This window comes from Gopherus flavomarginatus, chromosome 5 (assembly GCF_025201925.1).
Source record: "Gopherus flavomarginatus isolate rGopFla2 chromosome 5, rGopFla2.mat.asm, whole genome shotgun sequence".
In the NCBI taxonomy this organism is placed as follows: domain Eukaryota; kingdom Metazoa; phylum Chordata; order Testudines; family Testudinidae; genus Gopherus; species Gopherus flavomarginatus.
The window spans coordinates 136,310,005-136,598,362 of NC_066621.1; the positions used below are offsets into that span (position 1 = coordinate 136,310,005).

The window sequence follows — 288,358 nt, forward strand, 5'->3', positions numbered from 1 at the left end:
TGACATGTTGACGGCGGTGTGGATAAAGTAGGACCCAAAAAGCCAGTAAGATTATTATGTTTCCTTTTTCTCTCTGCTAGCTGTGTGTAAGCAGAAGAGAAGGTTTTTAAAACTACAGCCAGAAATTTTTTTTCCTTGCTCCTTTCTGGTTGTGCAGAGAGACTGCCTGAGGGCACACACATTAAGGTTTAACAGGGGTCTTTTGTTAAACAAAGCGGGCTTAAGTGGTCAGCAACAGACTCCAACAAAGCACATCTGCAAATGAAAGGGTTTTTTATTTCTTTTTATTTTACCGAGAAAGGCACTGTTGCTAGGCAACCCTAAGAAGGCAACAAATAAGCAGCAGTTCAGGCAGTAAACACCAGAGGGCACCCCAACACAAGAAAGCAAGAACTATGACTACCAAGGACCTGAAACAGGAACTGGCAAGACTGGATGCAGAGGAACACCTCAGAGACTCCGACCACAAGCGAGACATGGAAAGAAAACAAAAAGAAATAGAAATAAGAGAAAAAGAGGTGGAGCTGAAAGAGAAAAAAAAATCAAAGAGGAAGCCTACGAAAGAGAACAAGAAGCCAAAGACGCGGACCACAAAAGAAAAATAGAGCTCCAAAGGGAGGCACACCAACAGGCCATGGAATTAGAACAGGCTAAGCAACAGAACACAGCCAATCCTAACAACACTTCGCCAGTTGTTGTTCCACATCCCAAAAAATTTCCCACCTACAAGGCAGGTGATGACACTGAAGCCTTCTTAGAAAATTTTGAAAGGACCTGCCATGGATACAGCATCTCTGAAAACCAGTACATGATAGAGCTAAAGCCACTGCTCAGTGGACCCTTAGCAGAGGTGGCAGCTGAAATGCCTAAGGAGAACATGAACGATTATAAACTTTTTCAAACCAAGGCCAGATACAGAATGGGGATAACACCTGAAGCATGCCCGTCTGCAGTTCAGAGCCCTAAAATGGAAACCAGATGTGTCATTCCCCCGACACGCCTACCACATTGCAAAGAATTATGAGGCCTGGATATCAGGAACAAAGGTTTAACAATATGGACGAGCTGCACCTCCTGATACAAATGGAGCAGTTCTTAGATGGTGTTCCTGAGGAAATAAAAAGGTACATCCTAGATGGGAAACCCAAAACAGTAACCGAGGCGGGGGAGATTGGAGCCAAATGGATGGAAGTGGCAGAAAAGAAAAAAGCTACTGTCAAGGGGAGTGAATACCCCAGGGGGCACACCGACAATAAACCCTACAACCGAGGGCAGCCCAAGACCCCTAAGGAAAAGCCACAGATGCCCTATTCTCCCACCTCACCAGTCTCCAGTAACCCACTTCGCCTAGTGACCAGTCAGCTGGGCGATGCTTTAAGTGTAATGAACTGGGACATATAAAGGCCACCTGCCCAAAGAACCCCAACCGAGTGTAGTTCATTACACCACCATCACACCAAAGATCCCCAGGCCCAGATGCCTCTCAAATACCCTTGGAGCGAAGGGAAATTTTGAGAGTGGGCGGAAAGAAGGTTACCGCGTGGAGAGACATGGGGGCACAAGTGTCAGCTATCCACTAATCCTTCGTCGACCCCAAATTCATCAACCCAAAGGCCCAAGTGACAATTTACCCCTTCATGTCACAAGCTGTAGACTTGCCTGCAGCTAAACTACCTGTCCAGTACAAAGGCTGGTCAGGAATGTGGACTTTTGCAGTCTATGACAATTATCCCATCCCCATGCTGCTGGGGGAAGACTTGGCCAACCAGATGAAGCGGGCCAATAGAGTGGGAATGGTTACACGTAGCCAAACCAGGCAAGCTTCCAGACCCATTCCTGTTCCTAAGCCGTCCACAGGGGCCCCATCTGTGTTACAAGAGACCCAGACAGAGGTAGTGGACCCAGATCCCATGCCAACAACTGAAACAGCCACAATGCCTCCAGTCCCAGACCAGGAACTGGAAAAGCAACCAGCACCAGAACCGTTGCCAGCACTGACGCCAGCGCTTGCAAACCCATCTTCAACTCCAACGCCAGAGGGCACCAGCGAGCCTGAACTGGCAGAAGCAGCAGACAACCATACCCAAGAGGCTCAGCCAGAGCCTGGAATACCACCTGGTGCACCAACGGAGAGCGGTTCACCAGCAACGAAAACAACCCCATCACCTACATCGCTTCCAGAGGGACCAAGCCCAAGTCCACAGTCTAAGGAAGAACTGGTGTCTCCAGCTTCAAGGGAACAGTTCCAGACTGAGCAGGAAGCAGATGACAGCCTTCAGAAAGCTCGGGCGGCGGCACAGAGCACCCCACCGCCTCTCAGCTCTTCTAAGCGATCCCGGTTTGTTATAGAACAAGGACTTTTATACAAGGAGACTCCTTCTGGTGGACACCAGGAAGACTGGCACCCGCAAAAACAGTTGGTGGTTCCAACTAAGTACCAGGGGAAGCTCTTAAGCTTAGCCCATGATCATCCCAGTGGCCATGCTGGGGTGCACAGAACCAAAGACAGGTTGGGGAAGTCCTTCCACTGGGAGGGGATGGGCAAGGATGTTGCCAAGTATGTCCGGTCTTGTGAGGTGTGCCAAAGAGTGGGAAAACCCCAAGACCAGGTCAAGGCCCCTCTCCAGCCACTCCCCATAATTGAGGTCCCATTTCAGCGAGTAGCTGTGGATATTCTGGGTCCTTTCCCAAAAAAGACACCCAGAGGAAAGCAGTACATACTGACTTTAGTGGACTTTGCTACTCCACTCTGCAATGAGCCAAGGCAAAATCCTGCACTTTATATCCTCCCTCAACTTTGGAGAAGTTGTAGAGTCCAATTTTCCCATTAAATAGACTGTCTTTTAGAAATAAATATATAAAAATGACTTGGAGAACTGCCACATTTTCCCAGCACATGCTGAGCCAACTCCTTGCTGTAAGGAGTTCTTCTGAGGAGGTACTTTAATGAAGTAATGTCCTACACACTTTAGCAAAATCCTTCAGAGGAAGTACATAAATCCAGATGATGGGAAAATCTGACATCTCTGAATAGCAGCAGACTTTATACAAGAGTATGAACCTAAGGAAAGCATGGAAGCTTCATGCTCACTGCTGGGATGCCCCTTGTGGCTGTCTCTGGGGATTAGTTCTGCCTGGTCTGATATGCCACAGCTCCACTTGCTCACTAGGAGTCACAGTGCTTCCTCTTCTTGGCTTGACCCTCCAGCCAGGTCACTATACAGTGTCCCCTTCTGGGGTAGCCAAATTGTACCAGCCAACCTGCCCATGTGCCATCTCAGGCAGTCTTCTGTAAGTCCTGGGCTGTGCCACTTTCCCAGTGGCTGGTAGGGAAACTCAAGTCCACCCTCTACTCCAGGTTCCAGCCAGGGACTCTTGTCAGCAGCAACCAAGGTCTACACAGTCTCAACACTCTAAGCTGTTTGCCACGGCTTCTTACTACTCTGCCTTCCACTGACTTTCTTCCCTGCAACTCCTCTGAATAAATCCTTTCTGGAGGGCTAGGATCCCAGGTCTTTTGCTCCCTTCCAGTTTCCTTCTACCCACCTCTCTGTGCTCAGAGAGTGACTGCAGACTCTCTGCCTACAGCCTCCTTCTTCAGTTTTGTGATGTAGCAGACTTGCTCAGCCTATGACCACCACACATTGTATCTTGTATCTTTGTCATGACTTAGAGTTTCACACTTTCCCTAGTATTCTTAAAGAAATGCAGAACTTCTTTTTTTTTTAAATTGGGCCCCATTTTCCTTGTATTCTTGATAGACGTTGCAGAGAAAATTTTGTTACTCTAAGTTTTCTATATAAACATCTCCTTTCACAGGTATAGCCTTTGAGATCCCAAAGGATATGATTTATCATTTTCTGGACCTTAAATGTTAGACATAATCCATCTTTGTGCATGTTAATTAGAACTACATTACTATTTAATCCACAGTGCCCTGTTAGAATTTGAAATAGTCATTTCACTCTTCCTCTCAGGGCCTTGGATTACATCAGCATTGTCAACTGTAGGGTATACTTAGCCCCCAGCTGCTCTAACTCGCTGGTTTTATACAAGCCGCTCCTGCTCCTGCTCCTGCTCAGCTGGGCTTTGTCTTCAGTTAGTGCTTATCATTCAAGCCTCACTCCCCCAGGCCCAGGTGCAGCCTATAAGATCGATTGGACTGTTCTGAGTCACCTTAGCCTCTTTAGGGGTTGTGTGGGGTGAATGCCCTATCATGTTTCAGAAAAAAATTATGAGAAGATGGACAAATCTAGCAAAAAATTTCTTCATGGGACACTTCTTACATCCAATTGTCTCTCTGATGGGAACAGCTCAGTGACTGCCATCCAGCTATTGCTGTGACATCTCAGGCAATGGAGGGTTTGCCCAGAAGGACTGCATGCAGTTTTTCATTGACAGTACCGTTCCAGAGAAGTAGCAGGTGAATGGCTAACACTGCAGTCTAAGGATAGAGAGCAGTGGTGGAAGGGGTCGCTGGTACTCTGCACCTTATGAGAGAAGATTCCATCCCATCCACAGGGCTTCTAAGGAAAACCCTGCCCCAAGCCCTTTCATATAGATTAGGCCCAAAATACAAGATTGAACCCCTTGAAAAAGGTATTTGGTATGTGGTGGATCCAAGTGAAGACAGCTGAGGGGTGGTGTCATTATGATCAAATGCTAGGGCCACTGCAGTCAATGGAGCAGCTTTGTGGTTTCTAGTAGGGCCAGGATTTGACTTGTAATGCAAGATGCTAATTTGTAGGCTACAGCCTGAGAAGCCTAAAAGGTAGGTTGTGCATTTATGACAATATATGAAATGCCCTCTTCCTTGTTTTTTTTTTTAATATAAGAATATATAATTCGCAAAATATTTGGCCATTGTGCTCAGGTAACTCTGCACTTTTATATCACCTTTCATCCTAGTGTCTCAAATCATGTTACAAATATTTAAGCCTCACATCACCTTAGAGAGGTTGGTATTATACACATTTTACAACTGGGGAAACTGAGGCACCAAGCAGTTGCAATGTACCTGAGGTTAATATCGAATAAGAGCTAGGATTAGAAGCCGGGAATCCTGACACCCAATCATTGACTCTAACCAATGGCCTACAGCCACTACTCATGTGCAACTGTATGTGAATAGATGTATCATAACTATGGCAGGCATCTTTTGTAGTATACTCTATTTCTAAAGAGCCATGGTGATTCTGTATTGTGCAGCTGAGGCCTAAAATGTCTGAATATATGTTGCAGCCTTACATCAGATTTTCTTGCCTACTCTGTTTTTAGATCTTAACCATATTTACATATGTTCTGATCCCCGCTCCCCTTCCCTCCTGCCCATTTGACACTGTAATTTGTCATCATGGACTTAAGTTTTAAGAAATGATTTCATTTTAAAGAATAATCAACATTCTTACTTTTATTCATAGTTCAGGTGCAATTAAAATTGCCATGAAACTCCATAGGTTAATAAGAGAACAATGGCAATCTGCCATATGGCATATGGGCTGGTTAGTGACCCATACTTTGAAGGGTTCCTCACAGATAAGCCAAAGAAAATGGGTTTTATTTTTTCTCATTATTTCTAGATAAGCTTACCTCCCAGTAACCCCATGAGAGGTGATTTGGATGAGTTTATGAAGGTGAGTGTAACTGATGGCACACCTCGAGTCTCATGCCTGCTTCCTGACAGACTCTTCTGTTCCTTCATGCAAGTAAACATGACTCTTGGACTCTCTGGACCAGATATATGTAAACAATTGAGAGACGATAATTCTCACTTTCCAAGTATTACTAAATAAAGTTACACATTTATGAAAAATGTGTGTGAACATGAAGTTTATTTTGGAGCAAATAAATAGGACTATTGGCCATTTCTAATGGTTTCCTATTTATTAAAAAACTGGTCCACAGGCCCTTAACTCATACTAGCTATGTGTTCATAGGGTGCCTTATTAACCTCTGAGCATCTGAACGAAAACTGAAAATAGTAATTACCAGAAATGAGTGCATAAAAGCTTCAGAACCAGTATAAAATGTATACAGCATTCTGATAATGTATTATTTCTATATCACTTAAGGTGTGTTAAAAGTGTGTATATGCAGTACTGCTTGTATGTATAGATTGCTGTTTGTTCTGTGGGTGCATATGCTGTGCTCAGTATCCTCCTATGTGCTTGTTTATGGATAGTGTGTGTGTTGTGCCTGTATGTATACTGTGTTGTACGCATGTTAGTGCATGTGCTCTTCGGGCACTGTGTTCTCTGCATTATGTGGGAGGTGCACAAACACTATGTACGCCTGTGTGCACGTGTGCTCTGTGCGCGTTATCTGCATGTGTGTGCACTGCGTGTATGTCTGGGTTGGCTGGTGGTGCATGTAGTGGGCTGGCTGCCGTGGGAAAAGCCGAGCTCCCAGCAGCAGCAGGAGCGGGACTGGCTGCAGGCTGGCGGAAGTCTTTGTCAGCAGCAGTGGGCAGCACAGCTCCGCTGGCTTTGTGTTTTGTTTCCTCTCACACGCGCCCAGGGAGCGGAGAAGATGGCAGGGCCCCGGGAACAGCTGTCAGCTGCCGAGGACCAGCTCCACAGCTAGCGCCATTGACGCTGGAAGATGCGATTGCAGGGGCCGCGGGGTGAGAGCAGGAGCCCAGCGAGGCGAGTGAGCCCCGGAGCAGCAGGGAGCCCCAGCCCCGCTTCGTGCAGCAAATGCAGCAGCCTCCGCGCTTCCCTGGCGTGCACCGCGTTCGGGGGGGTCCGACATTAATCACCCGGCCGCAGCTCGGCGAGCCGGACGCACAGACCAACTTCCCCGCGGACGGACAGCGCGAGTCCCCTGACCTGCAGGGAAGATGAGGTGAGTGTGGCCGGGGGGAGGCGACGGATCCCCCCCACCCCGCCCAGCGGGACCCAGCAGCAGCGGGCTGGCTTGGGCGGCTGATCCCATCTGGCGTCCGATCCTCCCTCGCACGGGCGGCCGGGGGGGAGAACCCGTGCGCCCAGCTGCAGCCCCGCCTCTGCTCGGCTGGGTGGCTGCGCAGGTAGCTCCAGGCGTGTGTTTCCCGGGGGCCGCGTGTCCCCGGCCCCACGCCCCGCTGCCCTGGCTGGGTTGCGCGCGTATCCCCGGGAGCTCGCCTGGGCTCGGCCCCCTGCGCCGCCCTTCGCCTTGCCCGGGCACGCCGGGCTGCGAGCTCCGTTCCCCGCCCCCGGGCACGCACCTGGCTCGCTGCGCGGCGGCGGCGGGGAGCCCCCAGGGCAGCGGGGAGGCTGTCGGCTCAGGGGTGGGGGCGGACGTGCTGCCGGGTCCACGCGGGTCAGTCATTCGCCTGTGATGTGTGAAAGCGGGTGACTGGCCAGGTTGCAGAGGCTCCCGGCGAAGTCTGGCCGGGGTGGAGGCTGGATCTGTGGGGGGCGATTGGAGCAGGGCAAGAGTAATGGGGATCCTCACTGCCGGACTCCCCCTCCCCAGGGTAACACAATTGCTCTCACTGCACTTATTTGGCTCAGTGTTTGTGTAGGGGTAGGGGACCCTTGAGGCCCCCCCATCCCCCCGCCGAGTTTGGGGGGGATTTCCAGTGGGCGACTTTTGTCACTTTGTTAGCTGTCTCTCAGGGACTGGTGTAAGTTGATGCCCTTTGGGGGAAGCGGGGGGATTTCCTGCACGGGGGGGAGGAGGTTAAGCAGCGCTGGCCTCCTTGTCCTTCCCCGATGGATAATACTAGTGGATGGTGACATCTTTGGCATGTTTGACTGTCATTACTTTAAATCCGTAGGACAGATTATGTCAGTGGTTATAAAAGGCTGCAGGCGGGTTTGAAAATAGTGCAGCAGCACAGAGCCGGGAATCTCCAACGCCGATGTTGTTTGGGTAGCACGCTCCAGCTTCTGCCGAGTCTCATCTTCCCTTGCCCTCTGGGCTGCTGGCCAGCATGTAAGGTTGTAAAAGAGCTTCAGGGGAGCAGAGAAAGTGTACCCTTGGCGATTCCAGTGTAGATCCTTCCTGATCATTCAAAGACCTTCCTCTAGCAGTGGGAGCTGGCTAGATTGCTGTAGGTTTTTCCAGGGCAGTTTTCTAGCATGACTCTTAGGGCAGAGAACATAGATTTCATGTAATCAGAACAGAGCTGTGAGGAAGAGGTCATCTGTTTCTAGACCGTAATTCCTCCTCTCTCCCCCCCCCCCCCAAGCAGTGCAGGAGTTCAGTCTCATTGTAAATGTCTCAAAGCAATGTGGCTTCCACTATTTCCCCATCCCACAGTATAATACTATTGATTCCTTCTGCTTCATCATCTCCTCTGTTTAATAAAGCACTCTGGCTTGCCTCAGGAATGGCAGTCACGATCAAAGACCAAATTGTCTTCTGTTCTGTGTCTTTGGTGACTTTTGTATTGCTCATAAGAAAGACAATTGAATTTTTTTTTAAACTTCCCCATAGGGCACTCATATGCAGCTATATCATGCTTCAAATAGTCTCTTAAAAACTATTTTTTTTTCTTTGGGGAGAAATTAGCTTCGCTTTCTTACGTGGGTAATTTTGATTTTGTATTTTTAAAGGTGTCCATTGTTGGTGGTTCTGGATAGAATCCTATTTTAATACATACCATGGAGATAGTATAAATACTGAATTGGTTAAATCAGATATCTATCTATCTATCTATCTATAATTTACTGGCAGGTTCTATCTAAATTACTTTATTCTTCCCTCCTCAGAAGGGAAAGAAAACCCACTTAAAATATCTTTAAGTATAAAATTCTCCTCCTAATAAAAGTAGATTGTATTACTCCAGGAGATCCTGGCAGACTGTGCTATCATTTAATAAAAAGCTTCAAGAATTTTTCTATACACGTTTTTATTTATATTGCTTTTCATTGGTGAATAGATTTCTTTTCAGTGCAAATAAAGGTATTGTAATGTTTCTCAGTTTGGAGTAAAAACTTGACTATATATTTTAATTTTTCCTTTGTGTCCTCAGTTTTGTCTCATTCTAAAGAGATGAGCTGGAACATAATATGTGAATAGTGAGCATGCATATATCATGGCTTACCTGTTGTAATTTGTTTTCTCACTGTCTGATACAAGTGCTTTGAAATCCACCAAAGATAGATGCTATATAAGTGCAAAGTATTACTACTTGTTCAGTACTTAAATGTGCAGAAATATTACCTCCCACTCTATAATGAATATTGCTAGTTTGTTAATAGTAGATCTTATTTATTTTTGCAAGCATCATGCAGTTCTATCATTTTACAGAAATATATCTATAAACATACTCTTTTCATGTTCTGGCAATCTTCCTATAGTTTCCTCCCTATTTGTTAATCTTCAGTATGGCTTATAAAACACCTCTTTGTGTTTGAGAGGCAGCCACAATAGAAATACATGGAGCCGGCCATAGTATTTTGAGGTGGGTCTGTGGAACAATTTTTCAGCTTTGCCCTCCCAAGTAACTTATGTCCACCTCGATCATACCACTGTACACACGGCTACATGCTATACACCAGTTGAGAGGGCTTGTCCTCAACCTATGTAATTGGGTTTTATCCAAAAATGGGTACTGAGAAGCTGCACCTCCTTTTTAACAGTGAGGGTGATTTAGCCATTGGAACAAACTACTGAGGGAAGTGCTAAACTCTGCATCTCTCCAAGTCCTCAAAACAAGACTGGAGGCCTTTCTGGAAGGCAACAGGTGCTTGACTAAAATATTAGCTTCAATACGGAAGTAACTGGGTGAAATTCTATGGCCTGTATTAGACAGGAGGTCAGACTAGATGATCTAATGGGTCTTTTCTGGCCTTAAAATCTATGAATCTCTCCAGACTTCTGTTGCAGAAGTGGTACTGGCTTGTGCTGAATTGCCTGCTTATTAAAAAAAATAAAATCCCAGTAAGGTGTGATATCCAGGTGCAGAGCTTTGTGCTTTTCACCAAAGTGAAATAACACGAAATAAAACAAACCAACGTACAAAACAAAAACTCACCCTCCAGTGATGGCTCCTGGTCACAGGGCCATTCACATGTGGCCTGGCCACCCCCTTGTCCAGATGGAAGGGCAGGGGTGCCAAATTTTGAGTGAGTGGCACTGCAGCCTAGTGACTGAAGTCTCACTCCCTTCCCACCCTGCCAGGGGCAAGACCCAACCCTTCCCTCTCCTCCTCCCCCAGGGCATCCTGGGCTCTGCGGCAGAGCCCAGCCTTTTGCCCCGTGATTAAAAAGAGAAATTCCTAAAAATAAAACAAAGCCGTGTGATTTTTTGGGGGGGGGGGGTGTTATTTATGTGCATCCCTAATCTGAAGGGATGAAACCAACCTACTGCCCTGGAACAAACAGAACCAAATATACATACAGTAATCATAGATTCATAGACTCTAGGATGGGAAGGGACCTCGAGAGGTCATCAAGTCCAGTTCCCTGCCCTCATGGCAGGACCAAATACTGTCTAGACCATCCCTGATAGACATTTATCTAACCTACTCTTAAAAATCTCCAGAAATGGAGATTCCACAACCTCCCTAGGCAATTTATTCCAGTGTTTAACTACCTTGACAGTAAGGGACTTTTTCCTAATGTCCAACCTAAATCTCCCTTGCTGCAGTTTAAGCCCATTGCTTCTTGTTCTATTATTAGAGGCTAAGGTGAACAAGTTTTTTCTCTCCTCCTGATGACACCCTTTTAGATACCTGAAAACTGCTATCAAGTCCTCTCTCAGTCTTCTCTTTTCCAAACTGAATAAACCCAATTCCTTCAGCCTTCCTTCATAGGTCATGTTCTCAAGACCTTTAATCATTCTTGTTGCTCTTCTCTGGACCCTCTCCAATTCTCCACATCTTTCTTGAAATGCGGTGCCCAGAACTGGGCACAGAATTCCAGTTGAGGCCTAACCAGCGCAGAGTAGAGCGGAAGAATGACTTCTCGTGTCTTGTTTACAACACACCTGTTAATGCCTCCCAGAATCACATTTTTTTTTTGCAACAGTATCACACTGTTGACTCATATTTAGCTTGTGGTCCACTATGACCCCTAGATCTCTTTCTGCCATACTCCTTCCTAGACAGTCTTTTCCCATTCTGTGTGTGTGAAACTGATTGTTCCTTCCTAAGTGGAGCACTTTGCATTTGTCTTTATTGAACTTCATCTGGTTTACCTCAGACCATTTCTCCAATTTGTCCAGATCATTTTGAATTTTGACCCTGTCCTCCAAAGCAGCTGCAATCCCTCCCAGTTCAGTATCGTCTGCAAACTTAATAAGCGTACTTTCTAAGTTGTTGATGAAGATATTGAACAAAGCCAGTCCCAAAACAGACCCCTGCGGAACCCCACTTGTTATACCTTTCCAGCAGGATTGGGAGCCATTAATAACTACTCTCTGAGTACGGTTATCCAGCCAGTTATGCACCCACTTTATAGTAGCCCCATCTAAATTGTATTTGCCTAGTTTATCGATAAGGATATCATGCGAGACCGTATCAAATGCCTTACTAAAGTCTAGGTATACCACATCCACCACTTCTCCCTTATCCACAAGACTTGTCGTCCTATCGAAGAAAGCTATCAGATTGGTTTGACACGATTTGTTCTTTACAAATCCATGCTGGCTGTTCCCTATCACCTTACCACCTTCCCAGTGTTTGCAGATGATTTCTTTAATTACTTGCTCCATTATCTTCCCTGGCACAGAAGTTAAACTAACTGGTCTGTAGTTTCCTGGGTTGTTTTTATTTCCCTTTTTATAGATGGGCACGGTATTTGCCTTTTTCCAGTCTTCTGCAATCTCTTCCCATCTCCCATGACTTTCCAAAGTTAATAGCTAGAGGCTCAGATACCTCCTCTATTAACTCCTTGAGTATTCTAGGATGCATTTCATCAGGCCCTGGTGACTTGCAGGCATCTAACTTTTTTCTAAGTGATTTTTAACTTGCTCTTTTTTTTTTTTTTTTTTTATCTTCTAAACCTACCCCCTTCCCATAAGCATTCACTATGTTAGACATTCCTTCAGACTTCTCAGTGAAGACCGAAACAAAGAAGTCATTAAGCATCTCTGCCATTTCCAAGTTTCCTGTTACTGTTTCTCCCTCCTCACTGAGCAGTGGGCCTACCCTGTCCTTGGTCATGTACAGTATAGTAACAGTGCGCATCGTGAGCTCTTTAATCCAATAGTTTTGACTGAAGATTTACCTGAGTGAAGTCTTGACATTGTTGTGATGAACCCAGCATTTCAACTATCTTATTGCCCTCTCATTTCTACTCATTTAGCAGTTCATGTGGCAGCATATATATAGTTGCCAGCACTTTTAGTTTGATGTAAAGAGAGCTGTATATGCAGCTTAGTTTTAATGTTTGCTTTATTTGCTGTAAATTCCTTTCTGTTTTGTCTACATAACAATCAGGATTATAATCACAGAAAAGGAGAGTGTGCTGGTTTTTATATATCTCATTTTTAATTGCCTTATTTGATCAGACCAACAGGTCCATCTAGTCCAGTATCTTGTCTCGGTCAGTGGCTAGTACCATGTGCTTCAGAGGAAGGAGCAAAAAAACCCCAAGGGGGTAATCATGTAATGACCTGCCAGTAGAGGATGTTTCTTCTGTCCCTATCAGTTAGTAGTTGACTTAACCCTAGAAGCAGGAGTTTGTAGCCTTTCCAAACTTTGTTTTAATCCTGTCTACTACTGTAACTGTGCGGTTCTCATTATCTATGTAAATATCCCTTCTTTTTTTTTTTTTTGAGACCTGCGAAGGTTTTTGCTTCAATGATACCTTGTGATAAATGAGTTTCACAGGCTAATTATGTGGGAGAGTGGGTGGTAAGTGGTAGTATTTCCTTGATTAGTTTTAGATTTACTGCCTTACAGTTTAATGGAATGTTCCCTTATTAAGAGTAAGGATGAGCAAAGGAGTCTGTTATGCCTTTTCTATACTGATTCTTCATTTTCATCTCTTCTCTAAAATACTTCATCTTTTCAGTTAATCTCTCTTCACATGGAGTCCTCCCCCCCATTAATTATTTACATCACTTGTCTCTGAAATCCTATTTTTGCTATATCCTTTTCTGAGCTAGCATGTCCAGAACTAGTATCAGAGGGGTAGCCGTGTTAGTCTGGATCCGTAAAAGCAGCAAAGAATCCTGTGGCACCTTATAGACTAACAGACATTTTGGAGCATGAGCTTTTGTGGGTGAATGAATACCCACTTCGTCGGTCAGTGGCTAGTACCATGTGCTTCAAAGGAAGGAGCAAAAAAAAAAGTGGGTATTCATTCACCCACGAAAGCTCATGCTCCAAAATGTCTGTTAGTCTATAAGGTGCCACAGGATTCTTTGCTATGTCCAGAACTGAACACCCGTCTGAGTGAGGGTATACCACTGAGGTACATGCTACCATTATCATATTTCATTCCATTCTTTATGCACTGTAACATTTTGTTTGGCTTCTTTGACTGCTGCTGTTTACTGTGAAGCTTTTAATAGAGCTGCCCATGGCTTATTCAGAGTTGTTAGTTTAATGTAGATTGTGTATCAATGGTTAAAATTATTCCTTCCATTGTTCATTGCTCTCCCATCATGTTCCCTGTTGACCTGGCTTTATTCCATCCCTCTGGAGTTCTTCACAGGTTTTTCCAGTTCTGATTAACTTAAATAATGTAACGTCAGTTGTGCAGAATTTACCACTTCCTTGCTATAACCTTTTTTCAGGTCATGAATGAACATGTTAAACAACACTGGCCCTGGCACAGAACCTTGGCATAATGAAACTAATACTGTGCCATAATGAAATTTGACTATTTACTCCTCTTCTTCTGTGGTTTTCTGCCTTTTTAGTTTCTGTTCCTTGACATTACAGCACCTCTCTCCCTTAGTGATGTTGAATTTTCCTTAATAGCCTCTTTTGAGGGACCTTGTCAAGGGGAAGTAAATTTTATCAACTCGCTCTCCATTGTTCCCTACTTAGTTGACATGCTCAAAGAATTCTAGTAGCCTAGAGAGACATGGTTCTCCTTTGCAGAAACTCTGCTGATTAGTCCATATCACATCATGATCACCTAGGTGTATTAGAATTCTATTTTTAGTTTATTGCTTCAGCTGGTTTTCTGGCTAGTGAAATAGGTTTCACCGGTTTTGTCATTCCTAGAATCATTCCCTGGTGGTCCAGCAGACTGATTCTCTTGCAGGCTTCCTGCTTCTGATATACTGAAGGGATTTCTCATTGTTCGTCCTTGTATATTTGACTATTTGTTCTTCAGTGTCTACCTTGGCTCTCCTAATTTCCATCTTGCACCTTGCCCATCGTAGCTGATGCTCCTTTCTGTTCTCTTCACTATGGTTAGATTTCCATTTTTGAAAGGATACTTGTTTGGCTCAAATAACCCCTTGGACCTTGCCATCTAGCTATTTTGCCATTTCTTACCACCTTGCTTGCTGCTTTCGCTACTCTTCCCGTGTGCTGGCCATTGCATGTGATAAACTGTATTGAACCTCCTTTTTTTTTTTTTTAGGTTTGAAGTATTGAGGGAATTTATTAAGCTCCTTCCAAATTAAATGGATTTTCCTTAATGTTGAACCCACAAATTAAATTAACTCAAGTATGGATTTCTTGTATCTGAGGTGATCCTAGTAACAACCTCCATGTTTTCTTCCTGAATCTGGACCTGAAGATAAATATTCAGCTCTCCAATCTGCTGTTTTATTTCCTTTGATCAGAGCTGTAGAAAATTTAGGTTGTACCTTAGTGTCCGTCTTCATCGATGTAGCTCTGATTTCCACAGTCTCCACTCATTTAAGCATTGGCTTTATTCCTGTAGAAGTAGTTTGAGTTTTAAAAGATGTCTTGTGTTTTCTTTGCAATCATTTCAGAGCTGCCAGTGATCCATAAATCTTCTCTCTTATCCACCCCAAACTTTGGATCTCAAGGGTTCTGAGGTAAAGTTGAAGAAACTGCCATAACTTCTTTGTGTGGGCTGACACAGTTGGGTAAATAAATTCTTCTTGTCCTTGCTCTTACCCCTAGGCAGATTTCATCAGCAGTAATCCAAGGCTTCCATTTCATCTGCTCTTCTGATCTAATGCGTAATAATGAGGGCAGTTGCCATCTCCACTGTAACGCAGAGCTCCACAGAGATGTGTCTTAAGTTATTCATTGACAAATCTCCCCTCCTCTGCTCCCTTGCTGAAGTTTTAGAGAGTCGCATACTAATGAAAGCGCAGCTTTCATAGGAACAGAGAGGCATGACCTAGCAATCTGGGTCGAGCTGTGTGAAATTGCAAACATTTCAGGTTTTTATGAGAGACAATTTTGCTGCCACCAGATTTTTCACAATGGAGTGTTTACATCAAAATGCAAACATTCAGATTTTTATAGACTGAGTCTCAAAAATCAGTCTTGACCCATATGAAATTTCGAAATTCAAAATTAGGAAAACAGTAAAGTTTTTCCAAAGAGGAACGAAGAGGCAAACCCCACTCTCAAAATAACCGTGCAAACCACCTTCCAGCAAAATGACCTCACAAGCAAAAAAGGTAATGTTTGTGTTCCACTACAGCTGACTGAAATTGTAACAAATTGCAAAGCTTTCAAATTGCACTGAATATTTCATGAAATATCTGAGACAAGGCTGGGGAGCCAGGAGCTCATGAGTTTTTTTGTTTCCAGTCCTGACGCTGACTGTATATGTTCACTACAGAGTCTGTCTTCACTTCTTCTGTTGCTTGGATGCTGGCCCAAACCCTTCTCTTGTCCACTCACACAGCCCTCTACTCTGAGTGTAGTGGTGCTTTACACGAGGGCTAGCTGGCCCAGCTGGGAGTATGGGTTAGAGTTCAGATGCTGCTTTCATGCAGGCCACCCATATGCAGTGAAGACATAAGCTAAATCACTTGAATGTTGATAGACTTCCTCTACCTTCCCACAGTTTCCCCTTTATGACCAGAAGGGCAGACTAATTCTCCCACAGTTTATTTGGAAATAGTGCTGCTCAGCTTACTGCAGCACCCAGAACCATGGGATATACCCTCAGAAATCCTAGCAACACACACAGGGGAGTGCACACCTGTGAGGACACCGTAACTTGGTTATGGCTTTCCATTGGGGCTGTTCACACCCAGGCTAGGCTAACCCAGGCATTCAGACCTGGTGCTGATCACCTGGATTCATTTTGTAGTGAGGACATACAAACTCATGGTGATCTGCAGCAATGTAATCATTTAACTACGTTTGCTCCACTACCTTATTTGCAGAATGAGGATAATAGTACCTACCTGATGAGGTGTTAAGGTATATTAGTTAGGTCCCAATCCAACAAAGGATTTAAGCATGTGTTTAATTTCAAGCACACGAGTAATCCCATTGAAGTGTTTATTGGCTTTGCTAGAGTGGAACCTCAGTATTTGTGAAGCACTTCGAGGATGAAAAGATACAAATGCTAAGTATTTATAATATTATGTAGTCCCTGTACTCCATGCACCTCTCTCTATGTATCCTTCCTTCTCCCATGTGCTCTTCTCTCCCTCCTCATCAGTGCCTCTATTCCTTTCTTTTCCTGACTCTCATGCATCTGTTAACTACCCCACCGCTGCTCCAATAATTAACATAAAAGAGAATCGTATCAGAGGGGTAGCTGTGTTAGTCTGGATCTGTAAAAGCAGCAGAGAGTCCTGCAGCACTTTACAGACTAACAGACGTATTGGAGCATGAGCTTTCGTGGGTAAATATCGATGAAGTGGGTATTCATCCATCTTCTGGGTTGATTCAGATGAACGTCTGATCTCAGCAAACATTTTCTTAAGAAACAACAGTTGATGTGCCACTAAATAAGCTGTGCTTGCTTTCCTCATTCAGCTAATCTCATTGTAGCTCGTGTAACCCAGTCAAGTGTGGCCTGTCACAAATGCACCAAATGGTGTATATTTACTTTTTATTTAGCGTTTTATACAGTGGCCTGGATACAGAGTCACCCTTTTTGCCATTTTTGTTGTTGTTGCATTTTCCCCAAAATAAGAACTGTCTGTGCTTGAATAAATGGATTGAAGAGTTGGATAGCTTCTCTTAAATATAGTACTTCAGGATCATCAGTATCTGAAATGCTGTTTTGGAGACTGTTACAGAAATAGCTCTAACCCTGTCCTAACCTTGTATAACAGTAAGTATTTTTCCTTTTCCATGTTGCAATGGACTGAAAGCAAACTCTTAAACCAGCACACTGGCTATTTTCAAACGTATGGTTTTGCATTCAGGCTGAGGAAAGCAAGATACAAAAATCAGCTGTTCTAAGTCGAATGGTTCCTTCCGTTTTGGTTCGTGGCTTGAAACGTTTTTTTCTTGATCACACCTGTTTGTGAGTAGAAGATTATCAGCATGGCAAACTTCCCTTGCATCCCACATGAAACTTTTTCATATGGAGAAAACATCTTAAGGCAGCATTTTAAACAATTATTTTAATTAAAAAGGAAGAAGGAAAAAAAGAGGAAATTCTGTCATCCAGAGAGCTTGGAGAGCACAGATGTGTGCAGGTGGCTATAACTGAGTGGAGATGAGTGTCAGATACAGGTTAAGAGCCAAGCTGTGCCTTAGGAAATGTGTATAAAACTCCCATTGAAGTCAAAAGGGATTAAACATATGTACTGGATTCAAGAGCAATATGTACTCAGCCAAATGGGAGAGTGAAGAGGCTTTCTGGAGTCGGAATTGCTTGCTAGACTCTAGCAGCATCTGTCACCTGACCAAGTGCTGGGATGTAAAATGTTAAACATGTACAAATACTGAAAAAATACCTATGGGGGCGGTACAGAGACACCATGATAATATGTATAAGACATCGAATCACCAGCAGCCAAACCAAACCACATCTTTCTTTCCTCTCAAGACCTTGCCAGATTTGGGGTCTAGTGGAGTCTGGAGTCTGCAACTCCTGACCATCCTCGCCACGTATGCCTTGTTCCTTGTACATCCAGGACATTGCTGCCCAAAGTCAACCTTGGGTATATGTGACTACTCCTGTCCCAAAGTCCTTGGAATGTAAGTGGTGTTTGTTTATATTGCATCTTGGGTAATATGTATGGTGCTTTACAAGGTATTCTGAGAGGATTACAATCTGGAATTAGAGCAAAGTCATAATAAATGGACAAAAGATCAGGAGCAGTAAATGAAAGGAGTTGGATATGTCCCTTGCAAGGTGTTGTTTCTTGCAATGAATAAGAAACAAAAGATTGCATTGTGGATTTCTAATTAGTTGCTTTTCAAATATATAATAGATTTAAGGAAGGAACTAGTGGTGGTACAGTGGAGACTGAAAGTCACTAGGCCTGCCAGAAGTGAACGAGGAGGGGTGTCAGGACGATCTGAGCTAGTGGTCACAGCAGGAGTCAGGCCAAGTCCGATAGCAAGAGGTCAGAGTCCAAGACAGGCCAGAGAGTAAACAAGATCAGGAAGGGTCAGGTTACCAGGAGATCAGCAGCAGGCAGTAGGAGCTGGTATCTCAGGGGAAGTAGCCCAAAGCAGGGAGAACCCAGTTGTATGGACAGCTTCCTGTGCCTGTGCCTGTGCTTGGTTCACAGGACGCCCAGCATTCTGCCAATCAGTTTCCAGGATTAGGGTCCTCTGTCAGAGTTCAGCGCCTATTCTGATGACAGGAGGTCACGGGGTGGCAAGTTGGAGCTTACTAGCTCCAAAGAACCCTGTGCAAAGCCAGACCAACACAACTGAGGAGGAGTAGGGTGGGGGCAGGGAAAACGGGGGAAATAGCCTGATTCTGGGCCAGGTTCAAGACAGCTCCAAGTTACCCCAGCTATAGGGGAGCTGTTTCACTGTCTGAGGATGAGCAGCACAGCCGGGGTCATGGATCGGTCCTAAGTTCAAGTCACCTAGATTTGTTTCTTGACAAAGAAGTGCTTGAAATGTGTCATGAAAAACAGGAAGGTGGAATTAAGAGACACCCAAATAGGTTGCTTGTGTTGAGCCAGGTTGGCCTTGCCCTAAAGCAGGGGGAGTCTATTTTTTTTATTAAGGTTGAAATTTCTTAATCAAAGCATAGTCAGGGTCCAGACTCCAGAGAAAATAAAAGAAAAAAAAATTAAGGATCCGTTCAAAAGCGTATTGTGGTCTGCCTATTGACTACCCCGTCCTAAAGTTTCTTATTTTTTGTGTATTGATTTCAGTGGTGCAGTCATGAGACATAACATAAAAACATAACCTGTGTTTTTTTGACTCTGCAATATTTCTCTTCGCACTGGCTCTCTTAAGATACTAAAAGGGCAAAAGCCAAAGGGATTGGATTTCTCCTAATTAATGGTCTTCCAGCCTAACCACAAACAGTCAGTGCTTTTCTGAATCATTTATGATATGGAAGGGCACAGAGGACCATTTTCCCACTTTACTCCCTATGAAATCCCATTGACTTCAGGATATATGTCAGGGCAAAACTTGACCCACTGTCTCTGAATTCAGTGAAGTGACACACCAGTGATTTAAAAAAAAAATGCAGTTAAGTAGATTAGGACCCTGCCTCATTCTAGTCAAAAGTTTAAACTTTGCTTTTGATTTAATTAAAAGTTCAGATCTAAACTTTACAATTTCCATCTGCCCAGTGTAAATAAGATTTGCTTGTTTTCTGTCCTGAGCTGATAAGCAAAAACTATTGGCAGAATTGTAAAACCAAATGTAATTACAAGTCTTTGCTGGAGACCAAAAAATAAGGAAAAAATCCAACAACCCGTTGTTTTGAAATTGTATAGTGTGAAAGCTTGTGAGCGTTACAGAAATAGCACAGGAGAAAGTTTCAGAACTAGACATTGAACTGGAGAAGATGGAAGCAAGTTCACAAAGGGAATAAATGCATATTGTGACATGCCTCAAATGATGAAGCTTCTTTGTTGAAAGGTCTGCAGTATGAATACTATTTTTCAGTTTAGCTTCATGCAGTTAGTAACTCAAAGTCTGAAATCTGTGTTGAATACTAGTTGTGCTACTGATGGATTTTTAAGACTCCTTCCATTCTGGAAGGAGGGAACATGGAAAGAATTGTTCTTAGTGCTTAGGGCTCAAGGCCTAAATTTTCAAAAGGAGCTAGTGATTTTTGGGTAACATCAATTTTTAGATGCCCACTTGAAACACTACTAGGTCACAGATTGGTTTGAGTAGATAAAGTCCTTGGTAATAATTGCTGGAAAGTCACAAATCTTGGCTCCACTCCCAGGCAATGTATTCTGCTGATGTTTCATCAGGTGATGGAAACTTTTCTGCCACTGCTTGTATGGGAAACAGTGAGAAAAGCTAGTCATTCTAGATTCTATATACAAATATGTCCCAGATGCTTTATAGAAACGCTCTAGCAGTAAGATCAAACTCTGGCATATGTGGTCAACGAATATTTATTTAATAATTAATTTAATTCAGAGATCAGATCAATTAACTAATAAGAAGGGGGTCCGATGTATAGACATATACAAGACTTCCAAGCTCAAGTGCTAAAACAATGCCTTTTTTCATTTAATTTAGTGTACACCTTCCATATTCACTTGGTCATCTTGCCCTTGATATGAGTCTGTTCTTTCAGTCTCCATCTCTTGTTGGCCAAAGCATGTGGCCACAGATCCATTTAAGGCCTGATCCTGTGAACTTTCTGTGAGCAGAACTTCCCTTCACTGCCGTGGTCATTCTTCACATGGGAATGGTATGAGAAGAGCCCAGTCCTGCTAACTCAAAGTGCGAAGATCTTGCATTGACTATAGAAGCAAATGAGAGCAGAAGATTCCCTGTAAAAGCTTATTAGAGATGTCATTAGCTACTAGAGGTCATAGTCCAAATGTGATTCTCTCTTAGAAGCACGGCCTACAGCTCCATTTCAGTGAGGTGGGGTTGGAGTGTTGAGTCAAATTTGAGTTCCCTGAGGCCAAAGCAAAGAAATGTGAAGGATCTGAATTGCATTTCAACTCCATAGACGGTACCTGTATCGGAAGGAAATTTTAGAGATTCATGCCCTAAAAATGATCATGTGCATTTATTTTGTGTCCATATTTTTGCATGCAGGACAAAATCTCATTGAAATGGAGTACCTTAGGACAAACGGGTAATGTGCATTAGGAGGACCTGCCTCTGAACTTGCACCACTGAGAATTGGAGGGTAAATAAGGTGAAAATTAGGTTAGAGACTGAATAAATATGAAAAGTGACTTTCACACTTATCTGCAGGAAGTGAACCCTTATGGTTACTTTTTTTTTTCTCTTTTAAAAAACGTGGGCAGTTAGTGTGTGGGTTTTGTTTTTTTTTTGTTTTTTTTAATGTGCAGGATGTTTTCAAATATGGATTAGTAATCTGTTGTTTTAAAAAATAGCCATATATTCATCCTTTTCTAGGATTTTTTTTCCAGTACGTCGTTATAATGTCCTGTTAGTATCAGCCAGGATATTGAAAATGTTGAAAGACTGAGAAATGAAGATTTGAAATCGCCAGGTCTCTCATTTCTTCAGTAGACTCAAGATGAGTTTTAACAAAGCTGAAAAGCAAGAGAAAAACCACATAGCCAGGGAATTAGCTGAGCCCATAACCTGAACTCAACAGAGTACACTGACCTTGAGTTAGTGTCCAAACCCTATCCTGGCCTGGGGGATTAATTCTTTTGTATCTCAAAACCACTATCAACAAACTTGGCTGTTCCTGGGGGTTTTTCCAGGATTTCCTTTGTTCTAGTTTCCTGTAGCTCATGGGTGTCAAATATCATCTGTCCTGCATGTAGCACACTTGGGCTACACAGAGTCAATAGAATCTAAGGCTTCATTTGGGGGGAAAAAAGATTGGAAAGATACCCTTCCAAATTTAAAGGCTATAGAACTCGGTGTAGTGATGTCGTCTTGAGTGTGCAGAGCACCTGAAACAATGGTAGTGTATTGCAGCTAATTGCTGTCCCAGACCCATAGGCAACAAAATCGAAGACAGCAGGGACTCTGGGTACCATGCCAGTTCCAGACAACCCCAAACCTATCATCTACAGAAATAATTATGATTGGAAAAGGTTCAGAGAAGAACTACAAGAATAAATCAAGGTCTGGAAAATATGCCTTACAATGAGAACTCAATCTATTTATCTTAACAAAAGGCTACATTTAGAGGACTAAACTCTACCAATATAAGCACTTATAGCAACACATGCTAGAGATCCACGCTAAGGAGTTGTGCCATTTGAATTATATCTGTTTCTAACAGATGTAATTAAAACTGTAAGCCAAGCCAAAGAGAAGGTTTAGAGGTGACTTCATAGTACATAAGTATCTGTACAGGAAGATGATGTCTGATACTGAAGGGTTTTTCTGTTGGACAGAAAAAAGTGTAACCAGATCCATTGTCTGGAAGTTGAAGCTAGATGAATTCAAACTGGAAATAAAGTGCAATATTTAACCATTGAAACACTTTACCAAGGGATGTGGTGGGTTCTCCATCACTTGGAAACTTTAAAACAAGACTGGATAACTTTCTAAAAGATAGGAACTAGTTCAGACCCAAGTTATGGGCTTGATGCAGGAATTACTGGGTGAAATTCTATATTCTCTGTTATGCAGGAGATCAGACCAGGTAGATGAACATAATGATTCCTTCTGCCCTTTTAAAATCAATGCATCAGTTAATAATCTTAATTAACTTAGTTTAATGTACTTAACTGAATTAATGTAATTAATTTACTCTTAGATGTGATTTCCATGCATTACTCATGTCCTGATTCTGTATTGTATTGCTTTCCCTTGATGTATAATCCCTAGCCATGGAATTTAAGTGCATATACCTTCTGAATAGCCACCAGCAGCACTGTTTTGGTCTGCTCCACCCAATACCACAGGCTCCCTTAGCTAGTTTTCATGTTGCTTTTCCTCCCTTTTATCCTCTATGATGATCTGGTGATTTGGCCTTTTGTGTACTATATGGATGAGTGCAACCGAAATGCAAAGATAAATCTGAAAATGGCAGAGATTCTGCCCCCTCCCCCAAGAGTGGTTACTTATTGAACATGGATAATTTTAAAGTATAGAAATGGAAGATTTTCTAGTCAAATAGCACCAAGAAAATGCAATGCCATTTATTTTCCCCTTTATGATTTTATCAATATTAAGGAAAATTGCTGTTTAAAAAAATCATATGTATACATTTTAGAAGTAGAACATGGAAATGTGAGAAATTACAATAAATTTTCTTACAATATTTAATAACATTTGAATAAAAAAAAGTTAAATGATAGAATTAGGATTATATTAATTTGTATCCAAAAGTATCATTTTGCAAGAATCAATCTGTACAATTGTGGTAATATAAATTTTACATATGATTTAGTTAAGGCCTTTACAAATATGAAGAAAATTATAGAAACATTAGCCTTGACCCTATAAATATTTATGCGCATACGTAATTTTGAATGAGTATTCCAGTTGGCACTACTCACCTGAGTAAAATTGCATCTGTGATGAAGTTTTTGCAGGATCAGGGCCATAGACATGGAGCTTTATTTTAATCTCACACTGGTGTATTTCAGGAGTAAATGAATGGAATCAGTGGACTTCATCTTTTTAAAATAAGGGATGAGACATATGTTAAAATCAAACTACTGTTCTTATCTTTGAAGTATAGTTATCATAGGTTCTTTGTGACACTGGGATGAAGTATGTGTTGTTCTGTTCTCTAGAAAGCAGCTCTGTACTTTTGCATATGAGGGACTTCTCAGTAACATCTTAAAGATAATTTTTATCAAAATGACACAGCAATCATGGTGTTATTAGAGATGGGTGAGCCAATGTTGAGTAAATAATAAAGAACTTAACTGAAACGTAGCCCAAAGTTTGGCTTTGTGCTCCTCAATCCCTTTGAAAATCTCTCCCTAGAGCGGTGGTGTCCAAACTTTTCCTGTCACACCCAACCGTTATGAGTAATGAAATCTGTCTGAACCTGCCCCCATTACTACATAGTTGGCGCAGTAGAGGAGCTTGGGCTGAAACGGGCAGAACTGGATATGGGGAAGGAGCTAGGACTAGAGGCAGAGTTGACCTGGGAACGGAGAGGGAATGGGGGCAAAGTGGTGCTGTGGCTTGGGGCGGAGCTGGGCTGGGTGGCACTCCCTTCCCACTCCCCAGAGGGGCTGACCCAAGCCCTGCTGTGTGCCCTCTCGAATGTTCTTGGGGAGGCATGCCCCACAGTTTGGAGACCAGTGTGGTAGAGGGAGGAAATGGTTATCTTTTGGGTTTAATTTTGTGTACCTATACTCTTCCTGGTATCAACTTGTACTGGAAAAAATGCCAAAATACTTCAGAAAAGGCTGGTCTCACCTGCCCTAAGTTTCCAGAAATCTTATGGGACTTCTACCCCAATTTGATTTGAAACCAGTCTTTGAACTCTGCCCATCTCACCCCTGTTTGTAATATCAGCAAAACCAAACATTTATAAACAATGATTCTTCATTAGGCAATGATGAGTAGTAAGGCTTTGAAAAGATATGCGGATTAAAGTTATCACCTTATATGGAGAGTTGCTCCAAACTTGGCTGTCACCAGAGAATATTTTTGGCTTTGGGACAATTTCCTTTACATGGCTCTTAAGAAAGAATCTCCAGTGTTTGGATAGTCATGGTTAACAAAAGATGGGACTGTTGGTTAGGATTATTTTTGTATGAAGAAGAGAGGATGGAATGCAATAAGTAGGTCAAAAATAGAAACACATTTTGTTTGGCCAGAAATTGTATATATAAATCTTATCTGACTTTTAAAAGTGGCTTGTTTCAAGGCAGGTTTTTTAGCACGTTGAGTTCTGCAGATCCGTTTGCTCATTGTTTTGTTGTTGAGTGCTTCTAGATTTGTAGCTGTTTAGTGGGATTCTGTAGATGCCACACTAGAAATATAAATGGTCAGATCTCTGTCCCCATCCTAATTCCCCCCCATTGTGAACTGGCTCGTTGGGAAAAGCTACAGTGGAGAAGGGGGGCGAGGGGAAAAAAAATCGGAGAGGCAACTATAATAGGGTATGTCTTTACTGCCCAGTTAACCTGGGTTTTAGCCTCAACACTATCATTCACACAGCCAAACCTCTGGTCTGGAGGTGCTGCAAGCCTGGAGGTATGGATTACAACCATGTCTGTCCTTCACTGGGCCTAGAACAGTGGTCCCCAAACTGTAGTGTGTGCCCCTCTAGGGGGCTGCAGAGAAATTTGCAAGGGGGCATGGCGGGGCATGGGCCAGACCCTATGGTGGGCAGTGAGTGCCACCCAGTCCTGCTCTTCCCCCAGCTCTGCCTTCAGCCTAGGCCTCGGCCTTGTATGCTGACTGCTGCCCCACTCCTGGCCCTGGCCCCCGAGGTTGGGCGGGGGGCTTGGACAGATTATATTATAGGTAAGAGGGGGTGTGACATAAAAAGTTTGAGGACCACTGGCTTAGAATCAGCTCACTTTTCAGTGAGCATGCAGGCTAAATCATTCAAGTGCTGACAGTCCAGTCTGTCAGTGCCTTTCCACAATTCCCCCCAACTTATCCCGCATATGACTGGGCAAGAATCTTCGAGCATCTCAGCACAAAGAATTACGGGAGATACCCCCAGAAACACATGAGTGCGTGCAGAAACTGTGAGGACTCAGCAACTTAAATAGGGCTGTGCCGTGGGAATGCTTGCACCTGGTCTAGGCTGATCACCCAGCTTAATTGCGCAGTGAAGACACAGCCTGAGAGGCCAGTAGCAGGCTGTAGAGTGTGACAGGAATGGAAAGACTGAAATAGAGAAGAGCGTGGTGAGTGAGAGAAGGACGATGGCATTAGCAGCAGCATTTTGGAGTCACTTGAGTAGAGATAGTGGAGAGACAGTGTGGCCAGACTAATCTGAGTGCAGAGCTCCCTGGCCATTTCCTCTCCCACCCGTCATGCCGGGTGATGTCCAAGACAAGGGGGACCTGTGCTGCCTCATACGTGGCAGAATTCTCTAGAGGCTTACTGCACCCTCTCTATGCTGCTCCAGGGTAGATAGAAACTATCCCATTGTACTGTGTCAACAGGGAGACCCTTAAGGTGTTCCAGGCAGATTACTTAGGAAGTCTAGTTTAAGTGATGGAGATGACATGGTCAACTTCATGTGGAAAGCAGTAGCTGTACTGAGGCTAAGTCATGGTACTGTGTGGAAACTGACTCCACATCCCCTTACTCAAATGTGAAAGTGCTACCACTGGTGCTATACATGGACAATCCCAATAGTAAAACCTAGGTAGATGTGCTCTAGATAGTGTGTGAGAATGGTGGCCGATGGTTGAGAAATGACATCACTGGCAGTTATAGTTACCTTTCTCTGCTGGCTTTCGTCGATCATTGCACATCATTGACCATGCATTTCTATGGCTACTAAAGCAATTTGTTTGTCATTGATCTAATAATTGACCCCGGGGTCAGGTAGTAGATTAAATAAATGAACAACAGGGAAAACAACATGTGCCAGTGGAACCCAAGGAAAATTGTTACATGCTGGAATGTTACAATAACCTGTTGAGAAGCAGCATGGTTGTCTAGATCAGAGTTTCTCAGGCTGTTCAGATTGGTGACATCTTGTTCAAATTCAAAAATGTTTACAACCTCTTTACATTTATTATAAAATGATTTTTAAAAAAGTATCAATGACAATAACACTAAGTATATATCATTTCTTTGTGTGTGTTACAAGATGTTGACAGCAAATGCTTGACCTTGAACAGTAAGAGTGTGTGGAGAGTGGGGGAGCAAAATTTTCTTTGCTTTAGATTGTAATAAAAATTTTTCATCATCTCATGACCTCTCCCCTTCTTAGTTGTCTTTTGTAACCCCCTGGGGGGTCATGATCCACTGGTTGAGAATCACCAGACTAAAGCAATGAGTGCAAGGATTGGAGTCAGCAAATCCTGAGTCTTGATCTTGGGTCTGTCTAATTGGCCGCATAGCCTTGGGCAGATTGTCATCTCTCTGACTTGGTTTCTCCATCTGTTTAACAACATGTAGTAATATCTGCCTCACATAGATATGAGTTAAATAATTAATTTTGATACAGTGCTTTGGACATGGAGCGCAAGCATATATACAAGGGCTAAGGTGAACTAGAAAGTGGGGGGGGAAAATGGGCTCATGCCCTTTTTAGTTGCCTGATGATATGTGAAGACAACCTGTTTCTCTGCTTGTTTAATATAGAAAATCTGGTCTTGTGACTACAGACCTTCTGACACTGAAAGCTGAGCAGTTTTTCTGTTGTGTTTTTTGGTGTTTAACATGCATTTAACTCCAAGGTTTAATGTGCAGCTGTGAGACATGATGCCTCTCTTAACTAACGTGTGTGAATTGCTGATAGTACATAGCAGACTTCCACCTTTCCTTTCAAAGAACACCGGGACAGAGCAGACTTGGCAATCCTGTTACTTATAAGGTTAAAAAAAAGTGAATCAAAAAGAGAAACCAACACAATTTAAAAAGAAACCATTTGTAGGTCACTCTGTAGTTGTACATCAGTTTTATTTGTCATGTGATGTCATGGGGCTGCTGCGACATATTTTTGATACCCGACTCTGAAAGAAGAGGCCCTTGCTGAAGCTCTGCAAAGAAGTTTATAGTGCTGGCAAAACCCCACATCCATTTCCTCTGGTGACCTCTTTTCAGAGTGTGTGCTCCTGTCATAAACAGATGGTTAAGGGTTAATGTCTGTTTTACCTGTAAAGGGTTAAGAAGCTCAGTAAAACTAGGTGACACCTGACCAGAGGACCAATAGGGGGACAAGATACTTTCAAATCTCGATGGAGGGAAGTTGTCATAAACAGATTGTTAAGGGTTAATGTCTCTTCTACCTGTAAAGGGTTACAAGCAGGGAACTAGACATCTGACCAGAAGACCAATCAGAAGACAAGATACTTTTAAATTTGGGTGGAGGGAAGCTTTTGTGTGTGTGCTTTGTCCGTTGTGTGCTCTTCTCTCGGAGGGTCTGAGAGAGACCAGACATAACTATAGGCTCTCTAAGTTTCTTTTCAAATAGTAAGTAAAAACAGGCTGTTTAGGCTTTTTGATTGTTTTACTCTATTTGCAATTGTGGATCTGGCTGGTTAGCTTTTATATGTGTAGTTGCTGGGAATATTTTGATTTGTATTGGTTCTGAGGGGAAAGTCTCTTTCTGGTGTCTGTAAGCTATAGGACCTTGTAATATTACATCTTGAAGTTACAGAGAGAATTCTTTACTTTTTCCTTTCTTTTATTACAAGATTTTTTTAGAGAACCTGACTGATTTTTTTTCCTCTTGCTTTCCTTGTTTTATTCCAGGGGATTGGGATAACTCAGCAGGACGGGTGGGAGAGACGGGAGGGGGAGAGATAGAATCTCTCTCTGTTTTCCTTGAATCTGTTTGCCTCTTTGTGGAAGGGAAGGGAGATGCTTCTCTGTATGGTGATTTAAGAGGTTGGATCAGTATCTCTCAGGATAGCCCAGGGAGGGAAATTCTGGGAGGGGGAAAGGTGGGGGAATGGTTTATTTCTCCTTGTTTTAAGAACCCAAGGGATCTGGGTTCTTGGTGTCCCCAGGGAAGGTTGGGGAGGTCAGAGTGCCCCAAACACTATATTTTTGGGTGGTGGCAGCCTATCAGATCTAAGCTGGTAATTAAGCTTAGAGGATTCAGGTGCTAGTATCTCATTTCTGAACTCTAAGGTTCAGATCTGAGAGGGAATGCTATGACAGAAGTCTTTGTGCTTTTTGTTTTTTTCATTGTTCGCTCTCGGGACTGAGAGGGGCGGGACATCATTCCAGGCTTTCCCAATCTTTCCGTATCAGTCTTTCATGTTTCAAAATTGTAAGTAATAGCCAGGCAAGGCGGATTAGTCTTATGTTTGTTTTCTTAACTTGTAAATGGTTCTTTTGCTGGAAGGATTTTTACCTTTGTTTGCTTTAACTTTGAATCTAAGGCTGCGGAGGAGTCCCTCTGGTCTATATGAATCTGAGTACCCTGTAAAGCATTTTCCATCCTGATTTTACAGAGAACTTTTACTTTTTCTTTCTTTAATTAAAAGCTTTCTTTTTAAGAACCTGATTGATTTTTTCCTTGTTTTAAGATCCAAGGGATTGGGTCTGAACTCACCAGGGACTGGTGGGGGGAAAAGGAGGGGGATGAGTAATTCCTTTTTGTTTTAAGATCCAAGGAGTTTGGATCTGTGTGAAGCCTCTCAAGGCAACCCAGGGAGGGGAAAGTCTAGGGAGGAAAAAGGAGGGGGATGGTTAATTTCTCCTTGTTTTAAGACACAAGGGGTTTGGATCTGGGTTCCCCAGGGAAGGTTTTGGGGGAACAGAAAGTGTGCCAGACACTAAATTCTGGCTAGTGGCAGCGTACCAGACCTAAGCTAGTAATTAAGCTTAGAAGTGTTCATGCAGGTCCCCACTTTTTGTACCCTAAAGTTCAAAGTGGGGAAAAAAAAACCTTGACAGCTCCCGATCCACAGATATTCAGGAAAACAAATTCCTGAGCTACCTCCAGTATCTTAAAATATAATCATGGCCATCAGTGACCCAGAAGCTCTTTGTAGGAGAGAAGGATGAAGTCTCAATGTTGTATCCTAATAACACTGAAATTCTTCTCTCTCTCCCTGAGCTGTAGAGTGCCCTTTGCACATGTTCACTGTGGTAGGTACAAAATTCTAAGGCCCAGATTTTGATTTGTGTATGTGTGGAGACAGGAGGGTAGGTACAGAACTCCCCCTCTTGCTCCCCTCACCCCCGAATCCTTGTGCTCTCGTGCCACTCAGGAAGCACAGCTGTTGTTTTCTCCATGTATTTATCCCTCTGATGTATTTATAGAGAGCAATCCTATCTCCCTTCAGCCTTCTTTTGTTTAGGCTAAATAAGACAAGCTCTTTGGGCCTCCTCTTGTAAGGTAGGTTTTCCATTCCTCATATCATCCTAATAGACCTTTTCTGCACCTGTTCTAGTTTGAATTAATCTTTCTTAAACATGGGAGACCAAAATTGCACATAGTACTCCAGATTAGATCTCACCAGTGCCTTGTATAATGGTACTAACACTTCCCCGTCTCTAATGAAAATGCCTCACCTAATGCATCCTAGGACTGCATTGGCCTTTTTCATGGCGGCATCACATTTGCGGCTCATAGTCTTCCAGTGATCAACCAATATACCCAGGACTTTCTCCTCTTCTGTCACTTCCAGCTGATGGTGCAGCCTATGATCTCTTCCTGTTCATTGGGGAACTCTGGAAGATACATTGTCTATAGGGTGGTGCAGCTACATAATGCAGGCCAAAACCTAAACAGCATGACGTGTCCCTAAACTTTCAGAGATCCTTTAATGGAGGCATATTTCTAGTGGCATGAGACCACTGATTTTGCTTGCCTTCCCACAAAGTTATCTGACACGTATACAGTGCTCAAAGACACTCATCTGTTAGGAGGACTAACAAATTAAAACTTCCATTAACTTTCCCCCCTAAATATTTTGCTGATAAAAGTGAATGAATACTGGTCTGAAATCTCCAAGACATTGGGTTTTGTTGTTGATGTGGATTTCTAATAAAATAATTCCATAGTATATTCCTGCCAGGCAATGGCTCTGACACCTTTTCTGTCAGGCAAAACTTATTTTTATTTTTGTTCTGAATATACAGAGCCCTGGAAGTGAGGATGTAGATATCTTAACTAAAGTACTGGGACATCATGTTGAAGAGCAAAACTACCCCAAAACCCAACAGTGTAGTGATTCCAGACCACTTGGAAGGAAAAATAGTATCAAACTTTATATTGGAAAATTATATACCACTCGTGTTTTATGATGGACGATTGCTTTATTCATAATGGGTGAAATTCACCCTCTTTCATAGAGCCAGTCTAAAGCATTTGCCCCGTACCAGTTCCACTTAGAGCCTCAAAATAGGGCTTACTGGGACGTAACTGGCGCATAGGCCTTGTGGTAGAGAAACTTCACCTAACAGATCAAATTGCCCTGTCATTTACCCCTGTGCAATCTCATTGACTGCAATGGAACGACAGTGGTGTAAATGAAAACAGAATTAGGCCCTCAGAAGATATTACGTTGTAGTTGAAAAGTGAGCTTTTAAAATCTTAATTCCCTACGCTGCATCCTACCATGTCATTAAGGAGTTCACTACTAAATGTTAGGAAGGTTTGTTTGTCTTCCTATGGTTATTCAGGTACATGCCAAGGAATACATGGTAATATTTTCACAGGGTAAGACTTATCCGTGTCCTGACAACATGCTTGATAATGACACCGAGATTTAATAGGCATTAATATTCTCAGCTGTGTGTGGGAAGTTGCTTAGTTCATGTTGGCAGTAACTTTTTTGACTGCAAATGCTCTACCATGTAATTAAATGCTTTAGAAGATCCTCTGGGCCATTTGGTTACTTGAAAACTACTGCAGATATCCAGAGTATTTTTACTGGCATGTGAATATTCTTCTTTATAGTCATATAACAGCATTCAAAAATATATTTAATTTTTTCCCAACTTTACATGTGCATTTTCAACCTATGACAGCCAAAAGGTCCACTGAAACGGCATGGCTGCTGGGGGTATCTATTATATATTGTTATAATTTGTGCTGAATATTCATTTGGTGGTGATTATATTGTAATACCAACACCCCCTCCCACCCCAAAAAAAGCTGGCTTACCTAATTACGGCCAGTTTGAGGGACATTTCTATGGAAGCTTGACATCTGTAGTTCATTTTATTTACTCATGTAGTGCTGTCCTTGTCTGCTGTTCAATTTTCAAATAGGTTATTAGGATACTAATCAGAAGGGGTGTAACAACTATAAGATATTTTGGGTCTTTTCTTGTGCATGTTCATGTGGTATAATTCTTAATTACTAGGACAACTTTTATGCTGTATGAGTCAAATTAAACTTTGCTGCATTAAAAAAGCAATAAATAATACATTACTGCCTTTGATTTCAAATTCGTGCTGCCTTGTACCTTTCCTTGGTATGGATTTTATAGTACATTTAAATCATGTTCTGTACGCAGGCAAAAATCCAGGTCAGGCATATATTTTGAAGGTTTTGATCAAATATAGTAGTGTTTCAAACAATGTGTCTGAAAACAGTGAATCTTGTTAATTGTTGGTTAGGCAATAATGTGAATGCATTGGTTTCCTCATTACTTTTGACATTCAGAGCAAATGCTTTCTCTCTCTCACTGTTTTGCCATGTCTTGTCTATTTAAACTGCCAGTTCTTTGGGGCAGGAACCATGTCTGCTATATATTTATACAGCACTCAACACAATGGGCCTCCAAAACCCCAGTTGGTCCTTTGAGCACGACCCTGATGTAAATGATAAAGAATGTACTTGTTTTGTAGTAACTTTAAGTTTTAATTGATTGTTTAATTAGAATTGAATCAGTGCTGTATTATTGCAGAATCTGATACCACTTAACCCCAGTGGTTAGAAAGACATTAGGAGCTGTGTCCATCTACCTGGTCTCCCCACCCTCCTGGAAGTATTAAAGCAAAGCAAATGGTTGTGTTGAAAGCATATCCATTTCATAGCAGCGACTCATCACAGCATTGTGCTCATCAGCACCTTGGATCCTGTACAGATCATCTATTACAGAAAATGGGTGTGCTGTCCAAGCAGCAAGACTGACCTCAGTGGAGCACAGGTTTGGGACTGATCTCAGGATGTCCACTCCCGTGGTCATCCCTAGGCACTAGATGGATTGCAGGGAGTGAAGCAGTTGATGATCAGACAAAATCAGAGAGGGGTGAGGGCTGATTTTTGTAATGCAAATGTCCCTGCTCTGGCACACTTTTAAAGTGTCATCAGAAGTGCCTGTATGGGACAGGCGAGCTGGAGGAAGGGGAAGCATGCTCACTTATGCATTATGGCTGTGCTAGCTTTTCCACAAATCAATTGTATTTACATTGAATATTAACAGTATTAAAGAATATTGGGGGGGGTGGGCGGGAAATCTGTTGCCAGACATACTCATGGAACCCCTCTGGGATTGTGCAGGTGATGGAATTGGGTCCTGTGTGTTTATAACCTTTTGCCATCAGAGTATTTTTCTCTCCACACACAGATCCAAGCTTCTTTTGCCAGAATAACCTCCATGCTGGTCAAAATAAAGACTACAGAATGAAGGAACTGAGGAATTTCTCAGTCAAGAGAGTTATTGAAATGAACAAGAATAGTTTTCTTGTCTCATCACACCATGTCACTATCTCATGACAAAACATGTTAAAAGCATCATAGCTGAAAACTATTTTGTTGATAATTTTTTTTTCTCCTTCAGTGTCTGGAGGTTTGATGATTGCCAGTGATGTTGCTACTAGTAGCATGCTGTTGAGTCAATATTATCACCACAGATGCCGTAAATGTCATTGTTCAATAGAGTCTCTTGGGCTCTTGGAATTGTTTCAGGGATTCTCCCAATACTAGAATAATCTAAGGTAACCTTTCCCTCCCCCACTCCACTAAACACTTGCAAATCTTATTTTGCTAAACCCAATAAAGACCGTTGAACTCGAAGAAAACCCTACTGAAGAAGATCTTTAAGTAATATCCTTGGCTGCTCTCTCTGATCTCCATACCTACCCTTATGTAGAAAAGATAGCGCTGATCAGATGTATCAGTATTGCTCAACGTGCTGCCTTGTCTTTATTTTCCTTCTCCATTTCCACTCTGTTCTTGCCTCCTCTCCAATTGAAATTAATGCTGGATCATTCCATCGAGTTCCTTTTTCAAAGTGGTCAAATTCACATCACCAAAATTGTAACACAGTCCAATGACAGATGCAAACATAGTGGACTTCTTTTCCCTTGGCGAGATAAACAAGCACTTTATTAAAATATTTCCATCTTATGTGATTAGATGGTATCAATGAGCATCTGGACGGATAGGGGAGCAGTGGAAACTTGAGTCAACAGAGTGAGTGCTGCACAGGCAGAGATAGTACATGCTGTTATGCTAAGTGAAACTGACTTCTGTGTAGAAGGTTAACATAAGGTCTACATACAACTTGTGTCCCATTTAAGCACTGGGAGGAGAATTTCACCCACAGCCTCTGGCAACGTGCCTCAACTCTGTTCTGGATTGTCATATTTCAAAGCCCCTTCAATCACTTTCTCCTCTACTAAGATTTCCAACAGGGATGACAGTTTTTGTCACATGGACACCTGTCTAATAGGAACTAGACTGAAACTACCAACTCGTTTTATGTAAGCCACCAAACTGCTGTCAAATGTTAATAAATTATAGTAACTAGTACGGCTTTAACATGGGTCAGATTGGAAAGTGGAAACTGAAAGGCTGGGTTTCCTGTTACTTTACTGTCCAGTCACTGACACACACTTAACGTTCTGGTTTATATGTTTCTGTCCCATAACATAATATTTTTTGGTGCAAGGTGGGTCTTTTTCCTGAAGTGATTGAGCTGGGCATCCAAGCAGAGAATGAATGACCTTGTCATTGAGCAATTCTTTGTCTTTTGCTGATTCTGATGTACAGGACTCTGTCTCCTTTTTGACACATTAAAGCCAGTGTTAAATGTCCATACTCAATATGTGAGAAGTTGCAGCATTTACTTCTTTGTTCCTTCTTTATGACGTGCTCCCTGATTTTGCAGGGTCTTCCGATTTAACTAGAAGGCCTCTGGCAGGATTATTCCATTCAGGTTTAAAATGCTGTGTGACAATGATGGCGGTAGATCAATAAGGCTTTGGCATTTCTTTGCCCCCTTATGTCTTCATTAGAAACTTAAGTCATACAAGTTCTGTCAGGCAATCATATGCTAATCTTCATTCATGTGGACGCTGTGACATTATGCTCTAGATCAAGGTAGGCAACCGATGGCACGCGTGCCAAAGGCGGCACATGAGCTGATTTTCAGTGGCACTCACACTGCCGAGGTCCTTGCCACCAGTCCGGGGGGGTTCTGTATTTTAATTTAATTTTAAATGAAGCTTCTTAAACATTTTTAAAAACCTTATTTACTTTACATACAACAATAGTTTAGTTATATATTATAGACTTCTAGAAAGAGACCTTCTAAAAACATTAAAATGTATGACTGCCACGTGAAACCTTAAATTAGAGTGAATAAATGAAGACTCGGTACACCACTTCTGAGAGGTTGTCAACCCCTGCTCTAGATAGTCCAATCTAGTCTTAATAATTAATTAATATCAAGAAATTACACTGTTAATTCCCTTGTAGGCTGAGAACCATGCTTGAGCAGTATGTGACACTACAAGCAGCTGAGAAAACACTGGATAAAAATTAAGTTTTAAAAGTTATCTCAATAAGAACTCTCAGTAATTTACCTTTATTAAATGTAAATGCCTTCTGTAGTGTGTTTACCTTTTTTAAGACTTTCTCCAGCCTTCACAGAGTGGCTATTGATGAGGGCATCAGAGTTTGAAAAGTAGACTGTTTCTTTAGTTCATAAGGAGTTGCAACAATCAGAAAGCATAGCAGTGATTTAGTGAATTGAAATGCAAGGTGAATAGATTTGTTTTTAAACAGTATTTTATTAATATATTTTAAAGCTGGCATTAGAAATCCCAGTGTTGCACACAGAGGCCAACTTTGTGGGAGCTTAGCCAGTCTTCAGTCAGATCAGGGTTGGGACAAAAGGAGGATAGAAGAGAGTGCTTCAATTTTCTTCCTTCATCACTGTGGGATCTCCAATCTTAATCCTGACTTTCATGGTGAAATCCTGGCTTTCGCGAAGTCAGTGGCAAAACTTCCATTATCTTCACTGGGGTCTGGATTTCCCCCTCAGTGTCTAGGAATCTTATACTTTCACTGGACCCTACTTTGAAGAAGCAAGGTGGTTTTCTGATGTCTTTGTTTCTTTTTCCTCTGATAACGTGGAGCTCTTCTTTTTTTCCAAGTAGGATACTCAGAAACTTTTTTTCATTTCACCTCTCCATTTTAATGTTTATTTTTGAGGATAAGAAATACTTTGGCCAAATTCACCCTTCATTTACATCAGATGGTGTAACCAAGGGCAAAATTTGGCCAGGTATGTGTTTCTGTTACTACAATATACATTTATTCCCATTTTAATAACTTGTTTCCTTTTAAACCAGGGACTGGCAACCTTTGGCTTGGCTCGCCAGGGTAAGCTCGCTGGTAGGCCGGTCCAGTTTGTTTACCTGCCATGTCTGCAGGTTTGGTTGATCACGGCAGGTAAACAAACTGGCCCGGCCGACCAGGGACCTTAACTTAGCAGGCTGCGTGCCAAAGGTTGCTGATCCCTGTTTTAAACAAATGAGACAATGCAAACAAAATCCAATGTTCTTGCCTCAAATGAATTTAATGCAGCTTTTCTATAAGTCTCCAGTGTCATTTCTTTCTCTTGTCTTTTCCTCTGTCTCCAGCCTCTCTGCTCTCAGGCACATTCCCGTGTTCAGAGTTAGGATTGTTGGAATCCTCAATGAAACGTCCTTGAGAACAAGGTGCATGCTTTACCTAAACAAATAGCTATTGTGAGGCCTGATCCTGCATTTCTTGCATACCCAAAATGCCCATTGAGGCTTGGTGTTCAGAGAACACAGACTTCTATGGATTTCTCTCTTTTTTCTTTTTTTTTTCTTTTTTTTTTTTTTTTTTCCTGCCATGTTTATAAAACACAAGGTCTCTAAGCCTCTCCAGATTGTTTTGGAAGAACATGTGCTTTGTCTTTTGAAGTATTCTAGGAATGTTGCTCTGGTGTCTGTCTTACTCCAGCATTCTGATTTGTTTTTTCCTTATCTACATACAGTACATGCAACTTTTGGCCTTTGTAACCTGAGCTTGAGGTATCTTCTGTTGTGTTGTGGTTCTTGTCATATACCACTTATACTTGGGCAACTTCCTACCCTTGTGCTATTTGAGCCACGTTTTAATCACGAGGCATGGAAGGAAACCTGTTTTTTAGTCACATTTTAAAGAAGCTTTCCATTTGGTTGACCCCCTGTCTCCGTTGCCTTAGAACTTTTCATGTTGCTTCAGAGATTGCGTTGCTCTGTTGCTAGGCAGCTGAGGCATCTTCAGTTACATGATACAATTTGTGAAATCCTTAAGTATCTCGTTGTTTTCTCTCTCTTATTTTGAAATGTGACTTTGGCTTTCATCCTTCATTCAGTTGCACTGATGTGATTTATTAGCATTTGCCCCCTGAATTTCTGAGAGCCACGTGTGTTGGGACAGATTGAATGTGATAGCAAAGAAATCAGCAGTAAAGGAGTTAAATTGGTCAGGATTAGTGTACAATAGGTGGTGATTTCTTGTAGATAAACCACTTAAATGTGTTTTGGCTTCCCTGGAAGGGGTGGATTGTGGTTGTAATCTGTTGCAACATTGTCAGTTCATGTGAATAAAAACACTACATGATATTAAAGTATCACTGCAAGGTAAGAGAGTCAGTTTAGATAGATTAATTAGGCCTATCCGATTGTAACATTAATACCATATTTCTGGTCTGTTTCCTCCTTTATCCTCTACATGAATTTATTTTTGATGTAAAATATGAACTGTAATTTAACCACTGAGTATGTCATGTATAGTATTTGACTTATTTGGCTTGAATAATAAAGATATCAGCCTTGTATTCTTGGAGTATACTGCATTAATCGGACTCACTGGAATGATCACATGGTACTCTATGCCTTTCCCTGTTAGCTGCTGCTTGTCAGCAGCTGGCTGAGCTGTAGGCTGCAGGCCAGTATCTGCATACCCTTTCTCTTCAGAATATTTCAAATATACTGCCTCTTAATTATGCATTTTGCTGCAGTTTGACAAACTAAATGGTTCTCCTGCATGTTAAGAAGATTATTTTAAATTTCAGAGAATTTGTCTACTTGCTAGGCCATGTATGCATTTGAAGAATTCAGGTAGGCTCTCTATTTTATATACATCAGTGTGCTTGGTTTTTGTTCTCACCAAGGTTTTTGCTGTGTAATGTCAGACGGCTCTACAGTTAGTTCTCCAAAATGTAAATATTTCTTGCCTTTTAAAATATCTACCCTGTGTATTGGGAGAAGTGTGTAGAAGAATGAGCTGCAGGTAAATGATAGCTAACTGCATGATGGAGAGTAAAGCTGGATAATTGATTATGTCTTGCACAAATTTTATAGTCATGTAGCCAGAAGCTGCACGTATAGTATAGAGTTTTAAAACAGAAAGTGTTCTGCTGAAAAGGGTCTTTGCTATTTTTGGTGCCTGAGACCTGACAGATGCATCCTCTCTAAAGAATACTGATTATGATAATTAAGGGGAAAAATATTGATGCTTAGATCATAGCTAGGATTAGATTTTTGTGCTGCAGCACAGTCTACATGCCTGTTTTTCATAATCCTGTAGCTGTAGAATTTCATATATTTCTAAATGTGATTCGTATGGTTAGATTGGGGTTGGGCTGGGTTTTTGTTTGCAAACACTTGAACAGCTGTGCTTGTTAAACTACAAAATTAGCATCTTTTTATTTAATATTAGTGCTGCTCAAGGCTGGCTAGTCCTCCATCCTCCCTCCCCCCCAATATAACTCTCTTCCTATGCAGATTCAAGGTCTATTTAAACCATGACAGGTTTTTGAAGATAGCTGAAACAAAATGAATAGACATTGTAACACTGTGTTTTTACCTGCATTGAAATTGTGCTCTATGATCTTCAGTGGGTCTTCCACTTTGTTTTAGGTTTATTCACTGTTTCTTGTAGGTCATATTATAATATTGGCCAGATAAAAATGGTGATAGTATCATGAGGTAATCTCTTGGTATATTTTCTGTTCTATATGCCATTGCTAAAATATAATGAAAAAAATCCCTTTGATTTATTTAGATGTAAAAAAAGATTAAGTATGTAACTAAACATGAAGGAGATCAGCTTTGCATTCACAATGCACATTCAGAACCTGATTTTTTTTCTATTAAACTTTTTTTTAACATCCAACAAAATATTAATTATATTTTGTTATTCTATGCTTTGCCAGATGACGTACGTGTGTGAGGGTACGCATCTTGATGCTGACAAATAGTAGAAATGAGCAACTGGAAAAAATAATTAAAAAAACACCATATGTCTAGAATCCAACCATACATGATGAAGAAATACAGGCTAACGGTGACTAGAACTTCTACTGCTTATGAAATGCTGTAGGATACTGCCTCAGTGAAGAGATTTTACTGGAACACTTTGTGATGCTGTGTAACTGCAGTTGTCACAGGATTGTCAAGAGATATTCACAAATTTTTATGTAGCCAATTGTTGGCAGGAAGTTAAATTGCAAACAGGCACACAGCCTACTATGTCATTACTTGATTTAGTAGTTCTTTATATTGCACCCAAGTGTTTAAAACATATTATTAATACAGCAATATTCCAACCAGATTTGTCACTAGAAAACAAATTACGGTAATTTGAAAAGTGTACTTAAAAAGCTCTAGCTAATTTCCAGTGGAGGCCGCATTCATGTGAAGACAGGGAAGACATTTACATAGTTCTGCAGCAGAGAGGTTTAGATTCTGGTCTATACCCCTCATCAGGCTTGTGAATGTACTAGCCTTCCCTTCTTAGGCTTGCTTGGAAAATTACGTTGAACTTTACATGCATGAACTACTAGTGCATTCTAAAATCCTTCAAGTTGGCAGGATTGTGGTATCTGTGTAGTAACATTTAGAATGACATTTATTTTCTTAAAAAAACAACAAGAGTACTTGTGGCACCTCAGACTAACAAATGTATACATTTGTTAGTCTCTGAGGTGCCACAAGTACTCTCGTTGTTTTTGTGGATACAGACTAACACGGCTGCTATTCTGAAACCATTTATTTTCTTAGGCATTTCAGTGGTATTCTGTTGAAGGTGTATCTGGATGATGATCTTCTTTATGGGATTATTATATGCTCTTATTTCTGTAGCTGTATTTACTTGTGATGGGACCATTGTGTGTCTCTCAAACTAAAAAGGATTGGCCTAGTTCAGTATTTGGATGGAGGACCTATGCCTGTAAGATATGGAGTTGATGATTCAGTAAGTGGTGCTGTTTCCTGAACTGAAGACTCAACATGGTGTTAAAGGCACTATGCTGTTGGAGATGCCATCTTTTTGGATAAAATATAGAACTGAAGTCATGGCCACTTGTGCTCACTCAGGGCCTGACTTCCATTTACAAAGTAGGTGCTTACCTGCATGTACAAAAACATGCATCCAGTTTAAATCTCAGATTTGTCTATATACAAGTCTAGATCGGTGTCTTTCTAGCCAAGTGCGAGTGCAGCTTCCATTTGTGCATGCATATACAATTCAGCACATGCAAAATAGGATTTTATTTGTGCACGTGCAAGTTTATGCCTACTTTCTGACTAGATATGGGCCCTAAGGAATCCATAAAAATCTCTGAGAAAAGAGGTGCACAGCCATGGTGGCTTGGACAAATTCCAGATACTGTAGAGTGATTGTTCTGTCTACCCAAGTTCCCTCTGCAGTTTCAATTTGATATAGTGACCTTCACCTCCTGGTTAATGGTTGGGTAGTGCTGGGTACTCTTAAACAGCAGCTGGACTTCTCTGCAGAAGCATCTCACTTCAGGACTGGATTAAGAAAGCAGCCATGGTGTGCTGTTTATAAAATGTTTGTAAAGCACTTTGGGATGAAAGGCACTTGATAAATATAACTAGTGTGGGTGATGAGCCACAAGTGGAACCTCAGAGGAAACGAAGGAGCTGAAATCCATTGGAAATTTCATAATTCCATATTCTAGGCAAGGGCTGTTTTTTTTCCTGACAATGGGACAGGGCATTACCCCCAAGGCAAACTCTTTTATTTCTTTTTAACTGAGGGTTACAAAAACTTACATGGCCTTGTCCTCAGTTTGTAAGGTCATTGGACTTTTGCCTCCTGACATCAGCTAAAGATGTAGTCCCTTGTCTTTACTAATTCTTTTTATAGTCTTTCAGTAGCCTAATGTGCATTTTATATGTAAATTGAAGTAAATTTTCTCGCCAGCTGGATTTTCTCAACCTCTCACTGGTCTACTCTTGCCTCACTGTGATAAGTTGTTATGCATAATGTTAAGATTGCTGTGCTTTTGGCCAAGAATGTACTGTACTTCTGTTATGTCCAGTCAAGATCAGTCTTTGTAGCAACAGAAAGCTTTGTTAAACTGAGTGTAGATTTTCCTCTTGCTGCCTTAGGTATATTAGCCTGGGGTATTACTTAGGATACTTCCCAATACCAGTGTCTGTCTTTCTAATACACCTTCACCATCACATCTCAGTATTTTTAATTCTGAACTTTCTATTCCCCTATGCACTGAGCATAACTAGTAACAATACAAAAAAGGGAAGTTTTAGTCGCTTCAAAGTCAACCATTTGTGAATACGGCAAATAATTATTTTTCAAAATTTGATATAATGTATTAGTACAGAAATAGACTATTTATATTTTGTGTAATCTGTGGTTCTCAAAGTACTCAGGAACATTAATAAAGCATAATAATAACTTTCTGTAGATGATATTATGATGCCACTTCTATAGATGGGTAAACTGAGGCACAGAGCGATTAAATGACTAGCCGAAGGCTACACAGGTGAGTTTTGTTGCAAAGTTGGAATAGAACCCATGAGTCCTGATTCCTAGTCTTCTGCTTTAACCACTGCCAAATAAAAAATATAAATACCTCAAAGTAGAAAAGAATTCACCATTTTGAGTACTGTTTGACTAAAGCAAATTCCAGAGGCAAATAAGCCTAGATTTACTTGTTGGCTGCAGTTTTCCCCATGCTATTACTAGCATTTCAGGTACCTCCAGTTGGATGTGCCAGTGGGATAAGGTTAATAAAGAATACATAAAAGAAAGTTGTTTGTCTTCCATCCTACTCTATGAAGAGGGAAATGATAGTGAAATTTGATGTGGAAGCAGATAGGTGCATCTTCAGAAGGGCATAGCAGAAAGATCTCCAGACCAGATAAAGCCAAGTGCTTTAGGTGGATGAGGGCCTAACTTTCCAAAAATGACTAGTTACTGTGGATGCATCAGTTTTCAGGTGAGGCATCTTAAAGGGGCCTGATCTTCAGAAGTACTGAACAATCATCTGTTGTAAATCAGGCCCCCTTTTAAGATCTCTTAAATTAGGCCCCAAATTCAGGAGTACTAAAATCCTTTAGTTACGTTCGAAGAGTTAGATCCTAACCTCCTCCTTGCTAGAGAAAATGACAATATTAATGATCAAAAGAGAGGAAAGGAGAAGTTCAACAAACATGTCAGCTTTTGCAAGAATTTGTGAGTGGCACTGGTATTATAATTGTTAAGGAAAGCCAAAGCTACTGATTGTTCTGAATCCAAGGGATTGTGACTTCACAGGTAAGATGAAGTGACTAGTAAAAAAAAAAAAAAAAAAAAAAAAAAAAAAAAAAAAATGTACAAAGTGGGGTAGTTTATTCTCTTCTGATAAGAGAAGGGAGTTAAGGAAGTAAAGCTGCTTAAGTTAAATGGTGTTAAAACAGAACAGGCAGGGGAGAATGTTTAAAACAGGGTGTCGAGTGTTTTGGAGATTCAGATGCTATTTTTGAGCAGCATTTGGCAGACAGTGTCTCAAACTGATGTAACCTGCAGCACTGCATTTACTGCAGTTGTAGCATCATGAACAAAACATTTGAGGGATACTTAACCAATAGCAATTAAGAATTTTTGTAAGCAGGAGTTTAAAACAGACTTTTCAATCTCAGCAGACCAAATCCAGTTATAGTTGAGATGATGAGTTCATTTTGAGGCCTTAGTGGCTTAAATCTTCCAACAGACCAACCAGTGCCCTTCTTTTTATTCCTTCTTTACAAATAGGGAAATTACATTTATGCCAGTTTTTGCATTTAGTGTCCAGATTGAAGATTTTTAATTGGACCACCAGAGTCCGAACATGCAGTTATAATTCCCACAGCTAATGCAACTATGCCACGTTATGCATCTCCTAAGGCAATAGGAGAAAATGGTGCATGGGCACAAACAGGCCAACTTATGGTTGCAGTGAGAACCATTCCACTGACACTCTTGCATCTTGTGAGATTAAAATCTCAATTTTAATGTTACGACTAATTTAAAGCCAAATTCTGTGGGCTCTCCTGAAGCAAAACTCCCATTGCAATCAGAAACTTGAAGCCAATCGCTAAGAGAAACAAGTTTTGTTTACATTTATGGGAGATAATGCTGCCCACTTAATTACAGTGTCACCTGAAAGTGAGAACAGGCGTTCGCATGGCACTGTTGTAGCTGGTGTCGCAAAATATTTATGTGCCAGATGCGCTAAAGATTCATATGTATTTTGCTTGAGTAAGGCCCACAAAATGTGGCCGTTCAGTGTTTTGTATTTAATTGTGTGGATGTTGAAATCACATTTAAAAATATGAAAAACCTTTTCTCTTGGACAGCCAATAGTTATTCAGTCATGCTACCAACCTATAGCTACTGAGAGAATGTTAATTCTTCATGGGAATGTTAAATTCCCTTCTTCAAACAGCTGATTATTGTATCAATGAAAGTTTTCACCTACATAATTTTCTCAAGAACTGATACCACAGTTGGTCTTATGTTTAATTGGCTTAGCAATTAGATGTCTGAAGAAAAGGAGTGGTTTGTTTTTCTAAAGAGAAGTAACATGAGATAACATCCCTGGAGCACATACGACTCTGAATACACTTGCCGGAGATTGATATTCATGGGAATAATATGTTCCTGCTATGTTGTAGTAATTCTTTTTAACTTCATCCCAATGATAAAGGTACTAGGGAGTACACGTGGGTAGGGATGTTTTTACTAGGGAGTAAAAAATTCCTGTGAATGAGAGGCACATAACCTTATCCTAGAGATCCAAATATTAGTAAATATGTCTATGTATACTGTTTGTGCAATACCTAATACTGTGGAGCCCCAATCCTGACTGGGACATCTGAGAGTTTCTATAATATTCGTAACTGCAGTGGATAGAGAGTCCAGTGGGCAGGAGGATTGCTGTAGGTTCTACTAGTCTTCCAGCTATAGCAGTCCTGAATTTTGTGTCCTCATGGTCTCCACCTGGTCCTTGGAAAATTTTTATCTAAGGTCCCTATTGTAATTGCCATGAACAAAATTTGACAGTCTGTGTATAGGCAAGATTCAGGTGCTTGAGTCTTGCAAGACTAATATGTATTACCAGAGATGTATGGAAATGTATGCCTGGCTTTTAAATAAAAACAAGACCCTCCCTGAATCCTAATATCTTTCTTGAAAGGAATGAAGCAACTTAATCTACACAATGCGGTGATTTTTTTTTTTATTTTTTAATAAAACCATCTGTATCCAGTAGGGAAGGATGAGCCAGCCTTAGCCTGATTTGCCTTTGCACATCCTTGAATCAAAATTCAATAAAGGTTTGAAAAAGTTAGATTAAGATACTTCCCTATACACAACCATTACCCCTTGCTTCTCACTTGTAGTGGTGACTTCATTTGGACAGAGTGCTGGTTTCCATAGCATGGTGACCTCTTCAAGAGGGAGTCAGTTTCTCTTCCTCCACACCTACTCCAGCCATTCATCTTCAATGGAGGCCAGTTACCCACTCACCTGTTTCGGTACAGTGTGACCATGTACACCTGTTGCAGGATCTGCTGTTTCCCCTACCTGTAAAACATATATATTGTACTTCGTAGTTTCCCTACAACTTTCTCCCTAATGGCTTCATCGAAAATATTTCTACTCACTTCAGTGAGTGTTGGGTTCCATATGCCTCCTCTTGTTCTCAGTAAAGTCCTGTTGACTTCAGTGGGAGCAGGAACAGGAATGTGGAGCCCAGTCCAAAGCCCGAGCATGGGAGATCTCTGCTTTCCTCCCTTCTCATAACAAGAGTGATAGTGTTTTGCATTTGCCTGGACAAAAACTGAATAGGGACCTCACGATTTGGCACTATGAGAGACTGAATTTGAAAGACACATTCCCCACTGGAAAAACCATGCCCCATGAGCACTGCATTAATGGACTGGGAGAGGGGAGAAAAACATGGTAGTTATGGACAAAAAGGAATAGCAATAATAATATTTTGTGTATTGTTATAGCAGCTTCCATATGAAGGCCTTATTAGCATGCTTTACAAACATTAATAAATTAAGCCTCGCATAGCTAATGTACTCAATGATTTTTTTTTTTTTTTTTTTTGCCTCTGTCTTCACAAACAAGATCAGCTCCCAGACTGCTACACTGGGCAGCACAGTATGGGAAGAAGGTGACCAGCCCTCTGTGGAGAAAGAAGTGGTTTGTGACTATTTAGAAAAACTGGACGAGCACAAGTCCATGGGACCGGATGCACTGCATCCGAGGGTGCTGAAGGAGTTGGCAGATGTAATTGCAGAGCCGTTGGCCATTATCTTTGAAAACTCATGGCAACTGGGGGAGGTCCCGGATGACTGGAAAAAGGCTAATGTAGTGCCCATCTTTAAAAAAGGGAAGAAAGAGGATCCAGGGAACTACAAGCCAGTCAGCCTCACTTCACTTCAGTCCCTGGAAAAATCATGGAGCAGGTCCTCAAGGTATCAATTCTGAAGCATTTAGAGGAGAGGAAAGTGATCAGGAACAGTCAGCATGGATTCACCAAGGGCAAGTCATGCCCGACTAACCTAATTGCCTTCTATGAGGACATAACTGGCTCTGTGGATGAGGGGAAGCAGTGGATGTGTTATTCCTTAACTTTAGCAAAGCTTTTGATACAGTCTCCCACAGTATTCTTGCCAGCAAGTTAAAGTAGTATGGGATGGATGATTGGACTATAAGGTGGATAGAAAGCTGGCTAGATCGTCAGGCTCAGCGGGTAGTGATCAACGGCTCCATGTCTAGTTGGCAGCCGGTTTCAAGTGGAGTGCCCCAAGGATCAGTTCTGGGCCCGGTTTTCTTCAATATCTTCATTAATGATCTGGAGGATGGTGTGGACTGCACTCTCAGCAAGTTTGCAGATGACACTAAAGTGGGAGGAGTGGTAGATATGCTGGAGGGTAGGGATAGGACACAGAGGGACCTAGACAAATTAGAGGACTAGGCCAAAAGAAATCTGATGGGGTTCAACAAGGACAAGTGCAGAGTCCTGCACTTAGGATGGAAGAATCTCATTCACTGTTACAGACTAGGGACTGAATGGCTAGGAAGCAGTTCTGCAGAAAAGGACCTAGGGTTTACAGTGGACGAGAAGCTGGATATGAGTCAACAGTGTGCCCTTGTTGCCAAGAAGGCTAATGGCATTTTGGGCTGTATAAGTAGGGGCATTGCCAGCAGATCGAGGGATGTGATCATTCCCCTCTATTCGACATTGGTGAGGCCATATCTGGAGTACTGTGTCCAGTTTTGGGCCCCACACTACTGGACGGATGTGGAAAAATTGGAAATAGTCCAGCGGAGGGCAACAAAATTGATTAGGGGGCTGGAGCACATGACCTAGGAGGAGAGGCTGAGGGAACTGGGATTGGTTAGTCTGCAGAAGAGAAGAATGAGGGGGGATTTGATAGCTGCTTTCAATTACCTGAAAGAGGGTTCCAAAGAGGATGGATCTAGACTGTTCTCAGTGGTACCTGATGATAGAACAAGGAGTAATGGTCTCAAGTTGCATTGAGGGAGGTTTAGGTTGGATATTAGGAAAAGCTTTTTCTCTGAGAGAGTGGTGAAGCAGTGGAATGGGTTACCTAGGGAGGTGGTGGAATCTCCTTCCTTAGAGGTTTTTAAGGTCAGGCTTGACAGAGCCCTGGCTGAGATGATTTAGTTGGGAATTGGTCCTCGTTTGAGCAGGGGGTTGGACTAGATGACCTCCTGAGGTCCCTTTCCAACCCTGATATTCTATGCCTGTGAGACTGGTGTTATCTTTGTGGGAACACAGGTTCAGGGAGGGACTTAACCGAAGTGTGTCTGTCTCACTCACACACACACACACGCGCGCGTGCCTCTGGCAGAATCCAGAATAGAATCCAGATCACCTGCCTCTTATCCCTCTCCTTTAAACATGAGGTGTTACTAAACTGTGTGCTCTAACAAATCCCAGCACAGGGAGGCAGTGTGGTCTAGTTATTGTAGCAGATGGGACTGGGAGTTAGGGTTCCTGGGTTCTATTCCCAAAGCTACCACTCATTCCCTATGTGACCTTGACCTCTCACACCTGAATTCTCTCAGCTCTCAGAAGGGTCTAATAATGATACCTGTTTTACAGGGTTATTGAGATGCTTAATTAATGTTTGTAAAGAGCTTTGAGAGACACAGAAACGAGGTACTTTGGAGAGTAAGTGGATTGTTGTTTGATTAAAATATTCCATTTCATGAAGTGAGGTGAGGAGCTGGCAGGAGCAGTGGAAAATCACAGTTAAAACCAAACAAAAAAGAAAAACCAGTGACCCTCCTGATTTTAACACTTTGTGATGGCCATTGAGAAGACAGTCATTGATTATGGGGTTACTGTCTCTGTAAAAGGACATGTATGACTACAGACTGGTGAAGATCTGAACAGCTAAACAGCAGCTAAAGGATTTCAGCCACAGCAGGCTTAGAGAGTTCAAGCTTATTAGAACTAAACTCTGGACCAAACTGCACTCTTGTGTAACAGGGCATGACTCCTACTCAAGGGGAGTTGTGCCTGCTCGTGGCAGGGCTGAATGTGGCTCTACTCTTCACACAATGGGGGTAGCACTGGTAGAAGAGCAAAATGTGACCCACAGGATATTGCCAAGTTGTCAGATATTTATCCAGGTATAAATAGCACCCATACCAGGTGATGTATACAGCCGTTTAAAATACAAACAGACACATTTGCCATCCTCATTGTACTTGCTGGAGAGGAGGTAAGGTTGAGTGGTGAAGAGGAAGAATTCCCAGGATGAAGGGGCAGTAAAAATACCCCATTTCCTTCAGGTCTAGGCAACAATGAGAGCAAAGTCTTGCTTTGCAGAAGAAAAAGGAGAAGAGGAGGAAGGAGCACGGAGAATAATCTTTCCAAAGTGCCTTGTCTCCAGATTGAGTGTTTCTCAGACTGCTGTGCTGAGTAGTGTTAACGTTTAAAAGGGGTACCTGGGATGCCAGGAAGATGGCAGCATAATGAGGGAGATCACTAGAGCTGACCAGAGGTAGATGATTCTCTTTTGAATCCTCTTGAATGTTTTCACAAAAAATGGGATTGTGTGTCCATTTTTAGATCCTAACCTGAGCTTTTTGACGGTGGGGTGGGGAGTAGCTTGGTGGGTCGGGCATTGGCCTGTGGGAGACCAAAGTTCAGTCCTTGCTCTGCCTGATTCCAAGCAGAGTTTTTCATCTCAGAGCAGTCTGAATCAGACAACAAGTATGTGAACCAGGGTCTCCCATGTCCATGCCCTGTCCAACAGGCGCTAGGCTGTGAGAAAGTCCTGCTCTCTTAGGTTTCATGGTGACGGATCAGTTTTAACTGTCAGCTTTGAGAAAACAGAATATTTTGACTAATCTAGGTAGAAATGTTCTGACCAGCTCCCTTGCTTCTATTTGGCTGGAGGCTGTTTTCTGCTCTGCTAACTCAGCCTTGTAAAGAGTATCAGTTAACATAGAGTTCAGGTTCAAGAGTATCCATCTTTCTGTCCAGGTTTCTATTTGGCCTTCGTTACCACGTTACTTGGGTTCAAGTATGAGGTTTTTTGTTGTTTTGTTTTTTAACATGCGGGGGGGGGGGGGGGGAAACCAAGGACCAGAAGTCCACCTAACACAATTTAGGTGCCTCAGTGGGTGTGACCAGATTTTCAAAAGTGCCCTGCACCTAGGTACTGCCATTGTTCTCAGTAGTAGCTGCTGGATGCTGGGCACTAGAAAACTAGTTATCATATTTAGTGCCTGATTTGGAGTTGAATATATTGAAAATGTGGCCCAATTGTGGGTGCTGAACTCTTTTTATTTATTTATTTTTTAATCAGGCTCTAAACATATGTGTCTAAAAGGATGAGGTTAGATAAAATCTTAGATTGCAGAAAACAGAAAAAATTTTAGCCCCTAAAATTGTAGAATCTGGCGTTTTCTTGCATCTGTGATTATCTAATCTTCTTCACTTGTAAATAACCTGTAACCTGACAGATTAGAAAAAGTGTTCTCTCATACGTGCACACTTAATTCGGCATGCAGATCTTACAGCTCCCTGCAGATGATTTTTCACACAAGGTGAGCAAAATGTTTGGGGGGTTGGGATTTGTTTGGTTTTTTTAGTTTAAAGATATGTTTGTTGATGTTTCTTGTCTTCAGTGATAACGTGGTGGTAGTGAATGGTGGACAAAAGCATTTTCTGATAAAACAAGGCAGGGTAATGTCAAGAAGGTCCAGCTTAACCCATAGAAAAATTAGCTTCAGGTGAATGAAGTGTACTTTGTGTGTGACCTTGTCACCATGAAAAGCTTCAGGCAATAGCATCTATGCCTAAATTTGCATGTAAACAACAGTTACAGCACTTCTTGGGAATAAATAAATGCATGTCCCAGTTATGCCAAGTGATTGCAGCATCAATATATGTGCTTTGAAAACAAAGCATACAGCCCAACCATAATCCTACACTGGAGCAAGGGAAACAAACCCTCCAAGCCAAATGAGTGCTGAGACCTTATGATATGTAAAAATGCAGTATAGCACCATTGGACACATCCCCATATGGACGGGGAGCAGTCTGATTGCAAGGGGCAATCTGATTGTAAGAAGGACAGTGTATAATACATACCCAATGCCACAGGGAGGAAAAAACCTATTCTCAGACAGGAAAAGGATGTGTCAAAACATAAAGATGAAACATCAACGATTTTTCTTGCATGTTATATATATTGCTGCCACTAGCACTGGGTAATACGTTTACTGAACCAGATTCTTGGCTGTTCTAAATTAGAGTAGCTCCACTGAAGTCACTTTATCTATTCCAATTTTCACCAGCTAAGGATCTGACTTATTGCACCTAACTCGTAATACATTCATGCACCAGGAGCTCATAATCCCAGTTTACACATTTGTTTAATCTGCTTATGAGGAATAGTGTAAAAAGGAGCAAAAGAAAAACTCAAATGAAAAACTTGGGCAAAAGGTGGTGCAGAGAGCTCAGAGAATGCAACATGCATACAGAGAGACTCACTGCATGTGGGTGGAAATCCGGGGGGTTAAGGGGGAGAGAAGATGATGATGGGGAGAAAAAGAATTCAACCAACAAATAATACTGTGGGCCAGATTCTTGGCTGGTGTAAATTGATATAGCTCCATCATTTCAGTCCTTCAGTGGTGCTATGATAGCTTACACCCAGGGCCGGTTCCAGGCACCAGCGAAGGAAGCAGGTGCCTAGGGCGGCCAATAGAAAGGGGTGGCAGTCTGTCCATTGTTGGGGCGGCACGTCCTGTTCGGCAGTGGTAGCACTTTGGCGGCAGCTCAGTCAGTCTGTAGTCTTCAGCGGCAATTCGGCGGCGGGTCCTGCAATCCCTGTCTTCCTGCTTGGCACCACTTTTGGCAGCAGGTCATTCTCCCTTTCCCCACCACTTGGAGTGGCAAAAAAGCTGGAGACGGCCTGTTTACACCAACTGACAATCTGGCCCAGTTTATATTCTAGATCATGCAGTACTGCAGGGCAAAGAACTGAAACTTGGGGCCTGATTCAGAGTGAGACTAAGCACCCACTGAAGTTAGTTGTTGCAATTGCCCTTTACAATGTGGCTTCTTATGCTGCTCCAGTGGCATAAATTGGATGTTGATGGCAGCCATCTGCAGAATAACCAAACACAGAGATTCTCTTGAGCCAGCATAGAACCAGCGTTATGGCCCTCTACCAGCCCCATTTCCCTATCCCCAGCATAGGGGGTATGTCAGAGGAGGAAGTACATGGAAGGAGTGTTAGCTAATCTCCGTTGGCATAATTGCTCATAGAGGACAACTGCAAGCCAACAGAAGTTAGAGCATCCTTGAGGCTGCTCTAAATTGTAATGGAGCAACAACTGAGGAGTTGCAAAGGGTGGCTTCAAGTCAGCTTTCCCTGCACCTATACTGCATCCAGTAGAGCAGTGGTCCCCAACCTTTTTGTGGCCAGTAGCACACGTTTTCAGAAGACTGTGGCAGGCACCAACAGTTTTTCAAGGCTTATTTTGTATTTGTACATTAAATAATATGAAAATCATCATATTTAATATAACATGATACATGAATCCAGAGAGAAGCCGCGAGCACAGAGAACTCTGGCACCTGCAGTCCCGGAGTTCTCTGTCCCCGGCAGGTGCGAGGCCATGGCTTCTCTCTGGCTTAAGCTGCAGCCCCGCACCTGCCAGGGACCGAGAACACCGGTGCCCGCAGCCTGCAGTCCTGGAGTTCTCTGTCCCCGTCAGGTGCGGGGCCACGGCTTGTCTCCCCTGCTGGGCACTAGGCGTGCCCCACGCCTGCTGGGAACAGAGAACACCACACTTGCAGCCTGAGTTTTCTGTTCCCGGCAGGCTCAGGGCTGCGGCTTCTCTCCCCTTCTGGGCACTAGGCGGGCGCACATAAATGCCCCAGCGAGTGCCATGGCGCCCGTGGGCACCATGTTGGGAACCACTGCAGTAGAGGGAAGGAGTGTTGCAAAATGAGGCTTAGTGAGTGATGTGGGTCCCCAGCACTTCTGAAGATTTAAGATCTTGTGATTGTCTTGAAACTACCATGGAATTGCACATGAAAGAAAACAATTAATGAAATCAGTATCCAGTGTACTACAACAGCACAGAAGGGCATTGTGACAGGTTGGATCACAGAAACCCCCTTGGGAGCAGCCACATGATGTGCCAAGACTACCCCTGCTTCTGTTTTCCCTGCCAGCTCAGGACTCAGCACCCTGTCTTGCTGAGCCAGACACTCCCGTCTGCTCCAACATAGACCCAGGGTCTGAATTACCTGCCCCAGAGCTGCAGGTTTACCTGAAAACAGCTCACAGAAATCGGTTTTACCCTGTATAAAGCTTATGCAGGGTAAACTCATAAATTGTTTGCCCTCTATAACACTGATAGAGAGAGATGCACAGCTGTTTGCTCCCCCAGGTATTAATACATACTCTGAGTTAATTAATAAGTAAAAAGTGATTTTATTAAGTACAGAAAGTAGGATTTAAGTGGTTCCAAGTAATAACAGACAGAACAAAGTTAGTTACCAAGGAAAATAAAATGTGCAAATCCTAGGTCTAATCAAACTAAATACAGATAAGATCCTCACCAGTTCCAGAATGCTCCCTTTTACAGACTGCTGGATCCAAGCTAAAAGGAGATTAATCACCCACACCCCTGTAGTTACTGTCCTTTGTTCTAGTTTCCTTCAAGTATCCTGGGGGGTGGAGAGGCTCTTTCTTTAGCCAGCTGAAGACAAAATGGAGGAGTCTCTCATGGGTTTAAATAGACTCTCTCTTGTGGGTGGAGACCCCCCTTCTCACTCCTATGCAAAGTCCAGCTCCAAGATGGAGTTCTGGAGTCACCTGGGCAAGTCACATGTCCATGCATGACTCAGTCTTTGCAGGCAGAAGCCATTGTTCACATGGTATCTTGTATGTCTCCAGGAAGACTTCTCTTGTGGACTGGAGCATTCCAAGATACATTGTTCCCTGAGTGCTTCCTGATCGGGTACTTAACCTTGCGAATTCCTCCCTAAAGAAGCTGATCAAATGCCTCACAAAGCTTACTTAGAAATCAAGCAGGTATATGATCAATATTCTTAACCTCAAGTACAAAATTATATATGTGTACAAATAGGATGAATAGCTATAGTAGACCATAACCTTTACAGAGGTATGTTACGTGGCACAGGCAGCACAAAACATATTCCAGTTATGTCATATTCCCATAAAGTGTTATGGGAGGTACTGTCACAGGCATGACATCCCTTCTCTCTTGAGGAAAAAAATCCCCACAGCATAAACAGGCCTGGGGATTTCAGGTGAGCATGCAGTACTTGGCACTTGAGCATGCATAACTTGGTGGAAAAAAGCTGTTAAGGAAAGCTGACAAAGAGGCAAAATCCCTCCATTGCTGTGCTGCAGTACAGAAGGTCAAATGCATACTGCAGCTAGGCACTCTTACTAGCTGATGATGAGCAGGAAAGCTGTACTCCAGAGCTCTCTGTATCCAGCAGATTAACCAGAGATTTCCTCAGCTGCATGATAAGCTCAGCTACAGAAGCATTAAAGTAAAAAAAAAAAAAAAAAAAAAAAAAAAAGACAGAAATTCTACTAAGACTGCTTGGTGAAACCATTACTAGACCGCAAACCAATCAATAAAGCAAAGATTAGATATGGCTAGATTTGGAAGATATCTGTGGGAAGAGGTGCTGCTTGTCTCTTCAGGTCCTACATCTGTGTTAGAGCAAACTCAGAAAGGCAGCAGTAAAGATGGAAGGCCAGAGCCTTCGCTGCTGGGAATAGATGGACCTGTGCCTTTGCTGGAGCTACCACCATTACATGTGCAGAGGTTCTGGCCCAGAATCATTAACATTTATTCTAGACCAGAGAAACCTTGGTTAACACAACATCTGTTTTAGGTATGGTCACATTCCAAAGTTCTAGTCAGATTGTGTTTAGTCTACAGCCTCAAGAGACACCTTTCCCTTGACAGTGGGGTAAATGTAAGAGTGACACTTGGGGCAGGAGGCTGAGAATTTGTCTTGGATACCAAGATTATTTGCAAACATTACCAGGCCTAATGCTGGAGTGAACACACACTAACAGTGACCCGTGTCCTTCAAAACACAAGCACTCAAACTAGGTAGCAATTGGTTCAGTTGTCCTTGCTTACTCAAAAGTGTATTGCAGTGGATGTGGATTAGTAGAATGCTTGCACGTCTCAGTGAGGGGTACAAGTCCTTACCATGGTGTGTAAGGGTGTCCATAAAGATAAAGGATTGTGAAATGATCCTGTCAGCTGGGGAGCAGAGTAGAATCTACATGTCACACTATGTATGGAATTGAACTGGCTAATCAAAACCAGCCTTTGTAGCTTTCAGTGGAATATTTTTTTATAATGACAAGTAGCCTCCCTCTGCTTGCATAGCTGTGTGTGGTCAAGTAAGCACTCTGTGGCAATGACTCTGCGTATTTCATTCACCTAAAGATTTCACTCACTCACTCTACTGTGATTCCATTTGCCCCCCTAATAATCCCCCCGCCCCCGGTCTTTACAGCAACAGCTGCACTTTTACCCTCAGGCTGAGTGAACACTGCCTTCTCTGAAGCTGCAATACCAGATGCTAGCAGCTCTGCAAGAGTAATACACTTTGTTCCTTCTCTCTAAGTGACTATGGGATACACGGCCCAATCCTATGCAGTGTGGAGCACCTATGTGAGATGCTGAGCACCTGGAACGCTAAGTGAGAGACCATGGGAGTTGAGAGAACCCATCGCCTCATGGGAGATACTCAATACCTGGCAGTATCAGGCCCACAGTTTTTTCAGTGCACTGACACAGTGGATGTGGATTCATAGACCTCAAAGCAGTTTACAAAGGAGGGGACGGTATCATTATCCGTATTTCAAAGATGGAGAAATGGAGACAGAGAGCTTGATTTAAGTCACTGCCAGTGATAGGAAGAGAACCTGAGGTGTGAAATCCTGGCTCCTGTGAATTCAGTGGCAAAACTCCCATTGACTTTAATGGTGGCCAGAATTTCAACCCAGGTCCCCCAGCCCAGTGGTTCTCAACCAGGGGTATATGGGAGTATGCAGAAGTCTTCCAGGGGCCGGGGGTACATCAGCTCATCTCTATATTTGCCTAGTTTTACAACAGGCTACATAAAAAGCACTAGTGAAGTCAGTACAAACTAAAATTTCATGCAGACAGTGACTTGTTTATACTGCTCTCTGTATTACACACTGAAATATAAGTACAATATTTATATTCCAATTTATTTTATAATTACATGGTAAACATGAGAAAAAGCAATTTTTTTGTAATAGTGTCTTGTAACACTTTAGTATTTTTCTATCTGATTTTGTAAGCAAGTAGTTCTTAAAAAGAACAGGAGCGCTTGTGGCACCTTAGAGACTAACAAATTTATTTGACAGGTTTCAGAGTATTTTAGCATAAGCTTTCGTGGGCTATAGTCCACTTCATTGGATCATAGAATGGAACACATAGCAAGGAGATATATATACATACAGAGAATATGAAAAAGTGGGAGTTGTTCTACCAACTCTGAGGCTAATTAATTAAGATGAGCTATAATCAGCAGGAGAGGAAAAAAAAAACTTTTGAAGTCATAATCAAGATAGCCCATTTCAGACCTTTGACAACAAGGTATGAGGATATTTAACATGGGAAAATAGATTCAGTGTGTGTAATGGCTCAGCCATTCCCAATCTCTATTCAAACCTGAGTTGATGGTGTCTAATTTGCATATTAATTCAAGTTCAGCAGTTTCTTATTGGAGTCTGTTTTTGAAACTTTTCTGTTGTAATATTACCACCTTTAAGTCTGTTACTGAGTGACCCGAGAGGTTGAAGTGTTCTCCTACAGGTTTTTGAATGTTATGATTCTTGATGTCAGATTTGTGTCCATTTGTTCTTTTTCGTAGATTGTACATGGCAGAGGGGCATTGCTGGCACATGATGGCATATATCACATTGGTATGACATATGGTATATCACAGGTGAATGAGCCCCTGATGGCATGGCTGATGTGTTTAGGTCCTATGATGGTGTCACTTGAATAGATATGTGGACAGAGTTGGCATCAGGCTTTGTTGCAAGAATAGGTTCCTGGGTTAGTGTTTTTGTTCTGTGGTGTGTGGTTGCTGGTGAGTATTTGCTTCAGGTTGGGGGACCTGTCTGTAAGCAAGGACAGGTCTGTCTCCCAAGACCTGTGAGAGTGAGGGATCATCTTTCATTATAGGTTGTAGATCTTTGATGATGCGCTGGAGAGGTTTTAGTTGGGGACTGAAGGTGACGGCTAGTGGCATTCTGTTATTTTCTTTGTTGGGCCTGTCCTATAGTTGGGGACTTCTGGGTACTCTTCCGACTCTGTCAATCTGTCTTTTCACTTCAACAGGTGGGTATTGTAGTTTTAAGAATGCTTGATAGAAATCTTGTAGGTGTTTGTCTTTGTCTGAGGGATTGGAGCAAATGCGGTTGTATCTTAGAGCTTGGCTGTAGACAATGGATTTTGTGGTTTGTCCTGGATGGAAGCTGGAGGCATGAAGGGAAGTATAGTGGTCAGTAGGTTTCCGGTATAGGGTGGTGGTTATGTGACTATCACTTATTAGCACAGTACTGTCAAGGAAATGGACTGCTTGTGTGGATTGATCTAGGCTGAGGTTGATGGTGGGATGGAAATTGTTGAAATCATGGTGGAATTCCTCAAGGGCTTCTTTTCCATGGGTCCAGATGATGCAGATGCCATCAATGTAGCTCAAGTAGAGTAGGGGTGTTAGGGGATGAGAGCCAAGGGAGTTTTGATCTAAGTCAGCCATAAAAATGTTGGCATACTGTGGGGCCATATGGGTACCCATAGCAGTGCCGCTGACTTGAAGGTATATATTGTCCCCAAATGTGAAATAGATGTGGGTGAGGACAAAGTCACAAAGTTCAGCCACCAGGGTTGCCATGACATTATTGGGGATACTGTTTCTGATAGCTTGTAGTCCGTCTTTGTGTGGGATATTGGTGTAGAGGGCTTCTACATCCATAGTGGCCAGCATGGTGTTTTCCAGAAGATCACTGATGTATTGTAGTTTCCTCAGGAAGTCAGTGGTGTCTCCAAGACAGTTGAGAGTGCTGGTAGTGTAGGGCCTGAGGAGAGAGTCCACATAGCCAGACAGTCCTGCGGTTAGGGTGCCAATGCCTGAGATAATGAACCATCCAGGATTTCCAGGTTTATGGATCTTGGGTAGCATATAGAACGCCCCTGGTCGGGGTTCTAGGCATGTGTCTGTACAGATCTGTTCCTGTGCTTTTTCAGGAAGTTTCTTGAGCAGATGGTGTAGTTTCTTTTGGTAATCCTCAGTGGGATCAGAGGGTAATGGCCTGTAGAATGTGGAGTTACAGAGCTGCCTAGCAGCCTCTTGTTCATATTCCAACTTATTCATGATGACGACAACACCTCCTTTGTCAGCCTTTTTGATTATGATGTCAGAGTTGTTCCTGAGGCTGTTGATGGCATTGTTTTTAAGTGAGGTGAAACTTGGGGTACATAAGACGCATCAGACTCCTGAAAGGGGTGCAGTAGTCTGGAAAGGTTGAGAGCCACTGCCCTAGCCCCCTGGATTATATTGCCTCCAGGAGGTACACTCATGTATTGACAGGGATACATATGCCTAATAATACAGTGTTATCTCCATGATTACCATCATGTTCCCTAGCCTCAGTTAGCTCAGGGATCAAGTGTCCTTCAATTTGTCTCAACTCAAGTCCTACTTAGAAGTACTTGTAGTAGCTGCTGACAGCTTTTATTAGGAAAAAACCATCAGCAGGCCAAGCTCTGAGTGACACCCGTTGTGTTCTTGTCTGACTATATATCTACATTTCTATCTACTGCTGTAAGTGAAACCATGTCCCTCATAGCTTAGAATACAGAATTTGCAATGTGACCATCTTCTTAGAGAGAAGACACATTTGTTTATAGGTTGGTGGGGTTTCAGAGGTGTAAGATGAAGGCAGTTAGATTTTGTTTTCTTTTTCCAGTCCAGGTTGCTGTATAAAGTGACAAGTGCAGTTCCTAGACCGGAATTATTAGTGTGTTCGTCCATTAGACTTGGCAGAGGCCTGCAGATTTATTTATGTTGCTGAAATTCAAATCTATTTGTTTGGTGTACTTACTGGCAGAATGTTTTTTCTTTCTTTTTTTTTTTTTTAAACTAAATATCTCATCACTTTTCATCAGATAGTAACAAATAAATGAAAGTGCCTTGCATTCATGCATGCTTTAGTGCGGGCAACTGTAAAGGTGGGATCCTGGTCAGTTTACAAAGCATCTGAAAACAAGACTTGAAACCCTGAATAAATATGGATAGGAATATTGTTAAGGATGAGTTATCCAGAGGAGTAGCATATCACTATTTATTCCAGTCTACATGAAAGAAAAATGATGAGCAGGACTGTTCCTGTAAATACAATGAATAATAATAATTCTGTATACATCATAGTTAATAGCTCTCTGGACTTCATTAGCTCCTCCCAACCAAGAATCCCAGAGCACTTTAAAGATCTTAATGAATTAAGACTCACAGCACCCCTGTGGGATTGTTGCTATCGCTACTTCACATTTAATGGAAAAAATGAGATTAAATGACTAGCCCAAGATGTCAAGTAAGTGGGAGTGCTGGGAATACAAATCATATCTCCTGACTCCTCTAACCACTAAACTGTACTCCCTCTCTAACACCTGGACTGGAATGTCCTGGCTTGGGTTAAAATTTCAGGCCAAACTTCTAGGAAAGCAGTATGCCCTAGAGATTTTCTACACTGACGATTGGCTCCAATTTCAGCCAAAAAATGGCTAGCCAGAGCTCTCATGTGAACAGGGAAACCTACTGTTAAATGCACTCGTGTAAATTGTGACTTACAGCAGTTTATCCTGTCTACAATAGGAGTTTACACCACTGCAGCTCAATTGGTTGCTGACTACTAATGGCTGATATCAGGACAGGGCCTAAGGTGTATGTCTCTAAAGTGTAAAGGTGCTCCAGCATATAAGAGTGTAGTGAGTTCCTGTCTATCACATGGCTGAGGTGCATGATGTTATTTAAAGGAGGGGTTCTAACCTTTTTCTTTCTGAGGCCCTGCAACACGCTATAAAAATTCCATGGCCTGTCTGTGCCACAGCAATTGTTTTTCTGCATAGAAAAACCAGGGAAAGCATTAGGGGATAGCAAGCAGGACAGTTGCCCGAGGCCTGACACCACAGGGGGCCCTGTGAAGCTAAATTGCTCAGATTTTGGCTTCAGCCCCGGGTGGCGGGGCTTGGTGTCCCAAACTTCAGCCCCAGAGGTGCGGCTTCAGCTTTCAGCAAGTTAATGCTAGCCCTGCTTGGCAGATCCCCTGAAAACTGCTTGCGGTCTCCCAGTGGGCCCCGGACCCCTGGTTGAGAACCACTGGTTAAAGAAAGGGAAAACTAGTGCAAAGGAAGCTACCAGAGGGAAAGGGTGTGTCCTTTCCACCCCCTGTTGGAAAAGCCTTGCATATTATTACCCAGTGGTTTGAGCTGATTTTTTTTCTGTTTTTTGGAAGTAAGTCAAGCCCTGAAGAAAGGGATGCGAGGAGACCTGTAGTTAGAACTCTTGTTCTGCTCCAGATGTTGAGGCTGCTTATGAACTCTCAGGCAGATTTTTTTTTTTAGAAGGTTGGCCTGGAATTTTAACCCAAACCAGCACCTTCTGGACATTGAGCTGTAACCAAAGATTAATGGACGGGGGAATGCAGGGGCGGCTCCAGGCCTGCTTGCGGAGGGTCTGCTGGTCCCACGGCTTCGGTGGACCTCCCACAGGCGTGCCTGCGGAGGGTCCACCAAAGCCGCGGGACCAGCGGACCCTACGCAGGCAAACCGCCAGAGGCAGCCAGCCTGCCATGCTTGGGGTGGCACAATCCCTAGAGCCGCCCCTGGGGGAATGGGGTCTTTTTCTGGGTCAAATATTAACAAGTGGTGGCTGTGCAGTGCTTCTTTCTTTAAAATGTTCTAGAGAATTTACAATTCTGCTAGTACACCTTCTGTTTTCTAATCTCTTCTCATACTCTCCCTAACTTACAGCCTCTATATTTTGAAGATCTTTCATATCTAACTTCAGTTCTAAGTTTTAAACATGGGAATGCTAAATCTTTCTGATTTGAGCAATATCACAGCTTTGTCTGTTTATTGCCTGACTATGTTGCCTTTGTTGTAAGTTAAGACAGAATTCACTTGTGATCTGGGTAAAAGCAAAAGAATGTTAAATGGTTTCAACAAAGGTATTTTACACAGCTGCTACTGCACACCATCAAACATGCTGATCTATTTATTGCCGACTTGGAATGAGCACTTAACAGTTCTACTCTGACACCAAAGCAGTTCTCTGGGGTGTTGTAAGCTTACCTTAAATTCTTCCTTGAGGTATGTTTATAATGTGAATCCTGCAGTGCGTATAGTAGTCGGCAATTTCTTGAAACCATCCTTATATATGAATGAGAGGGAAGTGTCCTTGTGTCCCCAAGACATTTTTCCATCAATGAGTTCCATCAACAGTAAGCCACAGAACAAATAGGAGAGACTTTCTTTTTTCCTTTCTCTTCCACATGAACGAAGAAAGGAGAGTTTTTAGTGTTCTGGTTCTTTTGTTATTTCAGGCCTAGTCATTTCTGGACCAGACTATTCACTGATGGTGTTTTCCAAACTTTTGAAAGCTGAGTCCCCCCTTCAGGAAAATGAAACAAGTTGTGCCCCCAATCAACCCCTCCTTGTGTTAAAGGCTACCCCTAAATGAGTATTCCTTGTATGGATCTTCATAGTATGATAGTAACTCTCCTTTCTTATATGCTTCATTGAGCAGTGAAATCATTAACAGCTTTGACATTTTAAATATCATTGGCAGCTGAGTTAGTATCCATGGAAATAATGGGACTAGGGAGGGACAGCTCAGTGGTTTGAGTATTGGCCTGCTAAATCCAGGATTGTGAGTTCAATCCTTGAGAGGGCCATTTAGGGATCTGGGGCAAAAATCTGTCTGGGATTGGCCCTTCTCTGAGCAGGAGGCTGGACTAGATGACCTCCTAAGGTCCCTTCCCATCCCAATATTCTATGATTCAGTCTAACTTGTTTCATGTTCTCTGCAAACTCAGGCAGTTATCAAGTGCTCTGGAGAACAATTGAGTCCATGTCCCGCCCCATCTCAAACTCATTCTTTGTGTCCTACTCTATATGGTAGTGCATCCCACACAATGGGAAATGCTGCATTAATATTTCTAAAGTAATATTTACAGCAACCTACCCTATGTTAATCTGAGGGCTACCTCTGTCCAGGAGCTACATCTGTTCTGTCCTTGTGCTTTGCAGTGTTGTAGCCATGTTAGTCCCAGGATATTACAGAAAGTGGATGAGGTAATATCCTTTTACCGGATCAACTTCTGTTGCTGAAAGAAACAAGCTTTCAGGCTACACAGAGCTCTTCCTCAGGTTTGGGAAAGTACTCAGAGTGCCACAGCTAAATACAAAGTGGAACAGATTGTTTAGCAAAGGTAATTAACACACATTCTAAGGGACCATTCCAGGTGAAGTAGCCTATTAACACCCCTGCAGTCATAGGACAAAAAGAGGGGATTAGCCGCGGGTTACAGATTGTTGTAATAAGCCATATATCCAGTGTCCTTATTGAAACCATGATTTTTAGTGTCTAGAAAAGTTATGAATTTTGTCCTATGAGTGCATTCACTTACATTGTAACGGATCATTCAAGGCTATGTTAACTACTTATGCTAAACAATTTGTTCCACCTTGTATTTAGCTGACACACTCTGGGTCTGTCTACACAGCAACTAGACACACATAGCTGGCCCATGCCAGCTGACTTGGGCTGTTAGGGCTTAGACTGTGGGGCTGTTTCATTGCTGTGTAGACTTCCAAGCCTGACCTCTGGGACCCTCCCACCTTGCAGGGTCCTAGAGCCCAGCTCCAGCTCCAGCTCAGAAGTCTACACAGCAATGAAACAGCCCCACAAACTAAGTCAGCTGGCATGGGCCAGAACTCACTAGCTGCATATTAGTGCACACTTCCTACTATACCCAGAATGCACCTCCATCTGTCAGATGAGTATGTAAATCATCTTAATGTTGCTGTGTTGACATCTTCATTGCAATTATAAAGTACTAGTTGCCATCCCCTCAGCAAGAGAACTGCTTTCACTTGAAAATGTACTGATAGCTTTCCACCTGTCAGCTTAGACAAATGAGAAAATTAACTCACAAAGAAATTTGGCTTATAGTAAAAGCCATCATCTGTTTGACCTAGTTTTAAAGAAGGAACTTGTTTAAAGCAGCTGGCTAAGTAAGCAGATGTTTTAGTTGAGGTTAATCCAGTAGTAAAATAGCATACAGCAGCAAAAAACTCTCCATTTAAAATAACTGGCCAGTGAAGAAATATTTATCTAGTGGCATACCGTACCTTAAATGGCAGATATTTTGCTTCTAGAAATAAATGTACTATAGATACTGAACAGTGTTCTGCAGCATTATAATTTCCATGGAAGAAAAGGTACATATTGAATTAGCAGATCTAGATTCTCTGTGGTGAAACTGCTGTTTAGATCGTACAGGTGAAATGATGTCAGCCACTTTGAAAGTGTTTTTTACAAGTATCTAGAAAGGCATATTCATTCACAGAGCAGGGATGGTAGAAAAGTGATGCAAGGAGATAAAGAATAAGTAACACACACACAGGAGTTAAGACCCTTCTCCTGTCAGAGGATCTGTGCAGATGAATCCTTATGCTGGCATGGTGTGCAGTTGAATTCAGCAGGTTCCCATGTGAGCAGATCCCATTGCAGGATCAGGTTCTTAGTTATTCAATATTTCTCCTGTATTTTAAATACAGTGGTGTGAATTTGTGCCCAGCAAAGTGTGAAAATTGCTAACCTTTATCTCTTTACCCCAGATAAAGAGGCAGATCTATGCGTTATCACAATATGTTTCTCTTAGAGTTTGCAGAGCTGGCTTTTGGGGTCTGAAAAGCCCATAGCCACAGGCCCTTCTGGTTTTGGGAACCTGCAAATGGTGAGACTCATCTCAACCTTCATTGTTTGCAGAGAGAGGCTGGAAAATGGAAAGTGATTTCTAATATTGAAAGTTTGGAAATCTTGAGTGTCTGTTTTTGTGTGGGAGGTGAGTTATTTTTTCTTTGTATACCTACACTGATAAAAAGAGGACTGTCATGGTATAATTCCCCACTCTGAACCTTAGCGTCCAAAAGATGGGGTACCAGCATGAATTCCTCTAAGCTCAATTACCAGCTTAGTACTTGTAGCGCTGCCACCAACCAGGAATTCCAGTGCCTGGTACACTCTGGTCCCCCCAAAACCTTGGCCGGGGACCCCCAAGACCCAGACCCTCTGGATCTTAACACAAGGAAAGTAAACCCTTTCCCTCACCGTTGCCTCTCCCAGGCTTCCCCTCCCTGGGTTACCCTGGAAGATTACTGTGATTCAAACTCCTTGAATCTTAAAACAGAGAGGAAAATCCACCTTCCCCCCTCCTTCTCTCTCCCCCTCCCAGACTCTCCCTGAGAGAGAAAGTAATCCTAACACAGAGAGAAAATTAACCTCTCTCTCCCCCTTCCCTCCTTTCTCCCCACCAATTCTCTGGTGAATCCAGACCCCTTCCCCTGGGATCTCACCAGAATAAAAAAACAATCAGGTTCTTAAACAAGAAACTTTTAATTAAAGAGAGAAAAACAGTAAAAATTATCTCTGTAAATTTAAGATGGAATATGTTACAGGGTCTTTCAGCTATAGACACTGGGAATACCCTCCCAGCCTAAGTATACAAGTACAAATTAAAATCCTTTCAGCCAAATACAAATTAGAACTCCTCCCAGCCAAATACACATTTGCAAATAAAGAAATCAACCATAAGTCTAACTCGCTTTATCTACCTAATACTCACTATTCTGAACTTATAAGAGCCTGTATCGGAGAGATTGGAGAGAAACCTGGTTGCACATCTGGTCCCTCTGAGCCCCCAGAGTGAACAACAACCAAAAACTAACAGCACACACACAAACTTCCCTCCCTCAAGATTTGAAAGTATCCTGTCCCCGATTGGTCCTCTGGTCAGGTGACAGCCAGGCTCACTGAACTTAACCCTTTACAGGCAAAAGAGACATGAAGTACTTCTGTTCTATTAACCCTTGACTATCTGCTTACGACAAGGGCGTATCGAGTGACGTGTGGCCTGAAGCTTAAGTCACTGTAGTCTTTCTGCCTTAGTTTATCATCTCTGTTTTACAGATAGGGAGGGAGGGAGAGAGAGAGAGTGTGTGTGACAAAGGGATGATTTATTAGTGAGTCTTTATCATAAAGCACAAAAAACCTTCCAGTAGGTGAGATCCTAGTTGTTCCTTAACCATTAGCTGATTTCTAATCTATCTGCCAACTTATATGGCTTTGAGGAAGATCCTTGTTTTAGCAGCTAGTTAGCTTGCCCAGGCCTTTGGAGAGAGCAAACCATGATTCTCAGCAGGAACTTTCCCTCAGCTGGAGGAAGCTAGGTAAAGAAATATGGATTTGAACGATGATCTTTCACGCTCCAGTTAGAACAATATGAGGAGCATCCTCATTTTCTCCTCTTTCCTGAGATGTAGAATATGAACAAATTCTAAAAGGGAGGTGGTGGAGTGCGATGTGTAAATTGGCACTCAGGAGACCTGGGATCTAGTTCTGGCTCTGCCACTGGGCAGGCCACTTCACCTCTCTGTATCTCACTTTCCCTGTCTGTAAAATGGGGATAATTATACTGCCACCGTTTGTAAAGTGCTTTGAGATCTACTGATGGAAAATACTAAAGATGAGGTAGGTGTTGTTGATGTTAAAAACTGCTCCCATATGAATCCAAATGTTGTTCATTCAGAAGGCATCTCACAAGCTGTTTTAATATATATTTTATATATATATTAATGTATATATATTTAATATATACATTAATATATTCTATTGATTCAGCATCTGACTTCCCAAAATAGCCCTTCTGTGGTGGTAAGGGGAAGGCTCTATAGCAATTACATTTATTCATATTTAGCCTGATTGCCAGGAAAATACTTAACACTGCTTTCTTGAGGTAAAAAGTTTTTTCTATTCCTAGATTTCTTGAAACATTACGTGCTACCCTCAAGGTAAATGGAGTCTCTGCTTGTTGCTCCAAAGGTACTTGCTTTAAATCTTCTGCCTTAGACAATAATAATTCTTGTTGAGGGTCCTATTAGTCTCCTCCGAGGTCTGATAGATAAGGAAGCAGATGAGTCATATGAAGTCTTGTGTCTCTCCACACATGTTTGCAAACCTACTTTTAATCAATCTACTGTATCCTGCACTGCCAGGATTAGGATAAGATAATAACAGCTATATAAGAATTAAAATAAAAGGCATCTCCAGATATTTTGATCCACGAAAACACATTCTCCTTCTGTTTAGATCCTTTGGTCTCTGTTGGATCCACATCTAGTCACAGGATCATGAATTAATAGAAGTCTTTCCACACCAGTTTATGAAAATCTTAAATCTAAGTTCATTCTTAGGAAAGACTCCCATTGACTCCAGCCCATGTTGCATTTCATACATAATGCCATCTGCTATTCCTCATGTGTCTTTTTTCTTAAAAGTAATAGTGCAACTGATCCTAACTTTTGACTACTGCAGATCTGCTGATGCAACTTTTATAGCTCACCATCAGCTGAGCCAGAGAAATGAGTGTATTGCCAACCACATCCTGTTAGCTGCAATTGTTTGTTGTTTATTTATAGGCTTTTATGTGACCACTATCACCTTTAATGTCTGAGCACCTCTCACACACTAATGAATTTATCCACAGTGCAAAGTCTCCATTTTGCAGATGGGTCTAGTCTTACTCTCAAAAGTTACCTAACTGAAGTCACTAACCATGTAAGAAAAGCAAGCAGGATCTGTCCCCATCTCTACAGTTCAGTTGAGAGGAGGAAATCTCTAACGCGAGGCCCATTTGAGCAAAGCATTCACGATGTGCTTAACTTTAAGCATGAGCTTAATTCTTATTAACTTAATTGGGACTTAGGTAGGGGCTATTGCCCATATTTTTGGCATTGCAGCACTCAGCGTTGCATGGCCTAACTGATTAAGAAGCTTAAATCTAATTTTCAGAAGGGATTTAGGCATTTAGTACCAATAGTCCAATTGGATATAGGCTTCTAAGTGCCTAAATTCCCTTTGAAAATGAGATTTAGGTTCATAAATTAGTTAGATGTTGTGACACTTTGCTCAGCAACACTTGCTTACTTTAAAAATCTGGGGCCTTAAGTGATTTGCTGGATTGGGGATTTACCCAAATTGTTTAAAGTTAGAGACTTGCTTGAGTGTTTTGTTGTCTGAGGGCCTTATACCTCAAATAAAACTGGAATATGACTTGATTTCCGATTATCCAAGATAGAAAATTCAGAGACTGCTGCTCTCATTTCTGTAATCTGCCATAATTCTGAGCGTAGATAACATATTTGGATACTAGACAGACATATTTAAATATCCACAGTCTCAAGTATTTTGATTTAACTTCAAAAGCTGCAATAGTTCCAGGTTTGTAAGCAAGAAAGAACCCTGGGAATTTCCAGCCCTAGGGAGGGTGGGCAGAAGGAGTATGAATGGGAAGTGTTGCAACAGAGCTGTTTGCAGAAATATAAAGCTAATATGGCTTATGATGGGAATAGAGCCTGTGTCCCCATGTGGAATTTCAACTAGGCACTTCTATCAGGAAAGGTAATATGAAACTGATGCACTTGGCAAATGGACTATAAAGGGCTATATCTAATGCAATTGCAGTGTTTTCTTCAGTATTAGTTACTTTTGATTGGATTTGCCGAGTATATTAGATCAAAACAGTCTATTTCAGCATAGTGATAATGTTATGTCCCGAATGGTGAAGGTATGGAGTGCCCGTTTATGCAGCGTTTTATGTTCTAATAACACATTTCATGCCGTGTCTTATCTAGTGTTTCTCTGGGATTAATAATCTTCATTGGCATTTTAGGGACCATTGACTCCTGGCCAAACAAAATGTGCCATAATCATCTTTGTACATTACTGTTGAGCCATGGCTCTCAGCTCCCAGCATTTTCTCATCTCTTTGCATTCAGAGCCTTCTATCCTCTCTGCATCTTTGATCGCTCAAAACCTCTCCAGTTTGTCTCCTTTGAGTTTCTCTTTCTGCTGCATTTGCAGGCCTCTCTGCTTCCTTCTTCTGGAGAGTGCTCCTCTCTCTAGCTAAAGATAAAACAATAAGGGAGGGAAGGTTAATTTGCTGCTGTAGCACTTGTTCTCTGGATAAAGTTACCTTTGCTAACCCCTCTTCCTGGGCTTTGCCTACTGGCGGTGCAGAATGGAATCTGAGCCTATAAGTAATAATGGGGAAGCCCTAAAGACTTGCAGTAGCGCAGCTGAGTAATAAGGCATAGATTATATCCAATCTAACATACCATCCAAATTAGGGTACCGCCATGAGACTTCTGCTGTGAGGAGATCTGAATGTCTTACCAGCTTGTCTTAAGGAGCTTAAAATTGATCTTTCTCAAAGATGTTTTTAACTAAATAAAAAGAGACACATTTTAGTGTAAAAAAACAATAGAAAAGAGAGAATAACTATTTTTTTTTTTAAATTATGGCTTAGAATTGACTCCGGTGAATAGCACATTGTGGCGATTCTTATCCATTCTGATGCTGCTGTAATTGCAGCTTCATTAATGACATACACAGGCAGATGTCATTAAAACGGAGAAGAGCACCCGTAGGTGCATGGCACTGTTATCCTGTGCTAAGCATGAGAGCGCTTTCTAGTTTGAAATACGAACTGCAGTGTAACAAACAGGTGCTAGAAGAGCAGAGCCAAAGGTCGTCTTTAGTCTGTTCTCTCCCATGTGATGTGCCTGCAAGGCCTTTAGCAGAAAAGATTCTGTCCTTTAAGTATTCCTGAGATTGTTTCTGCTGGGGTCTGTGTGTAGATGGGAGCAGCATCTCATACTCCGAATGGTATCATTTGAAGACAGAAGACACAAAACAACCAGTGGGTTACAACTTGTTCTACCTGAATATACAGTACAGGGAAAAGATATATTTCCTTCCTTTTAGTCAGCATTCAAGGTACTTCTCAAAGATATTCCTGTTTAGATAGCTAGGATTTATGCCCCTGAAATTGATGGCGTTATTTTATAGGGTCAGGATTTAAGAAAAAGAGAGAATATTTGTATTCTTCTTCGAGTGATTGCTCACATCCATTCCAGTTAGGTGTGTGCGCCGCGCGTGCACGTTCGTCGGAAACTTTTTACCCTAGCAACTCCAGTGGGCCGGCAGGTCGCCCCCTGGAGTGGCGCCGCCATGGCGCTCAATATATATCCCTGCCGGCCCACCCGCTCCTCAGTTCCTTCTTACCGCCGTGTCGGTCGTTGGAACTGTGGAGCGCGGCATAGCTGTCCTCCACGTCCCTAGCTCTCCTTGTTATCTCTAGTTATCTCTCGTTATTGTTATAGTTGTTAGTTAGATTGTTAAGTATAGATAGTAGTAATTAAGTGTAAATAGTGTAGTAATAGTTGTTCGCCGGGGGCTCTAGCCCTTCCCGGCACCGGGCTCATGCCTGGTTCGCCGGGCTTCAAGCAGTGTGCGGCCTGCAAGAAGCCTATGCCTACCAGCGACCCCCACGACGCGTGCCTGAAGTGCCTGGGGGAATCGCACAGATCGGACAAGTGCCGCATCTGCAAGGCTTTTAAGCCAAGGACAAAAAAGGAGAGAGATCAAAGACTCCGGACTCTCCTTATGGAGGCGGCACTTGACCCGGCGGCTTCGCAGGCCGTGATCTCGGCGCCGGCACCGGATCGCACCGGCACCGAAAAGACTCCCCGGCACCGACCTTCTCCGGCACCGGGGGCAGAACCAAGACCGTCGAAGTCTGCTACTCCGGCCAGGCAGACCCGACTGGAACGCCCGGCCTCAACATCGGCCGCGGCGCCGCCGGCACCGTCGACTCCGGGCCCGGCGGGTCCGTCGAGTCCGGTGCCGCCAAGCTCCCCCATGAGACCTGGGGTTGAGATATTGGTCCCATCCACGCCGGAGACCTTCGCCTCGGCACGGGACCTCATTGCCTTGACTGAGCCTACTCAGCTGCCACCCCCGATACCTCCGGTGCGGGTCGCGTCTAGAGGCAAGCCCATGATGTCGGCACCATCTCGGGACTCGCGCTCGCGGTCCAGGTCCCGACGTCACGGCAGGTCGAGATCTCATCGCCGCTCGCAGTCCCGGCACCGCTCTCCTCGGCGGTACCGGTCGCACTCGCGGCACCGGTCGACCTCAAGGCGGTCGCGGTCTGACTCCAGCCGCCGATACCGGCACCGTGCCTCCAGGAGCCAGTCCCGCCATCACTCGCCGCACCGGTCGACCTCCCGGCACCGAGCTGGTGGCAGGTCCCGGTCCCGGTCGACCTCCCGGCACCGAGCTGGTGGCAGGTCCCAGTCCCGATCCCGGCACCGAAGCGGCGGCCGGTACCGGTCCAGATCCCGGCACCGAGACAGAACCCGGTCCCGGTCCCGATCCCGGCACCGCTATGACTCCCGGTACCGATCCCCGGCACCGATAAGATCGTCCCTGCCGACCCGCGCAGACCCTTACCAGCCAGGGTCGGCCCCGCCGTGGCCTTCTAGACAGCCATCGGTCTCCTCACAAACGGACAGCGGGTATGCGCTGGGCACCGACCGGCAGGCGGCGCTCTTTCACGACCCGCCACAACACGACCAAGGCCCGCAGCAGTGGGGATTTTGGACCCCATGGGCATACCATCAAGCCCAGGGGCCCCAACAGCTTCCTGCTAGGCCTGCGACGGCGGAGCACAGGGTGCCGGAAGCCTCGTTGTCTCGCCCCGCTCCCTCCCCAGATGGGGAGGAAGGGTCCAAGCAGCAAGACTCCGCTCTGGCTCCTGAGACAGAGGCAAGGGCCGAGGGAGACCCCCCATTAGACACTCTCTTGCCGGGGGTCTCCTCATCCTCCTCCCCTGATGAAGCGGTGGCTGGTACCTCCTCCAGTAGCCCCCCCCCCGCTGGATCTCAGGGCGCACCAAGACCACCTCAGGCGAGTAGCTCAGAATCTGAGCCTACAAGCCGAGGAGGTCTCGGAAATAGAGGATCCGATTGTTACCATCCTCTCATCGGATGCTCCCACCAGGGTCGCCCTGCCCTTCATAAGGACCATTCAGGCCAACGCCAATACCATCTGGCAGTCACCGGCCTCCATCCCCCCTACGGCGAGGGGCGTCGAGAGGAAGTACATGGCCCCCTCTAAAGGCTATGAGTACCTCCATATACACCCGACACCGTGTTCCCTGGTGGTACAATCGGTAAATGACAGAGAGCGTCATGGGCAGGAAGCTCCAGCCCCCAAATCCAGGGAGGCCAGGCGAATGGACCTCCTCGGACGCAAAGTATACTCAGCTGGGGCGCTGCAGCTCAGGGTTTCGAACCAGCAAGCCCTGCTCAGCAGGTACGCTTTCAACTCTTGGGTGGCAGCAGACAAATTTAAAGAGCTGCTGCCGCAAGACGCCCGCCAGGAATTTGCAGCCATCTTAGATGAGGGCAAGAAGGTTGCACGTACATCTTTGCAAGCTTCTTTGGACGCTGCAGACTCGGCTGCCCGCACCCTCGCGTCGGGGGTAACGATGCGCCGTATCTCCTGGCTGCAGGTCTCTGGCCTTCCTCCGGAGCTCCAACATACCATCCAGGACCTCCCATTCGAAGGCCAGGGCCTGTTTTCCGAAAAGACAGACCCCAGACTTAAGAGTCTAAAGGACAGTCGGGTCATTATGCGCTCCCTCGGGATGCACACACCGGGAACGCAACGCAGACCCTTCCGGCCACAGCAGCAACAGCAGCGCAGGCCATACTCCCAGTTCTGCCAACGGCAGGACCTTAATAGGCGCCGTGGCAGGAATGGAAGGCGCAGGCATTCGGGGAACCAAGGGGGGCAGAACCAAGGCTCCTCTAAGCCCCCGCCTTGACCCAAGCCTTCATTTTGAAGGTGCGCCCGAGGGCGCAGTAACAGTTTCCCCCACGGATCCTTCACCCTCGTTTTCCAACCGCCTTTCGTTTTTCCTCCCGGCGTGGACCCAAATAACATCGGACCGCTGGGTCTTACGCACGGTGCAGACGGGATACCGCCTGCAGTTTGTATCATTTCCTCCTTCCCGCCCCCCTTCCTCGTCCCTCTTCAGGGACCCCTCTCACGAGCAATTCCTTCGGCAGGAGGTACAGACGCTTCTCAGCAAAGGAGCTATAGAGGCGGTTCCGGAAAACGAGAAAGGCAAGGGGTTTTATTCCCGTTACTTTCTGATCCCCAAGGCCAAGGGAGGCCTCAGGCCTATCCTCGACTTGCGAGAGCTCAACAAGTACCTGGTGAAGTTGAAGTTCCGCATGGTATCCCTGGGGACCATTATCCCATCCCTGGATCCGGGAGACTGGTACGCCGCCCTCGACATGCAGGACGCTTATTTTCATATTGCCATTTGGCCACACCACAGACGTTTCCTTCGTTTCGTGGTGGGCCCCCTTCATTACCAATTTGCAGTCCTCCCATTTGGCCTTTCTACGGCCCCGAGGGTATTTACAAAACGCATGGCAGTTGTTGTGGCACATCTTCGACGCAGTCGTATCCACGTGTTCCCTTACCTAGACGATTGGTTAATTCAGGGCACGTCGGAACGGCAAGTTTGCAGCCATGTCCGCGTGATCACCGGCCTGTTTGCTACTTTGGGCCTCTTGATAAACATGGACAAGTCCACCCTGATCCCCACGCAGAGGGTGGAGTTCATCGGGGCCGTCCTGGACGCCACTGTGGCCAGGGCTCTTCTGCCGTTGCAGAGGTTCCAGGCATTGTCGGCGATCATTCAACGACTGCGGGCAGCCCCCTTGACATCAGTGCGGACATGTCTAGCCCTGTTAGGCCACATGGCAGCTTGCACCTTTGTGACCGGTTATGCTCGGCTCCGCATGAGGCCCCTCCAGTTGTGGCTCATCGATCATTACCGGCCGGCAAGACAGCCCCCAGACATGCTGATCACGATCCCCCAAGGGGTGTTAGATTCTCTCGACTGGTGGCTAGACTAGTCCGTAGTGTGTGCGGGGCTCCCATTCCACCCGCCCCAGCCCTCGGTGTCCCTAACGACGGATGCCTCAGATCTCGGCTGGGGGGCCCACCTGGGAACCCTGAGAACGCAGGGCCTGTGGTCCCCGAAGGAGGTGAGGTTGCACATCAACATGCGGGAGTTGAGAGCGGTCCGCCTTGCTTGTCAAACGTTCTGCCATCAGCTTCAAGGTCGTTGTGTCGCGGTGTTTACCGACAACACGACGACCATGTACTATATCAACAAGCAAGGCGGCACCAGATCCTCTCCCCTGTGTCATGAGGCGATCCGACTCTGGGACTTTTGTGTAGCCCACTCCATTCACCTCACGGCTTCCTTCCTCCCCGGAGTACGGAACACGCTGGCGGATCGCTTGAGCAGATCCTTCCTGTCGCACGAGTGGTCCCTTCGCCCGGACGTCGCCCTCTCCATCTTCCAGAGGTGGGGCTATCCCCGTGTGGACCTCTTCGCGTCCGGGGGGAACAAGAAGTGCCAGGCGTTCTGCTCCTTTCAGGGCAGGGAACCCGGGTCGATAGCGGATGCCTTCCTTATTCCGTGGTCGACCCACTTGTACTACGCGTTTCCCCCGTTTCCTCTGGTTCACAAGGTCCTTCTGAAGGTGCGCAGGGACAGGGCTCGCGTGATCATGGTAGCCCCAGTGTGGCCCAGGCAGCATTGGTACCCCATGCTGCTGGACCTGGCCATAGCCGACCCAGTTCCCCTGCCCCTTCACCCGGACCTGATTACCCAGGAGCACGGGACCCTCTGTCACCCGGACCTGCAGTCGCTGCACCTAGCGGCGTGGCTCCTGCGTGGCTGACCGGCTCTGAGCTGTGCTGCTCCACACCGGTGAGGGAGGTGCTTTTGGGCAGCAGGAAGCCTTCCACGAGAGCGACATATTCGGCCAAGTGGAAGCGTTTCTCCTGTTGGTGCGTGGAGAAAAATCTCCGCCCTATGGAAGTTTCGGTGGCCAATATCTTAGACTACGTTTGGTCCCTCAAACAACAGGGTCTGGCGATATCGTCGTTGCGAGTCCACCTGGCAGCTATCTCCACCTTTCACCCGGGTGCGGATGGTCGCTCTGATTTTTCTCACCCGACGGTGTCTAGATTCCTTAAGGGACTGGAACGTTTATACCCTAACGTCCGTCTCCCTGCTCCAACCTGGGATCTTAACTTGGTGTTGTCTCGGCTCATGGGACCCCCTTTTGAGCCGTTAGCTACTTGCTCCCTGCTTTACCTCTCTTGGAAGACTGCCTTTTTAGTAGCTATCACCTCAGCTAGGCGGGTGTCGGAACTCCGAGCTCTTGTGGTAGACCCCCCGTATACAGTCTTCCACAAAGATAAGGTGCAGCTGAGACCACACCCTGCCTTTCTCCCCAAGGTAGTCTCGTCCTTCCACATCAGCCAAGAGATATTCCTTCCGGTTTTTTTCCCGAAACCTCACTCCTCAGGCAGGGAGCAGCAGCTCCACTCGCTTGATGTCCGTAGGGCTCTCGCGTTCTACGTGGAGAGGACCAAGCCCTTCCGCAAATCCCCCCAGCTTTTCGTGGCGGTAGCGGACTGCATGAAGGGGCTTCCTATCTCCTCCCAGAGGTTATCCTCATGGGTAACGTCCTGTATCAGGACCTGCTATGACTTGGCCCACGTCCCTACGGGCCGGGTGACTGCGCATTCTACCAGGGCGCAGGCGTCGTCGCTGGCTTTCCTCGCCCGTGTGCCCATCCAGGAAATCTGTCGGGCAGCGACCTGGTCATCGGTCCACACATTTGCTTCCCACTACGCCCTGGTCCAGCAGTCAAGAGAGGATGCGGCCTTCGGATCTGCAGTGCTCCATGCCGCGACTTCTCAGTCCGACCCCACCGCCTAGGTATGGCTTGGGATTCACCTAACTGGAATGGATGTGAGCAATCACTCGAAGAAGAAAAGACGGTTACTCACCTTTGTAACTGTTGTTCTTCGAGATGTGTTGCTCACATCCATTCCACACCCGCCCTCCTTCCCCACTGTCGGAGTAGCCGGCAAGAAGGAACTGAGGAGCGGGTGGGCCGGCAGGGATATATATTGAGCGCCATGGCGGCGCCACTCCAGGGGGCGACCTGCCGGCCCACTGGAGTTGCTAGGGTAAAAAGTTTCCGACGAACATGCACGCGCGGCGCGCACACCTAACTGGAATGGATGTGAGCAACACATCTCGAAGAACAACAGTTACAAAGGTGAGTAACCGTCTTTTTTTAAACAATGATTAAATGGTTTTGGATTTGAGTTGGCTGGGCCCATGTACATCTGATCTTTCCATGAGTGTGGATCCTGGTTAAAATCTCCATTCCACAAGGGAGGGTGCTTTGATTGAAAGGTGCATGGAGTCTGGAAACACCATGTCTACAACGTGTCCATGTTCTGCCAACTTTTAATTTCTTCCTTTGTAATTAAGCCATTCACATTCCATCGGTGAAACCTTTATTGAAATTGTTGTTTGACTCCTGTTTCCAGTTTGAGAGAGGTGGATAATGCAAGTGATTTTAGTTTTCCCCCTGCGAAATGTGTTGGACTAATTGCAGATCCACATTTCGTGGCTGAACAGCGTAGATCATGGAAAAGGCTCTTTGAATTTTTATCAGCAGCTGCAGCAGCTGGGAAATCATGAATGAACAGGGAAGCGGAAGCTAGAAACCAGCAGCTCTGTAAATGTGAATTATGGAAATTAACATACAGGACTCATTCTGAAACTGAGCTTGAAACAGGAAGATATTGAACGTGTGATTCGAATGGAATGTTGACAGTGCTATTGCTAAGGCTCTGTGGGGAGAAATTTCACTCCAGGCTGGAAATGTCTGGTTTTGGGGTGGTGGTTGGCTTTTTGTTTGGGTTGTTTGTTTTGGTTTTCAGATGTTGTGATTTAAATGAAAGCTTTGCCTGTTTTGTCAGCCTAATAGTCCAAGAACCTTATGTCCAGCCGTACCACTGACTTTGTACATCCACTGTTGTGTACATAACTGATTCTTCTTCTTCGAGTGCTTGCTCATATCCATTCCAATTAGGTGTGCGCGCACCGCGTGCACGTTCGTCGGAGACTTTTTACCCTAGCAACACTCGGTGGGCCAGCAGGTCGCCCCCTGGAGTGGCGCCAGTATGGCGCCTGATATATACCCCTGCTGGCCCGCCCGCTCCTCAGTTCCTTCTTGCCGCCCGTGTCAGTCGTTGGAACTGTGGAGCACGGCTAGCCGTTCTCCACCTCCCTAGCGTTTCACTCTTCTGCAGTATAGTGTATATAGTTCTGTTACTATAGTAATAGTTGTAGTTATAAAGTTAGTTAAGTGTAGTTATACAGAGGATCGGGGGTTCGCCCCTTTTCCTCCCCACGGTGCCGGGGCCCATGCCCGGTTCACCCGGCTTTAAGCCTTGTGCGGCCTGTCATCGGCCGATGCCCACAGGAGATCCGCACGACTCCTGCCTGAGGTGCCTAGGCGAGTCCCACCTTGTGGACACGTGCCGGATCTGCAAGGCGTTCAAGCCCCGAACGAAGAAGGAGCGGGACAGTCGCCTGAAGCAGATCCTGATGGAGGCAGCGCTGACTCCCCCACCGTCGGCACCGACTCCGGCACCGGGGCCAAGTGTCGCCTCTGCTCCTGACCGCCCGGCGCCGGCAAAGGCTTCAACTTCCCGCCCGGCACCCTAGCTGGCACCGCTCCCTCTCCCCGAGGAGCAAGAAGCACAGGGCTCCTGCGGTGCCTACAACTGCACCGCAGTCAGAGCTTGCCTCCAAACCTGACCGCCCGGCACCGTCATCCGCCGCGCACCGAGCGTCGTCGCACCGTCGACTCCAGCTCCTCAGGGACCGTTGAGTCCGGTGCATCTCAGCTCCCCAGTGAGAACAGCGGTTGAGCTCATCACGCCCTCCACGCCGGAGACCTTCTCCGTTGCACGCGACCTCATCGCCATGACAGAGCCCAAGCTGCCCAAACCCCAGCACCGCCGGTGCGGGTTCTCCAATTGATGGGCAAGCCCGCCATGGTGCGGCCGCATTCGCTGGGCACTACTGGGCATTGGTCCTGTTCCAGATCGAGGGACCACTCTCAGCGTCGCCGCTCGAGATCCAGACGCCGCTCGCAGTCCCGAGACCGCTATCTGCGGCACCAGTCGTACTCGCGGCACCGTTCAAGATCCCGGTCGCCGTCGTACTACTCTCGGCACCTGTCTAGATCGCGGCACCGACGTTCCTACCGCAGCCGATCCCGGCACGGCAGCATATGGCACTGGTCGACCTCCCGGCACCGAGCTGGTAGCAGGTCCCGGTCGAGATCAAGGTACCACCATGACTCCCGGTACCGCTCGCCGGCACCGCACAGCGACGTCGGGGTGCGCAGAGGCCTGACGCAGTCATCGACGGCTCCTCCATGGCCTTCAAGGCACTCGTCCACTTCTTCCCGGATGGACAGCGCCTCTTACGGGGGTTCGGATGTGCAGGCCCACCCGGACCAGGGACCACCACAATGGTCCTTTTGGACGCCCTGGGCATACCACCAAGCCCAGGGCGAACCTTCGGGCCCCGCTCGCTCCGGCCAATCGGAGCATCGTGCACCAGAGGCCACGGTCAGCCCCCCCCCCCTCAGGTATGGAGGAAGTTCCTATGGATCCCCTGGCGCAGCAGGATGCTCGGGAAGTGTAGGTGCCTCTGGACGAGGCTTCAGTTCAGGAACCACTCCTCCCTGGGGTGTTGTCTTCCTCGTCCCCAGATGAGGCGGTAGCGGGCACATCTTCATCAGGGCCCCCGCCGATTGATCTCCGGGCACACCAGGACCTTCTGAGGCGAGTTGCCCAGAACACAAACCTTCCTGTCGAAGTCCCGGAAGTGGAGGACCCGGTGGTAAGCATCCTTTTTGCGGAGGCACCGACCAGGGTAGCCCTCCCCTTCATCAAGTCAATCCAGGCAAAAGCGGACACCATCTGGCAGTCTCCGGCCTCCATTCCACCCACTGCCCGCGGAGTGGAAAGGAAATATATGGTACCATCCAAGGGGTATGAGTACCTCCTATGTACTCCCTGCTCCCTGCTCCTTGGTGGTACAGTCAGTCAATGAGCGGGAACGCCACGGCCAACAAGCTCCTGCGCCAAAATCCAGGGAAGCCAGGCGCATGGACTTGCTGGGCCGCAAGGTTTACTCCATGGGAGGCCTTCAGCTCCGTTTGGCGAACCAGCAAGCCCTCCTGAGCCGTTACAGCCACACCACCTGGGAGGCTGTCGGCAAATTTACGGAGCTGTTTCCCCAGGACTCACGCCAGGAATTTTCATCTCTCCTGGAAGAGGGCAGGAGGGTCGCCAGGACCTCCCTACAAGCGTCCTTAAATGCCGCAGATTCAGCAGCAAGAACACTGGCATCGGGCATAGCCATGCGCCGTATATCATGGCTGCAGTCTTCCGGACTACCGCCGGAGCTACAGTACACAATTCAGGACCTGCCATTCGATGGGCAGGGCCTTTTCTCTGAGAAGACAGATCCCAGGCTACAGAGCCTGAAGGATAACAGAGTCATCATGCGCTCACTGGGAATGCACACGCCCCAGACTCGGAGAAGGCCATTCCGCCCCTACCATCAGCGCACTTACCCCCCGCCTCGCCCCAGACAAGATTTCAACCGGAGGCGAGGTCGGCCGAACTGTAGACGTCAACCAGGTCCTCAAAGGGGTAATACTTCCGGGTCCGACAAGCCGCCGCAGGGACCCAAGGCGAACTTTTGAAGGTGCGCCCGAGAGCAGCTTACCAATCCCTTCCCTGGATCCACTTCATTTCCTCAACCGCCTCCGCCCCTTCCTGCCGTCATGGTCCCAGCTAACCTCGGATCGTTGGGTCCTGCGCACGGTGCAGTCTGGTTACCATCTTCAGTTTGTTTCTCCACCCCTCTCCCATCCTCCCTCCTCGTCCCTCTTCGGGGACCCCTCTCATGAGCAACTTATCGTCCAGGAGGTTCACAAGCTCCTGCTCATTGGAGCTATAGAGGAGGTGCCAAGGGAGCTAAGGGGCAAGTGGTTTTATTCCCGGTGCTTCTTAATCCCCAAGTCAAAAGGGGGCCTTCGACCCATCCTGGACCTGCGAGGCCTGAACAAATTCATCAAAAAGTTCAAGTTCCGCATGGTAACCTTAGGAACCATCATTCCCTCCGTGGATCCCGGAGATTGGTACGCCGCTCTCGACATGAAGGACGCATACTTCCACATTGCGATCTTTCCCGCGCACAGGCAGTATCTTCGCTTTGTGGTAAATCAGGACCACTACCAGTTCACGGTCCTCCCCTTTGGGCTCTTCTCAGCCCCCCAGGTGTTCACCAAGTGTATGGCGGTCATCGCCGCTGCCCTGCGCCGTCGTTATATCCATGTCTTCCCTTACCTCGACGACTGGCTCATTCGAGGCACGTCGGAGGCGCAGGTGACCGGGCACATCACCATCATCACGGAGCTGTTTGCGAGTCTAGGCTTGACCATCAACCCGGACAAGTCCACTCTGGTGCCTACGCAGAGCATAGAGTTCATCGGGGCAGTGCTGGACTCCAACCTCGCGACGGCCAGCCTCCCCCGGCACCGATTCCAAGCCATAGTGTCCATGGTCACAAGCCTACAGGCCTTCCCGACCACGTCTGCTCGAACGTGCCTCGCTCTCCTGGGGCACATGGCCGCATGCACCTTCGTCACCAAGCATGCAAGACTCCGCATGCGCCCGCTGCAGACCTGGCTCGCGTCGGTCTATCGACTGGGCAGGGACGCCATAGACACAATCCGTAACGATTCCACTGAATGTTCTCGGTTCCCTAGGCTGGTGGACAACGCCCTCCCAAGTGTGTGCGGGCCTGCCGTTTCACGCCCCTCAGCCCTCAGTGTCCTTGACGACTGACGCGTCATCGCTGGGCTGGGGTGCACACCTGGGGACCCTGCGTACACAGGGTCTATGGTCACAGAGAGAGTTGACTCTTCACATCAATGTGTGGGAGCTGCGGGCAGTTCGCCTAGCATGCCAGACATTCCAATGTCATTTGCACGGCTGTTGTGTCGCGGTATTCATGGACAACACAACGGCCATGTATTACATCAACAAGCAGGGCGGGACCAGGTCCTCCCCACTGTGTCAGGAAGCAATACGTCTGTGGGACTTTTGCATAGCCCACTCTATTCATCTAGTGGCCTCCTTTCTCCCAGGAGTGCGAAACACCCTTGCGGATCACCTGAGCAGATCCTTTCTGTCCCATGAATGGTCCGTCCGTCCGGATGTCCTCTGTCGTTTTCTGGAGGTGGGGGTTTCCCCAGATAGATCTATTCGCCTCCAGATCGAACAGGAAATGCCAGGTGTTTTGCTCTCTACAGGGTCGCTCCCCGGGCTCCCTGTCGGACGCGTTCCTCATTCCGTGGACGAGACGTCTTTGCTGCGCCTTTCCACCCTTCCCTCTCGTCCACCGAGTCCTGATCAAGGTCCGGAGAGACAAGGCCCACCTCATCCTGATTGCTCCGGCTTGGCCGCGGCAGCCTTGGTACACCATGCTGCTCGATCTGTCCCTGGTGAATCCAATTGCCCTACCTCTTTGGCCAGATCTGATCACACAGGACTTCGGCAGGATGCGCCATCTGGATCTACAGTCCCTCCATCTGTCTGCATGGCTCCTGGCTGGTTAAGCCAGTCCGAGTTGCGCTCTTCTGATGCAGTACAACAAGTGTTGTTGGGCAGCAGGAAGCCTTCCACGCGTTCAACCTACCTAGCGAAACGGAAACGCTTCTGCTGCTGGTGCAACCAGCACGGCCACGACCCACTCTCCGTGCTAGTCCCCACCATTTTGGACTACGTGTGGTCTCTCAAGCAGCAAGGCTTGGCGATCTCTTCTCTGCGCGTCCATCTCGCGGCTATCTCCACCTTCCATCCAGGTGAGGCTGGCAAGTCCGTGTTTTCCAACCCTATGGTGTCAAGATTCATCAAGGGCCTGGAGCGGCTCTACCCTCAGGTCAAACGGCCTACCCCTACTTGGGACCTGAACCTTGTCTTGATTAGGCTCATGGCGCCCCCCTTCGAACCCTTAGCCACATGCTCGCTGCTGTACCTGTCCTGGAAAGTGGCCTTCCTAGTCGCTATCACGTCGGCTCGGCGAGTCTCGGAGCTTCGGGCTCTAACCGTGGACCCTCTGTATACAGTGTTCCATAAGGACAAGGTACAGCTGCGACCGCACCCGGCGTTCCTCCCTAAGGTCGTCTCCGCCTTCCATATTAACCAAGACGTCTTCCTGCCAGTCTTTTACCCAAAGCCGCATTCATCCCAAAGAGAGCAACAGCTCCATTCCTTGGATGTCCGAAGGGCTCTCGCGTTCTATATTGAGAGAACTAAACCCTTCCGACGCTCACCACAATTGTTTGTGGCAGTAGCGGAACGCATGAGAGGCATGGCAATCTCCTCCCAGCGTATCGCATCCTGGGTCACGTCCTGCATCAGGACATGTTACGACTTGGCCCGCGTGCCAACGGGGGTCCTTACCGCCCATTCTACCAGGGCTCAGGCTTCGTCGGCCGCGTTTTTGGCTCATGTCCCCATACAGGAAATCTGCCGTGCGGCCACCTGGTCTTCTGTGCACACCTTCGCATCACACTATGCACTGGTCCAGCAAGCTAGAGACAATGCCGCTTTCGGCGCAGCGGTTTTACAGTCTGCAACGTCTCGCTCCGACCCCATCGCCTAGGTAAGGCTTGGGAATCACCTAATTGGAATGGATATGAGCAAGCACTCGAAGAAGAAAAGACGGTTACTCACCTTTGTAACTGTTGTTCTTCGAGATGTGTTGCTCATATCCATTCCACACCCGCCCTCCTTCCCCACTGTCGGAGTAGCCGGCAAGAAAGAACTGAGGAGCGGGCAGGCCAGCAGGGATATATATCAGGCGCCATACCGGCACCACTCCAGGGGGCGACCTGCTGGCCCACCGAGTGTTGCTAGGGTAAAAAGTCTCCGACGAACGTGCACGCGGCGCGCGCACACCTAATTGGAATGGATATGAGCAACACATCTCGAAGAACAACAGGTTACTCACCTTTTTAACGTCTTTTTCTGTAAAAGAGACTATGCAGCATTTTGTGTACACACACCGAATTTGTGGTGCAAACTGAGTACCCAGTTCCATGATGTGCAGACATCTGTTGCTGTTTCTGCATGCACAGAGGTGCACATACTCATTTTTTCAGGCATAATCAATATCCTCTAGATACTTGCAGTGTTTAGGACCCAAGCTATGAGAAGACCAGGTTTTGAATTATCTTGACCCCATGAGTAACTCTCCAAAGCAAGGGGGGAAGCCTGGCTCTTTTTGTTTTGTTTTGTTTTTTTAAATCAGTTACAATACCAGGAGTCAGGTAGTGAAGTCTGCAGAGTTCCTACCGCTATACTCATGGAGGTTTTTGTTTGTTTGTTTTTGTGATTCCATAAAAGTGATTTCAGGCAGGAACTTTTTATTTAATTAAAGAAAACAAGTTCAGGCAAATATAAAGAGTGAAGTGCCAAACAATTTGGTAGTTCCCATGTTCTAGGCTAGTCCTTGATAACTCAAGACCGTTTAGTGTAATGGTAGCAAGGACCACTCCTTTAAAACTTTAGAATCTTTCTTGAACAGGATGTTTATGTAGCATACTGGATGAATTTTATCTTTGTTCCCCTGTAGTGGCTAGAATATATAAGAAGTTTATGAATACACTACTGTCTCCAAGCTAAAGTCTCCTTGTGCATTAGCTCAAACAGTTGGGGCTCGTTGTTATTTTTGATGCCCCAGGTTTAATCCCTGCAGTGCAGACAAACGACTCAGGTTGTTAAATCATCATCCAGACCCTCTCTTTGGTGCAGTTGAAACTCATTTGGGTCCTGTACGGCTTGAGAGAGTTTTCTGGTGTGGACAGATGTACATTCCTGAGAACAATCAGCACATTTACTTGTGACCCAGCTCAGTGTTTATACTCACTGTCACGCTGTCTGGAGTGGCTCCTGAGCATGAGTGCCTACCGTAGGGGCAGACTGTCAAAAACAGGGCAGACACCTCAAACTGGTGGTGTGTTCTTTGGTTAGATTTTACCAAGCTAGTAACAAATGTAAACTCCTGGATCACTATACCAGTCTTGGACTGGATGTCTGTGACTCCATCCACTGTATCTTGCCACTCAGGCAAACTGGACTTAGTGATAAATGGTCACTTACGCCAAAAATCACACCACATTTAGGTTGCTTCCATTCCCAAGAGACCAGTCGCTTACCCCTTTGTTGGATTACAATTTGAAAGAGCCTGAGAGTTAGGCTTGAATTAACTGGACGACTAGGTAGTAATTTCTTTCGCCACTGGGCTGGGCATCTGAGTTCTTGTCTCAGCTCTGCTGCTCACCTGGGCAAGTTGATTTATCTCAATATGCCTCTGTTTCCCCTCCCACCCTAATCCTAAACCTAACCCTAACCTAAGGATTTATCTTACTATATGTTTGTACAGCGAGCAGAATGGATCTTCCAGGCACTACTATGATACAAATAATGTATTGAATAGAATATTTAATTTATTAAAATAATATTTAATATTTGTATTGCAGTAGCACTTAGAGGCAGGGCTCCGTTGGGCTAAGCACTGTACCCACGCATAACAAAAAGACAGTTTCATTGCTTCAAGGAAAACAAATAAGTTTTGGCTGTAGTGTGGGAGAAATAACTTTGCTTGCCATTAAGTCTGATAATCCCGTAAAGGCCACATAGTCTAACATCCCTGTATAAGGAAAGGTTGGGTTTTGTGTAAGGAACGCTTGCTAGGGGGAGAACTCATTAGAATAGTTTAAGAGCTGGCTTAAACCAAGAACAAAGAACTTCCCCACAAACTTCAGCAGTTTCCTGTCCACATGCAAAGCACGTTTCTTTGACCTGGCTTCTCCAGATAAAAACACGTAGCACATCAGTGAAGAAACCTTTTAATTAAAAACAATCAAGCACATGCACATGCACATGCAGGACAGGAATACAGAAAAGTCCCACTTGATAGATATTGATATCTGTTTTATTGCTTTTCATCCGAGAAGGCACCCGGACACTACAGTAATGACCATTGTTTTATAATCTAAACAGAATAGATGAGGAAAACAAACACTATTTGCCTCATGGGTGAGGGGAAAACCCTGAATTTCAGAGTGTAGCCTTTGAGGCTGTAGAAGGTGGAAGGCCTTAGAAAAGACCGTATTTGGAGAAGGAAATGAAAAGTTTGTATGGCATGGGATACTGAGCTCAGCTGGGGATGTGGTGAATTGGATTGTCATAAACAGAGTGTTACGGGTTAATGTCTCTTATACCTGTAAAGGGTTACAAGCAGGAAACTGGACACTTGACCAGAAGACCAATCAGAAGACAAGATACTTTTAAATTCGGGTGGAGGGAAGTTTGGGTGTGAGTTTTTTGTTCTTTGTTTTTCTCTCAGAGGGTCTGAGAGAGACCAGACATTACTACAGGCTCTCTAAGTTTCTTTTCATAGAGTAAGTAAAACAGGCAGTTTAGGCTTTTTAATTGTTTTACACTATTTGCATTTGTGAATCTGGCTGGTTAACTTTTATATGTGTAGTTGCTGGGAATATTCTGATTTGTATTGGTACTGGGGGGAAAGTCTCTTTCTGGTGTCTGTAGCTATAGGACCCTGTAGATTTACATCTTGAAGTTACAGAGATAATTTTTTACTTTTTCCTTTCTTTTATTAAAAGATTTCTTTTTAGAGAACCTGATTGATTGTTTTTTCTCTGTTTCCCTTGTTTTATCCCAGGGGATTGGGATAACTCACCAGGATGGGTGGGGAGACAGGAGGGGGAGAGATAATATCTCTCTCTGTTTTCCTTGAATCTGTTTGCCTCTTTGTGGAAGGGAAGGGAGATGCTTCTCTGTATGGTGATTTAAGAGGTTAGATCAGTATCTCAGGATAGCCCAGGGAGGGAAGTTCTGAGAGGGGGAAGGTGGGAGAATGGTTTATTTCTCCTTGTTTTAAGAACCCAAGGGATCTGGGTTCTTGGGGTCCCCAGGGAAGGTTGGGGAGGTCAGAGTGCCCCAAAACACTATATTTTTGGGTGGTGGCAGCCTATCAGATCTAAGCTGGTAATTAAGCTTAGGGAAATTCATGCTAGTATCTCATTCCTGGACTCCAAGGTTCAGATTTGAGAAAGAATGCTATGACATGGATAATACAATGATTGTGTATGAATTAGATCAGAGGTTCTCAAACTGTGGTGGTCCGCGAGCTCCATTCAGGTAGTCCACGGATAGTTTCCTCTAAGGTGCGTGCCTGTGCGGCCGCACACAAGAGAATGAAGGGCCACCCACCTAATTATGATAATTATCATTAAATTAAAGTAATAAAATGATTACGGGGCTCAAAAATGATTAGGGCCAATTAAGTAAGAGAAAAAAACTTTTGAGGTGGGCTATCTTGATTATCACTTCAAAATTTTTTTTCTCTTATTTAATTGGCCTCTCAGAGTTGGTAAGACAACTCCCACCTTTTCATGCTCTCTGTATGTGTGTATATATATCTCCTCAATATATGTTCACTTCTATGCATCCAAAGAAGTGGACTATAGCCCACAAAAGCTTATGCTGAAATAAATTTGTTAGTCTCTACAGGTGCCACCAGTACTCCTGTTCTTTTTGCAGATACAGACTAACACGGCTGCTACTCTGAAACCTTAAAAGAAAGCTGCAGTGAAGTGCAAACAGAACATCACACCTAGGAGAAGAATGACAGTCAAACCTGATTTCAGGGAAATTAAACATCTCACAAGTTTACAATGAGGAAATACTAATCTGTAGAGTGTTATAAGAGTTTATCTTTATCCTTTATGATTAGGCGTCATAGCCTGTACTGCAGCAACGTTTCATGAATTAAGACTAGACAAGATTTACACTGAACACTTTTTGTCTTTCTTCTCACAAGTTATTTTTTTAAATAAAAGTTTATTTACCTGAAACTATCAGGGCTTATCCAACTCCCAGTGGAATTAGTGGGAGTCTTTCCATATCTTCAGTTGGAGTGAGATCAGGTCCTAGCATTGGACTGGATGTTAATCTGATGATATAAATGTGGAACAAGCATCCCAGGAAGCAAAAGAATCTCTGCCCTCAATGGAGAACGAGAGGAGAGGATGTTTGTAGCAATGGGCATACTAAGGGAGATGGTATATGCCTACAGCCATGCCACAGATTCAAGATGGATGGCCTAGTCAGCATAGAGCTCACCATCAGACTTTATCAGTGCCAGAGAATGGTCACCTGCTGTTATGGTGAAACTTCTTAAGGTTGAAAACCCCTCATTTTCTCTTACACTTCTTTAAATCCCTTTTTGATACTGTAAAACAAATCTGTTATCCCAGTAAAGCAAGTTGTATTTCAACACCTAAAATCGCAGGCTCCAAGCTCAGTAATTAACCAGAAACTCCAGGATGCTAGGTGTGTCGCACATACAGTATGGTATAAATCCCCATCCCTCTCTCTGCCTGCTCCACTGGGGGTTGAGGAAGAAATGGGATATGACTAGGTCAAGGAGTAATGGTGTTGCCAGGAGGGCTTTGGCTTCCTTGATCATAGGATGGTGTTCCGGGAAGAAGGACTGTTGAGTGCAGATGGGGTCCACCTGTCGAGGAAAGCGAAGAGTATCTTTCGGTTACAGACTGGTTAACATAGTGAGGCAGGCTTTAAACTTTGATGGGGGCCAGAGGCAAACACCCACAGAGAAGTCAAAACCATGGAGACCTGGGTGAAGGTTCGGAATCGGAGGGGGAGCGTGGACAATTATAGCAAGAACAAAGGAGAGACGAGTGAATGTAGAGGGGAAATCAAATCAGCATCTTAGATTTCTGTATACTGATGCAAGAAGTATGGGGAATAAACAAGAAGAACTAGAAATACTAGTAAATAATCACAACTATGACACGGTTGGCATCACAGCAACTGGAATCTTAGGTGCTGACTCCATGGGAGGTCCAGCCCTAGAGCACCCACAGAAAAAAATTAGTGGGTGATTAGCACCCACCAACAGCTAGCTTCCCTCCTCTCTGCCAGTGCCTCCCATCCACCAGCGGCTCCAGCAATCAGCTATTCCAAGGTGTGCAGGAGCTGCTGCGGGGATGGGAGAGGAGTGGAAAAGGGGCATGCTCAGGGGAGGGGCCGTAACTGGGTGGAAGAGGTGGGGTGGGAAAGGGTGGAGGAGAGGCCTGGGGTGGAACAGTGGCGAGAAGGGGCAGGGTGGAGACTTGGGGGAGAGGGTTGGGGGAAGCGGGGCCTGGGGTGCAGCAAAGAGTTGAGCACCCCCGGGCCCTGGAGGAAGCCGGCACCTGTGACTGAAATTTTGAGGACAGCTTGCTCAGGAAGGACAGGCAGGGGAAAGAGGGATGAGATGTTGCTTTGTTTATCAGATGTACTTACTTGCGCTGAGATTGACATGGAAATAGAAGACTTGTTGAAAGTCTCTGGGTAAGGATAAAAAGGGATGAATGTCATAGTAGGCGAGGGTCTACTGTAGACAGGAGGAAGAGGTCATGAGGCTTTTAAACAACAAAAAACCATCCAAAGCACAAGACTACCCAGATGTCTGTTGGGAAAATAATACAGCAGGGTACAGATTATCCAACAAATTCCTAAAATGCATCAGAGACCATGTTTTTTCAGAAGGTGGTGAAACCTACTAGGGGAGAGGCTGTTTTAGATTTGATTTTGACAAACAGGAACTGGTTGAGAATTTTGAAGTGAAAGGCAGCTTCAGTGGAAGTGATCGTGAAATGATAGATTTCTTGATTCCAAGGAATGGCAGGAAGGAAACCAACAGAGTAAATATAATGGATTTCAAGAAGAAAGACTTTAGCGAGCTCAGGGAGTTGGTAGATAAGATCCCATGGGAAGCAAGTCTAAGGGGAAAAACAGTTTGAGAGAGGTGGCAGTTTTTCGAAGAGACATTATTAAGGGCACAAGTGCAAACTATCCTACTGCATAGGAAAGATAGGCAGTATGGCAAGAGACCACCCTGATTTAACCAGAAGCTCTTCAATGATCTGAAACTCAAGAGTCCTACAAAAAGTGGAAACTAGGTCAAATTACAAACGATGAATATAAAAAATCAATGCACACATGTTGGCCCAAGCACAAGATGAGTTTAAACTAGCTAGAGGCATAAAGGATAACAAGAAAACATTCTAGAAATCCATCAGAAGAAGCAGGAGGAAGACTAAGGACAGAGTAGACCCATTACTCAAAGGGTTAGGGGTTGGGAGAGACAGTAACAGAAATGTGGAAATGGCAGAAGTGCGAAATGGCATTTTTGTTTGTTTTCACCAGAAAAGTTAGTAGTGGTCGGATGCCTAACATGGTGAATGCCCATGAAACTGAGGTGGGATCTGAAGCTCAGTTAGGGGGAAAAAACAAGATAAAAATTACTTAGGCCTGTAATGTAGACATGGCCTATGTTGGCATGACTATGTCACTGAGGGGTGTGAAAAATTTGCGTCCCTGAGTGATGTAGTTATACCAACCTTAACTCCCCATGTAAACGACGCTATGTCAATGGGAGAGCTTCTCCCATTGACATAGCTACCCCCTCTTTGGGGACGTGGATTAACTATTCCGATGGGAGAGTTCTGTCATCAGCATAGGAGCATCTCACTTAAGCGCTACAGCTGTATCGATACAGCTGTGCTGATGCTGCATTTTGAGTGTAGACCAGCCTTTATACAATTTATGTCTTTGTGGATCAGGTCTGATGAAATACATTCTAAAATACTCAAGGAGCTGAGTAAGGAGGTATCTGAGCCTTTAACAATTATCTTAGAAAACTAATGGAAGATGGGAGAGGTTCCAGAGGACTGGAAGAGGGCAAAGATAGCGCCCATCTATAAAAAGGGGAGTAAGGACAACCCGGGGAATTACAGACCAGTCAGCTTAACTAGAGCAAATAATCAAGCAATCAGTTTGCAAACACCTAGAAGATAATAAGGTGTTAAATAACAGTTAATGTGGATTTGTCAAGAATAAATCATGTCAAACCAACCTGATAGCTTTCTTTGACAGGGTAACAAGCCTTGTGGATGTTGGGGGAAGTGGTTGATATGCTGTATCTTGACTTTAGTAAGGCTTTTGATACCATCTCATAAACAGATTAGGGAAATACAGCCTAGATGGCGCTACTGTAAGGTGGGTGCATAACTAGTTGGACAACCATTCCCAGAGAGTAGTTATCAGTGGTTCACGGTCAAGCTGGAAGGGCATATTTGAGTGGGGTCCCACGGGGATGAGTTCTGGGTTCGGTTCTGTTCAATATCTTTATAAATGATTTAGATAATGGCACAGAGAGCACACTTACAAATTTTGCAGATATACAAAGCTGAGGTTACAAGTGCTTTGGAGGATGGAATTAAAATGATCTGGACAAACTGGAGAAATGTTCTGAAGTAAATAGGATGAAATTCAATAAGGACAAATGCAGAGTACTCCACTTATGTATGCAATTGATTGTTCCTACCAAATGGGAAATGTCTGGCTAGGAAGGAGTACTGTGGGAATGAGAAATGACTGCAGAATAGGATCTGGGGGTGTTCGTGGATCACAAGCTAAATAGAGTCAGCAGTGTAACACTGTTGCAAAAAAAAAAAAAAAAAAAGCAAACCTCATTCTAGGATGTATTAGCAGGAGTGTCGTAAGCAAGACACGGGAAGTAATTCTTCCACTCTACTCTGTGCTGATAAGGCCTCGATTGGAGTAGTGTGTCCAGTTCTGGGTGCCACATTTCAGGGAAGATGCGGAGAAATTGCAGAAAATCCAGAGGAGAGCAACAAAAATGATGAAAGGTCTAGAAAACATAGCCTATGAGAAAAGATTGAAAAAATTAGGTTTCTTTAGTCTGGAGAAGAGATGACCGAGGCGGGACATAACAGCTTTTAAGTACATAAAAGGACGTGACCAGGAGAAGGTTTAAAAAATGTTCACCTTAACCTCTGAAGATAGGACAAGAAGCAACAGGATTAAACTGTAGCAAGGGCAGTTTAGGTTGGACATTATGAAAATCTTCCTGGCTGTCAGGGTGGTTAAGCACTGGAACAAATTGCCTAGGGAGATTGTGGAATCTCCATCATTGGAGATTTTTAAGAAGAGGTTAGAGAAACACCCATCAGAAATGGTCTAGTTGATAACATAATTGGTTAATAACACAGTAAAAGCATCTTGACTGATTAAGAACTTAGAATGGTTAATAATTAAATCAGCGTTTTAATATTGTGTGCTGCAAAAAGCCTCAGGAGACACATTAAAGAGCCACTTATGGCTTGAGATCCACAGTCTGAGTGTCACTGGTCTAGTTATTTAGTCCTCCTGGAATGCAGGAGACTGGATTAAATGGCCTATTGAGGTCCCTTCCAGTTCTGTGCTTCCATGATTCTATGATCACTGTAGAAGAGAGCTGGAATTTATTGAGAGTTTGTGCCATGAGAACAGACATAAAATCTACCAGGAATGCAAGGAATGAGGAGAAATGTGGGATGTTCTTTAATTCAATTCCCAAAGCTTATGAGTTTTGCTCACTACTGTTGTCCTATTAAAAACAGGAGGGTGCAACTCAAATATTAATTTATTTACACACACTCTTAGGTAGAATAATCTTACAACTGTGTTGCAATAATGCTCTTCTAAACTGATTATAAAAATAAGGTTTTGTATTTGATTGGGCTGTATTAGGTATTTTTTCATATTCTCTAATGTATTTACAACAAAATTACTGAAATGTCCAGAGCATTTTATATGTAATGCTATAAATAGCAGAGGGATTACTAAACAGTAATATGTGCTGAGTAACCTTTGTACCTTAGCAAATTGCCAAACCTACAGTGAAATCTGGAAGCTGAAGAATATGTGTAAGGAATGATATACACCTGACTTCAGAAATGGAACACAAAATCCTCACACTTCAGTGGTAGCTCTGCATTTGTAGGGAGACCATTGGAATAGAGTTCCTCCATGGGATCCTAACAAGATCTGAGTGCAGGATTTTGCTCTTAGATGTCTTTTGAGCAATAAATGAAGTGCAAAGGCAAAGCAGTGTTTTAATGTCTTTGTGCAAGTCTCTGAAAATAAAACTGCTGCTAAAGATTTTTTTTAGAAAAATACAAAAGAAACAGATGCAATGCAATGAACAAGACGATTTATTGAACAATCCTCACTAACATCAGGATGAAGGAATGCAAACAGAACAATCTATTACTTTACACTTTTAACTTCTGGTTTTCCGTTTGTTTGTTTCTAATTTAGACACTGTAAGTGACCCATGCATGATCACAGGATCAGTGTATACTAGCTACAGATGTAATCTAAAAATGTTGTTTTAATGGTGATGTCATGTATGAGTCATGTTGTATCGTAAGCGAATTAATGTGGTGATATGACACTTCATCACCAATATGGAGGTGCTTTCCCCAGCAGAGCTGTGTTTTAAAATCGTTACAGCCATTTTCAACAGCAGATTTTTTTAAAATAATGTTTTCTCATTAAGCATGTTTGCTACTACTGATTCAAACAAGCAAAAAGATAGGGCCAAATTTCACCATGATTTATACTCCATTCAACTTCAGTGAAATCAGTGTACAAGTCAGCATGCAGTTTGACTTAGGGTTTTTATTGTGAAGTATAGATCAGAACATTTTATCAACACTGGCATTTGAAAATTATTTCCCAAAATCAGTATTTCATTATCCCTAAAATTAATGGAATATTTTCAGCACATTTTTTTAAATGTTAATTGCCTCTTAATTGTGATAGGAATGCATCTAGCTTTCTCCCAGGGACAGTGTTATAAATCTACCAGAGCCCACATAATCCACGTTATCATGCTGATGTCTGTGGAGCTACACCAGGGTTGAATTTGTTTCTGTATGTGTTAGGTTTATGTGCGTGGAAATATAAGGAGGCTGGTGTAGTGACTTTGCACATGCCAAAAAACTTGCTGGCAGCAATGAGAACCCATGGCAGAAGTTAGTTGTCCTGATTCTGTCTCCTCCAGAAAGTAATAGGGAGACCAATCCACGCGTCCGCCAGAACTGTCGTCACAGAGGGGAGCGTGAGGCAAATTGGTGTGGTCTTGCATATGCAGCTAAACATATCAAGCAGCGGTCCATTCTGATAACCATCACTCATATATTATTCTTACTCTTAGTAGCGATGGGATGAGAATAGTGCTGGTATCAAATAGGACATATTAACATGGCTCTTAGACTATATAGGTTAATTCTGCCATTCTTTAATATTTCAGAAAAAACACCTGTTCTTGATATGAATTCATTGCTACAGTAAAGGTCAGATCCACCACAGCACTTCTCCTTTCTGTCCTGTAGCCTAGCAGCATAAAACCGAACCAAGCTAGAAAAACAGAAAACCAAGCCTTGTAGATTAAGGAACGGAAATATACATCTACGTCTATAGTAACCTCAACTTGAAAGCCAGAGCTGTCCAAAGATCGCTGCTTCTTCATGTGAATTATCATAAGAAGAGTCATTCTTTCTTTGCTTTCTTCATCTCTCGTCTGTACCCCCGAATTGTATGCCAATAAACTCCTTCTGGTTTCTGTTACTGCCACATATGCTGGATGGCAGAGGGGTGCTCTGGTGCAGCTGGCATCCTCGTGGAGATTACAGGCATCAGTTTTCAGATGCACAGAGCATCTATAGCACAGCCCAGGGAACTGGAACCTCAGTCAGTTCCTGAACCAAACAGGTTTTCATCTGACAGCACAAAGCCACCCTTAAGCATCAATAATAGAAAGACATTATCTGAATGTAATTGGATTCAGCATTGTTTTACAAATCTGAAATTAAACACTTTCCTTACAACATTCAACTAGTACCCAGACTTGCTAGCCGGAAAGTTTTATTGATGTCTTGTATTTTCCAGGATGATAACATACTCTGTTTTTGCTGGTGAATCAGAAGATTTCTTCCTACAACATTCCATCTGAAAATAGTTAAGGCTTGAGCATTTGAATCTCTAAACTTCCCCCAAGATAGGACTGAAATGTGGAAGGACATAATGCAACAAGAGTATCCATTTGCACTCATATATGGTCAGATCCTCCAGTGGTGGAAAATAGCATGGTAGTTTAGCACATGAAAAATGTATTGTCCATAAGTAACACTTCGAGGCCTTTTGAAATGTTTGGTCTGGAATGTCTCGTTCCCTAATATTTTGTTCCTCAAACACTAACCCCAATTCACAAAGGATTCTAGCTCTGACTGATGATAACCCTAGAATATTTAAATAAATTCTAACCTAGAACAAGAACCCAATAACTCAGAGCAATTCTCTGTCTAACTCAATAATGTGGAAGGTCTCGTATTCTCTAATCCCATTATGCTGGTGTGTTTCTCTTAATGTAGTTTACAGAGAGCCTGTCAGTTTCTGGCCTGGTCTATACTTAAAATATATACCAGCCTGTCTGTATCGGTCAGGGGTCTGAAAAAACTATACCCCCTAGCAACATAGCTATGCTTGCAAAACAAGTGGTGTAGATGCAGCTATGCTAACAGAAGAGGGCCTCTGTTGGTAGCTAACATTATTCAGGAGGTGATGTTCTGATACTATCAGATTGCTGCTTCTATCGGTGCTCTAGGGGGCTATGCCGGCGTAGCAGTGCAGATATATTTATGCCAGCTCGTCGGCCGTAGTGTAGGCACTAACCTAGGAACCTGTCCCTGCAACAAACCCTGTTGCCAACTCTGTCCACATATCTATTCAAGGGACATCATCATAGGACCTAACCACATCAGCCACACCATCAGGGGCTCATTCACCTGCACATCTACCAATGTGATACATGCCATCATGTGCCAGCAATGCCCCTCTGCCATGTAACATTGGCCAAACCGGGCAGTCTCTACACAAAAGAATAAATGGACACAAATCAGATGTCAAGAATTATAACATTCAAAAACCAGTCGGAGAACACTTCAACCTCCCTGGACACTCAATAATAGACTTAAAAGTGGCAATTCTTCAACAAAGAAACTTCAAAAAGACTCCAATGAGAAACTGCAGAACTGGAATTAATTTGCAAACTAGACACCATCAAATTAGTCCTGAATAAAGACTGGGAGTAGATGAGTCACTGCAAGAACTAAAAACTAATTTCCCCATGCTAATTTCCTCCTACTGTTACTCATACCTTCTTGTCAACTGTTTGAAATGAGCCACCCTGATTACCACTACAAAAGTGATTTTTTTCATCCTGTTGATAATAGCTCAGGTTAATTGAGTTGTCTTGACCCCCTACTTGGTAAGGCAACTCCCATCTTTTCATGTACTGATATATATAATCTTCCTACTGTATTTTCCACTCCATGTATCTGATGAAGTGGGTTTTAGCCCATGAAAGCTTATGCCCAAATAAATTTGTTAGTCTCTAAGGTGCCACAAATACTCCTTGTTGTTTTTGCTGTTACAGACTAACACAGCTACCACTATGAAACTTGCGAACTTTGTGACTAGTGATTGTTGACTTGAAATCTTAATCTGAGGTTTAGGCCCAATAATGTGGAAGGTCTCGTATTCTCTAATCCCATTATGCTGGTGTGTTTCTCTTAATGTAGTTTACAGAGAGCCTGTCAGTTTCTGGCCTGGTCTATACTTAAAATATATACCAGCCTGTCTGTATCGGTCAGGGGTCTGAAAAAACTAGAATACGAGAGTCTTTATCCTACCTATCCTTTATCCTTTATCAACTCTTCTGAGTGAGCCATGCTGTGAGGGGGCAGAGGCAGGCTGGGGAGCATCGCAGAAGGAAAAGCATGCTACATGGAGAACTTGGGAACTGTGGGGCTGACGCTCGATTCCTTGGTAGGATGCTGGGATTCTGTAGGCAGTTCCACTGCCCTCGTGCAGCTACTAACCCCTATGCTCAGCAACTCTCTGATAAACCTTGCAGAGATGTTCAACAACGGTTAGTCCCATGATTTTGGTATGACAGTGATTTAAAAGAGCTGTCACCATGATTATTCCAGAAACCACAACAAAGGTATTTCAACCACAAAAATAGTTTAATAATAAATTAATTCATTAACATGTAATTACATTTATTTACAGCAGCCTTGGGTTTTGCAGTGTGCAGCTGCTTAGTCTTCAACAGCTTCACTTGAAAGCAGCACTGGCTTCAAAGACATCTAGTCCACCATCCTATTATCTGGAGGAAAATTGTTTAAAAATAGCCACTGGAAAGGCTGTGACAAGAGAGCAGTGTATAGAGGCAAACAAAAGAAATAAGATGTGTACCTTAGTAAGAATTAATGTAGAAAACTTGCTGCTCAAATTGCTAAATCCATATGGACCTCATAGCGCTAAATAGCCTTATTTGCCATTACCTTGAGTGATAATTTATCCTTGTGTGTCATGGATATAAAACTGTACGACATCAGCTTTTTACACCCACTTTGTGAGGGTGGAAATGGCAATACAAACCGTAGAGGAGCAGAAACTGAGCCCCTAAGATTCTTCTGCCATGAAACTTTGTAGAGCCACCAAGATTTTCAGCCTTCCTATGAAAAATAATTCTCCTCAGTGCTAAATTTGAGCCCATTGGTGTAGTGCCGCATTTCCTCCACAGTGCTATGGTGGTTGTCAGACTTGAAAGAAGGATCTGGCTGGAGCTCCTTATTTGACAGTAAATGTGGCATGATGAGGCTGCTCTGACCTGTCGGACTACAGCACTGGATGGGAAACAGAAAAAGAAACTTCAGGTATGTGGGATGCAGATGTTTGGTTTTTCAGAGATCTTTTCAAGCCATTTATGTCCTAAATCTATCATACTTTTTTGAAGTTGTGTGTTGAAATAGGAATTCTGCTCTTTATCCTACCTGTCCCCACACCTTGAGAGGACTTTGAACCCTTAAGGTTCTGCCTCCCAAGGAGAGTCTGAGTGAAAACCCTCACTCAGGATTCAGGCAGGACAGGAAAGGAGTCTAGGAGATGGAGGGAGCTGAAGCTCATCAGGCAGTTGTGGGCTGTGGCAGAGAGGAAGCTCCCCCAAATGCACGAGGAGCAGACTGTGTGTCAGAAGCTCAGAACAAGGTCTCTATCTGTGTTTGTGCTCTAGAAAGGAAGAACTTTTATTTTGGGGTTGTTTGTTACCTTGGTGTTGGGGGGGAAATGTGTGCCTGGAAGAGCCCAAGCTGTGACCTCACTTTTGTGGAGTGTTGCTTTTCAATTGAGATTCTATTAACTAGTACTGAGCACATCTCTGCAGGTGCCGTGATCATACCATGTGGACAATATTTGTCTCCTCCTTACGGATTGCTCTTTAAAAATTATTCGGGGAACTGGGGAAAATGATCTTCTTAACTTACTTTCAGCAGGCGGTTGTTTTGCTAAAAGATGTTTACATCATCCTTCATTTCTGCTGTTAAGTGCTCTGTTCTTTCCCTTCAGAATGCTTACGTTGTTGGAACACTAATGCATATTAATCCATTCTGTAAACAGCTGCTGTTGGCCCCAGCTCCAATTTCGTGTTTGCAGTTAGACTCTTTGGGGCCATCCTTTTAACACACAGAATATGAATGATCCCAGTTAAATCACTGGAACTCATGTGCATTCCATGCACCTTTTTGCTTTCTCCCATGCCATCCCTTATGTGTGCAAGGAGCTCCCCAAGTCACCACTTGTCCTTCAAGTTCCTTAAACTGTCCTGTGCTAGAGACCTACAACTATGAGACCAAGAGAGGTTGCAACGGTTAGGCAGCTGGCATGCTTTGCCCACAGCCGAGCGCTGTGTCCATAGTCCTCTTATTGCTATCTTGTGCTGTTCCTCTTCCCTCATCAGGTCTGTTTGTTGTTTTCACCTGTTCTTTCCTATCTTACACTTAGATTTTTAAGTCTTTGGGGCAGGGACTGTCTTTTATGTTCATTGCTTAGCACAATATGGAGCCTGATCTCTGATTGGAGCTCTTAGGTTCCCCTGCAATAAAAATAATAAATATAAATAATAATAAATCCTGCAAGGAGTGGGGAATAGAGCTGTTTGGCCTGATACACTTGCATGAGAAGTGAAAGCCACGAATAACTCCACCAAAGTCAATGGAGTTTTACCAGTGTAAAGCAGATAGAAGAGGAGAATCAGGCCTCCTATTTTCAAGCCACTGTAATTGTCACGCTGGCTCCTGAAAATACTGCCTTTTGGATGCAAATGATTCTTTGGGCTATTTACTGTTACTTTGGTGGCGAATAGAAAGTAACATAGTTGCTGTGCTGTGGGGAACAGACTAGTCAGTTCATCATTCCATGGAAGCAGAGGGTCTGGAACTAGCAGTGCTGCGGCACCCCCATGGCTTGAAGTGGTTTTCCGTTATATGCAGGGTTTACAAGTTGGTTCAATGGCTCTCAACACCCCCACTATACGAATGGTTCCAGCACCGCTGCATGGAAGTGAAAGTTGCATTACACTACAGCTGTGCTCCCTTATCCCTCCGGCTTTAAGATCTTCCCGTTATGCTCTATATTCATGTATCTATTTGATTTCTCTGGGCCCCACTCCAGAACAGATCTCAGCTTCCATCCAGCCCTTAGCCACCCGATCTTCCCCTTATATGTCCCTATGAACCCTGCTTTCCACAGCTTTTTCTCTGAGCTACCCAACTATGGGCACCCCAATAATCCTAGCTATCCCTCCAGTCACGTCCACATAGCTAGCCCCTAGAAGCCCCCTGGATATCGCACAAGCCTTTTCCCCTATGGCTGCTTTTAGGCTTTTCCCATCACCCTGCATATTCATATATCTATTTGTTTTCTCTGAGGGCAGCAAGGAACTTTTCACAGGGACAGATGATCACATGCCCTTTCTTCTCTGCAGTGTTCTAATAGGCTGCTCTAGGAGGGATTGCTCTCAGTGCATTGAACCTGTCACCTCTGAGATTCTTGGAGAGCTAGTATTTACTGTGGCACACATCTTTTCTGTGCTGTGCAGGAAGCACTTGTAAGTGAATCCATGGCAGAACAGCTCGGAGTTCGAGGACATTCTGGAGATGCAAAGTCTATGGAGGATTTTCAGAGCTCTTTGAGTTTAGGGGGCTCCCAGGACATCAGGAATACAGGAATTGGCCCCAGTAGAGAACCACGGAAACTCCACATATTTGAACCAAAGGAGATCGGCTATCACCCATGAAATCCATGTGTAATTAAGCACATTCAGTAAGTGGAGGTAGACTGGCACTGGAAAGAGAGAATATTCTACAATAACTTTATTTAATTTTGACCTGTAAATTGGAAGTGCCAATCCGTCACTCTGAGTACTTTCACTGTGCTTAAAACATAAAATAGCAAACATATCCATCAATGGAATAGAATAAAGTACAATACAATATAACCTGCAGCATATTTATTAATGACCAGAAGTAACTGGTTTCATGCTTAGGTGAGTCTGACGTCCATGAATACACTAACCCACATATTCCTGGTCATTGTTCATACAAAACCCACTGTAAAACTGGACTATATTGAAGCTAGGAGGAAATACTACACTTGGCAGCATAAAATGAGTTCCTGTATTGCCAGTTGGTCTTACTGAATGATCTGTCTGTGGTTTTTGGTATCAGTAAAATAAATTAAACTCTGAATCGATGAGCACTTGAATATTTAAAGACCCCAGTGTGCAATGCGGGAATGCTGTGATCTTTAGAAGGACTGACAGCTTTCCCTCTGGCTATTAGCATGTCTGCTTTACACAACATAAATGTCAGAATTGCTACAAGCCTAATTAGAGCAGTAGGTCAACCAGTGTCTTTCTCTATATAGGAGCCTGGGCCATTAGTGACATTAAAGAGAGCTTCTTTGCTGACTTTTCATTTTATCCTGTAATATGATTTCAGGATAAAATGTATTTCAGAATGTGGCATCACTGTGTATAGCAAAAAGGGCTGCTATAGGGGACTGCACTCTAAAAGACAGTTTCACCCTCTACCCCCACTTTGAAAACGTGAACCATAATGTATGGACTTGATGTGATAATGACAGGCCCTTAGGTTTGACCTACATGGGTGAGGAGCATTGATTTTATTTTTGTTCCAAAGCAAAATGTACATTCAAAATGACAGTTTAAGCAATAGCAGCATTATAGATCCCAAGACCTATATAGATAGACAAACATGATTTCCTTTCAACTTACTGAAGGGTAAATAGTCTAGCTGTTTCAAGCTATATTCTGTTAACTTGCAAGAAAAATAAAATTGCCATAATCTTATCCTTTCCTTTAATGGAGAAATCAATTTTTTGTTTTGGGTTTTTAAGTGGAATTTAGCAGTTGTGGCTTTTCCGTTTAAGATTTAGAAAACAGTGGTGTATGAATGTATGAAAGATGTGATGGCTGTTTACAGTTTAAACTATTAATTTTCTGATGTTTTCTTCAATTGCTTCTAGGTGAAATGGCAAGAGAAGTTAGGGGAACAGAATGCAAATTATTTAAAGCCAGCTGCACGTTTTCGCATGGGACTTTTTTTTTTTGTGATAATTATACAAGGTGTTGAATTTTACAGTGGAAATCTTTGTGCAAAATTGCAGCATTTTTCAGTGAAGTGGGCAATATTCAAGTGCACTAACAGTGATATAATGTTCAGATCAAAGCTTGTACACCACAGTTGTTTCTTTGATGGGAGGATATAAGCAGCAGGCAGATTTCATCTTTCACCAATGCTGAGTCTATCATTTCTCTTTAAAGAGAAACTTGCCATGGATCTATATGCAAGTCCGGGATAGGCGCTGACAAAGGCTGACGTTCTGTGGGGTATGGTTCTGGTGTTTCTTTATCATGTTATCACTAGCACTCAGTTGTTTTCATTGCTCACCCCCTAGTACTCTTGTTTCTTCCTGCTGCACGCTGTTACTCCCCTTTTCATATAATGTAACATGACCCCAAAATGGATTGGACTGGTTACATTCAATGTATTGAAGGCCAGATTTGCGCTCACTCATACCCACAAGTAAATCTGATTTATGCCCCTCCCTCGTCCTACCCCCAAGCTGGCAGTTTTCTGCAGTGCTGCCTCTGTAGAAATTGAAAATCACATGAAGGGATGTTTTTCCATTTATAGGAGAGATTCCGGGCCTGCTACTGTGTTCTTTTCTTTCCGGGGTGGTTGTCATTCCATGGAAAACGAAAGCTCTTGATTCCCCCAGACATACACGGTAGTTGCAGATTTATGTTGCCCTTTTTGAAAAAGATGGGCTGTTTCTGCCAAATTAGCTGTGGCGGATCTGTGGCCCGGGGCAACTCTTCAACGGGAATGGAATTAAAACCACCTTACTCATTTCTGATGGGAACCGCAACTGTATGTTCTGCCTGGGATTTTCAAAGAAGCCTGAGGTGTTAAGCACCAAACTCCCACTGAATTTCAAAGAGGTTTGGGCACCTAACTCCCATAGGCCTTTTTGAAAATCACAGCTAAACAATAAAGGCTTGTCTGCACGCAACTGGAACTGAAATAACTGCATATGGTTTAACCGAGGCCTGGTCTACACTAAGCGTTTAAACCGATTTTAGCAGCATTAAACCGATTTAACGCTGTACCCGTCCACACTACGAGGCCCTTTATATCGCTATAAAGGGCTCTTTAAATCAATTTCTGTACTCCTCCCCGACGAGAGGAGTAGCGCTAAAATTGGTATTACCATATTGGATTAGGGTTAGTGTGGCTGCATAACAACGGTATTGGCTTCCGGGCGGTATCCCACAATGCACCACTGTGACCACTCTGGACAGCAATCTCAACTCGGATGCAGTGGCCAGGTAAACAGGAATTTACTCCCTCCCGCCACTATGTGAAAGAAAAGTGAAAAAAGTCAAGAAACGATTTCTTTCCATGTCACCCTATGTCTGCTGAATGCTGGTGGTAGACGCGATGCTGCAGCAGTGAAGAGCAGTATCCGCTCTTCTCCTCTCCCCGGTGGCAGACGGTACAATATGACTGCTATCCGTCGTCACCATCAGCCCGTGCTTGATAACTGCTGAATACCCCTGGTTGGCCTCAGGGGCGCCTGCGTAAAAATAGGAATGATTCCTGGTCATTCCCAGTAGATGGGACAGAACGGCTGGTAACCGTCCTCATCATAGCAACTGGGGGCTGAGCTCCATCAGCCCCCTCCCTTTCCTGTGTAAAGAAAAGATTCTGTACTGCCTGGACTATCATAGCAGTGGCATGCTGGGCTCCTCTCCCCCACACCGCTTAATATCGTGCCTGGACTGTCATAGCACCGGGAGGCTGCATCCTCATTTTATCTCACTGACAAGTCACTGTTTGTTGTTCCTGCATTCTTTATAACTTCATGACACAAATGGGGGGGACACTGCCACAGTAGCCCAGGAAGGTTGGGGGAGGAGGGAAGCAACGGGTGGGGTTGTTGCAGGGGCACCCCCCGTGAATGGCATGCAGCTCATCATTTCTGCGGGATCTGACACGGAGCGGCTGTACTCTCTGATACACTGGTTCTCTAGTACACTTGCCCCATATTCTAGGCAGGACTGACTCTATTTTTAGAAACCATAAAGGAGGGATTGACTCAGGGTATCATTCCCAGTTTTGCTTTTGCGCCCCCGGCCGATCTCAGCCAGGGGCACCCATGATAGCAGCAAACAGCACAGAAGGACAGATAACCAAATTATACTGGCAGCAGACGGTACAGAACGACTGGTAACCATCTCTGCTGTCATGGAAAAGCAAACGAAGGCTGCTGTGTAGCGTTGGAGTATCGCCTCTGTCCGCGGTATCCAGTACACATACGGTGACTGTTTAAAAAAAAAACAAAAAAACTGAACAGGCTCCATGGTTGCCGTGCTATGGCGTCTGCCAGGGCAATCCGGGGAAAAAGGGCGCGAAATGATTGTCTGCCATTGCTTTCCCGGAGGAAGGAATGACTGACAACATTTACCCAGAACCACCTGCGACAATGATTTTTGCCCCATCAGCCACTGGGCTCTCAACCCAGAATTCTAAGGGGTGGAGGAGACTGCGGGAACTATGAGATAGCTACGGAATAGCTACCCACAGTGCAACGCTCCGGAAATCGACGCTAGCCTCGGACCATGGGCGTACACCGCCGAACTAATGTGCTTAGTGTGGCCGCGTGCACTCGACTTTACACAATCTGTTTTATAAAACCGGTTTATGTAAAATCGGAATTATCTCGTAGTGTAGACGTACCCTGAGACCATTCATTATTTCTCTGCAGGCTTGTGTCTGGACACTCTCTTATTTCAGAATTAGTGTCATGATTTGATTTAATTTCAGGCAATGCAAAAATCACTTTTAATTTGGATTGAGTGTCCATACACAGGCTTGCACCAAAATAACATAAGATGTGAATTAAAACTGATTGAGTTATTTCGATGCCAGTTTGTATGTAGAGCAACCCTTAGGAGGAGAAGCATGCAAGAGGCAAAGATTATAATGAGCTTCTTGATTTATCCCATCAAATGGCAATGTTTGTTTCTGAGCCAGAGTGTGGTGAGCATTTACTTATGTGAGTAGTCCATGTGAGTGAATAAGTAAGGGTTTTGCAGTCACTATAAGTAGGTCAGCTGTACAATAGTTCCCACCCACTAAAATAGAATTGCACAGCTGGCTATATGCATCACTGTTTTCTTTTCATTTCTTCTGACCACCCACCCTATATCATTCCATGCCTCTGAATTATTGTGAAGCTACTGTGGGAAACACAGCCCCAGCCTAGGGGGATTAGTGAGATTGGCTGGGATTCTGCTTCTCTGCTCTTCGCAGTAGAGGGAAATTTTCTATAGCAATTACATTTCAAATTCTTCTAGTGCCTGTAGCTAGGTACCATTATAACTACTGATATGCAGGGTTTTGTTGGTCCTTGAATCTTAGAGAGACAAGGTGGGTGAGCTAATATCTTTCATTGCACCAACTCTCTCTCACCAGTGGAAGTTGGTGCAATAAACGATATTACCTCCCCCACCTTGTCTCTATAAATACAGATAGACCTTCATCATAGAACACTGGATTTGGAACAGCTTTGATGTGCATTGTAATCGACAGCGCTGCCAGGTGTGAGTGCTGTCTAGAGATAGCCAGTAGTATGTTCAGAGGCAAATGTTGGAGGCGCTCAGAGCACAAAGCCACTGCAGGCTTCTAGCAGTGGGTTGCCATTAAACACTCCCAGACTTAGTACGTGAAAGAGGATACTTTCCCAAGGCTGGCAGGAAGGCACAATAGCTTAAACTGTTACAATGAAGGCTCAACATTGGACTTTTCTAACTCAGGGCTACATCCAGCTCCACCGAAATCAAGAGGAACAAGATCAAGCCCTCACCCCCTGGGGGCACTCCAGGACCGGAGTATAATGGTAACCATGCTCCATGGGCTCCTCCTTTTTCTTCAGCACAACAGAGATGGACTGGAAGTGACATGCAGAGTACAGAGCAGCTCAGGGATAGAGCATGTGAGGTCAGAGCAGCAGGCGGGAAGAGGCAGACTGGAAGCCGGCTGTAGACATAAGGCAAAGGAACAGGTAGCCTGAGAGCTGGGACAAGGAGGCTGGGTGAAAAGCCAAGCAGGAGAGCAGACTGTGGCTGGCACATCTGGTTAACAGGCCAGCATGGAGAGACCCCAAGCAGCACCATGGCCTGTTGACCAGATGTGTGATTCAAAGCCTGTCCTGCTGTTACTGCCCCTCTGCCAGCCAAAGCCTGCTGGCCGTGGTGGTAAATGACTCCAGCTGGTTCTGAGAATCTCATGGTTACCTGGTAAATAATGTGTTCGTGTGGTTAGAATACTGATAGTGAAGATAGTTTAAGAGCTATAATCCTTCCTTTCCTGTACCAAAGGAAACTGATTGTTTGGGCTTGTGAGATTGGCTGTCTGAAGTATTACCGTTAGGGCCCAAATCCTGAGCCCACTTACCTGGGAATGTCAGGCCCCAAATTTACATGGATGATGAGCTGTCACTGTGCACATTTGAGTGCTGCTTTGGCTGACAGGAAAATAGGATGCTACAGTCCCACAGACAGATGAGACTTCCTCCCAGAGGGCATCACAAAGCAGGGAAGGTGGGTCCAGTACATCCAAGTGTGACAGTCATCTTGGCTTACACACCAGTGACTGAACTGGGGAACCTCTAGAGCTAAAAGCATGAGTCTTTGTTACCTGAGCTTAAGGGCCAAACTTTGTTGCTGGACCTGTTTCCTCTGTGGACTGGGCAGAAGGGGAGGCACAACCCACTAGTGGTGCATGGCTTGACACTGATTTAGGAGGGGAACAGTGGTCCATTGGCACCATTGACATGAAGTAAATATTAAGCTTTACTGTGGAAATACACTTGCATGTGAGCAGGGCCCTTTCACTTGGGCTTGTCTGCATTTTCTGAGATGATGATAATTATTAAATACTATAGTGGCACTCAGAGTCCCTAATCAGAATCAGGTCCCCAGTGACAGACACTGTGCAGACATACCGAACGTGATGTGCTCTGCCCCAAATAGCTTATAGTCTAAGAATGAATCTAAAGCCTCAACCTAACAAAGCAACGCTGGGTTTTATTCTTATTTTCATTTGAAAACTGTGTGAATGTAATTCTAAGTGGGGATAAAAGCGAGAGCAATGGGCATATGTAATACACATGAATAGCTTTGTTTTTAGTTTTCTCTTTTTTGGGGGGCGGGCGGGGGTTGTTGAAGACTCACTTTTTAAAAAACTACTATGCTGGTCAATTGATCAGTTGGAACCGGTACACAGCACTATACAGGTGGCAGATGGAAGGACATAAGAAATCTTGGAAACAACTTGAGGTGGCAGTTCTGCACCTACAAGTCCTACCTGAATCTAAGGTACAAAAAGTCCATTAAAAATATCGTAGGGAAAATGACAGATTCCAGGAATTGCTTAATGCAGAGCCGTAAGCTGAAAAACATTCCACACTCAAGGCCAAAATAATGGTCCGTGAGAGACGGGGAAGTTTTGTTTTCACTTATCATGTATTTCACAAAAGTGTTCTCAAAATTAACTGCCTGATTTCCAGCTGTGGTTGTATTAAGTAAAAAAGGACCATTGTTTGGGTGTTAGAAGCCAGTTATCCTAAACAGAAAGAGATGAAACAGGCAAGGAGGGCAGAAGTATTGAAATGAAAAGGCTTACGGCAAAAATGCAGGCATTACTTTAGAAAAAGAACTGTTTGAAATTAATGCTCCCTAACCCAGTTCCACTGTCTGTCATGAAACTGCAAGCTGGATTTGAAAGGGAGTCTCAGAGGTCAATGTTTTATCCATTAAGCTGTAACTGCCTAAACTGAGTGTGCTGCCCAAGAGATGATACAGAGTCTTGTCTGATTTGTATTCTGTTTGCACATTGGAGAGTTGGCTTAAACAGACCAAATGACAATAAGATATTCCTCAGATGATAACAGACCGACTATAAAGTTCACCACATGCAGTTGTGCTATGAGTTAAAGTTATTTGATATATGTAGGGTGACCAGATGACCCGATTTTATAGGGACAGTTCCGATTTTTGGGTCTTTTTCTTATAGGCTCTTATTACCCCACCACCCCCTGTCCCGATTTTTCACACTTGCTATCTGGTCACCCTAGATATATGTAATTATTTGCATGCATAAAGCAAAACCCCACTTGTGTGTAAAAATTGTCTGAGTATCTGATATGAACATTCAAACCAGTGTGTGTGCACAAAAGAGAAACCCATTTAAAGTGTGTCCTGAAAGTCAGAACAATAATCCTCAAAAGAAGTGAGAAGTCAGGTAGGTTTTGTTGTTTGTTTGTTGCCAGGGGAATGAAGACAGATATAAGATTGTGGTGGTGGTGGTGGTTGTTGTTGTTTTCAATATGTCTTCTTCAATTGGCTGTTGAAGCAATGGATGAAGAAACAAATGTAAATAACCTACAGAATATGATTTATAAAAATTTATTAAAACATAGGAGTGAACATTTTGGGCTAGTGTTATTCAGTGGTTAAAGCAAAGGACTGAGATCCAGATTAATCTCTCTCACACTTGGTCATATAACCAAAGCTATCAACTCATTGCATGACTTTGGGATCAAGATCTGATCAGCTTAAGCCAATAAGATCTCCCCATGAGATCTTAGATAGATCCTTAGGCCTCAGTCAGCAAAGCTGTAAAATTGACTTAAAACTGAATTCCACTTTGGCTATGTGATTACATTACATTTAAAAAAAAAATGTGTCCAAGGGAAATAGCCTCCTTCCCAGTGCTGAGTTGTCCCAGGACACAATCAAAAGTGCCATAAATAGCAATCTCTTTTAAACTCTTCTTCAACCTGATCCAATGGAAATCTCTTGGTCAACCCTAATGGGCTTTGGACATATGCTCATACCAACACTTCTGCCACTATATGCAGGCAAACACCTTTACATTTACCTCATTCAGACCAAAATTAGAAGATAATGTACACTAAATTGAGGGTCTAAAATCTCAGCTGGCATAAATTGGTCTAGTTCCATTGACTTTTTTGGAGCTACACCCATATAAACTAACTGAAAATCTAGCCCCAGATGAATAGAACGAGCAAAGGATTAGATTACAATTCACCATAATGCTCTCAGACACAGTAAATGTCCAAACCTGCCAATCCACCTAAATAGGGTGCTCTTCTGCAGAGACAAGCTTCTAGCCACCCCAAGCCAATCGTTTCCTGCCCCTCCATGTGCTCTGAGAAATACCACTATTGAAAAATACATTGCTATAACAATCTTATCTAATGCTAGGCATTTATTTGGGATTGCCGCTGTCCTACACAATATCCCCTTTATAAACTTGACACATTCCTTCCTAACACTACTTCCTTAAACATTAAAGAAAATAATTTAGCCCTCCTACAGAACATTACCTTCATTTTTATGATTATACTTTGGGGTCTGGTTTTTTTGTAGTGAGAGGTTCTCACTCATTGGGAAAACACTTTCCAAATTTATCAAACCCATGCTCAATCTTTGGCAGTTTGACCTACTGTATCCCTTTTCCTTTCAACCCTCTGCCAGGGGTGGGAGGAGGGAACAAAACAATACAAACCACAATGAATATTCTCTCTCATTAACTTTGTGATTTGTCAAACTCCTAGCCAGAGTCTTAGCAGCTCTCTCATGTCTTCATCTCAGTCTAATGTCCCTTACTTCACGTGACCTAATCGTGTCTTCACACTTGATAACTGTTATGCCTCACTTATCCATGCATTTCTAGAGTACTTATGATAAAAGCATTTCCATTAGTATCCAGAAGGCTGTGTCATGGTGCCCTTGTCACAATACATGGATCTTGCACGTTAAATAAAACATGATGTATAGGTTACACTGCTCAGCAGTTTTGCTTCTAGTGTTGGGTAGCATTGGAAATAAGTTAAATCTAAAATTGAGCAACTATAAAACTTCCTGTAAGAGGTTCCTAGTCTCTGTTTTTTCATGATCGTAAAGTTAATATCCTTCTTAGCTATTTAAAATTTTTAAAAGATAGGAAATAACACAGCTCATCTTGCCTGCTGTCTGCAGTTGTTAAAACCATTTGTGATAACCTTATTTACTGAGGTAAAAGGAAATGTACAGGGTAAAAGTGAAGGTAACTGTTGTAGACGAGATGTTCATTGACATTTGGTTCAATGTATGAGAGAGTGTCTCTGGACACTCCTGTAATTAGAAATGAGTGTTAGCCAACATTCAGAACATAAATAGCTGCTTTTGAAACCTAGATCATTGTCTGTCTACCTTTTATCTGAAATGTTTTAACAGGAAAAAATTAAGTAAATCTCTTACAGAAATTAAAAGCGGTAGTGCAGAGCTGGACATAAAATATTCTGTACCTTCTTAGTCCTCAACATCTAATTCAAAAAAGCAGGAAAACATTAGAAATGAGCCAAAGCCCATTGAAGTGAAAGGGAGTCTTTTTGCTGACTTCAGTTGGTTTTGGATCAGACTCATTGTGCATGCCAGTTCTGACAGCCGAGAGATTGCAAGATTGGGCCTTTTCTTTGTACTACGAGCTAAAATGTAAATGGTAATGTTTGTTTTATATGGACTGTAAAATGTCTTGACACTCAGAATCCGAAGTCCTCTCATATTTTAAGGGGAACATTTTCTATATCATATTAAATAACCAGCCATTAGATCGTGGTGCTCCAGTTGTTATGAAATTGCTGATTTGTGGTTGTGCAATTAGCTGACTCCAACATAAATGGCATTATAGATATTCTGTACATGAAGTGGCAGATTATGGTCTATGACTTGTTCCGCTGCTGCTTAGAGTGGGGTCTAGGCTCATTCCCATAAGCTGCGATACAAGGGCTGAGGAGAATTTAAGGCAACCACAGAGTTAATTCTTTGTAATTCAGCATCTCTATTACAGTACTTAAATTACTAACGTGATACAAGCTATTTGTATCATCAAACAAAATAGGCTGTGCCTTTGAAAGCAGATGAGGCCTGCTCCTGCTGTGAAGCCAATGAGAGTTTTGCTGTTTGACATACAGTGGAGCAGCATTGGGCCAGGTCTTTAATGAAGTCTTTACTTACTGGGTTTAGAAAACTTTTTGGGGTAGGTATAGTGGGTTCCCACGTTGAAGTGGTTAGAGACGAAAAAGACCAGTTACTAGTTATTCACATCAGGGCTGGTTATAGTCCTCAGACAGCAAATGCATCTAATGATTTAACTTGACCTCATGATTGCTTATAATGCTGTATGGTTGGAGGAAGGAATGGGGATTTTTGTGTGTGAAATGACTGACATTTGTTAAAAGTGGTACTAATAGTCTCCGGATTATATTTATCATTTCACATATCCTTCCTGACAATATATTAGTTGTAACTCAGGAGTCGGCAACCGTTCAGAAGTGCTGTGCTGAGTCTTCATTTATTCACTCTAATTTAAGGTTTTGCATGCCGGTAATACATTTTAACGTTTTTAGAAGGTCTCTTTCTGTAAGTCTATAATATGTAACTAAACTATTGTATGTTAAGTAAATAAAGTTTTTAAAAGGTTTAAGAAGCTTCCTTTAAAATTAAATTAAAATGCAGAGCCCCCCACTCCTGGACAGGTGGCCAGGGTCCGGGCAGTGTGAGTGCCACTGAAAATCAGCTTGTGTGCTACCTTTGGCACGTGTGCCATAGGTTGCCTACCTCTGTTGTAACTGAAGCTCCTATTTCTCTCCCAGTGCACAGCTATTCCCTGCAGAGCTCCTCCAGGATGATAGAGGTTGTAGTCCTGTCCCCATGCTGCATGGAGGAGCTCTCCGTGGCTTCTGCTGCAGCCTCTGGCACTGATTGTTTCTCTCCCATGATTTAGTGTTGAGAGATAGACAATACACAGCGAGAGAGATCTACTTGCCTTTCGCTGGCTTTGCCTCCAAGTCTCCACCGTACACTAGCATATAAGGAGTCTCTGGGAAGCTGGGCTTTGTGAATGTGTAGAAGACACCTTGTCCGCCTCTCCCAATCCTGCCCTTACTTGTGCAACAGAACCGTACGTCATGTTGTTGTTGTTATTGTTATCGTCTTGTCCCCTGATACTCGTGCCAGGCCATGAAGTTCAAGAATGAATTCAGTCCTCTGTGAGGGCTTGAGCCAAGGTGTCAGATCTGAAGAGTGTCACTTTCCTTACATCAAGTATCAGAGGGGTAGCCGTGTTAGTCTGGATCTGTAAAAGCAGCAAAGAATCCTGTGGCACCTTATAGACTAACAGACGTTTTGGAGCATGAGCTTTCGTGGGTGAATACCCACTTCCTCAGCTGCATTACAATATTACATTCAAAAGCATGGGCTATCTCTGTTGATTTGCATTCCTGTGGCATGCTTTGTCTGCAATCTCACAATAGTAGGTGTTTTTTCTGAGATGCTTGGATATTAATCACAGGATTTTTGTATCTGTTGACCATTTATGTAAGCTAATATTTTCCATGATAGGGCATCAATATCATCAGCTATTGTCATTCTTACCTGAATTTCATGTCTTCCAACTTTGGCCAAATCATCAGCTACCTCACTCCTATATATACCAACGAGTGATGAAATCCATTGAAAACTCAATCTATTGCCTTGCTTTCTGATCCTCTTAGCCTCCTTGTGAATTGTAACGTTGGTAATGTTCTGGTTTCTCTTGCAAAAGGACACACTGTGATTGCAGAGGAGGGGGGAGGATGTCTGAGAAAGAGCAAGTACACCTCAAAATCTGCATAATTCAGCTCATTAGAAAGATATTGGGTGTGATTTATCTGCCAAATGTTTGCCTAATTTTTAAATAATTATTTTGGGTGCACACTAAGGTTGAAATCCGGGCCTTGTTTAAGTCAATGGAGGAATTCCCATTGACTTCAGTGGGACCAGGATTTCACCCTAATTTAATAGCATCTGACCACTACTGATGTGAAGCTGGCATGCTATGTAGGCACAATAGCTTCTCTGTCACATCATCAAATTAGCATCTTATTAAATATTTAGAAACCTGCTAATACTAAACAAGTAGATCATATTATACCCTCATTTTTTTAAAAAATTTTCACAGCTCCCTTTGAAGTGAAATGAAGGTTCTGTGGAATGTGGGGAGACTAGAGCCCTGAAAGACTTGTTGTGCATTTTTTACGTACAGGGCTAATGGTTATTGGACAAAGAATTTTTGACCCATCTGCACATGTAATGGATGCAAATCTGGGAGCATGAGATAAAAATGATCTTATATATTTATATATGACTAACAACTGTAAAATGAGTTTTGCAAATCTGATCTATATCTATGTATATTTGTGCATACCTTATGCAGCATTCATGCACATATTGTGCATTCTATTTTTCTTACTGATTTTCAACATTTATTAGTGTGTCATTTTAGTAGTGAATTCTCATGCCTATTAATTATGCTCTCCCTAAATGAAAAACGTTAGGCTATGCAAATACTTCCTTTTATTGTTTACTCATTGTAATGAGTTTCTTTTTAAGATAATAAAACCTAAATATGAAACAACAAATATGTACACATCAAAAAGTAATTCAGATGGTCTGAAATATTGTGTTAATTGTGGGAAAAGCCTATTTTCAGCTTATCTTCTTTCAAATAGCTCATAGATAGTAGAGTTTATTTTGGGTGACTGAGGTTGAGTCTTATGCATTCAAACCCAGGACATCTTGAAGTGCTTCTCTTCATTCTTAAGGAATTAAATGTTTTTCATATCTTGACATGATGTATCATTTTGAGGCTGAGCCAGTAATCTATCTAGATTCAATCGATAGCTCCTAGAACTGATAGCAGCATATCATACATCTCATCTGAAAATCGTGCGTGGCTTGCTGATGCAGTTTTCTCTCAAAGAAACACACATACAGCACCTCATCCTCCTTAGAATAGTATCCCTCAGTTAATAGGTTCAGTAGGTGTGTTGCTAAAAAGGTTCCAGTGATATTTATACCATTGCTGCTAAGGCTAGGCTCTTGCGTTCAAGAAATCCTGATCTTGCAGAGATCTAAATCAATTGTTTTAGACATACACCTCTACCCTGATATAATGTGACCCGATATAACACGAATTCAGATATAACGCAGTAAAGCAGTGCTCCGGAGGGGTGGGGCTGAACGCTCTGGTGGATCAAGCAAGTTCGCTACAACGTGGTTTCACCTATAACACAGTGAGATTTTTTTGGCTCCCAAGGACAGCGTTATATCGGGGTAGAGGTGTGTGTTCATCTAGTGTTCAGTCCTTGTTAGGTCCGCATAGGCCTAGATCCTATTTGTACTTTGTCCTAAGGTGATATTTCCTTCACAGTACTCTTTCTAGTCCGAATCTATCGAGGCATTTTAGCAGTGCAAATGAATGATTAGAGATACTTCTGCTGGAATAGATTTCAGAGCAGTAGCCGTGTTAGTCTTGTCAGCAAAAACAGCAAGGAATCCTTGTGGTACCTTTAGAGACTAATAAATGTATTTGGGCATAAGCTTTTGTGGGCTAAAACCCACTTCATCAGATGCATGGAGTGAAAAATACAGTAAGCAGAATATATAGTATAGCACATGAAAAGATGGGAGTTGTCTTACTAAGTGGGGGGGTCAGTGCTAACGAACCAATTCAATTAAGGTGGAAGTGGCCTCTTCTTAACAGTTGGCAAGAAGGGGTGAATACCAAGGGAGGGAAAACTACTTTTGTAGTGCTGACGAGGCCAATGTAGTCAAGGTGGCCCATTTCCAACAGTTGACAAGAAAGTGGGAGTATCAGCAGAGGGAAAATTAGTTTTTGTAGTGACCCATCCACATACATGGCAGAGAAGTATTGCTGGCATGTACATTGGCTAAACCAGACAGTCTCTACACAAAAGAATAAATGGATACAAATCAGACATCAAGAATTGTAAAATTCAAAAACCAGTAGGAGAACACTTCAGCCTCCATGGACACTCAATAACAGACTTAAAAGTGGCAATTCTTCAACAAAAAAACCTTCAGAAACAGACTCCAACGAGAAACTGCAGAACTGGAATTAATTTGCAAACTGGACACCATCAAATTAGGCCTGAATAAAGATTGGGAGTGGATGGGTCACATGGGAGTGGCCTTGTTAGCACTACAAAAATAATTTTCCGTCCCCTGGCATTCACCCCTTCTTGTCAACTGTTGAGAATAGGCCACTTCCACCTTAATTGAATTGGCTTGTTAGCACTGACCCTCCAGTTGGTAAGGCAACTCCCACATTTTCATGTGCTATACTATATATTCTGCTTACTGTATTTTTCACTCCATGCATCTGATGAAGTGGGCTTTAGCCCATGAAAGCTTAAGTCCAAATAAATTTGTTAGTCTCTAAATTGCCACCAGGACTCCTCATTGTTTTTTTCTGCTGGAATGTATACAGTAGTGATTAATTAAATTAACTTGGCACTTGGAGTCAGCATTGGATTTTATTCCACTCACTGTCACCAATTTACTGTGCGACTTTAGCAAATCACTCAGGGCCTGGTATTTTGAGGAGCTGAACTCCTACCACTCCAGTTGAAGTTAGCTCAGCACCTCAGAAAATCACACCCTTAAAGTGCAGCTACGATCAGAAAAAACTGCTTTCTCTTACTCAATGGACCCAATTACTGTGTATATTAAGAGACAAAACTGCTTATTTTTAGCAGGAAAATTGAGTGGGGACTGAGTTTGAGCCTCTTTCCCCTCCCCTCCTAGGCAGCTAGCCAAAAATAGTTTTGCGAGGGACCTGACCTGTGCCTATGAGATCAGAGAAATATAAAGGTGGCATGGAGCCACCTTTGCTCCAATCCCCTCCAAACTTGTACTGAGCACAGCACAGCCACTTTGGTGACTTTGGCACAATTATTATTATTATTATTGTGATTTGAGTCAATAATTATTTAGAGACAAATTTTTTCAAGCCATGACCCTAAAACATACAGTGAAATGCTGTTCATGCAGTGACAGATTGTATAGCAGTGATATAGTTCATACACTGCTCATATTTACTTTTGAGGAACAACCACTTGTTCCTAAATTGAACATAGGTTCTTCAATTTCTGAGAAACAGGATTTTCAGTTTAGACTGATGTGCACTCCGCCTACAACCTTTGACAGAAAGGGGCAATGTCAACAGGCTATGGCCAAATCTCAGTCTTTGGAAAAGTGTTTTTATAAAAGTTAATATGAAGAGAAATGTTTTCATGGGTTATTTTTAAATGTCAATAAAAAAAGGTATCTTGTTGAGATGTAAACATCTCTCTACGGGGTTTTCAACTCCAATGTTGCAGCCTTGTGCTAATATACTGCATGAGAATCAGAAAACGAAACTAATTAGACATTGACTGAAAAGAAACATGAAACTGGCTACATTATTTTCATAGTCCCATTGACTGACATGCAGAAAATAATCAACATAAATAGTGAAAAGTAAGCTGTATTTTATAAATTTGCTTATGGCAGTGCTTAAGGGCCAGCCCCATTGTGCTAGGCACTGCATAGACACAGAATAGTAGGCAATCCCTGCCCTGAAGAGCTTACAGTTTAAATAGAAAGATGGGCACAGGGTGAGGGAAGGGATATAACATACAAGCAAAGTGAACAATGTGATGGCAGCCAACATCATGTTAGTATTTTTTGGAGGGAGGATGGGTTTTCTTACAGGGTATCAACTAAATGGAAAGAAACGGGAGGGGAAAGGGACAAGAAGGTAGGAAGCACAGGTGTGGTGTGAATCTGAAGTGAAGAGACTGTGAAGGAAGGAGTAGGGGAGTTTGGAGCAAACAGCCAATCAGCTCAGGGAGGAGAAAGTCCGTCAAAAAATTGTGTGTAATAATCTGTTACTAGAGACACAGGTAAAGCCATAAAAACCTCACTCTTCATGTATTAATCTAGTGGTGCAAGTCTACCCTCATGAACTTGGTCCAGAAACATCTGCTGCATTGAGACATTTACACACTAAGGGCATGTCTACACTGACAGTTATAGCGCCGCTCAGAGAGCGCTAAAGGGAAACAGCTGTTATGTGTTCACACTGTCAGCTGCCAGCGCAATAGCATGTTCACACTTGCAGCAGTATTCAGAGCAGTGCACTCTGGGCAGCTATCCCACAAAGCATCTCTTCCTGTTCTGCTGCTAAGAGTTGTGGGAAGACAGAGAGGGTCGTGGGGCATCCTGGGTCCTGTCCCAGTGTCCCATGATGCATAGCTTCGCATCCCAGCAATCCCTATGCATCCTTCCATGTTTGGCGCCATCTTTCAATGGCCTGTGTATCACGCACCCTGCCTCTTCAGGCTTCAGGAATGGATCCCAAACTGCTGACCAATATGCTGCTCGCTCTGACCAACACGTCCTGAGTGGCAGTTCCTTAAAGTACAAAGGCAAGAGGAGTGCGACATTGGTCTCGCCACGGAAAGTACCTATGACATGAGATTGCTTGTGGCATTCAGAGGTGCTGACCAGAGTGGAATATCGCTTTTGGGCTCAGGAAACAAGCACTGAGTGGTGGGATCACATTGTCATGCACGTCTGGGATGACAAGCAGTGGCTGCAGAACTTTTGGATGAGGAAAGCTGCATTCATTGGACTGTGTAATGAGTTCGTCCTAGTCCTGCAGTACAAGGACACAAGAATGAGAACTGCCCCGCCGTTGGAGAAGCGCATGGCGATTGCAGTGTGGAAGCTGGCTATTCCAGACTGCTACCGATTGGTCACTAACCAGTTCAGAGTGGGAAAGTTAACCGTTGGACTCGTGTTGATGGAAGTGTGCATGGCCATTAATCACATTCTGCTCCAAAAGATTGTGACTCTGGGCAGTGTGCGTGGCTTTGCACAGATGGGCTTCCCTAACTGCGGAGGGGCGATAGATGGCATGCATACTCCAATTCTGGCACTAGACCACCTAGCCACTGAGTACATTAATTGCAAGGGGTATTTTTTATTGGTTCTCCAGGTGCTTGTGAATCACGATGGGTGTTTCACAGACATTAATGCAGGCTGATCCGGAAAGGTGCGTGATGCACGCATCTTTCAGAACACTGGCCTGTTCAGGAAGCTGCAAGCTGGGACTTTCTTCCTGTACTGGAAGATCACCATAGGGGAAGTAGAAATGCCCATTGTGATCCTGGGAGACCACGCCTACCCCTTAATGCCATTGCTTGTGAAGCCATACATGGAGCAACCTGGCAGCAGCAAGGAGCGGGTTCAATGGCAGGCTGACCATGTGCAGAATGAGTGTTGAGTTTGCTTTTGGCCATTTAGAAGCCCATAGGGAAGCTGGACCTGGCTGATGACAACATTCCTATGCTTATAGCCACGTGCTGTACACTCCATAATATTTGTAAAGGGAAGGATGAAAGCTTCACTTAGGCTGGACTGCAGAGGCTCAGTGCCTGGGGGCTGAGTTTGAATAGCCAGAGACCAGGGCTGTTAGAGGGGTGCAGCTCAGGGCCATAAGGATCAGGGATGCACTGAGGCAGTAATTTGAAGCTGAAAGCCACTAATATTTATTGCTGTTCTCGGGAGTGCAGTGCTTGTAATGGTAGGAGGTGATTGGTGCAAATGATTCAATATGTGGGCTTAACATAATTGTATGATGCTTTGCAGGGCTCTTAAGATATCTAGCTGCTGACCCTCAGCAGTGAATCAAGGGAGGGTCTTCTCCAAGACTGCAGTTTCCACCCTGGCCCCATGCCACTTACCTGTGTGCAGCAATGGTCACCCCGCCCCCGTGACATCACAGTGGCGTGGGAAAGTTACCATTAATTGGGCAAGAAACAAAGCAGCTCTGCCGAAGAACCTGTGGCAGCGGATTGCCCAGTATCTCCAGGAGAGTTTCCTGGAGATCTCTGAGGCAGATTCCTGTGAAGTTAGGGAGTCAATCAACAGCCTGTTCCACCACTCAGACTAGGCATGTGGTGGGAGACAAGCCTGCTTTCTGCAACCTTCCTTCCCCCAGGAACTCGCTTTAGTGATTCCCAAAATCAAATCCACTCACCAGGGGCCACCTCCTCCTGTTTGCGCTTCGCCAACATCTAACAGCTGTGACTGGCTGGCCTCTGGGGTGCAAAAGAGCTCCTGGCTGCATGCATCTCTGACCTCCGAGTCATCCTCTGCGTCTGGGTCCCTCTCCCCCTTCACATTCTCGTCCAAGATTTCCTCCCTCTGGCTCAGTCCACTTTCAACTGGCACGTGAGCCCCCAAAGTATCTCTTTGCAGTGGAGTTGGGGTCACTGCCAAGTATCACATCCAGCTCTTTGTAGAACTGGCAGCTCGTGGGCACAGCACCAGAACAACAGTTTGCCTCCCGCACCTTGTGGTAAGCGTTCTGCAGCTCCTTCACTTTGACCCTGCACTGTGTCCTGGTCATGGCCCCTTTCTGTCATGCATGGTGAAATCTGTCCGTAGGTGGTATAATTCCTATGGCTGGAGCACAGCTGGGACTGCACAGCCTCCTCTCCCCAAATGCTGATGAGGTCCAGTGGCTTGGCATTGCTCCAAGCGGGAGATCGCTTGGTTTACGGAGCAGGCCTAGCCACCTGGAAAGATGCACTGAGACCACTGCACATGTCACTGAGCAAACAGGAAGGGGACTTCCAAAATTCCAAAGGCATTTGTGGGGTTAGGATAACGGCTAGTCACCTGAGGGCAGGGCAGTAGAGTTCAAACTGATATCCAGAGAGTCGAGAACAGGCATTGTAGAACACCTCTCAGAGTCCAATCGCAGCTCTGTAATTGACCACGGTGTCTACACTGGCACCACAGCACTGTAGCCCCAGCGCAGAAAGCCCTATGCCTCGTGTTAGGGCAGCTTTTTTACAGTGCTACAGCTGTGCAGTTTCTGCGCCTCAAGTGGCTTGGTAGTGTGTACACCTCAGGAGTTGCAGTGCAGAAAGCTGCTTTACTGTGCAGAAACTTGCCAGTGTAGACAGGGCCTAAGTAGATGATGTCTCTTGCTACGCTGAGCATTGTTTAAATCTGTCTGTCCCTCCTGTGCCAGCTGTGAAATTGTTAATGTGTTTGTTTGCACACCTTAGGTGGCTGAGTAGAATCGGAGTTCATAGGATCAGTCTCAGCACAGACTCCAAAGTGCTGCCTTCCCCAGTACTGTTTGTACTTGAGGTTACGTACTGCCGTAGTGATAATGCCAAGCATGACTGCTGTGTTCCCAGTGAGCTCTAAAGCCCTTTGGAGCCAGGCAGTTTGTAATGATGATTTATAAGGTTGGCTTGACACAGTGCCAGAGTTATCCAGAGGAGTGGGAAAACTGATCAGAATATGTAGGCAAGGTAAGGATTTGTTTTATGAGGCTGTGGAGAGCAGGGGAATAATTCATTAGCAGTATAACCCAGTGGGTTGTTTGTGTCTTGGAGGAATAGCTTTGAGAATCTATCACGGAGTTGGGCAAACTACAGCACATGGGCCAGAGCTGTTTTAAGCAGGCCCGCAAGCTGCACCAGCAGCTTGGCCCTGCTCTGGCCAGGGCGGTAAGTCGGGGGGCCGCACCATGCGGCTTGCCTCCGCTCCGGCCGGGCCGCTGGGTCGGGAGCCGCACCACGCAGCTCGGCCCCGCTCCAGCCGGGGCGCTGGGTTGAGGCTGCATTACATGGCTCCCAGAAGCCAGCATGGCCCTGCTTCATCTCCTATGTGCTCCAGTGGGAGCTGCAGGGTCAGTGCCTGCAGATGGGGCAGTGTGCAGATTCGCCTGGCCGTGCCTCCGCGTAGGAGCCGGAGAAGAGACATGCCACTGCTTCTGGGAGCTGCTGGAGGCAAGCATTGCTTGGAACCTGCACCCCCGAGCAACTCCCCATGCCTCAATCCGCTGCCCCAGCCCTGATCCCCCTCCTGTTCTCCAACCCCCTTGATCCCAGCCCGGAGCACTCTCCTGCACCCCAAACTCCTCATCCGCAGCCCCACCCTAGAGACCGCACCCCCAGCCGGAACCTGCACCCCTGCCCCAGCCCTGATCCCCCTCCCAACCCCTCGGTCCCAGCCCAGAGCACCCTCCTACACCCCAAACTCCTCATCCCCAGCCCCACCCCAGAGCTCGCACCTCCTCCCACACCCCAACCCCAATTTTGTGAGCATTCATAGCCTGCCATACAATTTCTATTCCCCGGTGTGGCCCTTGCCTACCCCGATCTATCACGTAGTTTGGTGAATTTTTATCACACAGTGACTGCTGAGAATCCCATGCACACATCCTGCGATGTTTTTCTGCAATCACAATATGGGCGAGTTCAACAGTTTTTTAAAATCAGTTCTATGATATTAAAAAAAAAAGACAAAATAAATTCAAATAAAATAAAAATGTCATAAAATAGCTCTCTATTATCATCTAGAAGCACCTTTGTTTCCTTGCTCTTGTCACTTGCACTTCAGTTTTATATTTTGTAACCTTCAGGACTTGTAACCTGGAAGACTATTTACATCAGGCTAGATTCTCTGCTGCATGTTCCAGAAGGCTTAACACAGGCTGTGTAGCACAGGCAGAAAAAAGAAAGAGTGGCTGACTCCCACCTTTTCCCGTTCCAAATTCTGACCTGGCTGAAGGGCCGGCTCCGTGCACCAGCATTCCAAACAGGTGCTTGGGGTGGCAATCTGCAAGGGGCGGTAGTCTGTGTGTTTTTGCCCCCAAGCAGTGCACCGAATTGCTGCTGCAGGCGGCGGGAGCAGTCTGTATGCTGTTAGGGCGGCAGGCGCGTTTCCGTGGCGGCAGCAATTCGGTGGCAGCATCTACGTTCAGCTGTCCACAGCGGCGCAGCTTCTGTCTTCTAGCTGAAGACAAGCTGCCGCCGAATTGCCGCTGCTGCAGAGATACGCGTGCCACCCTGACGGCACATGGACTGCCCCCGCCGTCTGCGGTGGCAATTCGGCGCGCTGCTTGGGGCGGCAAAAGCAATAGAGCTGGTCCTGCCTGACTGGGGGCCTGCCTGGTCCCTAGTGCAACTTATACCATCCCAGGTTACCCACTCAGAACTGAACAAGTACTATTCAGGATGAGTACGGAGTGCATTGAGTATAAACTCTTTTGAGCAGATAAGCTCCACCAATGCAAATGGTGACTTTCCTTGCCTGCACTGAGGATTTGCACTGATACACTTGCTCAGTGGTTCTCAAACTATTGTACTGAGGACTCCTTTCACGTAGCAAGCCTCTGAGTGCAACCCCCCTTATAAATTAAAAACACTTTTTAAAATACATTTAACAACACCATTATAAATGCTGGAGGCAAAGCGGGGTTTGGGGTGGAGGCTGACAGCTTGTGACCCCCTATGTAATAACCTTGTGACCCCCTGAAGGGTCGCGACCCCCAGTTTGAGAACCCCTGTGCTAGCTGCTGAAATTAGAGGTAGCCCTCAATATAGACAAGATCTCTGTGTTTTGTACAGGATCAAGTACTGTGTTGCACAAGTGATAGTAAATCTGTTGGATTTTTTTTTTTGTCACTTAACCCATGACATGAAAAACTAATTAAATGCTTTTAATATCAACTTTACCAGTGGAAAAAAATGGCAGTTGATCTAATCTTAATCCATATTCTTGGTCTTGGACTATTGTTTCTTTTCATCTTTTTATACTGAACAAATTTTCTTTTCTTTTTTTTTTAAACCTAGTGTTATTTCCTGCTCTCTCTTTTGGTAAAACTTCCGTTTTCCTGTTTGGTTATAAGGCTTTATACGTACACTCTCAAACTGCATTACTGCTGAGTTTTTGTTCCGCTCTATAAATTGGAGAAACAGAATACCTAGTTTAGCACAAATTACATGTGACAGACTGATAATACATTGTTTCTGAATCTTCTGCTAAATCCTTTCCTCAATGGCAAGCTGGTGAGTACCTGGGGACTCTACTGTGAATATATAATGACTTTATTGAACAAAACTCATGTGGTGTAATATAAAGAATAGCGTGGCCTATTTAAACTGTTATTTTCAGAAGGTTTGTGTTTCAGTTATGAAAAGATAATTAGATTTTTGTGGCAATAATAGATTGCTCTGATTCTGGCTTCCAATGCTGAACTTGATTCACTGGGCCGAATTCATCTCTAGTGCAAGTCAAATGATTTCAGTGGAATTATCAGAGATTCATTTGTCCCACTGAGAATTGAACGGGGAATAAGAACTCACCTGTGTGGATCCCATTGAAGGATTAAGGCCTTATATAGTTTGTTGTGTTGTGTACAGTTATGCATGCGTCTGTGTCCTGATTGATAGTGTTGTGTTTGTAGTTTGCATATGTTTGAATTTTTGAAAACTTTTGTTTAAAATGTTGTTCTGTTCAAACACACTCCAGTGGCTTGAGAGTGTTTTGAAAGCATTAGCTGGTGTCTAAAATTTGCATTTTCCGTTCACAGGGTAGTTTCTGATTGTGCGTGTTATTTCAGTATTTTCCAAAATTAGTTACTTCTTGTTCTTATTTCTATAAAAGGGAAGTCGTTTACATTAGCAGTGGCCTGATCTTGTAAGGATACTTAATTACAATTTTATTTCTCAGTATATGTAATAGACTAATCAAGTCTGTGTCATTTTTTTCCCTACTCTTACCATCCTGATAGTTACTTCTAAGAACTTGGTGTGTGTAATGGAGGCTGGTTGCAAGATGGCTTGTGGGATGCTATAAAGTACCACGCTTTATTACAGGAAGAAACAGTGAGTGAGTTAAAGAGTTAATGAATCAGTGGAGTGCTGGAGAAGGTGGAGGTATACATACGTTGCTTAAATAGCTAGAAAGTCAAGGGAAAGCTTCCGCCCTGGAGTATGGCATGTTCCTATGTGTCTGACTATTCTGACAGGAATGTTGTTTTTAATGACTAAATTGCTGAGTATGAGATGCCTTTTGTTCAGCAGCAGTTTATAGTTTTTTAAGATGCTGATTTGACGTGCTCCCAAGTGGAGTTTGCCTTGAAACAGTTTTTTCCTTAAGTTAATTGTTCTATTTCACAAGAAGATATCAGAACAGGAAACAGAGGAGTTAAAATGAATCCACCAGCTACTACTCAAAATCTTAGCAGTATAAACAAAGTGCTTGGGCCAAATTCTGCTCCCAATTTCATTGGTGTAAATACAGAGCAACTCCATCAGCCCTGATCTGATTCGCTACTGACTCGCAGCTTATATGCCATTTATATGTGGGTACCAGACACTAACAAATCAGAATTCTCTATTCATTCGCATCAGTGGTACAGCAGCATAGAATTGGTAGGAGATTACAATCAGACCTCTATGAATCATCTGTTACTCTGTGGTGTCTCTTTACATATGTTATACTTGCATCCCAGGTTACTTGTAACTTGCTGCATCAAAGCACTAAGACATGATAGTGAGGTAAATAACTGTGAGCCTTATTGAGCATGTCTGCACTATATGAATTTTCACACTGAAGTGACTAAGCCCCCAAAGTCCTGGCCTACCAGGACTGGACTCTCTGAGTAAAACCTGGATTCTCTATGACTTGTCTCTTTAGTTTCCAGCTCACAAGTCTGGGATGGATGTCTTCACACATTGCTCAATACAGTGTTTTAATAACCTCAGAAAGGAGAACTCGATTAAGGGGAACACCATCAGCATTAAGAGCAACTTCTGAACCCTATTCTTTTATAACAAACACATAGTAATGGGCCTCGTGCTTGTTATTCACACAAACCCTCTCTGTAAACTACTTCCTTATCTGACAGGCATGTTCTGAGGCTTAATTCATTAACAACATCAAGCCTTTTTGAGATGTATGGATGAAGGATGCTATATATATGTACTCAGGGGTTCTCAAACTGGGTGTCAGGACCCCTCAGGAGTCGTGAAGTTATTACATGGGGGGGTCACGAACTGTCAGCCCTTACGCCAAGCCTCACTTTGCTTCCAGCATTTATAATGGGTGTTAAATATATTAAAAAGTGTTTTTAATTTAGGGGGAGGGTTGCACTTAGAGGCTTGCTATGTGAAAGGGGTTACCGGTACAAAAGTTTGAGAGCCACTGAGCAGGATTATTGTAATTTTTATTATTGGTATCTTTGGATTTAAGATATTTTATAGCGACATGGGAGGTGCTATACGCAGGTGCACAGTGTGGATGGATCTTCCCCCTTCGACAGCTTATCCAAGGGCCAGCCACAATTACAGTCCCTCAGTGCACATCAAAGGAAGTGGAAAGGAGGCTGGTGCATAGCTTGCCCCCTGTGCACCAGACTTCAGAGTGCATTAGAAAAGGGAGCATAAAAGGTGGTGTGACCTGAGCAGATCATTCTGTGCATTGGGTCATAGAGGGGAATGAGGGACCATGCCTCCCCCTTAGTTGAGCTGGTGGCTAAATGCCGTCAACCTTCACAACAGTTTTGATCAAAGGAGTTTTCCTCTTGTTCCCACTGCTGCTCTAACGCAGGAGCAGAGTCCTGCCTCGCTTGGTATCTGGTAGAGCAGGAGTGGGCAAACTTTTTGGCCCGAGCGCCACATCTGGGTGGGGAAATTGTATGCAGGGCCATGAATATAGGGCAGAGGGTTGGGGTGCGGGAGGGAGTGCGGGATGTGGGAGGGGGTGCAGTATGCAGGAAGGGGCTCAGGGTAAGGGGTTGGGGTGCCAGAGAGGGACCAGGGCAGGGGGATGGGGTATGGGGTGAAGGAGACGTTCGGGGTGTGGGCTCTGGCGCAGTGTCACTTACCTCGAGTGGCTCTGGGGTGGCAGCGGCACGCAGTGGGGCTAATGAGCTGCCCTGGCCGCACGCTGCTCCCGGAAGTGGCCAGAATGTCTGGCAGTGGCTCCTGGGGATGGGGTGGGGTGAGGTGGGACAGGCAGCTCCACCATGCGCTGCCCTCGCCTGTGGGTACCACACCCAAAGTTCCCATTGGCTGCAGTTCCCCATTTCCGCCCAGTGAGAGCTGTGGGGGGCGGTGCCTGCAGGAAAGGGCAGCCCACGGAGCCCTCTACCCCTGCTCCCCCAGGGGCCACAGGAACATGATGCCAGCCACTTCTGGGAGCAGCACGGGGCCAGGGCAGGCAGGGAGCCTGCCCTAGCCCCACTGCGCCACATCCCGCAGGCTGGATTGAAAGCCCTGATGGGCCAGATCCGGCCTGCGGGCTGTTGTTTGCCCTCCCCTGTGCTGGAGGATCCTCTACAACTGATGCTGACTTTGGATGGGAAGTAGAAGTTGTAGATTCTATGGCAGGACAAAATTAGCAACCTAGTCATAGCTGCAGCAAATGCTAAGATGCCAGATATGGGAGGTGTTTTGCTTGTAGTAACTCGACTGAATGCTTTTTTGCCTTGAAGTTTGTAGAGCACTGGTATTTTTAAGCTCAATTTGAATAAGTTAGTTGGACAAAAACTGCAAATATTGTGCCATTCCATAAATAGCCATTTCTTTAAATAATTATATCTAATTAAAAAAAAATTTTACCCACCCTAATCCTTACTTCATTTGGTGTGATGAAAATAATTGAAATAATTCTGTTTAGCAGAATAGTCCATTAGAGTTTGCAGCTGACCTCGGCTGCTGCAGGAATGTGGTCTGTACCTTGTGTCTTGTTAACCTTTGAGGTTAATGTTCGTATATCACACTAACCATCCTTCTCGTTATATCCAATTTCTTATTTACATAGGTTTTTTAAAGGTAATGTTAGCTGGGTTCACATGCTGATATAATTCATCTGTTACTTGCAGAGCAGGTTTAACCACACAAATGTGACTTCCTGTAAAAAGTGCAATATGTTAAAAACATATTATAGGGGGTTTTGTGTAATTTTTCATTGTGAAGTGGATTTGTTGCAAGGTAGAACAACCAAATAACTTATGACATCAATAATAACGATCAGGCTGGTGAGAAGAAAAATAGTACAAACCAAGCTTTGATAAACAAAATGAAAACAAAAGTTTAGGAAAACTATCAGTTTGCAACTTCAAAGCACTTTACAAAAACACAGTAGTTAATGAAGATAACTAAGTGATTATTAGCATCCTCATTTTAAAAAGTGAGACACATTCTTAGCTTTTGTGAAATATCAAGTTAGTGGAGTTATGGCTGTCTCGAAGAAAGATGCAGCTCCAGCATCTGCTGCCTACTCACCTCCCTTCCTCTCTATGCTGGTGTCTTTAATGGTTTAGTGTTCCTTTGATCTTAGGTTCCAGCATGGGAAAGGTAAACCTGCTATCCCAGCTGGAGCCCAGCCGATGGGCATTTCCCATTTTGTAGCTCCCTTAGTGTTCCCTTAAAATACTTTCTCTCTCTCATAATTTCATTTCCTCTTTGTTTCCCTCTAACAGCCTCTTTTAATTCCATGCAGTCGTGCAGGAAAATATCAAACAGGTAAATTGAAGTGCAACTGATAGTCATAAAAAAATAATACAGATATCTCCCTCGTTCTCCACATAAGCATTTTGCATTCTCTTTCGTCACAGCTCCAGTATGGCTTACATTATCTTTGGTAACCTTTACAATGAACATCGTTCTAGCTGCTGCTATAGAGGATATGGTCCATTAGATAGGGCACCGAACTGGAAGTCAAGAGACGTGGGTTGTGATTGTTATTAGTCATCTTTCTTATGGGAGTGTCTAGGCGCCAACCAAGAACAGGAGGCCATTGTGCTGGACGCTGTACTAACGTAGAATAAGAGACAGTCTCTACACTGAAGAGCTTACAATCAAAGGGCTCATCTTCACTGCAGTATTAACTCAAGGTAAATTAAGTGTTGCCTCTAACTTGACTCTCGGGTGACCACTCATCCCTTATTTTAAGGGATCATCCCTTATTTCTTTGATTTGTCCCTTAGGGTGATCACCCATCCTTGATTTTAAGATTTATTGAAATGTATTAAAACTGATAGTACCATTTTAAATATTAAATAGAAGGTTATAATAATTCCATTGTATATTTGAGAGCAGTAGAAATATAGACTTAAGAGAAAAATGCGTGATGTGCTAGGGGAAATGGTGTTTGCCTAAAATGTCCCTTACAATAAAGCATTGTCTCTAATTTTTCCTGTGGTTTTCCCTTATTTCCATCCAACAAAGATGCTTACTCTACCCAACTTCCTTTCACAGTTCTCTACTTCAAGTTAGGTGGTGCTTTAAACTTGAGCTAGCTGGCCTGCTGATAATTGAGCTAGTAATCCAGTGGGAATTTAGCTTCTCTGTGCTGTTAATTCAATCACTTTGTGCAAATGTTCTCACTTAAGTGTCATTGACCAGAACATGGGGAGTCGGGCCTAGTGATTGGATCAAGAGTCGTCAGTCAGGAACAGGAGTCCAGGGTCAGAGTTGGAGTCACAGGTCAGATGCCAGAGCCAAGGGTCAGGGCTGAAGTCAGAGACAAGGTTTAAAGCCAGGTTATCTGGTGTGTGGCAAAGCAGGGGAAAGACTGGGTCCAGGACAAGAGTGGGGCTGGAACAAGGCAGGAGCAGGGCTGGAGTGAGCCTGGGAACAAGCTGGCAAAGGAGCTAATGGAACCGGGGTGAATACTTTGAGCTGCCATTGGCCTAATACTGCTGCTGGGCTTCAGAGCATGCCTCTTGGTTCTTCTAGCCAATTGGGTGGCCTGGCCAATCAAGTGATTCTGCTGCAAGCCAGCTCTCATTCAGCTCTCAGTCCTCTGTTCCTCACTAGGTAGGTGGAGCTAATTGGTTCCAGGATCAGCTGCAAGCCCTAATTCATGACATCGAACTAGGCCAGAGTTTCCTCAAACAGGGGGCGCCGCTTGTGTAGGGAAAGCCCCTGGCGGGCTGGGCCAGTGTATTTACCTGTCCCATCTGCAGGTCCGGCCGATCACGGCTCCCACTGGCCGTGGATCACTGCTCCGGGCCAATGGGAGCTGCTGGAAGCGGCGGCCAGTAAGTCCCTCGGTACAGTATTGTACAGTAATGGCCCAATAACGCTGCAGTACCTATACTGTAAGCTGCAATGTTTTAAACCGTTACAGTAGAATACTTCAGCACTTTTCTCAGAAGGAAGGGTTTATATCCAGCCATGAGCATTCAGAGAAATGCATTTGATTGTCTCCGCTCAGTTCATAGTAAATTATGGGTCTTCATTTAAAAAAAAAAACCACCACCCCTACTACAACTGTAGGGCAGAGCTACACAGAATACAGTGGGATGACTTCTCCCTAAAGAATTGTGTACATAGCAGAAAAACTCATTTGCCTTCACAAGTTCTTCCCTGTGAATCAACAGAACATTTCATTTTTCAGCTTGCATAAAAAAGAGCAACATATTTCACATGCATTCATGCTACCATAAATGTTTTCTGAATTATTGCATTTTTTTTATATTATGGAGAGTAATTCTACAATAGCCAGAATGCAAATTAACAATTAAAGCCAGGACATCAATAAAATCTGTCCAGTGGGTTTCATTAATCATAGAATCATAGACTATTAGGGTTGGAAGGGACCTCAGGAGGTCATCTAGTCCAACCCCCTGCTCCAAGCAGGACCAATCCCCAGATTTTTTACCCCAGTTCCCTTAATGGTCCCCTCAGGGATTGAACTCACAACCCTGGGTTTAGTAGGCCAATGCTCAAACCCCTGAGCTATCCCTCCCCCCCATTACATGAAATGTAATGTTACATTTCAATCAAACAAGCAGGGGCGGCTCTAGACATTTCGCCGCTCCAAGCACAGCGGCATGCCGCGGGGGGGGCGCTCTGCCAGTCGTCAGTCCCGCAGCTCCGGTGGACCTCCCGCAGGCTTGCCTGCGGAGGGTCCACTGGTCCCGCGGCTTCGGTGGAGCCGCGGGACCAGTGGACCCTCTGCAGGCACGCCTGCAGGAGGTCCACCAGAGCTGTGGGACCAGCGGACCCCCTGCAGGCATGTCGCTGAAGGCACCCTGCCTGCCGCGCGACTGGCAGAGCGCCCCCCGCAGCATGCCGCCCCAAGCACGTGCTTGGCGTGCTGGGGCCTGGAGCCGCCCCTGCAAACAATCATGCCATTTAAACAATTTTATTACTGCCCCAGCTACACGCCTTGAATGATCTAAAATTCTCTTGTTCTTTCCCATGGTACAATACTTTAAATATCTTGAAAATAAATATGTGTCTGAGATATATTTTCTAAAGTAGCTTTGCAAATATATTCCATGGTTGCTTTACTTACACAAAAGTACTCAGATTTTAAATAAATTTAGGCCACATTCCGATATCCTTACTCATGTTGAATAGTGTGACAGATATGGCAGTTTCTGGCAATGTCCTTGGCAGACTTTATTGAATTAACTTTTGGTGCCCTTAACTGTAAAATATAGAACCTTAATGAATAAATAACCCAGCTGAAGTCAATATTTCTTGTGTAGTAAGAAGGTGCTATATGTGAGTAAAGGTATCAAAATCTAACCCGCTAATAATAAATACATTAATGAGATCCATGCATGGAGGGTCTCATCCATGTCTGCATTTCCCCACTCCTGTATGGAAGGTTAGCTCAGACCCGTTCCAAAGGCTTCTCTGTGGACCAGCACCTCATCAAAGGTGCTCTGTATCCTTTGATATCACTGGTGGTAGAGGGCTGTTAGCACCTAACAGGATCAGGACCTTCAAGAACAACTCCTTCGTCTTCCACAGCAACCCTGGAAACTTATCACATATCCTACAGTAGGTAAGATGCTAACAATGCTGGTAAATGAGCATTTATCTTTGAATGTTCCGGACTGCATGTGTCAGTTTTCAGGGAAGCCAAACCATCCAGGAAGAAATTATATCTTAACTCATTGATTCATAGATTTCAAGGCTAGAAGGAACCATTGTGATCATCTAGTCTGACTTCCTGTATAACACAGGCCATAGAACTTCTCCAAAATTATTCCTAGAGCAGATCTTTTAGAAAAACATTCAAACTTGATATAAAAATTGTCAGTGATGGAGAATCCATCATGATCTTCGGTAAATTGTTCCAATGGTTAATTACCCTCACTGTCAAAAATGTACACTTTATTTCCAGTCTGAATTTCTCTAACTTCAACTTCCAACCACTGTTTCACATTCAATCTTTCTCTGCTAGATTGAAGAGCCCATTACCAAATATTTGTTCCCCACATAGATACTTACAAACTGTAACAAAGTCACCCCATAACCTTCTCTTCGTTAAGCTAACCAGAGCAGTCAACCACCAGACAGGAAAGCCTGATAGCTTGTCATAAATATGGTTCTAACATTACAACAAAATGAAATGATGACATGAAAAAACTTTTAAACAAAAAGGAGGGTGTTTTTAGCAACAAACACTATCGGACATAGCCATAAATGTAGAGAGATTGACCAATTTTTTTGTAAATAAATGTGGAGTTTACTGCTGTTCATCAGATTTATCATTTCACTTGCAAATAAATAAATAAAAAGTGTTGACAAGTAGGCAGGTAAATTCCAGCGGAGGGAGAAAAACTGCTGTGCAGTAGATCAAGAAGACTGAGACACTCAGAAACCTCAATGGTGGACATGACTGAAGAATCTAAGTAGATAGATCAATGAATGGCCATGCTGCTTTATACATAGTGGGGTCTACTAGCATCTGCTATGCAGATGAATGCATTTGCTTTAACTTTTAAGTAAGTTAGTAGTCCTGTTACAGAGCTTTGTCATGTCAGAGGCATACTGCACTTGGAAGGAAATAGTTTAGGAATGGCTAACTATGGATATTACCATTCGAGTTCAAACTGGCATCTCAGAGGGAAAAGACCATTTTAATAGGATATCTCTAGTCTGGTCCAAAATCATATCCCAGTGTATGGGAAGCTTTATAATGTGTATGAGAGCTCTAAGAAGGGAAGAAGAAAATTCAGAACAGGAATTGGCCATTTTTATTGGGTTAATCACACAACTGTACAAAACTAGTCAGGGCATGATGTGTGGTAACGTATTGAATTTGCTGTTACTATGGTGTAAAAGTCAGTGGTCTCTTAAGCATGTACTGCTTTGTAATGAGGCTTGGGTTAACAGGTGTCTGGTTTTCGACTGGAACATCCGATCGAAAAGGGGTCCTGGCAGCTCCAGTCAGCACCACTGTTAAAAGTCTGGTTAGCAGCGCAGTGGGGCTAAGGCAGGTTCCCTGTCTGCCCTGGCTCCATACAGGTCCTGGAAGCGGCTGGCATGTCCCTGCAGTCTCTAGGCACAGGGTAATCAGAGAAGCACCACAAGCTGTCTCAGCACCGGCTCCACAGCTCCCATTGGCCAGAAACCGTGGCCAATGGGAACTGCGGGGACAGCACCTGCAGGCATGGGCAGCGCGCACAATGCAGAGCTGTGTGGCCGTGCCTCTGCCTAGGGGCCGGACATGGCGGCCTCTTCCAGGAGCAGTGCAGAGCCTTGGCATACAGGAAGCCTGTTTTAGCCCCGCTGCACCGCTGACCAGGAGCCGCCTGAGGTAATTGCCACCCGAGTGGAGCCCACACCCTGAACCCCCTCCTGCACCTCAACCCCCTGCCCCAGGTCGGAACCCCCCTCCTGCACCCAAACTCCTGGAGCCCACACCTCAAACCTCTTCCCGCACCCGAACCCCAGCCCTGAGCCTGCTCTCAAAACCCCTTGGCCCCAGCCCGGAGCCCCCTCCTGTACTCCGCACCCCCCACCCAGTGAGAGACGGAGGGAGGGAGGAGGGCTGGAGTGAGTCGGCGTGTGGTATCAGAGAAGGGACGAGGCACAGCTGGGGCCTCAGGGCAGGGTGGGACGGTGCAAAGGTGTTTGGTTTTGTGCAATTAGTTGGCAACACTAAATTAGGCCCATGTTTTTAGCCTCCTCATGTTCACTTGACTATAATGGAAATCCAGGCTGGCAACAGTGGAGTCGGACACCTTGCATGTTGATGCAATGTAATATAATTAAAAAATCAATATAGAAATTACCGTAATTACATTTTGAGTGTTATGTGTAATGAAATAGCGTAATGGATCTGCTATAAAATATCTCTGTTCTCAGTAATCTTTTTTTTTTAAGATGCATCAGGAAGTTTATGGTTGTGGGTTGTTAAACCATGACTAAATACAAATGCTGATATGATCCATACTGTTCTGAGAGAGAGAGAACGTAGGCTATTCACAGTCATACGATACAAAGTGTTACCGTATGCCTACAGTGCATTCCCCTGCCTCACAGCATTAACAACAATTTATGGCCCAGAAAAATAGCTGAGGAAACTTCCCTGGTAGCTCATATCGTTATCTGGTTTAGATATAAAACAGTGTAATAACCCTTTCCAGTTCCCATTGAGATCAGTAAAAAGACTCCGCTTGATTTCAATGGGCATTGGATTGGACACTTTATGACATATTTGGTGGGAAGTTACTATAGCAGCCGCAGGGGTAAAGTGAGAAAATAGAATTTAGGCTCCTTAGTTCAAGGTGATGGGCTGTATGCTAGAATCAGGTCCTGGGAGGGACAATAGGGTTTGCAAGTAATGAAGGATTTTGCAAAGAGTGGTTTTCCTTGCATTGTATGTCTTCTATGATGTTGCTTTCTTTTATTTCACTGGAGGCCAAGTAATGGACCTGATTCTGTTCCTATTGAAGTAATGGTTAAAAACTCCCATTGACTTCAGGAGAAGCAGGAATTGCGCCTGATATTTTGTACTATAGGAGAGTTAATTAAAATGCCTCAGCTACTAAAACTGACTTGGGGAAATGCTGCTGTAAAGCACCTGCCCACCTTTAAAAAGAATAGTGCTATATTTTGAGGTTTTGTTTAGTCACACAATGTCAATATTAGAGCTGTGTGGAGGGCAGGAGTTCCAGTCCATGAAGCATTTTGAAATTTAGCTTCATTCCAAATCAGAATGAAAACCAAAAATTGATAAATTCTTTGTGAAGGAAAATTTTAAAAAAATCATTTTCATTGAGCACAATATTTTGTTTTGATTTTGACTTCTTAAAATGTTGCATTTATTATATGATAGTATATATTATAGTACAAAATTTCAAAATGAAAACTCATTCAAAAGAAATAAAACATTTCAATGTGAAAATATCAAAACAGGACCTTTCAGTATTGTCTGAACTTTTTTCCCTGGTTTTCTTCCAAAAGGAAATTCCAGTAAAATAGACTTGATTTTGCAAAGCATTTTAATTTGGATGGAATACGGTTTGGTCAAAATTTCTCTGACTAGCTCTCATCAATATGAATAAGGGTGCAGATGTGCAACAGACATCATGGAGGACACAGCATTAGGCTGCTGAAAGCAGATGTACTTCACTCTGCAGCCTGTTCTTGATGTCCTAAACTTTCACTGACTCTAGGAATAGTCGCTTATGATCAGCAGGTACTCAGCTCTGTCTTAGTTTGGCCTGTAGTTAATCAAGCAGCTGTTTGGGTTTTTTTTATAAGCAAACATATGCATTATAATGAGAAAGTGGGCAGGGGGAAGGGGACAGGACCATGAGCTCCATTTTGTAGCATGAACTATCCTCCCCTATAAACATCAGAAGTTGAATTGGGCTTTTCAGAAAAACCTTTCAAACAACTGATGTTTTATGATTACTCTGCCAAGAGATTTGACCAAGTTGTTGTTGTACTTAAAGGCCCTAAAGGATTTCGGCCCCATTGTACTATAATGAAAAACCATTCCCTGTCCCATATAACAAGACAACAACAGGTGGATGGACATGGGCATATCCCTTATAAGACCTAAAGTACGTACATAATACTAGTATTTATATTTCAGACTGTGCAATCTACTTCTCCTATATGCTCCAGTAACGCAACCTACCGATTTTCATGCTCTGAAGTAATAATAGCCTATTATTCTGGATTTCTTAGCTTTAAGATAATTAATGGATTGTCTGCCGATATAGGGCATGCTGTCTGACACTGTATCTGACTATCATACTTATCAGCATCACGTCTGAGCATATCCCACAGGTAGAAATTGACAACAATGAATCTCTCTCTTCCTATCTTGATGGCGCAAGAGAAGATTGGAGTTTTTTCTGGTTATTGTTTCTTTGCTTGGTTTTTTAAAGATTAATGAGACAGTTCTTTAAGTGTTACCGCTTTTCCTTGGATACTTGAAAATGCTTTACTATCTCTCCATCCTAAACCAGGACTGCCCAGAGGATTCAGGGGGCCTGGGGCAAAGCGGGGGAGCTGCGGCACTTGTACTCACCCGGCGGCAGTCTGGGTCTTTGGCGGCATTTCAGCGGCGGGGGGCCCTTCAGTCGCTGCGCGTCTTTGGCTGCACTGAAGGCCCCCCCCCCCACACCGCTGAAATGCCACCGATGACCCGGACCACCGCTGGGACAGGACTTGCGGGGCCTTATGCTGGACATAAACCATAACAATTTCATTTATATTTTTAAAAGACCATAGGCCTGATCCTACACTGCTTACTCATGCAAGCCTACTGTTATGTGCAGGATGAGGGCCCAGATCTTAGATCACAGAAATTTTGAGCATTTACCTATTTCTCGTGAGAGTAGTTCTAGTGTCTGCAACTGCTGGGAATTCAGGGTAGCAATAGTTGAAATACTGGTTGACAGTTCAAAAATGTCAGTGAAGGATGTTGAGTATTATGTTCTGTGTTTGTGTGACCTCAGCTATATACCCAATGATATCTGTTACATATGGAAGATGTACTTTTTACAGTAATCTGGAGGAGTGCACCGTTTGTCTTAGCTTCTATTCCAAGAATAAATTTCAGTGGGAGGGAAATAATATTCATGTGAAATTACAGAACAAAAATAAACATTTACAGTAACTACGGTATAATGATTATGCTCTTTAACAAGATATTTTCATCGCTTGAAACTGCAACTGCACAGTAGGTACTCATAGGTGCTGGAACTAGGGGTGCTGGGGGTGCTGCCGCACTATTTGGCTTGAAGTGGTTTCCATCATATACGGGGTTTACAGTTTGGTGCAATGGCTGTCAGCACCTCCCCACACACACACAAAAATTGTTCCAGCACCACTGCTACTGCTAAAAAATATAAAAAATTTAGATAAAGTTCAGAAAAAAAGCAACCTCTGTTATATTGCTTTAGATGGGGAAATCTTCCAAATCACAGTTCCCCCAGAATACTCCAGAATTCATGTTGTCATTATCTACATTTATTTAAAATGGTTCTTCACATCTTTACCTCTGGTTGAAAATAACTGAAATATGTGAATCCAGATATTCTGATTTTTTTTTTAATGTAATCTTGTATTTCTTAACATTTTGGGCTACTTCTGAAAGATGATTATGTCAGTAATTAAACTGCATCTCCCCAGCCCCTTGATCTTTCCTTCTTTGCTAGTAAGCTGAAGTAAAACTGTTTTTTAAAGAACGTGTGCATCTTCTACAGTGTATTTTGGGACTTCTAAATGCGTCATCAAGTTCTGAGTATTACAGACAGTAGCTGGATTAGTGTAATTGATTTCTTCAGTTTACCTAACAGGGCTTTTGGTTTGAGGATCCACTTGCTCCCTGTTTAAACTGTGTGTCTAAACTTTACTCCAGGTATCTGCCAATGAGCTGCAACATATTAATAATTGTAAAAGCAGATATGGAAGGCCTCACTTGTCAACAGGTGCAAATTAAATGGAGCATTAATGCTTTTGGTTCCCTTAAAGTATTCGTGAATTAAGTTTCCACTTAGGTCCTAGTATTGGTGTGCAAGATTAAAAAAGAATAAATTCAAGAAATGTAACCCACTGAAGAGTGTGTATGTGTTTACACACACATTTAACCATTAAAACATTAATTTGGCAGGCACCATGCAAAATGCCAGCCTTCTGAGGGTTAATAGACCAGGCATGCAATATATGGTTTAAATGTATTTAATAATTGTGTTTTCCTCAGAATAGTTTGCAATAAACCACACATTTACTGTATTTTATGGTTGTGTTACTTTTGTTCTCCAGCGAACAGAGTATTTGCCAAGCCCGGGCTTCAGTTATGGTCTATGATGATACCAGTAAGAAATGGGTGCCAATAAAGCCTGGACAGCAGGGATTCAGCAGAATCAACATATACCACAACACTGCCAGTAACACCTTTAGAGTAGTTGGAGTTAAACTACAAGATCAACAAGTGAGTAACTATGTCTTTTGTGTCCTGTACATTATCCTTTGATCTCTAAAGATGTAATCAGTTATATAATTGATCCTACTCCTACTAAGCGCATATACATTTATGTTCTGCTCCATAAAGCCGTGTCCTGTGTGATTTCTTGATCCAGGACTGTACCTCTATTTATTATAGCTTGTTATTTGTCCTTTACGCGAGAAAGAAATCTCATGGAAGATTTTGTGTGTTTTCAGCTCCATTTTATTATCCCTGTTTTCTACTGAAGGCTTTGCTCCCAGCTGCTCTTTATTGCTCCATCCATAGTACAAACTTCTAGTGTTCCTGCCAAATAAGAGATCATTCACTCTCCCTGCAACTCCTGCCTTCTCATGATGAGTAACTAAGTTCTCATTTTGCATTTAAAAAATCTAAGCACATATTCTGATCTCATTTACAATGGCATAAATGGAGCTTTGTGGGATTTACACCATCAAAACTGAGTTCAGACTCTGCTCCCTAGTCAATGGCTGCCTGTATGATAGGGGGGAACTGTCAGCAGCAATGTCAGGTGTGTCAGATTGAAGTGTGAAGGCATTTGTTCCCAGGAGCTATAAATAGATGTCTCATTTTAAATGTAATATTCACATTCAAGTGAACAAATCACATGATTCTGTAAACTGAATTAGTCCCACTTTACATTTTAGAACAAGGGCCTGGGAGTCAGGAGTCCTAGCCCTGTCATTCACTCGTGTGATCTAGGGCATGTCACTTAACTTCTCTGTCTCAGTTTCTGTCTTTTGTAAAATGTAATGATGCTTACTGCTCTGCTTTGAAAAGCGATCTGTGGATGGGAAGTGCTACATATGTGCTAATTAGTATTTAATATTAGACAATCTGATGCACCCACTGCCTTCATGTTTTTCAAAGGGAAACCCAAATGATTTTTGGAAAATATAGTATGTTGGTTTTCAACTATTTACGGTGTACTTCTGAAACTGTTTAAAGTATTTGTTCATCTCTATTTTTATCTTTTTCTGGTCAGCAAAGGTATTATAAATATACATAAAACTTGAATCTTGCATTTTGAATAGAACTGAATTATGTAAAGTTGCTGTGTTTAATTAGTAACAAGATCAGATATCTTTTTGTTTATGCTTTGGTATCATTGAATGATGTCAGGATGGTTGAGAAAGAGTGCACATTAATGAACTTCTAGTACCTAGCCCAGTAAAAGAAGCACAAATCCTTGTTTTACATGCGCCCAACATAAATAACAGCTTTTGGTTTTTGTATACAATTTTGTCAGCAATTGGGTGATGGCTTTTTTTTTTAAGCTACTTATATGTAACCCAGAGGGCTTTCTTAATCAGATTATAACAATTTAAATATAGGACAAATTTGAGAGTTAAATTGTAAGTCTTGGCAGTGGTGTTTTAAATGTCAGTTCATTAGCTTTAGCCTCTGGATTGGATTGCAGATGTCATTGTTTGCATGAAGTAAATAAGGAGGCACAGGTCATCACTGAAAACGTCTGAATTCAGGACGAAACTTATGTAAGAAGATAAAATCCATATGTCTCTACTGAATGGGAGGTGTTCAGGCGTTTGATGATAAAAAATAATTGTCAAGCTACCTGAAACTAGGTTAAAATCTCTTCAGAAAATAAAAAGGTATTAGAAAAAATACTAATTTAAAGATGATTACAAAGAAATGTCTTATAATCACAAAATCCATTGGACAAAGCATAAACTTAGAGATAAGACTGGTACTTAAAAGATCATTTCAGAGTTTTTCAGGTTCAGAATTTAAACTACTTCACATCAGTCCCAGCTCTAATATCCCATCTTCTGTAGTGGTTTATTACTGCAACCAAGATTTGCTAAATAGTTGCATTTAACAACAACAACAAATGACATCCAGTGCATATAGTTCTCTGTTTAAACCAACTCATGCACACTCATACTGACTTCAGTAAAGTCCCATTGAAAAGTGAGGGTTTGTTAAAATTAACTACACCTCTACCCCGATATAATGTGACCCGATATAACAGGAATTCGGATATAACGTGGTAAAGCAGTGCTCCGGAGGGGGGCGGGGCTGTGCACACCAGCAGATTAAAGCAAGTTCGATATAATGCAGTTTCACCTATAACACAGTAAGATTTTTTGGCTCCTGAGGACAGCATTATATCGGGGTAGAGGTGTATTTAGCTAGCAAAGCATGTTTTCTGAAAATGGCCAGATCCTCAAGTAGTGTAAATTGGCATAAAATGAAATCACTGGAGCTTTGTCGATTTATACCAACTGAGGATCTGGCTCAAAATCCCTAGCACAGTATTGCCGTACAGAGTCAATTTAAACTTGTATTGCATACTGATTGGCAGGATGGGATAGAGAGAGATTAAACTAATCTACATGACATGACCTTTGTCTGCTTTTAATGTCTTCTGTTTAATTTTCTCCTTACTCTAGATCTCTCTGAATCTTATGTTTTTAATTTGCATTCTCGGTCTCCTGCTGCATGTAGGTTTTCTTTTTCCTTGTCTTTCTCTGGCTGCTTTTTCTTCTGGCCCTTTTCCTAGTTTTCGTTTAATGATATTTATAACTTAGTCTTTATTTTCCTTACCTTTCTATCTCTGTTTGTCATTTTCTCTACTTAGATACCACTGGAAAACTCCCCAAAAAGGTTCCATCCCACTAATGTGGTTTTTAAGATGATGTTGAGTGTGATCAAATGTAAATTTAACAACTGGAAGTGGTCATCAGACCATTTTATAGGTCTCATTCGCACGCTCCGCTATGTCTCTCTCTCTTCCTCGTCTGCAATGTTTAAGTACTTATTAACGACATAGTGCAAATGAATTCATCTGTTTCCCCTGCATAGACACACGTATCTGTGTACAGTCATACCAACATGATCAGCAACCCCAAAAAAGCAGCAGCAATACAGGCTGAGGCACTTTTCAAGCTGTGGTCACCAGCGCTTTAACCACTTCCATTTTGTTAGTCATTTGTCTTGAATATTTGTCTGCAGAAGTCAGCTGCTTTTAGTTTAATTCAGAGGTACAATTGAGTGATTTTTAAGTGAGGAATTTAATATCAAGTTATACGGCCTCAGGAGGAACTAGTTATTGAGATGCATGTGGCAGGGCTATGCTGAAGAAATAGACAAGACAAGTCAAAAGTGAATCACACTAGTCTGGAGGATTTACGTAAAGTCCTGAGCTAGAAAATTAATATAAAAATGGGACCTTGGAGAAGGTGGTACTTTTCAGAATTGACCATTGCAAGGTTAGGCCAGAATTGGAGCTAGTACCCTGGCAGCATTCTTGTGATATAAATTTGCCACATTTTTTAAAATGTTGGGTCAGATTCATCCCTGGTGTTGAATCATAGAATATCAGGGTTGGAAGGGACCTCAGGAGGTCATCTAGTCCAACCCCCTGCTCACAGTAGGCCCAATCCCCAGACAGATTTTTGCCCAGATCCCTAAATGGCTCCCTCCAGGATTGAACTCACAACCCTGGGTTTAGCAGGCCAATGGTCAAACCAATGAGTTATCCTTCCCTGCCTCCCCCCTCCAGAGGTGGGGTACCTCTTTTATTGAAGTTGTGGGGGCCTGGGCCTGCTTGCAGCAGGACTAAATTTGGCCTGCTCTGTGGAGGTATTAGCCATTCTGAGGTTATTAGGCTATAACCCTCTGAATTTTAGAGTATGTGCAGTTGGTGCCAATCTGGGGAAACATTGCAAGAGCCACAAGCATCAAGTTGAAAGGAAATGTCCCTGCATTATTATTATGTAGTGCCCAGATCCCAATGATAGACAGGGCCCCCTGTTCCTGGCATTGTACACATCCGTAACAAAAAGACAGGCCTGCCCCAAGGAGCTTACAATCTAAGCATAATACAAAACACAGCAGATGGATACAACAAACAAACAGAGAGCAAGGTAACAGTGAGACATTCCTGGCCGTCATGAAAAACAATGGTGGCATTGAAAGATGGCAAATTATAATATGGATATAAAATATTTTTTCATACAATTCAGAATTAAGCTGTGGAACTCATTGCCACAAGATGTCATTGAGGACAAGAGCTTAGCAGGATTCAAAACAGGATTGGACATTTATGTAGATGATATGATTAGCTAGTGTTTCCACAGTAAATATTAAAAGGGATGTGTGATGGGGTGTACGGATCCTGTGCTGCAACAGCTACAATAGGGTTAATGGACAAAGCAGCTACTTCCTCACCTGCAGCTAATTATATAACCAGCAGCAGGTGGAATAAAAGGCTGCAGCTCAGGCAGAGAGGGGCTGCTGTCAGAGTGTCTGTGGAGGATGCTGCACCAGCCACAAACTTGAAGACAGGAAGTGGCCCAGGGAATCAGCAGTGAGTCTGAGGAAGGAGAATGTATCAGCTTAGTAGTACAGGGTTCTGAAATTGGAACACAGAGGAGAGGGAGAGTCGGGGTTCCCACAGAAGGAGTGTAAATCCCTCCTGCATTTGCCCCCTGTAAGGGGGCAAAGACTACTGAGCTCAGGTTGAGGCTGAAGACCTGACATAAGCTCCTAGGACTGTTTGTTATCCTGGAAAGGGTGGGGCCCTATAAACAACTTGTTGGGAGGGCTGAGTTGTGAGAAGGGTAAACTACGTCAGGCCCAGAGTGGCCACTGATAGGGTGTGCCAGAGGCTTCTACACCATGCCTAGCTGTGATAGGGGCATGCTGGCCAATGAGTGACCCGTCTACAGGGGAAAAGGGGTTTTCAAAGGGATCAAAATCATCATGCTTTAGGCCTGAAGTTAAACTCTAACTACTGGGAGTTAGAGAGAAGAACCCTTTCTGGTGGGCAGATTAATCCATTGCTGTTTTCTGCGAGGTCCCTTGCACTTTCCTGTTGCACAGCTGCTGCTGGCCATTGTTGGAGATAAAAACTACTCCAGGTGGACCATTGGTCTTATCTAGTGTGGAAAATCCTAGTTTCTGACATATGTAGCTCTAGAGGAAATTTCCCCTAGAAATTTTATAAAAGCTATGTTCCGAACACTGGAAAATGTTTATGTATTTATTTTATTTGCTACTTTGAAGCATCCAACGTTCCATTTCACAATTAGCCTTGTGATCCAAGCACCATCTACAGCGGATTCTACTCTGCCTTCATTCTTTCATCAAGAGACAAAGCAGTCCTGTATTTGCCTTTATTCTGAAACTACTGACTGAGGAGGCAAAATTAAACTCATCCACGTCCTTTCCTTTTTCTTTTAAAAGAGGCCACCCTTTGGAGCATGAGGACAGGTTGTATACTTATTCTTCTACACCAGAGCTGGGCAAACTACAACACGCGGGACCGTCCTGCCCGGCCCCTGAGCTCCTAGACAGGGAGGTCAGCCCCCGACCCCTCCTCTGCAGCCTCACCGCACTGCGGCACTAGTGCTCTGGCCCACCACTCCTGCTGGGCAGCAGGGTGGTGTGACTGGTTCTAGCCGGGCGGCGGGGCTGCAAGCTCCTGCAGCTCTGAGCGGGCATGGTAAGGGGGCGTGTGTGTGTGTGGGGGGGATTGGATAAGGGGCAGGAGGTTCCGAGGGCAGTCAGGAGGTGAGGGTGTGGATAGGAGTCAGGGCAGTCAGGGGACAGGGAGCATAGGTGGTTGGCTAGGGGGTTGGATCACAGGGGGGCGGTTAGGGGTGGGGGTCCCAGGAGGAGTTGGTCAGGGGACAAGGACCAGTGGGGGTTGGATGGGGCGGAGGTTTTGAGGGGGGAAGTCAGGGGGTGGGAAGTGGGAGGGATGGATAGGGGGCAGGGGCTAGTCTGTTTGGGGAGGCACAGCTTTCCCTACCCGGCCCTCCATACAGTTTCGCAACGTCAGTGTGGCTCTTTGGCCAAAAGGTTTGCCCACCCTTGTTCTGCACATTGGTTTTGCTGGCAGCCTGAAAAGTGGCAGTATTCCAAGAGTGAATATGGGCCAGAGGATTCAGGATTCTGTGTCTCTTCCACGTGAAGTGGTTAAACCCTCAAAGTGAAGGCAGCATTCTGAATTCTTCAGCCCACATGGGATTAAATACGCTGGTACGCAAACTGAAGAGTTTATCTGCATTGGTAAATCATTTATTGGAGCGACTTTTTGTTAGTCACCAAATGCTCCACACCCTTCAGTGCTCTTCAGGTTTGTACAGTCCTGCTCCTGAAAACCAAAGACTTTCTGCAGATGAAGGGGACAGACTGCTCAGAGTAGAGAGAGCCACACGCCAGTCTTCCTAAACATTTCTTCAAAGGCCCTGACTCTGCCTCCCTGGCTTAAGTTCTTCAGAGATGGTTGAAAAGTGTTGTTTCTTTTTGTTTGTTTGTTTTTGTTTTTAAATTGGTAAATGTGAAAAATACTGGCTTGTTAGCCCAGACATAAGACCCCTTTTGCTCTCTACGGACCCATTTCACCATGGGCATTATCCATGCAAGCTTCCCTATATTCCCTTGCCTAAGCTCAGAGGGATCGTCTGTAGGATGAGCAAGTAGTTCCATCTCTGTGTGATTCAGGCATTGCCGCTCCCCCTCCGCCCCCCCTCGTGCTGTGTCTGCCATCTAGTGGCAGTAATTGTGGTCTTGCAGAACTGGACTGATACTACTAATTTATATTCCATAGTCAACGGAGCAGCCTTGTGACCGCAACAGACTTCATTTACTAGACACATGAGCCGGTTGTGAATGGGGAACAGAGGTGCAAGATCCTGGATCCCAGATCCAATCCTTTGAGCATTCTAAATGACTAGCAGGGGGATTTTGGTAGGATGGGGTTGTTTGCTTTAATTATCATAGTTTTTTTGTTGGATATACCGTATTTGTATTACAATAGTATTTAGCAAACCTAGTCATCAACCAGAACCCCATTGTGCTAGGTGCTGTACAAACAGAACAAAAAGACAATCCCTGCTCCAGAGAGCTAATAATCTAGATAAGACATATATTTCTAAGGCATACATCACTTAAGTATTTGGGAAAAAAGGATTCTTATTAAAGAAGAAAAAGAAGAAGGCAAGGCATAATTGCCTATTTTGCCTCTATTTAGATAAGTTTTTCAAATAAAAATCCCTGTGATGAATCCTGTGTGCCAGTCTGAAAATGCTGCTGTGATAGAAATTATAGAATATCTATGAGAGCTCCAGATCCACCACCTTATAAAGGGACAGTGCTGATGTTAAACTAACTTGTAACTCTTAATGTAACAGCTCTCATTCTGGTCTTTCTGTAGTTGTCTAGCATTATCTGTAGTGAGAAATATGAAATTTTAAAAAACACAACAGCCACCCATAGATATCTGTCTGAAAGATCACCCAAAATGGCTATGCGTCCTATTTCTGATCTCACACAACTGTGAATCAGGAGTTTCTCCAGTGAAGTCTGTGGTGACAAAGTAGTGTGAGGTCAGAATTCTAACCATGATGATTAAAGTGTAAGTTTAATCATGATCTTCAGCTGATACTCGTTCTTGAACTATTCACTAAGCACCAAGTCCATAGAACACAAAGGATGTGGTCTAGAGCTAACAAGGAAAGTCTCATTTTAGGCTAATTTCCAGTATCTGGGTACGGAGGAAACAGTATTAAGAAAGCAGTGATTGTATCATTAGTTACTCACTAATACTTGTCTTTGGATTAAAAAAAATTTACATTTTATTTTATGTAAATTCTATATATGATTATCAGATGTCTATTAAATATTTATTTTGGCAGGCTTGTGCCATCCTAAAATGGTAATGGAAATGTGTGGAAAGCAGGTACTGTGCTTATACATTCGCTACTTGTCTAATATTCTTCAGCCAATTTAAATGTTTTCATCCACTGTAAGGTCAAAGTTCTTAGAGCGATAAGTCATCCATCTGTTAAATTGATTTAAAAAAAAAATCAAAACCACTTTTGACTCAAAATGGAGAAAAAAAATGTCAGAAACTAATTAAACATAAGTATTATTAATAATCTAATTACAGTTATTAATAATATTCTAATAATACCAAATACTTACAATGAACCAGATAGATCATTTCTGCATTTTGAAAAAGATTTGCAGCTCGTGTGTACAGGGAAACAGACATAGGTAGTACCCATAACCTTTGTGTTGCTAAATTGAAGATCAAGTTAAAGAGGATGAAGAATGTTAAAAAGAAGTGGCACAGTTGAAAGATCCAAACACAAAAAGTGCTTTTCAGCTTGAACTGAAGAACCAATTAAGTGTTCTAATGGAATCAGCTACAGAAAACCAAGACAGTGATACTCTGCGGGAAAACATTAGAATGTGTCATCCAGAAAGCACAAAGACAGTCCTAATAATAACAAAATCTAAAGAGAAGAATGCTGCTTGGGCAGAAATGAAAAAGAGAAGTAGTAAAAAGAAAAAACACATGAATGCTAAGATGTGTGAAGAGAAGCAAGTGGCCAGAAGAATAGAGAGCTCTACAGAAAGAGATAAAAAGGAGGAGTGCTAGAAGGGAGGAAAAGGCACATGGACAGAAAATGTCAAGAGGCTGAAGGTGCTAGCCAAAGAGGTGACCTTACAACCTTGTATAAAACAGTTAAAAAGCCAACAGGAAACTTCAGCAGCACTGGAGGTCTTATGCAAATGGAAATACTCTTAGTGCAGAAGAAGAGCAAAGGAAAAGACTAGCAGAACATTTTTAGGTTGTTTTAAATAGACCAAGAACAAGCAAAACTCCTGAAATACACGATGAACACTTTGCATTAGAGCTTGACATCAGTAAACAAACTGAAAAATGAGAGAGCAGCTGGAGAGGATGACATAGCTGGAGAAATGGTTAAAGCAAGTGACGAAACAGCCCTCCAGACTTTCCTTGTGTTTTTAGATAGAATATGGAATGAAGAAAAGACCGTAACCCAAAGGAAGAGAGGCCATAGTAAAATCCCTAAAGAAGGGTGACCTTACCTATTCCAGTAATTGGAGAGGAATCACATTGCTTTTAGTGTAACATCATCCTAGAACATATAAAGAAACAAATAGGTCTCCAATTTAGAGAGGAGCAAGCAGGTTTGAGACCACTGAGATCACATGAAAACCATATTGTTGTTCCCAAATATATTATATAGAATAAAGTGTGGAGTGGAATGCACTCTTGTGATAAATTTTACAGATCTTTCAGAAGGCTTTTGACAGTATACACAGAGTCTTTGGAAAATTATGGCATGTCATGGAATACCAACAAAAATAATTTAGAATTATCATGGATTTCTACAATAATGCAGAATGTGCAGTCAGAGGTGGTGACGAAATCAGTCAGTGGTTTGTAGTGACAACGGCAGTAAGGCAAGGGTATATTATGTCCCCATTGTTTTGCATTGGTCATTGACTGTGTAATTGCAGAAGACAGCCGAGGAATTGTATGGACAAGTGTATTGGATGATCTTATTTTTGTTGATGACATTTGTCCTGCTTAGTACTACACATCACTTAATGTAAGAAAAAAACCCAGCTTTTGGCAAACAAAACAATTTTGTTTATTAACAAGGGGAAGCCAAATATATGACTATCAATGTGCCAAAAGCAACCATCAGAGTATGGAGAAGCACAAGAATTCAGTCATTTTATCTGCGTAGGGAGTGAGATGTGCAACAATGGTGACACCATGCTATGTGTCAAGCAATGAATAGCAAAAGCAGCATACAACTTTCATAAACTTGGATTATGGAAAGGTAGCATGATTGGCACTGGTACAAAAATACGATTCTATAAACCAGCTTCATATCTGTCCTCCTTTATGGATCCGAATCATGTAAATCTACAACAGAAATTCACGATAAGATCACTCATTCCAAAGTAAATACCTGTGGAATATTTTCAGAGTCCATTAAAAAGAGTTTCTTGAACATCAGAAATTCTGAGTAGAGCAAACCTACCTAAAGCATCAAACCTGATAAGAAGACAACAATGGTTACATTGAGGATACCGTTAAAGATGCCATCAATTTCCATGTCAGGTGAGAACATGGACACCACCTGGGAAGAGAAAACAGGGCAACATAGAGAAACATTGTGCAGAACAAAGAAAGAAGCCAAATCCATCAACATGACACTCAGCCCTCGTCCAGACTAACCCGCGGCATCGGCGGGTTAAAATCGATTGCTCGGGGATCGATATATCGCGTCTAGTCTGGACGCGGTGTATCGATCCCCGAGCGCGCTTACATCGATTCCGGAACTCCATCAATCCGAACGGAGTTCCGGAATCGACACGGAGAGCCGCGGACATCGATGCAGCGCCGTCCAGACTGGTGAGTACCTCGATTTTAGAAATTCGACTTCAGCTACGTTATTCACGTAGCTGAAGTTGCGTATCTAAAATCGATTTTAATTTCTAGTCTGGACGTGGCCTCAGAAGCCTGAACAGACCAGCAGAAGGCCAATATAAATGGTAGAAACTGGTGAACGCCCTATATACCTGAGAATGCAGGTGGATAAAGAAGAATACCTAATATGAACATAGCACTTTCTGTCTCCAAAGAACTGTAAATCATTAGCTAATTAATCCTGCTGTTAATATTATTTGGATTTATGTCTCCTGAACTCCAAGCTACTGTACTACTTTCAAACTTGGAGATATGCGGCTGTCTGGCTCACATTGCTTGTGCCATAGTTAAACCCGGAGTGAATTTTCACTGCAGAAGATGATGATGCAGAAGAAGGATTTAGAACAGACCTTTCTGCTTATATTTGACATTATCGTTTTAAACACAGAAGAGACAAATCAGTAGGTTTGCCTGTTCGTTGGATATACCGTATATTGTTAATTACTAAAGTAGATAAGGCTGGAGATGGAGTTAAGAGATTTAAAATCTCTGGAGGTCTCAGAGGTGAATGCATTTCTGTGACCTGCAGCTAGGGCAGTTAGGCCCCAATCCTGCCCCTTACTCAGTCAGCAGAATTAGATGTCTCCCCTTGTACACAGCTCACCTGCCAAGCACTAATGAGTTGAATATTTCAGGTTAATAGAGCCATGTTTTCAAAAGGGTAGCTTCCCTTTTTGTGGGCAAAGTTTTCACCTACAGAATTCATGCCTGTAATTGCAACAAGTATCAGGGGGTGGCTGTGTTAATCTGTATCCACAAAAACAATAAGGAGGTGGGGGCATCTTAAAGACTAACAGATAATGTGTCATTATATAATGCCTGCATCTGTAATTTTCACTTCATGCATCTGAAGAAGTGAAGTTTTTTACCCATGAAAGCTTATGCCCAAATAAATCTGCTAGCTTTAAGGTGCCACCAGACTCCTTGTTGTTTTTGTGTAATTGCAACAGTGGCACAAGTCTTTGGGAGCAGAGCATGAGTGTGAATCAGGCAGCTAACGTTGCAGGAACTCTGACTTACACTTGTAAGAAGTGAGGCTTCTTAAAGGTTTACCCCAAAGTTTCCTTCTGTATACATCCTTGCTACACAAGCCACTCAGGGGGCTATTTGATTATCTGACACCTCAGTATTATTTTCCAATAGCCCTTCTTGGTGAGTGGGCTGCCAAAACTTCTTTGCTTTCTGCTTCCTTGGTCGTCTTTTCTCATTCCTGTCTAAACACTTCAATGCATGCTCAGGGCCGGTGCAAGGAAGTTTCGCGCCCTAGGCGAAATTTCCACCTTGCGTGCCCCTCCGAGCCCTGCGGCAGCTTCCTCCCCCCCGCGGAGCTCCCCCCTCCAGGGAGCCGTGTGGCACCTCCCCACCCCAGCTCACCTCTGCTCTGCCTCCTCCCTGAGCACGCCGCCCCCACTCTAATTCTCCTCCCAGGCGTGGTGCTGTAAGCCTCGAAGGCGGTAGAAGTGGAGCAGCGACCGCACGCTCGGGGAGGAACGCTGTAAAAAAAAAAATTGGGGGCACCGCTTTTTGGTGCCCCCAAATCTTGGTGCCCTAGGCAAGCACTTAGTTCGCCTTAATGGTAGCACTGGCCCTGGGCATGCTTCCCCTTGCCCTTAAAATAGTCTCCCAAACGGTGTGCTGCAAGCCCCCTTCTACTCCTGCAAGTCACTTCTTATCACTCAGTGATGGAGCTGATTCACATATCCCTAATCCAAACCCCACTGAAGAAAGACTCCCATTGACGTCAGTGCACTTTCAATCAGAATTATAGCCTGGAACTTGCTTGGGCCTATTGTAAAGTGAGGATCAAAACAACCCCAGCTGTAAGGGCCAGCTATGAAGTTCAGACCTAGATTTACAATACTTGAACATTTGGAATTGTTCTTATCCAGGACCAAATTTCAGGCTTATCTCTCTCCTAGCCCCAACTGTTTGGTACAGAGACAACCTCCGCCGACCGCACTGATATTTTCATGGCACTGTCTCTGTGTGTAACTTTGGACTGTGAGCCCTTCAGGATGGGGATTTTTGTTTTGGTCCTTATATATTACTTGTCATAAAGTGACAGTGTAGCCTGCTGGCGAGTGTGCATTATAGGTCCCCGTCTGTGCCCAGTCCACAAAGCACCTGAGGCTATTACGGCATCAATTAGGAATCCTTCACTATTTAGCTCAAACTATAGCAGCTCATGCTTTAACTTTGGAGGTTCCCAGTTCAATCCCTGGTGTGTCAGCCAAGATGGAGACTATCATAGTATTACTACGAACCTTTACTAATTAGACTGTTGCCAATCGTTTTAATTTGTCTCTGAGCACAGCACTTGGCAGTTCCATCTTTCGGAGTAGAAAGATGAAAATCAACAAAAAGATTAAAAAACATTGTAAGCTCTTCTCTCCCCATAGTATTAAAAATACTTCTTATTTCTGTAGCCATGAGTGGCAGCTACAGAACTTGCAGCAAGGCAGCAGGTGGAAATGGACACTCTGAGTCTTCCAGTATAATCTGTGCCTATCTAATTCTAGACAAAACAATTCTCCAATTTGAGAAACTGGTAGTAACTTGGAGTATGCAGAAGGAGCAAGTCAGGCCTCTGGCATCTGCTTAAACATGTAACCTGTTGTGGGGGAGGCTTGGTGCCAGTGAATCAGTTGATCCCCTTAACTAACGACTGTGGATGATCGCTCCCCAATGGGTGCCAGCAGCCTCTGGCACCAAGTCAAACACCTGTCTGCAATATGTGCACAGCTGTATGGTAGAGCTTCTGAGGGAGGCATGAGCAGGTAACAGATTTTTCAGGTCGAGCCCATGTGCCTCGACACTGAATTGAACAATTCTAAATCTCCTCATCAGGTATGTGTCTGTAAATGTCAAAACTCACACTTGCCAACCTTGTTCTGGAAGGTGCATATATATTTTTGCCATTACTGACCTGAACTGATCCATGCCTTTTCTTTCCTGTCAGAGAGTAGAATGTTTGTAACCTTCATCTTTATTTCAAATTGCAGGTAGTGATTAATTATTCAATTGTGAAAGGACTGAAGTACAATCAAGCAACACCTACCTTTCATCAGTGGCGTGATGCACGGCAAGTCTATGGCTTGAACTTCGCAAGCAAGGAAGAGGCTACCACGTTCTCCAATGCAATGTTGTTTGCGCTGAATATCATGAATTCACAGGATGGAGGTATGAGCAATCACTTTGCTCTGCTCTTTTATTAATTGCTTTGCTAGCCCGTGGTGCTTACTGTCTGTATTTACATACCTCAGTCATGTGATGCAGGTACACCCGGTATCGGTGCCATGCCAAAACAAATAAGCAGAAAGGTGTAATTTAGTTTCCTTGTATAGGGTCTTTAATTGTACCAACAGTTGCTGTGGCAGGCACTGTACGTATTTGTATGCTTTGCTTTTTCTTCTTTCTTTCCATTTTTCACTCAGTCTAGTCCACGTCAAGAGATTAGTGGCCAAATTTTGCCATTCTTACGCTGCATAGTAGCTGACTGGGCAGGTAGCTCCATTTATTTATGAGATACTACTGGTGGAGTAATGTACAACTCAATGTGAGTAAGAGTGGCAGAATCTGAATCTAAACAAACAAGCTAGAGCAAAGCTGTGACATCTCATAAAACTTTACATGTAGAACTTGGAGTTTGTATTTCTTCGGGTGTCTTATTTTTCAGTTACCTACATTGGCCTACTTGCCTTGCATAGAGGGTACATATATGTACAGTGTGTGGCTTTTTGTTATAGGACACAGTAAGGGCCAAAGATTTAAGCCTTGGCTTTGGCGTATGCTGTTACAAGTAGTGTATTGACTGCAGTTCAGGCTTATAGTGGAAAGAAATTGCTTCATGAGTTGAAAAGGTGACTGGTGGTGTCTTGCCAAAGACACAGACTAGGGGCAGTATTGCCCAGTGGAAGTCACTTTTATAACCCAAGAGGTTTTAAGTTTCTTCTGTAAGCTTAAAGCCTTTGATCTATAGTATCTGGGTCAAATTCTGCGCTCAGTTATGTGTCTGTTACCTCACTGAAGCACGTGGGTTAACTGAGTGTAGAATGTAACTCTAAATGCTTTGTTATACCATTTATTTTATTTTCCTGCCAAATAATGCTTCAGGCCTCCATTTTCCCTCTGGAAGTGCTTCAGCTCCAGTTACCCACCACTGAGGCATCTGTGTTAGATTACAGTTTCATGTTACCATCTCACCTCATTGGCAATAGTGGCAGCCATGTTAAATAAATGAAGTAATAACTCAAACATTTGAATAATTTCTGACTAACACAAAACACACTAAAATGCCATTTAAGCTCAGAGCAATGTCACACTCATCTCCTAATGACCCCTGGAGCATCTGGAAGTATGTCTTTTTACTTTATATGCCATGTGGCTGATATTTCTCCCCACAGTTTTTATCTTTCAGATAGATTGATAAATTTAAAACAATCAACAGAGCAAGAAAATTTGCCCCAAATGCCACACATACTATGTCTCAGAAGGATCGAGGCATACATTACTGCCTTTTTTAGCCCAGGGGGTAGTGGGGGGGCTCTGCTTCCATAGGAGACTCCGGGAGGAATTCTGGCAATTCAGCACTTGTTTCCTCTCACCCAAGCCCACCTTTGCAGGACCCAGCACAATTTGATTCTGAATGTCTCCAATACCGGGTCTTATGTTGTGCACATGTGAGGCCCTTCAGTTCAAAGAAAGGCAAAGCCTGAAACATTATTTTAGGTCACGTGATAAGATCTCCACCAATTAGATTGTTTTGGCAACTGAAAACTGTAATGATGAAGTTGTTGGATTTAGCTGACTTTCCATGATGAACCTGGTTTCCCTCCAAAACTACTTCAGTTTTTCATCTGAAGTGTCTTATGCTTGTTGTCTAGCCAAAGAGCAGTGTTTTTGCGAAGTATGACGTTGTTCAAAGAAGGTGCCTTGGAGATAGGGTACTTTCAAAAATGAGAGGTTTTTGCTTTTGACTACTTAACTTTAAAATATCTTAAAATAGTTCAGACTAAAAACTCCAAGATTGTGTTCTAAGCTACCTGTCCTCACTGAGGACTAGTGTGTCTAATAGCAATGCATATTTTAGGAAGGAAATTGTTAATGTATTCATTATCAAGCTTTGAAACCTTGAAAACTCTGTCAGACCCAATTCTTAGCTGGCCTTCACAAATTCTACTTGTGGACACACAGAATTATGAGCATTTGTATTAATAGGCACAAACCCTGCATACACACATCTAAAAACTCTATCACCTGCATGTTGCACAAATGTTAGATTTTGCATATGGGAAAGCCATTAGGAGAAATAGATTTTTCAGTACAAAATCCTAACAGTTATGCGAACATAGGCTTTAATGTTGTTCCAGTGCACATGCAGGGGTTTCTGACTGTAAGATGCAGGAGTGCAGTGTGTGCACACACAATTTTCACACATACAGGTGGAGGCCAGGTACTGAAATTCAGGCCCAAAATCTTTACTGCAAAGTAGAGGTTCTCTTTGGAAATTGTAATCTAAACCTAACACATGGGGGAAAATGTAGGCACAGTGCATCGGCACCTCCTGCTGCTTGTACTAGACATGGATGTGCTATTTTTAATGTGTGCTTGCTTCTTATATCAGCTCCGTGACACTGTTGTTTTGGTGCCTGCAAGGCCCAGTGTGGTTTGTTCGAGGTTTTGGCTTCATCTACTATTACCCTCTTAGCTCAAACACCCGCTTGTATAGATTACAATTAATCATGAAGACTTGTAAAGAAAACCAGAATATATCATGCTGCTAGCAGATGCAGTTTATTTTAACTGGAGTAAAACTGTAGAAAAAGGCAGAGCTGAGCATCTGCCCTCAAAGCAATGATGTGTTCTCTGAGTGACACATTAATCTTAAATGGAGAGTTTAAGCAATTATGGCAGTCAGAGTTTTTCAGCAATAAAAGTAAACTTCTTATGTGGTGCTGACTTTTGAATAAATGAGGAGAAATATCAAATACATAAACAGACCTGAACTACAAGAGAAAAATATAATTGAATCCTCCAGTCTCTTTCCCTGTGCATGCCGTGAAGCTGCTATCTTCAGAGAAGCACCAGGACTGTGCAGTAAAATTCCACAGGGCTTGCCTTGTTGTGCAGAGTGAATGTCATTGTATGACAATAAGTTTCTGTTTTTTTTAAAAAGACACCTCTCTCCCATAGATCAAATAGGTTATTAATGCTCCAGGCTGTCCAGGTGTTTCTTCAGAAAGTACACAATGTGGGGTGACTTTTCAGACTGGCATATAAGGAAATACTAAACCAAAACCCCAGAAAGCAACTGTTGGGTTCAAAATCTAGACCTAAACTTGCACCTGGCTCTTCGTTCTGTAACAGTTGGTAACAGCCCTCTGGATGGGTTATGTGCACCTGGTACTTCTTGATTTAAACATATGAGCGACTCCCACTGTATTTAAAGGACAAAGCCCTGTAGCAAACTCATAAGCCTCTTATGTGGACCAGCCTCTAGAAGAGGACAAAGATCAACACTGTGCTAAGGAGGGTTACAGGTTGAGATAAGCTCATAGATCCTCAAAATCTGGGAAAGTTGAGACAAAAATCCTAATCTGAATTTTGTGCCTGGCGCTTAGTTCTGTAATGGGTGAAATCAAATGCTTAGATACAAACTCCAAGGTTTATGTCATATTAGGTGTGGATGTAATTCACAGTATTATAATGGGAGCTGTGTGCTTAATCCTTCCTTTCAACTCCTTCAAAATGTACAGCTGAGTGTGCTCAGTGGGTTACAGATAACTGTTCATGGCAGTGGCTGTGTATGGTAGGGAGCATGCTACAAGCATTCTATCCAACACCTGTTCCTAACAAACAGCATCCAGCCTTCAGAATTGTTGATTGTGGTCAATCTGAATCATGATTGTTTACCTGTCAATGCTTTTATACGCCTCGTTATTTTGATTTCCTTATGTCTCTCTTTATTCTATTCTCCTTCAGCTTTGTGCTAGAAAATAAAAAGCTAGTCCTAAGCATCCGGCAACGTTAGAACAACTGATACCATTGACTTGTGCATAACTACTCCCATGCTTAATGTTGTTAGTGGCACCGTTTATTAAGGCCATTAAGATGACAAATGGGTCCCCATTAAATGAATGCTGTTCAGGAGCGTCCACTTCATAGAGAGAAGTCAAACTTGTTTCCTGGCACGAGTTACATCGTGCAATTACTGCCCCTGGCTGCTCCTTCTCATTCAGAGCACAGGTGTTCAGTCGGCAGAGGGGAGCACCCCTTCTTATCCAACTCCAGACATCCTATGAGGAGTATTTCACATCATCCCTGACCTGGTTCTTGAATACATATCATGCCATCTGGCGCTTACAAATAGACAAATCTCTGACCCGTAGAGATTTACAAATCTCTGACAATTAGAGATTACAGCCTGCATTATATCAGGCACGCAACAAAACCCAGCAGCAGAAGACAGTGGATAGGGCAGGGAGGTGATGGGGGGAAGATATTAGCAAGCAAATTAATCTCTGGCACAACTGGATAGATTTCAATGGAACTACAGCCAAAGATGAATTTAGCTTGAGAAGTGTAGTTATTTCCACAATGTGAGGCTAAGCCTTTAGGCTCAGCTGTGCATAGGGGACAGCACATGGCTGCTCTGCCTGAGGAGAGGAATCAGAGAGTCACATTTCCTTCCCTACTCCTTTCTTGCTCTGGAGAAAAGTAAGTTGCTGGTGGTGGGGGCAGGCACAGTCATGGCTTCATACGTACCCCCTCCACACACACACACACACACACACACACACACACACACTCCATCTGTTTGCTTGCAGGTGGATTCTCAGGAATGCAGTCTTTTCTCTCCTCCCCATCCCACAGCACCCCAAAGCCGCAGTCAGAGTAGATTTTGTGGGAGCCACATGGGGAAATTGAGGGTGTGGCTTTACTGCCGTGTGACTGTGGTTTCCCATCTTTATAATTTGGGACGCCAAGGGGCTTTCTGGTTTTAATAATTCAGTATCATTTGGAGAAAAATGGAGACTCTGGTTTATTTTTGGTGCTGCCTGATAATTTATATAAAGAATAGGAGTACTTGTGGCACCTTAGAGACTAACAAATATATTTGAGCATAAGCTTTTGTGGGCTACAGCCCACTTCATCGGATGCATGTAGTGAAAAAATACAGTAGGAAGATATACACACACACACACACAAAAGAAACAATAGGTGTTAGCATACACACTATAGGGAGAGTGATCAGTTAAGGTGAGCTATTATCAGCGTTTTGGTCCATTTCCAGCAATTGACAAGGAGATGTAAGGAACTGTAGGGGCGGGACGGGGTGGGGGTGGGGGATAGTTTTACTTTGTGTAATAACCCTACAGTTCCTTACATCTCTTTGTCAATTGCTGGAAATGAGCCATTTTCATTACCACTACAAACGGTTCTTTTTCTCTCCTGCTGATAATAGCTCACCTTAACTGATCACTCTCCTTATAGTGTGTATGGTAAAACCCACTGTTACATGTTCTCTGTGTGTATATATATATTTTTCTACTGTATTTTCCACTGTATGCATTCGATGAAATGAGCTGTAGCCCACGAAAGCTTCTGCTCAAATAAATTTGTTAGTCTCTAAGGTGCCACAATTACTCCTGTTCTTTTTGCAGATACAGACTAACACGGCTGCTACTCTGAAACCTGATGATTTAGTATTTTTTGTATGTTACGGGATTGCGGTTTTCTTTTTGATGCAAGTATCCGGAGCTTTCTGATAGGTGCCCCATCCCTGTTGTTTTACAAAGGTGGAGAATCAACAAAATATTTCTATTTCTGAATTTAAATTCTATCTGAGCTATGTTGCTGGAGGGCCTCGTGGGTGGAATGTGTGCTAGAGAGAATTGGTCAATGGAAACACAAGATCAGGCTGTCCTGAGCGTTAGGGGGCTGCCGGCAGAAAGGCACAAGAGTGGGAGAATGGGTCAAAGGGAGTGACTAGGGAATGACTTTCACAGTAGAAAGCAGGTTTCAGAGTAGCAGTTGTGTTAGTCTGTATCCGCAAAAAGAACAGGAGTACTTGTGGCACCTTAGAGATTAACAAATTTATTTCAGCATAAGCCTTCATGGGCTACAGATCACTTCTTCGAATGCATAGAATGGAACACACAGACAGAAGATATTTATACATACAGAGAACATGAAAAGGTGGAAGTACCCATAACAACTGGAAGAGGTATGCCTTACACATGCACACACATAGATAAATATATATCTCTGTATACAGTACAAAGTGTGTAGTGTTCAGCTGACTACCTTCTGGCACAGATCAGCACGTAGCACAGAGATGGCTGCAACTCAGGTTACCAATATACTTTGCATGGATGACATGTTTTGGCAATGAGTAGGGATGTTCCTTGCTCCTGTTTTTCGATTAGAAGCTCTGCTGGCAGCTCTTTTTCACTATTCCGTGTAGGTCATTTCACATGTACCTTTCCAGCACCCTTTCCCCAGGGAGTTTTCAGAATTTGGGATCCCTTTTGCTCCCTCGTCTTTTCAGCATGACTCCTCTTCCTCTGGTGTTGCACTCTGTTCCAGGAATGGCTGCATTTCACTGGTGACATAGGAGTATAGCTGGTAAAGCACTTTGGGATCCTGAAGAAGGAAAGGCATGCTATCCATATAAGATATTAATCTATCAGGTTCCATGTATACTGGCAAAAGTGCAGCCTATGACATAAAATCTCTCCCATTCATGATGCACCTATCAGCATGATACCTGAATACAGATTGTGGTGCATATGACTCTAAATGAAATGAGATGCATGTGTGTCATAGGGTAGCCGGTCCCTGTGGATAGACTAAACCCAACACCCCTGAATGAGAGCAGGTGAGTCCAATCCAGCCAATTAAGGAGGACTAGGCTGCACCTGAGTCTATAAAGGGCAGCTGGAGGAGGGATTGTTTGAGGCAGGCTGTGCCCTGGGAAGGGAAAACCATACCAGAGTTGAGGGTACTGTGGTGGGTCCCCGGCTGCTGTTCCAGAGGAGGAGTAGAACTGGTCAAGATTAGGAACTTGCCAAAGGTTCCTAAGAGGAATGAAGCAGAAACCTGAAAACCAGGAGTTAGATAAGACTGTTTTTCTATTTGTTTGCTGGCTTCTGTTAAGAAAATAAACCTCCTTGCAAGAGACTGACATGGCAGCACATAGATTAGACTTGGGGTGATGGTTGTCCCGGTGACCATGTGCTTTTTATTTTTTGCAGTATTTCAAATAGTTATCAGTCAAATCAGTTTAAATTAGAACTGTTCCAAGTAGTTGGGAATATTTCTTAATACCTGTAGTGACAGCAAAAGCCACTGCCTGCGTTTTAAAGAACAGAAAAGTTAGCGAGTCAGCCCTATGCATAGTCCTATATCCAGTGCCATCACTGCTGTGGTAGATAACATTGCCCCAAGACTTTCCACTACAACAAAAGACACATAGTGCGGGAAGACAAAAGACTTCATCTTCATTACAGTGCTGCATAATGCATCAATAATGGAGCGTGCCAGCCACAGAACATAAATCTACGAACCAAGACCCATTTGCCGCAGGCTAGGAGAAATTCATAGTTGATGACATTTCTTCCTCCCTAACAAGTTTGCAAACCTCTGTGGAATAAAGAGTTGCCTGCCCCGCATCATCCCACTGACGACACCAAGTGCGAGGCTGGTCTTCTGTATTCTGAGAGGTGGATACGCCTCAGAAATCTAAGTGGGATTCTCCTCTGCATGTGTAGGAAGCAGTATGCCACCTCATGCCCTCCACTGGACCTTCTTCCTTGTTTGCCCCTTCCTCCTAGAAGAGGACTAGAAGCATGGTGAGTACCAACTGAGCACCAACTCCTGCATAGCTAGTAGTGACATCACCCACTGCTTTCAGCCAACAGAGGGATTACCCTTGAGAATTAGCTCTGTGTGTACGTGTTACCCATTGGTAAGTGTGTGTTACAGTTCCCCCCCATGCCCAGTCTGTAGAGAACAGATGTCTGTTAAACCCGCTAGCTACAGAGTTTTGCCTTTTTTAACTCCAGCTGTGGCAATTCATGCTTTGAGCTCTGGAAGTCCCCAGTTCGATACTTGGCGTGCTGGCCAAGATGATGGCTGCATACAAGCCCACTGTCCGTGCTTCCCAAAGAGCCACTTCCTCCCTCTTTGTGGTAGCACAGAGAGTCACAATGCTCCTTTGCAGCATCCATGAGTGTGCAAAACCTTCTAAGTAGATGGACTCCTCAGTGCCCTCTTCACTGTGTCAGTGGATACATGGCCTTTTCACTGCATATGTACCTTCATACTTCATCTCCCTCATCTCATGATTTGACCTAATATTAATAAAAATGGATTTTAAATATCACTGAGACCATTTTTGGAGTAGGTGGGGGAAGAGGTGTGTGCTTTAAACATTCCATCTGCAGCTAACCCAAATTTTGTAGGACTTGGCTAGAGCAGGAGAAGCAGAGAGGGAAACTGATTAATGTAGTGTATGTTATCTTGGCTCAAGAGGAGTGAAAGGCAGGATGTAAGGAATGGTATAAATAGTGAATCGGTAAACTAGAGCTGAAGAATCCTGAGCCCCAGTGCTCTAAATGTTATCAGTATTCTCACATCAGGGAACATCAGAGGGTCAGCTTAATTTTTCTGCTGTTGAAAGGTGAACATCATTTACTTGGTTCAATAAGCTGTGGCGGAAAGTTTTCTCCTGTGTACTTGACAACTCTCTATTTTGGGGCAGCAGAGTTCTTTACTATAACAGAAGTTCAGCACCCCCTTGCTGCTTTCCACAGGGCTCCTGCATTATCGTGCTTTAAACCAGCAGCAGCAGAGCTACTGTAACATATCTAGAACAAAGGCTTTCCCGTCATCTTTGAAAAGCATAACAAATCTAACGGCTCTGTAGTCCCTTATCTTCTGCAGTGTCTGAAAACCACTTTAGGAAGGAAATTGAGTCTGAAAATGAAAAAGTGTTGAGAGAGCTAAGAGAGACTGAGGCATGTGGAGAGAAAAAGGGGAGTGGTACATGTGAGACTCTCCAGCTCCGTCACCCCCTACCCTGTTTACATTCCAGAGAGGTGTACAAACTGGTGAAATTACCAGAGTTCAGGGACAAAAAGCGCTCCCCCCCTGGATTTTCCAGTAGTCCCAATAAGTGACAGAAGTATTTGAAGAGCATGAGGATTTGGGAAAATATCCATCAGGCCTTATGAAATATAGTATTTGTTTGTTAATAGCAATCTAATCTAGGTTTTAGTTCCTGATTCCGTGGAGGACACATACAAACTGTTTCCTTCACGAATGTGCTTCCTAGACTCACTAGTGATGACTTCATTTGGGGTTAATTTGACCTATAAATCAACATGTTCTACATTAAGCATCTACCATCTTGTTATGTGGGGCTAGATTATGACTTCACACAAGGAATAATGTGGAAGTTGCTTCACCCCAGGAGGCATTGTGAGACAGAGACACTCTTCTGAGTCATTGAGTCACAATCCCTCCCCTGCTTCTTCCTTGCTCCGCATGAGAGGGTCTGATGGGATCCCCAGGTTACAACCTGCAACTGTGGGACCACTGTGCCTCCTTAACTCTCTAGCCTGGGTTTCTCTCACAAAGCTAGACCAGTGACAAGCAGCAAAACCTCTCCAGGTGCTGTGATCACTCAGCCATCAACAGGTGTAGCTACACACCGAGCTAAATTGCATGGATACTCTGAGCCACTCATGAATCCTACAGAGAGAGGCACCAGCAAATCTCCCCAGAAATATACTATCTTGCGCTGCTCAGGAGTCCCTTGGACAGTGCAGAGTCATTCATAAATTCACTACTTCTTCAAAGAAAAGTGGACATACACCAGCCCTTGTAATCTGAAGTGAGATTCCCCAAGCATTTCAACCAAAAACACACTGTTTTAGGTAAAACAGATTTATTAACAACAGAAAGATTGATTATAAGTGACTATAAGTAGCAGGCATAGAGATCAAATTTGGTTGCCTAAGAAATAAAAATAGAAGTGCAGTCTAAATTCTAACTTTAACAGACTAAGCAAGCTTTGACTCAAGAAGTCTATCACCCTAACAGGTGTTACAGGCATCTCACAGTTCCTCAATACACAGTCTGGATTCCCTTCCAGCCTGGACCAGTCTCCCTAGTTCAAAATCTTTGTCTTCCAGACTGTTTTCCAGGTGAGATGTGTGGGAGAGAGGTCAAGTGATGATATCCCTGTCTCTCTTTTATATTTTCTTCCAGCTGCTAGAAAGACCCTGGCTGTGACGTGGGGTCAGGCAGTCCTCTATGCATACGTGCCCTCTCTGAGAAGCTTCTGGGATAGTGGATTCTTCTTGATGGGTCATTAACCCTTCTCTGGCCAGTGATAGCTGCTCCTACTGAAAGTCTGGGTGAGGGTATTTCCCAACCTCATAGCTTATTTCAGCAACACGTATAGCAACACTTCATATCTTCATATATAATGATAGCACATACAATTCAACAGGATATTACAGTTCAACAGATCAGGACTTCTAAAATGATACCTCACAAGGCATGCATTGTACAAAACATATCATCATCATATGACAGTGTTGAATATAGGGGATCTGGGGTGCTCTGTTGAGATACAGCGTGTCACAGAGGGGTTGTCCTATTCCATCAGGAATTTAGTTCCACCCTCCCACCATGTTGCTGAGCTACCCTAGTCAGTGAGTAGGGAGAGTGGAGCCAAGACTCTGCCCAGTCGCTGCTTGCTTGCTCCAGAGAGGGAATAAACAGGGGAATAGCTCCACTTCCTCCTGTGGGCCTGAAGCCAAGGTCCAGATAGCAAGGTGAAAGGGTTCAGCAAGACTTCTACTCCCTTGTGCAGGCATATAGTCCCATCCTCAGTCTAGCCCTCTTTCAAACAGAGAAAATCATGTAGTTTTTGTTGTTGAGAAATAATTTGGTATATGCAGAGGGAGACCATAGGTTTTAGGGCCTGATTCTGCAACTGTCGCTCAGGCTGAGTAATGGTGTGCAATGACTGCAAAATCGGGCTCCTAGACTGGGATCTTCAAAGGGAGCTAGGCACTGAAATACCATTGAAAACTTAGTTGGTTCTGGTTGCTCATTTCCCTTGGGCTCCCCTGAAACTTTCAGTGTCAGTATTTAGTTGCTTCTCTGATTCATCTCATTTCTGCTCTTTGCTACATTGTGGTTGGAATCCTCATCCAAGTCTCTTTAAAAATCTGCAGCATAGAAGAAACAAATTACTTTCCCTGATGCGAACTGTAGGCTTCTCTTTCCTTTCTCAGCGGGTTTAATCTGGTGTGTTGAGTCTCAGCGCTGCCATTTTGGCTTGGTGATAATAGACTGGGGGATGTTTGTTTATCGGACACCTAATTTCTTTCAGAGAAAGAGAAATTGATCCTCGAAATAGTTTTGATTTTTAAAACCTCTTTCAGTTTTATGTTCACTTGCTGCCATCCTTATTTAACTGTTTGGATAATCAATATCCTCTGGTGGCTCTAGAAGAATGTGACTCATTTCAGTAAGCACAAGAATTAGTTTAACAGGACAAGCATTTTATTTTTATCTTTTTCTTTGGTCCTGGTCTGTCAAATGTGCTTTCATTCAAAATGGAACTGTGTTTTATTTAATTCTGTCCTAAAGATACATTGTCCCTTTTATTTGTATTGGTATTTTAAAGTCTTTTAACATTAAAAATGTAAAAAGAAAATTCTGTGACATGGCTGTCACCGGTTAAATGAGAGGAAAACAATAAAAAAAATTGTTGACAACATAGTGAATTTATGTGCAGTGTGATTGTAGCCATGTTGGCCTCAGGATATGAGAGAGACAACTCATATCCTGGGAGCAACACAGCTACAACCGCAGTGCACGTAAATTTACTATATTGCCAACAACATTTTGAGGTAGTATCTTTTATTGGATAAGCTTTTGTTGGTGGAAGGGACAAGCTTTTGAGCTTCACAGAGCTCTTCCTCAGGTGTGTAAAAGATGATGACTGTCCAAGCTCAGTAAGAGGTGGGTCAGATTGTTAAGCAGAAAGGGCTTACACATGCTGTAGGAGACCACTTGAAATAAAGTGGACAATTAAGGATTAGCAGGCAGTCTAGGGGGTAGTAATGAGCCATAAACTCAAGGTCTCTCTTAAGTCCATGGTTTTTATCAGGGAGTTGGACATTGGCACATGCAGGCCTACATTTTCAATGATCCTCAACAAATTTCCTGGAACAGTAGTGAGTACACACACAAATGTGTTTGTGCATTGTGCACAGATCAAGTTTTTACTTCTCTGGCTACCAGATCTCTGCAAGCAGATGGCTCTTTGCACATGCAAATATCCTGCTCTGTGTTGCCAAAAGAAAGGTGCCTGCGAATTTTAAAAACAAAGTTTAGGAAGCCTATTGAAAATTTGTTCCTGAGATGTTTCTTCCATGTAATCAGAATAAAAGTGATAGTATTCTGATCTGTCTTTAACCCTGCTTTGATAGGTACTTTAGTCACTGGACAAAAGACAGTGTCTTTAGCATACTTGAGTTCAGTACAAGATGTGTTCTCAGTCAAAACACTCCCTGCTTGCGAGCACAGAGTCAACCAATGACATAGGTAATGATGCAGTTGAAGAGTTATGGCCCAACTATGCAGCCCTCTCTTACAACAGACTCAACTGAGAGGAAAAATCTCCTGTTTGACTCTAACTGTGCTGAATGAATCACCATATGCTGCCTCTGCACAGCACTTTCTGCACCTGGCTGTTACCCATGGAGAAGTCACAACAATTCTATTATTTGCCTTCCTATATGGAGAGAGAGAAACACTCCCTCTGTGTTCTCATGCATCTTCATACTCTTCGTCACATCAAGCATCCTGGGTTGCCACTGAGCTTTTTTGCCTGACAGATGTGTTATAATTCTGCCTCTTCAGCATCCATTTTAGATAGAAGCAGTTAAGTGGGTGATGAAATTGAAAGTAAAACCCTTCTTAAATACTTAATGACACTGCCTCCCCAATTTGGGTGGATCTGCAAATGGCAGCTCCTCTCGACATATGCATTAGCAGTATAAGTAAAGGTCTTTCCCCAAGGGTTCCTAATTCAATTAGTTTTGTTAACAGATGCATTTCTTTTTAATTTTAAGGAGGAGTAGATCCTATTGGCAAATCACCACAAGCCATAAAGCACCAAATGGCAAAGTCACATCCAAAGCACAATGCCCTCAGTGCAGAAGTGCACATTTAAAATCTGACAGGCCATCAGTGTCTTTGTGGTAATGTGTCATTGTCAACAGAGCACTGGATTGGCACTTGGGAGACCTGCTTCTGTTCCCCAGCTCTGCCAGTGGCCTGATGGGTAGTCTTGGGCAACTCATGTCCCTCTCTGTACCTCAGTTTTTCCTTCTGTAAAGTGGGGATAATGATACTGACCTCCTTTGTAAAGCGCAACTTGCCAAATGACTATGCGAATGACTCTTTGGGGCTGAAGGTGTACATAATGCCATAGTGCAGATCCTCCCAGATATACACCCAAGTGAAATTGTTATGAAAATTCCTCCAAAGAGTGGAGTATTAATTGGCGCATGTGTAAATGATAATTGAGTGCTAGCTGACAATTTAACTAGCTGCCCTAAGAAAGGGACCTTGTCTGCATACCTGCACTGTCCCTCAAGCAGACCAGGACATGAATTGTGACTCTGAGAGTCAGTTAATTTCCTGATTTCCCTCTTGATTTAAGGAGGTAATCCATTAGTGGCCTCTGCAAGTGCAGATTACTTGTGCTTTTGCCATGACTTAACTGTGCTGGTTGGCACATATAAGGGAGATGGAGAAAAATTAATGCAACTTATGCTCCTGAGTCATTTATGTGCTTTTGAAAATCCCACCCCAAAGCTACAATGGTACAAAGCTAGATGAGAAACCTTATTTAAATAACCTGGAACATCAAACTGCAGGAATGGAAAACCATGTGACACATTGAAAAAGCCTGTCAAGACCATTACAGTTAGTGTGATCACTGGTTTAACTTAATTCACAACCTGTTAAAAGAAAATAGTGCACCAAATATAAAATTGAGATTTGGGAAAATCAAAGCTGTGCACATAGTGTCTTGGTACTGGGATCATACGAAAACATAGGAAAGGGAATTTTGAATAGTTTTATGGACAACTGTTAGATGAAAATATTCAGTTTATATGAAGAGAGAGAAAAAATTCTGTATGGTTAAGAGCATCTAAAGTAGCGTACAAGAGTCTGGCAAATTACGTAGATTTAAATAGTTGGACTGAAAGAGTAAAGAAAAAGTACTGAAACATATCTGAGAACAAGGGAAATAGCATCTACATTCCAGCAAATTATTTTCTTCTCAGTTTTCAGCTTCTGTTAACAAAGAGCAGAACTTGGATACCCATGAGAAATATGTTCTTAAATGAAGGGGGTGGAAGCCGCAGTTTGTACCCAGCAAAGCTAAGAGTGTCACATACCAGGAAATCATACGTGAAATGCTGGTGGTGTTGAAGCCAATGGGTATGTTGCCATTGGCTTCATTAGGGACAGGATTTCACCCCGTTTTGTGGGATGGAAGCAGCAGAACAGTTTCTGGATAAATTCAAACTTGTATCCAGAGATGTCTCCGATTTAGACAGAGATAATAAATAATAGAAGGGGAAATAGCCATTCTTTATTTTCAAAGGAACTTTTTGCTTTGGAAGTTGTGCTATACTTAGGAAAGGCAATTTACATTATTAGGCCAACAGAGAATTATAATTTTTCAAGCTAGAATTCAGCTAGTAAGCATTTCCCTTGCAAAAGTGGACTCCGGATTATTTTGTTGTTTACAATTGAACATAAAATATTATTATTGTACTCGGTTACTCTCTTGAAGTTAGATATTTTGAATCCTTCTGTAAAACTTTGTTGGAGCAAATAATTTGCTGAATTTTATTTGTTTATATTAAATACTGATGTCCAAACTGATAAGACTCATATATTCCATATTATGTTGGTAGGATGCGGTTTTGTACCCACTAAAGATCCAAAAAATAAAATAAAAAAATTAAAACAAAAGCCACGCTCACCTAAGGATCACTGGCAAAATTATCCTTTCAATAAATTGGACCTGATCCAAACCCCATTGAAGTCCATGAAATGACTCTTCTTGGCTTCACTGGGCCTTGGATAAGGATCCTAGGGAGCACTCAAATCCAGGAACTCAAAACCAGAAATGGAATATTGTTATCTTTTCTTTAACTAGCAAAAGATACAGTCAATGGCAAAATTTCTATTGAGTTCAGTAGGGCCAGGATTTCACCTACAGGATCCAGTCCTGAAGTCTTTACCAGGCAAAACTCCAGAACCTCAGGATTTAGCCCATAAGTCTGATTTTCATGAACTGTTGAGTACCTGTGGATCTTGAAATGAGCTAAGATATGTGGTTTGTTTGGACTCCACGGCCCCATATATAATGTAAGAAGTTGTACTTGTTTTCCTCTACGTCTGTTTGTCTTTTGGGGCTCCTTCTTGTGAGTAATTTAACCTGGAAATTATTGTGTATGTATCTTTGTAAATATCTAATACAGTTCCAGATATAAATTTCATCATGAGCACAGCAATAAAAGGGGAAAATACGAACAAAGTGCATCCACTAAGGGGAAAAGAAACTTAGAATAATTATTTGCTGTATTGTCTTTGCTTTATTTTGGTTCAAGCCCATCCTCCAAATTGTTGCTAGAGAGGACATAAAGCAATTAAATAAGCCCACTTTTCAAACATAAGCACCACAATGCATTGCCCATGTCTTTTTGCATTTAAGGATCAATTGGGAGTACCTTTAAGCTCCCCAAACTGTCATTGGAGTCACTGAGAAAAGTTGGGTGGGCAAGGACTGCAGAGCTGGTCCTTAAATTAACAGTTCAGGCCACTGGTGCACAAAGCAACTTTAGTTAAGGAACTAGATTATCAGAGTGGAATTTGTACTGCTAAACTAAGTAGAATCCAACAGCCTCACAAGTCATGGAGTAGGTTCTGCTCCTCACTCTGTGAGCATTCAGAACACCGAGTAAAATGATAGAATGCCTGCTCGACTTTGGAGAAGATTTACAGTGTTAGCAGTCTCAATTTAGCCTCTTAGGCAAAGGCAAGGACATAAGAATTTTCGTAGCTGGAAATTCCAATAATCAGTCTGGTCTGATATCCTTTCTCAGACGATGGTCAGTATTGGATCCCCAAGAGAAAAGTGTAGAATCTCAGTGAACCTAAATTGTATACGGAGTAGGAATGTGCTCCGGCCTTCAGCTGCTGATCCATTTATACTCTGAAGCATGTAACTTTTATCCTAGTTAGTATACCGATAGATACTGTTCTTTTTCAAACACCTGTGTAATCATTCTTTGGAAAACCAAGCCTGGTGAACTTGCCCCGCTTAGCCAAAGGTGCATGAATCAAAGATGCCATTGGAGAAACATGTGCTGAGCATGCCCAATGTGAAAGTAACTATTTAAGCTAAAAGCAATGCCAAATATACATGTTGGAGTGCTGATGTTTGGAGTTCAGTATGAGTGACATTCACTTATCAGTGCAGGGGTCTCAATAGACCCTCAGTACAGTGCAACCGCTTGGGTTTTTGTTATGCATAGGAGAGGGCAAAGCCATGTGCAGGGGAACTCCACACCACTTGCATGTGGTGGAGCTGGGTTCTGTGCCAACTCTACATAGTGCAGCAAGAGGGAGAGATGTGATGTGGCTGGAGTGTGGGCATGACACTTGGTCAGTAATCACAGAGATGCGGTAACCATGAATTGCCAGGTAGGGAACGCATAGAGATTGTAGCCCTTGTTTCAGTACATGGCCTGTAAGTAATGTAACAGGTTGTGTAGCTGCCCAGCCTTCAGGATGGACAGTGGAATCTTTTCCCACCAGCATAGTTCTGTGCACACAGTCCTTTTATGCAGATTTTGTGCAGGGCTCTGAAGAGAACAGACAGAACCAAGGAAATTGGTGGATTTCACTTACCTTAGGACCCTGGTGGCATTCTTCAAACTGGCAGAAAGCTCCTGTGAGGAAACTGGCAGCAGCTGGCTTAATGATGCTTTCAGAAAACAAGACCCCATTAACAAATGCTGGAAGAAGAAAAACAGCAATAGCTCTGGTATAAAAATCAAAATGTATCTCACATGGAGGTGATCTGCGTCCCAGGTTAGGAGCAGGAGAGAATACAAGACAGATGAGCCTGACATTTTATATATGCTAGTTGCACTTGAAAAATCACGTGATACTCAGTTGGAGGGGAAGAACTTTTCTGTTTTTATATAGTCTCTTATGGTATCATGTTGGCAAGCAATTAGCTAACAGTAATTTTAAATGGTTTGCAATAAGAGATACATAATGTATTATGAATAATACTTGCACGGACAGTATGCATTTTGGAGTGTAGGATACAAATATAAAGACAGTCCCTGTGCTGAGAAACTTATCTAAAAGGTGGTCACATATCACACATATTGGGAGACCTAAAGGAGACTGCAAGCTTGAAATGTTTTGATTTGTTGTCTGATCTCTCTCTCCTTTAAAAACAACTTGAATGGCTAGTGAGGAGTCAAGTGTGGGAAGGAGCAGATGTGTCAGTGTTTTAATTAGAGTAGTACTGCACATATTCAGAAATTGCATGTATTGCCCCCTCTACCCCTACCCCACTTCCACACACAAAGGGGTATTTTGAAGCCCTGAGACAGGTTTGATAGGTTGCTGCTAGAGATGGATTCAGGATTCATTTCTCTTGATCTGAACTTTCCTAAAATGTTCAAATCCAGGGCTTTGGTTTGGCCCGTTCTGGAGACAGAGTGTGGCTGTTAGGTCTGCATCCTGGATCTGAACTTAATGGAATTGTTACTCCACTGTTGTGTGTTGGAACATCATCCCTGAAAGCTGCTAAAACGGGATGAATGAGCAGCATTCAGCCTGTTTCTTAGCTGGTACCATGGCTTCTTTCAGTATGATTGGGGCTAGTGTTACAGCATAGAACTCCACACACGCTGTGACACACTAGGGCCATCAGTGGGCACCAAGTATTCTGGTGGCAGCCCATCTTCACTAGTATCTTTGGATATTGGTGTATGGAGCACTCGTATATGGATAGTGTTTATTTTAATGAAATAAATGTGTACATTAGTAATGCAGTTCACTAGCTTATTGATCTCAGCAGGAGATGGAGGTGTTAGTCTCTGAAATAAATATAGCTTATTTAAGGAGCCTAGACAGGCTTTCTTCAAACCATTCAAGTAATGCACGTGTTCAGGAGGTAGTAGTTACAAATGAGGCTAGTCTCATCTTTGTACCCCATTAGGCTTACTAAATATGAGTTCTCCACATCAAAATTTAGTGTAAACCCACCAGAAGTTAAAAATGTGACATAAGCATTTTACATTTTCCTTTAAATCTATACAAGTTCAGGTGCAAAAATTCTGGTCCCATTGAAGTCAACAGTCGGCTCCATTGAAAGCAATAGCAAGGCAGGATTTCATCCTAAATCCGTATTATATGCCCAGTCCTGCCGGGCGCTGAGTTCCCTCATCTTCCACTGACTTCACTCAATGCTTTTCAGGATTGGGTCCATATTTGTAGTGCCTTTTTTACATCATTTTTCAGGCAAGTGTGCTTGTTTGATTTGCAATACAAAACATTCTATGTATGATATGATAAACTATTTACCATTCTGATTTCCTTTGTTTCTAGATTTTCTCATCTCTACTATCTGATTTCCCTAAGTATTTAGCACTTCCCACCCAAAGATATGAAAGCTCTTTAAATGGGTAAGAAACCAAGGCACTAAGAGTTGTTAAAGGTCAAATCGGTGGGAAGGCTAGGACTAGAATTTGTGATTCCTGATTCTTTATCTACTGACTCAGGATGCCACACAGAAGTAAGGGACTGAAAAGATCTGATAGTATAAGAGATAGGCCCCCTCGTATTTTGAAAGGCCCAAAAGTTCAGAGAGGGTTCAGATTGGGGGTTTGGGTCAGTAGATTATTTTTAAAAAAGAAGGGTGGGGGGCATTTAAAAAATATTTATATTCCAAACCCTGCTAAAAGTCAAGCATTTTAGATCCAGGTTTTGGGCTCTTCACTAATCAGTGTTCAATCACTGTACTAATCCTCTGTCATATGTAGTACACATAGTTCCCCAACAGGCAATATATTTATTCATTCATTGGGTTGCTTTTGTAGCAACTATTGCCATAGCAACCAGGCACTTTAATTACAGTATTTTTTAAAAGCACAGTTATATTTTCATAGGCCATGAACAACAAATAGTGTTGTATGAATTAGAGATGGGTCTGAGCGGTTCGATTTGAATCCGTATTTCGAACATCCTAGAGTGTTTGACTCTGGGGGCTCAGGTTTAGATGCATCTCTAATAAAAATAAAATAAAATAAGTCACTCCTGGGCCAGCAACTCCTTTGCACAGTTAAGTGAAAAACAAAACAATTCAAACGAGCAATAACAACAAAGCTAACCAAAGGATGAAGAAAATAAATGAACCTTTCTCTGTACAGCTATGCCTGCTAGCTTAAAGCACCCTCAAGCCCATGTTAGAGGTTTTTCTGTGTGGACAGAAGAGGTTAAGGGGCAACACCCAGGCTATAACTCGGGCTCACTCTGTGATGAAGATATACGCTTGTTGAATAGGGATGCTCTGGGATCTGAGGACTTCGCTGTTGGAAGGCTCCTAGTTGGCTTATCTGACTCTGCACCTTAAAGCCTGCCAAACTGCTAAGTGCTGTTTATGACTAAGAATGATCAGTCACTGGCACATCTAATGCAAAGGCTCTCAGCAACAGCACCCAAAATATTACAAGAAAGGAGAGTTTTGTAGATCATTGTGATATGCCAAATGAAAATAACAGAATGCAGGCAGCTCTCTGTAGAGTATATGGTGGGGGTGCACCAGGAAAGTGCAAGCCCCTTCTGCAGGACAGGATTTGCACACTCACATTAAAGGCACAAAGAGAGTTTGGGTAAAATCCTGGCTCTGTTAAAATTAATGGCAGAATTCCCACTGACTTCAGTAGAGCCAAGATTTCATCTGCAGTTTATAAAAGGAAGACTGGTAAAACAGTGCATTCATCATGATGATATGAAAGAAAAGGTACACCATGCTTACTGCTGACAGTTTTATTTCTGCTCTTGATGACCATTCTAATTCCTCTGACTTTAGGTATAAATTCTGTGCTTGGCATGTAAAATATTACCAATAAACATGAACATACAGTACTCCATTTTAGGCGAGTTAATACTGATTCTTCGTTTCTTATCTGCTACACTAAAGTTTCCGTTACCGAGAGTGCTGCTTTTCTGTCTCATTGACTCTTTTCTCCCAGACTAGATTGCTTCGTGGATTAGCCTATCAATATGTCATCATCTTAAATGCACGCCCACATGCTTCTTTCTCCCTGCAAGTCAGGGTTTACTGGTAGATTGAGAAGTTAACCAATCAGAGATGTGCTGTATATTTTTCTTGTTTTCGATCTCCTCTATTTGTGCAGATGAAATGTTCCAACATTACCATGTTTCTAAATAATTTTTGCATTTACTGTGCAAATTATGTACAGAGGCATCAGATAGATGTGCATTGAATTATACTGCGTTGGTTTTTTTCTGGCCAGCAAGGCCTGATGTGCAAGGAAAGCGTTTTTGTCTCTAACTTACTGACAAAAGCTTATAAAAAAAAAACTCAATAGTGTAGAAATACATCCTCAGCGATCAGCTTGTTTGACTTATTTGTTACATCAGTGCAGATCATGTACACAAGATCTGCTTAGTAGCCAGTTTTATTTGCACATTCCTGTTTTCTTAAGAATTTACTCAAGCATTGGTAGGTGTGTTTGTGCCTTTTGCTTGTGCTTCTACTGTAAGGTTCATGGGATTATAACATAGGTCTGCAGAGCCTGGGACAGTTGCCTTTCCTATATTGCCATCAGGAGGCCAAGTAGTGTCGCCTCCAAGGAGCACTGTAGAGATTAGGCACTGCAAGAAGTATCACCCAAAAGGTCCAGAGTGACAGCACCCTGCAGCCTTTTGATTGGTCAAGTGCACTATTTAATCTTGGGAGGTGGCCCAGGAAGTCTGGGCAATCATATGGACTTTTGCCCTATTGTAACTCCAGACTGCACCTAGCTTTGTGATCTCCAGTTTCTGACCCCAGCCTGATCTTGGCTCTTGTCTTCTGATTCCAGCCTGGTAGCTATTTCTGATCTCTGACTCCAGCCTGACTTGTTTGTCAATCCCGACTGTAGTTATTATGCCAGTCCCTGCTCACTGGCTACCACCTTGTGGCCATCTTTAACTGGTGGAAACCAGCCTAGCTGTGACTGGTAGGCCAGGCTGCCTATGCCCTAGTCCCTTTATAGCTGTTCAGGTTGTGGACTTGCCTACAAATATTTCATTTCTCTTTCTGAGTAAGCCTTGTTGTTGAATACCAAGCCCATGTAAATTACACAGGAGATGCATCATTCATGATTCGTGGGGGAGGGGGTGTCTAGTTACATATGGAAACTAAAATTCCTGTTATTTATAATCGCTTGTTGTGTACACTTTTTCATTGATGTGATCATAAATACAGGTGTCATAAACAGATAGCTAAGGATTAATGTTCTTTTACCTGTAAAGGGGTAACACCAGTAACCTGAAACACCTGACCAGAGGACCAATCAGGAAACAAGACTTTTTCAAATATGAGTGGAGGGAAGTTTGTGTGTGAGTTCTTTGTTCTTTGTCTTGGGTCTGTGCCCTCTCGGCTATGAGAGTGATTTTTCTATCTCCAGCTTTCTAATCTTCTGTTTCCCAGTTGTAAGTACAAAGAGATAAGACAGTAGGTTTATATTGTTTGTTTTTATGTATTTACATGTGTGTAGTTGCTGGAATGTGTTAAATTGTATTCTTTGTGAATAAGACTGTTTATTCATATTTCTTTTAAGCAATTGACCCTGTATTTGTCACCTTAATACAGAGAGACCATTTTTATGTATTTTTCTTTCTTCTTATAAAGCTTTCTTTTTTAGACCTGTTGGAGTTTTTCTTTAGTGGGAATTCCAGGGAATTAAGTCTGCAACTCACCAGGGAATTGGTGGGAGGAAGAAGTCAGGGGGAAAATCTTTGTGTTAGATTTACTAAGCCTGACTTCGCATACCCTCTGGGTGAAGAGGGAAGTACTTGTGTTTCCAGGACTGGAAACGGAGAGGGTGGAGTCCCTCTGTTTAGATTCACGGAGCTTGCTTCTGTATATCTCCCCAGGAACCCAGGGAGGGAACACCTGGAAGGGAGAAGGGGGGGAAATGGTTTATTCCTCTTTGTTGTAAGACTCAAGGAATTTGGGTCTTTGGGGTCCCCAGGGAAGGTTTTTGGGGGGACCAGAGTGCCCCAAAACACTCTAATTTTTTGGGTGGTGGCAGCTTTACCAGTTCCAAGCTGGTAACTAAGCTTGGAGGTTTTCATGCTAACACCCATATTTTGGACGCTAAGGTCCAAATCTGGGAAAAATGTTATGACAACAGGCCATACTAGGATATTCAAGGTAAGAAGTGGGCCCTGGGAGCTCTTCACTGCCACCTCTTACTCTTGCAGATGACAAGCAGAATCCCTGTGGTTGCTCTCCATGAACACACATGGGGGAATCATAGTACTTCCACTAATACTAAACACCCTCAAAGACTTGCTTTGGTGGGTAGCCCAGTACCAATAGTGGGGGAGTGTATGCTGCATCCTTTTAAAGGCCCCCTTTGCTCCTTCTGTGTATGCTCCCAGAGGCATTCTGCCTTCCTCAGCTCATAACCTAATGTGGGACGGAGTAGGGTGGTTAGGGCCAGGAAATGTTGTAGAGCAAGCGCACTCTGCACTTCCCTCACACCAGTGGCACCTGTCATGGGGCGCTGGTCCTGGCTGCCCACTCTTGGCATTGTGACCTGGCACACAGGGTATCAGCGCTGCTCAGGTTTGGCCTGGCCACCACTCCATCATCATGATGGAGGGGAGGTTGGGCCAAATTTGCGTGAGTGGTGCTGTGACCTTGTGTGCCAGGTCTTAGCACCTGAGCTTGGGAGCCGAATCCAGCCCTCCAGAATAGGAGCCCTGGGAGCTGCCACTGTGGGGCGAATTAGTTAATTAAAAGTATACAAATCACCCACATGGTGATAAACTTTGTGTTGCCTTTCTGCTGAATAGTAACAGAGGCCAGGACTTGCAGGTTGGCTTCCCATTGTAGGAGAAATCAGTGACACAGAGTCTGGGGATATCCTTAGTATATTTTATTTTATTTATCCTATGTATAATAGTCCTGGAACAGAAGTGGGTCAGACACCATTCAGGCAAACCTCTCTTTCTGAACTCATAGCCCAGTTGTATTCCCAGGGAGCAACTCTGCCCCAGGAATCAACTACAGTTAAGAAGACTAAGTTTGAGAATAAATTCTGTTGCTGCAAATCCTCCTCCCACCCCCAGTAAACTACATAACAAAAGTAACAGCATTTCTTCAAAGAGTCTACACTGCTTAACTTCAGTGCCTAGAAAGATAATGGAGCAAATAATTAAGCAACCAATTTGCAAACATCTAGAAGATAATAAGTTGATGAGAGTCAGCATGGATTTGTCAAAAATAAATTGTGTCAAACCCACCTGATAGCTTTCTTTGGCAGGGTAACAAGACTTGTGGATGGGGGGAAGTGGTAGATGTGGTATGTTTTGACTTTAGTAAAGCTTTTGATACTGTCTCACATTACCTTCTCATAAATAAATTGGGGAAATGCAACCTAGATGGAGCTACTATGAGGTGGGTGCAAAACTGGTTGGAAAAGCATTCCCAGAGAGTAGTTATCAGTGATTCACAGTCATGCTGGAAGGGCATAATGAGTGGGGTCCTGCAGGGAACAGGTATTTCTGTTCAATACCTTCATCAATGATTTAGGTAATGGTGTAGGGAGTACACTTATAAAGTTTGTGGATGATACCAAGTTGGGAGGAGTTGCAAGTGCTTTGGAGTACAGTATTAAAATTCAAAATGATCTGGACAAACTTGAAAAAAATGTAAATAAATAGGATGAAATTCAATAAGGACAAATGCAAAGTACTAGAAGGAACAGTCAGTTGCACACATACAAAATGGGAAATGACTGCCTACGAAAGAGTACTGCGGAAAGGGATCTGGGGGTCATAGTGACTTACTAGCTAAATAGGAATCAACAGTGTTGCAAAAAAAGCAAACATTCTGGGATGTCTTATCAGGAGTGTTGTAACCAAGATGCAAGAAGTACTCTGTGCTGATAAGGCCTCAACTGGAGTATTGTGTCCAGTTCTGGGCACCACATTTCAAGAAATATTTGGACAAATTGGAGAAAGTCCAGAGAAGAGCAACAAAAATGATTAAAGGTCTAGAAAACATGACCTATGAGGGAGGATGGAAAAAATGAGTTTGTTTAGTCTGGAGAAGAGCTTTCAAGTACATAAAAGATTGTAACAAGAAGGAGGGAGGAAAATTGTTCTTCTTAACCTGTGAGGTCAAATTAAGAAGCAATGGGCTTAAATTGCAGCAGGGATTTGGGGAAGGAGTTGGAATAGGGGCAGGGAGGGGGTGGAGTTGGGGCTGGGACTTTGGGGAAGGGTTTGGAATGGGGCAGGGCAGGAGTGGAGTCAGGGCGGGGCTGGTGGCGGACAGGAGTTGGGCACCCACCAGTGCCAGTAGAAGTCGGCACCTGTGGTCCTGCCATGAGCGCAGGGGGCTGGACTAGATGACCTCCTTTCCAGTCCTATGGTTCTATGCTCAACACACTTTAAAAAACAAAAACAAAAAAAACTTTTAACAACTTGTGTAACAGCGCCACCTGGTGACTCATGCCATAATAGTATCCGGCTTTAATAGGTTTCACGTTGTTGTATTAAAGGGTCTTTTTAAAGATAAGATTTGATTAGGGCTCATGTGGTGCCACCAGTTCCATAAATAGGAATTTTCACAACAAACACATTAATATCAGTCTTCACACAGCATAATCAAAACCAGCATTCCCTTATATTTCACGACACATTAAAGTACTATGATGTTTACTTTATTTTTCTCATCTACAGTGAGGATTCAGCTGCTTTTCTTCAGTTGAGTCTAGATCCACAACCCACCCACCAGGCTGTTAGATAGTCTGAGGCAAGTCTCTCAAACATGCCTGTTAAAGCTGTTCCAATTTGTATAAATATTCATTGGAGCAGAGACTAGACTCTCCCACCTCCTAGCTGAGTGCCCTAACCACCAGACTAGAGAGTTATCCTCACTTGCTCTCTCTATCCCAGTGACTATTTAATTATTTATGCAAAGTGGAACAGCTTCTACAATAGAGGCGTAGCTAGGAGTGGAAATATGGGTGGGCCCTGACTTTTGGGTGGATGGGCAATGACAGACTGTGTATCCCAGCTTCCCCTCAAAGCTACACCCCCCCCCCTTCCTAGCCCTGGTGCGCCCAGACACAGGGCTTCACTAGCCATCTGAAGGGGGGATGGGAATAGCGCTGTCTGGCATTTCAGGTGCTAGAGTGACACTCCATGCCTCTCTGGCAGCACTACACTCCTGCTCAGCTTTGGGTGGACCAGGTCCACCCACGTCTATGCCCCTTTTCTACAAGAAAGAGCCACCTTCGAATACCCAGTAAGCTGCTGGAAGACCTGGGTTCAAGTCCCTGTTCCAAATTAGGCATAGCAGGGATTCACACACACACACACACACACACACACGATTTGCTTGTCCCTGGATGTCTTTGGTATGGGTTAGGCATGCACTAAGCACTCCTACCAGATTGGGTCCCACAGACAAGATAGGTGGGGGAATGCCTAGTTTGTGAATCCTGCCTTCTCTGAAGCATTAGCTAGTGTGCTGAGCTGCTTGGTGGCATCAGGAACTTAAGTGTTATGGCGACTTCACTGCAAAAACTTAGTCGCCATGGGAATTTATTTTCCTACAGGGTTAGGCAGCTGCTGAGTGGGGTTTTGAGGCTGTCAGTGGTGTTTAAATGTTGGACTTAGGTGGCTAACTGCCACTTTACATGCCAAAGTCCGTCTGCAGATTTAGCCCTTGGTATCTTGTAGTTTTCAGGAGGGACCTGCAACATTGCATTTCTAAAATCAGCAGGAGCCCCTGGACATAAACAGTTAAAAACTGTATGCACAGAACTCCTCTTCTGCCTCCCTCCACCTCTCGCCTTTTTCCCAGCACGTTCTCAGAGCTCTAACTCCACCACTGCCATGTAACAGCTGTGGGTTTGGAAAGAGTTCCAAATGTTGGCATGCATGTCTCACTGTGCCAAGGGCTTTCCCCGCTTTTAGCCTCCATTTGTTTATTGAGTGTGGTGTAAATATGGAGTCGTGTCTTATTTAGGCATTATTTATGGTGGCTGGCTGCCATTGTTTTCCTCAGCAGCCTTTATAAATGTTTGTGGTAATCCGCTTTTTTATGTGTTTAGTTTTTTTTGTGCTGCAATGGTATTTCCCCTCATCTACAATGTGTTTAATATTTGGGAGCTTTTTAAGCCAACTCTACTTGTATTAGAGATTTTGTCCTGTTAAGGTTTCGTAAATTGTTTTAAAATGTTCTTTGGGTGCTATCCTTAGCCAACCTTAACCTTCCTTCTGAACTCAATAGCAGATCTGCATGCAGATCAAAGTTAGGTGAAGATGAAAAAGAAGGTTAAGACTCAGTTTCTTCCCTCGGCCTAGTTCCCATTAAAATTAGCATGTTTTAAAGGGTAATTATACTTCTTATACGCTATGTGGCCCATTCAGTCCTTGGCTCCCTGATAGGATTGTCTACAAAGCAGCTTCTTAACAGTTGTTTTAAGAAAACGAAAGTTAATCCTTTTCTGTCAGCACTAAAATGTTTGTCAAATGCTTTTACATAAAGTTCCTGTACTTCTGCTGGAAAGAGACAAGGTGGGTGACATAATATCTTTTATTGGACCAACTTCCGTTGGCGAGAGAGACAAGCTTTTGAGCGTACACAGAGCTTTTCTGTGAGCTCAAAATTTTTTCTCTCACCAACAGAAATTGGTCCTGTAAAAGATGTTGCCTCACCCACATTGTCTCTGTAATATTCTGGGACCAGCACAGCATGGGAACATATCTGTCAGAATGTTGGCGACATCTACCAAATCTTCCCCCTCTATAAGTACCATGATTTCTCCTGTGCTACCCCTCACACTTGGGAGGAGCACCCCATAAGCCTTGGCAAAGCTACCTTATTATCCTCCTCAAAACTCCTTTGCCAAGATGCCTAGCGATTCATTTGTATCCATTCCCAAGAGATTGTATTAAAAAGTCATGATACTTACCCACATGAAATAAACATGTTCATTTATGTGAGTGCTATATAATTAGCATATATTTTAAATGTGAGATCATGTCATGTCCAATAAGAACTGATATGAAAGTGTCCCCTCTCATATACTCCTGTCCTTGCACATTTGTAACATCCGTATAGAAATAGATGCCATGCTGGCTGTGTATAAGGAACACATGCCAATTTCACCTAGACTGCTTCTTTGGAAATAAGTCTATAATTCTTAAAGCAAAATGGGAATATAGATCCTTATCCATATACATACATATTCAGATAACTGCCTTTCAAAAATTAGACCCAAAAACAATCCAGATTTCAGAATCCAATGGATCACCCACCCACTGCCTGAAGGCGCTTTATCAGAAGCCATGTTTGCCTCAGCTTCAGATATGAAAATCAATGAGGGATATGCACTTCATCCAGAGAAATGAAAATGTGCTCTAAGAATGCCCACCTAAACAGACCCCTTGTCTTGCCGTAAAGCCAGGTCGTGGTCTGACCCTAATGATTGAAGTTTCTTTTTAACCTCTGAAAATGCCTTCCATATATTAAGAATTGCTTCCTCCTAGTCCAGTTAAAATAAGCCCTCGGCTCCAAGACTGTTACTATTCTAGGTCTCATTAGCCAGCCTCTGTATGTTGTTATAACGATTTGAATGGCAGCTGGTAACTGAAGTGATTTGCATTGGAGACAATAGTTCTGATCGGGCAGGAGTCAAACTCCGCTAGGTTTGAAGAATCTATGTTACAGGAGTGAATATTTCCAAATAGCAAATAATAAAGCCTATGAACATGATTGGACTGAACAGCCATGAATATATGCTATCCTGGATAGGCATGAAAATCCTGCCTTCCTCTTTTCCCAGTTCCTCCTGTTGAGCCCAGTCAGGTTCTCTGTTTGGGTCAAGATAGGAGAGAAACCTGCTGCCAACTCTCTCTCCCTCTCTCCCTCACACCCTCCCTCCCTGTCCAAATGAAAGAAACCCAAGCCCAGTCCCTCTCATTCAGGTCAGCCAGAGAACAAAGCTCTGGTCACTGCTTTTCGTCCCTCTCTGGCTACTTCTCTCCCTGGGCCAGGTGAGAGAGGCCCTGGCTCACAGCCTCCCTCTCATCTCCTAACACCAGATTTCCTCCCCCTTATTTGCTGCCTACACCCGCCAGTCCCATCTCTGATTCAGGATAGATTCTTCCTCCCACTCTTGCCCTATTTCTGTCCAACACCAGGGAAAAGTTCTTGAGACATTTCCGTTATGAGATGATAGGACATGGGAGACTGGCTCTATAAAGTCACTGTGTATCTATGAAAATATCTTTGTACTGTATTTAAGAAATGCAGAATTACTGCAAAGAAACGCTCTTACTTTACGATACTGAACAGTTTAATTGGATAATAACATAAATTTATGATGGGAAGCAGAATAGAATCAGTGCAATATTGTCTTTTACTAGCAATTCTGCTGATCAAAAGATGCCTGGGGAGTGGAGAGGGAATACCTGTAAAACAAATTGAGCTGTAGTCAGAACTTTTTTTGTTGTTGTTGTCAGCTGACAACAGTGTGAGATAGTTATCACCATGCTACTGACTTGAGCCCCATTTGAGCCATTGACCTAGCAATGAAATGTTATGTATCTGTTCACCAGTTCCTAAGCATTGCAATCCTGAAAATTCACTTGACATGTACTTAATTAGTGTTTTGATGTTTTTCCAGTGAAAGTAAATCTTTAGATTAGAACTGAGAAAATGGTGCACAGCTATTCCATGAATATTCATTCAGATTTTTAAATGAATTTGTTTCAACTGTGGTCACGTCCCTGGTTGTGTTTCCCTGCTATATATAGTCTAGTGAATACGTTTGCTGGCAGGAGTGTTTGCTGAGTGAGTGTACTTCAAGTGAATATTGCAAAAAGCAAACTTTGAATTGGTAATGACAAGTATTCATGTCAGAATCCTCATTCTAAGAATTATGCTCATCTAATCCTGGAACAGATCACATGGTATATTTCTGTCTTTAATCAAAACAGCTCATATCCAATATTGTCAGTAAATTATTCGCATACAAGCTTCAGAGCAAGAACTGGTAAAAAACCATTTGTTTACAGAAACCCTTCAGTGAAAAAATGTCAGTAACACACAAGTTATATCAAAAAATCATCTGTTGGAACAGTTTGCACACACAAAAAAGATAAAATTTGCTGAATAAATGATGGATTTAAAATTATTTACCCAACTTTAGCATTAATTTTCTTTAAGTGTGTTATTACAAAACAACACAAAAGTATCTAGTGACCTTGCTGTCACTCTGGTGTCAGTTTAAAAGGGCTACGTTATTATTGATTTCATGCCAGAGTTTACTTTTTTTTTATTTTTTGGTGATTTGTACTTAATATCACTCTAAATCAGGGGTAGGCAACCTATGGCACATGTGCCAAAGGCGGCACGTGAGCTGATTTTCAGCGGCACTCACACTGCCCGGGTCCTGGCCACCGGTCCGGGGGGCACTGCATTTTAATTTAATTTTAAATGAAGCTTCTTAAACATTTTAAAAACCTTATTTACTCTACATACAACAATAGTTTAGTTATATATTATAGACTTATAGAAAGAGACCATCTAAAAACGTTAAAATATATTAACGGCACACACAACATTAAATTAGAGTGAATAAATGAAGACTCGGCACACCACTTCTGAAAGGTTGTTGACCCCTGCTCTAAATGGTAAAAATTAAATAACTCTTCAGTGAATGCTAGTCACTAAAGAATCAAAAATCCCAATCCAGCCTGTGTATTCAGAACATAGCCCTAAATGCACTGGTGAATTTAAGAATCAGTTTGCTAAAAGACGTTAACTGTGATTAAACTAATTACAAATCACTGGAGACATAAGTGTTGGTGCACAAGAGCGCTGGTCCAAAACAGAGCGTCTTCAAAACAGCTTCAACTGCTAATTTTTTCTGAGAGACTCACTGGAGATTCTCAGGCAACTCTTCTGTATTGGTTTATATAGATCTGATGCGAAATAATATTTAGATTTGAAGACTTAATAAGTTATAACCCTTGAAATAGTGTTTCATTTTAGCGTTGGCCTGCTTAATTGAAACTAGTTAGTGTTACCATGTTCACATTGCTATTTCAGCTCTTGTGCTTAACGCATATTCTTTCTCCTCTTACCCTGCCTCTCAGACAGGACCTATTAACCCTACTGAAAATTATTTTACGATGACAAGTGACATGTGATGCTGGCTAAGGGTAGGCCAGGACTGATCTCGATGACTCCTCTCCTGTTTCAGTCTCTTCAAAGTCTGCCTAATCTAATACGTATATGGTCTAGGAAGGCTTGCATTCATTTTTCCTGTCACCATGTTTCTGATTGGAGGATTTTAGGTCCAAAATATCCCAAGGAGTCTCAGGGTGCTTGACTGTACTTCAGATAAGTTTTTTCCCTTTTCCTTGGGGAGTTTCTGTACACACCAGGATTTCCCTGATTATGCTAGAGATTGATTCAGTTGGTGTATAACTACAAAACTCTTCCTGATGTGTCCTTCCTGATGTGTGTGTTTTGTTGGTTTTATTTTTAACTATTGTTATTTATAAGATAGGAAACTGCTTATTATAAATGGAATATGTTATGTAGCCGCTACAATCTTGATTAAAGCAGATGTTTAGAATTCTTTCTTTAAAAAAAAATAGAAAGTTTATTTATCTCACATTAGTTGGAAGAAATTAAGGCTAAATGCAACCACTGAATGTTTTTCTTTGGTACTAATTGGAACTTGAAGATTTTCTTCACTTGTCTGCATCAGTTTTTGCATGTCTTCATTCTGGTTCCTCTTGTATCACTTTTTACAGTGATGGAACCGTGTTGACTAATGGAACTATTCTTGTTTTACATCTGTGTGTGATGAGGGCAGAATGCAGGCCCTTTGAGACTAGCTTTGATTGTAAAATATGATTGATTGATTGATTGTCCTCTTGAATAATAGGAATAACTTGTGAAATCTACAGTTTGATCTATATGTGACATGCACAGTTATTTCCCTCTCCCCCCCCCCCCCACCCCAACACAAATGGTCTACGTGCTCCCTGCAGGGCCCTCTGTTTTAAAGCCATACCAAGAGGCTTTACTTTGGCTTCTAACTCAGCTGGCTCCTTTGGTCACCTCCACCTTTTTATGATAGATATGCCTAACAGCTTTACAGAATCACTCTCGGACTAATCCACAGGGGAATGGAAGACGGATATGTAATTTTACAGATTTTATTTTGCACTTGTGGAAGCCATTCTTTCCTGAAAGCTGTCAGTTAGCAGGGGGATGGAATACCTTATCACTGAAGTGTAATTCATTGTGCTAAATTGGAACAGCCACATATTCCCTGTACAGTGAGTTAAAATAGAGCCAGAGCCATGGTTTATTATAACATATAAAGGATAATTATATTGTCTATATTTCCTTAACATCCAGGAAGCAGATCCTGTAGAGTCTGCTCCCCTCAACATTCCTGGGAGTTGAACTCTCTACCCAAAGAAAGCCTTTTAGGCAAAGGATGTATATTAATTTCTGTAACATACTTCAAGTAGTACAGTTAGTGTGAGCTTGGTCACATATAGTGTGTAATGCATTATTATTTAATTGGATGTTCAGGGGATTAGAAGTGGGATATGGAGCTCTCCTTGTTGAGTTCAAATTTCAGTAGTGGGCAAAAGTCATTGTTGTTGAACTGATTTCAGAGGTGCTGAGCTCCCACCGCTCCTTTGATATCACTGGGAATTAAGGGAGCTCAGCACTTTTGAAAATCAGACTTCATCTGTCAAGTCCCTAGCTGAAACCTAATTCTTATAGGCACCTGAACAATCTGATTCTTCCTGGGCCCGTGTATACATCCCAAAAGTCACTTACTAGTTAACTCAGCAGAGGGGCCCATGACTGACTGTCTTACAGACAGACCTACCTTCTCACTTCTAGAGGCTTTTTTTTTTTTTCCAAAACAAAATTAAGGCACATTGGCAGGTCACTGGGTGGAAGTGTATGCTGCCACTGCCCAAACCATACTATTTTGGTGGGCTCAGAGAGTACTTTGGTCTCCAGGGCTGTTAGGCCAGCATCTTCTACAAAACTACAAGAATGAGAGGAGAATAAAAACAATTAATTTGGCTCGTTTTGCTACGAACATGTATATAGCTGTATATAGATACATTAAATACTCTTTTTTTGAAAAAAAAATTAATCACTTTATTTGTGTTGTTTATTGTATAACAAAGTTTGTTTGTTATTAAATTATCCCTTGTGAGTGGAGGAAGACTAAAACATATGAAGTTCTTGCTCTCCATTTCTCCCTCCCTCTCTCGTTCTCCTTTGTTTTCCTTTATGGAACCGTTTCATGGGCAGGTGCAGAGTGCATCATAAAGTATTGTGTCTGTAAAGAAGCAGTATAAAATACTTCAAACATCCACACTCTGAAAATTATTTTTCAGTGGTTAAAGTGTAAAACAAACCCGAATAATGTAACAGCTTGTATGGAATTGAAAAATGTGTATACTGCTAGAGCAGGAAGTGCTGTTTAAAAAACAAAAACAAAAAAACACATTACATTTTATTTATTCCCCTAAGCCAGGGGTAGGCAACCTATGGCATGCGTACTGAAGGCAGCACACGAGCTGATTTTCAGTGGCACTCACACTGCCCAGGTCCTCGCCACCGGTCTGGGGGGCTCTGCATTTTAAGTTTAATTTTAAATTAAGCTCCTTAAACATTTTTAAATACCTTATTTACTTTACATACAACAATAGTGTAGTTATATATTATAGACTTATAGAAAGAGACCTTCTAAAAACATTAAATTGTATTACCAGCACGCGAAACCTTAAATCAGAGTGAATAAATGATGACCCGGCACAGCACTTCTGAACAGTTGCCGACCCTTGCCCTAAGCCCAGCTCCAGAAAAGCATTTTAGTGTGTGCTTAACATTAAGCACTTTCACAGTCCCTAGGGACTGCTCGCCTGTTTTTCTTTGAGCACGTGCTCAAGGGTTTTGCTGGATTGGGGCTCTAGTCCTTTGAAGAGACAGTCATTTTCTGACAAGTTTTGGGACAGGTCACTCTGGTGCCAAGTTCTTCTCTGAGTTTCCGTTACACCGCAAAGCAGGCATAGGGCAGGACAGGGGGCCCTGTTTTCAGTGAGAACACACAGCAGTTTCTGACACTAACCATCCAGACTCGGCACATTATGGGACCCCTACAGTGAGATAGGTTACAAAGATGTGTCACTTAAGGTGAAATCACAGCAGTGCACAGGGCCAGCACGCCATTTAAATGATGCTGGCCTTCTTTGCAGGGAGTGAACATTACTCCAAGTGAGACTGGTTGTTTATATTCCTTCTGAGGAGAACCTTTAATCCCTAGTAGACCCTACCCTCACTTGTTCTGCATGGCAAACACCTGCAAGACAGATTCTCAAAGGCATAAGAATTGCATTCAGTATATTTGTCCACTTTGCCCTTCTCATATTGCTAAATGGAAGGGGGCTCCCAGCTAGAAGGGAGGTGGATATGGGGGTCCTGGTATGGAAAATGGGGTCCCTTTATGAAACAGGTTGAGAATTACTGATCTAGACTGTGACCTCTCTAGAGCAGAGAGTGGCTTCATATTTGTTTTTGTCAGCACCTAACAAATAGTAAATAATAATAAAACCAGGGAATCAATTACAGTGGTTACTGTTTTTTTCATTTGTGACATGGATAATATTCTTCCTTTTAATATTCTTCTCCATTTAACAACTAATCCAAAATTAATTGTATATAAATTACTAGTATAAATTCAAAATAGTCTTTGTGTATTTCAAAATTTCAGAGCACCATCTGAGAGAAAATGTCACGAATGAAATTGATTAGAGAAGGCATTTTTGCAGTGCGTGTTGGCTCAGACGTCGTTTACTGTTGGGTCGTATTTCTTTTATAAATGTATACTCAGAATTAGGGCATGAGAGAAGGTGGCAAATACACATATAATATTTGTTTCCCTTCTTGTTCATATGTATGTTGACTAAGTTCTTTGGACCCTACAGCTCGTTCTTCACACAACTCTAATCATTTACTATGATGATTGACATTGTCTGGTAAAGAAATTACAAAGAAGCCCGCTGTGAGTTAAACACTAAGAACAAAGCACATGTTAGACCCCAAATTTGGAGTGAACATTTGTCTTGTTTCCCAGATGTAGATAACGTAGCTGTTGCTAGATCCATACCTATACAGCTGTGAATATCAAAGGGTGAGTTCTGGTATACATTCTGTTGCTCCAATCCTGTGTGCAGAAATCCCCAGAAGTGTTCAAGTTAACCATGTAGATCTCTCCAGTAGTAGAATTTGGACTTGGGTGTGTAGATGAGCAGGCAGAACATCAGCGTTGAAGTGTTTTATTTCTCTTTACCTACACGTCATCAAACACTTATGCATGTGTGTAACTGTAAGTACATGCACAGTCCCATTAAAGTTAAGCACTAGTTAATTGTCTGCAGGACTGCATCCTTTGTGAACAAAAGGCCTGTGGCTGATACAGTATATTTGAAACTGCACAGATGTAGGGATCTGTGGGCTGAATTCTTTGCCATTCCTACAGGGCAAGGGAAAACCTCACCATCCAACAGAGCAAGTTGAAGAAAACTTCATGTGTCAGATCCTCTGCTGCTGTAAATCAGCTCTACTGGGGTCGAAGAAGTGATGCTGATTTTCACTAGCTGAGGGTGCCCATGAAAGGAGTGCAGATTTGTAAAATTTCCTACCTGGAAAAAAAAAAAACCAGAGAGGCTATCTAAAACCAAAGTCCCGGCCTCAACTCTGTGTTCCCTTTCTGCTGCCGTACTTCATCTTACTTTCACCACAACAGATAATAATTAAACCTCTGTTCAGCTGAAAGATACAGTATGTTATGGGGATCGTTATTCCTCAATAAAATAAAAAAGATACAATTCAGTGTACATCAAAGCAATCTCAGAAGTGCTTGCTATGTTTGAAGATCAGATGTTGGCTTAAAAAAATGCATGACATCCATCACAGTTATTTAGATCTCTAACTTTGTATGTTTCGGGATAAGTGATACTTTTCAGATGATTGTAATAGTTTTTCCTGTGCTAATAATTTGGGCGCTTCCTCAGAAAGAAAGGAATTTATTATTATGTATTTATTTATTTATGCAACACTGTAGATAAAGAGAAATAAAAAATGACAGGTACCTGCCCCAGCTTCATTTTGATTTGCACAAAGCAGTCTTTTTATTATTATTTCCCCCTTTGAAATGTCAGAACTCCAACAACTATATATTTTTTTAAAAAAGCTATGCATAAAAAATAAATATGCAGGGCAATGTGGAATGAAAGCAAAATTAGGAGGAAAATTCAGACATTTTTAGGCCATTCTGTGCTACTAAAGTTGACGAGACAGCTCTGCACTGAAAGGCTTTCTGTGCTCCGTGCTCAGTTCCCTGCACAGATGTGGTTCAGCAAGCAGACTGGAGCTCTTCTTCTCATCAATGAACCAGCTGCTAGGGCAGATGACTGTGCTTAATTTCAGGTCATTTGGTAACTAGGACAGGCAGACGTGTTTTGTGGTTCAGGCTGGTGACAGACTAAGAACACCATCAATGCAATACAAAATTGCACAGTTGTGAGCAGCTCAGATGTGTTAAGTTGACTCAGGAGGTGAACTCAGCTCTGCTCCTTCATTAGGCTAACACTTACTTCATGTGTTTCGATGTAAGATATGTTTGGCGCAAGAACAGTGCAGGACATTGTGGCTTGTCTTAGCTGGCTTGCCTGCCCCAGCATTGAGGATAGCATTCGGAATGTTTTTCACCACACACTGTTTGCAGGCCTTATTAGCCCTGCTTAGTCATGTTAACTGTTTCTCAAATATAAATTATCTCAAATCAAATGAGGGCTTGGTTTCCAGAGTGGCAAAGAAATGCTGGCATTATGGTGGGGGCATACCAAGGGAGAATCCTCTGCTTCCCTCAATAACTGGTAAATGTGGGGCAGGAAGCAGGTAGATAATGCAGGGAGCACACAGCGGTCACAATGTGGGGGGCAACTTGTCATTGGATCATGTTGATGCTGGAAGGTGTTCTCTGGGGATGGGCTTTGGTGTAAATAAAAAATTGGGGAAAGGAACTGCCCTTCGGTTGTGGTCTGTTGTCTCAATTTGATGGAGACTGTTAATTTCAATAAAATATTTTATGTCTCATGGTGGGGGCAGCTTGTCTTTGTGACTGAAAAGCTGAATCTCCAGTGGCCCCCTGTTCAGCTTCTGGGCTGTTGGTAGTCCTCGCTTACCAGAAGACAGCCCTCTAGATTCATACACTTTAAGGCCAGAGGGGACCATTATGATCATCTAGTCTGACCTCCTGCATCAGACAGGCCAGAGAAAACCCAGTAATTTCTGTATCAAGGCCATAATGACTTTTCTTTGATCTATAGTATTTATTTAAGAAAGTTATTCACATTCCTAGGTAAATTGTTCCAGTGGTTCATTATCTTTGCAGTTAAAAAAACTGCATCTGAGTTGTAGTCTGAATTTGTCTAGTTTAAGCTTCCAACCACTGGATCTTGAAGAGCCATCTACTGTTAGAAGTCTCTTCCACGCGTAGGTACTTGGTAGAATGTGATCATCAGCCCTCCCAAGGGAGACACTCTGACACACACACACACACACACACACACACACACACACACACACACACACACACACACACACACACACACGAGTCTCTGCTACAGCATCATCTGGTGGTTTAAGCTAACGCACATGATTCTTGTTTAATAATACTGTGTAGGGTTTCAAATCTTTGAGTGCCCATAAGGGACAGAATGTTATAAACCTATAATTAATCTCTATGAATGTATCCATTTAGAACTCCAGTCATTATTGCAATTTCACATAAATCTTAGATTAAAGAGATTCAGGGAGTTTTAGTCAAAAGATGCTTTCAAAGAATAGGTGCTTTCGACTCATCAAAACTTTTTGCTGAGAACTTGTAGACTGAATGATAGATCACAGCATATGGCAAATTCAGTCACCAGTGCATGTGTATGATTTAGTTAGCATGTTAATCAAATGAGCCTCTTGAGGTACATCTGTTCGTTTCTTTTGGTGGATTGGTACCTGGAACAGTTTCCTTAGGCAAGGTAACATTTGATAGCATAATCAGACAGACACTGAGAATATTTTAAACAGCCAGAAACTTGTACATAGCAACAAACAGTTTCAATTTCAAATAGTAATAAATCAACTGTTGCACTGCTGTTGCCTAACTTGACTGAGAACATATAGTTCAAAACTATTGCTATATTTCAGGTGATTGAGCTAAAACTTTCTCTGTGTGTTTGTTTGAACGTGGACATATCTCGTGCAAACCTTCAGGACATGGCAGCTATTTTAACTCCCATTAAGGAAGTTCAGTAGCTCCTCCCTCTCTTTGCTGGGAGTGAAGTGCATATACCTTGTCAGTTACCTTTCAGAATTGTTTACCAAATCACCTTTCAAAAGTATTGCAGAGTAATATAATCATCAGCAAACTTAACAGCGAAACCCAAATGATTGATAAGCCAACATACATCACAGAAAGGGTCTGATTCTGCCAACAAAAGTCTCATTGGAGTCAATGGGAGATTTCTCTATGTAGTGAGTTGAATCAGGTCCGGATGTATTCACCAATGAAATAATCAGTGTAACTCAGATGACGTAATTATTTTACAAGACCATTTCATATTGGAGAGAACAGTGCACCCAATAGTGCACTCAGTAGCTAGGATACTGACTGGTGATTGTTCCTCAGTAGTTACTAATTTTTGCATCCAGCTCTAGATCGGCTTGTTGACTAATCACCAAGACAATTATGGATACATAAGGCTGCAATATTTTATGAGTCACCCTTGCTGACACCTCCCCCAGAATTATGGAGGTGCTGGTCACGACTCCTTCATTAAGCTGGAGTTCTGTTTTGTAGCTAAAGCTGGGATTCAGCCTTTCTGTTTTTTGTGAAAAATAAAGTGTAATTTTCCCATATTTACAGCATTTGCTCTTTAAATACAGAATGAATTTTCTGAGAATTTACAAGTACATCCATTAATTAGTTTGAGTTAAAATTCATTAAAACTGGGTTCTCTAAGAAATGTAGCATGTCAGTCTTTTCTTTATCCTTCTTAATAATGATAGTGATCTTAATAATGTTACAGCACAGATTCTTCAAACTTTCCAAATAGTTAAAATTAATGAAAATCTTATGCATAGGCCACCTTTGAAGAAATTGGTTTGGAATTAAGTTAAATTATTAATAATTGTATTTAATTATGTTTATCTAGACTGTGGACAGATGAATAGCTTAGGTAACTCTTAAGTGGGGCCATTGTGACATCAGAAGTAACTCAACCAATCACCACCTTTTGTGTACAATTTTGCCCTGCAGTGACACCATGGGAAAGTAGGGAAAATCAATAGCAAATGTGTCTAAAAACCAGTTTAATCTATTCTTGTATCACAAACACTAAAATGCCTTCATCGTAACCTCATTGAAGCATAACCTTGACTTTGAATTTTTTGGGGTTATACTGCTTGGTTTGGGAGCGTCATAACTTCTCTGGAAAAAAATTACTCTGTAATTACTGATAGGTGCTCACCACCTTAATTCCAGTTTAACATAGTTTTCTCTAAAATTGTCTCAGGAGATTCTCAAGCTTCGGGCTCCTGAGAGGAAGCAAAGAGATTCCACAGGTCGTGAGGATGAGATGCTCTACTCATAAGCAATACCGGTCCATGTATGGCTGATCTTGCATCCATTGACTTCAGTAGTGCAGGATCAGGTATTATGCTGTATTAGGTCTCAGATTGTTTCTTTCTGGTGGAAACAACCTCATAGAGAATAGAAATGTGTGCAGGCATAGTGCCTCCCCCAACTTCTAGTGAGATGACCTCTGAATTCTACTCTGTTTAGATTCTTATATCATCCTTATCGCCCTAGTATCTGAGTGACTTCTCCGAGTGTATTAAGCTACATGACTCATGTCTGTCCCATGTCAGGTGGTGTATGAGGACAGAACACCTCATGCTCCCTGTGTAGCAGTTGTTGAGGCTTTCAGAGTGGAAGCTGATGGTGGAGGTTGAGAGTGGGGGCTATGTAGTAGTTTGCTAATCCTCATCACATCAGTCCAGGATTCCTCTGGGCTCTGCCTTGGCTGCTAGAGATATTTTCAGCTGTTTCTTTAGCTGTGGATGCATTTAACCCTTTTGCAAACAGAACCGCAAAGTGTAACAGGTAAATTCAGCAGCAAAGGAAATATGCGTGTAGCAGACATTCTTGGCAAGTTAAGCTACAGACAGGCAGTTAGTAGCTGCTTTCTTTTTTGTCTGGAATCCGTGATGAAGTATAGTTGTGGATTTCTGCTTTTTATAGATTTCCTTATTATTTTTGTGAATTGCCTTCCTTTGTTTTGTGCTGTGTTACTATTGAGAGAGCCAGCTTGTTCCAGTGGCAAAGCAGAACAGGTCAGTGCTTTAGAGATCGGTACTGATATTTTCCATTGGCCAGATGCTTCTCTTCATTGCATGGTGTCAGAGGGAAACAAAGAAAAGTAAGGAGAAAATGGAAATGCCTCGAACCGTGGGATAGTGGGGCAATGATTTGAATGACATGCTCTTTTCTTCCAGGAAGACCTTTGGAAGCACCTGTCCTAATGCGACATAGACTATAAAAGTATTTATTAATAATAATAATAATAATATGAACAATTTTATTTATTTTACAGGTGTTTCATGTGATGAATGTGTAATTATGCAAAACCCTGGGCATGTAGTGCACTGCAATATCTGCCATTATCATAGTATTTTTTGCTTTTTTCTGTCATCATCATCATCATGATTTATTTTAAGTATTGCATGGAGGCACCATTCAGGGATCTGGGCACCATCTGGACAAACAGATAACGACAGTCCCTTCCCCCAAAGAGCTGACAGCCTAAGTATATAACAAGAGATAAGTGGATACAACAAACACAATGGAGTACAGGAGCCTCTTGAGGCAATTATGATTCATATAAGCAGCTGCTGTTGTAGCACACCAGCTGCCTAAACTTTAAGGGTTTTGTCGGCATCATGGCACAGGTGATTTTTACAGAGAGATTTGAAGAAGGATAAGGTAGAGGCTCTGCTGATTTTTATCGGGGTTTCCTTCCATGGAGAAGGGGCACCATAGGAGCAAGCACAGAGGTGCTTGTGAAAAAAATTGACTAATGGGCAAATTTCTCTGTAACTGCCCAATAACACAAATGCTGTTTTGAATTTAACTGCAGCAGGTGGTAACTGTCGAGTTTTTTAATGGTGCCCAATGCAGAAGTATAAATAGTGTAGACTGACAATGGGATATAAACAGTTAATAGAAACAAACACTGGAAAACAAAAAATATGCAGTTTGATCAGAAAAATGTCTACAAACGTCACCCAATTGGTTGGAGAATATTCCGTATACCATACAAGGATGGAGCTTCTTTAGAGACTGCGCACGTCAGTAGTACTAAATAGGTGTCAGGAGTGATGAGAGTGGTTCTCTTTTGATATATTTCCAGTCTGTGAAATAATTGACTCCAACAGGCGATTCACATGTTCTAACCGTACCAAGAGCTTTTCAGTCTCTGTGCAGTAGCTTCCAAGACATAGATATAACATGCAAAAGACCCATTAAACTCTAGGGGCCAGTTCACTAACTAGTGTAAATTAGAGCAGTTCCACTGATGTGAATGGAGCTACACCGGTTTATACTACTTTGGATCTGGCCCAGTGTGTAACAAGTGCAGGATTGGGGCAAGTGAAATCACAGTAGATAGAATAATAAAAAGTCAGGAAGGGATAAAAGACAAGGAAAGGACTGGTGGGGAAAAAAGAGGCTGAGTGAGAGAATAATAGGGAAAAGAAGACAGAGGGGTACGTGTGCACTGCAACTACTAAAAACAGTAGTTTGGCTATTGCCGCACTGACGGAGGCTCAGACTAGTCACTGAAGCTCAGACCCAGAGCCTCGGGTGCATTCAAACTCGGGTGACTAGCCCAAGCCTCTGCTGGTGTAGTCACGTCCACACTGCTATTTTTAGTGCATGAGCTAGAGCCTTATTCACACGAGTCTGTCTGCCCAGGCTGTGAGGCTCCCTCCCAGGGGCGGTGTAACCACACTCAGAGAGTAAATATTCTGCAGAGCCTCCTTGCACATATGACCCATTAACTTCTAGAGGAGTCCTTTCTGAGGGATCTGCCTCATTTGAATAGGGAAGAAGTAGCAGGCAAAGTGGAAAGGGAGGAAAGAGGTGGTTGGGGAGGATCAGAAGGAGAACAGGAATGATCGGATGATGAAGACAAGAACTGAGAGAGAGCAGATGGGGATTTTAAACAATATATATTTAATTCTAAATCCAGCATGTCAGCTGTTACCTAGTAGTCCAAATTCCTCCCTTGCGTAACACCAAGTGACACCAAGGGAAATTTGATCCAATATGTACACAGTCATTATCACCAGTATGTATTGGCTTCTCTTGTCATTCACAAGCTGTTAATGTATTAATAATGTATTAATTAATTGCACGTGAATAAGTCAGTAAAGCTTGGAGCAAGGTGGTGCAGTGCCTGCAGTTTATTTCTGGTTTTTGCAATACTATTTCAGCAGTGTTTCTTCTCACTGTCCAGACAATGTGTCAGATGATGAAGTCCAGCATTCAAACATTGTGATAGATTAGGAAGAAGGTCTGATTAAATATTTAAATGGAGAGGCCCAGTTCCCTGACATAGTGGTGTATTGATTACACTTGATGTAACCTGGCCTATAGTGGGATGGTAGGTAAGTGCTGATCATGAGAAAGTTGCATAGAAGATTGTTCTAAAGCAGGCGCTGCTGTACTATGGTCAGCAGGGAATGGATTTGTCACTGCTTCTGCCTCTGCCACTGTGACTGCGTCATCCTTTGCAGAATGTCTTGTAGGTGATGGAATCTTTTTAATCTGCTGTACCTTGACTTGCATGCCTCTTTCTGACGTGAACTGCTGCTGGAGGGGGGAGCAGTATTTCTTCAAATTGTGTAGGTTTGACATGAGCGCATTTTAAAATGAAAACATTCTGCACTTCCATCAGATTCTTGTGGCAAATAATTCATATGCTTTCAATTGTATTTCATTGTTGTCTTGTCTTTTGTTTTGTTAATTTCGGTAGATTGGTACTAAAATGCTGAGGAGTTAATATTTGATGGAAATGATCCAACCAACTGGACCTTTACATTGACAGGGCTGTTAAACCAGGAGAAATCAATAGTGTACAGTGTATAATAATTACTCTTAGCAGCACATTGGTTTGTTTCTTTCCTTTTATTTACTGTATTAAAGTATCCTTTTGCTTATGTACCGATGGAATTAGAGCATCGTTTTAACAGTACCAAAGTATGATCAAGAACAGCATCTTATACCAGCTTTAACTATTATGAGAATGTCTACACTGCAATAAAAGAGGGGTTAACTGACTCGGACAATCTGCAGGGCTATACAATTGCAGTGTAGACGTTCGGGCTCGGGTGGGTGAGGTGGGTAGGGTCACAGTGGAGACATACCCTTTATGTCCTCCTACAAAGTGCTGAGCTTCTCCTGGAAGCTGCCTTGCACACTCCACTCCTCTTGACTTCATTGGAATTGAGGGATTGGGCCCTTAGGTGTAGAAAGTCAAAGCATTTAAGGAATGTATCTAGATTGAGGGGGACAGTTCTTGCACCCATTGAAGCAAATGGAAGTTTTGCCTTTCACTTCAGTGTGAGCTGGGTCAGGTCCTAAACTAGCATTTTTCCTAATATTTTTTTATAAGGGTGGCCTGTTTTGTTTATTATCTTGGAATAGTAATTTGTTCAAGTTGCACTTACAAGGCACTCTCAGCTTCAAACATGAAAAACCATATGTAATCTCTGGATATATACCAATGTAAGGCCATTTTCCTGCAACAGTCCTCCAGATCCCTGCACCTGTCAGTATGGTCCCATTGGCTTCAATAGGACACTGGGCAGGCGTCTGTGCTCGCTGATCCTAATGCAGAATTATGATTAAAGTCTGGTCAAAAATTGTCCAATGTCTTTTCCACAAATGAAAGTTCACTGTACCTTTTTCACTGCACTCTTGTTATTAATGATTTGTACTGCAATACAGTATTTGTATTGAGCTGCGGGACAAGAGGGGCTTTTCTGGTGTACAAGTACATGCTAAATTATTATTCCTGCCCTAAAAAGTTTACAGACTCAATAGACAAGACAAAACAGCATTTGGGAAGGGAAATGGAGGCTCAGAGAAGTGGCGTGATTTACGCAAGGTCACACAGCAGGCCAGTGAGTAAGCTGGGAGTAGCATGCTGGTCTCCTGATTCCCAAGCCAACACCCCATCCATGAGCCCACAGTGCCTCTGATAGATAATATAACTGCACCATGCTTTTCTCTGTCAGTGTGTTATAAATCTTAGTGTATGTTAAGCAAAACTAGAGAGGTGATCAATCACTGGAGTTTATAAACTGTAGATCTACCAAAATATAAATTCTGAAGGCCCATGCTTGGTATAACTCCATAGGCTTAATTGGAATTACACCTATGCACTGGGCTTCTCTACACTACTGGCCGAATCGAGGGGCAGTGATCGATCCAGCGGGGGTCAGTTTATCGCGTCTACTGTAGACGCAGTAAACCGACTGCCAATCGCTCTAGCATCGACTCTGGTACTCCACCTCAACGAGAAGCGCAAGTAGAATTGACGGGAGAGCGTCTTCTGTTGACACACTACAGTGAAGACACCACGGTAAGTAGATCTAAGTACATCAACTTCAGCTATATTATTCACATAGCTGAAGTTGCATAACTTAGATCAATCTTCTCCTCTTCCCCTCCCCCGGTAGTGTAGACCAGCCCACTGTCTTGCTCCGCTGTATTTCAGCTGACATTCATAACATATCACATTTGTTATACAAGAGGAAGTCAGTCACACAGGGCTTGGTCCTGCACTCATTTAAGCCAGTGGTAAAGCTGCCCGTGTTTCAGAATCAGGCTGCACAGTATTCTTTTCTTAGCCACATTAGGCCAATTGACTCCTGCTGCAGCTCCTCTTAAGTTAATACACCTCTCCCCCATTAAAGTGCCACCTGATATAACACAAATTCAGATATAAGGCGGTAAAGCAGCATTCTGGGGGGCAGAGCTGCGCACTCCAGTGGATCAAAGCAAGTTTGATATAACGCGGTTTCACCTATATGTGGTAAGATTTTTTTGGCTCCTGAGGACAGCGTTATATCGAGGAAGAGGTGTACCGTTATACCATACATGAGTCTGGCCCATTCTTACCAAAGCAAAATAAACAGTTCAGGTATGCACTAAAATAAAATCCATCTATATGCAATTATAATGCAAAATAATTGATTTAATTCAAACATTAAGGACTATGTGCTGACTGCAAGGCACAGCCCTCAGTGAGGGCAGTGTGGTGGTGCCTGCCGTGGCTGGCTCTTCTGCAGGTGTTGTGCCTCAAGGAGGCAACTCTGTGGTTCTGGAAGAGTGTGATTGCTGAGCTGAGTGGGCTTCTCAGGCCTCAGTGCACGTGGGGAGTGGGCTACTGGCTTCCATTGCTCCTCAGCCTCTTTGGAGAGTCTCCCACTAGACCAGCATTTCTCAAATGAGGCCACCAGGGGCTTTTCTTGTGGCTACAGCCTCCTGAGTGATGGTGGTGGTGGGGAGTAATGGCCCCTCCTGTTCCCAGGTGCTCCTGGATGCACCGCCTTGGTGTTGGTTGCTGGGGCTGCCATCAGGGGTTTGGCCCTGCCCTCCTCTGGAGACACCTGGGGCACAACGCTGGAGGAGTAAGCAGCTGGTGAGTTCCTCACCTTCCCCAGCGGGTGGGGCTCATGCTTTGGGCTTCAGCCCCAGGCTCCAGCCACATGGCTTTGGACTCTGTCCCTGGGCTCCATCCTCTGGCTGCAGGGCTTTGGGCTGTGGCCATGGGGCTTCAGGCTCCAGTCCCCTGCTGCCTACCCCAACCCTCCATCCAGGGCTTAATTTGTCCCCAGGCTTGCCAGGGCTGAATAAGTCTGCTGTGAAAACTGATACTTGTATGTTTGTTAATATCACTTTTCACAAAAGTCTTACTAGCTGGCAATAAATAAATTACAATGATTTGGACATGTATGTGCACATATTTGTTTGGTTTTACTAAAGTTAATTAAGTATTTTAGGAAAAAGTGTGAAAGCAGCCACCAGCCAGAGTTGGTGGCCGCACTCTGAGGCCACCCAAAAATTTATCCTGAGAACCCCTGCACTAGACTTACTTGGGCTCCTTGATTGGGCCAGTCCTCCATACAGAGGGAGGGAAGGGAAGGCTCTTGAGTGTTGCCAGCTCTCTTGATTTTATTGCATGTTTGCTGTTTTTCTTAAAGCAAATACAGGAGGAACAACTTTTGTTTTAAAAAAAAACATTTCTAGCAGTCCTCATTGCAGGAAAACAGCTTGAAAACTTGAAAGTTCAGAAGCCACAAGAGAAATACAAACAACCAAAATATTCTTTCTCTAAAAACTCATGAGTTTTAAGCCAGTCTCATGATTGTGGGGCCTGACTTATGATTTCTGAACCCTTTATGTTGATATTACTGGCTTCTTGTGCCGCCGCCGCCTTCTGTGGATGTGTTCATGAAGCCAGATCCAAAGGAGCTCTTGTCCCAGAATTAATTAACCAGAGCAGAGTGACTTTGTTTTTTAAAAGGAGAAGGTCTTCCGTAGGCTAAACACTCACAATCTATGATTTAGTAAACTTCTCTTAGGAACCTTTTGATGGTCCTGCCATAAATGTAACTTAACATTTAACTGATTGAGGTGCTTATGTTTCATAAAACCGTCTATGGAAACAAGGGCATTTCTATAAATGTAGCAAAGGTTCAGCCTCTCTTCCTAGCAGGAAGGAGTTGCTAACTGTTGTTCTGCGGCTCAGTGTTCTAGTAACAGGTGGCAAGCCTGTATTAGCCTGTATTTCATTAGGACATAATTGAACAGTTGCTGAATTATTTGTTTCTGGCTCAGGGCTTTACACAGCAAAATAATACTCCTGGGATGCTCCGGTTCCACCTTTCCGTGAACTCTGCTGAATGTGTTTTCTGCATTAATCTCACCAATCCCTCACTGTTTCACAGCTTATGCACACCCTGGGCCTGATTCTGCTACCACACACCGATATAACTCCATTTACTTCAATGGATCTACTCCCTTTTATACAGTACGAGCACAGAATCAGGCCTTGGCCCGTTTCATAAAGGGCTGTGTCCGTACAGTGGTTTTCATGTCCAGTAATATACAGTGACAAATCTAGTACTGTCCTTTTGCAGCATAATGGACAGGAAAGTTGTGTTTCTTAATACTAGTTCTTCTGGGGGAGGGGAGGTTAATGAAGATAAGTGTCACATGGAAAAGGGGCAGAACCATTAAAACTTTGCCTTCTGCAAAATTTTGATTTCAGTTGCACTGATGTATATCCAGAGTCAATCCATTGACTTCAGGAACTGGAAGCACTCTAGATTTGTACTCGTTTAGGTGAGAGCACAATCTTCCTCTGTATTCTTTGCAGTCATTTTTTAGCTTCTTGACACTTATGTGAGAGGTAATCCTGTCTCATATTGACTGGGCAGATGCTGCTAGGATGAAGTGGGTTTGACCAGGGTCCCTAATGTATTAGATATGAATAGTCTCTCTTACCACAGGGCACCTACATCTGCTTAATTTCAGGATCTACTTTATCACAGAAGCATCTTTATTATGTCCACAGCAAACAAAATTCACAGGTTCCCTCATGATTTTCTCTTCTACCTAATTAATTAAACCACTAGTGTATAGGCCTAGAAATTCCTATGCCAGGACAATGACTGATAATTGTTTTAATACCTACCTCACTGTGTGTGTATCTATCACAACAGATTTAATATTCATAAGCCCAAATAAATGTGTTAGTCTCTAAGGTGCCACAAGTACTCCATGTTCTTTCTTCTGGCTGTTGAGCACACTAGCCCAATAACTTGCTGGTATGTTCACTACTGTTTCTTTATTGTGGGCTTCTCCTCTTTTGAACATCCTAGAATTGCTCTCACGCCCAATACTCTTTGAGCTTTTAGCACATTAGGAGCCATATTTTCAAACAATGGATCCTTTTGTGCACCTTTTTTTTTTAAAATAAAACTGTACACACATTTGTGTGTACATCTGCACTTGCAAAGGATGCAGTATCGTGGTTAGAGTGGGGAACTGCCAGATAGGGCTGCAGGCTTTGTATTCTCAGCTTTATCTCTGCCTTAGGCATTGTCTACATGAGAAAATTGCACAGGTTTAATTTAAATCAGATTTTAAGCTGATGGTTAAACTGATGCAAATATCTCTATGGACACTCTTATTTCAGTTTAAAATGGGCTTGCTTTGAGTTAGCTTAAACTGATTTCTAATTGGCCTAAACTAAACTGAAGTAAGTCTGGTTTAAACCAAAATAAGAGTATCCACACAATCTTTTGTAGTGGTTTAACTAAATGAGTTTAAAATCACACCTGCCATTAAACTGGGGCAAACTTTCTTGAGTAGATGAGGCCTTAGTATAACATTGATTATGTCATTTAACTTTTTCTGCACTCAGGATTGCTGAAGCTACTTTAACACTTGTAAAGTGCTTTGTCATCCTGAGAGAGAAAGTGCCACAGATGTGTAGATGATGACATTGTAGTATTTATTCAATATGAAAAGTGCTCTGTGAAATCAAGTTCTACCCTGCGACGTTATTTAAAAGCAATTAGGGAAGCAAGCATCAATGCAGTATTTGTTTTAATGTATGTAAGTTGTCTGTCTAATGTCTCAGTATAACTTTGATTTACATAATAAGAAGACACCTAGACAAAGCCTTAGGTAACCTGTGACATTATTAATATTACAACAAAACCCCAGCAGCATTAAAATAATTCAGAATGGAACTCTGCCAGCCAGCCACCTACAAAAAAGCTTCCTTTCATCATTCTGGAGAGCAGTCTCCAAAAAACCCATCAAACAGATGTCTTTTTGCAGCATGTCTGGAAGGCTGCCAAATTTGGGCTGTTTCCAGTCTAGTGGGGAACAGGATATAGAGTCCTCAGAATGCCCTGCCAGCCAACCCCTCTCTTCAATAATGAGGGTGATTACTGACCCTGCAGCAGTATGGTATGGAGAGAAAGGCTGTCTCCAGACTGTCTCCCAGGTAAGCCGTCCCTAGGGCTTAATAGGTCATAACCAACACCTTAACTTCCACCCAGAGACTAATGGGAAGCCAATGCTGAGCCCAAAGCACTGATGTCAGGTGCTCGCTCAAGATGCAGTGCTCAGTAAGTGAGCTGTTGTGTTCTGTACCAGCTTCAGTCTCCAAATGGTTTTAAGGAGTAATCCCATGTAGAGTATATTGCAATCATCTAATCTGGAAGGAACACATGCATGGGTAATAATGGCAAAGTCCACATCTGAAAGAAAAGTTTCCAACCTCTTGGACAGAGGCAAATGGTAAAAATCTGACTAGGTCATTGCTGTAGTATGCTCATCAAACAGCAGCTTGGGTCTAATGTCACCCCTGTGTTTTAAACCCTAGTAACTAAGGATGGACATACTCTCTCAAGCAAAGGGACTGATTTTACCTCTTCCATCTCCTTCAGCTGCTTCCGCCAACTCACCATCATCACCTCAGTCTTGTCTGGTTGAACCTCAGCCAGCTTGCTCTCATCCATGCTCCAGTCTCAACTAGCCTTGTCTAAAGTGCTGTGTATGAGGTGTTCCGATATCACAGTGAAGGGGCTAATTTAGAGCCTGGATAGGAAGTAAATCCTCTCAGCTTCTCAGGTGAAGTGAAGAGGCTGTGATTGGGGAGACAAAATCCAGCCCCCAACCCAGGTCCTGGGCATGGGCCTGCAGCATAGCACCTCTGCAGCTGCTGCTTGAGCCCATTGGCTTCAATCCTCCAGTGCCACTTGTGTGGTGAACTAGGGCCACTATATTCATTTATATGTGGATTCCATGACCCTGTCATTAGCCCACCACTATGACCACTCTCGCCACACTGTCTGTGTTTTGCTGGCACAGTGATCCATCCCCCCCAGTGTGGAGCTGCTGGGCTGACTTGCAAAAATCAGTGTCAAAACTCGAGTGGCTGGGAAAATTCTCATTTGACAAAGCCAAAAAAATTTATGACATTTTATCGATTTGGATGAAATTTTGTTCAGAAAAAAAGATGGGGGGAGGGGAAAGCATTTTTTAAAATGTTAAAACTTGCCATTTTCTGAATGAAAAGGTTTGATTTTTATTTCATCTGGAAATGACTTTTTGTTTTGAAATGTATTTTATGTTAAATTAAATATCAGAACAAATGAAACATTTTGAATTTATTGAAACACCACATTTGAGTTGACTGATTTGGGAGGGTGGGATTTTATTTTACAAAAAAAAAAAAATAATCAAAATTTTGCCTTTTTATCCTGATTTTAGACCAAACAAAATCCCAAAATCTTGAAATGCTCTGAGGACAGAAAATCTGTTTCTTGACCAGCTCTAGGCAAATCTATGGTTAACTTAGATGAGAGTTCCTGTTTCTCTGAACCCAGGTTCATGGATGTTCAGAAAAATGATTGTGGTTTGCTGTTTTCTTAAGTATGTCCAGGGTCAGGTAGCGCTTGCATCAGTAAACACACACAAAAGAGAAGAATACAAAAACTGTGTTAGGAAAAACACTGCTTGAAATTGTGGGTTGTTCCCACAGAAAACAGTAAGAGGGCTCCTTCCTGCAAAGGCTGTCCATTCAGAGTCAGTGCAAGCAGTAGAACATAATTTCTCTCAGTAACAGCTATCTAGCTTTGATCTCATTTACTGACTAGTTTTCTGAGTCAAAACAATAGCAATATCTCTCCCCCTGCAATGGCAAAGTGCAGGGGTAATGAAATAGCCAGGTTTTACTGACAAAGTTCAACAAAAGTTCAATAGAAACCGGCAAAAATACACAGTAAGACCCACAGTTGGAATAACCTTGGTAACAGTATTATACTGCAGAGAGTTCCCATTCAAGCCCTGTTCGTTCAGTCAGGGTAAAGGCGAAAGCTGTACAAAAGGTGGTGAGCAGCGTCAGCACCCGGAGGTTGCATTCTTAGATTATAACTAGGCCAGACGCAGTGCTGCTGGGACTATAAATAGCACGTAGGGCCAAGGCCAATGAGGAAGAAACCAGCCAGTGTCAGGAACTGATGTGAAAACAGCAAATGTTGTCTGGGTTAGGAAATATTATGGGTAATTGTCATCAAACAAAATGGGGAACAAAACTAATATGGAAATTTTCCAGTGTCTATATACCCAAAAATAGGCCTAGAGCTCAGTCACAAGATGTTCATATAAAATGCAATAAATTATTACAAAGCAAAGAGGCATGGAAACATCAGACACCAGCAATATATCTCCTGAATTAATTGATAAAAACGTAGATTACAGCAGCTATGAAACTGAAGCAGTGTAGGAACTGAAGGGCTCCTGACTAACCAAATTCCCTTTTGACAGTACAAGGAGTAATGGTCTCACGTTGCAGTGGGGGAGCTTTAGGTTGGATATTAGGAAAAACTTTTTCATTAGGAGGATGGTGAAGCACTAGAATGGGTTACCTAGGGGGGTGGTAGAATCTCCTTCCTTAGAGGTTTTTAAGGTCAGGCTTGACAAAGCCCTGGCTGGGATCATTTAGTTGGGGATTGGTCCTGCTTTGAGCAGGGGCTTGGACTAGGTGATTTCCTGAGGTCCCTTCCAGCCCTGATATTCTATAGTCATTGTATTCAGTCACACCTGCAGGGAGTGTTCCCAAAAGCTGTCAGGGTAGGAGGTAAATCACATTGCAACTTGAGGGATGTTTATATGGGTTAGTCATTACCAGCTGCATTCATTGCTCATATCTGCTCATATTTAAAAAGCACATGAAAATGTGAGCAGTTAAATGCAGATATTTCAATTTAAACTATTGTCTGTGGTCTGTCTCCTGCAGCACATGCATATATGAAATCAAAATCAAGCTGTTAAAATAATCCCTGCCTTCAACATTTGTGTGAGCTTTGGCAGAGCACATTAGAAAACAAAAACAAGACCAGGGATGAGGAGAGCACTAGAGCAGTGTGACTCCACCATTGTGGATTGTAAGACACTTGCAAACTTTTAATCAGACTTTGGTTTGCAGGGGTTTGCAAAGAATTCAAACTTGAAGCAAAACATCCAGAACCACAGTTTCCCATGATAATCCCGCCAGGTTTACCAGACACTCAATCCAGGTTTGTAAACTTATTGGAAAATCTGACCTAAATGTTGAGTTTTGAATAAAATTGGATGAATTTTTGTCAGTTTTGCAATGAAGGTGTCTCATTACCCTAGAAAACAGCCATTTCTGCCTATATAAGAAGATCAGAGCTGGAATTATTTGGTGATGCTTGTATGTAATCCTTTTAAGGGAGGCAGTGGGGGAAGTGGAGGGGAAGAAACTGAGTTGTTATGTTCCCCCTCCATGGTCTACACCAGTAGGTGGGGATGCCATGGCAGCAAAAGCCGCAGAGGCTCAATATCCCCAGTTATCCCAAGATAGCCCCTCTGAAGGACTTTCCCCCCAACTCTCATGTCCAGACCACTGCCTACCCCCACTCTCCAGATTTGGCAGTAATGCAGACCTGGAATCCATGCTGCCCCTGGCTAGGGTGAACCCTGTGGCTAGGGTATGTAGCAAGCATTAATGCTGGTTCGAGCAGCATTATCTTTCCGCAAATTTTAATATCATTCTGCAGTCTTTTTATTTTGCTGGAGAGAGGAGACAAATAAGCCACGCAATCCAATTTCATTTTCACTGCTAAGCATACCCCTCTCTTGCCACACATCTAGTAGGATGTATGGAATTTCTGCAGAGTTTTTCATAGTCATGTTTCCTCTGTGCACCGCCTTGCCATGGAGTGGAGCAGAGTAGCATAGGGGATTAAGTCATTCCATGCTGACACTTCCTTGCTGGCCTTCACTGACAGTGACATATTATGCATCTCAGTGATCAAGTCAGTTCCACGCCACCACCGCAAAAATGTAATTCTTTTACAAAATTCAATAACAGCAAAAGCACTGCATGTTATTAAAAGTAGCTTGAGGGGGATATTGAGTCAAACACAAACTTTTTATGCAAAAGAGAACTAACCTGTGCAGCAAAAGGAGTAAAAGTTTATGTTGGAAAAAATTTAAAGCAGTGGAGGATCTTTTTCTCTCCAAAGATTTTCCTACATTATCTTACAGTGCAGGGATTTCTATCTGAAAACTTAACTCTGTTTTGCAGACACATTCTAATCTTACACTTACAGCACAATATCCCAAGACATCTGATAGAGAACTAATGGAACTTTTTGAGCTCTGTGACAATGTGCAATGAGCATCTGAAATGACCATCTGGCCCTTTAAATTAATATACATGTAAATTCCACACCACCTTTATGGAAGATGTGTGTGAGAGAGAATGTAAGTTGTTTGCTTAAATCCTGAATAACTTCTTCTCATCTGACTTTTTCTTTTACATGTATGTGAAGGCCATTTCTTAAGATGTTATAGAGAATTTGTCAGTTTCAACAGATACGTGTTATTAATGAGGAATAAAACATCTTCATTTTAAGCACATTACAGAGTTAACAAATAAAAGAAAACATGATGCCAAGTAAAACTCTTTAACTAGGATCTTAAATAAGAGACCCTGCTATATGTAAAAAATAATGTAAGGGGGTGTTAATGTACAGAACAGAGGTATATAGAGTCCTCATCGAGGAGATGAAATCAAGTTACATTAATATAGTTAAAAAAGAAATTAAAAATAGAGTTGGCAGAACTCACTTCAGTCTGTTCCATACTCGAAGGGCTGGAGCTACATAGTATGATTTTTGAGATAAGGGGATAGATTTTTAAAACCTGGCCATGTTTTTCTGTGTAGAAATATGTGTGGGCTATTGACCTGTGAGCTCAGCCTGATTCTGGAGAGGTTACAAGGAGAACTTCATTCAGATATTGTGTATAAAAGTGCTTTTATTAGTTATAAGTGATGCCAGTATAGCTAAAACGCAAGTAGGGGACCATACAATATGAGTATTCATATTAAGGTGTAGGCATGCCAATAAGCTGCAGCCTAGGGATGCCTAGTAGTTACAGTTTTGTTAGCGTAAGAAGCATCAAGACTTAGCATAAGTGACCTACGGCAGTGGTTCTCAAGCAGGGTACACATTCTCCTGGGGGAAGGCAGAGGTCTTCCAAGAGGTACGTCAACTCATCTAGATATTTGCATTGTTTTATAACAGGCTACACAAAAAGCACTAGCAAAGTCAGAACAAACTAACATTTCTTACAGACAATGACTTGTTTATACTACTCTATATACTATACACTGAAATGTAAGTACTATATTTATATACCAGTTGATTTATTTTGTAATTATCTGATAAAAATGAGAAAATCAGCTATTTTTCAGTAATAGTGTCCTGTGACACTTCAGTTTTTTTGTCTGATTTTGAAAGCAAGTAATTTTTAAGTGAGGTGAAACTTGGGGATCCACAGGATGAATCAGACTCCTGAAAGGAGTATATCAGTCTGGGAAGGTTGAGAGCCACTGAGCGAGGGTTATACAGTTTAGCAATAAGTGCCCTGTTGTAAACACGTTAACAGCAAGATTGGGTTAAGTTGGAAAATAACCAAATCACAGGTGGGTTTTGAGCAACATGTACCCTCACAGTTACCCGCATTGGTGCACTGGAAATATTGGGAAAGGTGTTGATGCTGATGCAAGTATATCGATACATCTAGCTCTAGTATATGGCAACAACCAGAACCCCTAATTATGGTTACCTGAAAAGCTACTTATGGACAGGGGCTGAGACCAGGGCCGGCTCCAGGTCTTTTACTGCCCCAAGCGAAAAAAAAGAAGAAAAAGGACCGGAGTGCCATCCCTTGAAAAGTGCCGCTCCAAGCACATGCTTGGGACGCTGGTGCCGGCCCTGGCTGAGACTTCGTTAACTGTGGCCACTAATATGTAAATGTATGAATTAAGAGGTGTAACACCTGATTAGTACTGATGGGTTCATCTTATTGTGATGTTCTCCATTTACTTTTCTGTCCAAAGTGAATCACCAGGGATGACACAAACTGGCAAAAGCCATAGTATGGTCATGCCAGGGCTCTCCACTGACCTTGTTACTTCAAGTGGTCCCCATAAAGTTGTAAGTATGAACAATAGGAGATTGTAAGAATGAAAAATGCAGGAAACCACTTTACTTACCTGATTCTTATACTTACGTTTATTAATTTTCCTGATTTCAATTATTTGTCTGTATTAGCTAACGCTCATAAAGTTTCTGTGTGTGTTCACCGATCTCATCTTCTTCATTAACTCGAAGTATCTGCCTGAATAAAGAGCCTGTTATTTGTGACAGGTGCAATTTGCTCTCTAAAATTATCCCAGTGTCCAGGGTGCAGTTGATGTAATTGTGGCCTCAACCCTGCAAACACCCATGTGCATGACTAAAAACATGAGTCAAAGTTAAGCACGTATGTTTGCAGAATTGTATGCTTCTGAGTACCTACTTGATATGCAGGTAGAATCAACTTGCTAGATGTTCATCTGGCAGAAAGTTTCAGCCCAACCTGCAAATCGGGTTGCTCCATACCAATCGCAGAAGAATTTCTGCAACCTGCTTTCCACAAATAGTTACAACTTCTTTAAAAAATTGTGCAGAAAAGAAAAGAAATTGACTTCTTTTCTGGGGTTTTTGTTTTTTGTTTTTTTGGTTTGGTTTGATTTTGATACGGTCTGATCCTGGTTTTCTTCTGCACTACAAATGTACATGTTAGCCAAATAAGGCATGTTATTTAGTTTGCATAGGCAGCTAACTTCAGAAAAAGATTCTTGCTGATGTACCAGATTAATACAGTGTTCATTAACCATTTCTGGGTATCCTGATTCAGTTTATTCTCGAGGAGTTGCAGTTGTTTCTGCTGTCTCTCACCCTCACTCTTTCTCTCGGGCTTGCATGAACATTGGCACTTAGCCTGAACGTGCATATGTTCTCATTAATTTTGCCAATTAGAATGCAGAAGTTAGCATGGTAGTCTGGTTTTTTTCCCCAAGTGAAATTTCCTTGGTAGTAGTACTGTCAAATCTCACCAGGGCTTTTCAAAGTGGAGTCCTGTTACTTGATGAAGGATACAAAGGCCTCTGAAAATCTAATCATAGCCCCTAGAATGTCTGCAGCCAAATGAATGTTTAATGAAACATAGAACACATGTGTATATATCTAGAGAGAGTGTATGAATTTAAAACCTGGATCCAAATCACCAGCATCCCTGAGCTAGAGGGAAATTTGGATCCATAACAAAACTTTATGGATGGTACCATATATTTCATCCAAACCTGGTCAAATTGTGTAAAAGTTTAGATCCAGATCCAAACTTTGCTGTTTGGGTATATTGCTAGCATTAATACCATGATGAGATCAGTGTGTTAACCTGTAGAACCATGTGATAACTTGCATTTATCTTGTACTTTGGACACCTCGCATGTGCACTGCCCATTAATCTATCTCCATCAGATCTGTTTCTAAAACCCAAAGTATCCTAGTAGCTTTCCATAAGGCTCTCTTCAAAACCAAAAGCATCCTTTCCACATTATGTTTTTATTTTGTTCCCTGGAAATTGTGGCATTTCCCACAAAATTACACTAGCCAAAGGCCCAGGACAGGGAGTATCCAATCCTGCATTGGTAACAGATTTAACGAATGGGAACTTGATCCTGTTTGAAGCAAAGAATTCCCCTCCCTTCTCCATCGGCTTTCTAATGGAATGCAGCTCTGGGGAAAGATTTTCAGAAATGACTAGTGTTCGTGTATGCCTCAGTTTTGGCTGCCCAATTTGAAACGCCTTAAAGCAGCCTGTTTGTCACGAAGTGCTGAGCACCCACTCTCTGAAAATCAGGCCCCTTTAAAGTATCTCGGTGACATCAACATTTAAGGCACCCACTCTTCTGAAAATGTTTGCCATAGTTTCTAGCTCTAGCAAGTTGTGAGATATTGGTCCTTAAAATCACAGCAGTGTGAGTTACAGAAAAGCTTAAAGAGTTTTTGATTTTGTCTCCCTCTGGGTATGTCTACACAACAAACTAAAACCAGCGGCTGGCCCATGCCACCCGACTCGGGTTGCAGGGTTGTTTCATTGCTGTGAAGACTTCCAGACTCTGGCTGCAGCCCAGGCTCTAGGACCCTGTGAGGTGGGAGGGACCCAGACCTCAGGCTCCAGCCTGAGCCCAGAAGTCTGCACAGCAATGAAACAGCTCTACAGCCTGAGCCCCATGAGCCTGAGTCGGTTAGCACAGGCCAACTGCAGGTAGACATAGCCTCTGAATCCTTGAGCACAGTTGGGTTAATGACACTAAGGAAACCTGTCCTTACAAACAGTACCAACAGTAGTGCCAACAGTTTTTAATAGTGCCAACAGTTTTTAAACCTTTATAAAATAATTTTTCAGTAGAATCTGCTGTGTCATAGGAAATGACATGATTATGTGAGGTGAGCTAAATGGGGGCCAATAAAACCTTTGATGCCCTGTTTAACTCACTCCTGGCTTTTCCTCCTGTCAGTGATCATCAAAAACTCAGGCCTATAAAACTCTTATGCCACATCACCCCATTATGTACATTATGTAAATTCCGTGTGTGTTTATGTCCGGAATATGCAGATATGGACACCCAGCCATCCACAATATATTATTGCTGTCAGTAGTACAGACTGCTGTAGTTAAGCTTGCTAATCAATTTCCATTATACCATCTTTTTATCATACACTTATAACTTTCTAAAATATTTACCTTTTCATTGCTTTGTCTTTGCCAAATGGGACATTTTAAAACAAAATGAAAATCTGAGAGAAATCTCAGCAATCTTTGAGTTATATAGTGATGGGGCAAGGCCAGATAGCTACAGTAAAGTACTGAGGATCAGGTATGTTAGCCCCAGGCTAAACAAATCCCTAGTACCATGGTAACCAAATGGCAGTTGCTTCAGGTTAATCAAGGCACCTGGGGCCAATTAAGATCTTTCTAGAAGACAGTGGAGATAGCTACATTGATTAGAACACCTGCAGCCAATCAGGGCAGGCTAATCAGGGCACCTGGGTTTAAAAAGGAGCTCACTCCAGTCAGGCAGGGAGAGCCAGAGGAGAGGAAGTGCGTGTGAGGAGCTGGGAGCAAGAGGCGCAAGGAGCTGAGAATAAGAGGGTGTGCTGCTAGAGGATTGAGGAGTGCAAGCGTTATCAGACACCAGGAGGAAGGTCCTGTGATGAGGATAAAGAAGGTGTTTGGAGGAGGCCATGGGGAAGTAGCCCAGGGAGCTGTAACTGTCATGCAGCTGTTACAGGAGGCACTATAGACAGCTGCAATCCACAGGGCCCTAGGCTGGAACCCGGAGTAGAGGGCGGGCCCGGATTCCCCCCAAACCTCCCAACTCCTGATCAGACACAGGAGAAGTTGACCCAATAAGCGCAGGACCCACCAAGGTAGAGGAGGAACTTTGTCACAACTGGTGTCATTAGTGGGGTATTTGGTGTGCACAGTGTGGCGGAAGAAGGAGGGTGATTTAAAAAAAAAAAAGAGAGGGTTAATTTTTTTTGTCACCACAATGGATGACATAGTGTGGGCACTGATACAAGCCACAGTGGCCCAGCAGGAGCCTACCCATGTCCAGGCAGCCGCCCAGCAAGAAGCAGTGCGGCTGCAGCAAGAGACTAATCGCCTGCTGATGGACCAAGCTGCTCAAGACTGAGCTATGTTGCGGGAACTGGTAAACCAGGTAAAGATCCTTACAGAGCTGAACCGTGGCCATGATGGGACGCAGTTCATACGGGCCAGCCATTGGCTGCAGAAAATGACACGGGATGATGATGTAGAGGCATGCCTTCTGGCCTTTGAGAGGACAGCCCTACGGGAGGCCTGGCCTCGAGATCAGTGGTCTGGCATCCTTGCCCCATTCCTGTGTGGCAGGGCCCAGAAGACCTACCATGATCTGCCTGAAGAGGCTGCAGCAGACTACTCCCAGCTGAAGGCAGAGATCCTGGCCAGATCTGGAGTAACGACCGCAGTGTGGGCCCAGCGGTATCGTGTGGAGGTACCAGGAAGACAAAACCCTGCAGTCCCAATTGTATGACCTCATCCATCTCGCACAAAAGTGGTTGCAAACAGCGTCCCGGAGTCCGGAAGAGATACATCGACCGTACATGAGGGCACTGGCACCAGATCTCCGCAGGTGGGTAGGCCAGAATGATCCATCCTCCTATGACGAGATGATCACGCTGGTAGAAAGATGCATGACAGCCAGGGAATTGACCCAACTACCCAAGGAAAGCCCCTTTCGTAGCAAACACCCAACCCCAGCCCTGGAAGGTGGGACAGCCAAACCCCTGGGGAGTCCTAGGTGGAGGAAGAAGGGGGCTGAAAACCAGCAGAGATTCCAAAAGGAAGGGATTGGCCTGAGTAGGGGGGGTGGAGGAAGAAGGGGGCTGAAAACCAGCAGAGATTCCAAAAGGAAGGGATTGGCCTGAGTAGGGGGAACCCTGGGACTAACCCCCCTAGCCCACATGATAGGAGAATAATTAGAAACAATTATAGATGTTATGCATGTGGGGAGTGGGGACGCATAGCAGCACAGTGTCCCAGCACCAAGGAGCCTATGCAATGCAACTTGAGGGATTGGGAGGTCCCATGTGCCCTTATCCACCTTGCGGGCGTCGCATTAGCCCCGCATAACTACACCAGGCAGGGGAAGATAAATGGAGCAGAGACTACAGCACTTGTGGACTCAAGGAGTGCTATCACCCTTATATCGGGTAAGCTGGTCAAAAGTAGCCAGCTGCTGCAAGCCAAACGCGTAGCAGTGACGTGTGTGCATGGGGCCATGAGCCATTACCCCATCATCCCAGTGGAGATAGAGGTTCAGGGGAACCCCATTAAGGTGACAGTGGGCATAGTTCCTAAACTCCCATATCCTGTAGTTATTGGGAGGGACTATCCAGGGTTTGATAAGTTACTCCCCCCGGAGACGCTGGAGGGAGGTGGAGACCCTGTTGGCAGTGACTCATCATTGGGGAAATGTCAACCCCCAGTGTTTTCTGAGTTTTCTCAGGATCTATTCTCAGCCCCCCAAAAGGCCCGGAAGACAAAAAAAGAAAGGAAGGCCGCGACGGCTTTGGGAACCCGGATCCTGACCCAGGGCCAGAAGACCGTGCTAGTAGGCAGATGGACACGAGCAGCCATCAGAGAAACTACCAACACGGACGGTGAGCCAGAGGCTGGCCCCAGCTATGATGGTGACGAGCCATTGGAAGAAGCAGAAGCCGGCCCCTGGGAGCTCAGGCAGGTTAGTCCTGGGAGAGAGACTTTCGGACGGGACCAGGCAGAGGACCCTAGATATGATAACGTCAGGAAAGAGGTGGCTGAGATAGATGGGATACCAGTGGAGGGGAAGGTCCGGGGTCCAGGACCCTACTTTATAGTGAAGAAAGATCTCCTGTACCGTGAGGTGCAAATGCAGGAGCAGGAGATACATCAACTTCTGGTGCCACGAAAACATCCAAAACCCATATTGAGCCTCGCCCATAGTCAGGAGGTTCTTCTGGCCAGGAGTACATGAAGATGTCAGGCAATACAGCACCTCTTGTCCAGAGTGTCAGCTACATAGGCCTCGCCCACACTTACGGGCCCCTTTGATACCTCTTCCAATAATAAAGGTACCATTTGAATGCATAGCCATGGATCTGATTGGACCCCTAGAGAAGACAGCTCGGGGCCACCAACATGTGCTGGTTGTATTAGACTATGCAGCCCGATACCCGGAAGCCATCCCCCTACGCAACACAGCTTCCAAGACAATAGCTAAGGAGCTAGTACAGATCTTTTCCCGGTTGGACTACCCAAGGAGATACTGACTGATCAAGGGACACCTTTTGTATCCAAGTTAATGAAAGATCTCTGTTCATTGCTCCATGTACAAGCCCTACGGACCTCTGTATACCACCCACAAACAGACGGCCTTGTTGAAAGTTTCAATAGGACCCTCAAGGCCATGATCAGGAAAGTGATGAGCCAGGAAGGGAAAGACTGGGATACCCTATTGCCTTACCTCATGTTCGCCATCCAGGAAGTTCCACAAGCCTCCACAGGTTTCTCTCCATTCGAACTACTATATGGGTGCCACCGCCGAGGCATATTGGATATAGCCAGAGAAGCCTGGGAAGAGGAGCCAAATCCTGGAAAGAACATAGTTGAGCATGTACTACAGATGAGGAATCGGATAGCCCGAGTTACACCCATTGTATGGGAACACTTTGGAAAAAGCACAGGAGACCCAACGGATCCATTATAACCACCAAGCAAAGCTTCGACGGTTCCAACCAGGGGATTGAGTAATGGTTCTGGTGCCCACAGCAGAAAGCAAGCTGTTGGCCCAGTGGCAGGGACCCTATGAAGTGATTGAAGCCGTGGGAGAGGTAAACTATAAGGTGCGGCAGCCAGGTCGCAGGGAACCGGAGCAAATTTACCACATCAATCTTCTAAAACCTTGGCATGATCGAGAGGCATGCTTAGTCACCCAGGAGACCCTTCCCCAGGAGGATAACTTACATGAGCAAGTGAAGATATCACCTGACTTGACGCCAATCCAAAAATTAAAGGCAGCCGACATGATTAATCACAACCGAGATGTGTTCTCTGCAAAACCGGGGCGGACGACTGAGACCTATCACCACATCCACACGATCCCCAGAGCCAAGGTGACACTGAGACCCTACCAAATCCCAGCAGCCAAAAGAGAAGAAATCAAGGCTGACGTAAAGAAAATGTTAGAATTAGGCATTATTGAAGAATCCTACAGTCAGTGGTGCAGTCCAGTCGTTCTAGTGCCCAAACCTGATGGTACCACGAGATTCTGTAATGACTTTCACCGACTGAATGAAGTATCCCAATTTGATACATACCCCATACTATGCATCGACGAACTGGTTGACCGACTGGGTAGTGCCCGATTCTTGACTACACTGGATCTGATAAAAGGGTATTGGCAGATTCCCCTGACCAAAGAAGCTAAAGAAAAGACAGCGTTCTCCACCCCAGACAAGCTATTCCAGTACACTGTCCTCCCTTTTGAGTTACATGGGGCCCCAGCCACATTCTAGCACCTCATGGATAAGCTGCTGTGCCCCCGTACTAGTTATGCAGCTGCATACCTAGATGATGGTCATCATCAATACGCCAGACTAGGGAACCCACTTGGAGAAAGTTGAGGCAGTACTGCGCACCTTAAGGCGGGCTGGCCTCACTGCTAATCCTGCTAAATGTGCCATAGGACTAGCAGAGGCTAGGTACCTGGGATATATTGTAGGAAGGGGTATAGTGAAGCCTCAAACGAATAAGCTAGAGGCGATTCAAAACTGGCCCCGGCCGACCCGAAAGAAGCAGGTCCGTGCTTTCCTAGGCGTGGTAGGCTACTACCGACGTTTTATTCCCCACTTCGCTAGTAGGGCAAGTTCTCTAACGGACCTGGTGAAGGCCTGAGATCCAGACACGGTGAAGTGGACCAACACAGCAGAGGGGACATTTTTAGACCTTCAGACAGCCCTCTGTAGTGACCCCATACTCATAGCCCCAGACTTTAACAGGGAATTTATTTTACAGACAGATGCTTCTGAGGTTGGGTTGGGGGCGGTTCTGTCACAAATGATTGGCGAAGAAGAATACCTGATCCTCTACCTAAGCAGAAAGCTGCTCCCAGGAGAACAGAAGTATTCAGTAGTCGAGAGAGAATGCCTTGATGTCAAATGGGCCATGGAGACACTGCGTTATTACCTCTTACGCCGGCGATTTACTCTTGTGACAGACCATGCACCCCTCCAGTGGATGCCGAGAAATAAGGAAAAGAATGCAAGGGTCACCAGGTGCTTCTTATCCCTCCAACCATTCCAGTTCCACATATGGCACAGGGCTGGATGCCACCACGGCAATGCTGATGGTCTTTCACGAGCACACTACCTGGCGTCCCAAGTTGCCCAACCCTAGAGTGTTGAGCAGAGGGGGGGATATATGTACAGATGGCTACAGTAAAGTACTGAGGAACAGGTATGTTAGCCCCAGGCTATACAAATCCCTAGTACTATGGTAACCAAATGGCAGTTACTCCAGGTTAATCAAGGCACCTGGGGCCAATTAAGATCTTTCTAGAAGGCAGTGGAGATAGCTACATTGATTAGAACACCTGCAACCAATCAAGGCAGGCTAATCAGGGCACCTGGGCTGGAACCCGGAGTAGAGGGCGGGCCCGGGTTCCCCCTAAACCTCCCAACTCCTGATCAGACACAGGAGAAGTTGACTCAGACTATGGGGAAGATCACTGAGGTGAGCAAATCTTCCAATAAGCGCAGGACCCACTAAGGTAGAGGAGGAACTTTGTCACTGTATATATATATATAATAAACTGATCGTAAACATTTTGTTCCGACTGTCTTGGAGGATAACTCAGAAAAAGCTGAACCTTTACATTTGAACTTTTACAAGCCCGTAGTCCATAATGATTCTGTGCATTAGGGACTTTATGCCAAGTTATTTCAAAATGTTCCCCTAAGGAGACTTCCCGGAGCATTTAATAGCATTCTGTAATCACCCATTGATTACAATGGGGCCAGTATTTCACCTGTAAAATTCAATAGAGCATATATTATTAATAATTATGTTTGTTTATTTTTATTCCTCTCAGAAAATAACATGTAAACACCAGTGAACTTAGTAAAGATGTCCAAGAAGCAGATTGAACTGCTGGGACCAAATGCAGAGATGTGACCTAGATTGGGATATAAGTTAAATGTTGGTAAATCAGCGTATTTGAGTGAGGATTTAACTTGGCGTAACTCCTTCTGGGAAAGTGGACAGTCAGGATTGGAGAAGGAAAAGCAAGGCCTATAACAGACCTGCCTTATCTTACATAGTCTCACATCCTCCTGGTTGTTGCTTTTTCCTGCTTTAGCACTGCCGTTCTGCCAGCTTCGTACTTCAGAGGCACCAGCTTACATTCACTCACACTGACCTGTGCAGTTACCAATATGGAATTTACACTAGTGTTTACATCACCTCCTAAATTTGTCCACTGATTTATAGAAATCAGTGAGTGCTGTTGAGGTAGCTTTTATGAATGGTGGGCATAAGAGAACAGTGAAGTGAAGCTGAGCAGCCCTCTGAGGGCAAAGAGCTCTCTCTGATCCATGCTGTCGATCTCTTGTCCTTTGATATCTATCACCCTTCTGTACTCGTTCTGCATACTGGATATCCGTGGAAGTTCCATACATAGAACTTGCACAGTGTATGCAGCAAAGGGTAGATTGAAAACAGCCTGATCCAACTAGGCCTGGTTTAAATGCTGTAGAAACTAAAACTGTGCAGCCTAGTAGGACGGTTGACAGTTGTACCACATTATCCTTTCAAATGTTGCAGGTCTGCAGATCCAGCCCAATTACATTATCTCCAACGCCTATGAATTACTTGATAGATCTCTTCCAACGTGCTGATATTTGGCCAGTTTCTCTCAATGGAATGGAAGTGATTTACTACACCTGCTCAGCACCTGACTCAGTGTATGTTAAAATGAATAAAGGGTAGAAAACCTGCACCTTGAATCTTTGTGCTGATCTCTCTTAGTATGTGTGCGCAAGGAGTCTGTGGACAGCGCTGTGTTTCAGAAACGGTAGCAATGTTGTCACTGCATTTGCTTTGCTATTAATAATTTGTTGTATTTTACATAGGTCCAACTATCCAGCGCCAGGTTCAGAATGGACCCTCTCCGGATGAAATGGAAGTGCAGAGAAGGTAAGAAATAAATTTTGAAAAGAATGTATTAGATTCAAATGATTTTATATTTTAATTATACTAATTATGGCCCCAATCATGCAGTTGTAGTCCGTGGGGCTCTGCCATGGCAGAGAGGTCTGCTTTTGTATATCCATTTGCAAAATCTGGCCCTGATTTGGTCACATTCAGGTTGATTGTACCTGTAATTGGTCAGACTTAGCACTCTGTAGTGTCCCACAGTTATTCTTTTATTTGTTAAAGGTTTATAAAAAAAAAATTGAAATTAGGAAATATCTTCTGGTTCCAGCACACAAATTGAACGCTGCATATCTCCAATGGGCAGAGTCCCCATTGTCCCATGTACACCCTGGATTCCCAAACAGAACCATTCCTGACTCCACAATAGTGGGGCATCTGTGTGGGGGATTTATGTGTACACATACACATGCATTCACACACATCAAAGGAGAAACCTTCTACTGGCTCATTATTATACTTAAAAATCACTAGCCAAACTGCTTTAACCAGCACTTGGCCCCCTTAGTAATGATCATTTCATACTCTGAATATCATTATTCTGAAAATACTTGATGAGTACAAACTACTTTTGTAGTTCACTATTTTAGTGAATTAACATGATTTTATATTTTTTGTGCGATCAGTGCATAGAAAGCAGGACACCTTTGCTAGCAGATGCCATTTTTCCATATTTAACTTTTTAGTTGTTTTATACAGCTAAATTCTGGTATGATTCTGGCTTATCTACAATGAATTTTAGTTACTAACTAGTAAAGAGCTCAAACCCCAGTATTTTTTTTTAAATAAAAGGCAAGAATAAGATATACTGCTATCCAGAGATACAGATAACACCCGTTTTAAAGAAATCTGCATCATGTTTTAGTGTGCTTTTTCTTAAGCTTAATAAGAGAGCTTTATATGGTTCTGTATTGGATCAGTTCTTAGCAGTAGCAGATCATATTGCATCGTGCCCATGCCATTGGCAGTATGCTTTCCTGGTGATGAATTTGACCCTTTGTGTCTGGTGCCTCCAAATAAGAGTCCTGATCTAGATGACTATCTTGACTTATAGGCCATTGTTGTTTTCTGCCTCCTATACTGCCTTGTCTCTGACTGTATGCCAGTCTGCATACTGACATCCAAAAGAAATTACGCTTAGGTTGCACTTTGTTGCATACATCACCCACAGCCAAACTGTAATGCTAATTTTTAATGTGACACGCGGATTCAGCCAGAATTCCTCCTGGGGAATTAGGAAGTGCACAGTGGAGCAGGAGCACCCCCTTCCTATTCATACTGGGCTAACTCTGCTGACCAGAGTGAAAAGTCAGGACTGTGTCCTTCTCCTTATTCCACCAATTTTGTGGAGGCTGACACTGTGGCTAGCAGTGCCTGTGCTCCCCAGTTGGGCCACGTCCAGACTAGGGTATTAAAATCGATTTTAGATACGCAACTTCAGCTACGTGAATAACGTAGCTGAAGTCGAATTTCTAAAATCGAGGTACTCACCAGTCTAGACGGCGCGGCATCGATGTCCACGGCTCTCCGTGTCGATTCCGGAACTCCGTTCGGGTTGATGGAGTTCCGGAATCGATGTAAGTGCGCTCGGGGATCGATACATCGCGTCCAGACTAGACGCGATATATCGATCCCCGAGCAATCGATTTTAACCCGCCGATGCCGCGGGTTAGTCTGGACGTGGACTTAGACCGTGGGCAGGTGGACAAGAGGAGAAGGCTGTCTGTTGCATCTCCCCAGCCCTCATGCAGGCGTGCAGTCTGTTCCATACAATGAACACCACCAAGTAGGCTTGCAGTTACATTCTGCCATAATAAAGGTGACAAAGAATGATTGGGTCAGATCTTCAGCTGGTGTATGCTGGAGCACTGAAGTCAGTGGAGCTACCCCGATATTCACCAGCAGAGGACAGAACTCTAAGAATTTAGGGAAAGGGTTATTGCCAAGATGTTATTTTTAAATTAGAAGGGTGCAAAAATTTCTTTAAACAAGTGGGCCAGATTCATTGCTGCTCTCCACTAAGCACAAGTAGTACAATTTTGCCTGGTCCTTGCAACATTCCGCCTGGTCCTTACATAGATTTGCCATGTGGGGGATGTGGCCCATAGAAAAGACTTCAGATTTAATAAATGTTTCCACATCAATATTAAAGAAGGATAGAGGGAGAGACTGTTTCCTTCAAGATTGTCAAGATTTATTTTTGGGACTGTTCGACTATCAGAAAGTTCATAGAGGAGACTCCCTGATGTGCACAGGTATGCTGGTGGTGGTTCAGAGAGATGCAGGGAATATGAGTGTTTTCTGCAGTGCTTTGTATGAAATATGCCATGCACAATAAGAGCCTAATCCTGTTCTTATTGAAGGCTATGTCTGCACTGCAGACATATGCCAGCATAGCCATGCTGGCCAGCGATGGCAAGAGGTATGTGATCCCTGTGCTGGCAGAAATCCCTATTGTAGATGCAGCTGTACAAACAAAACTGCACTTTTAGTGGTATAGCCCTGGTGTGTTTGTTGCGGGGGTGTTTTTACTTTAACTGTACAGAGCATAGCTTTGCTGATATAGCTGCATCCACACTAGGCGCACTTTGCCAGCATAGTACAGCTGTATTCCTATACCAGTAAAGAGCTCATTGTATAGATATGGTCTAAGTCAATGGGAGTGGATGGGTGCTCAGAACTGTTGAAAATGAAGCCACAAATGTAGGTGCCTAAATAAAGACTTAGGAGCCTAAGACCTGGTCTACACTTAAGTTTTACCAGCATAATTATGTCAGTATGGGATGTGTTTTTTTAACCAACATAGTTATACTGATAAAAGTCCTAGTGCAGTTATTGAACTAGTATTGGCTGTGCCAGTAGATGGACTTTTATAAGTGTGTCTACACTAGGGGAGAGTTCCTGCTTTGACTATGCCAGCATGGTGAGAGCAGCCAAAGGCCTAACTGTAAGTGTGTCCGTTTTGAAAATCTGATCCTAAACTTTCATGTGGGCAGGATAATGAAGATGAGAAAAACAATGCAAAATGCATTTGTTTAAAAGATGTTATTTGACTGTTTTAAACACAACATATATTAAAGTCACAGGGCCCAATCTGGCTACCCCTGTTCATACTGAGTAGTACCATACTTGTATCAGTAGCGCTTAATGTGTACATAAGGCCCTCTCCTGCAAATCTTTACTCACATAAATAATCTTTCCTTAGTTCCATTGATAGAAATGTGACAATTTGTGTGTGTAAGGTCTGCTCACATAAATAAATGTTTGTAGGATTGAGCCCTTAACACATGTAGGGTACAGCTGGCCAGAGACAGCCAGGGCCAGCCTGAAATTCAAGTGTCTGGATTGGGTCCCTCCCTTGGGAGTATATTCAGACTTGCAGTTCCCAGCTGGGCCAAGCTCCCCTCCAGCATGGGAACAGTGAGGGAGAGAACTTTCTGCTAGATTTTTCACTTCAGCCCAGCGCTGGGACCGCAGTGGAACATGCAACACACTGCCCGGACTCCAGCTCTTAGAGTATAATTTCCATGTGCCCTTACTGGTCTTCCAAAAATTGCACCATTCCATTCTCTCTCATGTGTATATATGTATATACACCCTGTAAAATATATAAGCGCACACATCCTGTGACTTTATATGGAGGAGTTACATGCCAGTTTCTATTGTGAATCTAGTACAAGATTGATCACTGCATAATGAATAATCCTAATTATGGATGGGCCAATCCATTGCTTTTGAATTGAAGCCTAAAATATAGGAATGTTTATCATGCAAATTAAAGCATTTAACTTTATTTGTACATGCCCTAATGTAATTTTTCTGAACATGTCTGTTACATATAGTAAAAATCATAAGTTCCACAGTAAATCAAATATATATGCATTTTAAAATACAATGCATATAAAATATAACAAAGAAAACCTATTTAAAGCTGCCACTGATGAATTAATATGCATAGGCAGAGCTAGTAGCACCCACTATAGTTAAGGTTACTTTGATTGTACATAGAATGAAGCTGGGGGTCCTGTGGAAAATATATTGTGTGATTATATAATTATAGACAGTATCATAATGCATATACACAAGAGGACCAAATTAAGTGCTTTTGACTTTTGAGTGCCTGACTTTGCAAATGTAACATTCTTTTCTGTGTGTAATAATATAAATATAATTTCAAATTGTGGAAGGAGTCACATCTAAGTGTTGTTGAAATATATAGTTCATATCCATGTAGATTCTAAAATAGATAACTGTTACTCTAGTTTTAGCTGTTTGGCTTTTTAATTAACCAAAGAAAGGTCAGAGATTATATCAATTATAGTGAACAATATTTCTTCAGGATTGTTAGTGTGAAAGAGAGGACCTCTAGTGGGAGATTTAGGGAAGTGCATGTCTCAGTAAAATTGAGATATTTTTGGACAGCTCTGTTAAACCATTGATACTATTCTAATAGGTTGCTTTGTATTATGTATTCCCAACCAAGGGCCCAATCCTGCAAACCTTTACATGTGAAATTATTGAAATTAACACTTTGCTCGTGATCATAAGGCTATTAAAAACTCGTCAGAGTAATTTTGTGGTCATTGCTTATTGAGACAATCAAGAAATATTGATCCTCTTGACCTCAGCAGTAACTGAGGACAAAATTTGGCTCATGGTATTTAAAGTATCACATGATCATTCTAATAACCAAGTGTCCAATAGGGGGGCACTCTGCAAAACTCTACGGTTCTGATAAAGGAATTTTGTTCACCTGCAAAACTCTATGGTTGTGATAAAGGAATTTTGTTTTATACAGCTGTGTGAAGCAGCTGGCTATGTACAATCAACCACTGAACACAAATCACGTTTCTTTACATTCTTATCAGTATATTGCCATTCCCTATGCCTCATATCAGCACAATATTTAAGCATGTGCTTAATTTAAACGTGTTAGGTATCCCATTGACTTTAGTGGAACTCAGCTGCTTCAAGTTAAGCATATGCTTAAGAGCTGTGCTGGATTGGGATCCGAGACACTGCAGTATTCTCTTACTTTAAGTTCATTGGCTATTCCACATTTGAATATTCATTATAGCAGAGGTCGGCAACCTTTCAGAAGTGGTGTGCCGAGTCTTCATTTATTCACTCTAATTTAAGGTTTCGCGTGCCAGTCATACATTTTAATGTTTTTAGAAGGTCTCTTTCTATAAGTCTATAATATATAACTAAACTATTGTTGTATGTAAAGTAAATAAGGTTTTTAAAATGTTTAAAAAGCTTCACTTAAAATTAAATTAAAATGCAGAGCCCCCTGGGCAGTGTGAGTGCCACTGAAAATCAGCTCACATGCCGCCTTCAACGTGCGTGCCATAGGTTGCCTACCCCTGCATTATAGAATTATCACATAAATTACAAGCGTCTGGTGCAGGTATTTGCAGTATGCTCTAAGTGCAGGGTCTTGCTCTGATCCCGCTTTCTCTGGTTTAAATCAAGAGAGATGCCACTAAATGGGATCAGAACTCACCTCAGCCCTTTCGGTCTAGCCCTTATTTCTATAGTGGGCTGATTAATGCTCCCCAGATGCAAACTCTAGGGCTTGGGCCCATCTCAGTTTATAGAACATTTTCTAAAAAGAGTAAAAAATAAAACCGGACTGTTTTAAAAACCATTGTTTTAGGCAAGTGATGGAGCAGCAGCAGCAACAGCGCCAGGAATCTCTGGAAAGAAGAACCTCTACCACAGGCATGTATCAAACAATGCAATGCAATGTATCTGTGAGCAATGCAAACATGTTCCTCTCCCTTCCTGTCTCCTCTAGCTGTTGGTGGTTGTCATGTGTTACTACAGAAATAACTGGCCTGCTAAATATAGCTATAATCATTATGGGATTTCAAAGCATTTTCAGTTAGAGACTTAAACTAATAAATTGGAACATGGCTGCATTTTTTCCACAGATTTGACTGAAGTTTAAGGTCCAAACTTCAGAGCTCACAGGGCAACTCAGATGGGACATGTAAAGATGGATTTAAGCAAAGCTTTGTGCTCTTCCAGTCCCATGCTAGCTATGAGATCGGCCTAAGACTGAGCAGTGTAAAGGCTGCTCTTAATTATGCTGTTTTCCACCGTGCCAAGAGGGTGGTGTCGCTGGGGTGCAGAAAAGGCCTAGCCACACTTTCTACACGGCCACAGGGAGAGTGGGTGGCATAGGAATCACTCTACTGGCTCTGTGGGTGCTATAGGATCCCCCTACCCAGAGATCAGCTGTCTGTGCCTGGCTCTTCCAGCTTTCCACAAGGTGTATAGAAGAGAATCTGACTGTAAGAGTTTATTAGTTGGGGTAATAAGGTGAGAGGCTTGTGTAAGTTTAGTGAGAAAGTATTTACGGAGCGGATCGCAAATATTTTCTAGTATATTAGCAACCTGATAAGTGGTGTGGTGGGAAGAGAAGTTTCTGGCTGCTAAATCTGGCTTTTGATTCTGTGAAAAAATATGTGCAAACGAAGCCAGAATTTTGTGTGAATCTGGGGGGTAAGATTCGTTTTTTGTTCAGCTTTTTTTTTTTTTTTATTTAAAAGCAGCTCAGTTGTATCCACAGAAAATGTCACCTGTGGCAGTCATACAGATTAATGCTTGGTGGCTTTGAACTTCTAATTTGGGTGCACACAACTGTGTGCCATTTTGTGTCAGTTAAAAAAAATGAAACTCTTGACTCTGCTTCCGTGAGGAACCTTTACGTAAGCGTGATCTGTGAGGTAGTGAAGTTTCCCTGTTGCATGTATGGAAGCATCTCTGTGCTGTACACAACCTGTGTGCCTGTCTTTATGTTCAAAGTGTCACTTGCCGCTGTCCTTGGAACAAAGGTAATGTGTGTAATTCTGATTCAAGATGGTTTGTGGGGTTAGAAGAAACTTTACAAACATCAAAGCAAAAACTCTAGCCTATGCTGTGCGTGTCACTGCTTTGAACTAAAGGAAGGAACAGTTATCGATTGCTGCGGTCATCTGAACATCACTAAAATTGTGACTGCACCATCCTTTTTTATTTATTATTTTCTGCTTTCATTTACTTTTTAAATCCTTGTCTCCTAACCACTCTGCCTTGTTTTCATTCCTTGCTGTATGCCCATTTTATTCTTTTCACTTTTCTTTTCTGTTCTTTTAGTTTCTACCCTTCAGATAAAAGTGTCTTCTTCCCCCTCCCACTGCCAGTCTCCTCCTCCTGACTACAGTAACTACAGTGCTGCTACTTCCGCTGGTGCTGCCCCGCCACCGCCATCTTATGCCAACGTTATCTCTTCAGCATCTACCATCCCCGAGTCCAGTAGTAAAACCTCTTTCAAATCCTCTAACAGAGCCAGAGGATTCCCACAGCTTCGTCACAGACATTCTGCCTCTGAGCTCTCGCCATCCCTGTGTTCCTTCTCCTCTCCAGTGTGGCCAAACCACAGGACTGTAACACACAGCATCAAACAGATCTCTTTGTCCCCACCGCCTGAGCCTCCTTCCCATTTTCCATTCGCACCTCACCAGCCTGTTAGACGTTCCTCTCTTTCACACTCTCTTCAATCTTCCTCTTCTCCTGTAACAACTACATCCCCCGTGCAGAAGGGTTTTGTCCTGCAGCCACATATTCCAGAGGTCCTTCCTGTGATTCCTGTCCAGAATGGCAGAATCAGGGGATCTACAGATAAAATAGTCCAAGAAGCCTCTGCAAATGTACCTCAGATAGGCCTGAATGGCCAACCCGAAGAACCTCTAGCCACAGAAATTCCTTTAAACTCCTCTAGAACCCAGGTAAAAAGCATGGATGGGTCTTTCTTCTCATACTTAGAAACTGTACCCATCTCTCAGCTACCAGTTATAACCAGCCCTGCTGGTTCCTTTATCCAGGCTTCTTTTCAGTCCTCCCAACCTTCACCTCATCCTCCAAAGCAATTGTACCAGGCCATGTCACACTTTGTTTCATTACCTCCCGCTTATGCTGCTGTATCTGAGGTGAATTTGTCCAAGAAGACCCCTCCTTTCATGACTTCATCAACCATTTCCCACTTGAGTAAGTACTTGTTTTGAATTAGTTATAACCATTAAAAGAGCTTTAGATTTGACCTGATTGTTCATAAAGCCCAGTTTGCTCTCCCCCAGGACAATATGTGGGAAAAACTCTTGAGTAATCAAAGACTAATACTACTGCACCAGATAATTCAGACAAGTAGGGAAAAGGTATGGAAGGTTAGTGCTATAACTTGTGGTGGACTTGACACAAAACCTCATATCTAAATGCTCCAATCTTTGGGGAGAGAATGTTTTTAAAGTCTGAGGCCAGATCTGCTCTCGAAACTTTTGAAAGTGTAGTAATGACAGTTAAGGGCGTAATATTTTTAACGTTTTTTCTACTAATGAAAGGCCTAGTATAGATGCAGAAAAAGTGATCTTGCCAGTGTGACTTGTTTCATTTGGGGAACTAGTATAAGCTAGACCTGCAAAAGCACTCTTTCAGCCATATAAGTTGCATCTAAACTAGAAGGGTTTGCCAGGATAGCTGAACCAGCAAACCCTTTCTAGTGTAGATCCTGCGTGTGGATCTATATTTTGCATATGCCTGTATTGGTAATATGCCTGGATTAGAGCAGCTCTGTGTTGTGCCTGTTCAAAATCCAGATCAGGTTTTGCAAGTTGGACCCATCTTTCTGTATAACATACTGTGTTTAAATGGATGTGCCTAGAGAACTTAGGAAACATTTGTATATTTCTTCCACTGACAAATTTCCTGCTCCAGATATTTCAACTGCTTCTGTTGGGTCAGACCCTCAAGTGGTGTACGTCACTATATATCCATTTTCTTCAACATACTTACTTCGTTGGTGTAAACTGGAATATCTTGCCCATTATTTTTGAGTGAGATCAATTTATAATCTAAATTATTTTTCAGCCAGGCCTCAGCCTGGCTTCTAATTTTGTGGGTGTAGATTTGCCAGCTATCTCATTTATGGGCCCAAATAGGTAGGGAAATAACTGATGTGCTGCTAATAACACCCACAGTTCATTGCAGGAGCAGCATTGTGAGCGTGGTTATTAGCAGGAGTAATGTTGTGCCAATAACGTTAGAAGTTATCTCTGACCACAATAATGGGTGACGTTATAAAAAAAACAAAGCTCAATAGATAGGAAAATCAGGCCATATTGTCTGACTATCATTCCAAATTTTACCTCTAAACCAATTAAAAAAACCCTCTTTCAAATTAATGTTTGTTGCACAATTGATTTTGTAATTGATTAGCAACAGAAGCCTTTGATGAGATGGAGTAATTCTGGGTAACATACCATTGATGGAATACTCATTCTGTTGTCCCATTATAAATAGGAGAAATATACCAGAGGCATTAACCTATTCTAATCTGTCCATTGAAGGACGCTGCTACACGGTGGGTAAAATTGAACACGTGTCCCTTAATTTTCAAAGGCTGACATAGGATTTAGCCACACAAATTTCATTAAATGGAAGTTGTTTGAAAATGTATAGCAAAAGCCCAGGATTTTATTTGAAAAGTGGGCATTGACAGAGTTAGTTGATGACATTTATTTATCTGCATCTGAAAAGTTTAAATGAAGAAGAGAGATTCCAACCGTAAACCAGAAAGTGGGCTCTGTGTTGAGACAGAACAATAGCCTGACCAGAGGAAGGGATAGGTGGTGGTTACATGTTACAGGGATTTTGCATAAGGACACAGGTGCTGATAACTAAAAAGCAGATATTGTACCATTGACATACTCACCAAGTATCATTCTTCTGATTGTATGTCATTAGACCTTCATTCACCCAACTGTCAATGACATGAGAACAGGTTGTATGTGAGATGGGGTAGAATGTTCTTTATTTTTATTTAAACTTCTGTATTTTTCAGGTCCTGTCCTTCCACCTGGTCATCCTTCCACTGCTGCCACAATCCCTGCTTCGTCCAGTGGGCCCCCACCTCCGCCACCCCCGCCAGTACCTCCTCCGCCTTCAGGAGCAGCACCACCTCCCCCACCTCCACTGCCGGCAGGTGGAGGACACGGGGGTAGCACCGACGATGGGTCAATGTCAGGACTAGCAGCAGCCCTGGCTGGTGCCAAACTCAGGAGAGTACAACGGGTAAGGATTGTGGCACTGGGGTTTTCACACAGTCTGGCCTTCACTGGAGAATGAGGAATGCTTGACCTAGTTTTATTTAACCTTCTGCTAATCTATTTCATGGATACTCGGAATTTGTTACAAAGCCCAATGAAATGTGTTTTAAGTGACCATTCCCTGGACCGTGAAAAATCAGTTGCTTATACAGGCTGTTATTGAAAGGAAGATTTGTGCTAGAAACAGGTGAAAGCAAAATTCAACGCTTACTGGTATGGGGCCGGCTCCTTCCCGCTCCCCCGGAAGGGGCGGGGCCTTGGGCAGAGGGGACGGGGTTGGGGGTCAGCATCCCCCAGCCAGCTCATCTGCGCTGCCTGACCTGCGCTGTCCAGGACTCCAGCAGAAGTGTAAAGGGCCCGGGGCGCCGGCAGTGGCAGCCTGGGCCCTTTTAAATCGCTGGCTCCAGGGCAGCTGCTCCTTTTGCCTCCCCTCCCTCCCGTTGGTGGCCCTGCCAGCAGGGACACGGCAGGGCTGCCAACGGGGGGCACAAAAGGGGCAGCGACTTAAAATCAGTTGTACAGGCCCGTACCGGTGGCCATTTTTTACTGGTACACCGTACAGGCCCACCTCACCTTACTTTCACCCCTGGCTGGAAATCTGTAGGGTGAAATCCTGGCCTATTGAATTCAATGGCAAAACTCCCATTGACTTCAGTGGAGCCAGGATTTCACTCCTAGAGTCAAATCTTTAAATAAGTTAGGTGCATAGTTGCATACCTAATTATATACACAATTACTGCAGGTGCACATTCAGTGGCTGTTTATGACTGTTTGCGCTTACCTTTTGCTGAGCTGCACGTGCAATGTGGCTGGGCCTTTAAAGTGGCCACTTGTCCATTAGAAACAGTCCTTAAAGCAGATTTCTATGTTTGAGTTTCTAATTTTCAGGAGAAAATTTTCCAGTAGATTTTTTTTTCTGACTTGTTCTTACAGTAATTCACACTTGATCCTCACTGCGCAGTGAAGATTAACTAGCAGGTGCCTGCATCGATTTCTCATATCACTAAGACATAATTGGTTTCTCTCCAATGTATCCTGTAGAACACTCACTAGTATTATGCTGTCAACCATGATGATCAGTAGTTAAAACTACTCTAGACTTATCAAATAAAGGCTTGATTGTGCAGCCCGTGTGTGAGTAGGTGCTCACTGAGAGGAGTAAGGGTTGCATAATCTCACCAGAAATTCAGTATCATTTTGTTGTCATTTTCATCATTTTCCCAGGTATTTACTAAATCCACAGTGGGTTTCCCAATCCTAATATGTGAATTAGCCACTGGGTTTGACCTGAATTACATTTGCTTCCATTCTGACCCATTGTGCTTTCTGCCTCTGACTGCAAGCTGCAATCATGGTGCTTTGCTCCTAGTGATTATCTAAGCTAGTCAGAAAGGGCAGGTGCTTGCAATAAATTCCTCTGGTGACTTGCAATGTCGATTTGTGTCTTAAGCCAGAAGATGGTTCAGGAGGCTCCAGCCCCAGTGGGGCCTCTAAGAGCGATGCCAATCGAACAAGTAGTGGAGGAGGAGGAGGAGGACTAATGGAAGAAATGAATAAATTACTGGCAAAAAGGTTTGTACTTCGTCCTAAAGTAAACTCTAGAACAAGTGCACCAGCAGACTGTGGAACAATATGCTTTCGGTAGCTACTAGCAATCAGGTAGCTCCAAGGCCTCTTTGAAACTGGCAAAACTCTGCGTGGGATATACTATTGTGGAAGTTCAAGAGATCAGGTTAGCAGCCTGCCACACTGCTGTTCTTGTGTAGGTGCCACACAGGACCCTGGACCCCATTTTTTTTTTGACATAGTAAAAGCATAAGTGTTGCCAGTCCTGGTGTCAAGCCAGCTTGAGCTGTTCCAGCTGTTCCTGCAGATTCTGTGGGGGAGAGAGCTTTAGAAGTTACTGATTTTTCTCTCTCTCTTTGCTGGTTTACAATCTACATCAAAGCTGCTGTGTTCTAAAGGAATGAGCTTTAACAGAGCCCCAAGAAGATCATTATTGTGGGATATATCAAGTACAATGGACCAAAAAAGTATCCAAAACTGCAATAACAAGATTGCATATTGGTAGCCTTTGAGGTAGTGAAATAAAAGGCCACTGTACGTCTTACCCAGCAAATACAGCAAGTCAGCTACGATGCCAGGTTAAGCTGATTCCTTGATTAGTCTACACAAGATTGAAAGCAGATAAGTCCCACCATAGCACATGTGTGTCATGCTCACTGGATTCCCAAAGAATTACTTTCCAAAATCAATGCCATGCAGGGGATTAACGTTTGTTATTAGCAATGACATAGGAGTATTTACTGGGTAGTACTGCAGTACAGGATGCATTCATCTGACTTTTTGGTGTCACGGCAGCTTCTCTATGCTGCTGGAAATCAAATTGTACTGCCTGTTGCATAGAGAACATAGACAAGATTGAGTGGAAGTAGATGCCCAGTTCTGTGTGCAAGCCAGTTTAACCAGCAAATCACATCTCACCCAGAAGTCTTCCAAAACATAAGCAAATTCTGCCCTCAGTTACTCCTCTACAATCCTATGCAAGTCAGAGGGTTAGTTTGGGGTAACTGCCAGCAGGATATTCTCTATGGGCCTCACCTGCAGTCAGATCCACATGGGTGCAAGGGTCCCCCTGCATGGATCCAATTACAGGACTAGAGCCTACATTTTTTATTTTAATTGTGTTTATTCTTTTTTCCCCTCCCTTTTCCCTTTTCTCAGAAACCTCTCCCGCCATAGGTTGCACCTATCTTAAAACCTGTACAATAAATAATTCCCTCATAACATTATATCCTTTACAAATTTAAAAAATTCTCTCTACTACTTTACACCTTTGAATTATCCTTTGGCCATTATTAATAACATAGTATCTGGTGCTGACAAATATTTTTACTGATTATATGTGCCAATGAAATGTTACTGGTCCTAAATATGTTTGGGCAAGTCCACGCAAGTGTTTCTATTCCTTGGCAGGACATAAGATATCACACCTTTAAAAATCACATCATTCTGATTCCCTTCTTTGCTTTTTCTCCCCCTCTCCCCCTTCCATTGTAATGTTCATTTTATCAGCCAAGTGTCAGAGAGGCTTTTGAGTTTGTCTTAAAGGATTTTTTTTATTGTTTTACACAGTGCAAACAAGGAAAGAGTAAAAATGCAGGAAGAGGAGGAGAAGAATAAATAGGAACATGTCCACTATTACAAAGCAAACATTTGAAATGGCTAAATAATGTTCTCTGGGGCAGAAAATGTTTCTTATTCAGTTAGCCCAGACAGCTCTCCAGCTCCTATTGGTTTCAACCAGCATTCTACACGCACAAGACAAGCAATTGTAAAGCACCATGTAAATGTACAGTCCTGTAAAACTGGTTATTAATAATATAAAATGCCAAATATACAATTATCTCTGGTTTATTTGAACTCGAATAGTTATTCACTGGATTCAGTGGGTCAAATTCTGATCTCACTTTGTGCTGGTGTAAATAAAGAATGAAGAGTAAAATTGTTCTATTAGACGTAATCTGGCCCAGTGACTAGCGCTGTATAAATAACCAGAACAGGTGGCTAGACAGACTCCAGATATTAAGGAAAGACTCCCTCTCTTATGCTTGAAAGTATTAAGCCTCCCAAAATGTACATCTTTAATGTGTGGCTCTGATCTAAGAAAGTGGCTAATTAAGTGTGGCGTCTATTTTCGCCAACAGATCTGGACCTTTGGTGTATGCAGAGTCATTTGTGCTCACTCCAGTGACAAAAATAAGCTTTCCCTACATTTTGCTCCTGTTAGCACTGCACAACCAACACAGCTGAGACTGAGTGAGCTGCAGGTTCTGTTCCCCCGTGGGAGTCGTCAGAAGCATTGTTTACTAAATTCCACCTGTGCGAAGCCATTGAAGGCAGTAAGACTGCACAGGTGTCCACTGAGAATGTCATCTGAACAAAGTGCAGTTACACAGGTGTGAGTGAGGACTTCCTGTGACCTGCAGAACTTTGTTACTGGTGATGATGTACAAAGTGCAAGGAGAACTTGACTCCTGTGTGGCAGGTTGTGTTAGCAGGGCTGGCAGTCAGAAAAAAATCTTTTGTATTGTGTGAGTTCAGTTTAAAAAAGAAAAAGTCATGGAGAGATCAACAGAATCCCCATTTTTCAGCATAGGTCTGCATGCTAAGGATGGAATGTATCCAGGGTAGGCACAGTATCTGAGAAGCTGGGTTTCAGGTGATATAAAACATTGCTTTCTAGACTTAGTGACTAGCTGCTATAATCATTTCAAAACTGAAGTGGAAACAAAGCAGAATGAAATCTGTCTCTCAAACCACTATCATTTCTAGCCTCGTTAATTTTTCTGCAAGATACTAGAATTTAAATCTAACATCAGCCCATCACCCTCGCAGTGCTTTTCTTGGCATTGGTCCACAGAAGGATCTAGAAGATCCAAGACCTCTGACCACTGGAATTGTCATTTCCCCAGGCGCTGACTTTCGTTTTTACCAGTGGGTGCTGCTTTCTGCTGCTTTCCCCACTCCGCTGTCCCCATGCGAGGGGTGAGCGGGGTTGAGTTGCGGGGAAGAAGAGGCCAAAGGGGGCGGGGCTTCGGAGCAGGGGTCAGGGCCCACAAAAGATTAATCTGTCCCTGCAGGTGCTGAGCACCCCCTATTCTTTTTCAGTGGGTGCTTAAGCCCTGGAGCACCTATGGAGTCAGCGCCTATGTTAATTCCCTGCAGATATCAAATACAGTAAATTTATTAATGCTACTAAAACTATATAAACACTTCCTTGACCCTGTCCCCCACCTCCAATACACATACACACCAGTCACACATCACGGTAGATCTTAGTTTCATGCTTTTTCAGGATTTACATGGACCACCTCTGTTTTTGAAATCTGTGAGGCTCTTTCTGCCAACAGAAAGAAGGGAAATCCCTTCACAGATCTTTCCTGTTCAGTTGCTGAGGGCGTTGGAATTTGGTTTTGAGGGGTTTTATTTTCCTTCTGTGGAGTGGACATTGCTGGCCTCCAAGTCAGAAACTAAATAAAAATGCTGCCAGTTTAGTGGAAGAAAAATCTAATGAAGTGGCTTCTGCAGGTGGAGGAGTATCTGATGGATTACAGTCATCACAGCCAAGGTCCATGTGGCGTGTGGAGCTGCATCACACCTAATAATCTAAAGCAGGAAATCAAACATCCCTGAATCTTTCTGGTTGAGGGCCCTATGCCCCAGATGACGTGGATTTTCCTACAGCTGCCAGGTAGCGTTCACACAATACAGCCCTCCCATAGAGCTCACACAGTCCATCAAAGAGGCAGGATGGGTGAGGTAATATCTTTTATTGACCCCAATTCTGTTGGTGAAAGAGAGAAGCTTTCAAATGTATTGAGAGCTCTTTTTTGGGTCTGGGAAAGGTGCTCTTTGGGTCTGTCTACACTGCAGTTAAACACCCGAGCTGGCCCATGCCACAGGACTTGGGATCATGCAACTATAAAACTGCAGTGTGGATGTCCGGGCTTGGGCTGGAGTCCAGCCTCTGGGATCCTGCCTGAGCCTGGATGTCCACACAGCAGTTTAATAGCCCGCCTCCGAAGGCTGAGCCACAAGTCAGCTGACATGAGCCAGCCACTGGTGTTTAATTGCAACAGCTAAACAGGGTGGAATAGATTGTTTAGCGTAAGTAGTTAACACATATTGTAAGAGACCATTCAGTGTGAAGTGGACAGCTAACACCTCTGCAGTCATAGGACAAAAAGTGAGTTATGGGTTATTGTGATAAACCATAAATCCAGTGTCTTTATTAAATCCAGAAGTTTTAGTGTCTAGCAAAGTGATTTTCAGGTTTTCTTTGAGGATGAGGCCTGAGAGATCAGATGCGGAGTGATCACTTTGTGAAAAGTGTTCACACACAGGTAGCATGGCATTTTTGTCTTTTATGATTTTTTCTGTGAGAGTGAATAACTCGCCTTGTCTCTCTAATGTTGTGGAACCAACAGGGCTCCAAGAACACTGCAACATTCCATTAAATTGAGTTGCACTGGAAGACATCTTGGGCTCACTACTGTTGGCCATATAACAGGGCAGTCATGAAGTTTGTGCCCCAGTGAAAAGGGTGAACACTTGTAAAAGGAGGTGAGGAGTAAAGAATGAGGGAAAAGGAGGATCCCAGATGCACCTAGACTGTCAATTCATAGTGTGTAAATTTTTCTTTGAAGAGGCAGTGGGCCTGAGTTTGCTTTCAGTTACGCTGGTGCAAATCAGGAGTGACTCCATTCATGACAATAGAGCTAAACTGTTATAAAAAACGGTATGAACAGTAGAGTGGATGTTTTTGTTAGGATTAATTAGATGGTGTTTGCACAGCACTTTGGAAATGTAAAGCACTATGTAAGTGCAAGGAATTATGCTGATGAATAAATGAAAACCGCCAACAATCCACACTTCCCCTGACCTGGGTGCTGAGTTTTGCCGAGGATAGAAATGTGTTATGTTTTCTCTAGTGCTTTTAGACATTCAGCAGAGCTTGAGAATCGAATGTGCATGCTCCCATTCCTCAGGAATCACATTATCATTGTGGCTAGTGTACTAAAAAAAAAAAAGAGAGTAGAAACTGAACAATACTTGCTTTCCTCTGAGCTGCATTGTGGTTTGTAAGCCTCTCTAGAGAGAGAGAGCTGGTGAACTCCTAAATAGCAAGAACTCCCAGAGACACTGTGGCTAGTTCAGCCAGAATTCCTCTTGTGCTGACACTACTAGCCAGGAGGAAGGACCATGGCTCCCTCACTTCCAGGCCCTTGGCAGAGTCCAGCTATGTAAGTGCTAGTCTATGTCCTGAGGGCAAGAGCAGGAGACGGGTCACAAGCCTTCCAGAACCTTCTTCTCCCACTTTCCTAGCCCTCTATGCTTAAGTTGTGCCATGCCCCCCATAGGAACAAAGATAGACTGAAGTGACGTATTAGGCCACTGTCCCATCCCTCTGCCAGGACAGGATTGCTCCTGTATAAATAGGCTTGGCAGAATTCAATTTTGTTTTTATTTATAATTTTAATAGATAATATCAGTGTTTGCTTTTAAGCATTGTTTTACATGTTCATTGATTTCAGTTTTTGCAGTTGTGCAAAATAATGCAGGGGGTGGAGAGCAGACAATAATTATTTAGTGACAACAGACATTGAGATTCAAAAAGTTTAAGCTTTATAACTCTTAAATCACAAGTTGTCATCATCACTTGTCAAAATATACAAAGTAAATAGCCTTAAATTAACCTCTAATAACTTCCCAAGCAGCATTTTTCTTCCTTTGCTTTACTTTGTTATCTGTACATTTAGATTATTCTGCATGGACATATGTTTTCAGTGCTTTATGTGTACATTGAAATTGATGTTTACCCACATTTACCGATAAAAATCGAATTCTTCCAAGCCTGCTTATAAATCAGAGTGGTTTGTAACCTGTTTACCTGTTGAGCCACGCAGAGAGCGATGCTTTAACCCCTCTCAGGCTGACAAAGGAATACAGAATCGTGGTCTCAGCTCAAGTATTCTTCATTTAACTTTCTCTAACCCCCCTGAACGCTACAGGTACCATGAACCTGAGGGCTTAGCAGTTCTACAGTCTTTGGATTGGCTTTCAGGCATTCAGAATCTCCTAGGATCCATGTGAAAGCCCAGGACTGAGTATTGGCTCTGGCTCCCTCCTGGCTTCCAGGCAGCCAGAGCTTTCCCTTACCCCCTGCTACCTTGGAGTCCACACTCAGTGGAGATTCTGGCACATCAGAAATGTAAACATGTCCCCAGGCTGCACTATCTGCTCTGTGGGTGCCCTTCAAGGCTAGTGAGGAGTGTGTGTGCATGCAGGGCCGGCGCTACCATTTAGGCAGCCTAGGCAATCGCCTAGGGCACCAGAATAATTGGTGGGCGCCGTTTTGCTGAAGGGGGCGGCTCCATTGGAGCTGCCACAGTGGTGCCTGCGGAGGGTCCGCTGGTCCATGGCTCCGGTCGAGCTGCCGCAGTCGTGCCTGTGGACGGTCAGCTGCTCGCGCGGCTCCAGTGGACCTCCCGCAGGCACGACTGCGGCAGCTCCACCAGAGCCGCGGAGCAGCCGACCGTCCGCAGGCACCACTGCGGCAGCTCCATCGGAGCCACGGGACCAGCGCGCGGGGCGGCGAAATTGCCATGCGCCTAGGGCTCTCAAACCCCTAGCGCCGGTCCTGTGTGCGTGGAGGGGTTCACGTGCATTTCTCCCAGCCCCACATCTCCATGCCCACGTGCAGATCCTCCGGCCTACAGATTGCGCTCTCTGGGTCGGGGTGGGGGCAGCAGAACGAGTGAGTTCTGTACATGGAGAGTCTGCTCGGCATATGGATTTTAGGGGGGAAATAATCTGGCCCAGTATTAGAACACCCACCTTAGTAGCCTATGTGTCAGTTTTTTTATTATAGAAGCAGCCTTATACTTTGCAAGAAATTGCCTCTTAGTTGCTCAATGCCATGTCTATTTTCCTTATCCCTGTTACTTTATACTGTACAGCCCTGTACTTCTGTATGGAACTTTGACTCAAAATATTGATCCCCTGCCTGAAGATCCTGCTTCATAGAGGCCTAGTTTGGATTCTTAACCATTGGTCAAATTCTGTGCAGCCAACATTTTCAGTTTTCTGCTAGAGAAATTCCACAGCAATAAAAGATAATCTTCACCAAGGCACAAATCAGTCCTGACGATTGAAGCCTTGTGCAGGAAAAGCATTTCTAAAGGGTTGACTTTGTCCTACTTTTTTACCCCTGTGCAAAGGAGGAAAGCAGCATCACAGTCAGACAAGCCAGCTGACAAAAAGGAAGAGGAAAGCCAAAACGTAAGTGAAACGTTCACCAGTATTATGTGTCTATGAAGCAAAAAGGGGTCTCCCAAACTAGCTGATAAGTTGCAATCGTTTAAAGGCTGGAAGCACAATACTTGCCCACTGCACACACAATAAAATGACTAGCAAATGTTCATACATTCAACCAAACCCAAGCTAAATTCAGCTGCTCCAGTGTACCTAGAAACAAGAATCCCTTCTTATTTATTCACAGACCAGATATTGCCTAAACCACATCAGTGGTTGCCTCTTTGCACTATGCTCACAGTGGTGTTTTTAAGGTTGAAGAGGCTTCCCCTCATTTATCCCTCAGGAATATTTGTGCCACCCAAAAGGAAAAGCCCTTTGTGTGGTAAATCCTATTAGCATCTCATCTCAAATCTGTTCCACATATTTTAGTTCAAGCTCGTTGCATCCCTCGGCAGCAGACATCAGCTGAACTAGCCTGTGTCATCCATCATACACGATGGCTTTGGAAAGTAGATTACTTAACCCTTCGCTAAAGCAAAAATCAGCTCACTGCAGATGACAGATTACACTTAAAGCAGGTTTTTAATGGAGAGGGGGACAGTACTTTAGCCACTGAGCTGTTCAAAAGCTTTAACGTATCTTTGTAAATACATTCTATACCATCAAGCATCCACTTGTTTCAGTTTGGTAGCTCAAACAACATGAAATTTGGGCTCACGTAGGGCCTAGTAGTTTCAGTGCATTTTTGTTTGAACTGTTCTGTCTGTGTGCTGGATGTTTGTTGTTCTCTAAAAGATTAAATGAGGGCTTCGGTTTTGATTGCATTTTAAAGTGAACTTGGTGCTGGTGAAAGGAGCTGCATTATCAGCCAGTAGACTGAAGTCCTTTGTTTATCCACAGAACAATTACAGCCTAGGAGAGCTTCTCCACCGATCTCCATACCTAGGGTATGTCTGCACTTCAATCAGAGGTGACTTCATCATGTATAGAAATACCTGAGCTAGCTTTGATCTAGGTAGCTGAAATGAGAATAGCAGCAAAACCATCGCAGCATGGACTAGCAGTTTGAGTACATACCCAGGGTCCCAGGCAGGCTTGTACAACCCAAGCTGCTGTGGGTTCGCTGCCATTGTCATTTCAGTTAGAGAGATCAAAGCTAGCTGGTATTTCTGCCTATGCTGCAGTCACCTCTCTGATTGCAGTGTAGACATCCCCTAGAGGCAGCGTGTCTAGAAGGACAGGAGTAGTGCAGTCACCACTCCCATGCAGTCCTTTGCCTTTCTGCTGAGGCGACTGGGCCCATTGGCGCTGTCGCTATTGGCTTATGGCCTTGTAGTGTCTTTAAGGCAGAGCCCCATGCTGTGGCGGCTCACTGCCAGTGCAGGAAAGTCCAGAGGCATCATGCCTTAGGCACACCTCCGCTACAGCTTCAGAGAGCATCAGCCTCAAAAACAAAGCACCACCTGCTCCCCTCTCCTCTTCGGGGCATGGCTCCAGGGCTTCCCACCCCATTTGGAGAAGCTTGCTGCAACCACAGTGCTGAGGGTGCTTGCACTCCGTGAGTATGAAGGCTGCCATTGTGTGTAACCCCTAGCTAGGTGAGCAGGGCTGCAGCTGCCTCTATGGCCATCTACTCAGCTCACATGTTTTCCTGAAGCCTGGGTTTGAATCATTTACCTAAAAATGAAAGGCACAGTTACCCAAACGCTGCTCTCCCTCAGCTGTTAAATGCTACAGTCTGCTTTGCCGTTTGCTTTGCCATTAGCTCATATTCCACTCAGAGCTTTAGTTTAGTCACATTTTAACAGGCCTTCCTTAGTGTGATGATTCTGGAATTCACCCACTGATGGTGCAACAATAACAACTTTGCAATGCCTTTATTGTTGTTTTGGTACCTTCTATCAAGCCTAATGCAAAGCCAGCAGCCATTCAAACTAACTGACTACTTTTTCATTTTAGCTGACGTGTTTAGTGCTTTGTCACAGAAAGCTCTTAAATAATATTTACAGGTCAAATACATTAGTCTGGATTCTGCTCTTTGTTACCCTTATGTAAACCCCAATGACGTCAGCCCAATTTCTAGGAAGAAATGTTTAATGTCCTAGTTAAGATAGCTAAATAAACTGAAACTGCTACTGCCATCATAGTGAAGAGATTGGTCTAAATCCTGTTGTCACTTACTCCTGTGCAATCCAGCTGAAATCAGTGGAATTATATGGGGATAACAGACCAGAATCTGGGCCTGTATTTTTCCAGCAGTACAGTCAGTTTCTGAACTTGGGAATTGGTTAGCTCAAAGAATGGGCAACGGCAGCCAACACTTTTCAGTCACGAGCATGAGTCCAGCCCTAGTTGGTAGGTAGGGATGGGACGTTACCATTTGTCCTCTGTTCAGTGACCTGAGTTGGTGGACTTCAGGTGAGTTCCTAGTAGAAAAGTGTTCCCATTAAAAGAAGAAGAAAACACCATGCATCCGAATGTTCCCCCTTGCCGGTTTTAGTGGAGCGACCAGAATTTAAATGGATTTGGGAGTGACCTACCATCTCACCTTTTGAGGTGGTCCCCTCACATCAGGGTTGAGGCACATGGGCAAGAAGCTTGCACTGACACTGCCTGTGCTGTGGATAAACAGAGAGCACAGACCATCACATCCATAAATGACTGTTCACTTGAAAAACGTTGAGTCGAAATTGAGGAAATATCTTATTTTTCGTTTCTAGGAAGATGCTAGCACCTCGCCTTCACCAGTCACACGAGGCCCTAGCCAGCAGCAGAATTCTTCAGGTATTAAATCTAATTATTAGCACTCTTCATCTTCTCCTTAATCCGGTGAAACATTTTACCATTGGAATCTGGGTTCATTGTCTTAGCTCTGAGTAAGGGGGATTTACTAACAGAATGTCTACAAATAGTTTTTGTTTTAAAATCTCTCTTGAGCAATAAAGGGTGAATGTGAATTTTCTTCTCTGATCAGCATAATGACAGAACAGTGAATCTACTTGTTTGGGCCCAGATTCTCTCTCACATTGAAATCAATGAGAGTTAGGCCCCTAAATCCATTTGGGGATACGGACCTTGGTTCCTAATGGTCAAATCTCCCGTTGGCTTGTATCTACATACGCTTCTGTTATGGGAGTTAAGGGGAGCTGCACTGATTTATACCAGCTGAGGATCTGGCCCTTAATGCAATTGCTAATCACAGTGGGCCTGATCCCACAAGGTGCCATGCCAAACAAAGGAAGTTAGAGAGGCTCAGCATCTAACAGAATTGGGCCCTTAACATGGTTTTCAGTGATGAAGTTGAGAACCAGAGATTAAATAACAGATCATCTACAAGTCATACAGACACAACCTGGTGACGGTCCTGGGCCTTGTAAGCCTTACAAGGAAACCCTTCCAATAAAATGAGCACTTAGGGCTTATCTACATTTAAAACATAGCAGCGGCAGCTCCGCTGCTGTAGCACTTCCGTGACAATGCTTCCTACGCCAACAGGAGGACTTCTCCCGTCCACATAGTTACTCCACCTCCCTGGGAGGCAGTAGCTAGGTTGACAGGAGAATTCTCCCATCAACATAGCGCTGTCTAGACTGGGGTTAGATCGGTTTAACTGTGCTGCTCAGGGATGTGAATTTTCCACACACGCTTTGGGCAACAGAGTTATAGTGATCTAATTTCCTAGTGTAGACCAGGCCTTAGTCAGTCCTTTGGGACTCTCAGACCAGCATCACTTTTGAAGATAGAAGGCATTGTTTGCTTGCTTGTTGTTGTGACGATGAGGAAGGATCAGATTGAAAGGGTGCATACGGATGAGCTGTAGGATTTTAGGGCTTTCTAAGCTCTTGAACTGAGTAATACTCTTAAGAATTGTATTTCGGAGGGCTCATGTGTTCCTGCAAATCCTTACACGCACAAGTTGTATCTCATTGACTTCAGTGGGGCTGCTCACGTATGGTCTACGTGAATCAGAAAGATTGGGCTCATAGTAAGGTGCTTCACGAAAGAAGGTTATATACTCCTCCTAGATATGCCAAGGCAGGAAAAATTGGGTATTTTTGGCTGAGTGTTTTGTAAAAATATACAGTGGGTTTGGCATTTTGTAACTTGAACCATATGAAATCCTCCATAGTGATTTGCATCGCTGTAATGCTGCCATCCCTTCGGAGATATCCGAATACATTACAATTCTGTTGTCCCATTGACATTTGAACTAAACATTATAAAGTGTAAATAGCATTTTTATTCATATTAGACACACACAGCAGAATCTACTTAATTGGGTTTATCAGAGGGATTCTCTACCTTTTTTTTTGTTCTATAGATCACTTTGTAAACATGAGAGCCTCTTGTAGACCCAGCTCCCTTGTACCCTCATGCTTCATACTGCAGACCACCAGCGAGGGTCCAGAGACCACTAGTGGCCCATGGTCCCCAGCTGGAGATCTGCATGTCTGTCGTTTTGATTAAACAGTTGTCGCAATTAAGAGAAGAGGCCCTTTTAAATGTAAACAAAAGTCTAGAAAAACTAAATGAAAATATTGTAATTGAATTAAAATTATACTCATAGTATTTATTCCATATTTCTTCTTTTACTATTTGAGTGATTTTTGTATTAAAAAAGCAAAACTCGGAACTCTACATCTTTTTAGTATGAGGTTAAACATCACTTAACTGGTTGGCACTAGCTTAAGGGGATTGAATTTCATTGCCCCTCCTCTGCATAGATTTTTACTAATACTGTCCCAGTCAAAAGCAGCAGTCATTAATATTCTTTATTGCTAGCCTATCTGCTCTCGTGGATACATCTCTGTAAAGCATCCATCCCAGCTGAATAAATAAATATATAAGAAAAACAGTTTCATGTTTTTACTGTGCAAGGGGGGGAAAAAAACAGAACTAATAGTAATTCTTCATTCTTACTTTATAGACCCTGGGAAGAAGCCATGGGAAAGAAGCAATTCTGTTGAAAAGCCTGTATCTTCATTACTCTCTAGGTGAGCTGCACAGGTTACTCTCTAGAATAGTGGCACAGTCTTGACTATAAGCATGCTATCTACATAACATGTGCTCAATTCATGTCTTATTTCATTCCATTGCCATAGAAATCCATCAGTGAAGAGTCTTGAAGCTAAGAGCCCCACACAATCCCAACTATCTTCTAGGTACTGAAAAATGATCTGGCTTCTTAACTGTCTCAGCTTGTCCTTTGGGAAATCATGTCATTGTTGAGGCAGCAACTAATATTCATTTGTCCTTGTTGTGACTGTCCTCGGCCTGTTGTGATTTGCTTTTGTCTGCTGCTTTACTAACTCTGAGCCAGAGGCTGGTCTCAATTGGGCGGAGTGGTTGTTAATTTGCCATGCCTGATATCAAAGAAAGTTTGGCTCAGGGAGTTGAGTGGTAGTGCCATGAACTGCCATATGATTTCTATCCCTGGGCCCTCATTCAAGTAAGCATTTGCTTAAGTATCGCTGAAGTCAATGGGACTTAACAACATGCTTCAGATTAAGTGATGCTATTGTGCTTTCCTAAATTGGGGTCCTGTCTCTTGTTTCTGGGGTGAATGGGGAGCATTCTGTGCCACAGGGAAGACAAGGCCCTGCCTGGTGGGTCTCGTTGTCACCTAACAGCCAGAAGAACCCTCCTCAACAGATCTTGCAGGGTGATCTTTCCTAACAGGAGACACTTTCATTGCCCAGCATCTGAGAACACTCAAAAGCAGAATCCATCTGAGGGTTTGCACCCAGGAGAGGAAAAATTATTTTTGCATGCAGTAAGGAACATGTGCAGCGAGGAGTGGGGAAGGGGAAATGAAGCTGACTGCAGCATAGGAGCCATCAGAGAGGGCACCCAGGAAAGAGGAGACAGGAACGGTCTGGTTTTGTAGGTGGGAAAGTCAAAGGGAGGAGTCCAACAAAACTCGTCCGTCCAAATGGCTAAATTGCAGGCATAATACACTAATCCCAAGTAATGAAAGGTTAAAGTGTGACATTGGAAAGCTAGAAAGAGGCTTCCTTCCAGTCCTTGGCCAGTACCACAATGCGGCTATCGTATAGAGCTCTGAGTGTTGTTGGGATAAGTTAGGGGTTGGCGGTGGGACATAGGTGCTTTAAATTATTCATTTCAGTAACAAACACTTTCCCTTATTTGGCTGTTATTTTGTGTGATAGTGTTGCTAACACATAGAAAAATAAGTGGGAGATGGCAGATGTCTGTGGGTACTGTGTGAAAGACCAGGGTCAAATCCTGCCCCACATTTCATTGACTTCAGGGGGGTTGCACAGGTGTAACTAAAGGCAAAATTTGGCTGTCTGGGTCTATCCCAGATCCACCATACAATGTCAGCCATTAAAAATGTACCACTTTTCATTAAATACAGATGATCATAGTATTCCCTGTCCTTGCAAGTGCTGAGCTGAAGCTAGTTACCAAGTGCTCACGCGGTGACTGCTGTAAGACCACTGCTGTTTGGAGGATGTTCAGTGGAAAGTGAATTCACATTCTATTCTAGTTCTAGCACAGGAAACTTCTCTGCTTGTTCTCTCACTCAGACACTTCGTGGGTGGGATTTTCAAAAGCACTCCTTGTTGGCCCAGGTCTGCTCCAGCAGAGTCAGTGGGCATTTGACCACAACCAGAGTTAGACCACGACTGAGTCCCTTCAGAAAACCCCATTCATAATCTTGCTTATAGCTCATTTGAGCAGCGTAAGGATCAGAATTTAGGAAACACGAAGGACTTGGTTGTGCAGCTCTTTCTTGGGCTAAAGGCCCACTGGAATCAATGCAAGACTTGCCTAAGAAAGAACTTGCACATAAAGATAGCAGAGCCAATGCTGAAATGTTCTCATTAGGCATAGGCCACTTGATCTTTTCTAAAACACTTCATAAAGAGTCAACAATTTCAAAACAGGGTTCATAACCTCTACTGGCTATTTTTACAAAGCAAGCCTCTCTAACTCTAACAAAGTCAGCACTCTCAATAATATCCACTGTGGTGCCCTGGCAACAGGGCCGCCGAGGGGTAGGGGGCAAGAGGGGCAATTTGCCCCGGGCTCCGCAGGGGGCCCCCACAAGAGTTTTTTGGGGCCCCTGGAGCGCGGTCCTTCACTCGCTCGGGGGCCTCAGAAAACTCTTGCGGGGCCGGGCCCTGGAGCTTCTTCCGCTCCTGTCTTCGCTGGCGGGGGAGTCCTTCTGCTCCGGGGTGGAAGGACCCCCCGCCATCGCATTACCGCCGAAGCGGGACCTGCTGCCGAAGTGCAACCCGGTCTTCGGCGGTAATTCGGCGGCAGGGAGCCCTTCTGTTCAGGGACCCGCCGCCGAAGTGCCCCGAAGACCCACGGCGGGGGCCCCCCGCCACCGAATTGCCGCCGAAGAGCGGGCTGCACTTCGGCAGCGGGTCCCGCTTCGGCGGTAATTCGCAGGCGGGGGGCCCCCCGCCGCGGGTCTTCGGGGCACTTAAGCGGCGGGTCCCTGAACAGAAGGGCCCTCAGCCGCCGAACAGGACCGGCTCTAAACATTTCACCGCACAGGGAGCGCCCTGCCGCTTGCCGGTCCCACGGCATGGCATGGCTGCGGAGGGTCCGCTGATCCCGCGGCTCCGGTGGACCTCCTGCAAGTGTGCCTGCAGATGCTCCACTGGAGCCGCGGGACCAGCGGACCCTCCGCAGGCACGCCTGCGGGAGGTCCACCGGAGCCACGTGCTGCCTATGGCCCCAGGCCCCCGGAATCCTCTGGGCGGCCCTGCTTGGCAATAGAAAAGAGACAGGACTCAGGTATAGTTACACAAACTGAAGTCTTTGGGACACTGGGTCAAGAAACACAGCTTGTGCTGCACAGCCTTACCACTCAGCCTGCTTAAGGCAGGACTTAGCAATGGGATGGATTGCTGACTACATTCACTAACACGGTTAGATTAAGCAAACATCACTTCTTTGGTTTTACCATTATTTTAGCAGCTGACTAAGTCCTGAGCAGTCAAGGCAGTGTTTATTTTACAGGAAATGCAGGTGTGGAGGAGAGAATTAATTTTCAAATGTTTTGAGTCAGACATTGATCTTGCAAACTTTCAGCACTGCTACACTAACTAAACATTGTTGTAGCCCTGTTGGTCCCAGGCTGTTAGAGAGAGAAGGTGGGTAAGGTAATATCTTTCATTGGACCAACTTCTGTTGGTGAGAGGGGCAAGCTTTTGAGCTACACGGAGTTCTTCTTCAGGTCTGGGCACTGAGAATGTTTGAGACCTGAAGAACAGCTCTGTGTAAGCTCAAAAAGGCTGTCTCTTTCACCTACAGAAGTTGGTCCAATAAAAGATATTGCCTCATCCGCCTTGTCACTGTAAATAATTAACAGCCATGAAGACTGCACCCTAAGGTAGCCACAGAACTATCTAGAACTTAATATCATTGATCAGAACTCTTTGGATAAAGTGCTACATTTTAATTCACTCCTCAGCCTCTCCACTGCATTTTAAGATTAGAAAACAAGCTCTTTTGCTGGATGGTAGTGACCAGCTGCAGTCTGCTATCGCGGTATAGTGCTGCTTGCTTCGCAAGATACGCTGACTGCAAAATACTCATGAATGCCACAAGAGGGAGTCATGGAACTTTAAAAAAGTTAACCTACTCAAAAGCTGTGTTGGGATTTCACCTAGGTCGGGGGTTCTCAACCTTTTTCTTTCTGAGATCCCTACCCCATCCCACAACATGCTATAAAAACTCCAGAGCCTAGTGGCAGGAGGGGGTTTGGGGCTCTGGACTTCAGGCCCCATGTGGGGGTGGGGAGGCTGGGGCTTCAGCTGTGGGGTTGGGGGGGTTCAGGGCTCCAGGCTTGGGGTTCTGCCCTGTGTGGGCACCGGGGCTCAGGGCTTTAGACTGTGGGAAGCGCTGGGGCTCTCACAACTTCGGCCCCACAGCTCCAATTCTGGGTTCAGCCTCATGGCTCTGCTCCCAGCTTCAGCCCCGTGAGTGATGCTGGGACTCAGGGCTTTAGCCCTGGGGGAAGGAGGGGGGGCTACCAGTGGCTCTACCACCGGTGACTCCACTCCTGGTTTCAGCCTCAAAGGAGACACCGAGGCTCGGGTTTTCAGCCCCACAGCTCAGTTCCCGGCTTCAGCCCAACTGGAGCTGGGGATACCCAGCTTCACCCCCATGACTTCACTCCCAGCTTCAGACCCCCAGGGGGCACTGGGGCTCGGGGCCCTCTGTGGTTCTGTTCCTGGTTTCAGCCCCACACTTCAGCTGCAGGGCCCCCAGCTCCCTGAAACCAGCTTGAGCCCCTCCCCAGGGGGCTGCGGACCCCTGGTTGTGAACTGCTGGTTTAGGTGTTGTGCAACCAGTGACTATTAACATACTTTAATCGTAATGACAGTAGCAAACACCACATGGCTGAGTAAACATTGCAGAGAATTGATTTGCTCTTTTATCCTTTGTTTCTGTTTCTCAAGGATGAAGCCTGTGAGCAGCAGCAATGATGTGGCTATGGATGCCTTAGATTTTGATCGAATGAAACAAGTGAGTGGGTGTTTGAGCGTAGGGAATTTGATATGTCTTTCCCCTTTGTGTTTGTCATACATGAAGGGCAACTGTTCAGGCTAAATGAAAATAGAAACATCACTTTTTGCCTTTCTGTTTGCCCAAACTTACAAACTCCTAGTGTGGAGGAGATCAGAGTAGATCATAGTGGTTCCTTGAAGCTCAGAGGGAACCAGTCCCACTGTTATTGGATCAAAATGCTTGTGCAGCAATGCCACCCTCCTCTTCCCTTTTACATCAGCAGATACAGAACTCAAGCCCTTTTGGTAGTCAGAACACAGGTCCAGAACACACAATCACTGGACCTAAGGAGTAAAGTTATTTAGCTGGCAGAAGTAGTGGGTTTTTATCATCTACATGGGCCAGCCCGTAATGGAGAACATGGAATTCTGAACACACATCTATTTTTTTGTCTCATCAGGAAATATTGGAGGAAGTTGTAAGAGAGTTACACAAAGTGAAAGAAGAGATAATTGATGGTAAGAAATAGGAAAATAATTGATTTTGATAAGTTTGATCCTGAGAGATTTCACTCAGATTCAACACATAATAAAATAAAAGCTGCATAGAGTAGTTTTACAACTACTGTCCAAGAAGCTCTTTGTTAAATATGTATTAGTTATATGTAGATATGAAATAGATGTGACTATTGCTCAGAAGCTGGAGTGGAACCACAAGAGACAGCAGTATCTACCCATACTGAGTTTTGATCACTCAGTTGCATTTTTACATGCCTTGTTTGTGTGTGCTATTTTGAAGCTTGAACACAAGGCATTCAGTCTGAATCTTTTCAGCAGTTTTGCTTTGCCTTTTGGGGATGGCATAGCTTTTACCTGGCATCCTGATTTCAAAGTCAACTGTGTATGTACATCAAAGCTTCATATAAGGGATTTTTACCAGCAATACAAAGATTGCACTCCTTTCATGCATATCTAACTGAGATGCTCAAAGCTCAGCCAGCACAGGTTTAAATGCAGACTGGAAAGAAGGAAGTTCTGCTGTCCTTGGTTTTTCAGTTACTCTGCTATGCTATGAATTCTCACCTGTGGTAAACACAATAGGGTTTTAAATCTCACATAGAACAAAACTGAGTTTCTCCACGTGTGTGGCTTTGTTCATTCAGTAAGTTTTGCCCTACCTTAAACAAACTGACTAGATTCCGATACTGGCTGCTGTTCTAGCAGAGAAAACACCCATAACCTAGTACTGTTCCAAGACCAAAGGATATTGTTTATACAGCAATAAAAACACTCCATTACAGAATTGCTGGGGTCATTGAACTTGTTGCTAAGGCATCTGAAAAGAAGCAAAAACAAATCTTGATTTAGTATTTACAACTCCATCCCCTAATTTCCTGTATGACAATTTATTAATTATAGGTGGTACCATATCAGAGCATTGGTGTATCAGGGTGATGGTTCTGAGAATTCCCCACAATGCATCCAGCAAATTATGTAATAGCATACACTGGGGCCAAAACCCCCTTCCCCACAGCTGCAGTGATTGTAATCTAAATCTCAGAAGATTTGCTTGTCTCATAAGCTTGTTTTTTTAAACATATTATAGCAAAATAGAGTTTTCTAGAATGATTATGAAACTACATAAAAAGAATACAAATTTCTATAGACTGCGATTGTCAATAGGAAGTGTAAGACTTTTCCATGCACATCAGCACTAGCATAGAATGAACTGTGTGTTCCATTTATTGGGTGGAGGAAAGAGAGTCAGAATTCTTTGGCTCTGATCCCACCTGGCTGTATGACCTACGCTGTAATAATTGACCTGTACATATGTACACTCAAGGGCAGTGTGAGGCTTAACTTATAAAGCACTAAACAGTATTATAGAAATGTGAACCTTATTTTTGTGTGTGTATTAATATAATGTATTGTTAAAAGACATTGGAAAAAATTGATACTATTTGACTCACATTTGCAGTTCGGGGCAACATACTGGTGGTGTACGGCAGCCTAATTGTGGTGCCATTGAAATCAGTGGGAGGTTTGCCTTTGATTTCAATGGATGCGGAAGCAGACACAAGGAGTGCAATTTGGGAGGCCCCCGGGGCAAATTTTAACAGGAAAAGCAACAATTAGGTGTGTGTCAGTAGGTACAAAAGAGAACAGCCCTTTCACCCCTCCAACCTTCCATACGCAAGTTTCTTACTGCGTCCTCTTGTTTTTCTCCAGCTGCAATCCCACCCTTTTGCCCCCTTTGCTATGCAAGTTACTCGCATCCTCTTACCAGTGTATAACTTACACTACCTCTGCCTTTGGCTCTGAGTATTTACCGCCTGTCACTGGGAGTAGTTGTCTGAATTAACCTTTTGGTTTGGTTTTCCAGCCATAAGGCAGGAGTTGAGTAGAATCAGTACAACATAATGACTGCACAGCTTCTGCGAGGTACTAAGGATGCTGGGAAGATTGGACCATTTCTAAGTGTACCAAGGTCATGCAAGATGGTGAAAGAGGACACCTGCACTGTCTTTGTTCTTAAACCCTTTTTATTAGCAGACTGAGCACACTTTGAAGCTTGCTGCTGCCTTGGATTTGCTTCATTTTAAAAAGTCTTAATCTAAAGAAAATATTAAATTTTAAATTTCTGGATTTTTTAGATTTCATTTGACACGGCACATCAGATTTGTCAGCCTTTTTTGTATTTTGTATTTGCTTATTTAAATGTATTATGTTTCTTTTTAGTAGTAGGTAAGAAAACATGTGAACCATTTGCTTTTAATAGATGACTTCAAAGTAATTTTACTGGTAGTCTGCAATGTAAATGAAGACCCTTTGCCAACAGAAATGTATTGTGGCATCACCAGAAGAAACAGAGACGTTAGTTGTCAGCCAACAAGGTCTTTGACTCAGAGTTATCACAATATTAAAACGGTACGTCAGTGCACAAAGGTATCTGTGTTCATATTGGTAATAAACTGTTTATTGTCCATATGGCCCTGCTTTTAGTTTTGTTCATTAGTTGCTCTAGCTTTGCACTTTAATTTCACTGTGTTGCTGTGGTGTGTTTTCTTGCTGGTTTTGGAGGCTCTGCTGAGAACACAAGAGCAGGGCTGCCTGCATGTTGTGAAATCTCATGTAACATTCATTTTTAATAAAACAAGCAGGAGAGGCCTGTCAATGTAGCATTAACCTGCACATCAGAATCTGGCCAAGCAGGCAACTCACTACCTACTCCCCTTTCCCTGACCACTCATAGCAGTGCAATGCCAGCTGTGCAGCAGCTCCAGGTGGGGAACAGCTGACTGCTAGCCCCATCTTCCTGCACCAGTTGAGGCACAGGGTCTTACCTCTGCCCGCCGTCTATGTTGACCAGGGCCAGACTGCAAACAGGCTACTAGAATCTGGAAATACTGCATCCTAGAGTCTGTCACAGCCCTGCAAGCTCATATTGTCATCAGTAGCATTTACTGACCCGTAGTTGGTCCCAGTGTCCCACTGCTCCACTCAGACCATCACCACTAACCCCTCCACTCTCTCATTCATTCCCTTCCTGCCTCCCACAAAAAATCCCAACCCCATTCCCTGACTTTTAATTTGTAAAGGGGTTTTTGTTCTGTTTTTAAGAAGGCTGCAGCCTACTCAAAGCAAGGGTGAGTGACAGAGTTAACAACTGCAGCCCCGCCAACCATGCTGGTGCAGCTTTACTGATGTTCTAAAAATTTCCCATGGTTGCTCACATGACTCTACTACAGGCAAAGCCTAGGGGCTGCCTTTAGACAACATTTCAATTGAAATTGGGTATTTCAACCTCTGTGTTGTCACACTGCAGTCCTGGAGGCAACGTTGGTACCCAGTACTTGATCTTTATTTTCTGTAGTCCAGCAGTGCCTGACCACTCAGCTCTTACTACTTGTGCAATAAGTAGGGGCCATTCTTTCAGCCAAGTATAGGCTTGAGAATTTCTGCTAACTTAGGTCTGTTTAAGATTTACAAGAGCAGAATCCTTGTTCTATCCTCCTGCCCGTGATCATTTTGAGTGGCATGAGAAAAATCAAACAGTCTGAGCTCACGTCTCATTTAAAACTATTTTCTGCCCACAACTGCTACTGAAGCAGTAGCTCCTGCAGTCAGCTTTTTAAAAGCCCAGATCTCTTGAACTGTGTGAACTTCTTATTTCTTGAGTGAAGTCAAATCTGTTGGTCCCCAAGCTGAAGAACATGTAGTATTTTATGTAGTCTTCTGGCCTCTCTTTGAGCAGTGCTAAATTAACAGAAAAAGCAGCATAGAGGCAAGTAATGAGGTAGTAGCTGATACAACAGAGGAAGGATGGTTTGATTAATAGTAAACAAAGACGGCCAAGAAATTAGGAGAGGGTAAGGGTGCCTTGTAATGTTAGAAGTTTACTTAATAGCAATCCAGTTTATTATTAATCTTCCACAAGTCTCTCAGGCAGGGTTAAGAAATCTGCCAGGCTAGTTTATACTGTAAATTGAAAGCAGCAAGACACAGTGAAGCAGAATGGAGGGAGGGATATGTTTAGAAATAGCAGAAGTTTAGACATTTATGTACAGTTTGTTTTTCTGTACAAATGAAATGATTCACAGAAGTTTTATAGTAAGGTAACATTGTAGAAGAGTGTTACGTCTTGAGCTAGTCTGTTAGGTGAAATTAAAACAGTTCAGCACATAGTGCAGTTGTCCTATAAGATGTTAAATGTTAGTTGACGGTAGTAGAAACCCTGTTTCTCAGCTTGCACATCCAAGAGAATAGAAGCTTATGGCTTTTCCCTGAGTGCATTAGCTCCAGAAAGGCTGTGGTTGATCTCCTCTTGGAAAGTGGTTCTGTGTTCAGGCATAATGGCACTATTCTTATTCAACAGATGCATATGTACTGTATGTATTGAATCATACTTAACAAACATTACAGGCAGGAGGTTGGCCCTGCAGAGCTAATGCCAGAGAAAGTTGAATGAGCTAGGTTTTATTCTGACTCACATGTTAAGCAGCATCAGGACTGATGTCTCAAGGGGAGTGTGCTTGGCAAACTGAAAAGAAATCTCTCCACTACATTGATTAAGTTGATTCCTATGAGAATAAGAAATGAAGTTCCATCTTCATTTGTACAGTCATGGTTCAGAGCACAACTTCTCTGGATATGACAAACCATACCATTGTGTTGCTCATGGTAATAAGATTCCAAGGAGTTTTCCACCTACTGCATTTTGGGTCAATCCCTGCCTTCCTAAACCCATATAATGTAGCAGCAATACTGCAGCAGCTGTTGACCCAGCTGTTATCTGCTCAGAAACCACGATGTAGCTCAGAGATGACTGTAATTGAAGTAGCATGTATAAGACAGCCCTAGCCCTCATCCATCCAAGGAAGCAAGGGGTTGAGTTTGCTCTTGAATCCAGGCTGCCTCCTGCTTCCATTGACCTGTTAAGGCAAGCCAATCACCTGTTGAAGTATGTGTCTCCATTCCTCCAAAGGTTAGAAGCATTCTGCACCACAGAACAGGTCTAAACTGAATCTCATGCCACACATGCATGGTCCTGATGAAAAGGGGGAGGGGCAAAATGTTTAATGTGGATTTAAAATGTAACAGTTTCACCCAGATACAAAGGATGGTGCATCTATATAGCCTCTGCTATAAACATACATGTGTGATATCCTGCCAAAGAGCAATGTTACATAAGCAAAAATCCTTTTAATAAAATTTACAGTATTCTAAAAGACCGTGCCTGTGGTTTTTGCTTCAATATTTCATCACTTTTGGTACTACAGAAAAGGTAAGTGCATAGAAATATTACTTCAGATCATTTTTAGCTCTGAAAACTCAAGTTCACAAAGAATGGATTTTTTTTTACATTATTAATGACGATGCTAAAGCAAATCTATTGGTTTTCTGTTGCTAGTTTGCATATTCTCTTAATCCGTGAGTAAGGACCAATGGTGTCATCAAAAACAAAATCCCAGAGAACTCGACACCAAGACTGGTGCTGAGGAAGGTTGTCATAATATTCTGCTGCTATCTTCTTCACCTGAAAAGAACAAGAGACCATTTAACCAGCATTGCATTGTCAGAGGTTCTTCTGGATCTAGCTTAGATTGTGTCTTACCCAATGTAACTTTTTAAGATCCACACCATTAAGTCTTTCAGTGAAAAGCATCCCATGTCACAATCTGCTCTATGACTATGAATGATGTAGCATTTTTGACAACTAGTTCTCATGGACAGAAATGAACTAGAGTTCCACATTTTCCTCTGAGTATTTTTGCTCACAATGTTTAGTAGTGCACTTTGTATGACTGAAATACACCAGCTACAGCCTTGCTTGCACAGGAAATAAAAAATATTACAGAAACCAAAATCTTTTTAGCTGTATCATCTAAATTCTGTTCCACTTTGTTTCCCTATTTAATAGTTGCTGTTAACTTAGTCTCAAACTAATCTGGCATCCCGTTAAATTTTCCTGTAGACACAGGCCTGAAGGAATTCAGGGATGTTCTGGTTCTAGAACTTCAGTTTAAAAAAAAAGAACCCAATTCTGATCTGTATCTAGAGCCAGTTGGAAACTTCATAATGGGCTCCTATCTCCAATGAACTGAACCAAACCCTTTGGTCCCTACATGCCTTCAGAATTTGAAAATATGGGTCTGAATCTGATCTTTGTATTTTAGTTCCACGGGACTAGAATTCAGCAGTGTTTTGAGGCCGGAAGGGATACATGAATTAGTCTGATTCATCATGAGAACAACGCCTTGTTATGAGCTATCAGGACTCCACCACAGCATAATTCATGCATTTTGTGACACCCACTTTTATTCCTGAACCCTTAAACATGTTCAGGTGTCATAATTCAGTGAGAGATCAAACCAGTTCAGAAGACACTGAGTGCTGCTTGACCATAGTTCTGTTTCTCCCTATGCGCCTTTACTAGTTGGTATTTTAGCTGCACATCTGATCTCAGACTGACAGAAATTCACCTTGCCTGCTCTCGCTATTGCTGTAGGTACATGCACTCTTCCCATATAGCTGAGTTTTCATTTGGGGGTTGTAAACATTGAGCGAGTTTTTTTAAACCATTTTAAAGTTAAAGATTTTTAGTGAGACAAGAAGACAGCTGTAGTGTAGCTTTGGCAGGGAGTTGGTTTTGCAGGTGGTAAGGACAGCATGAAAAGGAAGAGATTTCAAGAACTCATGGAAGGGGGAGGCTATAGAAACTTTAGTACTAGCAATATGGTGGTGATACAGGTGCTCTTACTGATAAACAGCTGAGCACTCTGCTGCTGCACGTACTTGAGCGTAGCAACAAGAGAATCAGTGGCACCGCTGTACATTTCCACAAACCTGCCAAGATTATTCTTACCTAGGCAGATTTTTTTTTTATTGAATTCAGCCCTTTAGACAAACAAAAGCCATAGTGTCCCAGGCAAAGTAGCAGAGCTGAAACCAGGTTTCCTTCCAGAACATTATTTACCCAGTATTTAAAAGCCAGCAAGGTTGTTGAATGCAATAAAAATTCCCCCATTTAAACTTGGACTTTTATGAGCCATTCTTCCCATGAAGCCATTCATATGCAGCTTTTGACCTTCAATGAAAGAGTTTAAGAAATTTAGATAAAGTGTAAACCAGTATTAGTTACACTGTAAATTCATTTACCTGTTTTTATAGTTCTCCTTTGGCATGAATTGTGTAATACATCCCCCAACACACAAGAAAAAAAGAACTAACTATGTTAATAAGGGCTTGCATAAACAGCTATATAAATGCAAGGGCTAAAAGCAATCCACAAGCCTTACAACCAATACACACACCTCCCATGAGATCGTGTCCTGGAACAATACCTTAGGGTTAAGAGCCAGTTCTGATTATCACATTCTGCTGTCTCGTAAAATGGCATTGTTTCCATTAGAAAAGATTCTTCACAACCTATTTTAAAGCTATTGTGAAGGGCTGATTATATGCAGTATAAGAACAGTGCCTAAATTTCACCCTAGAGCAGGTGACCGTGACCCATATGTAGTATTTATGTATCAGATCAGGAAAGAGGATGATTGTATGGGTAAGGTACTGGCCTAGGACTGTGGCAGAACCAGGGGCTAAATCCAGCTCTCCAAACTCCCTGCATGACCTTGATGCACAGAGGGCGTATGAGTTGAGATTAATCCCGCCCTTCCATAACAAAGGGATAATCCTTCCTTTCCCTCACCCTTTGGCTTGGCCATTTAAATTGTAAGCTCCTTGGAGCAAGCCTTATCATTATATGTTTATGCAGTGTCTACTAAATGGGGCTCAAGGCTCTAGATGCTACTGCAATACAAATTAATAGTTACATTAGCAAAGCACACTAGGCTCTTCGGGGAAGTGTGAAATCCACTAAGACTATTAGCTCATCTCCCTCTCCCCTGAAATACAGCCACCACTGGAATGGTAAAGCAACTGCATATGATGGTTTGTGAAACTAGTGAGAGAATTTTAGGTAAACTGATTTAGCCAGGATAGCACAGTAACACCCTTACTCTTGCAATAGTATCATGGGGTTTTTAAATGCCCCTGGATAATCAGGAACTTGTTTTTAATGTCCCATCTGAGTCTACAGCTCTGACAGCACATTTCTCTTCACCATGCCTCCTTTACCCTAATGCTAAGGCAGTGGTTCCATAAGACTGACTGCTGTCTATTGAGCATCGCTGCCACATCCTACAGCACTGGGATTTTCTCTGCCTGCCATGGGGGTATGGGCACAGGTTGTTTAATTATTCAACAGGCATCAAACTCCTCATATTGTTCTCCAATCCCATGATTAAGCATCCTGCTGTAGTGACAAACTCCTGCTCATGTTTTGAAAGGAGCTGAACAGAGGTGGCTTTAAGGTCAGTTTAAATTGCAGCTCTCAGGCTCTCTACATTACACAAATTGTGTGCCCAGAATTGTATGGTTCCCCTAATATGCTCATAACATCTCATGTAAGAGTGCCCTATAGTTTATAAGCACATCAAATCCGGTTTCAGTTAAATATGCTGCTAGCAATATTAGAGCCCACTTTAAACTGTTTCAGCCTAAATCATCATATCAGTAACGCTTCAGAAAGTTTCCCCAATATTATCCCATGGGGAACGAGGCTTTATAGCTCCCAGAATCCACTGTTTCTAAGAGCAGACCCAGGCTCTGCAGGATTGGTATGCAGGGGACACACTAAAATGATTTGGAGCAGCCCCACTGCAGTTGTGGAGCAAAATGGCAACATGACCGGAAGGTCTAGCATGGATCCAGGTTGTGCATAAAGCAGTTCCAGTTCAATAAGGAATGGTAGTGCCATAACCAATCCCAGGGCCCGAGCAGCAGCAGCAGCATCAATAGAGCTCGAGGGCTGGTACCACTAGAAAGCGAGAATGAAGTATTGAGCTTCGGAAACCTTACCTTAAAAATGTATCTGTTTGAACAGCAGCAGTAGATTTAATGAATTATCTACAAGTGAAGTTCATGATATCTGTGTACCTAGACACTCAACTTCCCTGCTTTTTATTCAGCACTTAAAGATTGCAAATATACATGTCCTAAACATTGATTCGCTAGTGGCTGGAAGACACCAGCATTTTGAGGGTTAAGTTTGATGACCTGTTACCTCTACTGCAGGGGTGGGCAAATGTTTGGGCCCCAGGGCCATATCTGGGTGGGAAAATTGCATGCAAGGCCATGAATGTAGGGCTGGGGCAGGTGATTAGGGGGCAAGAGGAAGTGCAGGGTGTGGGGGGGTGCAGTGTGCAGAAAGGGGTTCTGGGCAAGGAGTCAGGGTGCAGAGTATGGGGAAAAGGCTCAGGGAATGGGGTTGAGTGCAGGAGGGGTGTGAGGTGCAGAAGGAGTTTGGCAGAGTGCTGCTTACCTGGAGCAGCTCTAGGGTGGCAGCGGCATGCACCAGGGCCAAGGCAGGCTCCCTAGCCCCACAGCATCCCTGCAGCCCCAGGGGGAGGGGGTGTAGAGGGCTCTGTGCAGTGCCCTGGCCTGTAGGCACCTTCCCCAAAGCTCTCATGGGCCACGGTTCCCTGTTCCCGGCCAATGGGAGCTGGGGGGCAGTGCCAGCAGGCAAAGGCAGAATGTTCTCTCTCTCCCCCTCAAAGCCCTGACGGGCCACACGTGGCCCGTGGGTTGTAGGTTGCCCACCCCTGCTGTATTGTGACATACTGGAAAGTGCACTGAAATAAAAGTACTGAAGTTTCTGTGCAGTTCTGCTTTGTAATGTTTGTTGATGTACTACCCCTGTAAAGAAATCCAACATGAAAACAGCTAGCATGTTTAGTTGTCTATGCTAATAGCATCACAGAACATGAACCATGTACACTGATTTGGACATAAAACTTGAATTCAACTCCTTTTCCTTATTTTAAAACCATAATACTGACAGCCCAACAAACTGAAGTTAAATTGCTACTAAATGTACTTTGGCCTGATAAGGACAGGTATCCTATAATAGTTATCCTTCCACTCCCCTAACACCTGCTATAGTATTACTGTGGACTACTGCCCTCAAGTAGTAATTTCATTTGAGCCCAGTACCATTATCTCAAAGAAAATGGGAGCACTGTGATTAGAGCATAGGACTGGGAGTCAAACACCTGAATCCTATTCCTGGCTGTGCCACCAGCTTCGTGCATTATCTTGAGCAAGTTACTTTACATCTCTGCCCTATCTGTAAAACGGGGATACCAACACTCTTTCTTCACAGGGCTGGTGAGAGGCTTAACCTGTTAAGGTATCAAAACTCTTTACAAACACGATGGAAGGCATTACAGCAGCCTGAAGCATTGCCCTAATGTCTACAAGAGAGACTTGATAACTAGTTGGCAGCTAGTTGTTGAGGCCAGTGCTTATCATCCTGACCTGTACTGCCTCACTGTTTACTTGTCCTTCCCCTTCAACCATCTGATGTCTCTTCTCTTACACTGCTTGCAAGCACTTTCAGGCAGGGACTTTTTGTTCTGTTTCTACAGCACCCAGGCACCATGGGATACTAGGCTATGACTGGAGCTCCTAGGTGCTACTGCAATTCCAATGCTTTACTACAGCTGTGTTCATCATCTTCCAAAGTGAGTGCTGGAGTAGTGCTGAAAGTCTAAAGAAAGAATAGGGGAGGGAGACCAACAGTGATAAAAAGTATGTGTAAAAATAAAACAGTTAATAAGCCAGTTACTTCCACTGCTTCTGCTATCAGGTTAACTTGTGCTTCAGACAAGCACAGCTACTCGTTATTTTGAGGCAGTCAGTCTAGTAAGCCTGGTTTCGCACCCTGCCCAATACTTTCCCCACAAAGTTTAATGAATAACTCCTTTGCCTCAGCTAATACCCAGTGTAACAATAGATCTTTTTGTCTAATGATTGGGGGGCAGGGAAGAGATTTGCATTATCATTTGGAGCATTTTTACAAGGGTGTCAATTCTACAGATAAGTAGAATGGCTCTGCTTACCACTGGCCAGAAGAGAGTGCATTATTAAATTTAACAGTGAAAAAAAATTCACACAAAGACTAGTCAGCCTTTAGCATTACATGTTTTTCTTTAAAATTGGTACTTCAGGACAGGATACTAATCTCATGATATACAAGAAAAGCAGTCATCCCACAGCTCACTGAAGGAGGAGAGGAGTTCTACTGCCGTCATATGGGGCTCACATTTTAACAGCTACACCTCAACCCCGACAGAATGCGACCCGATAAAACACAAATTTGGATATAACACGATAAAGCAGTGCTCGGGGGTGGGGGGGGCTGTACATTCCAGCAGATCAAAGCAAGTTCGATATAACACGGTTTCATTTATAACACGGTAAGATTTTTTGGCTCCCAAGGACAGCGTTATATCGGGGTAGAGGTGTACTAGGTTACAGCATAGCACAATGTTTCCTGTTTCTATTCGGAGATCTTCTGAGGGTCACACTGATGCAGGTTTTTCCAATGGCAAACATGTTGCTTAGGACATTCTGAATGAGCCTTATGCGATTGATATTTAGCTTAATCTTCTATTTCTGATAAGCAAATGAAAGTGCAGTGCAAGGTCCATTTATTCCCTCATTTCCCCATTATGTGCAAGACCTGATCATACTCAAACAGCTCCCATTACGTACTTGCTGATAGATAAAGCTAAAGGTTCTACATCCAAAGGACGAACTATATTAGAGGATTCAACAATTCCATGGTTAAGCACTGCAGTCCGGTAGACCTAATGAAGTAAGTTATTTCAAGAAATGTTACCCCATTCAAATAATTTGACAAATCAAATCAATTTTTTAACCATCAATGCAGCAGAGTGTTTTTGAGGGCCACTCATTCCATCCTAGCCTGTTCCTTTAAGTGAGCCAGTGCAGCATGTGCACAAAATGGTCCCTCCAACTGTTGCAGTACTTGTGCATTGTTGTATATCCCATAATTTTAATCACAGCTCCCTGGAGTAGGTGCAGCATGCATTTGTTAGTCTTTTATCTATTGAACTGAAGGATTTTTGTAGTGTCCAAAGCCCTGAATGCTCATTAAGCAGGTACAATATAACCACTCTGTATGCAATACTATATTATCACCTACATATTTGGCCTGTTCCAATGGCAGGGGGGCACAAGCACCCGAACCACGGCCCTGCTCTTTCACACAGTTCATCACCCCTACTCCCCTCAAAGCCCTGCCCCTGCACTGCCCCTTCTCATTTGTAAGGGGGGGGCCATGGGCCCCTCCCCGCCCCATTCCAGTGCCCTGCCCATAGATGAAGGGCACGATTTTAGACCTAGATGTACCTCCATCCCATAAAACCTATTAATCTATTTCCACCATTGCACATATATTGTACACCACAATAAGCTGAAGAGGCCAAACTTAGGAAGTTGAAGAATTGGAACTCTTAGGTAATGTTTTTCATGCAAAAGAAATTACTATCATATTGTTAAACCCCCTTGCACTGTCTGTGTGTAACCCTCCCCCGCACTCCCATTTTTGGGACTTTGACCTCTATTTTCTCCCACAATGGTCTTTTGGCATGTTGAAAGGTATGCTTTAGCCTTAGTTAAAAGTGGAGATTGTTATAATACAAGCCATTCCAAATTAAGCTACTCTAGCAACTTTTACAAGGATTCACAAATATACTTACCATTGGCAGCTTGGATCCAGGAATGCTGGGGAAATCATGGTGCTCCATGTGGTAGCCTGCATTAAAGGTGATCCAGTTGAGAGGTCCATAATAAGAATAGGTTTCGTAGCCTTTTAAGAACATGTAATGTTCTGCTATGAAGTGCCCAGCAATAGGATGCAAACCCATGCAAAGTAATGTGCCTGCTATTAAATAAATAACAGGCTTCAGGCCCCATAGGTAGTAGATTATAAAATCAAAAGAGAATTGCACCAAGGCATTAAATATTTCCATCTGAGTAACTGCTTTGGGGTTCACGTAAAGAGGTCTCAGGCTGTAGAAGAATGGTTGGAGGATGAGCCAAATAAATTTTCGAAATGGAGTGCAAAAGAACCAGCCTTCAAAGTCAGTTGGAACATCCACATCCAAAATGTCTCCACCAAGGTATCGATGATGGTCAATGTGGTATTTCTTGAAGGAGGCGGAGTAAGGAAGTCCAAATGGCAGGTTGGCAAACACTGCAAACCATCTATTCCACTTAGCCTGCTTGTTACCAAAGGCAACATTGTGTGAAATATCATGGATTGCTAGCGCCATTGAGTGATTGATGCAGCCCCCAAAAGCATAAGCCCAAAAGAAAATCCATTTCCAAGATAAATCTTGCACCAAATAGCAGGCTAGAAGCTGTGTCAACACCATTCCAGACACAATCCATTTAAAGTGGGGATCTGGTCCCATTAGAGATTTAATTGTTGGATATTTGGCTGAAGGGGGGTGGGGAGGGAGAAAAAACAAGACAACTCATTAAGTATCAGGAAAGTAAGCATAGTCACCATGTGCATTCCTCTCTTAATTTCTTCCACTAAAATTTTATGCACCGGGGCCTAGTCATTCAGAAAGTAGTGAACAGGTACAGAATTCCTCCCATGTGGTGTGCATTAACCCTACTGAAAGAGTAGCTTCAAACACTGTTACCCTGCACCAAGCCTCTCGAGTAAAATGTACAGCTCTGATATCCGGTCCCTGGTACCCCGTGCACTGGTAAGTGGGATGGGGAATGTGTGGTTGTATCCTAAGAGCCACTAAAGTAAAAACTGCAGGAGCACCTTATATCAAGCAAGTCACTCCCCTGGCTATTTGACCTGATCTGATTGACATTTCTCTGCTTTAGATAATAGCAGATTGATGGTAGAACCACAGAATGGACCCCAAAGTAGACAGAGGTATTTTGACACCCACAAACCAGAGGTGCTAGCAGGGGAGCAGAATATTGGACACAAGACATCCATAGAGAACACTTGTGTGCTCTTTTGTACAGGCCCCAACAAGGGAAAAACACTAGCATTTTACTCAATCTGACCTTTTTAAAATCACCAATGGTTATATCAGGAACCAGTCCTCATTTGCACTGACATCATAAGAGAAACCAATGCTATAATTATCAGGAGAAAGGAAGGAAGATAAGTGGTAGATTTCCATATCTTTGCGTTCATTAGCCTTAGTAAAGTTACATACCAGGGTCAGGTATGAATGCCATCCAGAAAAATCCATAATAACCTGATATAGTTCTGACTGTGGGTCTTCACAGTACCATGAAAAGATATTGTGAAGAGATAAGACATCTGATTCATCCCCCAGTCTAGTTCACGATTGCTGCATACAGAACATTTACTAAAATGCTATGTCCAATCCAGTTTTAAGTAGTTATCAATATATGTAGCTACAGCATTAGAGATCCATTACAAGACATTTGTTATATGGTAGGAACATGCTTCTGATATAAAAGATGTAAAGTATTTGGCAACATACTCCTTTAATTGATCAGGATGTCCTATTTTGCACTTTACTCTTTTGGGTTTGTCTCTATAAGAAGTTCTATTTTAACTGCTAACCCTCAATTTATGCAACATGATGTGATAGAATTAGTGTGTAGTAAAAGATATTGACAGTGCTCAGCATTTCCAGTTAATACTAGCTATTGGGAAACACTGAAATCCTTGGAGGAAGGTGCTATATAAATGTAGAGTATTTGTCACTCTAAGTGCCCACAACAGGAGCTGTGTGTATTCATGAAGCATCATGCACTTCAATGGTGATAATGTTATCATAGAATATCAGGGTTGGAAGAGGTCATCTAGTCCAACCCCCTGCTCAAAGCAGGACCAATCCCCAGACAGATTTTTACTCCAGATCCCTAGGTGGTCTCCTCAAGGATTGACTTCACAACCCTGGGTTTAGCAGGCCAATGCTCAAACCACTGAGCTATCCCTGCGCCCCTCCCCACTTGCCCCAAAATAGGTGTCAAAGAAGAAACCATACGTTTTACATAAGGATCATGAATTCAAATTCTTCCAGAAGGTATTACACATTCTGTAAATTCTGATTTATTCTTTACAATGAAAGGAGATTAATTTGACTAAATATACTGTGGGGAAATCATGGCATCTCTATTCATACTCTTACTTGGGAGCCAGAGGGTTGATTGGCTGGGATTAGTTCAGATTGTGACTGAGGATGAAGAGGAGTTAAATTAGTAATTCAGGGTTAGAATCAGTCTCTGCAGCCCAGTAACATCACACTGTGGCCAATACCATATGCTTCAAGAAAAGGTGCAAGAAATTCTATACAAGGCAGTTATGGAATGAGGTTTTATATCCTTATTCGATAGGATAAAAAAAAACAACTCTGGATGTTCTCCCCATGCCAAGTAGTCTGATCTTGAACCACAAGCAGCTCTTTGCTTCAAGATGTCATGCAGCAATGAATTCATAAGTTACTTATGTAAAGATGTATTTCTTTATCAGTTTAAACATGTTCCCTTCTGGTTTTGTTGAATGTCCACTTGATTTACAAGAGAAAAAAAAAAAACTCCACCACAAGAATGTGCAATTTACTTTGTGCCCCATTTCATTATAGCCTCCTAGTAGGTCCCCTCTTTAAAGAGATCCTATATCATTTCCAGTTTTTCCCTCACATGAGATTCTATGTCCTTATCACTCATCTCTGGAGTCTTATTTCTGCACTAGACACATTAATAAGCATAACTCACACGGAGAAAGTTACAGGATCAATTCCTTGATCTGAGAACTGTGGCTGCAAACTGTATTTGTGTCCACACTGGATGATGGATGATTTTTTTTGTTTTTAATAATTAGGACAAGTAAATGTCATCTGACCATTACACCACATTTGCTGTTTCATCGAGATCAGATTATGAAGGTGTGGAACAGTGCTGCTATGGATACTGTAAACATCGAAGGCAATGCAAATAAATCCTGTGACTTTGCCAGCAGTGACAGGTGTCACACATACAGGATACGGAAGATTTGTACTAAAATAAAGATTCAATTAAATAGAGAAAAGTGAATTTCCATAATCTCAGTAATTCAGTATTATTTATAATGTGGGGGTTCCCAGAGGCCCCGTTGTGCTGGACACTGTACAAATATACGGGAAGGCACACCCAGCCCTGAGAAGCCTGCAACATCACTTTTTTTATTCCTATTACCAAAGCACGTATGAGCCCTAGTCACAGACCAGGACCCCATTGTATTAGGGGCAGACATGCCAAACCCATGGGAAAAAGCTGCAGAAATTGGGCTTGTTTTTGGCTTAATTGGCTTGTAGCTTTTTTTTTTTTTTTAATTGGCTCCTGGCAAGCGGGGGGGGAGGGGAGAGAAGAGAGTCAGCGGTGCACAGTGGGCACACCGGTCCCAGACTCCACAATAGGGGAATCTAGTCACAAAATGTTGGGGTTCTGAGGGATTGGCTAGTTTTGAAATGGGACCAGCTTGATTTTTTGGCTTATTGTGAAAGTGGGGTGTTCATTTACCACACAAAAGTTGGTGAAAGTTCCTTCCTTTCTCCTGATTAGGTGTTGTATAAACATACATAATTAAACAACTGCCACGTTCTTATTTCAGATGAAGTTAGTAGATTTTAGTATGCCATGGGATCATTTCTCAATACCCAGCCAGCTAGCAGCATTAAGGCACAAGGCCTTCACGCAACATCTCATCCTGAAGGATGGCATCATGCAGTCCTTTGATCAGATTGCCCACTGTAGGCATTAAACCACATACAGTGCATTTCTACCTAATGCAAACACCCACCGTAAAAATGTCTACTCATATATTAAAAGGAAAGCATCTCCTGAATAGTTACACAATTCAGATTCTTGTCATAAGAACATAAGAATGGCCACACTGGGTCAGACCAAAGGTCCATACAGCCCAGTATCCTGTCTACTGACAGTGGCCAATGCCAGGTGCCCCAAAGGGAGTGAACCTAACAGGTAATGATCAAGTGATCTTTCTCCTGCCGTCCATCTCCACCGTCTGATAAACAGAGGCTAGGGACTCATTCCTTACCCATCCTGGCTAATAGCCATTAATGGACTTAACCTCCATGAATTTATCTAGTTCTCTTTTAAACCCTGTTATATTCCAAGCCTTCACAACATCTTCAGACAAGGAGTTCCACAGGTTGACTGTGCACTGTGTGAACAATATCTTCCTTTTATTTGTTTTAAACTTGCTGCCCATTAATTTCGTTTGGTAGCTCCTAGTTCTCATATTATGGGAACAAGTAAATAACTTTTCCTTATTCACTTTCTCCACATCACTCATGAGTTTATACACCTCTCTCACAGGGGTAGGCAACCTATGGCACGGGTGCCAAAGGCGGCCGACAAGCTGATTTTCAGTGGCACTCACACTGCCCAGGTCCTGGCCACCGGTCCGGGAAGATCTGCATTTTAATTTAAAATTAAGCCTCTTAAACATTTAAAAAAAACCTTATTTACTTTACATACAACAATAGTTTAGTTATATATTATAGACTCACAGAAAGAAACCTTCTAAAAACATTAGAATGTATTACTGGCACACAAAACCTTAAATTAGAGTGAATAAATGAAGACTTGGCACACCACTTCTGAAAGGTTGTCAACCCCTGCTCTATCATATCCCACCCCTTAGTCTCCTCTTTTCCAAGCTGAAAATTTCTAGCCTCTTTAATCTCTCCTCATATGGGACCCATTCCAAACCCCTAATCATTTTAGTTGCCCTTTTCTGAACTTTTTCTAATGCCAGGATATCTTTTTTGAGATGATAACACATCTGCACACAGTATTCAAGATGTGGGCATACCAAGGAATTGCCCTTATATAATAAGATATTCTCAGTCTTATTCTCTATCCGTTTTTCAATAATTCCTAACATCCTGTTTGCTTTTCTGACTGCCGCCACACACTGCGTGGACATCTTCACAGAGTTATCCACAAGGATTCCAAGATTTTTCCTAATTAGTTGTAGCTATTATTGTCCATTATTTCAAAGCCATTTAGTTGCTTAGAGTATTTTTGCATACATATTTAAAAGATAATAGAATAGTTGACTGATTGTGCAATATACACGATACCTTGCACTAGAATGTAGGTACCAGCCACACCTGAAAGCAACATTTTCTGATCATGCCATACTGATTCTATTGAAAGATACAGTAATAAGTACAGAAAAGAGCTTACAGTCAATTCAAATACCTTACTATCTGCATAAGTTTAGCTCAGGAACAGGACTGTGGTTAATTTCAGGAACACTGTACACAAGAAACCCTGAGGTAAATTCTGGCATAACAGTTAGTGGTACAGAAAGATTGTCCTTAGGTTAATACTGCCAAGCATTTGTTGACTATTTTTCACATACGCTTTAGTTTCCTATGCCATTATTGCACTGCCAGAAAATGAAATTGAGAAGAATAGCTGAGATTGCTAGGCTTGTTATACTGACATACAGCGGGTGTGTGTGTGTGAGGGGGTTGAAATAAAAGAGGCTCTTAAAAAGGCCGCCTGGTTCACAGGTGCAGCACGTGCAAAGTATTCATTACTTTGTTGCTCTGACATATGCAAAACATCATGGCACATGCTAATGAGGCTCAACTTTAAAATAAAAGGGTAAATTTCATCCCTTAGAATAGTCAATCAGAAATGTTAATTGCAGTTTAACCATAACTAAAAGACATGCAGATGAATGAGATCCATTGACTAAGAAGGGCTATGTCAAAGTGGGTGTTTTATACAAGGTCAACATTTATTTATGAATCAGGCTAAGGTATTCCAAAAGGCATAGGAAGAAATATTTTCACCTGAAAAAGTAACACACACATTCAGAGCCTGTGATACTACCATAACAACTTTTCATGGATGCCTAAGTGCTTTGGCCCATGTGGCCTAACAATAGCTATCAGGCCTTGGCGTGTCCTAAACAGAAACATTGATTCTCTAAGAAAAGTCTCATATAAGGCTACTTGAATCGCCTGTGCAGCACTACACGTAGAAAAACTCATATTTTAATGGACATTTCAGCCCTTTGTTGCAGCACAGCAACTTAGTAAAGCATCCTTAATGGTAGGTGGTATTAGTAAAGACATTGCAAGAGTAGCTCAAAGGGATGCTGGTCAGAGCCTACCTCAATTTGCTTTTTGCTTAAATAGGGCTTGTACAGCGTGAAAGGTTGTGAATGGTTCCAGAGGTAACATTTTTAACACCAAGGATGTTCCCCTGCAGCATTTTTGGCTCAAACATTACAGCATTGGACTAGAGTCTGAGACGCTGACTAGAAAAGTGACTAAACAAACACTGACTACTTTCAGTGCATAATGGAAGCAAGTGAAGGCTGTACTGTGTTGAGATGGTGCCATATTGGTGTGGCCATACTGAATGAATGGCGTGAGAACATATCTTGACATAACTGAACTGCGAAAGAGGATTCTGGGAACAGAATCTTTCTCTTAGCATCAGGCAGATGCCTGAAGTGAAACTGACTGGCTCCATGCTGTGTATATGATTAATACTGATCTTTGAGTCTGTAAATATGTCCACTTGAAAGCAAATAAACACATGTAGAACATCTTGAGTGGTGCCTGGGCTAACTGGGGCATCTCAACCCTGTTGAAGGACATCACACAAGGGGCTGAAGTGAATGATTGATAAGGGAGTGAATGTGGGGGTAATGTTCAGTTGGCATCACTCTGCAGTCTCCTCCTAAAGTATCAATTGGGTAAAAAATTAGTAGCCACACACCCACTGGGCATGATTTTAAGACATGTGATTCCTTTGAAGAAAGAGTATAAAAATCAAGCAAATTAAATTACTGTTGATGGATTCCTTAATTAAAACACTTAATGCTGCTAGACAGAGTAGTCAGAACTCTGCTCCGTGGGCTCAAGTAGGACTGTGAACAAGAAGGGTCTCCAGGCAGGCAAGGCCTTGCCTCGAGGGAATCCGAGACAGACCTGAGGAGACCAGACTTGGAGAGAAGAAGCCATCCATAGAATTGGTAACCTCTTTCTCTGTTTGCAAGCAGGAACTGTGTGAGGCTAGCATAGGGCCTGTTTGTGTATGTTTGTGAAAGAGAGACTCGCTAAGAGAAATGTATAGCACTTAACATATGTCCAACATAGGCATTATATGCTTAAATGTAACCCTTTACCACTTGTGTAATTTCTTCTGTGTAAACTGCAGCATATGGAAGATAATTACTGTGGACCTTTTTCACTGGTATGACAGTAATCTGCTCCATTGGGAGCCATTAAAGATCCATTCCAGGGTAGTAGCCCCCTGGTGCCAACCACTGCACTTTTAGAATGGAGACATCCCCTCCCTGCAGAGCTACCTGCCATTTTGTATTCAAAGGCAGCCTGCTTTATGCACAGTGCTCTTTCATGGACACCTTACTTTTGTTTTGTAGGGTTCCCCCCCACCTTCATCTTATGCAATGAAGGTCACTGATTGAAAGTGGATAGCTGTTCTTTGTGTATGGGAAACAAAACATTTTGTAATTTCTTTTAATAATCTAAGTTACTAGCAACAAAATTAAGGAAGTTTATCCTAAAAATATCTCTTTAGAAGGTTCAGAATGAGGAGCATTAGTACGCTACAAGTCACTAACTAGTAGTTGCTCACTGAGGTCACCCCAGTCAAAAAATTGTTTTGAAAATACTGTAGCATATTAGAGTCAGTCATCTTGTTACATTAATGTCATATGTTAACTGGTGCTGTGGAATTAGTCTTCCCACATCTAAGACCCCTCAGTCAAATGGGTGCAGGGCAGGATTATAACTATACAAATAGAGATTTCCAATTATAGTTGGAGAAATCTTTTCAACATGGCAAGAAATAAGTAGGGGATAAAACCTACTAATATTGGCCAAGGCTACTGCTCCGTGCTCCCCCTCTGCATCAAGAATGGCAGTTGATCTCTTGCTCTGGGCTCCTCCTAGTGTTGCCTCAGAGAGCTGAGCAGGTGGTCCATTCCCAGGCTATGTCTTCACTACTGGCCGTATCGGCGGGTAGCAATCGATTTCTCGGGGATCGATATATCGTGTCTCATCTAGATGCGATATATCGATCCCCGAATGAGCTCCTGTCAACTTCGGAACTCCACCAACACCAACGGCGGTAGCGGAGTCGACAGGGGGAGCCGCGGACGTCGATCTCGCGCCGTGAGGACGGTAGGTAACTTGATCTAAGATACTTCGACTTCAGCTACGCTATTCACATAGCTGAAGTTGCGTATCTTAGATTGATTCCCCCCCAGTGTAGACCAGCCCTCACATGCAGAACAAGAGGCCTGCAGTCTGCCAGTGGGGACATTTCTCCTTACTGACATGAGAAGCTCACATTGTATATTTAATGTTTATAGTGGCATAATTATGCATGGCATGTTAGAGAGAAAGATAGAACGGAGGCTGTATGGCAACAGTAAGGAAAAGGAGCTCTAAAGAAGCAGGGATTAGAACTATACTTCTGTTTAGAAGAGAGGGGAAGTTTTATTCCCTCATCCTCCTCTTTACTTTGACTCATGACTAGATGACAATAGCAGCAACATGCATGTGCAATGGAAGTAAGGACATTCCTCTTCACACCAGGCTTTCAAAGGGCATTATAAGCAAAGGGGGGAGGGAAGACAAAAAAAACAAAACAAAAAAACACAACCCAGTGACACCTGGGCCTCCAGGACTGTGCCCTGTTAAACAAACATGAAGTCACTCTGAAGTGATTTCCTGCCAGAACAAATAAGAGGCACAGCATATTTAACCTTACCACACTGCTGCACCCTTTAATTGATCTGGTATTTATATGGAAGAAGGATCAAAGTAAATGTATTTTCACTCCATTCTCTCATGAAAAGGCTTTGTGTTTTTCAGCACCTCACCAGAATGAACAAATCTTTTTGTGTGTTTTAATCCCCTCCTTCACCGACAACCCCCAGCAAGCTAACTTGGGGATACAAGCATCACATAATTAATAATGATAAACCAGACGGCTTTAGATACAGAAATGTTGCACTAACCAACACGTAAACTCCCTCTCCCCCTCTGGCCTAGGTGAAGTAATATATTCTCACATAGGTTTCTCTATTCCCTCATAGAGAGGGAGCTCTTGGACCAGATGAGGACTGGATAGATTCCGTTCAGAAACCCTCAATACAACTTTTAATTAACCACCACGTGTGCTGTTGAGTGACAAGAGACACCGCAATGATGGGATGTTTGTGGTGATTTGGTGTTATTCTCAATGTTGGCCCAAAAGAGACAGTTTGATATTGAGAGAGAGAGCAAAGCCAGTATTACTACAGGTATTATAATTAATAAAAAAAGTATTTGCTATTAGAAGACCAAGGACCAAAACTGTAGGACACAAAATATACAAAAGCAAAGAACATTTTTACAATCTGAACTTCAGTTCGTCTTAATTTGAGCAAGTCAAGTAAAATAATAAATAATTAATTAGTCTAAATGAGAGGTTGGTTGTGATGTTCCCTAAACGTATCTGGGCTTTCAGTTGGGATGGTTTATTTCAGATTAAAAGCATCGATGAAGACAGAGTGTAAAGTCTCCATGAGAGAAGCATAATAGATGAAGGTCAACAGCAGCCATTTTGAACTTATTCATCACAGAGTGTGCTTTTTAGGTACAGTAAAGTGCCCAATGTACAGCAGGATACATAGTAAAAACAGTCTTACGCCACGTACCAATGCAGCTAGGCTGCTGTAAGATTGTCCGTGTAGCCACTCTATGCCGATGACATAATTAAACTACCCCCATCACGCGCCTGTTGCTAAGTCAGCAGGAGAGCATCTCCCACTGACAGAGCACTGTCTACACCGGCACTCCTGTTGGTGTAACTTGTCATTCAGGGTATGTTTCCCCTCCTCCCTCCCCCTACCCACACCGTTGAACATCATAAGTTACACCAACAAAATTGCTAGGTATAGACATAGCAGCCAAATAGCCTTTATGTCAGTGACTCAATCACAAAGTCAGACACCAGAAAACAATGGTGATTTCTTGCAGTTGCTCACTAAGGCTTTGTCTACACCACAGCCTATGTCAGCAAAACTTATGTTGCTCATTCACACCCAAGTTGCACAAACATAAGCACTTGTGTGCACAGCGCTATGTCAGCAGGAGAGGTTCTCCTGTCGACATTGCATATGCCACTCATGAAGGCAGGTTTTTTTGCCAACAGAAGAGCTCAACCCCGTTGGCATAGAGCATCTTCACCAGATACGCTGCAGCAGTGCAGTTATACTGATACAGCAGTGCTGTACATATAGGAATAAGTCTTTCACAAAAGACTTACCCTGTATTGTAAGAACAAAAGAATGGTCATAGTGGGTCAGACCAATGGTCCATCTAGCCCAATACCCTGTCTTCCAACAGTGACCAATGCCAGATGCTTCAAAGGGAATGGACAGAACAGGGCAATTATTGAGCGATTCAGTCCCAGCATCTGGCAGTCAGAGGCTTAGGGACACCCATAGCATGGGGATGCATCCCTGACCATCCTGGCTAATAGCCATTGATGGATCTATCCTCCATGAACTTCTAATATATATATATTTTGAAACACAATTATAGTTTTGGCCTTCACAACATCTCCTGGCAAAGAGTTCCACAGGTGACTGTGCATCAATTACACTGTTTTCCTTAAGAGGGAACAAAATGAATTTGTCATTCTAGAGACCTGGTAATTAGATTTAGAGTTAAAAGGTAAATCACTTTCAGCTATAACATTCAAAGCCAGTCACTGGCAAGGTTAACTGATTCAATCATTATCTCAGCTGTATTTAAGCACCTCTGTTCTTTTAAAGTAAGTTCTGTGAAGCAAAACACCATTCTCCAGTAAAGTTTATTAGAATGGTTTTATAAACTTAGATTTGATCATGCATGCTAGTGAGGTCTCATTCTATCTAGGCTTTATTATTCTGCTCATTGTGGTATCTGGATGCCTTTATCTAACTGAAACTAACATTCATTGTGTTTGAGTTATTGATTTTTAAATTATGTTCTCTTACAATTAAGAATTGGCACCACCCACTCTGGGTGAAAAGTCTGGGCCAGACAGTGACACACAGCACGTCCTGGACTCCAGGATGGTTTTCAATCTCATTATACCTGGTTGCATACACAGGACATCTCCTGCACTGCACCATACCATCTAGCCCATGTCTGATCAAGGACAGTAGAGTATTGACCTGTATTAAGCCCTGCATGACCACTGGCTAATTGTGCCCTCTCTCTGCTCTATAAATTATCTGTTTTATGCTATGCAGAGTATTAAGTTTAATAATTAACTAGGAAGCAAGTAGAAGGAGTCAGCAAGGGCTTCCCCTACCCTTAACACTACAAGGCAGGGGGAGAACATTGCTAGTCTGTATGGGATACAGTACCAGATACTTTGTCAGCTCTCAAATAATGGGATAACCATAAGGAGGAGTGGGAAAGTGAGAAAGACAACAGGACAGGGGGAGAATAATGGGTAGAAACAGAACCTCAGGAGGCTGAGGAAAAAAGGAAAAAAAGAATAAGATGAAGAAAAATTGGAGAAAAAGAGCAATCAAATTCAAAGAGATGGGGGGGCAAAGGGCACAAACAGGCTAAGGGAGCAAGTCCTGTTCCTCCTTTGCCCGTGTTCAGGTATGAAGAGTTACACCATCGGATAGGCAGCAGTTCCAGTCCTGTTGAACTCTGCTACTGTGACATAAGATAGAGTGACAGTCTATCCATCAGGTAGACAAAACCTATATTGTATAATCAAAATCTTGAAACTCACTTTCTGAGCAATGGGTAGTTAGTACCAATAGTGGAGGTTGAACATTTCTGACCATCTTGTCTTGTGAGCCAGTAAATAGTGAACATGCTTTGAAGTCTGATTTTTTTTTATTTTTCTAATCACCATCTCCCAAACATCCTTCTTCAGTGACAAAATGGAAAAAGAAAGGGAGAGAAATGGAAATGGGAGTGGGGGAAAGAGGGGACCAAAACAACTTCCAATTTTTCAACAAAATTCAAAGACAAAAGAAACATTTAAAAAACACTAAATTTTCTGTTAAAATTCTCATTTCAGGAGAGAACATTTCATCAGAAGAATTTCAAATGAAAAAATTCACTTAGTTCTATTCCCAGGTAATGGCCAACTGTGACCCAGGGTGCCAACTAGCAAAGGGTTCACATTGTTCTTTACAAGCAACTCCTCTCTGAGACCTGACAAACTCATACATGTAACACCTTGCTTCCTTGGTGTTTCTCCATAAAGGGTAGCATATGAAGTCTCTACTGAAAGCTAGTAACTTATCAATACTCAGTCATTGTGAGATGTGTGTACAAAGAATAATGCAACTATGTTGAAAATTATGGCCTTGGAGTGAAAAAATGAGCAACCAGGGAATCATGTGTCTCAGTAATAACCCATTCAAGCAGGAGGAAGTGGTCATCCCTCCTGGGCTAGCCAATTATGTAGTGTATTGCTCAATTGTCCACCTTTGCATCAATCCAGAAAAAAAGTCAATGAAAAACCAAAGAAACTATATGCATCAAAACCACTGGTGACAAGGAATATGACAGTGAGAGGACAGCTCTGTCTGTGGATAAAGGCAAAAGACTGATTCAGTGTATCTCAGAGTATAGAAAGACATTGGGCATCCATTCATTGAGGAGGTACCTTGATGAATTGGGGTGCTTCATGAAAGACTGTGTCCTGGCTCCCTGGGACCAGGAAACACTGCAAAAGACTAAACGTTGGGGATGGGAATCTAATCTATTAGATATTAATATTACTCTTCCTATGTGTTCACATTTTGCTTTTTATGTAACCATTTGTTTCCATCACTCACACTTGTTTCAGTTTCAATCTCAATTCTCTAAATTATTTTGTTTTTCTATACTCAAACAGATATCAGAGTAGTCAGAGGTAAAACTGCTAAGTCCAGTGTGCACTGTTCTGTTGGGAACCAGAGATCTAGGATTTCTGTGGGAATTCAGTGATCTGGGAATGGATGTCACAAGAGGATACTTTGAAGTGACTCAGAGGCGAGGGTGCAGCTATTGTCAATGAGTAGGGCTGGTATAGCCCAGAGGAGAGTACTTGAGTGGCCATCAGGCTGCTTGCATCAAGGGGGCTAGCACATGTAAGACTCCCTTATGCTAAAGGCAGGCAGCAATAAGGTGACTCACAGCCCTAGGTGCTCCAACAAGTGTCTCACTCTTGAGAAAGAAAACCCATCAGAACAATTCGCATTTTTTCTATTTATTAAGCTGTTCCCCAGAAGGATGAATAAGGCACTGGACAAGGACTCCAGAGAGTGGGGATCAACTCGCAGCTTTGGCCTAGCCATTTTGCTGGCAAGGATGGACATAGTTTTTGCCCACCCTCCCACATCTCCCTCTCCACCCCATTGGCTAAGCCAGCAGTGGGGAACCTTTCTTCCTATCAGGGGCAACTGACCCACAGAAAAAAATCATGGGCCATATACAGCCTCGCAGAAGCTCAGGGCTTCCCCTAGGCTCTGGAGTGGGGCTAGAAATGAGATGTTCAGGGTGCAGGAGGGGGCTCCAGGCTGGAGATTGGGTTGTGGGCTCCAGCTGGGGATGTGGGCTCTGAGGTAGGACTGAGTATGAGGGGTTTGGGGTGCCAGAGGCACCTTGAGGATGGGGCCAGGGGTTGGGGTGCAGAAGGTGGTTTGGGGTGCAGGCTTCAGGACAGGGCTCAGGGATAGGGGTACAGGGTCTGGGAAGGAGTTAGGTGCAGGAAGGGGTTCCAACCTAGGACATGGGGTTCAGGGTGTGGGCTCTGGCCAGGCAGTGCTTACCTCAAGTGGCTCCCAGTAAGCAGTATGGCTAAGGCAGGCTCCCTGCCTGCCTGGCTCTGCGCTGCTCCCAGATGCAGCTGCCATGTCCCCCCAGCCCTTAGGCAGAGAGGCCAAAGGGCTCTGCCTGGTGCCCGTGCCCACAGGCACCACCCCCGCAGCTCCCATTGGCCACGGTTCCCGACCAACGGGAGCTACGGGTCCAGCACATGGAGCTTCCCTGATCACCTCTGTGCCTAGGGGCCACAGGGACATGCCCAAACTTTTAACAGCCTGGTGGAGTGAGCCAGCACTCATGGCTCCAGCCCTGCAGGCGGGCACTGAGGCTCAGGGCTTCCAACCCACAGCGTGGAGACTTGCCGTAGGCCAGAGGTTCCCCACCACTGGCCTAAGTAAAGAAAACCACTGCTGGCCAATCAGAATGGAGTCCCCAAAAAGCCAGCCATTTGGAGCAGAGCAAAAAAAGCTAAATGGCACAGCAACTGAGCACCCACTGGAAACTATTCAGAGCAACCATTCTGCCTGCCCACCTCTAGAACTGGCCCTGACCACAAGCTTCCTGTGTTACAGTAACAGCTGGTTCAAGGTAGTGCCTAGATGCCCTCCCCCTCCCAAGATGAGGGTCCCACTGAGCTATGTGTTTGTACAGTGCTTAGAGAGTCTTCGCCCTGAAGAGCTTACTAACTAGCCAGGACAGATGAAAGGCAGGAGAGAGAAGCATTACCCTGTTTTAAAGATAGGGAACTAAGACACAGCAAGATTAACTGAATTGTCTGAAGTCCTACAGGAAGGCTGGCTGAGCCAGGAGTTCTGGGTTCAGTTCCTGAGTCCCACTCTACTGTCTTAACCCTAAAACAAATCTGCCTCTTTTACAAGTACTTTAAGAGCTCTGCCCTATTTCACAGGAAGAGAGAATATCATGAGTACTTAGATTAGCAACAGATGTCTCCTATAACAATTGCAGCTGATGAGTGTTTTTCCGGAGGTAGCCCCTATAACAAACACATTCCTGTATTGCAGCCTTGATGTGGCCATCATGTTGGACAAATCAGAAATATACCTTGTGACACACGAGCATAGTGATTTTTGTGGCTTGGCCTACAGCCCTGAAAACACACACCAGAACACATTTTCTTATGTGCTGTCTACCAATATACTCAATAGATTTATCTTATTTAGGAATCCCAGTCAATCTACTCAATGCCTGTTTGATAAATGGAATGGCCAGGCTCTTTCCTCATTCACATAAGAATTTTACTCTCAAAAAAACAAAAAAACCACCAGCACCCCCCCACTGTCCTAGGATTACAGGTGTCTGGCTTGGGCAGGGGTGGGGAACGAAGGGAGAGAGACAGAGAAGAGGGGCTGTCTTGGGAGGGTGAGCTTCTGTGGTTTGCAGTGTGCAGGAGATCAAACTAGATCACGGGTTCTCATAAGAAATTTTCTGGTAGCCTCATAGCATGGCCACCAACTCTTGGTGGTGGCAACTCTGACTATTTTTCCTAAAATACTTAATTAACTTTGGAAAAACATAAATGTGCATATATACATGTCTAAATCATTGTAATTTATGTAAAAATTATTGTTTTGCAAACAATAATTGACAGTTGTCTATTCTTTACTGGACCTAAACAGAGTAGAAACACAAATAAGGTGCTTTGCATGTTTTGTTTTTTTGGTTGTTTTTAGACTTGCTAGCTAGTAAGTTTGTTCCTGTGAAAAGTGATATTTGTTAGTATTACTTTTCACAGCAGACTTACTCAGCCCCGGCAGGTTGGGGGAAAAATTAAGAGGGAGGTGTGAGGGGTAGTATTGGAGGCAACAGAGGCCAGGGCTGTGGTGGTGGGTGAACCTGGGGCCAGAGCATGAAACCCTGTGGTTAGGGAAAGGAGTCCACCTCCACATGGATGAAGCCAGAGTCCCACTTCCCCCAGAAAGGTGGTGACTTCCCACTAGTCATCTGCTCTTACACAGTGTTTGTGGCTCCAGAAGGGGGCAGGGACCAGCCCTTACTGGTGGGCCTGGGGAAGGGGCTGTTGCTTCCCCCCACCCCAATCCCATCCCAGCACCACCCACAAGGCTGTGACAGCACAAAAAGACCCTGCTGGCTGCATTTGAGAAATGCTGACCTAGATGATCATGATGGTGCCTTCTGACCTTAAAGTCTATGAGTCTACTTTTGAGGAAGTGTCCCAAGGACCTCATTTTACTAACTAGATTTGAATGTTTTTGAAGTATTACATTTCTGGTGAGCCAATCTTGGCATGGGTTAAAGAGTAAACATTTACAATAACCAAGGCATGTTGCGAGTCACTGGAATGGGATTTTTTTTTTCTTGCTAGGACATGGGTCCTATGAATTGCTGGCCTCTCTGCCCCAACCTGTCAAACTGTGACCTGGCAGGCCATTCTTACACACCATCAGAAAAGTTGTACCCAGCTCTGCCCTGCAGTACCTGTGGTCTCCATCTCAAAAAAGATAAATTGGTATCAGGAGTGGCTCCAGGCACCAGTGCAGGAGGCAGGTGCTTGGGGCAGCCAATGGAAAGGGGCAGCACGTCCAGGTCTTCAGCGGCTGGTCCTTCCCTCTGAGAGGGACTGAGGGACCTGCTGCTGAATTGCCACTGAAGAATGAATCGGCACGGTAGAGCTGCTGCCAAAGTGCCACCGATCACAGCTTTATCTTTCTCCTCACCTCTCCCTCACCGCTTGGGGCAGCAAAAAAGGAGGAGCCAGTCCTGAATGGCATTAGAAAAAGTTCAGAGAAGTGCAACTAAAATGATTAGGGGTTTGGGATGGGTCCCATATGAGAAGACATTAAAGAGGGTAGGGCTTTTCAGCTTGGAAAAGAGGAGACTAAGGGGGGGATATGATAGAGGTATATAAAATCGTGAGTGGTGTGGAGAAAGTGAATAAGGAAAAGTTATTTACTTGTTCCCATAATATAAAAACAAGGGGCCACCAAATGAAATTAATGGGCAGCAGGTTTAAAACAAATAAAAGGAAGTTCTTCTTCACACAGCCAACCTGTGGAACTCCTTGCTGGGGAGGTTGTGAAGGCTAGGACTATAACAGGGTTTAAAAGAGAACTAGATAAATTAATGGAACTTAAGTCCATTAATGACTATTAGCCAGGATGGGTAAGAAATGGCATCCCTAGCCTCTGTTTGTCAGAGGGTGGAGATGGATGGCAGGAGAGAGATCACTTGATCATTGCTTGTTAGGTTCACTCCCTCTGGGGCACCTGACATTGGCCACTGTCAGTAGACAGATACTGGGCTAGATGGCCAGGACCGGCGCTAGGGTTTTGAGCGCCCTAGGCGGACGGCAATTTCGCCGCCCCGCGCGCTGGTCCCACAGCTCCGGTGGAGCTGCCGCAGTGGTGCCTGCCGACCATCCGCAGGCACGACTGCGGCAACTCCACGGGAGCTGCCTGCCGCCCCCTCCGGACACCCTGGACTGCCGGCTGCTGCAGTGGCGCCCTGACCCAGGGTCAGTGCACCTCCACGGCAGCCCAGGGTTTCCCTGGGCCAGGGGACCCCTGCCCCTGGGCTGCCGGCTGCCGGGGCAACGCCCTGACCCGGGGGACCCCTGCCGCCGGCAGCTCAGACTCCCTCTCTGTCCCAGCAGCAGCTGCTCAACCATTTAAAAAAAAATTGGGGGGGGGCGCTTTTTGGCCCTGTAGATGGGCTTTGGTCTGACCCAGTATAGCCATTCTTAGTGATCAGGTGCTCACGGAACATGTCTTGTCTCTACTTGCCCCAACTCAGTTCCTGGCTCTTGACATTTGTGTTACAATTCTGTACAATCATTGCCCAAGCTGCTGCTGTTCACGCCAAAAGGGAAGGTGGATCAGTCCCAGTCTAAAGTAACTTAGCTATTGGAAAACCTGATATACCAATAAGCCAGTGCCTCCTTTGCAAACAGGACAGGAGGCTCCAGTAATAAGAGTTCGCAGGCTGGAGTAGGAATTCTCCTGCAGAACAGGCCACAGCTGACCAGTTGAACCCTGCAGGCGCTAAACCAGAGCAGTTTGCTGATGATTGCCCGCTCCTGAACGAATCTCCCAGGGTTTGTGCGGGGAAGGGGACAGAGAGCGAGAAGAGGAAACAGCAGTTTAACAAACAGGGCAAGGGAAGCTTTTCACCCACAGGGATTCAGAGCCACAGAGGCAGACAAGCTCCCACGATGGCAGCGTCCGCCGAAGGGGCAGGGCAGGGCCGCCCCCTAGGCGCTGCAGCGGCTCCCCGCGCGGGGGACGCAGGTGTCGGCGAGGGGAGCGCTGTCTGCGGGAATGGGCGACGGGACCCGGGAGGCAAAGCGGGGCGATGCGGCTCAGCTCTGGGAGTGCCAGGCACGGGAGCGGGATTCCAACAGGCAAAGGGCAGAGCCGCTCGTCGCCGGCAGCTGGGAAGGCAGGTACCTGCCCGCGCCCTCCCCGCGGCCGCTCCCCCCTGCCCGCGGCGGGCGCCTACCTAGGATCTCCCGCCGTCGTTGCGTGTGGGGCTGCTCCGTGTAAACCCACTCGAAGTCCCCGCGGGTGACCCTGTTACCCATGTTCCCCCGGCCAGTGCTCCCAGCTCTGCGCCCCACCCCGCGCGCCGGCCCGGGCTTTATACCGCCTGGGCTCAGCAGGCTTCCGCCTCCCCGCCCAGCCTGGTTCTGGGACTGGCTGCTCGGTCTCCGACCAGCTCTTCCGCCCCAGTCAGCGAGCAGGGCTGGGCCCGCCTCCGTCCCGCCCGGCTGCCCCAGCCCTGCCCCGCGGCCCAGAGGAGAGGCCGGGTTGGGGGAGCCACTGGGTGCGATGTGAGACAGGCTGGGTTACCCTGGGCCAGGCTGCACCCGAATGGGAGGGGTCAGGAAGCCAGGTGTGGGTGAAACTGGGTTACCCTGGGGTCAGGAAGCCTGGCAAGGGTGAGACTGGGTTACCCTGGGGTGAGGTGGGATGGGTCGGGAAGCCAGGTACAGGTGAGACTGGGTTACCCTGGGGTGGGATGGGTTGGAAGAGGTGGGGTGGTATGAGTGAGATTGCAATGGGCCATGCTGGGTTAGAATGGTCTGTGGGGGGTGGGCTGCCTTAGGACTGATGGCCTGCAATGTGAAAAGATGGGTTACTGGAAGATGGAGGTGTGTTGAGTTAGAGGGCTGGAAGAATGGGATGGGTTGTGTTAGAATGGGTTATGCACGGCTGGGTTGGGATAGAGAGGGCTGGAATTGGCTGGGTTGGGATACAAGGGGTTAGAATGGGATGGATTGGAATGGGTTACACGGATACAGGCTGGGTTGGAATGGAATGATGTGTTAGAATGGCTTACACATGCTTGGGTTGGGAAACAATGGGTTGGAATATGTTCTATGGAGATAGGTGGGTTAGGGTACAAGGGGTTAGAATGGGATAGGTTGGAATGGGTTATATGGAGATAAGATGGGATGGGTTCGAATAGGGTGGCATGGGTGGGTTATACAGGGATAGGGAAGGTTCAGATAGCTAGAAGAGAAAGCAGTGGGCTGGGCTGAAGTGGGTTAACATTAACTGCTTCTGGAATTATTTGTAAGTATTTTGTACTGGGAGAGTTGTAACAAGACCACTATAATGAACAGTATAGTTTCAGTTCTTTTATTATATATTTAATACATGAGTGTAAAGAATGCTGCATGACATGTCAAGGCTGATTCCTCACTCTAGCACTTTGAGTGCAGAAGGCAGGGGGCCCGCAAGGATTCTAAAAATTAATACTGGCCACTCCAGGCTGGTATTAAACTCCCAAAGTTGTTTTTCTCTGACCTTGGATGAGTAGATGCTGCCACTCCTCAAGTGCAAAAACCCCTTTGAGAACCTAGGAAGGCGCACTTGGGAATTCCTTCCTGTGAGGTACCCTCAAGCCCTTTCATGCCCCTGCCCCCAAGGGGAAGAGCTGAGAAAGAAAACAAAGGAAATCAGCTGTTGCCACCAGCTAATTAAACAACATATGCACAAACCTCTTAGGACACAAAACCCAATCCTATTCTTAAAAAAGGTAAATTTTATTAAAAACAAAAAGAAATACATTTGAAAACTCAGGCTATTGCTAGATTTTAGAAACCCACTTACAAAAATTCAGCATCAAAAATGACCTTCTTGCAGTCCAGCTTAAAGGTTACAAGCAAAACAAAAGCATTTAGGTTTAGCATAGAGGAGTCCACAAGCCATAAAGAAATAAAACTCAATAGTGTCTTCCTAGACATTTCCTGATCTACTTACATATTTGGGGTTTCAAACAAGTAGTTTCTAGGTATGATCTGATGATTTTTCATACTTGGCCCAAAGCTTCTTACAGCATTGCTGCTTTGCTCACTTTCTCTGGAGGACAGACAGAAAATAGGGGAAGTTTTTTCCCCCCAATGTTAATAAGTTCTAGCCTTCCGATTGGCTCTTTTGGACAGGTGCCCACTCCCTTTCTTTTACCTATACAGGAAGGCTTTGTAACCCTTTACAAGTAAAGCAAGTAGAGAACAAACTACTTACTAAGAGGGATTTTATATCTAACTGGCTGGCTAGGTGTCTATAAAAGGGACTTACCCCTACCTCCCTTTCATTTTTCACAACACAAATTTATCAGAAAGTCAAGAGTAGAAGTTCAGTGGAAGGAGTTCTTGCTACTTGACATTGTGACCTTTTCTCTCTAGGCTATGGTAGTAAATATTTAACAAGAAATAAGTGCTTCTGTGGGGTCATTACTTCTTGGGGGATTCTGGGCACCTGTAGAATGGACTGTTCACATAACTTAGCTATTACTTCTTTATTACATGGACATCATTTTAATGTCAGATTGATACTATGTCTATAATGAAAACACGTCAGGTAAGTTCCCGAGGTCCAGCAATGGCTATTAGCCAGTATAGGCAGGGATGTAATACAATGTTCTGAGTGTCCCTAGCCTCTGTTGCCAGATGTTGGGAGTGGACGACACGGATTGGATCACTTGATTTCCTGTTCTGTTCATTCCCTCTGAAGTACCTGGCATTGGCCACTGTTGGAAGACAGGATACTGGGCTAGATGGACCTTTGGTCTGACCCAGTATGGCCATACTTATGCTTTGGGATGTGTGGGGTTTGGTGAGGTGTATGCTACTGAGTGGGGGGGGTGGGGAGGGAAGCAGTGCCTCTGCATGATTTGTCTAGAAATGAATGTTCGTTATAGAATTTATATTGATTGATGGGATGATACAGTTTACACTTCCTTATTTTTGAGCATCTTCTCCCCTATGCACTTGTTTTTAGTCCAGTTGTGACAAATGAATGACCCTAAGCATTTAATATCACCTCCATGAAAAAAGAAAATATCTTTGAATATTTCTCTTTTCCCCAGTGAAGTCCATGCACTTGTTTCAGATGCAGGTAAAGCTTTGGAGAACTTCCTTTGAGGAACCTGGCCCAGTGAGAATGATACAAACCTTAATCCCTGTAATGTAGATAAATACTTCATGTTCACTTCTCCCATGTTCCTGTGTTGCACTGTGGAGAAGTTTGACCTGGAAGAGAACTGGCTCTTCCCTCTTGATAGAGACAGGATAACACATTTCTCCAGTCTGCCATTTTCAGGCAGGATTTTCAGTAGTAATGAGCAGTCAAACCATGATGAATCTATTGCTGCAGCTCCAGCTCTTACTAAGGCATAATCCAAATATTTGAACACAATTGATCCAGACCTTGTGTCCTCTTAGCTTGACTGCATATTTCTCCATCCTAATCTTTCTTCATAAATCAGTTCCGTGGCTTCAGCCTCCTCATATCTGAGTCGATCTTCTCTGAATTCCATCCAGTTTTTCAGTATCTTTCTGGAAGTAAGTATCAGAGGAAGTAAGGTTCCCAGTACTGAATTCAGTATTCCAGGTAGTTAGTCATACAGAGGAGGACTACTGCCTCACTGCTCCATCACTTGATGCCTCTCCACATGCAGCCCTGAAATTATATTGGCTTTATTATTGTTATTCATAATAATTATTAGGGCTGTTGATTAGTCACAGTTAACTCACACGATTAACTCAAAAAAATCATTGTTAATCACATTGTTAAATAGAATACCAACTGAAACTTAAATATTTTGATGTTTTTCTACATTTTCAAATATATTGATTTCAATTACAACAGAATACAAAGTATACGCTGCTCACTTTATATTATTTTTGATTAAACACATTTGCACTGTAAAAATGTTAAACAAAAAACAGTTTTTCAATTCACCTCAGACAGGTACTGTAGTGCAATCTTTTTATTGTGAAATCATAACTTACAAATGTAGATTTTTTTGTTACATAACTGCACTCAAACAATGCAAAACTTTAGAGCCTACAAGTCCACTCAGTCCTACTTCTTGTTCAGAGAATGTTCAGCCAATTGCTAAGACAAACAAGTTTGTTTACATTATAGGAGATAATGCTTCCCACTTCTTATTTACAATGTCACCAGACAGTGAGAACTGTCATTCACATTGGACTTTTGTAGCCGGCGTTGCCAGGTATGCTAAACATTTGTATGCCCCTTCATGCTCCAGCCACCATTCCAGAGGGCGTTTCCATGCTGATGACGCTTGCTAAAAAAATAAATGCGTTAATTAAATTATGACTGAACCCCTTTGAGGGAGAATTGTATGTCTCCAGCTCTATTTTACCTGCATTGTCTCCAGCTCTATTTTACCTGCATTCTGCCATATATTTCGTGTTATAGTAGTCTCGGATGATGACTCAGCACATGTTGTTCAATAACACTTTCACTGAAGATTTGACTAAACGCAAAGAAGGTATCACTGAGATTTCTAAAGATAGCTACAGCACTCGACCCAAGGTTTAAGAATCTGAAGTGTCTTCCAAAATCTGAGAGGGATGACATGTGGAGCATGCTTTCAGAAGTCTTAAAAAACCAACACTCCAATGCAGAAACTACAAAACCCAAGCCACCAAAAAAAAAAAATTGCTGGTGTCATCTGACTCAGATGATGAAAATGAACAGACATCAGTCTGCACTGCTTTGGATTGTTATTGAGCAGAACCCATAAGCATGGACACATGTCCTCTGGAATGGTGGTTGAAGCATGAAGGGACATATGACTCTAGCTCATCTGGCATGTAAATATCCTGTAACACAGGCTACAATAGTGCCATGCAAATGCCTGTTCTCACTTTCAGGTGACATTGTAAATAAGAATCAGACAGCATTATCTCCTGCAAGTGTAAATCAACTTGTTCAGCCAATCGCTCAGACAAACAAGAAATAGGACTGAGTGGACTTGTAAGCTCTAAAGCAGGGGTTGGCAACCTACAGCACACATGCCAAAGGTGGCACGCAAGCCGATTTTTGATGGCACGCAGTGGCAAGCTGAGCAGCTCAGCCCACTGCCACTCTGAGGTTCTGACTGCTGCCCCATTGCCAGCCGGGGTCCCAGCCACTGGCCCCACTCAGTGCCTGCTCCTGGCCTGGGGATCACCAGAGAACCCCAGGCTGAGCAGGCCAGCAGCTGAGACCCTGGCTGGCAGGAACCCCAGAGTGGTGGTAGGCTGAGCCGCTCAGCCCACTGCTGGCCTGGGGTTCCATTCACTCAGCTGGTGGTGGGCTGAACGGGGCCAGCGGCAGGCTGAGTGGCTCAGTCCGCTGCCAGTCTGGGGCTTTGGCTGCCAGACTGGGTGAGCAGAACCCCAGGCTGGTAGCGGGCTGAGAGTGGCCGGCAGCCAGGATCCCAGCTGGCAGGAGCTGGCGGATGGAACCTCAGCTGGCTGAGGTCAGGGTCCCGGCCACCGGCCCTGCTCAGCCCAGACTAGCAGCGGGCTGAACAGGGCCTGAGAACCTTGTCTGGGGTTCCAGCCACCAGCCCACTCAGCCTGCTTCTGGTCTGGGGTTCCATTCACTCAGCTGGCAGCAGGCTGAGTGGGGCCGGTGGCCAGGACATCAGACCGGCAGTGGGCTGAGTGGCTCAGTCTGCTGACTGTCTGAGGTCCCACCTGCTGGCACCACTCAGCCCGCTGCCAGCCCGGGATTCCATCCGCCAGCTCCTGCCAGCCAGGATCCCAGCTGCCGGCTTCTCTCAGCCTGCTACCAGCCTGGGGTTCTGCTCACCCAGGCCGGCAGGAGGCTGAGTGGGGCCAGCAGCTGGCACCCTGACTGGCAAGTGGTCAGTAGCTGGCACCCCAGACTGGCAGCAGACTAAGCCACTCAGCCTCCCGCCAGCCCCACTCAACCTGCCGCTGGCAGTGGGCTGAGCAGGGCCAGCAGACGGAACCCCAGACAAGGATCACACTAAATTGATAAGATCTGCATTTTAATTTTATTTTAAATGAAGCTTCATAAATTTAAAAAACCTTATTTACTTTATAATATAAATAAACCATTGTTGTATTTATAGACAGAGACCTTCTACAAACATTAAAATGTATTACTGGCACGCAGAACCTTAAATTACAATGAACTTGGCACAACAATTCTGAAAGGTTGCCGACACTTGCTCTATAGTTTTACATTGTTTTATTTTTGAATGCAGTTATATTTTTGTACATAATTCGACATTTGTAAGTTCAACTTGCATGATAAAGAGATTGCAGTACAGTACTTGTAACCGGGGAATTGAAAAATACTATTTGTTTTTTTACAGTCAAATATTTGTAATAAAAAAATAAAGTGAGCACTGTACACTTTGTATTCTGCTATAGTTGAAATTGAAAATGTAGAAATCAAAAATATTTAAATAAATGGTATTCTGTTATTGTTTAACAGTATGATTAATCACATGATTTTTAATCATTAATTTTTTTTGTATTAGCCATTGCAAATTCTTGTTTACCTTACTGCCCACCTTCTCCTCTGGGTGTCTTTCAACAATATTGCCTTCCAACTTACTCCTTACTATTAAATATGCAGGTTTTGGATTCTATTTGCCCAGATGTATTTGCTTGCATTTTTCCAAGATGAATTTCGTTTTGTTAGGTTTCTGTCCATATTTTTAATCTCTCTAGATCCCTCTATTTCCCTGTCCTGACTGGCATCTACAAGCACTCCCAAATTACTATAAATCTATACAATATATGGTGAAATCTTACCCTCAGATACAGATGCCTACTCCCAACTCCCAGTGAAGACAAGGAGAGCTGTATGTGCCTCTCACATGGAGGGATTCAGCCCAAGGTAAATAAAGCACAATAGAGAATTTTAGTCATCTGTGAAAAACAGTATAGTCACACCACTGTGTGTAAGTTGGTTTACAGGAAAGTGACAGTCTATTGGACAGTCAGGGGAATGAAGTCATGTATTTATATATAGAACAGCTGCAATAGTGTTGGATAAAATTATCCAGACTACACTGCTCTACAGCCAAAATGCTTCTGAAATAAATGTAGTCCAACTTTACTAATTCTGGGTCACTGAGAACGAAAATGATGCTTAAAATTGTTGATTGGCTCTAGTTTTCAAGATATGCTATTGGGTCAGTATATACAATCCTTGACTTGGGAATGGCGGAGGATAAGTGAGTTATAAAGGGAAGGGATCTCAATTTAAACCAGAAATGACTAAAATACATCTTTGACTGGATCTATGAATAAATCTATGACTGAGTTTGGACAGTACTTGCTTTTTAGGCAAAACAACAAATGATGCAATCTGAAGCTGGTATTGCAATTCATATCATGTATGACGCATCATGTTATTCCTAGAAGTCATGGATGATGCAATCATAACAAAGCTTACATCACTCTGCTGAACAAATTGCCCTAGATCAGCTCTAGAAATCATACAGTGTGATGCTCTCTTATTTGTCAGTGCTTCATTTTGCAAAGGGACACATTTCTGTTTAGCCAAAGTGAGCAGAGATGCCTCGTACTTGTGTGAACAGTGCAGATAACTTCTGCTATGTTTGTGGTGAAGTGACTTTTGCATCACAAAAGCGCAGTATAACCACTATGGTTAAGCAAGCCTATCACCTTTATTTTGGCTGCAAAATTGGAGATCAGGACAAGAGGTGGGCCCCACACATAGGCTGCAACACTTGGCCAGTGGTTGAACAGGAAAAGGATATCTGCGCCTTTTGCAGTGCCAATGATTTGGAGAGAGTCAACAGATCATACCAGCAATTGTTACTTCTGCATGGTGCCTCCAGTTGGGAAAGGTGTGTCAAAGAAAAAGTGGACTGTGCATTATGCAAACATTCCATCAGCTAAATGCCCAGTACCCCACGGAGAAGGACTGCTGGTTCCTGATGCACCAGAATCACTCTCACTTGAGTCAGATGAGGAAGAGGAAGAGGATGAAACTTCTGATCCTGAACCATCAATGTCACAGGACCCACATTTTCTCCCATCCTCCTCCTCTGAACCACACCTCATAACACAAGGTGAACTGAATGACCTTGTCAGGGATTTGGAACTACCCAAGAGTAAGGCAGAGCTGGTGGGCTCCAGACTACAGCAGTGGAATCTCCTGGCAGGCTATCAAGGCAAATGGGGCCCATCAATGCTTGCAGACTATTGCTGGACAGTGACAAGAGATGCTCCATTTAATGAATACAAGAGACAAGCCAAGAAGCGCCGAGTAGACACTGAATAGGACTAAACTATGTACATAAGTTTGCCTTTTGTTTCATAACCAATTTATATAACCCTTTTGCTGATTTTTAAAGTGTTACATAAACAGGACAGGTGAAATATCATGTAAAGCAACCATTAACACAAGACCACCTAGGTTTACAATTTATGATTACAACTCTACTATCTACACAATATACATAGACATAATATTTAAAAGCTTAAATATCTTAGAAACAGTAGCCAATCAGTTGTTTTAATTGTCATATTTGAATTCAGCACATCAAAATACATAATATCACATTTTATCTCTGAAGCAGACGACTACTCAAAAATTGTAGACCAGTGCTACCCAATCAATGTGCTTTAATACCCACCTTAAAGGGCTACTCCTGGAAGTGAGAGATGTATGTATTTGCCAGACTCGTTCAGTCCTTGGCCTCTTTGCTGACACTGTCCACAAGGCTAAACTTTAAGTCCATTAAGGTGGTGATTACTGAGCTATTGATGACTTTCTGCTCTGTGATCACCAACTAATTTCACATGTAACCCTTCTGCCAGGCCGAATTGATAGCAGCAAGGGCCGGGATCAATACATAGGGGTCCCTTCCCTACAACGGAATGCAAAACCAGCTTGAGCCCTCACCCAGTGACCTGGGAAAATCTTACACACACCCCTGGGCGCCTCGAAGAGGCAATACTTTCCCTCTCACAAGCACAGAGTCTCGATGTAGCAGGAAAGGTTTAATTACATGAGATTAACAACAAGCATTAAATTGGGAAAACCTCAACTAGAGTTCATAGACCAAACCGTGAGCAAAGACCCTCCCCAGGAAGTTGGGCTGTGTCCTTTTCCCTGGGTTCTTGAGTCCAGCAATCCCCCAAGTCACCCCAAGACTCCAAAGTCCAATACCTCAGATGTCCCTAGAGTCCAGCAACCCAAAGATCACCCACAGTCCCAAAAGTCCCACAATCCAAAAGTCTCTGTCCTGGGTCAGTGCAGGCCCAGAGTTCGAGAGAGTCTATCTGCAGAGGTCCCCCCCACCAGCCTGGGTAGAAAGGGCACCTTACGTGGTCCGGGGCCAACTGCCCTGCCTCTCCGTGGGGTTCTGCTTCTGCCTTCTCCACGAATTGCTCCGTTCTACCAGCCACTCCAATCTGCTCCTCCAGGCGTCCTCACAAACTGCTCCACTCTGCCAGCTGCTCTGCTCCAGCAGCTGTCCCGTGATCCGCTCCAGCCGGCCCCACAAACTGCTCAGCTCTACTCACTCCGTGGCTCCACAAACTGCTCTACTCCACTCTGCCAGTTGCTCTGTTCCGCAGTATAGCTTCAGGCTCCCCCACTAGTTAGCATGGTACTCAGTGCTCTCAGCTCAGCAATTCCAACTCTTTAGTGATTTCAGCTCACAGTAGGGGAGCTCCAGTGCTAGTGCACCATTAGCTCAAAGTGAGTTCAGCTCAGTAACCTGTATCTAGGATTCTGAAGGGAATCAAAAATCAACTGACATTCCACAGTGGAGAGAGGAGTAGGTGGAACTGGTGCTTCAGGCTCACACAAGGGGCCTACACCACCAGATACAGATACCTGTCCCCAGCCTCTCTCAATTCACTGGGTTTTGGAACCCATGTCCCTTGTCTAGCAAGTGCTACTTAATTAATGTTGAGACATCTCTGGCATAAAGCAGTCTCATAGTTCCTCATTCACATAATCAGGATGACAACACTATTCCTCCTGCCCCAATAACAAAGAAATTGGGGATCCCAGGCTGCCGTGGGCTATGCTAGGTGGGGTGGGTGTGCCAATGCAAATACCTAAAATTCCTTTCCACGTTCCCCATAATTCACCACCAGATGTCAGGTTAGAGCTCATCCTGACTCTGCTTACACACAAACCATAGAACTACTTTACATAGTTTACTGACCTGTGATCTAGATTTGGTCCTGCAACATACAAGCAAAAGACTGTGTCCCATTAAAGAATCCACTGAGTTATCCAGTCACATCTGCATGTATATTTCTCTGTTATGAATGTGTCTTGGAGTATTAGCACAGCTATTTTGATCGACTGATTAACATAATAAAGATCAGGGTAATCATTTTATTAGAAACTGTGTTCTAAAGGCTGTGTGATGGTTGAAACAGCGCATTCGAAAAAGTGTTCAACATAGTTGTTTCCTCTTATGTACACAAATTATTAAGATACCATATTCACAAGGTGCATGGAAAATATGGAAAATCGTGTTTCAGATATTCATTCTGATCAGGCTATTTTGCTTTTATTAATACTTACTTATCATCCGTAAGTCTAAGCACTTTACAAAGGCAGATAGGTATCTCTAAACCCATTGTACAGGTGGAGAAATGGAAGCATGGAGAGGGGAATGACTTGACAGAACTAGAAATTCATCCTAGCTCTCCTGATTCCCAGTCCAGTGACACAGGCAAAATCATGATGAAAATTATTGATATTATATCAAGTAATACAAGATAATTTGCTCATTCTACTTAAGTAACTGCTGAACTTCCACTTTTCTTACACTTAAACTAGCTTCCTTAAGCCACACCTTGCCACTGATTTGCACTTTGAACTCTCCACTGAACTCAACAGGTAGTTCTGAAGAATTGATAGCAAGATAAACAGCCATTAGGGGGATTTTTTTGTTTGCCATGTAAAATACTCTTTTGATGGAATTCTGACATCTAGTGGTCAGTTAGATTAATCACAAATGAATTTTCTATAGATACTATTTAGTAACTCAGTTTTCTAGATCTGAATTAGTATTCCTTGGCACTTCTAATTAGAACAATTCTTCCTTGACATTAACTGTTGAAAATTTTAACAGAAATTCCATTATCTAATCTATCTATAATGCGCTCTATCACAATAGAGTCTAGACACAGAATTAGAGAAATAAATCTGTAAAACAGCAGTGCTGGGCTTTAGGGTGAAGGCAAGTGATTGTAATTCACTCTCTGTTCAGTCCACAAATGATATCTGTTTGTTAAGGGGGCAACTAGGAGAGCAGATCCTTTAGTTCAAGATGCAGAAACTTCTGCTTTAGCCCTGGAGGTATCAATTCAATCCCCAGTGAATATCAAAATGATGATTCTTATGTGATGATATACCCAAAAAGGGGTACATTTTTATTCTTAACCTTTTCTCATCCAGCAGAATTTGGCTCAAAGTCTGATTTTAGCACCTAACAACAATGCCTAGATAGTTTTATTATATTAGTGAAATCCTTAAAGTAAAACCTACACTAAAGGACAGTTTTCAGAGTCAGTTTTTAAGATTAATCTTAACTTCTTTTTGGACTGGCTAATTAACACCCTCTCTTTTCTATGCCTCTGTTAAGTCATGATTGTAGGGGATAAATGAACACCCAAATGGACAATTCTGTTCCCTAAAGAATTTCTGTTTATAATAGAAATTGCTTGACTTTACCATCTAAAAGTTTTAGATTTTTGCAATGAATTGTTTAAAATATTTTAGAATGGCCTGACCTTTATCCCAAACTTTGCTGTAAAACTGCATTAGATAATTAACTATAGCAATTAACAGCATAAAGCATGGGCAGCAGGAAAGCCATCTGTATTGTATTGGGATTGGAAATAATTTATTTTACATAAATACTACTCCAATCTTCTAATCTCATTCTCTTTCTCTACCACATCCAAAACAATTACAACCTTTCTGAAGATGAGTGGCTCTGTAAAGCATTTTGTTTTGTTCAATGTTAGGATTTGTGGTTATTTTCTCAGTCGTGTGAGAGATTTGCTGTTCTGTACTATAAGCACTGAGCTATGAATAGGGAATGTAATCATGGAGCAATTTTGCCATTCTGAGATTTCAGGAACAGTTTTACTTTGATCCCAGGGTTCTAATATAAACTGTTAATAAGCCTCAGACAGGTATTCTTAGCTTCTAAAGCAGCATTATATATAAATAGATATTAATATTCCCTAATTATGAATATACATATAGATTATTCTAGTCTAATTGGTTGTTTTTCACATTATTTATCTGTAGGCATTATATTTACATTTGAGGCCAAAATATATATGTCCTTAAACACAGAGGGTATAGTCCACAAAGCAGTGTAGGCAGCTACATTCCAGAATTAGGCACCTGCTTCAGTGGCATGGCACCACTGTGATCCCAAAAACTTCTGCTTGGCTGCTGCCTAACCCAATAGACATCTAATTTTCCACTGTAAAAGTTCCCTAGGTAACTAAATTATAGACTCTCTCCAAGTCTAAAGTTTGCACACTGATGCATCCCTCTAGCTGCCTATGTCTGGCACATTTTCAGTATAGCCTTTTGAACGCCTAGATCTCACCTCTGTCACATGTCCTCCCTAGAGAGTTTACATACAATCCTGTACCACAATAATGGCTTCCAAGCATATCGCAAGAAATTGCCATATGTGTTACAATCCTCTAACTATTGAGCTATGGGATATTGTGCTGTAGGGCTCCCTCAGTATAACTTGTTGAAGCAGTTCTACTGTAGATAAATAATGAAAGAGTGATTGGAATAGGGGGGGACTGGACCTGACCCAGGGTCTCACACTTCCCAGGTGGGTACCCTAACCACAGATTACAGTCTCTCTCTAGCTCTTGCTCTGGCCTAATGACTAAGTATTTAATGACAGTCGAACAGTCATTGGGCCAGAGAGCAAGAGAGAAAATACTTGTGAGACTGACACTGTGGTCCAGGAGTTAGAGCACCAATGTAGGAGACCCTGGATTCAGTCCCTCTGCCTCAGTCACGCTTTCATTATTGATAGTGAAATGGCTTCAACAGGAGAGACTGACGGACTCCCTATTTCAGAATATCCCATAGCTCAAGGGTTAGAGAACTTTAATGAGAATGGGGAGAGCCCTGTTCAAATAATTTCTTCTCCCTCTGGCAGAGAGAGGGGGGAATTGAACTGAGTTGAACCATTGTGCTGAAAGTTATTAGATGGACAGTGGCACTACCACCTCCTCCTTCTACCTTAGGTGGCTCCCCACTTCGCATGCTGGTTTTTGTGAATTGCTGTGATGTTGCACTCTATATGTTTTATGGAAATATGCTAATGAGTGTGAATATAATGTAACTTGAATATGCTTTATGCAAAAGGTCTCTTGTAAGATATAGGCACCATGATGCTCAGCACTGCAATGCCCAATTCCCTTCATGGATTTCATCTCAAGAACCCAATTTAACAAGTAGTAAAAGGAGAAGCAGTTTTCATATGTTTCCACATCATTAGTACTGGCAGATTATGCTTTACTGTAAACTGGAGAGTGAGGAATAATCTGTCAATAAAAATGCCTGTTTATACTAACCAGCTTCTGTTTCCCTGCTAATTCATGATGTTAGGTTCCATTGATACACTAGCAGATTTTGTGCTATACACACGTTTTCAGTCCTTCAAATAATTGATTCCAAGTAACATATTTCATCAATCATGTGAACTCAGAAATTCTCATCTTCTCCCACCCCCCAAAAGAGCCAGCTACCTTGTTTGTAGGTGTATCCATATGTTTCAGCTGGTAGAGGTGGGTTGCTGTCAGAAAGAATTCTATGGAGAGTCCAGACTCAAAAATATGTTTGCCAGTCACAGGGAACTGTATGGTGCTTATTCAGCTAAATCATTTCTCCTGAAATGATTAGAAAATCTGGGATCCCCAATGGATGATAAGGAAACAAGGTCAAGCTCTGATTTTCCCCTTTTAATATTGATGTTGGATTTCCTGTGTAACTTCACTACACATCATCAGTGCTTTGGCACACAGTATGGCAGCATCCACTGGGCCACATCAGGCCCTGGTGGACCTACATTTGCAAAAGTATCCACTAATTTTCAGTATGAAACACCTAGGATCAAGTTTTCAAAACTGCAGACCACTTGTAAAAATCAGATCCCAGGTGCCTCAAAGTGAGTGCCCCAAACCTAATGCACTCAAAATGAGTGGGCTCTTTGATGTAAAGTTCATGGCCTGTTTTATTCTAAGGGCTATATAGCTGAAGACTCACTGCTTTTTGGGTTGGACTAACAGAAGAACCAAAATCTCTAAGTCCTGCTCATCTGAAGGACAGACTTCTGAAAAGAGAGGCTTAGGTAAGGTGCAGAGAAGTGCTTGGTTTTTGAAACTGGCTGGTCAAAACAAAAAAACAAAACAAAAAAAAAAAAAAAACACCAATCAGGGACTGAGCTTCAACTGGAGAAAAATGTCTCTGCTTGGAAACAGATTATGCTTCATCACAGAAACAATTCCACCTGGAAGTGCTCTACAGATGACAGTTAGCCTACAACTGTATAGTGGTTTTCAATGCCTTAATAATATGAAACTGCATTGAATTCCAAAGGTTATGTTGCATTACAAAATCCTTTTATATGGATCAGGACCCCATTGTTATAGGCTCTGAATAAGCCCAGTACAAAAAGACACTTCCCATTCCAAAGAGTTTATAACCCACAGCTGTTTCTTGAAAACTGTTGGCATTTCTAAATGGGTGTTTCAACAAAAAATATTAGCACACTGAAAAGTAAGCTACACATATATTTAAATACTTTTCATGCTTAGAATTATGTGATAATTTGCTAAAATACCATATTTCATTGTGTGTGACAGCTGTTGGCGTAAGTATTCACTTTGTGTTAACAGGCACAGTACTGTATATATTGTCTAGTAGAAACATGATTAATTTGTGTAAGGGTCCAGTGCTGGGGCTTGCCCCTCTCAGGCACGGTGGGGAGCCAGGGCACCTCCCTATAGGCAGCAGTCCATGCAGGGCCCAGACCTGTCAGCAGGGGCTGAGCAAATAAATAGTCTCTAAGCAATTCAGAGTCCTAGCCCTTCAGCAGGGGCTAGAGCTGACCCAGGGCCTATAAGCCCAGCCCTGGAGCAGGGGCAGGGCAACAAGCAGCTCTGGCTCAGGGCCCTTCAGCCAGGGCTGAGCAAGTACAGAGTCTATATATAAGCAGTTCGGGCTCAGACTTTTCAGCAGCGCTGAGCAACATAGTACCTACGCCCAGCCCTGGGGTGGAGCAGGGCAGTAAGCAGCTCACAGCTCAGGCCTTTCAGCAGGGCTGAGCGAATACAGAGTCTCTAGCCCAGGCCCTTGGGTAGGGCAGGGCAACAAGCAGTTAGGCTCAGGCCTTTCAGCAGGGGCTGAACAACAAGTGAACAGTAGCAGTCTGTAAAGCCCAAGCCCTGGCTCAGGGTGGGGCAACAAACCCAGGTAAGGGTCAGACCCTCAAGCAGGGGCTGAACAGCGAGTTAAACAGCACAAGAGGCCTCCTCATGCCAGGGGGAGTCTGCCACCCTTGGAAGGGTGGCAGGGGGGACACAGGCCCTCCCACTCCACTGCATCCCAGCCCGGGGCCCTAGCAGTGGCAAAGGTTCACTGCAGTCAGTGGGGAATCCTGGCTGCAACACACTGACATTGGTTCAGGGTCCCCTGGAGCCAGACTGGGGTCAGCATCCCCTGGGCCACTTTTAATCTCCCCCTCTCTAGGTACCTGTCCTTCACTGGCATCATCCAACAGGTCCCAGACCATGGGTTCCTCTGGGTACCGGGCATAGGGAAAGGTCAGGCCAGCGCTCCTCCAGGTACAGGGCATAGGGCAGGCTAGGCCCAGCAGGAGCTCAGGCACCAGCATCTGTCCTCTCCAACGGTCTGTGGCCAACTGATCACTGAGGCTGGGCTTTTATATTTCCTGTCCCCGCCCCCCCACCACTGAGGCACCTGTTCTGGCTCACTCCTCTCAGGCACGGCGGGGAGCCAGGGTGCCTCCCTACAGTTTGGCATAGGAAATTCTGCTGCCTTCAGGCTGTCATGGGACTGCATTAACTTACCTTCATTTTTTCTAAATGATTAATGTTAGTAGTTTCAGTCAGTAATTCTTCTCTCTTACGGTGAAATGCTTGTTCAAGGTCTAATCATGCTGGGTGCCATCAATTCCCATTGACTTTAATGGGAGTGAATGGCTCAGCAGCTTGCAGGATCAGACCCAGAGTGCATAACAATGTAAATAGATGCCCAAGTGTGGGGCTCAGGAGCACTGCCATTTCTGCAGGCAACAGGTATGTGTACCAGCTGCATGCTGTTGCACATGTGGATATATTTACTGATCACACTAGCCATGACCCCCACCACCTTCCCAGTTTTGAAATCACCCTGTGTGGACTCTCCACCCAGCTGATACACATTATTTTTCAGTGTTTGAGGCCTCCTGTATTCACTGTGATTTGGCTCTTTGAGACTTCAACACACCTATCACATGGACAGATATATTCTGGACAAAAAATTGAAAAATGAAGTTTGGTGAATTAGGAAAGCACAATTACAAATCTTCATCCATCAGAAAGAGGGGGAAATCTTGAATGAGTTAATGTATTTGCCTTTCAGATTCATAATCCAATAAACAATAATTTTGCTTAGATATAATTTCACACATTAAATGATGCTCCTTTTTCTCACTCAAGTAGTCCTCTAGTGCCTGATTCTTCGGCCATCTTTTAATGCAACCTAAATCAAGGTTAACTACTGGGAGGCATATCAAACCCATTGACTTAAGTGGGACTACTTGTGTAAGTAAGGCAAGTAGACAGTGTGTGTGTGTGTGTAAACTACATACAAGGGAAATAAAGGGTACAACTTATCAGATGAGTGTTGTTGCTAGAACAGTTATACATAATTTTAATGATTTATGGGTGATAGTTGACAACAAATTAGAAATGAGTTTGCAATGTGAGGTGGCTGCAAAAACCAGGGCCCTACTGTGCTCAGTATGGTACAAGCAAAGATAAAAGAAAATTCTTGCTCTGGAGGACTTACAGCCTATAAACCATGAACATGACAGTAGAGGGAGAAGGATATAACATAGAAGCAAATTAATATGGTGGAGAATTGGTGCAGCTTTGTTAGTTATGTGTTTTGTTTTCTTTGATTTTTATTAATTGGGTTTGAAGTAGGGTAAAGAACAGCAGAAATGGGGCAATTAGTAAGAGTAAGTGAGAAAGAAAAAGAAGGCAGAGAAAAAGTGACAGTATAAGCAATTCATCACCTGCCTAGCCACAATCAGTAGATAGAATTTGGTAGTCATCATGGGAGAGGTGAATCTTGAGGGGAGAGTTGAAGGAGAATAAAGTAGCAGCTATACAGATTATACCTGGGATTTTTACCACATGTAAAGGAT

The 288,358-nt window shown here is 43.4% G+C and overlaps 2 protein-coding genes across 6 annotated transcripts; one reads left to right on the forward strand and one right to left on the reverse strand.

Annotated features, from left to right (window-relative positions):
* The first annotated feature begins 6,368 nt into the window (after positions 1–6,368).
* EVL (Enah/Vasp-like) lies at positions 6,369–242,351 on the forward strand. Of its 4 annotated transcripts, none has more exons than XM_050954205.1 (14): positions 6,369–6,843; positions 133,036–133,204; positions 146,528–146,705; positions 210,823–210,886; positions 216,564–216,628; positions 220,788–221,017; positions 222,503–222,624; positions 229,836–229,896; positions 232,593–232,656; positions 234,800–234,866; positions 234,975–235,034; positions 239,316–239,382; positions 239,825–239,882; positions 241,747–242,351. In XM_050954205.1, exons 1-14 carry the CDS (start codon positions 6,839–6,841, stop codon positions 241,782–241,784), a joined length of 1,248 nt encoding a protein of 415 aa, XP_050810162.1. In that variant the 5' UTR covers positions 6,369–6,838; the 3' UTR covers positions 241,785–242,351. The 4 variants fall into 4 exon arrangements, with proteins under 4 accessions (XP_050810162.1, XP_050810160.1, XP_050810163.1 ...); XM_050954203.1 differs by lacking the exon at positions 6,369–6,843 and adding an exon at positions 37,640–37,828; XM_050954204.1 differs by lacking the exon at positions 6,369–6,843 and adding an exon at positions 118,921–119,061.
* Positions 242,352–244,942: 2,591 nt separating this feature from the next.
* On the reverse strand, positions 244,943–271,189 carry DEGS2 (delta 4-desaturase, sphingolipid 2). 2 transcript variants are annotated; one of them, XM_050954229.1, is made up of 3 exons: positions 271,094–271,189; positions 252,491–253,233; positions 244,943–245,400 (listed from the first exon to the last, which is right to left on the reverse strand). In XM_050954229.1, exons 1-3 carry the CDS (start codon positions 271,173–271,175, stop codon positions 245,254–245,256), a joined length of 972 nt encoding a protein of 323 aa, XP_050810186.1. In that variant the 5' UTR covers positions 271,176–271,189; the 3' UTR covers positions 244,943–245,253. The 2 variants fall into 2 exon arrangements, with proteins under 2 accessions (XP_050810186.1, XP_050810187.1); XM_050954230.1 differs by lacking the exon at positions 271,094–271,189 and adding an exon at positions 255,519–255,575.
* Between the last annotated feature and the right edge of the window lie 17,169 nt (positions 271,190–288,358).

Bases quoted from the DNA above. Each gene is read 5' to 3' on its own strand.
- EVL (XM_050954203.1), top strand. From the start codon at position 37,806: ATGTATGCATTTGAAGAATTCAG. The intron at 222,625-229,835 runs GTTTGTACTTCG...CCCTGTGCAAAG, and splicing joins AATAAATTACTGGCAAAAAG to GAGGAAAGCAGCATCACAGT. The intron at 234,867-234,974 runs GTGAGCTGCACA...CCATTGCCATAG, and splicing joins GTATCTTCATTACTCTCTAG to AAATCCATCAGTGAAGAGTC.
- DEGS2 (XM_050954229.1), bottom strand. From the start codon at position 271,175: ATGGGTAACAGGGTCACCCGCGGGGACTTCGAGTGGGTTTACACGGAG. The intron at 253,234-271,093 runs GTAGGCGCCCGC...ACCCCCCTTCAG, and splicing joins ACGACGGCGGGAGATCCTAG to CCAAATATCCAACAATTAAA. The intron at 245,401-252,490 runs GTAAGTATATTT...TGTTCTTTTCAG, and splicing joins CTGGATCCAAGCTGCCAATG to GTGAAGAAGATAGCAGCAGA.